The following is a 257,271-nucleotide window of genomic DNA, read 5'->3' as shown; positions in this document are numbered from 1 at the left end:
TTGCCACGAGCAGAGCACATTAATGATTATGAGATTTAACAATGAATGACAGATCAGCAAAGTAGATACCTCTGACACCATAGCCATTGAGTTACCTTGCACATAGTGGACAGCCATTCATGACAGAAACTTACTGAGGGATGATTGCTCAGACATTCCCTGACTCCTGGGCTTCAGAGAGTTCAGTCCTCGAAGATATGCATTAAGCTGGTTAACATGTATTTAGTGTATAAATTGCTTGTGAGTTTGAAGTTACATGTCTTCGTCACGCTCCATTAGGCTAGTTGGAAATTCTACATTGGATGTGCAATGAATTGCTTTCAAAATCAGTGGGAGTTTAAAATTCATTGAAACCAATTCCTCATTTCAAAAATGAGGAAGTTAAAGCTTAGAAAAATCAAGAAGCTTTCCAGATTGGAAAGTGTCCATTATCAGGACTGTGTCCAGATAGATAGATAGATCAGATCAGATAGATAGATAGATAGATAGATAGATAGATAGATAGATAGATAGATAGATAGATAGATAGGTCACAAAGGATAGAAATCACAAAAGATTATGGGATTTTAACATTTTTGTTTGTTTTTTGAGAATGGGTGCAGTTAAACATGAATTAATTAATTGCCTACTATGTATCATGCAATCAATATGCAAAGAGACATGGACTGTTTGTGGCTGTCAGCAAACTCACAATCCATTGGAGAAAGAAAATAAAGAATGGTAAAGAAGTCAAAGATGGCCTGTGGCTACTTCAGATAGGGAGGAATTGATTCTTCAAGGTCTGGTCCTGGAGGCAGATGGGTGCCACAGAGGAAATGGGTTTGAGACACTTGAATTCACTGGTTGGCATAGGAGTAAGAGGCTCAGCATGAGCAATGGCAAATTTGTTAAAGGCCAGTCTTTGTAGAAACATGAAGAGGGGTTGGGCTATCAAGAGATCAACTTACCAGAAAGTGTTCTTTGGCTAACAGTATGCTTTAGAGACACTAAACAATATTTTACAAGTATTAGTGCTCAGGCTCCATTTCTCTTCCCAGTTTTATCTGGTGTGTGAGGGCAGCGGGAAGCCCGAGCACTGTTAAAAGTTCTCCAGGTAACTACAAGTGAATAATGCAAATGTGGGTGGTGAAGAGGTTTACAAGCAATAGTCATCAAGATCAAATCCTGAGTCCAAGTTCAAATCCTGAATATGAAATAACTTTTATATTTCTAAGCAACCAGTACCAATTTAGAAGTCAATTGTGTCTGTTGACTTAAGAACCCAACTTGTTCTAAAACTGATAACTTCAGATACTACCACTGTACTACCTAACTCTCTATAACAAAGTAGACATCACAGTCAGAGCAAGAAAGTCAAACGTCAAAATTCATATTTCCCCCAGTCTAACTCTCACTAAGATGTCCAATGACACCGGTTTTAAAGGGAGCCCAGTATGTGACAATCCTGATTTCATGGCATTTACCAAATCTTCATGTTATAATTCTCAACCCAAAGTTCACTAGCACTATTTCAGTTAGATAATTTCAGTTTACATTTAATAAATATTTATTCTACGCCTACTATGTGCCAGGTGCTGGCCAGGGCTTAGGAGGAAAGAGCTGTGGATAAGACAACTAGAAACACAGCCCATTTGGTAAGTCTTTGTGATTCACTGGGCATTGTATTTGGATGTTTATTTTATTGTGTTTTATAAACATGACTATTTAAGGTTATAAACTTTTTACTAAGTACTGTTTAACTGTATCCCATGAATTTTGACAAATAGAGTTTTTGTTTCTAATTCAAGTTCCATTTTCATTTTTTATATTTCATTTTCATTTTTTATATTTTATATTTCATACATTCCCAATTTTTTTTCAGTTTGGGATGTGCAATAATTTTGCAATATTTGGAGATGTGAGATAATCTTAACTTTAATGAATCATAGCCAGTGAATAGCATGTTCACACTGAAGGAATTCCTTTCAGTACACTCTAACACGTCTTTTGTCTTTTTTTCTTTAATGGTGGTGATCAAATTGTGGACCTTCAGTATGCTGGGCAAGTATTCCTCTACTGAGCTTTCTTCCTATCCTCACCTCAATACTCATAATACCAACTAAATAATACTCTTGGTTAAAACTCTACAGTCACTTCTACCATCCCCTCTTTTTCTTTAAACCACTCTCCATCCCTCCTCCATATTAATCTGTTTAAAATACTGAGAACTTAAGCTGATAGTATGATAAAATTTACTTCTATATGCTGGTAGCTGAGGCCTGTAATACTAGCTATTCAGGAGGTTAAGATCTGATTATTTTGGTTTGAAGCAGCCAGAGCAAGAAAGTCTTTGAGACTCTGATCTCCAATTAACTACCAAAAAAGCCAGAAACAGAGCTATGACTCAAGTGGTGAAAATCTAGCCTGGGGCAAAACAGCTCAGGAACAGTGGCCAGGTCCAGAGTTCAAGTCCCAGTGCTAGCACACAAATATATTGATATCTTTAAATATCACTCCATGTTTGAATATCTCCAATAACTTCCCTGTCTTATAACAGTAAATCTATTGTCATTTTATAGCCGCATTTCCTACGTAACCTTTTTCAAGAACCAATGGTGTGTTACTGAAGTGAGTAGAATATTTTCCTCAGATGATGGAATAGGGAAAAAATTGTGATGTATTTATTGATTATTTGAATAAAGAATAAACATACATTTTCAACAATTCAACAATTGCAGACACACTCTCCTGATCAATTTTAACGATTTCTGATGAGGTCCTCTAGCTTACTCCATTAATGATGTACCTTCTACATCTCTGCCTGAAGTGATTTTTTTTTTTACCTCATAGCTCACCCCTAGAATCCTCCATTATGTTTGCTCCCTTTCACTCTTTGGCAAACACAGGTTTCTGCTTTCTTACATTATTTCTCATGTTGCTATTTTTCTCTCTATTAACCTTAGTATAGAATAGATGTTTGAGGGATCAGAGTTGGTCTGCTTTCCACAAATACAGGCATTAATCATAGCACCTGGAAGTATAGGATGAATGCTAGCACTTGGGGCTTAAATTTAAGATCCAACATTGCCAATGTGCCATCTCTAAAATGAGAGTTATAGCCCTCACTCCAATCAGGTACTAAAGAATAAAGATAAACTACTAGCTCCTTAAAGACTGAAACTATGAGTCTATTAACTTGCCAACAAAGGAGGAAAACGGGGGGAAAAACGTTACTGAGTTGTATACTTGGAAGAGAGAAAGAGGTTAGGGGATGTTAAATACTAGAAATGAAGAGTAGTGATGTTTGTGCTACTTAGTCCTTGAAGACTAGCAGACTAGATAGAAGAGGTGAGTTCAGAAGGATTCATTGAAATCATCCCTACTGTTCCTGGATTAGGAACAGTATGTGCAGGTAAGGCCCATGTGATGGGATGTATTGACATCATTTAAATTTTGTGCCTTCCGTCTGCTTCAGCTGGCTAGAATCTGTTATTATAACACACAACTGTGAATTTTGCTAACTACTAGAAAAATGCTACCTTGAGTGAAAAATGTCTCTCACACATAGTTGTTTTAAAATTGTCTTCTACTTAAGCTGAACTCAGGTCTGCACTTCGGGATTGCTCTAGCCAGGCAAGCTCTTTAAGTCTTAATGCATACCTCCAACATTCTTTGCTCTCATTACCTGCGATAGAGTATGTCTTTGCCTGGGCTAGCCTACACTGTGAACTTCCTATTTGATGTTTCCCTCCAGAGATGGGATGGTGGGAATATACAGCCACATCCAGTTTGTAATGTTAAAATAGGTTTTGCAAAATTTTCTCTTAGGCTAACCTGGAGCCATTTTCCTCCAAATCTCAACTTTTCATATTGTTTAATTTTAAAACAAGTAATTTAAATGCATACATTGTGTACCATGTAGTAAGAATATAATTTATTTTTCTACATCTATTTTGTACCTTATAATCTTGATGAGCTCACTCTATGTAGCCATTATGTTATCTGTATATAAAGACAATTTATTTTCCAACTTGATTTTATTTCCTGTACTTGCCTTACTGCCCTGGTCAGAAATGCCAACGCAATGTGTAAAAAATGTGTTCAAATTAGCATCCGTGCATTGTTCCAATTTCTGGGGAAGCATTCAGTCTTTTACCATTATCAAATGTTACTATAGATTTTTAATACATGCTCTTTATCTAGTTGAAGAATATACTCTCTTATTTCCATTCTGATTAAATGTCTTGTTTGTTTATTGTTTAAACCACGAATGTCAATTGAATTACGCCAAATGTTTTTCCCGTGTTAATTGTTATGATACCATGTTTTCCCTTTAGCTTGTTGCATTAGTTCTTTTCCACTGCTATAATTAAATTGCTGAGGTTGGATGATTTGGCTTATACTTTCGGGAAATTAGAGAAACCTCCAAAAGTGGCTCTGGTAAGTCCCTCCTAGCTCCAAATCATGCTGGAATGACTCTGGAACACGGTGCAGGAGGAGCGATCCCACTGCAGTAATGGAAGCCAGAGAACATGAGGGAACAGTTTCCTCATAAGGAAATGAAGTAAGACCCAGGATAATTACAAAGTACTGAGAGCAGCAACTATGGTACCACAGTGGGCACCAAACTCTTAAAGGTCCCACCACCTCAACACAATCACATAAAGTAGCGTGCCTCCAAGGTGGAAATCCTTGGAGAGTCAGTTTCATCCAAACCCTAACACCTGTAAATACGGTAGGCTGACTGTTGACTATTCGGATAGCTTTCCATTCTTTTTTTTTTTTTTTAATTTTTTTTATTATTAATTGAACATAAAATTTTTTTTACAAGGTGTTGTGCAAAGAGGGTGCAGTTACATAGTAGGGCAGTGTGTACATTTCTTGTGATATCTTACAACCTGTTTTTCCATCCCTTGTCTAGGTCAGGTAGACCCATATGCAATATACAATGTATCAAGCACATATACAGTGTTCACAGACTTGGTCTCTACTGTCTCTCCATCTCCCTTTGTTAACAGTCATATATCAGGGAGATCATGCCCCTTTGTTTTCTGTGTTCTAGGCTTGTCTCACTCAACATTATTTGTTCGAGTTCTGACCATTTCCCTGCGAATAACAATATTTCACCATTCCTAATAGCTATGAATTCTTGAAATTAACCTTTCTTAGATCTCCTTAAAATTACAAGTGTATTTTCTAAGTTTTATTTATTGACATTCAGTTAAAGACCTTGATATCTCTTTTCATGAATTATTATGACCTGCAATTTGTTGAGGTGGTGTGGTTGTTTTGTGCTGTTTAGTTTTATTGTTGGGTTAATATTAGCTTTATAAAAACAAAAGTAGGAAGTATTTCTTTTTATTTTCTGGGAGGTAAAAAACGGTTGCTTCAAATTTGTGTTGATCCTTTCAAAGTTTGGTAGAATTCTCTAGTGAAATAATCTGAGCCTAGAGACTACTTTGCAGAAATGTTAAAGCAGCTATTCAGTTTCTGAATAGTTAGTTGTAAGATATTGAACTTGTCCATTTCAGCCAGGTATTGGGGCACAAGTTTGTCATCCAGCTACATAGGAGGCAGGAATTGGATCAAAGTTATAGTCTGGCAGAAATTTCATGGGATTTCACCTTAATAAACAAGCCAGGTGTAAGGTGCTTATCTGTGCAATATAGGCTTTCTAGATCTTTCTCCCGTGTTTTGTGTTTAATTCAAGTAGCTAGTTCTCTAGTTCATTTTTTTTCCAAATGATTTTGTTTCAATTTTATTTATTTATGCTCTTGGCAATATTATTTGTTTCATCCACTTATTTGTTTTGCCCTTAGTCTTCTGAGTCATCTGGGTAGGAGATCCTTGATGTGAGACATTGCATCTTTTCTAGTGATATATTTAGTGCTATAAACACACCTCTCAGCAAAGCTCCAGCTAGGGCCCACATATTTGTCAAACTTTACATGTTAGTTTTCATTTGACTTAGTATATGTTTTTATTCCTGTGCACTTTCTTTTTAGGCCCATGGATAATTTATGAGTATATGTTTACTCTCTAAATATTTAAAGATTTTAGGTTCTTTTTTATGTGTAGTATAATTTGTGGGGTCTTTTATCTTCTTGATCCAGGCTGGCTTTGACTCATGACCCTCTGAATAGCTGGAATTATAGGTGTGAGCCACCAGGAATCAATTTTTCTTTTTCATTTGTTTTTATATTCATTTGGTTGAAGTTAGACAATATATTTAATATTAGTTCATTTCTCTTTACATTTGCTAAAGTTGAATTGATGTTCTAGTATGTGGTTTATCTTAGTATATATTCATTCTCTAGGCCCTTGAAAAATGTATATTTTACTGTAGTTGGATGGAAGTTTCTATGAATGTGTATTTAACATTGCTAGCTGATAATATTATTGAGCTTCTCTGTATTTTACTAATTTCCCATCCAATTGTTCTATTAGCTCCTGAGAGAGGGTTGCGATGTTTCCAACTACAGTTTTATTTTCTGTCTTCCTCCTTTCAGCTAGGTTACTTTGCCTTTCACATTCTTTGCTCTTCACTTGTTCAATGTCTACACATTTAACACTTCTGTTTGAGCAGACTAACACTTGCATTGTGGGATGTCTCTCTCTGACATTTTTCTACACTCTGAAGTATCTTTTTTTTATTTGCCAGTCCTGGGCCTTGGACTCAGGGCCTGAGCACTGTCCCTGGTTTTGCTCAAGGCTAGCACTCTGCCACTTGAGCCACAGTGCCACTTCTGGCCGTTTTCTGTATATATAGTGCTGAGGAATCAAACCCAGGGCTTCATGTATAGGAGGCAAGCACTCTTGCCACTAGGCCATATTCCCAGCCCCTGAAATATCTTTTATCTAATGTTTCACAGACACTTCTGGATTTTATTAATATTTACATGGCATTTGTCTTTCCCCTTTTCTTTCTAATATTGGATTTGAACTGCAGGGCCTACACTTGCTCAGCTTTGCTTGTTCATGGCTGGTATTCTACCACTTGAACCATGTCTCCAAGCCTATTTTGTGTTCTAGAGATGGAGCCTCATGACTTTTCTGTCTGGGATGGACTTGAACTGTGGTCCTCCAGATATAGCTGTCCAAGTAGCTAAGATTACAGGATTGAGCCTGAGCACCCAGCACATGACATATCTTCTACTACCCTTTTATTTTCAACCTGCCTTGTATTTGAAGTGAGTTTCATATAGAAACTGCAGTGCTGGGATTGCATCTTTAAGTCACCATACCAGTCTCTATCCTATAATTGGCATATTTGTATCATCTACCCTTAATGTGGGTTTTAATACAATGACTTCTGTAAAGGGTGAATAGATAAAAGGTCACCATCACTGGGGGCATGCATTAGAAAAAAGAAAATAAGAGATTGACCATGTATTCTCTTTAAGAATATAAATAATAAAAATTAGAGTAGAAATTAATAAAATTAAAATGAGGAAGTAAATAGACAAAATTAATACCTGAAAGCTGTTTCAGATGCAGAAAAATCAGTAAATATTGAACCAGGAAAACTATGGTAAAAAGTGAGAGAGCAGACTGTCAGTGAGAAATAAAAATGGAGACAACACTTCAAGATCATGGACTTCAAGATGAAAATAAATGAGACCAGGTGTGGTGGCTTGCATCTATCAGCATGCAGGAAGCGGATGCCAGGGTGGTCCCAGTTTGGAAAGAACCCACAAAGCAAGCAAAATCCTTTCCAAACATCAACCTAAGTATAGTGTTTCATACCTGTAATGCCAGCTACTTGGGAAACCTACAGAGGATTGCATTTGAAGTTAGCCCCAGGCAAAACCATGAAACTTTTTCTGGAAAAAAAGAATAAAGACATGAAGGAGCATGGCCTAAGTACTAGCACATTGTCTTAGAAAATGGGAGGCTCAGTGCTACCAAAAGAATACCCAAGAAGAGCAACAGAAAAGCAGAAATGAACTGAATACTGTGTAAAACTATACTTCGTAAAAGTGAATGACCTAGAAGAAAAAGGATCTGCTCCCTTGAAAGACACACAGGAAGAAACAGGTAATTCCAGTAATTCTATATGTATCAGAGAAATTGAATTGGTAATTAATAACCTTCCAAAACATCAACATGTACAGATGGTTCACTAGTGAGCCATCTGCCAAACATTTATATTTAAGAAATTATGCCAGTTCTCTACAATTTCATTCCAAATTGAAGTAGGAGTGTTCATTTACTCTATGAGACCACCATTACTTCAATGCCCAATCATACAAACACATTATAAGAAATGATTAACATCTCATATCTCATGAGCATGAATGCAAAATCTTCAACAAAATATCTTCAAATCAAATAAGACAATGTGTAAAATTGATTTATGATGCAACCAAATGGTACTTAATCTCAGATATAAAACGCTGGCTCAAAATTTTTAAATATCAATTAATGGAGAAGACATTAAAAAAGAGTAACAGAGTGGGTAAATATGATCAAAGTACATTGCACTCATGTGTGAAAATGCCACAATGAAACCTTCACATTGTGCAATCAATATGTGCTAAAACATTGCTTTTACATCTTGAAAATGTGGAAAAAATCAATTAATGGAATCAAACACATCAACAGACTAAGTAAAATAATCACATGATTGCATACATAGATATTGGAAACTATTGAAAAAAGTCAACATCAATGTAACAAACACACTCGCAAACTAAATTAGAACTTACCGAACAGATAACAAATATCTACCAGACTCTCCAGCTAGCATCAGACTTAGTCACAGGAAACTGGACGTCTTTCTAGTAAGATTAAGAACCAGACAAACATATTTTCTGTTGTTATTGAATTTTAACATCACTCTAGAACTGATCTCATGCAACAAGACAAGAAAATAATTGAAAGATATTCATATTTGTATGGAAGAAATAAAGTGGCATTTATTAACAAATGATAATTTTCTGTTAAAAATTCAAAATTTACTAACATTCCTTTTGCATTTACTAAGTTATATGGTGGTTATATGATATAGTGTTAAAAAGATGATTGCTTGGGGCTGGGAATATGGTCTAATGCTAGAGTGCTCACCTCATATACATGAAGCCCTGGGTTCAATTCCTCAGCACCACATGTGTACAAAAAGCCAGAAGTGGTGCTGTGGCTCAAGGGGCAGAGTGCTAGCCTTGAGCAAAAAGAAGCCAGGGACAGTGCTCAGGCCCTGAGTTCAGCCCCAGGACTGACCAAAAAAAAAAAAAAAAAGATGATTGCTTCCAAGCATATTAGTAAAAAACAAGTAAAATTTGAAATTAGAACCATAATACCATTTATTTTAGCACCTTCAAAATGAAATACTTAGACATAAATCTAAAAAATAATAGGAATATCCGAGGGCTGCTGGCTCTTACCTGTGACTAGCTACTCGAGAGAGAGAGAGAGAAAGAGAGAGAGAGAGAGAGAGAGAAAGAGAGAGAGAGAGAGAGATCTGAGGATCACTGTCATTGTATACCAAAATGTACATTATTCAAAGTTTTAAGTTGCATTTAGTAGGAGAAATAGAGAAAGTACTTATCATTTCTCTTTCTAGGAGCCAGTCCCAATGCAATATTTTCTAAGACTCAAAATACATGCAAAACAAATCCATGATGTACAAACTAACAAAAGCTTTTTAAAAAAAGACAGGATCAGTCCTAGTGAATAGCAGCAATCTTTCCTTAACAGCTCTGCTATTCCTTCTGTCTGTATCGAACATTTCAGGTTTGTCTTTCTTTGTGTGACAAAGACAGCAGCAAATATGTGGCTGCTGCAGAATACGCTTCTTTCTCTCACAAAAGGAAACCTGAATCAACAGCTCAGGACTGAGAAACTGTCCCTGGCCCTGCCAGGCGCTTGCTGCCCTGCACATTCCATCGTCTGCTGACCCCAGAAGACCTGGGAGTAGCTGAAGAGCACAGATAGGTCCTCTTTCAGTGACAACTGCCCTTTTCAAGCAACTTTCCAAAAGTTGCCACATGTTTCATGCTTATTTGGTTTGCTCACTCATTACACCTCCAGCCTGGCTTTTTGCGGGTTAATGAAGAGAGAGTCTCTTGGCCTTTTCTGCCCAGGCTGGCTTTGAACCTCAATCCTCTGATCTCAACCTCCTAAATAGCTAGGATTACAGGTGTGAGCCATTGGCAGTCATTTACCTGCTTGATTACAGTTGTATTCTGAGCTGTACTTAGTTCAGCTAAAGTCAGGTTTCTATATCAAACCAAGAATAGGAGAACAGATGTTGGGAGAAGAAAATTAGCAATGGCAGTCATAGATAAAATACTTTATAAATTCCCCAAATCTGGAGGGAATTATTCCAATCCTTTCTAATTTTATGATGTGCTGAATGATGGCAATTGGGAATAATTTTCTCTAGGGGAAAATACAAAGTACAATGCAGTAAGTAAACCATGAGGATTCCAAGGCACGTGCATATTGAGAACTGCTGAAAAACATCAGCAACTTGGGCTAATTTGGGAGCTCTCACTTGTCATTCTGGGAAATGTGTGAATGAATGCTAACTTAGATGGAAGGCGTTTGTGTCCTGCCCGCTGATCTAGGGTGTGTGAATTTATTTTCCCTATCAGTCCCATTGCTCTAAATGGAAAGTAGGCAGCTCCCATCCAGGGCTCTTCCTTCCAGCACCTTCGGATCCCACCGATAATGTGGCTCTAAAGTCTCCAAGGACAGCTTATTAGTCCTGGAGAAACACATCTACTTGAGAAAGGAGAGTGTAGCAATTTTTAATAAGGTCAAATGTTTCTGGCATGACCCAAAACAATACAGTAACAGAAATACTGACCCAAGCCAAGGGCTGAAAGGCAGAATTTTATTAAATCTTCAAGGGAAAATAAAACAATAAACTGAGGAATCTCAGTAGGAAAATTTTTCTTCTGAAGGTCAAAAATACATAAATAAAGAGAAGAAATTGACAGAGACATAGGTAAAGCATACATAGAGAGAAACATCCTACTTCAGTTTACATGATTTACATATTTAATATCAAGATATAATTATGCATATTTTGTATTTATGTAAATTGTAATATGTTTGCACATATTTAATTCACCTGACTTATTGATTTTGAAGTTTCAGAACTTTCTTAAATAAACCTCTGATAAGATAAAAATCCATTCATCTATTTTGACTTGGGAGAAAGATCCAAGAAGAGAGAGAGAGCACTCAGGAAACTTAGTCAATTGGAAAGCTCTGTGTAGGTGGGAGACGTGGGACCTAGTTTTACCATAATCTATCAGCTAAGCAAATGTTACTCATTATTAGACAGATGACTATATTCCCTAAAGTTGCATATCTAGAATGAGTTAGAGCCAGGATAGAATAGATTGAAGCATTTTAGCCACAGGAAAGAATGCTGCAGAGCAGGTGTGAGAATAACCCAGGGAAAAAAAAAAGCACAGAGAAGAAATGACTGCCAGGTGGGTGCTAGAGGACAGCAAGGGGCCCCTGAAAAAATGTTGATAACCTCACCGATTGCTGATATCACACTTCACCATCTATCAGAAAACGATTACCAGTTTCTTAAAATATTATCCCTGTGTAACCACTGTTCATAGTCTACAGGTCTTTTCTACCCTCAAACACTGTGAGTGTCCTCAGTGGTGACATAAAAAGAAATCCTGTGGACAATGGGTATGGTTTGTTATACAGGGCTTCCCTAGCATGGAACAATCACTGGATTTGAACCTCGGCACTATACCTTTTCTTTTCATTAACAATAAAATGAGGAAAGCGCCCTGTGCTTCCAAAAACAAAGGCAGGAAGATCTCTTGTCTCAAAGAAGATTAAAAAACAAAACAATATTTGGTGTAAACCAACTGTACAACTCATGGGATGGGGAGGGAGAGAGGGAAAGGGGAGGTGGGGGAAAATGAGAGAGGAGGTAACAAGTGGAACGAGAAATGTACTCCCTGCCTTACATATGAAACTGCAACCCCTCTGTACTTCACTTTGACAATAAAAGGGGAAAAAGAAGATAAAAATCAAACTGTACATGGGACCGTATCATTTACCCTCAGAAGAAGTTTAAGATCATTCCCGAGCTTTTTCACTCAGGGCTAGCAGTCTATCACTTGAGCCAGTTTCTCTTTCAGCTTTTGGGTAATTAACTGGAGATAAGAGTCTCATGGATTTTCATTCTTGGGCTGGCTTTGAACTACTATCCTTAGGTGTCAGCATCCTGAGCAGCTGGGATTACAGGTATGAGCCACCAGTGTAGCTGTAAGATGGTTCTAATCATTTGCAGAGGACTAGCTGCATGCAGAGTGGTCAGAGAGCTGAGTGCAAGCTCTTCTGGAAATTGGCAATGGTCAATAGTGGAGCTGCTCAGGACTGTATCATTCCTCTCTGTCCTGTCCTGCGGTCAACAGTGAATCATGTGGAGCCATATGCTATTCACATCTCTCCCAGGGGACAGCACAGCTGGTGATCATAGCCATCTGCTGACTCAGCAGCCACTCCTCCTGCTAACAGAACCCTACTTTGTTCAGTTGCCTGGTAAAAAGCTTTAGACCTCAGGGAGGGGAAATGCCTCCTCAGGCTCCAAAGAGACGTCTGATAGGTCAGTCTCTGAATCTCTTCCCAGATATATTTCCAGCCTTCCTGTAGGTTGGGATACATGCGTGAGTCAATAAGATGAGAGGGGAATTTCTAGCAGTGCTTTCTGTATGATAAGAAGCTCTTGGAGCATTGTTCTGTGGTGGCCTTCTCCCTCTCTCAGGTTTAGGACTGACGTGAGGATTTCATGCCTGAAGAGGCAGCAGCTGTGTGCCACCAGGACTAAAGCTCAGAGACTCCATCCCCTTATGGCCTTGCAAAGCAGGTTCTTTCTTTCCAGGTTCTTGAGTTTGTGGAGTTGTTGCACCTTATCAAGAGCTATTGCACACAGATTTTTCAGAATTAGGGGTAATTTTAGGTATCTGCTGTCTGGGTGAATGTCGTTCTAGTAATGTTTCACTTTCAGCCAAAGGCATTTTCACTTATACATTCAGTAAATGTTGCACTGAATCCAATGAACCAAATTCAGCTCCACTCTGTACTTAAATTTGGGTTATCTTGGGTAAATCTGTTTGCCTCTCAGATACCTAGTTTTCCTGCTTGAAATGGGCAGGTAATAATAACTAACTCATATTACACTTAAATATATTTTATGGGCTGTAAAGTGCAAATGCCAACAGAACAGATTAAAAAACTGTGGTCTGTTGAACTTCTTAAATGCACATGGATTTTTTTTTTAGTAACTGAAATCTGAGCCAATTTTATTATTGACAGTGTTCCATCCAGTAAAGTAAGAAATATAAATTGCATGCTACACATGCCTTTCTCCTTTCAAGATTCCATAAAGCCATTAATAATAATAATACCATTCCCACTCCAAGCAGATGGTTTTTCCCTTGATGCATGGGGTAGTTGGGAAAGCCACCATTCTACCGCATACATTCTAGTCCATACATGACTGGAGGGAACTACATGCATGAGGCAAGAACCAACCCATCATCCTGAGAATGTTCTCCCTTTCCATCTCTTACCCACCCATTGCTGTCAGCCAAGTGCCACCAGCGTACAGTTAATGGCACTAGGGCACATTTTACACATTTTCCCCAATGTGCTATTTATCTCTGTTCTCTAGTCTCCAAGAACAATTAGATTAGTCATTCATGACTTGTTAGTAGTTGGTCACTCTATTGACTGCATGTGAGATGTGAAAGTTAGCAAGGAAATCTGAAAAATAATATCCTGTAATCCTAGGGAAACACTTTCTGGTGAACCAAGTGTTGCAGAAAATATGCAAGTAGGATCTGTTGGGACTTATACTCACTCCTTGGAGACATGACAGAGTCAAGCTGCTGGTAATCCTCGATTCTAAAGCCCCCGGTTAACCTTATATGAGAACAGAAGTCCTTTTCCCTCCAAAGCTGCTCTGCTTTCTGTGAGTATCTCAAGAACCTAGGGATCAAGGAAGAATTGTGGAGTTGTGGTCTTTAATATACAATGTGAAATTATTTCTTTTTTTCTTTTGTTTTTTTTCCCCTGTGCTGTCACTGTATTTGATTCCGTGTGTGTGTGTGTGTGTGTGTGTGTGTGTGTGTGTGTGTGTGTGTGTACATACATCCGAATTAGGGAAAGGAAGGGAAACATCAAAATGGTGAGACAAGGGGCTGGGGATATAGCCTAGGGGCAAGAGTGCCTGCCTCGGATACACGAGGCCCTAGGTTCGATTCCCCAGCACCACATATACAGAAAACGGCCAGAAGCGGCGCTGTGGCTCAAGTGGCAGAGTGCTAGCCTTGAGCGGGAAGAAGCCAGGGACAGTGCTCAGGCCCTGAGTCCAAGCCCCAGGACTGGCCAAAAAAAAAAAAAAAAAATGGTGAGACAAAGGATAAATGGTGAACCAATGTGACAGCTATACTCACAAGACAATATGTTGAAAATTAACTGTACAACTCATGGGGGAGGGTTTAGGGAGAGGAAAATTGGGAGAAAATGAGGGAGGGAATAGAAAATATGACAGGAAATGTGCTCACTACTTTATGTATGTATCTCTAACCCCTCTGTACCTCACCTTGACACTAAAATTAAAATTTAAAAAGGTACCAGACAGTACAAGAAATGTACCTATGGCCTAACGTATGTAACTGTAACCCCTCTGTACATCACTTTGACAATAAATAAGTAATTATTAATAAAAAACATGTATTAGAGAGAAAAACTAAACTAAACTAAAAGAATTGTTTGGGGATAGAGAAATATCGCTAGTCCTAACTTTAGTCTCCAAAATCTGGGAAATCTCTTCTCCATTCTACTTAGCAATTCAAGTGTGTCTGACTAGTGAGGAAATTCATGGGGCATATCAGAAGCATGAGGTAAAATTTCAAATTTAAAATAATGTATTCAGGGACAAGGCTTTATGTAATCTTGTTTGAGGAATGATTCTTTCTTTTGTTTGTTTCATTTAGCCTAAAGTTTCCTTCAGATATCTTTTGCATTATCGTATAATGTTAACCCAAGGAAATTAGCTTACTATGCTAATGAGGGATGGAAAAATCTTTATGTTCAGAAACATTCCTAAAAATAGGTCTCAATGTTGAATATCATTCCCCTCTAATAAAGCTGACAGGATATAAATCACCTTTAATGTAGTCTTATCTATGCTTTTAAAATGGCCCGTGCTTTTTATACATTTTAAATTGGCTGATCCTCCTTTGCCTTCTAACTCTTAGCTACACAACAAAGAGTACTGAGCCCAAGTACTGTTTAGATTTTCCTGTCAAATGGGATTTGAAGGAGCCATCACAGTTCCAAAGCAGGGAAATGAGTAGCCAGGTCCGGTCTTCCCTGCCACTTCCCATCCCTTCATCTTCTTATGGTCTGGAGTCAAAATGCACTTTAAAGTTAATCAACTAACCAAGCAGACAGGATCACCGATCTTTCTATTCTTGAGAATGTGACCAGCACCTCCTAAGAATCCATTCTTACTCATAAGGATTAGAAGCCTCTATTTATATATGAAGCACTTCCTAATTAAATGTACATACATATGTCCTGATAGAGAAAGCATTTTCTTTCTCTGCTTAATACTTAAGTATTCATGATTTAAATATAAAAGAGCTTTTTAGCCAAGAATCTTACTCCATCGAAACCTGGAATAACTCTAAGGTGATCTCTTTCTCAAATTAATCATACTAATTATTTTTGCAAAATAACGATAATGATCACTTGAGAAATAATCTTTGATTTGGTGAAGATTCCTATATCTCTTCATGACTATTACTACACCAGTCAGATCCAAATATCCTAAAAGTCTTTCATCAGAATTTATGTGGGAATCATTCTGACACTTAACAGTGGGAGGGGAGAAAGAGTTTATAAACAAAGGGACAACAAAAAGGGATTTAAACTGGTGTGGTATTTTGAGATAGAAATCATCACACAGATTTCAATTCTGGGTTCCTAATCCCACTTATAGTCATGATATATTAGGAGTCAACAGATGGGCCCTTTTTCCCACAGGTTATCCTGCAAAGCATGCTACTGGAAATCACCCCTCTAAGCCCCAGAGGGCTGATCACTCACATGTCATAAGTAAAGCCCAGAAACAGGCACAGTAGATTGATTAGATAAAACGATGAATCCAAAAGAAACTTAAGAATAGTCCATGGCTTAACTAAGCTGGTGTAAAAGTGAAGGAAAGATGATAGAGCATTTTCTTTCTCTACTTAATACTTAAGTATTACTTCAGATAGAAAAGAACTTAATTCATCCAACAATTGTTGAGTCGGTTGACTGCTAAGGATGTTTCTAGCAGGGACATCTCTAAAACAATGTGCTCAGTGCTATAAGTGCACACAATTTCTCTTAATCTTAAGCAAAAACCTTATCACACCAGTACTGTCTATCTTCCAGTATCCATAACAGAATCAGGGTTCAAACTCATGACAGTAGGACACCAAAGCCTACGTGTTTCCATTGAATTTCAATGCAGATACAGAAAATTTAAATGCATTCAGGTTTTGACTTCACCATTCTGTTTGTACTAATTTGCTTTGAAGGCATTTAAATCCTAAAAGTGAAAGACATCAGAAAAAAAATGACACTAATTATATATGAAATTAGCCATTGGGAACAATAATTACTTTGGTGGCATTAGAAGACAGCACTAATATAACATTTGTACCCAGACACATTATAAAATAAAATATAATACAAAGAAATCCTAAATATCATTCCTATATTCTTTTTGTCAAGTATAATTGCTATTTTATTATCTTGAATCTCTTTGAAAATATCACGAGGCTGCAAACAAATAATGTTCAGTATTATTCCATGTCTACATTTCACTGTAAAATGGGAATGTGGCCTAGTGGTAGAGTGCTTGCCTCGCATGCATGAAGCCCTGGGTTCGATTTCTCAGCACCACATACACAGAAAGAGCCGAAAGTGGCACTATGACTCAAGTTTTAGAGTGCTAGCCTTGAGCAAAAAGAAGCCAGGAACAGTGTTTAGGCCCTGAGTTCAAGCCCCACAACTGGTATATATATATATATGGTAAATATATATATATATATATATATGATTTTAAAAGAAGATATTCTCATGAGAAGGCTTAGGAGCAAAAATATCTGATTAGTATTGAGCACCCACTTTATCCAGAACTTATTTGCTGAATACTATGCTGCACTAAAGGGGACAGTACCATTTTCTAAAATTGGCCTTTTCCAAATCTAATAGCAAAAGTTCAAGATGTTCGAATATGGTTTTGTTCCTGAAAGCAGAAAGGCATCCAAAGGTCAGTGGGGTTTGATCAAAATGGAAGCAGGACTCCTCAAATTGATTCTAGTGGGTAAATTTGAAACTACCTGAAAACAATGTTTTAGTTTTTTGTTCCTATGAAAAAATATCTTTAAACTATTAACTTAAAAGGAGGAATGATTTAGGTTTCAGAGGGTTCAGCATATTGTTGTTTGGACATGGTGCTTTAGCAGAACACCAGGGTAGGAAGCAGATGGTAGAGCAAAGTTACTCACTGCTTAACATCAGGAAAGACTGGAGGGGCAAGTTCCCAATGTCTTCTTCCAGGACACGCCCACAAAACATTTGTCCCACTAGGTCCTACCAAATTAGTTACAGGCTGGCAAACATTCCTTTAGCCCATCACTGTGGGGGAACATTAAAATCCAAACCATAACACAAAATAAAATAGAAAACATATTTGGTTAAATATAAGGAACTTCATTCTATGCAGGTAAATGCACACACACTCACACACACACAAACATGAGAAAAAAATGTGTTTCCATTGGGGATGACAATTTTACCAACTCTTTGCTTGAAACTTGGTAAATGAATGAAAGAAAATAAACATCTTTACTTTTATTTTAGTAACCACAAAATGCCACAAAATAGCCTTCATTGATGAAGGCTATTTCTCTATAAAATATAAATTATTAGCCAGAATTAGTTAAAAATTAGAGATGTGGTGACAGAGTACAAAATACCACTCTTTAATATCTTTTGAATAGATATTTGATATAGGGAAAGATCAGTAAATGCTGAATTTGTAGGTAAAAAGGAGACAATGACAAAAATGTTAGCATGCAGGATTTCCATAGTGATAATGAAAAACAAATATTGCAATGAAGAAAACTCATAGGCACCCTCACAAAACAACAAGTCGACTGGTGATGTTAAACCTCCTGACATGACATACTGGGCATCATCCAGTGAGATTACTTACAGGGAAAGAAAGGCTAAACACAGAGCTTTTCTGTGACCCAGCAGCCCTGATGTGGGGCATTTACCCAAAGGATTACAAGCAAGACCACACTAAAGCTAGCAGCACGATTATGTTCATCACAGCACAATTTACCATCGCTAAAATATGGAACCTAGCCAGATGCCCCTCAGTAGATGAATGGATCAAGAAAATGTGGTACATATACACAATGGAATTTTATTCCTCTATCAGAAAGAATGGCATTGCCCCATTCATAAGGAAATGGAAAGACTTGGAAAAATATTTTTAAGTGAAATGAGCCACTCAAAGAAACATAGATGCTATCGTTTCTCTCATTGGTAATAATTAGTACATGTCTAGGATAGTCCTAACAGAGGATCACAGTAGCTCAATAACTATGTACATATAATCACATAAGATGATGCTAAGCAAAATGAACTCCAGGTTATGGAAATAAGTGGTCTATCATTGTTGTTTTTATTTTCATCATACCATGTGAAATGATGCCATTTTCTTTTGCCTTTCCTCCCCATGGTTTTACCCCTGATGTCACTGTAACTGATTTTGGTACCTTGAGTATTATATGTATGTTTATAGGAACAAGGAAAGGGAAGGGGAACATGAAGGTGGAGAGACAAAGGGTAAAATGTGAACCAATGCAACAGCAATACTTACAACAAGACAATATGCTGTAAATCAGCTGTACAATTTGGTGCGAGGGGGGTGGGGATGGAGGGAGTTGGGGAGGGGTAAAGTGAGAGAAAAATGAGGAAGGAAGTAACACGTTTGACAAGAAATATACTCACTGCCTTATGTATAAAACTAACTCCTCTGTGCACCACTCTGACAATAAATAATTAATTAAGAAAAGAATGCATAACACAAAGTATGTTATTTTTAACAATTTTTAAGTAAAAAGTTCAGTGGTCTTAAAGGTGAAGGTTGGATAACCATCATCACCATTTTTTTCTCCGAACTTCCATCCTCCCAAATTGAAATTTAAATTCACTAAATACTACATCCCATAATCCCCTCACACACATATGCTAACTACTATTCTGTTGAGAACTTGATTATTTGAATACAAGGCATAGAGAGAATGTCACCCAGAATCTTTCCTTTGTGATTGGCTTACTTCACTCTGCATAACATCTTCAGACGCTCAAGCTCCACTGTGAGAATTTTCTCCTTTTGAAGGTTTAGTTGCATATTCATTCATCTGTAGATGAGCACTTTGGTTTGTCTTCACATTTAGGGCACTGTAAATAACGGTATTATGATTATAGGTGTATAAATATCTATTCTAGTCACTACTGATTCTTTTGGAGAATATCCAAAAGCAGAGTTGCTAGATGATATGGTAAATTCTCTGGTTAATCCTTTATAGAACTACCATACTATTACTCAGAGTAATAGTGCTGTTGGATGTTCTCACCAGCAAAGCACATGATTCCACATTTGCTGTATTCTCATGGACAATTTTTAATTGTCTTTTTTAACATAATTTTCATTTTCCTGATGACCAGTGTATTTCGCATGTTTATATGTGTTTATTGGCCTTTTGTGTATCTTCTTTGGAGGAATATATATTCTAGTACTTTGTCTGCTTTAATTCAGTCTTAATATTTTTTCTGACATACATTCCTATTTTGAGGGATAAAGAAATTTGAGGGATAAAAGAAATTGTAAACAATCTAGCCACCAGGTAACACAATAAAAAGCTCGAATACTTTTTTCCTTACTAGATTTTTTTTAGTCTTTGAACAATATCTCCCTTAATGTCTTCCCCAAGCCGTAGTTTCTTATAACTACCATTTTCATCTTTACTTTTATGAGTTCGACTTTTTTGATTCTATAATTTATATACTTAATGCAGTATGTGGTGTTTATCTTTCTGTGCCTGGCTTATATAATTTAACATAATATCCAACATATTCTTCCATGTTGTCACAAACATGATTTCCTTTATGAGGATAATTATTTCATTACATACATTTTCTTGAATCATTTATCCATTGATGAACATTTAAATTACCTTGGCTGCTGTGAATAATGCTACAGTATGTATGAAAGTACCAATATTTTTTTGACAAACCAACTTCATGTCTTTTGAATAAATAATTAGTGCAATCATATATAGCTTAACTATACCAATATGTTATGAGAAGTGCTTTGTGTGGTGATTTTTATCATTATGCAATATATATGACATGTATATATATATCTGATATATGAATATATGATATACATAGAGTGTAGTTAACCCCATAAAAAGGTGTGAGTTACCAGTAACATACACAGCATACTGTGTCACAGTAAACTTTTTCCTATATGAAAAAGTAAAGCATTGATAAATACATACATGCAAATATACATATACATATATATATATAATGTCCTAAGTGCATATATAGCTCGCTGATGTAGCTGATTGCTATCATGATAAAGCACATGTATTATACATAATCATATGCACTATATGCAGTTACCACCACAAACACACAAGTGATACCTTGCATATGATAATAGTATGGTATCAACCTGAAAAGTTGATGAGATTTTTCCAAGACCATTAGAGTCATCATATGTGCTACCATCATATACGCAATCTATCATTGACCAAAGCAATACAATGCAGCATATGAATGTCCTGAGATTTCTCAAAGATATGGTATTTATTTTGAAGATTTTTGAGTAACCTCTGCACTGTTTATATGTGGCTGTACCAATCTCAATTCTAACCAAAATGAGCAAGGTTTCTGTATTTCTGCAACATCTTCACCTATACTTGTCACCTTGCATCTTTTCTACAATAGTGGCAATTACAAGTGTGAGGTGTTATCTCTTTGTGTTTTCAATTTGCATTTCTTTTCTAATTAGGGAAATATAAATTGCACCTATCTTTGGCACTTGGAAGGTCTTATTTTAGTAATAGCTGTTCAGGTATTCTGCCCATTTTAGTTGGGTTATTAACTCCTTACCAGATATTTTTATAAAGCATTTTATCTGCTTTCATGGATCTTTACCTTCATTTTCCTCCCTTCTTCCTCTTCTTCTTCTCCCTTGGCTGTGCACAGCAGTTTAGATTGAAGCAGTCTCCGCAATCTAGGTTTATTTTTTATTGCCTGTGCTTTTACATACATATACAAAAGAAAATATCATTTCTTAATCTGATGCTGTGGAATGTTTATATTACAGTTTTAGTCAATAATTTTATAACCTCAGATCTTGCATCTAACCCATTTATTTTAAGTTGACTTTGATAGCACATAAAATAGAAGTTTAATTTCATTCTTTCTGGGATTCATTTTCTGTTTTGATTACCTATATGCTTGTTTTCAATGTCAACAACATGCTGATTTGATTACTATGACTTTGTACTTTATTTTAGTACACATTTAGTACAAATGTGTTGTGACATATTTCAGGGGTTTTTTTTTTTTGCTCAAAAGTCATTTTACTATTTTGGGTCTTTTATCATTCTGTACAAATTTTAGGGATTTTTTCTATCTGTAAAAATTGTCACTGGAATTTTATAGTGGTTGCATTTGATGTATAAATAACAATAGGTAGCATGGTTATTTTAGCAGTATTAGTCCTCTGAACCCAGAAATATGATATTTTTCCCCACTTATCTGTATTTTTTTACTTTGTTCATTAATGTTTTATAATTTTCATGTACAGGACTTTACTTCCCTTATTAAATCTGTTCCTAATTATTTTTATAAGTACATGCAATATAGTATTTTTAGATTATTTGGGGGGAGCTAATTGCTAGTATTTACAAGTGCTACTTAGTTTTTCATATAAATTTTATATCCTAAAACTTTACTAAATTTGTTTTTAGTTTTAGTAGTTATTAGTGGAATCTCTAAGATTTTCTACATGTAAGATCATGCTTAAAATGATCAGGAATAGGGGCTGGGGATATGGCCTAGTGACAAGAGTGCCTGCCTCATATACATGAGGCCCTGGGTTCGATTCCCCAGCACCACATATACAGAAAATGGCCAGAAGTGGTGCTGTGGCTCAAGTGGCAGAGTGCTAGCCTTGAGCAAAAAGAAGCCAGGGACAGTGCTCAGGCCCTGAGTCCAAGCCCCAGGACTGGCCAAAAAAAAAAAAAAAAAAAAAAAAGATCAGGAATTAACAATGACTTTAACTTCTTTTTTCCAATTTAGATGGCTTTGCTTTCTCTGGCCTAAATGTTCTGGCTAAAACTTATACTACTGCATTGAATAGAAATAATAGGAATGTGTATTACATTCTTGATATTGATCTTAAAAGAAAAGCTTTTGATTTTTCATCATTGATTTTCATCATCAGGTATGGATTTATCAAAGATAGACTTGGTTGTATTGGGTTATATTACTTTCATATCTAACCTACTGAGCATTTTTATAAAGAATGGTTGTTAAATTTTGTCTGATGTCTTTTGTGTATTTGTTGAGATGACCATATGCTTTTTGTCTCTCAACCAATTAAAGAGATATATCACATTTATAGATTGCATATGTTGGTATTCCTGGATAAATTAATTTTACTAGTCCAGATGATTTTTTTCTTTACAGTGCAGATGAATTTGGTTTGTTAATAACTTGTTAAATATTTTAGCACCTAATATATTCATCAGAGATATTAGCTTATAATTTTATTATCTTGTATCACTTTCATTTGTCTTTGCTTACGGTATAAATACTGGCTGTGTAAAACAAGTTTGGAAAGATTTTCTACACTTCAGTTTTTGGAAGGGTTTAAGAGGGATTGGCATTAGTTCCTCTCTATTTGACAGAAATCACTACAGCCCTCTGCTTCTAGGCTTTCATTTGATTGGAAACTGTTTATTATTATTTTTTATTCCCCTTACTCATTAGGGATCTGCTCACGTTTTTCATTTATTTATTATTCAGTCTTGTTAGGTTGCAAGTGTCAGAAATGTATCCATTTTTTGTATGTTACACAATTTTTTGTTTTGTAGGATGCTTTTTCCCTGGGAGTATCAGTCATAATATCTCATTTTTTAAAAGACTCATCTGTCTTTTCCTTGTATTTTGTAAACTTTGCTTATGATTTGGAAAATAAATTGTTAATCTTTTCTACTGTTTAGCTCATCTCTTTTTCACTTCTGCTCTGATCTTTATTCTTTCCTTATGCTAAGTTTGGATTTAACCACTCTTGCTTTTCTATTTTCTTGAAGAATGATTGTAGGTTGTTTATCTGCAATCTTTCTTATTTGGTGTAAGTATTACTTGCTATAATTTTAATACATGGTATATATGTCACAAGTTTTATGTGTCTGTATATATACATATACATTTTTCATATATATACTTTTCATATATTATATATCATCAGACTTTCATATATAGTATATATTTATATATAATTTCATACATAATATATATGAAAAGTATGGCAAAGTCTGATAGTTGTTGCATTTACTAGTTGTTATATGAGTGGTAATTTATTATTTTTATTGTTTCTTAAATTTCTTAAATGTATTAGAAATAAAAGTTTTGAGAGTTCACAAATTTCTTAAGACAAGTTTAAGAGGAATGTAAAACCACTCCCATAACTTTAAGCTAGTGGTAGAAATACACACACGGTTGAAATAACTAAATGGCATGTACTGCAATAAGAATACTATCCGTATGTAGTAATTTTCTCTCATACCTATGGCTCTAGTGAACATGGATTACAAGCTAAGATGCTTGTACCTGGAGTTGTCAGATAAAGATGATACATTTTCCCCAAAGATTACAATTAACTTGAAAACAACTTGAGAACAGCATTTTTATCCTGCTTTCATGCCACATAGCACTTATAAATTAAAATACCACAATGAGTATAAATGAAGAGAAACTCATGAACATTCCAAGAAAGAAGTGATATATGGCACAACTTGTCAATACGTTCACACTGGCTTTTACTCATCCTTATTAACACACTGAAATATGTCTTCATAGGACCTCCTATCAAAAAGTGGAATATGTCTATTAATCTAGTCTAGAAGTTGCTTTGGCCAACAGAATGTGGCTGAAATGACCCTATACCAGTTAAGAGATTACACCTCAAGAGGCCTGACATGCTCCTACCCTCTCTCACAACGCTCCCAGCCAACCTCAAAACTGAACTAGTTTAACCTGTTGTCTGTTCAAAGACCATTGGCCAGTTATCTCTCAAATTCAAGCTAATGAGCAGGAACTTACAGAAGCAGAGCCTCTTGGCTGACCATAGGTGATCACAGATATAAAACTGAACCCACTGAGAACATAGTAACTGCCCAGCTAAACCCAGGTGCAATTGCAGAGTACATTGTTGTCAATGACTTAAATGACAAACTCTGTGAGCCATGAAACTTGACATGCTTTGCACAGAGAAAGGGAAATGATACCAGGGATGAAAGAAAGGAAATGGAGAAGAAGAGGATTGGAATGGACAAAAGACTGCCTGAACATCTGCATGACGTTTTTCATAGGTGTTCTGAATCCCATGTTCCAGTTAATCAGAATTGTCTTTTTTTTTTCAAATTTTTATTATCAAACTGATGTACAGAGAGGTTACAGTTTCATACATTAGGCATTGGATACATTAATTGTACTGTTTGTTGGTAGCTTTAAGGAAGCATAAAAGTGCTAAAAGTGCTATACTACATAGATTCTTTGTTTTCTCAAATTTGAGGTTAGAGCTATAATAAAAAAAATTCAAAAATTTTCATTGTAAACCATGAGAATGCCTCATTGGCAATTGGTTCTTATCTATAAAGCTAGGGTCTTCATAGACCGTTCCAGCAAAGTGTAATCACCTAGTCTCATTCAACAAATTTTCCTTTGGTTTAACCCTGTATAACAGAACTATGTTACTTGTCTACACTGTTAAGATAATAGTTCTGTTGGTCCTTTTGGAATTGCTATTAGAGAACAACATAGACTGGGTGATTAATTTTTAGAGAGTAACTTTTTTCTTACAGTTATGAAGACTTGGAAGTCCAGTGTTGAGAGATTCACATAGGGCAGGGGCCTTCTTGTATCATCTCCTGGAGGAAGGCAGAAGGGCAAGAGAGACCCAGAGTCCAAGCTCACAGCATCAAGGCCTTTGATAACTGCCATTCATGATGCTTGAGCCCTCAAGTGGCCGACATACATCACATAGGCTTCATCTACAGTATAGTATTAAATTTCCAACACATGCTTCTGAGGGAAACATTGAAGTCATAGTTGCTCACATTTTTAATTATGTGTTTAGTGGGATGATTTCTTTACAGAGACATTGACCTTGACATTCATCTCTACAGCCATCAGGGTTCTGAACTCCAATCTGTAGCGCCTACTTTCTTCTTCTATTTCTACTATACACCATTTCTGAGCATACATCAATACACCAGGAAATATGTGATGAAATTAGCCAGTGAAAAATACTGACCAAAAAAAACTGGAAAAAATGATTAGGCTCAAAGTCTAAATAAAAGGTTTTTATCGACTCACAGTTGGAATGTCAGTAATCCATCTTAATAATGTCCAAGGACCTTGAAGAATAGCTGTGAACATAGGAGATTAAAGGGAAAAAAAATCAGAAAAGAGAAAATTAGAAAAACAGTAAACCAGAGATAAATTCAAGTGTCTATGTTTACTTCTTATCCTCATCCTCTCAACACTAGAGAAGGTTTGGAAAGTGTGTGGGAAACTTGCAGATCTTGAAGGATTAGGAGATTATGATGATTTGAGAGTATCTTGGATTGGCATAGAGGAAGCGGGGATTAAAGACATTTCACCTGGTTTTGCTTTCAGAATTTTGCCTTCTGTACTTTTCTCTTGGATCTTGATTTTCCCATGCAGTGAGCTGTTCTGGCAGATCAGACCAAAGTAATGAATAAGGACAATCAATGTAAGTGTGCTTGTCAGAATTTCTGGGCTTGTCAAGCACTCAATGCATGAGTCACTTTACTTCTGATGCCACTTCCTTTCCTCCTCACCAAAGAGTAAGAAATACAAAAACCAGTCATTCTTAAATTCTATGCAAGAGAGTAATTCAAGATAGATTGACAAACAAGACAGATTGAACTTAATTCCTGACCCACACAGTCTATATATTTAGAGAGCAAGAGAGAGTAACCTGATAACCCAATTTCAATGAAAACTCAGTGAGATTTTCTATATCCGTCAAGATGATGGCTCAGAATAAAATTTTCAGAAACCATAGGATGATACAAAATGAAGGTCAGTAATCTATTATAGAGTATCCATAGAACTGTAGGAAGAGAAAATTGACTTTTCTAGAATTATTTGGGGCTCCTCTATAACTATTTTATTTGAATGAAACTCTAAAGGAGAAAATTCCCAGAGAATGAGGTAGAAAATGAAAGCATAAAAACTGGAGTCCACGTCCAGAAGATATTGCAGTTTTCAATCGCATCAAGATGTCTAGATATTTTAAATGATTTTAAAATGCTAACATTTTTAAATAAAATATTTAAATATTGCTGTTAGATCCAATTAGGTACTTGTGTGGGCTGAAAGACAAACGCCTTATGACCTAGCATTGGGATGTCTGTAAATGTTGCCTTTGTATAATTGTATTCAACCCAAGTAGCAAAATAAATGACCTCAGGCTGAGTAATGACAAATTTTTACCAAACATAACTTTTGATGGTAGTATTCATTAGAATAGAATAGATTTTGTCCCAACCAGAAGGCTGAGACACTCAGCTTCTCACTCACCATCAGACACAAACATAAGCATACAGACAATTTTTGAGTTTATACCCACTGGGCATATGTCTTGGGACTTGAGGAACATTTGGGGCGATAAGGTAAGGGAACAATATCTGCCATGCTCAGTGTCTCCTGGTCTTCTGCGTTTGAGATTTTGTGTAGAATGGCGGTCAAACCACAGTATAAAACAGCTGCTTCTTTGAGGGTCCTTGTGAGACTCTGAGCACAATGAGTGATACTTAGAGACTGTGATGTGTGGCCAGTAGCACAGAGCCATGGTGATGTGAATTCTCCTCATACTTCTTTCTGATTTCTCCATAGCTTCATTGCTGGGAAGAGCTTTATTAGGCATCTTAAAGATGCCAAATGGAGTTGGGTCATCTTAGGACAAAAACAATAAGGCCAGGTGATCTACATCAAGCCATGGCAAATTAGACCAGAGTTAACACAGGCCAACCTATTCCTGGATTTCAGTGAAGCCACATAGGAACCCCCAGGAAATTGATAGCTGCCCATTATACACCTGGCACCATCACCATCTGAGGCCAGATTGAACACCATATCTTCTGTGCAATCTAGAATGAGATCTAAGCCAATTTAGCCAGGGAGGGTCATCAAAGTCCTTGATGTTGGTAGTCTCCCTGATTAATTATGATTGGAACTACTCATTTCTCTGTAATATTATTAACAGGTATTGTGTGTTTTAACCAAAACCCACAACGATTTCTGCCACATATGCTTATACTTATCAGTGAGGAGGCTTCAAATTAGGCAAATAACAAGTTCTTGAAAAGTTAATGGAGTATGAGTTTCTAGTCTTTCCTCTTTAGCTATTCTTTTGCGCCTTGCATTAATTGTGGGTCCTATGGTAGCTACATAGAATACAGTCGTCCTCCATATACAGTTTGCTAACTGTCATTTTGATAACCTGAAGACAAGCTCATTCTGGAAATAGTAAGTGGAAGGTTCATAAATAAATAGTTCATAAGTAAACAGTTCATCCATTTTAAAGTGTGTTATTCTGAGTGTGGTGATGAAATCTCACACCATCCTGCCCTGACCACCTGATAGGTGATTTCATTCTTTCAAGCAAGGTGTCCTCTGGCCATATTCACTGCCACCCATTAGTCACTTAGCAACCATCCCATCTGAGATGGCGCTATCCAGTACTGTCTGTGCTCAAGATGCTCTTACTTTACTAACAATAGTCTGAGAGTGATGCTGACAATTTGCACGTCAAAGAGAAGCTGAAACATCTTTCCCTTTAAGTGAAAAGATGAAAGTTCTCAACTGAATAAAGAAAGAAGAAAACTACATGCTGAGGTTGCTAAGATCTTTGGGAAGAATAAATGTCCTGTCCATGCAGTCATGAAAAAGGAGAAAGAAATGTGTGCTGGTTTTGCTATCGCATCTCAGATTGTAAAACTTTTAACTATGGTGCACAGTAAGTGCTTAGTTAAGGAAAAAAAAACCATTAAATAAATGTGTGCGCGCGTGTGTGTGATAAAACATTATACATGATTTGATATTATTCAAGATTTCAAACATCCACTGGGCAGGGAGGAGGCATCTTTAAACATAATCCCATGGTTAAGGGTGGAGGATACTATATGCTGATGGCAGAAAACGTAAGATTCAAATTTGATTGCACAAAAAAATATAGCTGAATGGAGGAAGTTTTTGGTTACGTCCAGTTCTGGACCTAGATCCTATACAAAAATGTTAGATTACTGAATTGAGGATTCATCAGGCAAGGGTAATTTTTTGGCACAAATTTTGAACATTATTTACTTCTCCAGTAACATATTTTTGATATTCATTATGTCAGTTCGGTTCCAAATCACCCTGCAGGAGCCATGCGGCAGTAAAGTCAGCTTCTTTCTCTTCTATACTCCTCCTTGCTCCCTCCTGCAGTATCCCTGCTTAGGTTACCAGCACATAGTCTTGGCCACTCCTCCCTGTACTGCCTTCTTCTTTCAGGGAATTTGTTTCCATATTAGGAATTATGCTCCTCCATACCTAGAGTAGTGGCTAATGTAAGAAAAAATTGCTCATCTGAAAAGGAGTTAAAATACTTGCTTCAACCAGATACAACTGGCTCACGCCTGTAGTCCAAGCTATTCGGGAAGCTGAGATCTGAGGATCAGAATCACAGTTTGACAGCAGGCCAGACACTTAGATCTGTGCAACTCTTTGTGCCAGTTAATCACTGAAAAGCTGAAAGTGGAGGTGTGGATGAAGTGGTAGAACTCCTAGCCTTGGGCACAAAAGGAATAGTGCCCAGTCCCTGAGTTCAAGACCCAGCTCCAGATTAAAAAAAAAAAAAAGCCTTGTAGTTATGTGAACTTGAACTTCTGCCTTTATAGTTTATCCAAATAGTCCCTTTGTTCCTAATTCTACTGTTGGAAGAACCTGCTCTTCTCTCCCTTATACACAATGCTTTCATTACACATCACATACTTATAAAAGGTGTGGTTTGCCATGTTCACCTCCATCCACTGGAGACATTCATTTGATTGTTCTGTCAAAAGTAGCTTGTTCTAATTATTGTAACTTGATGAATCTCATAATAATGGATGGGGCTGGGTTCTTTCTCCGTTTCAAATTTTTCACGGGAAGTCTGTGAACATTGAACTTCAGATGATTGAGGGAACTTTCAATGTAGAATGACAACAGAACAAACCATGAATACAGATAAACTTGATTTTATAAAACTTGAACTGCTGTGATGCTATGAAACAACAAACAAAAAGAACCATGGAATGCACCCAATCTATAGCTCTGTCTGGGTTGGGGTCATTGAGGTGACACCCCTCTGCAGGTCCAGCTTCATCAGCCATCCGGCTGTTCAGCCTCCATGGCATGGACACTCAGGAAGAGTGAGGATGCTGAAGTCATGCATCTACTTGGGAAGACAGAGGGGGAGCAGTCTGAAAGAGATGTTGTAACTATTGAATAGAAGTGGGATTCAAATTACCTATGGATCTGACATAGGTGACAGAAAGTAGAAAGTAGAAAATGAGAGTGTCTGGGAACAAGTACAATAGTCTAGAGATACATGTAAATTAGGTTTCATGAAACACAGGAAGCCACTTAACCATTACCTGCTCCCTCCAATCCTTGAGGGAGCTCTGTTATCTGAGGAGACATGTGCAACAGGACCCCAAATATCTGATGTGGGTCAAATATGTGGAAAAGCCTGTTAGTGGCCATACAAGGGAGAAGTCCTGGTTGGCTCAGGACAGGGGAAGCAGCAGATGGTGGGCAAGAACAGTGAGGCAGAGAGGTCTGATTTCTTGTAAGTCCCTCCTCCTTCCTTAACCAAGTTCTTAGTACAGAGTCTGATGAGAGTGGACTGGGTACTTAGACCCCAGGCCAGAAGCACAAGAGTCCCCTGGTAGGTCTCACAGCTATAGACCAAACCAAGAGAAATAATGAAGGACAGAGAAAGTACATTTACTCCAGGGCCGCAAAAGAAGACAGCACTTCAGTACATTTTCAGCCTTCTTCAGGTGTACAGACATTTGCTTCAGGTTAACTGAGGAGAATTGAGGGCAAGGACAGCGAAGGGTGTGCATAGTTAAAACAGCCCCAGTTCACCTGTGTGGCCAGTTGTGAGCCATTAGCTGAGTCTTTGACTCCAGAGGTTTGGTGGGTGGCTATTTTCTTCCAGATGATAAAAAGAAGGTATGACCCAGGGTCCGTTTGTCTTTTGTCTCAGGATGCTGATCAGTAGATCCTGTCTTTTCTGGAAGAGGGTGGCAAAGCAATTACAGCCAGGAATGCAGATGCAAAGTGAGGGGAGAATGAGTGCCCAGTTTTGATCCCATCTTTAGTTAATTTCCAGAGCCAGCAAGTCAGCTTCTTTTTTAACAGACCAGATCAACTTTAATGGAGAGTTGAAGAGGAACACCATGATGATCAGAGGACAGTTGGGAGAGGCGAGGCAGAGGCAGAGTTATGTGCCCAAACAGCTTTTATGCTGTCTCTTATAAGAGGGCTCCAGAACTACGTGATCAAAAAGTGAAGGGACTGGGTCTATGAAAATTCTATGCTTTGTCATTGCTAATGGATGAGGCCAGTTTACATATGGGTTGCAATTAAAAGAACGAAAGGCTTAGCTGGACAATAGCGGCTCACATCTATGATCCCAGTTGATTGGAAAGCTGAGATGTGGTGGATTGAAGTTTGAAGCCAGCCTACTCAGAACAATCTGCAAGATTCTATCTTCAACTAAATAATGAAAAGCAGGACTGGGCTTGTGGCTCAAATGGTAGAGTATTAGTGTAGCAAGTGCTAGGCTCCCCCAAAAGCCTCAAGGGTCAATAGTATCATTAAAAACCACGGTCTTTACTGACACAAAGAAGATACCAGATTTTCAATAAAAAAGAAGTCCTAGAATACTAACAGATAACTTGCTAGTGAACACTTAGGACTTAAAAGTGGATGTGTATAAATAATCTTGAAAGATTTAAAGAGAAATAAGGATTAACATGAGAAAAAAATTACCACCTGAGCCAATATATGAAAAATATTAACCATGATAATGCAAGTGAAATGGAAAAGATCTAGGAGTTTCAGTAAAATTAAAATCAGCACAAGCATCCTCAGAAGACACTTGGCAATAAATATCAGACTCTGAAAAACTCATATTCTTGGATACAGTAATTTCAATTTTGGGGAATAATCCAAGAAAGTCACTAGAGATAGAGATAAATGTTTGCAAAGATGCTCATTGTCTTATCTTTCTAATAAAAACATTGAAAATAAGTTAAACATATAGGAAATAGCTAGGTAAGTAAGATAATATGATAAGCAGCATTACACTTTCAGTAAAACTGTTTTAAAGTGATGTTAGTTGCACAACAGCTAATGTTCAACAGAAGAACAAGAAAGGCATAGTATGATTACCTACAAGCCATAAAATCACTGAGCTGTACCTCAGACATTAGCCAGGCCCCTGAAATCATTTTATGGATGAAGAAATTAAGGTTTAAAAAGGAAATTAAGCATCAGAAAGGACAAATCACTTCTCCCAAAGTCATAGAGTTACTTAGGAGCATGGAGCTGGAATTCTAGTTCCTCAATTCCTTATTTAATGCTTATGCATTTTTTCCCCACAGATTTTCTTACACTGTGCATTGTCAAGGAATTTCAATCACACACCCGATGTCTCCATACCTCCCACTGTTCCTGCTTGTCTGCCTATCTTCCTGTGTTGCCTTGCCCTTATCAAACTTGCATAACTCTAGGTCAATCGGCCTTATCTCCAAATCCTTACCTGACTGCAGGAAGGAAGGTCATCCTAAACTATTTTACACCCTCTCTTCACCAAATAGTCTTGTTCTCCTTATCTGTGCCATCCATTACCGCCAAGAAATATGCATTCCTGAGAGAAATGTCCTGAGGCCTTCTCATATTCGCAAATCTGAAAATACCACTCTTACTTATCATTCTCTACATAAAATGCTATAATGTATAACTTAAATTTTTAAGTGACGCCCCTTAGACAATTAATGATTCTATAAATTTGGGACTAAAGCTTTTTATAAAGCTATTAAAATCTATTCTGGCAGTGGCAATTGCTGAGATCGTTTCCCAGATTGCTTACTCCTATTGCTCTGTGCCGCAAATGATAATTATGAGTTGAACTCATCATTAGATTCCTAGTCTCTGAGAAACACAGCATTTAAAGCCATTTAACTTTCTTCCCAGACTCTGTCATCAACTTTCTTCTCAAGGTCATTTTAAAATTATTTATTTATTTATGCATCTACAAATAGATGGACCAGTGGTGTTAGGAATTAATGTGTTCCTTATGTGTACACTGCTTCTTTATCAGTAGCACCTCTTCCATCATTCTCCCTCATCCCAAGTGCCATTTCCCCTAGGAGGCAGTTCAGATTTCCCACTTCCCTTTCCATGTGCATACGTTGGGCATGATGGCTATGGTTCAACCTCTGTTTCCTTTTCTAGTCATCTACTTCTCCTTCCTATTAAATCTCCTCAATTACAATCATGTTTCATCTTTCTGATATTCATTTTACTGATTCTTCAAGTAATTACAGCATGGAATTTTACCCCTGCGTGTACTTGCTTTCAGTGGCTTGGCCAGGTATATGCCTATGTCCCCATGTGTACTTATTTGGAAGGTTATACTTGGGACTTATGGTCCACCATTGAGAGAAAACATGAGCTCTTTGTCTTTCTGGGCCTGGTTTTCTACAATCAGTACAATTTTTCTAGGCCCATCCATTTTTTCTGCAAATGACATGATTGAATTCTTTCTGAAGTCTTAACATTCCATGGTACATGTCCATGGAACACTTAATCCATTTTTCTGTTTTGAGGCATCTTGACTGTTTTCATAACCTGAATGTTGTAAATAATGCTGTAATGAACATGAAAGCACAGATTCCTTAATTTTGTGCTGTCTGGAAATCATTTGGATAAATGCACAGGAGTGCTATCAAAGAGTGGTTCTATGTTTAGTTTATTTGAGGATCCTCCACACTGTTTTCCAGAGTGGTTGCACACATTTACATTCCCACCAACAGTATATAATGATCCTTTCTTTTGGGCATGTTCACTAGTGTTTGTGTTCATATTCTTAGTGATGGCCATTCTGACGAGAGTGAGATGAAATCTCAATGTGGTTTGGGTTTGTATTTCCTTTATGGCCACAGATATATTTTCCATGTCCCTATTGGTCATTTGAACTTCTCCTAAGAAGTATATACTGCATTTAGCTTGTTTGTCCATTTATTGAGTGCATTGTGATTTCTCTGGGGTTTTAATTTTTAAGCTCCTTGTATATTCTAGTCATTGAGACTGTCAGATGTATTGCTAGCAAAGATCTTTTCCTGTTTTATCAGCTGTCTTCTTAGCTTAGTGATAATGTCCTTCATTTTTGAGAAGATTTTACTTAATGAAATCTTATTTTCCAAATCCTCTTCCTATTAGATGAGTCTGGTGTTTCATCAACATTGAATTGATATTGGTAGAGGATGAGAGAAAGGTGCCCAACTTTAGTCTTCTTCATGTGGAGACTCAGTTCTCCTAGCACCATTCGTTGAAGAAACTATCCTTTCTCCAACATATGTCTTGAGCTCTTTTGTCAAATATCAGTTGTCTGTAAGTCCATTGTTTATTTCTGGGTCTTCTATTCTGTTCCTTTAGTCTTCAGCTCTCTTTTAGGGCCATGATCATGTTTTGGTTATTTTGGCTTTCTAGTATAATTTGAAATCTTGTGCTATTATTAGCTTTGCTTTTTGCTCTAGGTTGTTTGAACTATTCAAGGCCTTCTGTTCTTCCATATGAATTTCAACATTGCGTTATTGTTTATCTCTGTGAGGAATACTATTGGGATTTTAATGTGTCAAAATAAATTTGTAGATTGTCTCTCTCAGTATGAATATTTTCACAGTATTGGTTCTACTAATCCAAGAATGTGAGAGGTAACTTGGCACCTTCTCATGGCTTCATCAGCATCTTTCTTCAAAGTTGTGTGATATTCTTCTAGAGAACTTTCACCTCCTTGGTTAGCTTTATTCCTAGGTATTTTATTTTACTCTTGCAGTATTTTTACTAGAGTTTCTTTCCTAGTTTCCCTCTCACCTTATACACTGTTGATACACATAAAAGCTACTTGTTTTGTGTGTTGACTATATTCTGTGATGTTACTGAAAGTCTTTATCAGCTATCAGAGATTTAGAATGGAAATCTTAGGGTCTTTTAGGTATAAGGTTGCATCATCTTCAAATAGAGGTGGTTTGGCTTTTTCCTTCACTATTTTGATCCCATTGATTTGTTTCTTTTGTCTTATTGCTTTGGCTAGAAATTCCAGTAATACGCTGAATAAGAGTGGAGTGAGAGGGCTGGGGATATGGCCTAGTGGCAAGAGTGCATGCCTCATATATATGAGGCCCTAGGTTCGATTCCCCAGCACCACATATACAGAAAGTGGCCAGAAGTGGCGCTGTGGCTCAAGTGGCAGAGTGCTAGCCTTGAGCAAAAAGAAGCCAGGGACGGTGCTCAGGCCCTGAGTCCAAGCCCCAGGACTGGCCAAAAAAAGAAAAAAAAAAAAAGAGTGGAGTGAGTAGACACCTCTGAACTGTTCCAATTTTTATAAGAAATAATTTCACTTTCCCCATTTAGTATCATGTTGTCTATGTTTTTCATGTAAAACTTTTGTTATGCTAGAGTACATTTGTTTTATTCCTAATTTCTTCAGAGCTCTTAGCATAAAAAAATGTTAAAAATGTTTTCAAAGGCCTTTATGGCATCACTGAGATGATTATATGATTCTTGTGCTTGATCTTATTTATGTGGTATATTATGTTCATTAATTTCATATGAAATCCATTTGATCATGGTATGTAATCTTTCTGATTAGTTACTGAATTTAGTTATCAAGTATTTTGTTGAAGAATTTTGCATCGATGATCATCAAAGAGAGTCTACAATTACTGTATTATGCCTCTGTTTTTATGAACATAATGATAGCTTCATAGATTGGATTTGGTAAGTTCCTTTCTTCTCCTTTCCAGGAAAAGGTTTGAGGAGAATTGGTGTTAGTGCTTCTTTAAAGGTCTTGTAAAATTCTGCAGTAAGTCTATCAAGCCCTAGCCTTTTCATACTTGAGAGTTTTTTTTATTTCTTTTTCAATTCAATTGCCTGTTATTAATCTGCTTAGATGGTCTGTGTCTTCTTTGAGGTTTTGGTAGGTGGAGATTGTCTAGAAATATATATTCATTTGTACCAGATTGTCTAGTGTTTAAATGGGAAGGATTGGAATTATTACTTTACAAGCTTTTAGATTTTGTTTCTCTATATTGGGTTCTCCGTCTAAATTTTGTCTCAAATTTCATTTGAGTATTTTACCTTTGCTTGTTAGTCAGGTCACTATGTGTTTCTCAACTAAGAATGCTAAACACAGAGCTCCCCTACGATCCGGCAGTCCCACTTTGGGGCATCTACCCAAAAGAATACAAAGCAAGGCCACACTAAAGTCACCAGCACAACCACGTTCACGCAGCACAAATTGTCATTGCTGAATCATGGAACCAACCCAGATGCCCCTCAGTAGACGAGTGGATCAGGAAAATGTGGTACGTATACATAGTGGAATTCTATGCCTCCATCTAAAGGAATGACACTGCCCCATTAGTAAGGAAATGGAAGGACTTGGAAAAAATTATACTAAGTGAAGTGAGCTAGATGCAAAGAAACATGGACTCTATGGTTTCCCTCATAATTTAGTACACATCTAGGATAGTCATAGCAGAAGATCACAATAGCTCAATAGCTATGCCCGTATGAACACATAAGATGATGCTAAACGAAATGAACTCCACGTTACAGAAACAAGTGTGACATCTTTGTTGTAATTGTCTTCAACATGCCATGTGAAACCATACCTTTTGTTTTGTTTGTTTGTTTTGTTTTGCTTCTCTTGTAGTCCCTTCTTGTGGTTGTACCCCCGCTATCACTGTATCTCACCTGAGTACCCTGGATATTGTATATATGAGTATTAGAACTAGGGAAGGAAAAGAGAATATCAAAAACAAGAGAATATCAAAAACAAGAGACAAAGGATAAAAAGACAAACCATTCCAAAAGCAATACTTACAAAACCTTTTAGTATAAATCAACTGTACAACTCATGGTGGGGGGGGAAGAGGGAGGAGGTAACAAGTTGAACAAGAAATGTACTCACTGCCTTACATATGAAACTGTAATCCTTCTGTACTTCACCTTGACAATAAAGAAAAAAATTAAAAAGAACCAATGCAGTACCCAAGTTTGCCAAACAAGAAAATTTAGTGTTTCACACACACACACAAAAAGCATGGTTTGTCTCATTAATTTTTCATGGTTTTTTGGCCTATAATTTATTAATTTCCAACCGAGTTTTTTTCATTCTTTCTTCTATTTGGGGTTTAACTTGGTCTTGTTTTTCCAGAAATTTGAGATGTATCATTAGGCTAACAATTTGATATTTGTTTTAGTGTGAGCTGATAGCTATGAGCTTTTCTCTTAAAAATAACTGTCTTTGCTGTGTCCAAGAGGTTCTGGAAAGTTGGGATTTTTATTTCCTTCGAATTCTAGGAACTTCTTGCTTTCCCCTCAAAAGACTGAGGGTACTGTGTGGCAAAAGTACCTGGCTGTGGGCAGTAGGGGAAACAGAGGAAAGTATGAGGAGTATGAAAGACAGGGCCCACAGGAAGAGAATGCACAATTGAAAATACCCACTGGAACCATGCAAAAGGATTGTAAAGGTAGAAGGAATAATGAAAGGAACAGTAGGATATACTAATAGAAAGAAAACAGAGAGAAAAAAGATTCAGTCTTCCTTCTGTTTTTCTGGATTCTTTAAAATGGATGGGATCCAGTCATTTTTTTCCTGTTACTAATACCTGGATTAAGTCAGTGTGCTGTCCAGGTAGCAGGAGAAAGGAAGTTCTAAAACCTCTGGCTGAGATTCTTGACAAGGACCTGGGTGAAATCTACCTTGCTAAATTTAATTAGTAGAAACTCTGTAAAGTTTTTGTTTTTGTTTTTGTTTTGTAACATTGAGGAGCACCTGCTGTTGGCCTTGAATGAAAAAAGTCAGTGCAGCAGGATAAATATCCAACTCTCCAACTATGGCAGAGCAGGGGAGCATGCCCCATCAAGGGAGCTCAAAGGCTGAGTGGTACTCAAGTGGGAGTAGATGGTGCTACCTACCACTACATAGGGGAGGACAACCTCCATTCATCAACACCAAGGAATGGGCCAGCTGCGGACGGGGTCACAGAGGTGGGAAGAGCTCCCCCTGCACTCACCAGCAGTAGTGGTACTCACCAACAAAGGAAGCATGCCCAGAGACACCTCACTCAGCCTCCTGTGCTCAAGTCCAGCACCAGGTCTTCCTTCTGTCTGTAGCCAATTGGCATGCCATCCACTCCAAAAAGAACTTGACTTTTTTTTTTTTTAGTACCCTGGCCTGTATTTGTTGTTGTTGTTGTTGTTGTCTAATACCCTAGGCTGTCCCAAATGTTGGATTGTTCCCCAAACTGGTCTTTTTCCAAGCTCCATCTAGGAAAAGGTTAAGGAAGTTGAACTGATCCAGTGGCAATTCACCCATATGAGTCTCATCAGGAGGCAAATAAGAGAAGAACTAAAAAGAAAAGCCAAAGTCAGAGATAGAGACTCCCCAAAAGCAGCAGAGGACCTTTAGGTCGAGTCCTTCTGCCAGCAGAGAAGTTTCCTGGGCTACATGAACATGTTTAGTTGTTTAGAATTTGCTCGTTTGGATTTCCACGAGTATCTGTCTCTTTGTGCTTATACATTTGGCATCTGCCTTGAGCTTATATTTCCCTCAATCTCTCTATCTGTCGGTACAACAGGAACACGGTTGTCAGGGTTTGCCTTCTTCTCTTTACCAGCTTTCACTATTTTCTGAAGAAATTGTGGGGTTTTGAGGGTTTTTTGTTGTTTTGCTTTGTTTATTCAAGTACAAGCTGTAGTGGATATACAGTGTAGAATAGAAATCATGAAACAGAATTGAGTCAAGATTGGGACATTGGAGAACCCACTATGCTCATTTCTTTGAAGAGCTGATATCTTTGCCCACTCCAAGATACAAAATTCAAGTTCACAAGCTTGCAAAATTATTAACACCTACCTATTCCCAAATAACTGAAATTTTAAATGTTATAGCTTCCAAGAAGGTATTTGTTTTTCTTTCTTTTTTTTTTTTTTTTTGGCCAGTCCTGGGCCTTGGACTCAGGGCCTGAGCACTGTCCCTGGCTTCCTTTTTTGCTCAAGGCTAGCACTCCGCCACTTGAGCCACAGCACCACTTCTGGCCATTTTCTGTATATGTGGTGCTGGGGAATCGAACCCAGGGCCTCATGTATACGAGGCAAGCACTCTTGCCACTAGGCCATATCCCCAGCCCCGTATTTGTTTTTCTTTTCCTGTAAACTTTGATTCCCAGTAAGCCACCTTATTACCTAGAGTCTACTTTTTTATATCATTTAGTGCCCACTTTATCTACCTCCCAATTAGCTTAGATTAGAGACTTTGTGTTCTTAAACCTGTTCCCAGCAGAACACATTTGCTTAGTGTTTATCTGTTTGTCTGATAAGAGCACTAACAACACAACGTTAAGCCCAGGCTGCCAGTGTGATGATCATCAGGACCAGATAGAGGCAGGGCCTGCACTTAAATGCACGTTCTTGGAAGGCACCTCACACAACCAAACCTTTGACTGCCCATGCCATCCCAAAGCAAGTGCTTTGTTCTACTATAGCTGACTGAAATGCAGCATGCGCTATCAGGTGTTCTTAACAATAAAAATAGAATGAGAATGTTGTCATTTAATACAATGAATCAAAGGGAGAATTCTCATTGTAAATATGTGCTTGAATAATCAAAAAAATTCAACTCTTGTACATGAAAGAAAATACAAGTGGACATTCATTTTCTCTTTCCTGGCCACCCCCCTCCCCTTTGCTTTGGAATGACTGGGCATGACTGTGGAACCTATGGCCTACTGTGCTGAAGACAATGAAAGAACTAGCATAGGGTACCATGTACAGAAGCCCTGAACTTGAACTTATGACCTGGAGGTGTGCCCTGGTCACTGTTTTAAGACATACAGGACTTTGTACAAGGCAATTATTTTTACTCAAACTTAATCTTGAATGTGTTTCTAGTATAAATATATGTTGGTTAAGAGAACATATTAAAGACATTTTTCCTCATTATATGAGAAAGCTTAACAGCTGTTAGCCACTCTTTAAGTCTTTTAAATAAATCCCAATTACATTTCAGACAATAAATACTATTGTGTCTTCACACAATTCCCACATGAAATCATTATTATTTCCCAGTGATTTTACTTCCTAAATATCTATTGAATCCACCATTCATCTCTCTTCCTACCAACATCATTCAATCCCATGTAGTTATATGGGTTGTTTAGATAATCCCTTTCCATTCTGGTATCTTCCATGCCCTAATTCCTCTGTTGACTGCAGAGAAACAGAAAATACACATCTATCCAGGTGCTGGTGACTCACCCCTGCAATCCTAGCTACTCAGGAGGCTGAGCTCTGAGGATCCTAATTTTAAGCCAGCCTGTGAATAGAAATCCAAGAGACTTCTAATTCCAGTTAACCATGAGAAAGCTAGAAATGGAAATGTGGCTCAAGTGGCAAGGCATCAGCTAGGAGAGAAAAAACTAAGAATGAGCTCAAGTCCCTGAGTATAAGCCCACAATGCTTCAAATTCTCCCCTGTGCTAATAATCAAATGCATAAGATAAAAATTTGAAACCTCACAAGTCCCAGAACACTCTGGCCTTGAACATCCAGCATCATTTTGGCCACATCCCTTCTACCACCCGCACCTTGCTTCTTTTTAGCCCAGTTATTCCCAAAACCAGCTGTCTGGATGTTGTATCATTTTGAACACAGAACCTAGGCCTGAGGAGAGAGGAATGTGAGGGTGAACATAGGAGGTTTGTTGTACTTTTTTGTGTGTTCTAGGTGATTCTAATGTGCAGAGATAAGAACCACACCTTCAAGGCAGTTTGGGTTTGGTTATCTTGTTTGGAATACTTTATTTTTACTTTCAGTTTTATCTGAGATAGACACTAAGTTGCACATATTTGGGGGAGGGGTTCAAGGATATGTCAATGTATTTTTTACTTTGTGTAAGAAATAATTCAGGAAAATTAGCATTTTTATCGCCTTAAGTTTTATGACTTTTTTGTGACATGAACACCCAATTAATCTACGATGCATACTGGGTTGCATATTCATACTCCTGTGCAACTGAATGATACAGCAAGTTTGCTGTATCTTTTGGAATAGCAACATTATACCCATTTGCCAACCTCTTCCCACCTCCCTGCCTTCCTACCTCTCCTTTTTGCATTCCCTAGTCTCCACTAACCTCTATATTACTTTAATTGTTTGACTTGTTTAGATGCCATATTCTTTTTTACTTGGGACAGAGTTATTCTCTGTATCCATATTATTTATTTTGTGTTTGGGATTTATTTCACTTAGTCATTTGTTTGAAAACTCTCCAGGAGCAAGGATCTGCTCACCCTAAGTGACCACGCAGGAGCTTCTCACAGTGACTTGCTCATGGTGAATGAGGGGTGAGCAACCATAAGCAAGGTGGGAATGCTGCCTGAAACATTTGCTAGGAAATAATCTATATTGTAGTAGAGAGTGTGATGAATACATACCAGAAATACCATAACCCCACCACTAAAACATCATAAGCAACCTTACGTTACATTTTTTTCTCCTAGTATTCTTTTAGGAAGTATACATATTTTAATAGTCTAGGCAGAATATTGTACATGGAATGCTACTGCCATACAATGCTATTTTGTATAATTTTCTGTATTGTAGATGGTAGGATAATCATCCAATGGTAGGTGGTTACTGAAGTATTCATTTAACACAGGGTATTTTTTATTATTGTTCTATTAAGAATATAATATATCTCAAAGAAATAGTGAAGAAATAGAATGTTTAAACTTTTCTACATATTACACATACATCAGGACATCCCATTACCCAGCTAGAGTTGCTTATCCTAAACAAGCAACTCACATCTTAGGAAGGCCGATGGAAAAGTTGACCTAATTCCACATGTGTGCACTAAGAAAGCAATGGCACATGATGGATGATAGGTCATATCCCCTCCCTCCTGTATGCCAGAGCTATGGCTACTCCGAGGCTCTGAACATAGCCGCCAAGGTTCAGAACTCAGACAGAAGTCATTCTAAATGAACCTGGTCCTGCCTCCTCCCCCAATCCACCTTCCTGTCTCCTAGGAGACAGCAGATTCTTCAAAGCAGCACAGTCTCCGGTCTAGCTGCTCCTGAGGAGAGCTTTGCTCATGAAATCTGAAAAGTGCTGGGGTGGTGACTGACTTCATCCTTTCTGTGTGTTCTGCCTTCCCCTTTCACCACCTATTCCCCCTTTGGCCTCATTAGACTGAAGAGGGCCCCCTAGATACAAAGCGATTTCCAAATCAGTGTAATGGAGGCACTCAGGGTCGTTATTTAAGGCCATTAGATATCCTTCATTAAGGTGGAGTGCTCCTTCTGTAATGAACCACGTGGCCCAGAAGGAGGAGGGAGATTTAGCTTTTGTGCAAGGAGGCAGCCTCCCATCCTGATTTCGCTACACAAAACAAAGACTCCTCTCTGTTAAGTCAGCATTGCTTAGCGCTGAGAGTTGGCTTCCCTGAGCTTTGAATCATAATCTGTCTAGGAGCCAGAGAGATGCTGGGCAAATCACTGGATTTCTCCATATCTCAATTGTTTTTATCTGTCAAGTGAAAATTATACTTGCTATACACTATTGTGATGATTTAATGAGACAATTTCCATGAACTTTTAATAAGAACCCTCATTTCAATCAATGAGAAATAATCAGTGTTACTCTTCTGGAGTCTCTAAGGTTCTAGCCCTCTGAAGGCGAAATACTTTAAATTTCTGAAGGGCTCTGCTGTAGTTCCAAACCTGACCTCTATGCCATCCAGTGATTCCAATCGTGGTGGGTATTTTATCCCTCAGGATTCTCCTTTTGTTTTCAGATTTGGAGAGCAGCGATGGCAAAATTCAAAGGCATCCTGTGAAGATCCAGGACCCGCAGCCCTGGCTACAAAGGCCTTCTGGACTTTTGAGCAGAGGGGCCACCTGGTAAACAATGAAGTTTTTGGGGTTTTTTAACCATTTTTATTTTTTATTTTATTATCAAACTGAATTACAGAGGTTACAGTTTCATACATTAGGCATTGGATACGTTTCTTGTACTGTTTGTTACCTCATCCCTCATTCTCCCCTCCCCCTCCCCCCTTTCCTCCCCCCACCCCATGCGTTGTTCAGTTGGTTTACACCAAACAGTTTTGCAAGTATTGCTTTTGTAATTGTTTGTCTTTTTTTACCCTGTGTCTCTCGATTTTGGTACTTTCTCTGTATCTTATCTGAGTATATTGGAAACCGGGTATACTGGTTTTAGAACTAGGATATTGGAAGCGAATAAAAATGAATTTTTAAATGATGTGCAGTGGTTTGTGGTGAACTGTTTTCAGTTGTCTACTTGGTTCTATCCAGACCTTATTAAAGCTAGGAAGTCCAGATGTCATGTGCTGTCAATCTGTTTAATGATCACTCAAGGAGTGGGTGATTTTTTCTTATTAGTGTGCAAGGAACACGTAACCCATTAGCTCTGCGTGTCAGCAAACCAGAAACCCTCAGCAAACAGGGAAACAAAGCTTGTCTCCTTCCCCAGTCACCATGGGGTACCTGCCACAGGTCCCAAAGGAGAGGTTAACGAGGTGATCATCTGAGTGTCATTTGGTGGAGTCGTGAACTAGACTCTGAATGTGTCCACAGCCTCACTCCCGTGGGAGCATGACATGAGACAGAGGGGGGAGAATGGCGACCAGCTGTCACATAGTTTAAAAGGAAGACTACAAGGTAACTCATAGGTAGAGTACTTGCATAACACGTGGGAAGCTCTGGGTTTAATTATCACCACTTCAAGTAAATAGAAGAATCTAGAAACTGAGACATCCAGATGTTTGTTTACTGGCTGAAAAAGGCACTAGAAAGGACTCAAAAGCTAATGTAAAATATCTTGGCCTGGTGCCCAGGGCTCACAACTGTTATCCTAGCTACTCAGGAGGTTGAGATCTGAAGACAAAGGATCAAAGCTAGCCCAGGTAGAAAAGTCCATGAGACTCTTAGATCCAATAATCAGCAAAATGCTGGAGCTAGAGGTGTGGATCAAACGGTAAGAGTACCAGCCTTGAGTGAAAAAGCCAAATGAGAGTATAAGGCTCTGAGTTCAAGATTCATTGCAGTACCATTAATTAATTAATTAATTTAAAAAAAAGTGTTTTTGACCATCCTTGTAACACCATCACTGTTTTTCTGGGGTAAGTGATTAAATTTCTTCCTTACTCTATGTTTTGCCTCAGTGTTTTAAGCTTGTACTACCCAGTTCCTAATTTCTGTGGCATGCCTCATGGTTTAGTTGTATATCACTCCTGCAAGGCGGTATTTGGAGCAGAAAGGTTAATACTGAAAAAGGCTATTTAAGTGAACAAGATAAGTAATGAGGGCATTGTTACTGGGTTCTTTTATTAGACTTTTTAAATATATCGGTGATTAACAGAGGCAAGCATTACCTTTATCAACTGGATATAGGTCTCATACATATGAAAGTCAGGAGGAGAATGTAGCCCTGGATAACTCTTCCAATGAGACTAATGACCCAGCTCCAAACACCTGTGTCCCCAACCTCACTGAGTTGATCTCAAGCCTCTGCCAAGGAAAGGAGAGATGACCCAGTTCCTATTGTCTTTCAAGACTGCATTGCTTTCCCCTTACTTGGAACAGGAACTGCCAAATATGTGATTTTTGAACATTCTTCTCTCCCTTCCTTTCCCCCTCCCTTCCTCCTTTTCTTTCTTTTATCCTTTCCCAAAAAAGTGCATACCCAAAGTCAAAGAAACACAACTCTTCCAGGAGGGTTTTCACTTTCAAGTAAGTCAGCACTGCCCCCTTGTGGCAAAAACTGAGAAGGGCTGCCTTTTCCTAGGGGTAGAAATTGCAATGGTTTGGACTGACTGCTTTAAGCTTCTGATTACAAAGAGAATCCATGAGAGGAGGGGTTGCTTAGAGTTTAGCTTTCTTTTTTTTTTTTTTTTTTTGGCCAGTCCTGGGCCTTGGACTCAGGGCCTGAGCACTGTCCCTGGCTTCTTCCCGCTCAAGGCTAGCACTCTGCCACTTGAGCCACAGCGCCGCTTCTGGCCGTTTTCTGTATATGTGGTGCTGGGGAATCGAACCTAGGGCCTCGTGTATCCGAGGCAGGCACTCTTGCCACTAGGCCATATCCCCAGCCCGAGTTTAGCTTTCTTGATAAACAAATAATATTGTTGACATCACATTTCTATTTTTACTCTTTTCATTATCTGTCCTGGACAGAATGATTTGATCTTTATCTCTCAGTACTCCCTTCGGCCCCATCAGCTCCAAGCTTGTTAGAAGTGAGAGTAGAAAATATTTTAAAGCACTCAGAGGTTCAGAGATTTTACCAAATAAGCACCATTGTAGATTCTCTTTCTGTACTTATTTTTTCCAAAATTGTATGCTGTCAGATGGACTGAGAGCACTCCACTTGGCTTACACAAACTGCACACCAAGTACTTGTCCCTGATCCTCATCCTCTTTTTATTCTTTATTTATAATTTATTTTTATTACCTTTAAGTCGTGGTACAATGAGGTTTCAAGTTAACATGTTAGTTTGTGAGTACAGTGCATTGAGATCGTCATCCCTTTCATAACTCCCCCCATCTCTCCCAACCCCACCCATCATCCATTCAATTATCTTAGTTTCATTTTTGTATATATATACATTGAATATTATGACTGCATTCTCCCAGCCTTCCTCTCTCCACTTGTTTGCCCTCTCTTCTCTTGACTACAACTACCCCCCACACATGTTCCAGCTTCATGATATTCATTTTATTCAACAATAAGCTTCCTCCTTTTAAAAAGGAAGAAGCAGGATAGGATCCAATGGCTCACATTTGTGATACTAGATACTAGGGAGGCTGAGATCTGAGGATTGCTGTTCAAAATGTGCCAGGGCATAAATGTCTATAGAATTCTTATCTCCAGTTAGCTATCCCTCCCCAAAAAAATGTTGGAAGGAGAGGTGTGACTCAAGTGGTAGTCTCAAGCAAAAAACACATCAGGTAGAGGGCCCAGGCCAAATTTAAACCCTGGACTAGCACAGAAAGGAAGGAAGGAAGGAAGGAAGGAAGGAAGGAAGGAAGGAAGGAAGGAAGGAAGGAAGGAAGGAAGGAAGGGAAGGAAGGGAAGGAAGGGAAGGAAGGAACGAAGGAGAAAGGAAAGAAAAAAAGAAAGAAAGAAAGAAAGGAAAGAGAAGAGAGGAGGAGAAAGAAAGAAGAATAAGCAAAACAATCATATTTTAATGCTCAAAAATTTTTGTACCCCAACTTACCTCCACAACTTTTGCATATGATAGTCCAGAGACCTTTATTTCAAGGGCATGCCAAAGAAAGACATTCAATGTAGTAATGAAAAAGCTCTACATCAAAGGCATTTCACATAAAGGCGGTTCTTAGGCAAATGCAATTAAAATCACCATACTGATGAAGAAAGTCAGAAATGCCAATAAAGAGGGTGACATTACCCTTTGATGGGAAAAAAGAACAGAGCTGAGTAAACAAACAAAGCTCTGTCTTAGAATTCATTAACCAATTCTAGGCCACTTCATTTGCCTTTTAAGTGTAGTTTATAGTATTATTATTATTATTTAGATTTTGAGTTGAGAGTTCAATAGATTTGATATGGGGGAGTTATCCTGTATCTGATGTTTTTGTTTCCCACATGGGATCATGGGGAAACATCTGTGCTGTCTCCAAAGACAGAACCAAGTATCGTTCTTTTTATGTCCTGCCAAACCTTGGGAGGAGACAGTGGGCCTTGGGGATGAGCATTTGCCTGAACAAGCCAACACAATAGGACTGATACAGAAAATGTGCCTTTCATCTTCTGTACTGTTCGTGAACTCTATGTGTGCGCGCGTGTGCATGCATGCACATGCATGTGTGTGTGCATTAACCTAAGCTTTTTGTTCCGATTCAAACAAATGTGGTTCATTGTCATTAGCATTTTGCTAAGGCTGCACCCATAGCAATACTGTCACCAGCCATTGGGACAAGGCATGGTCTTTTGCTGGGGCACTTCACTGGTGGGGTAATACTTCTAAGCAGGAACAGTAGAGGTAGTGTGGGCAAAGGACAGCACAGCCCGATGACCAGAGCACTGGACTCAGGGTCTGCACTCGTGGGCCCCACATACAGTGGGCCTGAGCAGCCAGCCAGCTCCCTCCCGCTCTCCTGCTAGTGGGCATTAAGCATTCTGATAAAATCATAGCTTGATGTTCAGCTGTCCTGATTGCTGAAGAGACTGATTGCATTATTCATCCTCATGAAAAGATTTTTAGGACTCTCAAGGATCTGTAGAAATTATTTTTTTTCGAAAAAGCTCCAGAGTTATCAACAGTTTAATTTATCCTTCCATTCTCTCAAAAAAAGAATCTCAGAAGATAAACAGAGGGTGCCTGCACAGAAAACAGGTTGAAATGGGGTGGGAGGAGCTGGGAAGCCCAGTGTGCTTTGGCAGTGTCTTCTTCGTGGTTTTTACTTTCTGGGTGAGGCGCAAATGAGTAAACACATAAATAAGTGAAAAACAACAATAGTGACAGAAAAGAATAAAACACACACACACACACACACACACACACAAACTTGCTGCTTGCTAATTTCTTATGAAATACTTCCACCTACTGGACAAATGAAGAAGATTCAGATCACAAAATTTTTTATTTGTACCATGATTAATGAAGATTGCCCTCTAAACCCTCAAAAATCAGAGTCAGCTGAGTCCTGGTAGCTAAACATGTAAATTCTAGCTACTCAGGAGGCTGAGCTCTGAGGATCATGGTTTGAAGCCAGCCCAGGCAGGAAAACTTGTGAAACTCTTATGTCTAATTAATGATTTTTAAAAAAAGCTGGAAGTGGAGGTGTAGCTTAAGTGGTAGAGTGCTAATCTTGAGCAAAAATGCTCAAGGACAGTGCTCAGAACTTGAGTTCAAGACAAGAACCAACACACACACACACACACACACACACACACACACACACACAATTAGGAATTAAAACTCAAAGCATTAAATGCAGATTCTAGGAGAAATCTCAAACTAATGTCCTTTTTTCAATTTTCTGATAAAATAAAAAGCATAATAACTTGTAAAGAGGCTTATGCTTCATGATGTACCCAAAATTTGACGAAGATGGACCCTTCAAGGTTTGTGTATGGATTTTAGGTACAGTTATTGTTCATAACTACTATTGTTCGTGACCACAGCATAGTCAGTGTCAGGACTAGGGTCTAGCTCAAGTGGAAGAGCACTTGCCTAGCAAGTGCAAGGTCCTGAGTTCAAACCCTAGTGCCACAAAAAAAAAAAGAAAAAGCATAGTCAGTGTCAAAAAGAATGATACAGCCTCTTAAATCAAGCATGGTCACACCAAATCATCTCCATCTTGTAAGCATTCTGGCTCCGGAATTAAAATTTCTGTCACAGCAGGCTGTCCTACTATGGTCTGTTCACCTAGAGAAAATAGGGAATAATACAATGTCTTTTCAAAAGAATGGGTTCCAACAGATCATGGATCCAAATAATTATGCATTAAGCCAAAGTGGTGGGGTGGGTTAGCCATCCCTGCCCTAGGAGGCCAAGAGAGGAGGATTAAGAATTTGAGATCGGCCTAAGTGTCACAGAAAGAGGTCTGAAAAAGCAGGAAAACAACAAGCAGACTAATTAAAGAATTGGATTGATTTCCTTCAAAAGGAAACTTTCTCAAAAAGTAGTTAAATATTAATGACAGATCTCTAAAGGAGAAAGATTGGAGCAGAAATGGAAACCTAATAGGGATAGAAGAAAGTGGCTCTGAGGTAGAGTGCTCCCATGGCATGCAGGAAGACTTAGTAAGTGTCTTGACCACATTCTGGAAAGTGTAACTCTAGCCTTTAAGATATGCCTGGAGTGACCGAGACATAGAAGATGAGAGGTGCCAGGACTGGCCTACGCGGTACACCGTGTGACTTCACATACGGCCATCTTCAGACACGCCCTTGGCCTCAGTTCTACCCTTGATTATCTGGTGAACTGGGTTCCAGTATTTCCTACGTTGTGCTTGAGCAATAATGTGGATGTTTGCTTGGGACAGGTAAATTCATGAAATGACCCATTCTTTAGTATAAATCAACACACAAAAGTGGTAGCTGCACATCTGTGTTTATCAGAGCAAGGTTCACAATTGCCCAGCTGTGGAATCAACCCAGGAACCTAGCAATCAATGAAGGAACAAAGAAAATGTATATATACTCTACGGAATATGATTTGGCTATTAAAAAATCTGCCTCCATTGTTTTCGGGGATATGTATGGAATTAGAAATCATCATGTTATATAAAATAAGCAAAGCTTCAAAGCTATCAGATATTTTCACTCATATGAATGAATAACAACAACAACAACGAAACATATATAAAACAGGAACTGCAGGGAGATATGAAGAAAAGGATAACACTGTTCACAGAGGAAGGGGTGGAGAGAGCTGGAAGGAGGGAGGAATCTAAGGGAATACAACAGGGGTGAACTTGTTTGAAGTACGTGTGTGTATGCTAATAAAAATAGCTTATTTCCTTTTTTTCATTTCTTTATTGTTAAAGTGATGTACAGAGGGGTTACAGTTTCATACGTAAGGCAATGAGTACATTTCTTATCCAACTTGTTACCTCCTCCCTCATTTTTCCCACGCCTCCACCATTCCCACTGCCCCCCCCCCATGAGTTGTTCAGTTGTTTTACACCGTATAGTTTTGTAAGCATTGCTGTTACATTGATTTGTCTTTTTATCCTTTGTCCCTCCATCTTGGTAAAAAAAATATATAGCTTATTTTCTAATGAAGAAAAAGGTTAGGTTATAGAATTAAATGCAATAAATGGATATTGTCTTTTAAAAGACAACATTACAATTTACTGTTTGCAAAAGCACAAATACGCACATAACCACAAACAGGCACAGACTACACATGCACGCCTACTGCATGCACGCACACGCATGCACAGGCGTGATCATAGGCGCACAAACACACACACATACGAGTTCTACTCCTGCCACATACAGAGAAAATTAGCTTATTTTCCTTTAAAAGAATCACCAAAGAAAGTAGAAATTTAAATCTTGAACATATTCATTCTCATTATACCATACAATTATCCAGAATATTTGAGTACCCCGAGGTAAATTACAGACATGTGCACAAAGTGAAGCCACTTTTCTAATTAAATCATTAAAACTGAAAGAAATAAACTTATGTGAACTGAAACAAAACTGAACAGAATTTCAGCAGTACGCTTCAGCTTTCAAAGTGTGTGTTAAAAGAGCAGCCATGAAGGAGTGAAGGAACCTCAAAGATCACCCCCAAAATACCATGGGAACCAGTCCATTCTGGGCCTGCTGGCCCTGAGCTCCTCCTATGAGCAGCCCTTTTGGCCTGCTCTCTGAGTGTCCCCTCCCACCACTCTTCCCCACCCCTCCTCCCAGGATTCCTTCACTAGAATTCTTCTCAGAGGAGGAAACCCTTTGACAACCAAATTGGATCACAAAGCTCTGTGCTCTCATCTTTAAAATCGTTCAAACATATCCTCTTGTTCTTAGGATCAAGCTGTTTGTTGTTTGTTTGCTTACCGTTAAAATCTGAAACTGGAACACACACATCCATGCCCCCACCCACTCCTGAAGATTCCACCTTGCAATACACAAAGAAAACAACTTTGTAAGCTTATCACATAGAAAATGAAGAATTTCTTGGTAATTATGAAGAATAACGTTGCTTCAGAGTTATCTACTCCCTAAATTACAAACACTAAATTGCTACGAAGTGACAAATGACAGCTCTTCCCTAGCCATGATAAAATACCCCAGTGACTGGGGAGAATTATCAACTTTAAGTCTACCAGCAAAAGCAATTACACTTTGAACTCCTCTGGATCCTTCTCAGGTCTATTTTCCGGTAAGCCTGTGCATGTGTGTGTGTGTGTGTGTGTGTGTGTGTGTGTGTGTGTGTGAGAGAGAGAGAGAGAGAGAGAGAGAGAGAGAGAATGATTCCATCCTTTCTCTTACCTCCCTTTCTTTCCTCCTACTGCTACAACCAATGCCATTTGGAAAATGAACAGAATTGACCAGTGACATCTCTCCTTGTATTGAGCTTTTTCATTTTTAAAAGAATCGTTTTAGAGCATCCCAGCAATAATTCCATTAAGTAAGTATTGTTTTTGGCATGAAGTAAGATGGTGAAGCTTAACATGGCTTTTTGGGCATCACAAGCCAACTCCATTCTGCCGGCCTGCTCTCTGGGCGGCTCTGGCCCGCTCTGGCCCAGCGATGGGGATTTGTGGCGATTTTTAAGAGAAGGAAGTAGAGCTGAGATTGTTCTCCTGGGATGCTCCTCGGGACCACACCATCTTCCCCCTACCCCCCTGGGTCCCCCCCACCCACCACATTTCAGGTCATCTTCCTAAGAACTGGGGCAAAGTAGGCTCTACCATGTCACCTGTCATTCACTGTCCCGCAAGGCAGGGCACTGCTTACATCCTCAGAAACATCAGGGACAGAGAGAGAAATCTGAACATTTCTTCAGTGAGATCAAAAGGTTTGGTGAAAGAGCAGAGATAAGGGTGGAAAGGAGAGGGTCTCACGTGCAAGGGATGCTAGATTCAAGTAATTACCCACCACTGATTGCACTCATCAGACCACTAGCTACGATGCCTGGGCTGCACTCCATCATGAGCCAGTCTTACTTTAAAAGACAAAGAGAAACAATATTTTTCTATTTCAAGGTGCTCTTGGAGTATGTGTGCGGTGTTGCCATATGGCACAATGGTTTGAATTTGGGGCCTCATCTTCATGTTTGCTTGTTTGCCTAGCTGCAGCTTGACCACTTGAGCCATACCTCCAGTCTGGCTTTTTTTTTTTTTTTTTGGCCAGTCCTAGGCCATGAACTCAGAGCCTGAGCACTGTCCCTGGCTTCTTTTTTGCTCAAGGCTAGCACTCTGCCACTTGAGCCACAGCGCCACTTCTGGCCATTTTCTGTATATGTGGTGCTGAGGAATCGAACCCAGGGCCTCATGTATACAAGGCAAGCACTCTTGCCACTAGGCCATATCCCCAGCCCCAACCAGTCTGGCTTTTTTGCTAGTTAATTGGAAATAGAGTCTCTTGGACTTTTCTACCTAGGCTAGCTTCAAAAGAGGGTCCTCTAAATCCACCTCTTGATTAGCTAGGAGTACAGGCATGAGCACCTGGTTATCAAAGTATCAGTTTTTTTTTCCACAAAAATATACATGTTTAGACGTTTTGATATATTCATCTATAATGAAATTATTATAATGGTCAAACTAATATATTCTTCATCTCACAGTTAACGTGTGCGATGCTTTCCTGTAGCCAGTTCCTACTGAATCTACCCTTTCAGCACCAAATTCCAAAGACATTGTATTACGTTTTTAGCCATGCATTTCCCTACACATCTATACAGTTTCAAAAAGATAAACCGCCGTCTGTGAATTCTTCCAGGCCTTCGGGAGGACGTGGTAGACAGGCAGGTTCCCCTCCTCTCAGCTGTCTTCTTCCCAGCACGGGCCTAGGCCTGGGCCCTGAGGCGGTTGCTACTTCCGGCTTCCTGGAAGGCCACACAGATTTCTCACATCCTCCACCTCTACTTCCTGCATCTGTTGCTAGGCAACCGTGGCATCAACAGAACAGGCCTGCAGTTCTGTCTCCCGATGCCTGGAAGGAGGCCGCACGTCGGAAATGGGGAACTATTTGGGAAAATATCTTGCACCTCGGAGATTCAAGCAGCATTCATTCTCTCCTCTTTTGTGACCTTCTTCAGCGGACTCGCCATCCTGTTCATTTTCAGACTCGTATGGAAATGCATAAAAAGTCGTCACAGAAAAAAGGAGAAAGAAATCTTGGTCAGTTTCCTTATTTGGGGTGGGGGGGGCGTCCCTCCACATGACCGTGTGAACTAGATTTGCTGGGTGTGTAGGTGTGTAAGCCATCAATTGAGAGGCCACTTGATTTTCCAGCTAACAGGGCCAGCTCGGGTCTGCTGCCTCAGTTAGAGGAGGGGAGAGGACCTCACGGGTCCTGTGTGAACACAACTGACCTCCACTAGCCACAGAGACATTCGTGAAACCTAATCCACATTTGCAGGGGTTGGTGTCACAGAGTAACAGCGAGCAAATGATGACCACCCGAATACAGGGTATCTTACCAGCTCAAGCTTTGCTACAGAGTGTGACATAAATGTATAAAGGGCCACACAATGACCCTTCTGCGGCCAGAGGTCAGAAGCAGGTTTCATTATGCCTCCTGTAGCTAGCTGGTTTCCTTGCTTGCTTCCCGAACTTTGCTTCTTTCTTCAAGGGATTATAGCAATTTCCATCACAGAGCACATTGAATCTGCGTATCATAACATGGACAATTTGCTTGAAACATTTCTTCTGACGTTGCTGTGACATAAAATAAAGCAATGTGTAATAACCTGACATTTTTTGAGGTTTAGAACTTGCATTTTGGTATTTAATTTTCCAATATTGGAGCTCATAGTTTATTGATAAGAGAGTTCACTTGATGGATACCTTAAGAATTTTAAGTAGAGGCATAAAAATTGAATGGGGAGTGGATAAAATTCTGATTTATGAGTATGCCCCAAAATATCTATCCATCTTTTGATGTCGCTTAATATCCAACATAATTTGAAAAAAGAAGTTAAGGCTCATTTGTCTTCTGCTCTAAGAACTATGTGTTTTTATTACATTAATTTTTATGTGATCATAGAAATATAAGAATACGTATGTCAATTTACACTTGTTTTACTTTCCATTCCTTTCGTTTGAGTCTTATGTCCACTTCAGTGGGAACATGCCTTTCCTTTCATATTCCATTAAATTGAGACAATTTCAGGTCTTTATGCCTTTGGAAAGTTTGGCAAAATGAAAAATTGTCACAAATATATGTTTTGTGAAGTCTTTAAAAATTATTTAGAGGGTTACATGTTTTATAATCATGTATTTTAAAGGAGTTATACGTCCATAATGAAGATTTTATTCTTTCTTTGAATCAAACAACTATTTCACTTTAACATCAGATTGAATGATTTTTTAAAATCTACTCTCAGGAATGCACAAGATATTTTTTTGTGTTGAACAGGATTTATTATTATTATGTTTTGCATTATGTTTCCGTATATGTTATTACTATTATGTTTTAGTGCTACTAGGTTTTGAACTTAGGGCTTCCCACTTGCTAGCAGGCACTCTACCATTTGAGGCACAACCCCAGTCTTTTTTGGCTTTAGCTAATTTTCTGATAGTGCCTGGCATTTTGTTTAGAGCTGGCCTTGGCCCATAATCCTTTTACATATTTATCTCACCTGGCTGGAATCACAGATGCATCACACCGTACCCAGCTTGTTTGGTGAGATGAGTTCTCTTACATTTTTGCTTGGTTTAGCCTCATGATCCTCTTGGTTTCTGCATCCTGAGTAACTAACATTCCATGTTTTGAGCTACCTTGCCCTATCCAGCCAAGAGTTGGAGAGTATTTCAGATAGATTCCCCTCCTTATCCCTACCATTTAGAAAACATACATAAAAAATTAACTGATTTTAAATCTGTGGTCCCATTTTTAAAGATGCTTAAAGGTGAAAGTTTGAGGAACTTGACCACTTGGTGAGGCCATCTTTCATAAATGTCTTTCTTCCTGATTGATTTAGAAACTATCAATGGACAGGATGTTAGCTCAGACTCTGCCCATCCTTATTGCTGGATCTTGGAACTGTCATTCACTCTCTCTTTATCTTGTTTCCTTGCTTTAATGTAACCTAAGTTATCAGGTAGATTTCTGAAAATCTCAAGTATCATATATATTGGCATTTTATAAACATGAATAAATTTATAAATGTAGGAGAAAAGTATAATAGGCAAAAGCAAAAGCAATATAAAATTTTATCCACAATTTCCTTCCTCCTTTGTATGTTAAAAATAATTCAAACTGAGAACCTGTGGCTCACATCTTTAATCCTACATAACCCGGAAACTGAGCTATGAGGACCATGGTTCAAAGCCAACCTTGGCATAAACGTCCATGCAACTCCATTTCCAACTAGACTTTGGGCATAGTCCAACAGGTAGAGGGCCAGCTGTGAGCAAGAAAGCCAAACAAAAGAGACAAGGCCCTCTATTTAAGTGGGTGCTAGAAGGGGAAAATCCCCCAAACGTCAGTCATCACTTAACCATCAGATTGTAATTATCTTTTCTTTTGTCTTTGTGCTTTTATTTTTATAAATAAATGTGCAAACTCAGTCCCAAAGCCAAAAAAAAAAGAGCGTGATGCTCCCCAATTGTGGCCATTCCAAGGGTTTGAGTTCTAAGGGCTTGTGAGGAAGGGTACAGATGAAGCTCACAGAGTTCAGAAGACAAAATGCAAATCCAATTAAATATATTATGTGAGATATTGAATAATCACCTTTGGGGGCGTCCCTGGTTTGAGCAATGCAGAATAACTTCTCCCTTGTAACAGGGCAAGAACCTCCATCGACATTGTGCATGCAGATTGTTTCCTTCAGTGAATAGCTCACTCTGTCAATCCTTTTTCTTGCTTACAGAATCTAATCTCATCACGTACTAATCTTTTAAGAAGGCTTTACTTTTATGGAGTATTTCGAGATCGAATAGAAATGTTGCTCTCAGCACAGACCTTTGTGGGACAAGTGTTTGTAAGTACGCTTTACATATTTGTTAAGGGACTTTAGCCATGAGCATGATCACAATCGGAATGTGCAGTTTTATTATTGAGGCCCAAACCTGTCTACCCAGTGGTCTGTCTTCCTTCTCATCCCAACGTCCCCATTACTCTGGTTTTCTCTGGAGGAAACAGAATTACTGGGCTTTGTATTCTATATTTATTGTCAATCTTTCCACTAGAAGGAAAGCTCATACACACTTTATCTTTTTTATATGTGAATGTATGACTGGAGTACAAATACTCAAAAAGTGACTTTTAGTGAATTAATCTGTCCTGGACTTTAGAGCTCTTCTCACTTCTTTAATTCCAGTAGACCTGAGTCTCATTTCTTCATTAAACATGCTATGTTTTTTTTCCTTCCTATACTATTTACTATTGTCACCTCAACAACTGGTACATACTGCCCCTTATTTCAGGTACCGTCTCTCCAGGGAATCTTTCCTTTCCTCCATATTGGACTCCAAACACTTCCTCTGACTTCTGTACTATCTGTTACTAAATTTGTTTCTATCTGTTACTAAAATTGTCAGTATACACTCATGCCTGTCTCCTCCAGAAAGCAGACTGTCATAAGAAAGGTTGTTTGTCCTTGCTTGGAATCGGATGTCAGGCAGATGCTGCCTGGTCCTCCTTTCACTGATACAGTTCGATTTGAAAACAGTGACAACAAAGTTATTTGGGATGTGCTGCCATCAGGTGGTGAAAAGGTGGAAGTAAGTTTACTTGAGCTGAAGATTATGTTCTACTCTTATAAAAAAGGCTAAAACATAGAGCTCCCCTATGACCCAGCAATCCCACTTTGGGGCATCTATCTAAAAGATTACAAGCAAGAACACAATAAAGCCACCAGGACAACTATGTTCATCACAGCACAATTTGTCTTCACTAAAATATGGAACCAACTCAGATGCCCCTCAGTAGATGAGTGGGTCAAGAAAATGTAGTACATATACACAATGAAATTCCATGCCTCTGTCAGAAAGAATGGCAATGCCCCATTCGTAAGGAAATGGAAGGACTTGGAAAAAATCATACTAAGTGAAGTGTGAGCCAGACCCAAAGAAATATGGACTCTGGTTTCCCTTGTTGGGAATAGCTAGTAGATGTCTAAGATAGTCCTAGCAGAAGATCACAATAGCTCAGTAGCGATGCCCATATGAACACATAAGATGATGCTAAGCAAAATGAACTCCAAGTTATGGAAACAAGTGGTTTATCATTCCTGTTGTTATTTTCAACCTACCATGTGAAATTATGCCCTTTTTCTTTTGTCTGCCTTTCCCATGATTCTACCCCTGATATCACTGTAGCTCATTTTAGTAATCTGGATGTTGTATATATGTGTATTGGAACTAGGTAAGGGGAAGGGAATACCAAAATCAAGAGACACAGGATAAAAAGACAAACCAATGCAATAGCAATACTTACAAAACTATATGGTGTAAGCCAACTGTACAACCCACGGTGAGGAGAGGGAATTGGGGAGGGGGAAGCAGGGGAAAATGAGGGAAGAGGAAACAAGTTGGAAAAGAAATGCACTCACTGCCTTATGTATGAAACTGTAACCCCTTTGTATGTCATTTTAACAATAAAGAAATGAAAAAATATTTCTAGAGTTTTACAAAGAGATTTTGATTCAATTCAACATGTCAGTTTATAAGAACAATGCATCTTGATCAATGACATCCCTTCCATCATTATCATCCCCTCCCCCACCCCATAGCTCAACCCCACCTACTTGGTTCCAGTTTCACACATATACATTGAGTTTTTTGACTGTATTCTCCCACCATTCCTCTCTCGAGTCATCTGTCCCCACTCTCCTTTAATCCAGACCACTCAGACAAAATGTTTCATCATCTACATATTCATTTTGTTAAACAGTTTTAAAACATCAACAGTTACACTGTCAGTTACAAATTCAAGGGAGTTATCATGGTGGAATCTGCCCTAGTATGCCCTACTTCGGTCAGTCTGTGTATATGCATATGGCTCTGTATATGTTTTCATATGTTCATATTTTAGATCCAATTTCCAAATATGGCATAAATCATATGCCCTTTGTCTCTCTGAGCCTGACTTACTTCACTTAACACAATTTTCCACGTCCATTCATTTTCCTGAAATTTTTTCCTGTCAATTGTAGGGCATCTGGGATATTTCCATAATTTGGAAAAGATGAATCATGAAGCAGTGAACCTGGGTGTACAAGTGTTTTTTATTGTATCTTGGCTTGGAATCTTTTGGATAAATGCTCAAGAGTAGAATCGCTGGGTCATAGGGTAGTTCTGTTGCGTTTTGTGAAGAATCTCCAAATAGCCAAATAGCCTTTCACAATGGTTGTACTAATTGTCACTCACACCAACAGTGCATTAGGCTTCCTTTTCCCTTACATTCTCATCAATATTTGTTTTTCGTGTTCTTGATGACAGCCATTAACCTGACAGAGATGAAATCTCAATGTTGTTTGGATTTGCATTTTCTTTATGGTTAGGGATGTTGTGCATATTTTTTTATTTTGCTCTTTATTTTGAGTAAAAACCTGACTCTTGGCTGCCATAGACTCACATCCATAATTTTAAGTACTCTGCAGGCTGGAGTACTAAGTTTCAGAGACAGCTTGGATAGAAAAAGTCATTGAGACTGCATCCCAAGTCTCTGTCTCATTTAACCAGCAAAAAATCGGCACTAGCTGAGCAAGCAAACTGAGCAACTGTGTGACACTAAATACTACGGGGGAGGGGGTATAATCGATTGTGAGGAATGTAAGTAAAACCTTTTTCAACTAAGCTGTAGATGAAGTTTCAAGTTCTGGAATGCACCTGCCCTTTCTGTCTTGTGAAGTTTCCATCTCTTTTCCTGAAATCCCTGGGAGTGGGACCTGATGGGATTTTCCTGGTTACATCAAAGATATCTTCCTTAGGATCCCTTCACATGCTCAAATACCTTGGTTTCTATGTGGGGATAATATTGGGGAAAACACATGAAAGTCCTTGGGATGTGCAAAGGGAATTTATAACAACCACTAGAGGATCATTGCCCACAGAGCATAGGTTGGAAAAATTAACATTATCTTCCAGGAAAGATAACTTTAAGGGGCTGGATGCTGGTGGCTCACATCTGTAATTCTTAGCTACTCAGGAGGCTAAGATCTAAGGATTTCGATTCAAATCCAGACTGGGTAGGAAGTCCCATGAGACTCATATCTCCATTATCACTAATAAAGCTGGGAGTAGAACTGTGGCTCAATTGGAAGAGCGCTAGCCTTGAGCAAATGAAGCTCATTTCCTCAAGGCCAGTGCCCAGGCCCTGAGTTCAAGCCCCAGGAACACCACAGAAATAATAATAATAATATTTTAGTGGTGGAAAATATTCTTTCTACCTTTATCAGATGATGAGTAATTGGTTGAAAGCCTCGAATAAAGGTTAGAGTAGGACAAATGCAATGATACTGAAGGGTTTAATTGAGACCATTAGGGATATCAAGCAGGTGTTTACGAAAAAGTTAAAAGAAAAGGAAATGTCTTACAGACTCCCTTTCTTCCTTGAACTTGTAGTCAGTAAAACTGGCTAGAAGGAACTAGCGAGAAGCCTTCATTTGTAGAGTAACTCCTTTACTTCTTTTAATATTGTTTCTCAAACTACAGGCAAAGCAGATGCTCTAGACATCTTGAAAAATACATCAAATGTCTTTCATTTATGGAACTTAAATTCTGGTGATGGTAGACATGATAATATATGCCCAAATGAATAAGATAAAAATCAGCTGGTGATCAATGCTGTATGTGTATTTTGTATTTGTAAATTCGGGTAGTTGCTGAGGGAGTTCACCATTCACTATAGTACTCTGAGAAGAAAATCTGGAAAGGTAAGATTTGAATTGAAACATGAAGAAACAGAAGGATGGCATAAATGAAGAGCAGAGGGAATAGACTTGTGGAAATAAAGAGCTGCAGTTACAGCAAGTACCAAGTTTCGTGTCCCAGAGACCACAGAGAGTTGGGAAGAGTGAGATTTTAGAAGTTACCAGTGAACAGCAGGAGGCCTTGTGCTTTGTAGGAAGTTGCTAAATTATTCAAATGGAATTACTCAAATGGAATCACTTCACTCTAATGCAACGATAATCCATGGGGCAGGGTCTTAAAGCATAAATTAATAGAGTATCATTATATTAATTCTAGGGCACTACTAAAACCTGGAAACAAAGGAATTATTGAACATGGGTTGAAGATCAGCTAGTAGAAACTGATAGCATACTTTTTTTTTTTTTTTTTTTTTTTTGGCCAGTCCTGGGCCTTGGACTCAGGGCCTGAGCACTGTCCCTGGCTTCTTCCTGCTCAAGGCTAGCACTCTGCCACATGAGCCACAGCGCCGCTTCTGGCCGTTTTCCATATATGTGGTGCTGGGGAATCGAACCAAGAGCTTCATGTGTAGGAGGGAAGCGCTCTTGCCACTAGGCCATATTCCCAGCCCGATAGTATACTTTTTAATAACATGTAACTTGGATGCCAGAAAACACTCACTCATTTCTTAGGACTTCCTTAAGAAGGTGCCTGAAGCAGAGCATTGTGAAATATAGGATTTTATTGCTTCCAATCAAGGTACTGGCAGAGCAGGCTCCTTGAGGGGTGTGAGGGGAAACAGTTCATGCCTATCTACTAGCAGCTTTTCCTGTGCTGGAAATCTACAGTGTTCTCTGGTTTACAGATGGTCAAGCATCATCTCTGTCTTTGGTGCTCTTCTGGTGTGTATGTCTGTATCCAGTTTTCTGCCTTACATAATGTTACCAAACATGTGAGCTTACAGCCCACAACCATGACCCTATTTAACTTGAGTATATCTGCAAGAACTCCACTTCTGAACAATGTCACATTCAGAAGTATGGGGACAAGGATATTGATGTATTATTGGGAGGGGGAGCCCCAATTCAACATGTAATATCTTGTAACAATAAATAATAAGCCATACTGAGATATGACATCATATGTATCATCAAACCAAAAGTATAACTTCAACATAGTTAATAAATAAACATTGAAAAAAATTAAAATTGAAAAAAATGTATAAAGTCCCCTTGTACAACTACTTAAATATAACCAGAAATAAATACATCAATAGTGCTAGAGGGTTTGTTTGTTTGTTTGTTGTACGTTATCAGGTTTGAACTCAGGGCCTGGGCACTACCCTTGAGCTTTTCTGCTCACAGTTAGTGCTCCACTGCTTTGAACCACAGCTTTTCTGGTGATTATTTGGTCTTAAGCATCTCCTGACTTTCCTTAACAAGCTGACTTTGAACTGCCATCCTCAGATCTCAGCCTTCTAAATACCTAGATTACAGGCATGAGCCACCAGCACCTGGCCATAATATTAGATATTGGTTCACTTATATTAGAACATACTAAATAGAAGTATGACTATAATTATAAAAACAGAGAAGACAAATCAGCTAAATTAAGATCAGAAAAGTGATTAAAATGATCAGATTTCATACTCTGAAGACAGAATTTAAACTTAGAAATGTCTGTGGATTACTTGGAAACAAATAATTGGCACAAATAATAATCACAATTATAAAATTCACAAAACACAAGCAAGCCATGTTCACTGCACATCATGCGATAAATGATAAAATAAACTCAGAACACAAAGATCTCATGACTAAAAACATTTAAATTTCTTTTTCTCTAAAAGTTTCAGAGTATTTAGAGGACAAAGATAATGAAGAAATTGCTTTTCTCTAGCTCAGTTTTTAAAAGATGAAAACTGCTCTAAGTTAAAATGTAAAACATGTATTTGATAATTATCAACTAGTTGAAATAAATGAAATAAAAATCAAATTCAAAAAGTTAAAGAAGACAGTAAACATAAGCAATACAAACTTAAAAGGTAGTATAAATTGGAACAAATGATTATTCAAAATTAATAATGAAATAGAGAAATTAATGGCTAGCCTAAGTGAAGAAAAAGGACAATGTTATCAAATAGGACATTAAAGTTAAAGCTAAAAAAGGAAGTGAAAACATATATGCAATTAAACTTCAAAACTGGATTTCTCATGATAATACAAATTACACAGAAGAAGATATCAATAAGAAGAAACTTACAAACTACCTGAAAAAGATTACTTTGTCAAGTCAAAGATCTATTACCATTATGGAGTGCTCCCCTCTCCAAAAGGCTCATATGCTGGAGTTTTTGTCGCACGCTGCTACTGGGGCTATTTGAAGTGCTGGCCACTTCAGGAGGATGGGCTTAGGGAACGAAACTAAGTCACTGGTGGAATGGTTTTAAAATATATCTTGTCCTCCCTCCTTGCTTCCTGCCTGCTATGAAGTATCCATCCTCGTACTGCTTATTCTATGCTACCATGAAGTTCTGACCTGCCTCAGGCCCAAAGCAATGAAACCAACCCAGTATGGCCTGTAATGTCGAAACTGAGCACCAAAATAAATCTTTTCCACCTCAAGTTATTTATGATAGAAATTTGATCACAGCCACAAATGGTCTCAATAATACAGAAAACTGGGGCCAGATGGGTAGGGTCATTGCTAGGAATAAGCTTAATCCTGTGGCTTATACACTTTGAAATTTATTTATGCCAGGAATTTGGGGAAATGTGGAGATGTAGGTGGGAGAAAGACTGGAATGCTGGAAACAAGGCGATTGTATTGGGACCTCAGAAGACCAGAATGCCAGTAAGAACACAGACAGCAAAGAATGTTCATAAAGTTTCACATGAGAATAAGGACCCAACTGAGAATTGTACTAGAGTCATGTGTGCTACATTCTGGCAAATAGAAAAAAGGACAAGTATTCTCTACATTTTCATCCCTGTCTTGAGATTTTGTAGGAGGCTGAGTTTAAAATTCTTAGAGTTATGGACGAATTAATCTGGAAAAGGAAATTACAAGCCAGCCCAACAGGCAAGCTATTAGCATGATTATTGCTGTCTGCTTTTACTCAAGTTCATGGGGAGAATTGGGGTGCAGAAAGCAGAGACAAAAGGTTTGAAAGACTTGCAATCTAGCCAGCAAAACTGGCTACAGGTGTGAAGGCATAGTTTCTGAAAAGATTTACACCATTGAAAATCAGCCCATTACTTTTCATCAGGACAATAGGAACGATAGTTTGAGGGTAACTCAGAAATTAATCGTACTATAGCTACCTCAACAGGATACACATTTTTAACTAATTCAAAAGACTTTCTTTTGAGGAGATAATTGAGTGTCTTTCTCACCCATGGCCCCTGAGCAGCCACCGGAGTACCCATGCAGACCCCCAGAAGCCACTGCGGCTGAGTCCTCCCGGTGGAGCTACCACTCCACCTGGCAGCAGACCTGGGCTTTGTCTCTGCATGGTTTTGCATGCATGAGAATACATGGGTTGTAAGGTCATGGACACTTCCACCTAAAATTCCAAGAAAAGCCTAGGAGATCAGGCAGTGTGTGAAAGAGGAAGTCCCCAAGAGCAAAGCATGAATCTATGAGAATGCAACTGGAGATGCAACGGAGACCCTCAAGCAGCAGGAGATGCTAGGAATATGCAACATTTCTCTCTAGAAGAAAGCCACAGGTAGAAAGTAAGAACAAATCTGAGAAGCTGGGAGTCTACAAAGAGCAAGGCCATAGGGCCAGGGATCCCCCCCAGCCCTCTGGGGCTGATATCCTGACACTACATACCCTAGATAATACTTAAAATCATAATGGAGCATTGCAGTTTAAAGTTCTCCCCTTCTAATGGGAGACTAAGATGGTTTCAAAGTCTACCAGTCCTCAAAGAGTGGAGATATATAATACCAGTAAAACAAGTTCAGGACATAGAAAGTAAGAGTGTTCAACTTTCTTTATCAATGAAAGTGTAGGTCCTATAACAAAACTACCAAAATAACAAATTAAGACGTATATATACAGCAATGCCCTGGTATTTTGGCAGACAAATTACCCAGAGTAAGAAGGAAAGAATGAGAAAGACAATAACATTTAAAAATTAAGAAATAAGGAAGAAAGCAGGAAGAAGGAAAAGAGAAATCCAACAGTTGAATGAACCTTAAGAGATGTTTCTAGAATTGACTATTAGGAGGCACTGGTCAAATCTCTGAGATTGATACTCTTATGGAATATTGCAAAGTAAACTCTTATCAACTACCTGGGGTGAAAATTTTCTTCTGAATTGAATTCCAAGTACAGTCCACTTCCAAAACAAATTTTGTATTCCTTTTCATTTATTGATTTCACCATGGCTAGCTGCTTTGTGGCTAGAAAACTTAAAATCGTAATTATGTCGAATTTTTTGTGGTGGCACATACTGCAAGCATAATTTAACTTCCATTTTATGCTTCTATTCCATTTTCCTGGCTTAATTTCCTTCCTGATAATCTGGGATCTCATGTATCGATGTTCTGCTTTACTTCTTGCTACAAATGTGTGATACTTTCTATGAATGTGTAATCCTCCCATAGATGAATAAGTCCTTAGCAACAGCAATGGCAACAGCATTGGTTATTAACCTCAGTGTAGAGGACAACTAAGTCAATAAATGGCTCATTGTGATTCATTCCCAAATGAAAAGGAACATTTCAAAAACAATCCAGGGAAGATGCAGGAAATAAAACCTTTTTTTGTTGTTATTTTGTATTGTTCTTACACAATACAACAAATAGCAGGATAGATGAATCTCTTATTTCATGCTTTGCAGTCATGGTTCATTTCAAAATAAACCAGCTTGTTCACCACCTTGCATGATTATGGTTCTGTACATTTCTTTTTATTATTCAATATTCTAGATTTAATATCAAGAAATATTTGATATACTATGAAACTGCACATTAACTTATAGATCTTTTTACCAGGTAAGCAAAGAATAGACCAGCAGGAAACAATCTATTAAGTTCACTATTTTTTTGTGAATCATTGCTCATCTTTTATGTTCTGATCATATGTGGATAATTACAATGTTTATCTTTCTATGCATGTGGTACAATTTTCAAAAAACACAAAAGTGGATTGGGGATAGGCCTCAGTAGCAGAGCTAGCCTTCTAGATGCAAGGCCTTGAGGTTGATTTTTTTGACACTGAGAAAAGATTTTTTTTTTTAAGTACAAAGTAAGAAAGCCACCTAGTAAAATCTAAATTCCTCCCTTATTCCAATTCCCAAAAGGGCCCCTTCCACGAGATCCCATCAAACCTAAAAATGCTCAGTCCGTAATGTGTTCAGATTTATTTTCTTCCAGTGTCCAGTCCTTTTAGCAAAACTTCTCTTCTCTGAAATTATATCTCTAAGATAGATTTTGAAGTAATAAAGCTGATTACTTCATGCGGCAGCTTTTTATACTAACTAGCTACGTGAATGGCTTGTGGCAGCAGTGGAGGTAGAAATGATTGGATTCCTTAGGGAATCCAGTAGGAATTCAATAATGATCTTCAGTCGGAATCCACCCAGAGGAAGAGGTGGGAAGGGAGTACACAGACCCACCCCCAAAGGGCTTGCTGAAGCACACAGTGGCCCAGCTTTCATAGGTACTATTTTCTAAAACTGATCTGCCGGGAGACTCCTATCCAGTTCTCCTTTCCCAATGCCCCTCACAAACCATTTTATCGGAGAGGTGCCATCGTTGCCTTCACTTGGCATATGGAAATTATAACATGGGGATGCAAAATATAGATGTGAATTAATAATATTTGAGAATGGGTTAACATAGTATACTAATCACAAGAGTTAATATGTGCCAAATATACCTGTGTTCACATATAATAAATATATTGTACCCATGAAAACCTCAGTTTTTCATAAGTACAATCAATATTAGTGGTTTTCATTAAAAGGGCATCTCGGTCTTTAAATATAATAATGACTGAACTCTGTCCCATTCTAGCAATCAGTAATATCCATTGTGTATACAAAATGCATTTCAGTGCTATATTTGATAATTATCAGTTTTGAATATTTGCATGGTTGAACTGATCGTTTTAACAACAATTTTAATGATGATTCAATGCAGAAGAGGTTTTATTTAAATAGTATGTAGAGGAAAATATCAGAAGATTTCCATTCTCTTTTAGTTTCTTCTGCCTGTTCTAGAAATATTCCCCTGTTACTCATTTGTCCACTTGGTTGCTCTGTGGGGAACATGTTTAGCAGTGTGGTAACCAGCATGACGATGAATCCATGTGTTTGCTGACTCTCTAAGTGGAATTCATGGAATCTCATTCTTAAAAGTGTGTGTGCTCAGATAAGAAATAATATACAGCTACCTACATTTCTCATGCAGTTTTCAAAGCTACAAAACATTTTTCAAGAAAAACGAACCAACAGAAAGAATACACCTTTGAAGGTCCCTTCAAAGATTTTACTCCATCTTTGATTCAGAAGAACTTTTTCTCCCTTCCGCTCCTTAATTCATACCCTTCTCCTCTCCTGATGAGCCCTATCCCTGCCATTTGGTCTCATTTAGCTTTTCTAAAGATGCTAATACCTCATAACTCTCATGAAAAAATAGTTTTACTCATCAATTCTATATAAATAAATACTTACGTATATACATGTTCATATATACATATGTAATTCTTTATTTTTTCCCTGAATTTTACTCTCCTTATTTATTTTGTTGAATTTCCTTTTTCCTTTCCATTTCTAATAAGTTGTAGTACTATTTTATAGGCTCTCACAGTTCCGTGTGAGAGTTTTTGAAAATTATTATTATCATCCTTAAGTAATTGTACAGAGGGGTTTCAATGTAACATGTCAGTTTGTGAGTACTATGCCTCTTGATCAGTGTCATCAAATCTCTCCTTTTTCTATCATCCCAATGTCCACTGGAGCTGAAGGAAAACAGGGCTAGATGAGTCCTGAGTTTCTTAGGAGATATCCCAAATAGATGCTTCATCTTTGCAAGAAGATTGCACAGGAAGGATAAGTTTAGCTGCCAAGGAAGAAAGAATTAATGGTCAATAAACAAGCTGTTAGGTTCTTGTGAAGCCCACACCTCTGCAATTCCAACTATGCAGGAGATGTAAACAAGAGGATCACAGGTCAGGAAGAGACCAGGCAAAGTTAGCCAGATCCTTTCTCAAAAACAAGTCAAGCAGGGTGGCTCACACCTGGGGTTGTAGCTTCATGAGAAGTGAGGTGCGTGGACTGCAGTCTGAGCCTGGCAAGAGCAACAGTGTGAGACCCAGAAATTAAAAACAATAAAAGTAAATCCAAATAAATAATATAAGTCGATAACTATATTAATAAATAATAAAATAAATAGACTAAAAAAACAAGAAACAAACTAAAGCAAAAATGGGCTGGGGATATGGCTCAGTGGTATAATTCCTGCCTAGCAGGTGAAACCCTAGTATCACCAGTATGAAGAAAGATGCAGATGCATTCTTCCTAGGGTACGTGGTACCCTAGCAATCTAGGGTACCACGTACCTGGCCATCTTGGGTGTTCTGTGTCTTCTCTTGACCACAGACCTAAGTGGTAGAAATCCTCGGGCAGCTCAGGCAATAGCTTCTCCCGTATCAGCACCTACGCAGATGCCTTCCATTGCTTAATGATCATTTACTTTGAGGTCAGGAAGTTGCTGGTCAGCAAGAGGCACAAGAACTTGGTGGAAATGGCTACCCCAAGAATGGATGTGAGAGCCATCACAGATTGATACCAATGTGGAGTTTTCCAGTGCTTGGTAGGAGGTGATTGTAGGCTTGTGCTCTCTGTCTGTCCACTCCTCGGAAGTAGTGTGCTACTTCTCACTGCATCTTTGTCACAGACCTCATTGTCTAGGCCTTGAGGGATATGATCAGGACTTTGTTTTCTCCTTTCATCCTCCTATTGGTAACTTTACTGACCACAGAGTATGCAAGCACAATGATTTTATCATTGGTAACAGCCTTTCTGGGCTGTATTTCAGACCTTCCTCCCTTTCCATACACTTCTCAGTCAATCCCAACAAAGGCTTTCTGCGATATCCTCATTGTGAGGACTCCCTATACACAGCAATACTGCAGCCCTTCCTCACCTGATTTCATTCAGTAAATGAAAGACAGCATTCCACACACTGAGCATCTGGTCCCACGCCATCCTAGTGAAGTTTCCACCAAAGGAACAGTCCGTTTCCTAGCTTCTTGACCTGTGCTTTATGTATAAGAATTTCTCAGGCTGGGAATGTGGCTTAGTGGTAGAGTGCCTGCCTTACATGCGTGAAGCCCTGGGCTTGATTCCTCAGCACCACATAAACAGAAAAAAAAAAAAAAAAAAAAAAAAAGCTGGAAGTGCCACTGTGGCTCAGGTGGCAGAGTGCTAGCCTTGAGCAAAAAGAAACCAGGGACAGTGTCCAGGCCCTGAGTCCAAGCCCCAGGACTGGCAAAAACAATTTCTCTGTAGAGCACTTTTTCTGGTGAAAGAAAATATTTACTTTGCGTTGAACTCAGGGTCTTCTGCTTGCTAGGAGCACACTCTACTGACTGAGCCACCCCTCCAGTTCTTTTCTGCATTGGTTATCTGTGGATGGGGAGGGGGGTGTTCTGGGGCTTGAACTCAGGGCCTGGGCACTATCCCTGAGCTTTGTTGCACAAGACAACACTCTATCACTTGAGCCACAGCTCCACTTCTGACTTTTTAATCTATTAATTGGAGTTAAGAGTCTCACAAACTTTCCTGCCCAGGATGGTTTAGATCATGCTCCTTAGAACTCATCGTCCTAAGTAGCTAAGGTTACTGGCATGAGCCACAGCTGTCCCTCTGCTTTGGTTATTTTTGAGATAAGGTTTTGCTTTATGGCCAAGTCAATCTGGACTATGATTCTCCTACTTGTGCTTCCCAGTATTGCTGTGATGACAGGGAAGTGCCACCTTTCCCAGCCTTTGGTTGAGATGGAGTCTTGTGAACTTTTTTGCCTAGAATGGCACCAAATCTTGATTCCTGGATCTTTGCTTCCCAAGTAGCTAGGACTACAGAAATGAGCTACCACCCCCCCACCAAGTCCCCGGAGCATGTTAATTTGTCCATATTTCATGAACTTTCACAAGTAATATTCATTTTTTAATGGCTAATACATCTTTCAGGCTGTTTTAATTTATTTTTGTTGCTATTGTATTCTTTTTTATTTTTTATTTTTATTTTTTAGTTAATTAATTTTTATTGTCAAGGTGAAGTACAGAGGGGTTACAGTTACATACATTAGGTAGTGAGTACATTTTTCTCCAACTTGATACCTCCTCCCACATTTCTCTCCTACCTTCTTTCCTCCCTGATTACCGCCCTCCCCCAAGTTGTACACTTAGTTTACAACATATTGTCTTGTAAGTATTGCTGTTGCATTGCTTTGCCTTTTACCCTTTGTCTCACCGTTTTAATGTTCCCCTTCCCTTCACTTCCCTAATTCAGACAGACATAAATAAAGTACTCAGGGGCTAAATCATAAGGAAGGTGAACCGATGAAAAAAAAAATACTTTCATATAGTACATTGAAAACAATAATCTCAAAGATAAACCACTTTCTTCCATATTTTGGAAGTTTGTTAATTTAAAAACTTTTCATTTAAATATTTTTATTTGCCAGTCCTGGGGCTTGAAATGAGGTCCTGGGCACTGCTGCTGAACTTTCTCACTCAAGGCTGGATCTCTAACTCTTGAGACATAGCTCTAGTCTGGATATTTTTGTGCTTTAATTGGAGACTTTTGCCTGGGCTGGCTTTGAACTACAATCCTTACATCCTGAGTCTCCTGAGTAGCTAGGATTGCAGGCATGACTTAAAATTAATTGTTAAATTTTTTAAATTAAATTTTAAAACTAAATTTCATATTAATCCTTGATCTACTTGAGGGAATATTATATACTTTTATTTTCCTAGAGAAGGATTTAAGCTGGACAGCTATTTTTTTCTATTTGATAGAAAGAAATTTATAATCCAAGAATAATACTGCTTTTTGGATTGCTATATTTTAGAACTTTTGAAAAATGTTTTGTTTCTTACTGTATAACCAAAGCAAAAAGGTACACAGAACCGTAATTTTCCCAGTTTTCTTCCCTACCACTTTTTCTCTCATGAATTACATACTCTAGCGTTGGGAGATTTGTCCTGGTTTCTTTTCTTCTTAGATTTCTTATAAGCTTAAGTAAGCAAGGAAAAAGTTACAATTTACAAATGAGTTATGTTGCAATCAAATATTATCAAAACTACAATTCCTTTGCCCCTTTTCATTTCTTAGCCCATTTACTGTTACACTTTTTTTCTTAGCACTTACCTTCTAGGATGCCATACACTGCTTCTTTTAATCATCTTTATTTATTGTGCAGATGTGGGTTCCATGAGGCCAGGGATCCTTGTGTGTGCTACTTGCTGAACAGTTGTTAGGTCATGAGAAGAATTAAAGACATATTTGTTAAACTTGAGTTGAAATTTTCCAATTCAAAAAATTATGTGGGACATGGGTGGCTCACGCCTGTGATCCTAGATACTCAGGAAGCTGAATAGCTGGTTTGAGGATCGCAGTTCAAACCCAGCCTGGGCAGGAAAAGCTGTGAGACTCTTATTTCCAATTAACCATCAGAAACCTGGAAGTGATGCTGTGGCTCAAGTGGTAGAGCCCTAGCCTTGAGCTGAAGTGCCCAGAGACAGCGGCCAGACCCAGAGTTCAAGCCCCATGACCCCCCCCCAAAAAAAAATGCACAAAAGGGCAGTAAACACCTTCTTTACCCAGTCAGTCCCTGTGAGACAGCACCCTGACCTAACAGCAGTCAGTCCCCATGAGATAGCACCATGACCTAATAGCAGTCAAGTGAAACCACTACCACTTCCCATCTCTTCACTCCTCTACTCTGACCTTCGGTGTTGGAGAGGACATAAGCAGCCTAATGTGTGGCAAACTAAAAAAAAGTAAACACTCAAAAAGACTTAGAAGAAACTGACTCCTTTTCCAGTATAAGCAACCTTCCCAAGGAACATCTGAGTTGGAAGGCAGCCAAGTTTCCGTTGCAAGAAAACTGAGTTTGGCTATTGTTACTGCACTGGACTGGACTTATTGACAAGCAGGATGATTTGGAAACCAGAAGTAATGAAACGATGTTTAATTACCTGAAGCTGGCCTAAAATCAGGGAGGCTACCAAGAGCTCATGGAAACACCTGTAGGGCTTTGAATGGGCAATTCTTGGACTGCATTCCATAGGCGTGGCTTCTTTCAAATTGGTTTCATTGCCATGTAACACACATTCATTTTCTTCTCACATGCGCCATTTTCCCTCCTGTCAAAGTTTAGACTATCCTTTAGGGTGGTCATATGAGAATCTGTTTCTTCTATCATAGGCAGCTCAAATTTAAGATCCCTTCTAATAGCTTTCTTGTTGTACCATGTAATGAAGTACTTAGCACAAATTAAGCACTAAGCATTTGATAAGCTCTAGGAATGGCAGGAAGCACAATCTATTTCTTCTGACATATATGAGAGCTTAATTTAGGTAAGAGAAATGAGTATTTATTGATTGAGTGAAATTCCCAATACATTTTTTGTGATTGAATGAATATTGGCCAAAATGAACATGTGTATAATGATTTTCTCATCCTTTCTTCCTCTCCACAGTAATAAATATACTCCATAAGATTTGGTTTATTGATTTTAAAAAGAGAAATCACAGTGATATTGGTTTGTTTGTAATATGCCAATAAAACAGATTTGCACATTTGTGCCTGCTTTGTTTTGTTTTGTTTTTAGGTGATCCTAGTCTTTGTACTAAGCATCGGCTCTCTTATAATCTATTTCATCAATTCTAATGAGTAAGTAAAATTGTCTTTCATTTTTGCCTTTTCTAACAGAAATTTACTACTTTGGACATGTCTGTCCAGGAACAATGTTTAATACATTTTCCCACAACACACACACACACACACACACACACACACACATTCACCCAGAACAGTAAGTGTGTAGTGGACACACTTACTAGTGTAGTGAGCCCTAAGTTCACTTCTATAATAAATTAAGAACTCTCCCTCATTCTGCCATACCCCATGGTTTGGAGTACATAGATACACCTTAGATTCACCAGGGCTCTGAGCATTCAGTTCTTCTTCTTACTTGAGTCCTTATGAAGGCTGGTCACTGCTTTGGGTGTAGAAGTGGAAGTTCTGCAGTAATTTCAGAAGTTTGAAAAAGTGCTGGACCTCACCTCAAGTAAAGGAGCAGATTGTGGTCTGTTCTTTTCTGAAAGTATTCTCTTCTTCTCTAGCAAGCTTAGAAGAGTCAGTTGTACTAAGCCAATCAGAACTCCATAGCAATCTTCTGGAAGTTGTACTGAATTATCAGATGAAGTAAAATATTAGAGTGTGCAGAGTCCCAAAAGTCAAGACATGTTAGAGAACCTAGAAAAAATGTGTCTTCACATTGTAAATTCCTAAATATTTGGTAGAAAATTATTTTGAATTTTATTCAGATAAGTCCATTTGTCTTACAGTAACTCTATATCAAAACTACAGAGAAGCTTAAAAACACCCTGACTGGATAGATAGTCCTGAAAACCAAGAGAACCAGATAATGTACATAGCTAAAAAAATCTCTATTGATAAAAATTGAAATAGAACCAACAACCATATAACAGAAATGGTGGGTAATTTTCCTGTTGTTTCCTGCTCCCTGGGTAGTCCAATTATTTTGTTATGCATGTTGCTACTCCCAAGAGAAAGGTAATTTTCTTCAGAGCTGGACTTGTATGTGAACTGACCATTCCGGTTGAATGCATAGAAAATTGCCTACCCTATCATTTAATTCATCCTTTGCAATATAACTTTTACATTATTATCCTTTGCAAACTGTCTTTATTTCTTTTCCAGCCCAGTTGGAAGCTGTTCTTCATATGACGATATAACAATACCCATTGATTTGATCTTCAATGCTTTCTTTAGTTTCTATTTTGGGTTAAGAGTAAGTACCTATGCAGAGTGGGAGAAAACACACAAATACAACAGGAGCAAAATAAAGACACCCACGTGTGCCTCAATTGTGCAATCTACCCAGGTTTGAAAGTTCTAAGGATCAAAGATCTGTGTCTTTAGTTTTTCAGTAAATGCAATGAGACCAAAATCCTCTCTCCAACTCCAATGAAAACCATCCATCCCTTTATTAAATGCATTCCCACTGTCATAATGGCCTTTTGTGGTGTTTCACCTGCCAAAGAGAAAGCTTTGCTAGTAATCGCAGGCTATTAGAATGAGCATAACACGTCCCCAGAGAAGTCAATTCTTCCATAGTTGAATGGCACATGTGTCACTCAAAGTGCTTGTGCACTTTTGTTTCATTTTTGTTAACATTTATTAAGTGCTTCCTTTATTTTGTAGACACTAAGCACTCCCTGGATCTAGATTTTAATATATTTATATATCCAATGTTTTGAGAGATGTCTTCCTACCTACATATACATACATGTGTGTACACATATAAAAACAAGACTTTCAATGTATGTGAACATGTCTTGTGTACCTATCTTTGTGTGTACCTATGTATACTTATTTCTGTCAGCTTCCTAAAACTCAAACACCTGGGTGGTCAAAATTTCCTTTTATAGTAAGTAAACTCTAGAAATCTCTATTTCTTACTCTAAGTAAGGAACTCACAGGGGCCATGACTCACCAAGCTAGACAGATGCACCACCTTTGTTGAGAAAGGCCATTAGCCATATCTCTACATTCCTCATAGTAGCAGGTTTCACATGCACAATTATATACATTATATGTAATCTATACATATATATGCATGCATAATTTTATATGTATGTATACAAATAAAAAACTCTAGAAGTAGCAGAAAGATCAGTGTTCATTTGTTGAACACCCATTAAAATACAACTTCTTTGTTATATGTGTATATCTATGTTTTGCATAAATGTGTATGCTTTTGCACATGTGTAAAATGAAATCAAAGCTTTGTTAATGAATGAAATGTAACTGAATAATGTGATCTTCATGTTGTATTCATTTAAAAATTCCTTAAGGTAACAGAATTTTAGGTATTTTGTTTCCATTTCATAGTTTTTGGCAGCTGGTGACAAGATCAAATTCTGGTTGGAAATGAACTCGATTGTGGACATTTTTACCATCCCACCAACCTTCATTTCTTATTATTTGAAGAGTAATTGGCTGGGTAAGTGTGTTGTCAGAGTCACTAGCAAGGTTTAAAAGAAAAGTTCAACATTCAGTTACAAGTATTCAGTTTTTAAATGCCTTAATGATATTTAAGAAAATCCCTGGGCCATATGCATACATACACAATTAAACTGACAAAAGTATAGTATGAACAGGGATGGATTCCCATGGCCTAACTCCTTTGAAAAATTAACTGTCAACTTAACAAAAGAAATATGAGGAAACTGAAACATCTGAGCAGGTAGATGAATGGAGAGAGATGTGGTAGGTGAATACAGTCATAATAGCCAATATACATATGAGAAATCAAAGTACAAAACTTGAGGGCATAACTGGGGCTGGAACAGGTAGAGGAAAAATGGTAGAAAGCGTGACACTGATTAGGACATATCATACTCATAAATTGACATGTTGAAGTCTCTTTGTATATGTATTTAATCACAATTTTTAAAATATTTTTTAAATCCTTCCTCCTTCAAAGTGTAGTTTTGTATATATTTGCAGAAGCTATTGGTTAACCTTGGGGTGTAGCAATACACCTGGTATACCATAAAGGCACCATGATTGTTTATAGAATAGCTAAATATACAATCTAGGAGGCAAAGCTTTGGCAGTTCATTCCCCTATGGCACCTGTGTGCTGGGATTTCATATGTACTGTGACATAAAATTTCTCCTCGTCTATTAAAGCTGATTATCAAATCCAGACATGTGAAATGTACTTGGGAATTATTTAATTAACTATGCCATCTTTAAGATAGATGTGTTAACAGTGAATAGCTGTTGTGTAGCTTTGATCAATTGTCATGTAATTTTCTTTTTGGGTTTAATTCTATTTTGTGAAATATATCCTCATTCCATCCCCTAGTGCATCATTAGCAAGCTACAAAAAAGAAAATACCCTGAGAAAATACCGCTGAGAAGCACAGCATAGAGATATATTCATAAGAATTGTATATGCAGGTGTGTAAGTGCTTTAGGGAAATTTTGCTTTCAGTTCTAAGGAAGAGTTAGATAGAGTCAAATGAAGAGTGCTGATTATCTCTGACATGTGCTTCCAACTGCTTTTTATTAATGCTATTGCTACGTGAGATGGGTACTGTGGGAATCCCATAACATAGACAAGAAACTAAGTCTGAGGAGATTGCTTCAGGTGATAACAGCTAGCAAGTGTCAGAGCGCATGACCTTCATCTTACAGAATTATAATAGAAGTGCAATGTGATATAATATAGTAATCTACACTATTATATAACATTGTGTAGGACTATATTTAATATATTACATCACATCATATCTTATATTTCAGGGAGTATAGCAATTCAGGATGCTCCTAGAATGAGCCTCTTCCTTTGGCAGCTTTCCCCTTTCCATTGTTTTGTAGGGTTAAGGTTCCTCAGAGCTCTAAGGCTGCTAGAACTGCCTCAAATCTTGCAGATCCTACAGGCCATCAAGACCAGGTAAGTACCAGCCCTGCCTGATATACTGCCTGCTTGGTAGTTTGGATTAGAAAATGAAAGTGTTAACTGGACCTCAAGAACCACTCTGTCTCACTGATGCCACTCAATTCCCCCACTGTATGACCTCACACTGCTGAAGACAGTGCAGTCACTCTAAAGCAACGCACTGTTTTTGTTTAGCAAAACTACAGTTTATAAATCCATTTAGGTTTTAACTCTTAAGTCTCTCTCACAACCCCCTAGCCCCCCGCCCCCTTCAACAATAATCAGTCAACTCAGGGACATTGTTCCTGCACATTTGTTCTTTTTGTTGGATAAAATAAGACATACTTCTGTAGGTGGAGATGTAACTGTTTCTATGGGCATGAGGGCTTCCCGCTAGTAGCAGTAAACTACTGCTTACAGAAACTGTAGCTCAGTAGTACAACACATGCCTGTCCCACATGAGGTCCTGCGCTCCATTCCTAACACTGAATTTGAGAGAGAGAGAGAGAGAGAGAATACTTCTAGACTTTCAAGCAGTTTTCTGTCACCCCTCAAAAGTCTGTCTGCCTCTACATTCTCATTAGATATAGTAAGTGCTGCCAGATGGATCGCATGGAGAATGTGTGCATTGTAGAGAAGTGAGAGTAAGAAATGACAAGTGGGCCTGCACTAGTGGCTCATGCCTGTAATTCTAGCTACTCAAGAGAGTGTCATATCTGAGGATCGCAGTTCAAAGCCAGCTCAGACAGGAAAGTCCATGAGACTCTTAGTTTCAAGTTATCACCAATTAACTCCAAGTGCACTGTGGCTCAAAGGGGTAGAGCATTCGCTTTGAGCAGAAAAATTTTAATGTCTAGGTGCTGAGTTCAAATCCCACAACGGGGGTGGGGGGGAAAGGAGAGAAAGAGAGAGAGAGAGAGAGAGAGAGAGAGAGAGAGAGAGAGAGAGAGAGAGAGAGAGAGAGAGAGAGAGAGTTCCTGCATGCAAGCCATAGTGATTTCAGCTAAAATCCAGGAATGTCCTTGGTAGACTTGGCCACCTCTGACTCTTTTCCTTCAAAGATGCTGGCGTGGTTTCAATAATCTGACTGACTCTACATTTTTGTGATCTACTCAGAATTTTAGTTCTCATGTCAGGCTTACACCATGAACTTCTGATATTGTGTACTCTTGCTATAGACAAAATCATTTCTTAAATTTATGTTACGCTGATCAAATGCTTTTTTAAAATTTTTATATTTTGTGTGTGCTGTTCCTAGGGCTTGAACTCAGAGCCCAGGTGCTGTCTAAGCTTTTTTGCTCACATCTAGAGCTCTACCATTTGAGCCACAGGTTTCTGACTACTTGGGTGGTTATTTGGAGATAAGACTCTCATGGACTTCCTTGCTCAGGCTGACTTTGAGCCGCAATCCTCAGATCGTAGCCTCCTAAGTAACTAGGATTACAGTTGTGAGCCATAGGTGCTCAACTTCTTTTTTTTTTTTTTGGCCAGTCCTGGGCCTTGGACTCAGGGCCTGAGCACTGTCCCTGGCTTCTTCCCGCTCAAGGCTAGCACTCTGCCACTTGAGCCACAGTGCCGCTTCTGGCCGTTTTCTGTATATGTGGTGCTGGGGAATCGAACCTAGGGCCTCGCGTATCCGAGGCAGGCACTCTTGCCACTAGGCTATATCCCCAGCCCTCAACTTCTTTTTTAATAATTAAGCTATGTAACAACAGTCTACCAGATAGCAAAATCAAAATCTAGTTTTTTGATAAGTTGTGAGACTATGTAAATTTTAGAGCTGTGCTTTCCACACTCTAATGTGTACGAATTAAACAAAGGATTGTGACAATGCAGACGGACAGGAGTCTGTTTCTCATGAACGTGGGTGATGCTGTTATTTTCAGCCTCAGCCACACTAGCAGCAGCAAGCGAGGTTTCAGAGGATGTATTTATGTTGTTTTTGAAGCTGCTTGATGATATCCGACAGCTCTTGGTCTTTCTTCCTCTAGTAATTCAGTGAAGCTTTCCAAGCTGTTAGCGATAATTCTCAGTACCTGGTTCACAGCTGCTGGATTCATTCACCTGGTAAGTATCTCCTCCTACTAGCCACTCTTACAGTGCGAATGTGAGGTCTCCTACCCAGGCTCATGTGTTGAAAGCTTGGTTTGCAGCTGGTGAAGCAATGCACTAATGGATGAGGCCTAGCTGGGAGAGGTGACCTTGGACTGAGGAGGTATGTCCTTGGGAGCTGTGCTTCCTCTGCTTCCTGCCCACCGTGAGTGAATCTTCCTCACATTTCCATGCCACTGTAATGCATGGGCTGAACCCACTGACTCATGACCCAGAGAAATGTCCTCTTCTAAGTTGTTCTCACAGGCATTTGAGAGACATAAAGCTAACTGGCACAGCATTGGTCAGCGAGAGCCTCCTTCCCTTGAGAAATGGAGATGAACATGCAGAGACCTGAGGTTTAACTATTTACTTCCCCCTTCTAGATTGTTTTCCACCCTCATATTTGTCTTAAATATGTGACTCCCACATTGAAGGTGTCTCTTTTTCCCTATTCCAGCTTCCCATATCTGCTCTTTGGAAAGATCTAGTTCAACGTAAAGGTATAAGCAATAGGTAATGTTTGCTGCTAAATCTTCACGGAAGTTGGAGAATTCTTGAATTGAAACAAACGTACTCATTGCCTTACGTTTGAAACTGTAACCCCTCTGTACATTACTTGGACAGTAAATAAATAAATATATTTTTTAAAAATTGAGCTATACCAGTGCTGAGTGAGATGTAGCTCAATAAATAGTAGAGGACTTGCTTGTGTGAAATCCTAGGTTTTATCCACATCCTCTCCCCCCAAAACATGTAGAAGTAGAAGCAGCAGCAAAGGAAGGCAGAAAAGAAGAAGGAAGAAAGGAAGGGAGAGAGGGAGGAAGGAAAATTATATATAGTTATAAATTGTGTACAAGCACAAATACTATGACAAATGATACATGGTATGTATGGTATATCATAATGATTATGTGTTACATAGACCATCTGGAACTATGTTTTTAATTGTGGGAAAGGCTTTTGCCTAGAAAAGGAGATTATTTGGCAGTCTTGTTTGGCTTTGTTGGACACATTACCGCTCACTGAAATGAAGCGCTCACACTGCTTCCTCGATGATGTTCTTGATCGGGTTGCAGAATGAGAGTGTGGAATAATTGCTGGAATCTCCTGGCTCAGGATGCCGTGTGATGGTACACTTAGTGAAGAGCCAGGTGGGGTCACCTCTCGCCTGGGGAGTATTTCAAATGCTGGGTGCAAGCCACTGCCCTTCAGACGCCAAGCTTTATAATAACTATCCACAATGTTCAAAGCATTCACAGTGGCAGGGTCAGCGTGTCAATTTTCATTGAATTGAATTATGAGTGAAATCAATCCTTTTTTTTTTTTTTTTTTGCTTCATCTTTCCAAAACACTTTGTTCCGCTCAGAGACCTAATTATTCTTTCTTTGGACAGGTGGAAAATTCTGGTGACCCCTGGCTCAAAGATAGAAATTCACAGAATATATCGTATTTTGAGTCCATTTACCTGGTTGTGGCAACGACGTCCACAGTTGGCTTTGGAGATGTGGTACCTAAGACCTCCCTCGGACGGGCCTTCATCATGTTCTTCACCTTGGGAAGCCTGGTGAAGAACGATTTCATTCTTTATTGAATATAGCTACATAAACCAAAAAGGCATTGGGTTAGTGGTGAGCAATAAGGCAGCCTAGGTTGGAGAGGGAATGGTGCCTTATTCACTGTAGGTATCACACGATACTAAACATGCATAGATCCTGTATTTTCTGAACTATGTCCCCTAGAACCAAGAATGCAATTACGTGGTTTCCTGGGAGCAAGGATGGTAGACCAAGGGGCTGGTTTTTCTTACTAGCCTCTATATTTATATGAGCAAACTTGTCTTTCTTAATCTTTCCCCTCAACTTAGTCTTTACTCGAAAGAGGAAGATGTTTAAGACATTTGAAATGTGATCTAAAGAAAGTTTTGTTCCCTCCATGCCCGACAAGTAAGATCTCACTGTACCCGTGTTTGATGATCAGTAAACATCTGTGCTTGGTTCAGAATGGTAGCAGGATCAAAGGAAACTTTTCAAGGATCAAATAATTTAAAATCACTTATTCCAATTTTATGAGTATAAAATCACTTGTTCTGATTTTATAATAAGAAAGAAGATACAAATCATAGAAGGAGACAGAATTGGCCGGGAAACCACTTTACTATTTGCCTTTGCGTTGATAAGTTTGAATGTGGAGCAGCATTTTATTAAATTTTAACCAAATCCAAAGACTAAAATGTGAGAAAGACAAATGTTCTCCCCTTTAAAATGTAGTTCTCTGTCATAACCCATGCTAAATAAGAGGAAGTTATATGAAATGTCTTTCTGTCACAATAAAGACACATACGATTTCATTTGTTGATCATTTTAGGTCCTATTTGCAAACTATGTCCCTGAAATGGTGGAACTTTTTGCTAACAAGAAGAAATTCACCAGGTCTTATCAAGTTGTAAAAGGGAAGAAGTAAGTAGTATTTCATGAACAATTTCTAGAGTTTTAAACATGCCATTAGTCACGGATCTCAGTCTCCACCTACTGCCTGCCCTAGTTACAGACCCACAATTCAATATATTGGCAAGACCTTTTATTTACTTGGGAGGCCAGTACAAGAATAAATACTATACAAATAGAATATTTAGTACTCGCTATGAGCTACTATGTAGATGTTCAGAGAGCTATGAACTATGAACTACGTCATTGTAAAAAACAGAGTGAGAAAGACAGCAATGAAATTAAAAGAGAGAAGAGAAAGGGGGATAGGGAGATTAAGTCTCTGAAAAGTGGTATTTAATTGTGAATGACATAGAGTTTATCAAGGGGAACACACATACTATAGTAAGTCCATTGTAAATTACAAGTAACCATGACAAATTCAGCAATAACAATCATATTTCTGAAGCTACGTATAATGGACGCTTTGATGTCAAGCACTTCTGAAAATGAGCTAGAATACTACACAGAATGAATGCTTCCTTGACATGTAGGAGATAAGAATCTTTAGTATTCCTGTTTTTAAAAGCTAGGCCATTCAAATACCGGATTTATTTTCAACCAAGTTTAACCTAATTGTCTGTAAATCCTGGCTATGGACAGTCTTCTCTGTAGGTCTGTGCTCTGGGATTTGCTAAGTAGAGATTTTTGAAAATTCAGTAACAATTATATCTGAAATGAACTGTACAGATTTGCTTTCCTTGTCACTGTTCCTTATACCATGTGGTATAACAACTGACTATATGGCATTTGCATCTTAATAAATATTATGAGTGATCTAGAGATTATTTAAAGTATGGAGAGGAGTCTTGTGCAGATAATGTAAATATGATGCCATTTTATATGAAGGAGCACCTGCAGATGTGGTTACAATTGGGGTTCTTAGAATCCATTCCCTATGGATGACAAGGTACAGCTGTATTTCTGTTCCTTGCATGATCTACCTTCCTGTTCTCACTGCCTAGATTCATTGTGGTCTGTGGAAACATCACTGTGGACAGTGTCACTGCCTTCCTGAGGAATTTTCTCCGTCACAGGGCAGGGGAAATCAACACTGAGATTGTTTTCCTGGGAGAGTAAGTATACATCTATGGTTCGTGGTTCCAGAGTTAACATATATTTGCAAGTATATGTAAGTAGCTTTGATTTTGCTTTATTTTGTCAGTACTAGGGAATGAACTCAGGGTCCTGTGCTTGCTCAGCTTGCTGGCATGAATCATTCACCCAGGCTAGATTTTTTTTCCAATTATTTTGGAGATAGAGAGTAATGAACACTTCTGCCTAGGCTGACTTTGAACTGAGATGCTCTAAATCTCAGCCTCCTGAGGAGATAGGATTATAGGAGTAAAACAATGATATAAAGCTGTAAGATTTATCTTAATTTTTAAAATTATTTTTGTTTTTAAATAGTTGTGCAAGGCATTTATCATCCAACAAATCCCAGTCATAATTAATTTTTGTGGAAGAAAACTACTTGTAATTTTCATTCTTATGTGTATGAAATAATAATAAATGAGAAAATAGAAATCAAATCTTATGTCCAGAGTTAACCTATACAAATATTTTGAAAATATTTGCTAGTTCTCTTTCTATGTATGTACTTACATTATTTAAGTTATATTCTATAAATAATATATACATTACTTAGCACTGATCATCATGCATGATTATAATTTTGTACAAAAATCTAGTATACTATATAATTATTGTTGCAACTGTTCTTAGAATTGGAAAAGGGAAGTTCAAACTACAGAAATGATTGTCCTCAATATGTTTGTGTTCTATGCAATCCACTATCAGAGTCTAAACCAAAGAGTTTGTCAAGCACTGGGAAAAGGCATTTGACCCAAATAGGCTTTTTTAAAGTATAGTGTAGGAATACAAACTGACTTCTTGCTATTTTACTTTACAATTTTCAATTTTCACTGAGACTGAACATTTTCCTCTGTTCTTTTATAATTTTTTTTAATTTTTATATTTTCTCCTGTTAGAAGGGTCATTTGTTGCTTTATTGAGGAATTTTTGTGTGTTTTTTGTTTTATTTTTGGGGTGTGTGGGGGGGTGCTAATCCTGGGATTTTAACCCAAAGCCTGGGCACTCTCCCTGAGTTTTTTCTCTCAAGGCTAGTCCTCTACCACTTGAACCACAGCTCTACTTATAGCTTTTTTGGTGCTTAATTGGAGACAAGAGTATCACAGTCTTTCCTGCCTAGGCTGGCTTTGAACTGTGATCCTCACATTTCAGCCTCCTGAGCAGCTAGGATTGCAGGTATGATCTAACAGTGCCCAGATAATAGGAACTTTTAAAAAAATTTGTGGTACTTGGATTTGAAGTCAGGGCCCCATTCTTTCTAGGATGGTACTCTACTACTTAAGTTATGACCTCAGCTTTATTGAGTTTTAAACACTCAGTATGCTTTGGTGTAATTTGTACCATTTGTGTAAGCATTAATTTTGTTCATGCTTTTATTTATGAAATAAGATTGTACTCCACCCACTGACTGTTTTTAACTTCTTGCCTTTTAGACATTCTTTGACATCTCTAGCCTAGAACTGAGTGAATATTTCCCTACAGTTTTTGTGTTTCCATGACTATAGTTTTTAATATTCAAGCACTCTGGGATTGATTTACTTCATAGGTAAAATGCTAACAGCATTATTTTTCTCAAAGGATTAGTTTTTCCAACATCACTTAACAAATTAGCTAGTTTTACAATGACATTTTGATCTCACACAGGACTGTATCACATTAATCTTCATTTATTTCATAATTGAGTACTTGGTTCTTTTTCATTATAATATTTCTAATCCACTATGAATTTGCAATCTGTACATGCACATGCAGTAGTGTTTTCAGAAACTTTATGGTGATGTTGTTGGACAGGCAACTGTTGTGGTTCTTTTTTATCATTGCACAACTTTTCTTTTCTAAAACCTGTTCATTATTTGAATCCTTAATTATAATACTTAACTAAAAATAGTGGCAAGCTAACCATTATAATCCAAATGAGATGATGAAAACATTACATATGAAGAATGATTTTTTCTGTTGTATTTTTTTGGTCTAATGTGAATTACTCTATGTAGTTGTAAAGGAAAACAATAAAATTGTTAAGTGGTACATAATGTTGGATGTACCCATCTAGAATTTTGTCTGTAAAATCTATAATCAGATGACTCCTAAATTTACATCTTCCTTTAGATGTTTCCTATGGCTCATATTCACAGAACTATTTGTCTCCTAGAAGTTTCTATTCTCCTGATTCCAAGGTCACCCTTAATCAACATTTCCAAATACAAATTTATGTCCTTTCTGCAAACAAATTAAGAGACAGAACACAAATACCATTTCCCAAAGCAAGGTGACAGTGGCTCTTGCCTGCAATTCTAGATATTAAGAAGATTGAAATCTGAGGATTATGTTCGATGCCAGTCTGGGCACAAAAATCCGTGAGACTTATATCTCTAACTCATGACCAAAAAAATCCAGAAGTTAAGCCATTGAGCTGTGGCTCATATAGTAAAGCACTAGACTTGAGGAAAAGGAAAGATAAGAAGCTAAGCACCTAGGTCCTGAGTTCAAGTTCTAGGACCAGCACACATATGTATAAAAAATAATGCCCTCCCCCCCACCCCGAAAACCAGGGTGCTGCCCTTGATGTCTCTGCCTCCCTCAAACCCTGCCTATAGTTTGATTAATACAAGTGATCTGGCCTCACAACTAAATCCTGATTCTGTTTCCATTGCTCCAGCTCCACTAGCATAGTCCTATTCAAAGTTAAATCCTGTCTCTCCTAAAGCTTTGTAAGGATTGCTTAACTGGTTTGTTCCTTCTGCTCTTAATGTCTTCTGCTGCCTTGTTATCATCCTCAGCACCCAAAATGACCTTTCTTATCCATCCTGTTGAAATTGATGTCCTCTAATCTCCTCTCTCATTACTTTGTTGCTTTTGAAATAATTATTGCAATTGAAGTAAATTTCTTCTGACTACAACTGTCAACATTTCCTTTTTGGTACATTCTTACTGTTCCTCCATTTAAAATTGGCCTCTCTCCCCTTTGAATCTGATCTGGTCGGTGACTTGATTTGGCAAGTGCAAGGCAGAAAATGTGACACTGGTAGTCGTCCTGTTTTAAGGGGAATGACTTGCATTTGGAGCCCTAAGCCATCCTGCAAAATCTCAGACTACATTACCTAGCCAGCTCCAAGCTAATGTTCTCACAGAACTGAAGCCACAGTTACATGAGTAAAACATAGTGCTAGACAGTGCAGTTTCCCACTCCCAAATAAATATACCCACATCCACGGCCCAGGTCAATGCTACAGAGAATGAAAGAATCTCCTGGCTGAGAACAGCCAACCCACAAAAATCACAAAAGCTGTCTATCATTGTTATTTCCTGTCAAAACATTCTAGAATGATATGTCTTGCAGGACCAAAGAAAGATAGTATGGGGAGTGGAGTGCTATTATTCCAGAAGCTGAAATGTGACCGTTTTCTTGCAACTGGTGGTAGGCCGAGACTTGAAGGTTTGTGTCGAGACTTGGTAGGGGCTGGAAAGGAGGAAGCTGCTGCTGGATGCAGGACAAAGAGGAAACCATGTTATCAGGGGACAGTTTAGAGGCATTCGACTGCAATACCCTGAAAAAATGGAAAATGTACCCAATAAAATTTGCCCCCAAAGAATACTGTAATTTATTTTACCCATCTATGATATTGTAAGAAAATTATTCTACACATTCTTTGATTTTCAAATCATTATATAAAGACACATAGAAGATCTGGGATAGCCTCTGCAACTGGCCAAAAATGTTAAGGAGGAAAATGATCTCAGAAGGAAAAAAACGTCTCGTGCAAGGTGCCACCCAACGAAACGCTGACATCGGGTCAAAGCCCCAAGAACAGTTGGCTGCAAGACTATCCAGACCTCGCAAAGACTCAGGGCGGTGACCTGCAGATGCTCTCCGTCGGGTAAAAGGGACGCCACGAACTTCCAGTTTTCCCGCAAGTCTGACATTTCTAAGTCAAGAGAAATATATCTCTAAGGGATGATGGGTGTGACTTTGGGGTCATGACATAAATTTGAATAAGATTTATAGAATCTTGCAATTTGCAATGTCTTAAACAAAATTTTCCTGTAACAGTTCTGCCAGCTTGGAGTAGAAGGGGAGAAAGGTCCACAAGAAAAATAAAATAAAATGATTTGGACCCCCCCTCAATGTAGGCTTGGGCAGAAATCAGCAAGAGAAAGCTCCTCAAATACAAGCACAAGCCATTTATCAGGGAAAAGGGACTGAGCTGGTGCACAGGACACAAGGAAGCAGCAAGAATTCAGGAAAATGCATTATTAGCTCCTGAGCACAGAAATGTGCTGTGAGCATTGTTCAAAGTGATTTCAGAATTTCAGAGAGATTTCAGGTTTGTGTAACAATTTTCCTGTCTCTGTCTCATCACAAATACCACGAGACGATGCAATGAGACTGCGCAGTTCACATGTATTCAGGTTAGCGGAAGCTGTGCTTGCAGAGCTCAGTGGAGGTCTAGGCCCGATTTAGAGGACAATGTCAAGGAAATTGAGCAGATGCTGTACTAGGATGGAACTGAGAGTAAGGAAAGAAGTGCGTGGCTACAAAGCCTTTTGTTTTTAAAAACGGCTGTGAGCAGTTCCTCCACAATATTTATATGTATTCTACTCCTCCTGCCAGAAGTAGAGTGTTTTCTCCTTCTGTTGAATCTGGACTGGACTTTGACTCAACTGGATCTTGGACTCATTTCAGCTAATAAGATAAGCACAAGTGACAGTGCACCAGTTATGGCCAACTCTTGAATTTCTGTTGGCTTCTGTTTTCAGTCTCGTGGGCTCTTGAATGGATATATAGAGATTCAGCTATATTTACTTGGAGAAAATCTTTTATTCAGGACCAGAAGTTACAGCAAATCCAGTTTATGCAACAGACATATAAATAGTGTCATCTTGGTTGCTCTAATCAAGTAAAGCTCTTGGCAAAAGGCAGTCCTGTATCTCCAACACATTATATGGTAAGCCCAGTAAAACTAAAGCATGCAAATAATAATAACTTCTAGTTATTTTAAAGTACAAGCATCTTGCAAGAATTGGTGAAAAACTTAAGATAATTGACATAGAAATTATCATATTTCATTCTTGGATTACTAATTTATTAATCCAGCAAAAATATCTAAGATATACTTTAAAGTTGCATAAAGTTATAACATATTTCTAGTAAGCAATAAACCAGTTGCATACAACAACAACTTTGGCTAAGTTAAGCCAGACTTATAAATAAATAGAAATGATAAAACATTTGAAACCCCCAGGAGAGCCAATCCTATTGCTCAGTGATAAATATTCTCAATTCTTTCATTATTTTGTGAGGTTTTATTTTTGGTATTTTTATTATATATAGTATATGAAGGTTACATTGTGATAATTCCATAAATGTGTACAGTGCATTTTGAATTCACCTTTTCTATTATAGTCCCTTAACCACCCACTACCTTCCTAAGACAGTATTTCTCATTATTCTATCTCCATTTGTGTATGAAACATATGTCAATCTTCTTCACCCTCCTTTTCCGCTCTCCTGCCTGCGGATCCTGCCCCAGGTATTCCCTTTTAAACTCAAATCGCAGTACCACTATCATTATTTTGGGTCTATATGGTCCATGAAAACATGAAATATGCATGAAAACATGTGATTTTTGGCTCTTGGAGCTCACCCAACATGATGATCTCCAGTTCTATCCATTTTCCTGCAAATGACATAATTTAATTTTTCTTTATGTATGAATAATAATCCACTACAGTACTTACCACATTTTTTAAATCCATTTCAGTTATTAAGAACCTAGATTGATTCCATAGCTTGGACATGGTACTGCAATAAACACAGGCATGCAGATAGCTATCTTGTGTGTTGGTATATTTCTTTAGATATATGCCAAAAGTGGCACAACATTCATAAGAGCAGTCGTTTTTCATTTTGTAAAGAGCTTTCATCATTTCTGTCAGAAGTGTGTGAAGGGTTCTTTCTCCTTTCCTTCCTTCCTTCCTTCCTTCCTTCCTTCCTTCCTTCCTTCCTTCCTTCCTTCCTTCCTCCCTCCATCCCCCCTCCCTCCTTCCTTCCCTCCCTCCCTCCCTCCCTCCCTCCCTTTCTTTCTTGTCAATGTAATGTACAGATGGGTTACATTTTCATATGTAAAGCAGTGAGTACCTTTCTTATCAAACTAGTAACCTTCGCCCTAATTTTCTCCCACCTTCTCCTCCCCAGTTCCACCCCCACCCCTGTCCCAGCATTCTTGCCAGTATTTCTTCTCTTTTTTGCTTTCTTGGTTGTCATTCTGACTGGAAATGGAATATCAGTATAGTTTGATTTGCAGTCCGTTTATGTCTATTATTGCATTGAGGTTATCTATGCAGTTAAGTCCTGTAATTTACTGAGATTTGATGCAACAACATTTGATGCATATATGTTAATTATCATTTCCTCCTACTGGATTCTTCCCTTTGTTATTATGAAGTGAATTCTTCTGTCTCTTCTGACTAATTTTGGTTTAAGTCATTGCATAGATATTCCTGCTGGCTTTGGGATGCATCTGCTTGTAAATGTTTTTGATTCTCTTATGTCAGTGGTATGCATTTCTTGTTGGCAACACGTGGTCATATGTTGCTATGAGCCCATGGTCAACCTTCTAAGCCACACCTTCAGCCTGTATCAAATCTACACTCCAGATCACTGATTCCCAGGTAGCTGGGATTATACCAATTATAGGAATAGGCCACTATACAAATGGGCCACTACAACCAGCCTGGTTTGTTTCTTATATGGTAAGATACAAACATAAAATCTCAACTATTTTTTCCAAGACCAGTTATTGAATATACCCTTCTTCTGCTCAGTGATCTAACATTACCACTAAGAATACTTATTTTCATATAAATTTACTTATTGTTATATCAATTCTAAATGTTTTATGACTAAGTTTTCATAGTTAGATACATATATGACAAAATGTGCCTTCCCTCTTTTTTGATTTTTTTGCTTTTTTCGCAGTTCATATGCATTTCTTGGCCCTTTACTTTTCATGTAAATTTTACAGAGCTTTTATCCTGTGCTACAAAGGCACTATTCAAATTTGATGGGACTCAAAGTGAAACTTTAAATTCAGAACTGAGTTCTTTACCTTAAACTCTTCCTTAAGTCTTATTGTGGGTATCCATTTATTCAAGTCTCATTTATTTGCCTTTAATGTTGGATCCTTTCCCAGGATATTTGGTACTTCCTTATATTATTGAAAATAATGGGCTGGGGATATAGCCTAGTGGCAAGAGTGCCTGCCTCGGATACATGAGGCCCTAGGTTCGATTCCCCAGCACCACATATACAGAAAACGGCCAGAAGCGGCGCTGTGGCTCAAGTGGCAGAGTGCTAGCCTTGAGCGGGAAGAAGCCAGGGACAGTGCTCAGGCCCTGAGTCCAAGGCCCAGGACTGGCCAAAAAAAAAAAAAAAAAAAGAAAATATTGTCTTCTTATAATGTTTTAGTTGTTTATTTTTATTCAGAAATATATAATTGACTTTGGCATACTAATCAACACAATTTTCTCTCATTTTTCTGTACTAGTGTTATTATTGGTTTCAAAGTAAATATGAATTCCTTATACACATATTTTATTATTGTGCTTACATTGGAAATATATATATATATAATATATATCTTCTTCACCTGTGTTTTGTTTCTTCTTTCTCCTTCAATTTTTACTAGTTTTACATAATATGTTAGTTTATTTTTGAAAGAAAGAACTTTTGAACTTATTAATATTCTTTGAGTATATTCTAAGCTGTACTTTTTCCTTGAAGCACTGTTGTTGCTGCATCCAAAGTGTGTGATTGATATATATAAATAGATATATACTATTATGTATACATATACATAGAGATTATATTAAGATATATACATATAGATACATATTGCTATGTATATATACATAGAGATTATATTACATATGTAAAATTATATAGTTCCTTCAGACCATGAGTTTTAGCAGTCTATTTGTGTATTTTATACATATATATAATTCCTTCAGATAATATTTTTAGCAGTCTACTTTGTGTGTGTGTGTGTGTGTGTGTGTGTGTGTGTGTGTGTATGTGCGCGCACAAACGCCCATGTGCACATTACTTCTGGGTCTTGAACTCAGGATCTGTGTACTGTCTCTGAGTTACTTTTGCTCAAGGATAGCACTCTATCACCTGAGTCATATCCTACTTCTGGATTTTTCTGAGTGATTTGTTGAAGGTGAGAATCTCAAAGACTCCTGCACAGGCTGGCTTTGAACTGAGCTCCTCAGATCTCAGACTCCTGAGTAGACAAGATTATAAGCATAAGACACCAGCACCCAGCTAGCAGTCTTTGTTTAACATTTCTAAATATGGCTGGGTGCTGGTTCCTCATGCCTATTATCCATCTCCTGAGAAAGTTGATATCTGAAGACCATGTTTCAAAGCCAGCCTGGACAGGAAAGTCCCTGAGGCTCCAATTAACCACCAAAAAGCTGAAAGCAGGGGTGTGGCTCAAATGGCCAAGTGAAATCCTTTAGCAAAAGGTGTCATGGACAGTGCCAAAGTCCTGCAATTGAGCCCCAGGTTACAAACACGAGAGAATTTTTTTTCTAGTTATGAAGAAGATATTTCATTTTCCTTTTGGCTTTGGACTTCTATGTGAGTGGTATTGTGATGAGAGATCATAATGTAACAAGTGTTTGGAAACTAATTTGGCTAAAAAGTACTAACACTTTACATCAACCTACAAGTTAGCTAAAAGTAGGATAAAAAGTTAGCATTTCTTTCTTAATTTTGGAGCTACCTACCTTGCTCTGAGCCATCCTCTTCTCCAGTCACCTAGAATTCTGGGAAGAGATCTAATTGATAAACATCTTTATAATAAGGGACCTAAGCTACCGTAAAGCAACAGTGGGGCCAAGGCCAGATTGCTCCCCCAAAGACTACAAATCCCTTTCATAATAAGACTGCGCCTTGGAACAGAAACAATCATGTCACAAAAATTAGAATGTTCCCTCAAGCAGTCAGGACCTCTACTTTCCATCTTGCCGAACCAGAAGTGAAATCATGATCAACCTGACCATCCTCTCATCAGGACCACTCAAGCACACACAACTTTTGCCTTTGCCTTCATTATTCCTCTAAGAGAAAGGCTTATTCATATCAGTACCTGGAATATAAATGGGGTCACTGGACCCATTAATTGTTCTTCTTGTGGCCAACTTAATTAAATCATCTTTTTCTGCCATATTTTAAATGTGTATTGGGATAGGTGGCTGAATCTAGTCTGGAGGGATTTCCTGAGCTGGGGCTTTTGCCCTAAATATCCAGGAAAGTCATATTTATAGTAACCATTTGTTGGCAATGTAACGAGGGGCACTTTATTAAGACAATTACCAACTTGATAAATTGTTAAAGGAACATTTTCTGTTTTCTTGAAGAATGCAAGATAATTTTGTTCTTGAAACATATATATGAGGGAGGGCGTAACAAGTTTGACAAGAAATGTACTCACTACCTTACATATGTAACTGTAATCCCTCTGTACATCACCTTGACAATAAAATTAAATTAAAAAAAGAAAAATATACGTTTTCTAAATGTGTTTAAAATACTTGAGTTTTCCCCTTGTTTGATCCATCATTATATTAGAGAGCTGTCATGAAATCTCTCATTCCAGTGACAGATTTAATTCCTCCCTAAGGCTTGTCTACATTTTTCCTTCATACATTTAGAAGCCATTTTATTTAATTTACAAGGATGAGATTCTGAGTTCAAACCCCAGAATCACTAAAATAAGTTTTTTAAAATGCCATGTCTTTCTGAGAAATTTAATTGTTTTGATTACAAGGTGAGCTTTTTTTATTCTCCATATTTTTCTCTAATTTTTATTTCCTGATTGGTGTGTGTTCAGATCATTATCTGCTTAGATTTAAGCTACATGCCTGTAATGCATGCCTGTAATGAGACCAGAGGTGCTGACTGAGTAGAGATTAACAATGTAATATGGATGTTTTCTGGGAAGATGGGGGTTCTAGGCAACACTCCAAGTCAGTACAACCACCTCTAAGACAAAATCGTCTTCTTCCATCATACTCTTTATCCAGAGCCCCTCCTTCGCTGGAATTGGAAACTATATTTAAATGCTACTTGGCCTATACAACTTTTGTTTCTGGATCCGCCCTGAAGTGGGAGGACCTAAGTCGAGCTGCGGTAAGATCTAGTTCCTTTCCTTTTCATTCTCTTAAGCTGTAACAAAGTGATCGAGTAAAATGCTATTCCAAAATATATTATTTCAAATCCTTTAGTGTGTGTGTGTGTGTGTGTGTGTGCATGTGTGTGTGTGTGTACATGGCTTTAAAAACTGACCATAGAAATTTGTACTAATTAAACTCCAAATCTTCTGTGATAAGCATCATTTATCCCTATCTATGTATAAATTGTTCATTTCACTCAACTCTATGACTGATTATCGTTTTAAGATATATGGAAACATTGTGAATACTGGAAGTGTAGTTGATCTTACCACTCAAATAGGCTTCTAACTTTACCCATGGTGAAGTGATCTTAGATCTGGGCTGAAACTCTGTCCTCCAACCATGCTGTCCTCAGTGCCTTGGTAGCATTTGTAAGACATTGTTCCCAACATAACGACACACTAGTTGCCACATCTTCCCAAATGTGTTCTCATTCCTGTTGACAAGTTTGTGAAGAAATCATAAGAAAATCCCCAATGGGAATCCCTAGAGTATTTCCCATGTAATAACTGGATGGCTGCTGTTTAATCTTGAAGAGTAGGTGGAGTTTGCTGAAGCCTGTCTGATTATAGCCAACCCTCTGTGCAGTGACTCGCACTCTGAAGACACGGCAAATATCATGAGGTAAGAAGCCTTACTGGGCTTTGAATCTTCCAGTGCTGAGTGTTTTCTATCGCTACTAACACAAAGCATAGGACTGAATGGGAGAACGAGGCATCTGTCACAGCAGAGTCCAGGTTTCTGCTTGTGCAGACCACACAGGTGGATGCTAGTGTATAGATACTATGAACATGGCTGTGAAAATTGAAACACCAAGTATATTAACAACCCAATTACCTGCTGTTTGGACAAGACCCTTGAAACTAAGGTCTTCTCCTGCTCAAAAACAAAGATGTCATTTGTGACTTATTCATGTTTTGTTGATGGAGGTGGGGGTGGACAAGGAGTTTCTTCAGTAGTGAAAGATTATTCCTAGTTTAGCAAGATGTCCTCATGAGGATTTACTTATATTTTCAAGATGGCTAAAGTTGATACTACCAGCTTTCACTGTGAAGTATCTGTGAGAAGGAACTCAAGTTATGATAACAAAATTCAAGTAGGGCTGTGGTGATGATAGTCTTATGCCTACCTCAGATGGACCAACTTTCCCCAGAGCAAAATAAGTGTACATCTGAATGTCTTGACATGTAGCAAGTAACTACTGAGAACTGGCAATACACAGAACACAGTAAATAGGGGAAAGACTCTTGTTGCTTAATTCATAAAATGAGGAAGATGAATTAGGCATCCTATAAGCTGCTTCAAGCTATGAATAGGAATTAAAACTAATTTTTGGTGATTATCATTTTTAGCTATGAAGGCTAAGACTTGTGAAAGTGTTTTATTTCCTTCTTTTGAACTGATTCCAGAAAAATAAAGCCTTCTAATATCAAAAGTTGACTTTTCTGTAAATGTGGTTATGGAGAAACCACATTGGTGTTCTTCACATATATGCCATTCTTTACTAGTATATATTCTCAGAACGTTTTTAGAAAGCAATATAGCAATGCTATGGTAAGTTTCCCATGCTTGCCCTCACATCAATTTAATTACATGACACATCCAATATGGAATATCATTAATGAGTATATTTGTGGTTTATGTAGAGTGCTCTCTATCAAGAACTATTACCCCAACACAAGAGTCATCATACAGATTCTTCATTCCCATAACAAGGTATGGTAACATACTACTAGCATGTTCTCTCTCTTTCTCTGCACCTATATCTAAATCTAAGGAGTGAGATGAACCTGGCTATTAATTAATTAGGAAAGATTTGCTACCATAGGTGAAATCTGTAGTATCATAAGGTTACCACTTAATGATGTTAAGATTAGGGTCAGACCTCATGGTTAAACTGTCTGACCTGAGTTGACAGCTCTAGCTCTATTTATTTTAAACACTGGGAATGGCTGAACATGAACCATTTTCAAATGCTGTATTTGTTACCTGGGCCCCCTTTGTATTCTCAAGAATGAAGACTAATGATTTCAGTAGATCAAATGAGAGACATTCATCCAAAAGAACTTGTTTGAGGTCTGTGTATTCTTAGCACTTGACTTGCTTTCTACCATAAACCAGGTTTTCCTGCCCAAAATTCCCAGCTGGAACTGGAGTGCTGGAGACAACATCATCTGCTTTGCTGAATTAAAGCTTGGATTTATTGCACAAGGCTGCTCAGTACCCGGCTTATGCACTTTACTTACATCTTTATTTGTTGAGCAAAACAAAAAGGTAACTAGAAACTGATATTGGTGCTTGACCCTTACCCAAATTAAGCATCCTTCATAGCAGGCTCCGAAATAGGAAGAAAAAATGAGGAAAGCAAGATGTCTCCAAGAAATGGGATTTGGTTTTTACTTGAGCTTGCAGGGGATTTAGATTTAAGTTCTAGGTACTTTACTGGTCTTGAATAAGTTATTTGTCTTATTGGTGCAACGCTTGCATAGAAAATAAAAATTATAACTCTGCTTCCTACCTATACTCCAGAATGTTACAAATGTAAATAGATTCCTAAATTTGGAAGCACTTTGACTTACTGAACATAAAAAAAATAAATAAAAGTTATATAAATAATAGAGAAGTCATATCATCAATATAAATTCATAAGCATAAATATATGAATATACAGTCATATAAATATGTAAATATAAAGTCATAAATATAAATCAAATACAAAATAATATTTAGACTAATAAACATATAATTTTAGTAATCAGAAATGATATGAATTAAGTCTAATTTCCAAGTTGTTTTAGATTGAGTCCATGCAATGGTAACAGCAGTGAGGATGGATTTAGTGCGTAGTGTGTGTTGTGATTTCCCTCGGTGATACTGAAGGTATTATCTCCACCATGGGTTAATGAGCTAGTGAACTAACAAACTCACTTATATAGAAGTATAGAAATGTAGTGACAGCACTGCAAGAATTCTCCAAGTCCACAATCTTACCAGTATGCTCTATCTACCCAGAATCTCCAGATTAGGTTCTTTGATGCTTTTTCCCCCCTTTAAGTGGGGCAGTTCCAAATCATAGTATAAGTACCAGCATACCTTACAAACCACCTCTTTCCTATAACCTACCCCACACTCCAGAGACAGAGCTTGAGAGAATTTAGAAATTTCAGACTTTTACCTGTGCTCCTGGGCTTTGAAGAGACTGTCCTGCTTTGCAAGGCAGTCTGTTTGGTACTGGTTCTTTGGATGCATGTGGGGGAAGGGGGCGGAATCTTACACCCAGGCCAGAGAGGAGTTACCCTGTAACCTCTTGGACTTCATACATCAAAGGACATCAAGATAGATTCCACATTACCCCTCCCATCTTGTCATTACTGACTGGAAAACCGGCTACTACACTGAAGTTAGGAGTGGACAAAGGAAAGGGAGTTTAATTTCAAAGGAGACTTTGATACCATCTGGGAAGAAGCTAAGTCAGGAAGCATCCTTATTCTGAACTCAGTGAAATGGTTGAGTTTTAGTTCTTCCACATTGGTTCTTCACTTCCACAATAAAACAAATCTCCTTTCTGTGATTAAATGCAACCACCTTGCTGCTTAGCAGAATACACAACCTGTATTCTAGCTGCCATATGTCATGGCCATGTACCCAGGAGGTCTGATTATGCATTCCAGGTCACTCCTAAGTGTCCCTGGCAAAAGTATTTCTTAAGTGGCCTGAAGAACAAAATTCTGACTCAGCGACTCTCGGACGACTTTGCGGGAATGAGTTTCCCTGAGGTGTCCAGGTAAGCCAAGTGAAACGGTTCCCTTAGGTTTCCCAGTGCAGCACTCGTGAAGGCCCGCTGTAGTCTGGGCTCTGTCACACACGCTGATGGGTGGGAATGAAGCATTCAGAGCCCCTGAAGCAGGCTGGGATGGAGCTCAGTGGCAAAGCGCTTGCCTAGCAAGTGCAATGTTCTGGTTTCAATGCCCAGTACCAAAAAAGAAAAGACAAAAAAAATACAGTTTTTTAAAAAAACCAACCAGAGCTCCTGAAGCCTAGCAGTGTCTAGTGCACACAGGCCAATCTCACCTCTGTCCCAGCAGTCCCCAGAATAAGAGTTCTCTTCAGCTGGATTTTCTTTACCAGTAAAGATCCGTCCGTATCTTGGACTTCCTCTGTTGAGATGGTTTTCTACTCTGTGTGGAACCCTAAGATTGTTTATGATCACATAACCCAGCCATGCTCACCCACCTCTACTTACAAGTCCTTGTCTTCCTTCCTAGACTCTGCTTTGTGAAGATGAACCTCATGCTGATAGCCATCGAGTACAGATCCACGTTCCGCAGTGGTTACTGGTACCGATAAGGGTTTCCATCACTTTGTTTTCTTTTGAGGAAATTCTTAAAGATTAGGACTTTCTAAAGATTCAGCCACAGCTAAGCTTCAAGCCATTTGTTGGGAGCCAGCCTCTGGGACTCCTGTGCTAGTGTTCTCAGTACTATCTCTGACCACTAGGGTGGGAACACTCCATTTTTGTTCCCTATGGCCCTTAACTCAGTTCACTCCCCAAGAAGGGCGAGATTCCGCTTATGGACATTGCTACATCTCAGGAGTATTGGCCATGAAGATTCTTATTTCCAGTTAACCACCAGAAAACCAGAAGTGAAAATGTGGCTTAGGTTGCAAAGAGCTAGCCTTGAGCAAAATGCTCAGGAACAGAGCATAAGACCTGAGTTCAAGCCCCAGGACCATTACACACACAAAACATGTCTTTAAATATTAGCTAGCTTGGGTTGGTAAAACACAAAACCTTGCAAAATGTGAACTTAACTGTCCTACTAAACAAGAGGAAAAATGACCAGACCCTTAGCATTTCTTGTGAACCCTTAGGTGAAGAAGTCATCCCATAGTAACAACATAAAAAGAAAGAAAGAAAATGATTCAGGACAAACAGAAAGAATATGAATATAAATGGAGAAAATGGGGAGGAACTAATCAATTGTAGTGATATGGGAATATAAGATACTGGAAATTAAGAAAAGACAGTAACTATTAAATGTGTTTTGTGGATTGCTGTCCTTCCTCTTGAGTCCTGCCCTTAGTCCAACATTTCGCTGGTTATTTTGGAGACAAGTCTTATGTTTTCTGCCCCGGCTACTTTTGAACACAATCCTCCAAATCTTGCTTCCTGAATAGCTAGAATTACAGGTGTGAGCTATCCGCACCTAGCTAGCAGACTAAATTTTGATACTACTTTTGGTTTATTAGCCCTGTAGCTCTGGTGAATTGTTCTTCATGTACAGAATGAGGAAGACAAGTTTCTTAATTCCAACCAGATCCCAAAATGTCATTACTAGGAATCTTGCAATTACAGGAAAAGATTCAATTTTTTAAATATTCAATAATCATTTTGAGCTGACTGCTGGTGGCTCATGACTATAATCCTAGCTAATCAAAGGCTGAGTTCTAAGGATTGCAGTTCAAAGCCAGCTGAGGCAGCGAAGTCCTTGAGATGCTTGTCTCTAATTAACCATCCAAAGCTGGCAGTGGAGGTATGTCTCAATTATTAGAGTTCAAGCCTTGAGCAAGAAAGCTCAAGAACAGTACCCACATCCTGGGGTTAAGCCCCAGGACCAGACCAGTATTCACGTGCACGCGCACGCACACACACACACACACACACACACACACACACATAGCTAAGTGTAAAGGAATGCACAACTATTAAGAATTCCAAATGTACATAAAAGGAATGTGGACAGGTGTTTCAGGCCTATAATCCCAGGGACTTGGGAGGTAGAAACCCAGCAGATTCCAATTCAAAGCCAACCTAAACAAAATGTTAGTGATAATCCATATCAACCAACAAGCCAGGCATGTGCAAGCAAATTCATCCTGCCATCCCAAATTCAGGGAGACAGAGGTAAGAAGATCACTCAGTACCCAAGGCCAGCACTAGGCAAAAAAATACATAAAGCAAAAAATGGCTGGGATCATGGTTCTAGTGGTAAAAACACCTGCCCAGCAAGCATAAAGCCCTGAGTTCAAAATCATAGTACTGACAAAGGGAACAGTGGAATCCATCTGGTGACATGCATGTACTCATGTTAAAGATGAGTGGCCTAAGTACAGATACTGCCAGCACAATAAAGCAAATGCTGTGTCCTCATGTCATATTTGCCATTGGCTAAATTAAGCCAATCAGGTTGTCACGCTGGTTGGTCCATCCTAGTTCCTAACTCGATCTGGAGCTGTATTCCCTCCACCACTGTGAATCTACGCAGCAGGCCGCTGGCTCTTCTCAGCACAATCAGCAGTGATCAAACAATGGGTTAAGTAGAGTCAAATCCACATTTCCCACTTTGGTTCGCAGTAAAAGGAAATTGGCTCCTATTCACTTGGCAACTTAAGAGAATCCATTGGTAATGACAAGATGGAAAGCCAAATGGTGCCACAGAAGGCAGAGGAAGAAATCACTGTCTTTTCTTTTTTCATTTCCAGTGGTCTGATACTAAATCCACCTGCACAAATTAAGCTGCTGAAGAACACATTAGGGTTCTTTATTGCCGAATCTCTGAATGAAGTCAAAAGGTAATTTCTTGTTTACTGCTTTATGGGGAAAAAGTACAAAAGCTAATGTTGGTTAATGGGAGGCAAGCGGAGTCTGCCCCTTATCACTTAGTGAGTCACTGTTGATTTGCTTTCATTGTCCAGAGCCTTCTTTTACTGTTCCTCCTGTCATCGTGATGTGTACACCCCTGAGTTGATTACAAAATGTGGCTGCAAAAACAAGAACCGACAGCACCTGCAAGGTAACTGCATTTTATATGTGGTGCTATCAAGCCCAACTTCTAAAGGCCTCGCCGAAGGGAGAGAAAGAGGGCCCATCACATGAAAGACAAGATACATTTGACTTGGCTCGCATGAGGCATGTATTTCACCACTGAGGATCTGATGGTTAAGAGTTGATCTTTCAGAGCAGGAAAGAACCTTTATAGGTATCTGCGTCAACTCCTTTATAGGCCAACACAGGCTCCACAGTGCTGCCCAAGGTCACAATGATTACACCTTTGCCAGCTCTTTCCAGCATGCTGACTTTCAGCCTCCTGCTTTTTCACAGCTGTATACTACCTCTGCCCACTTCAGCCGGAGCATTCAACCAGCATGTGACTGACTGGCTACCCAAGAGGGTGACATCTTCTTGTCATCCATTTCCACTCAGTGGGAGGATGTACCTTTTGCTATTTTCTCTAGCCATTGAACCAAATGCCTTCACAACACATCTTTCCAATAAAATACAAGAAAAGAAAAAATAATATCAAATATTTATGAAAACAGTCATCTTTTTAAATATGTATTTTTATTAACTCTAAGTAGTTGTACACAGAGTTGCCATTTAACAAAGTGTTTTATGAATGCAGTATGTCTTTCCTGATCAGGGTCACCCTTTTCATCATCCTTACCCATCCTTTCCAATCCACCCCTTCCCTCACTTTTCTTAATTTGGTAGGAAACACTTTGACATGTTTACTAAATCCTCCTGCCCTCCTTGCCTTCATTCATCTACCTCCCGCCCTTTGACCCCACCCCACCCCATCAAGCACTCATTTCCTTGTGTTAGCCTTTCTAAAGAATTATCTCATTTCAGTTCTCCCTGAATCCACCCTATTTCAATGAATATATTGTGTACATTTGCATACCACAAATGTATTTACTGATCTATCTAATCCTATTTTAAAAATTAGTTTCTTCCAGGTACATTCATATCCTTTGAGTAAAGCACCAGTGTTTCCAAATTTGAATATTCAATTCAAATATTCAATTTTTTTTCCCCAAACCAGGGCTATTCTCATTCCTTAGACCCCTATTCCCCTTAGTGCCGGAATGAGGCGTAAATTCAGAAGTCACTCAGCATCACAGATTGTCTGTAGTGGAGAGCAAGTTCACACTGATTCCACTGAAAGATAGGAACCCCTTGCCATCAGCTTTCAGTTGTCACTCTCCGTGGCTTCCTTGTAACAGCCAGTGAATGTTTCCTTGTCACTGAAAGCCCGCCTCTCTGCCCTAGCCTTGGGGCCATGGGATCTGTAGAGCCTTCCTTTTCTCCATTTTTCTGAGTTTTTCAGCCTCCCATGTGTGCATGCTGTCCACCGGCTCACACACACACGTACCCTGTCTCAGATTCTGTGGTCAGTCCGTGTTGTTTCTGCATGCTCCTGCAGGTTCAGTGCACCAACAATCCAAAGGCATTCCATCCCTCACGCATCTCACAATTCTTGTATTTCCCTTGCCTGGTCGCTGCTCACCAACCCGAAGCGGGACCTGGGGTGAAAGGGTGGAGGCTCCCTCCCTTCCCAGGGACAGAGGCCCTCTCTTCTCTAAAACAATTCCTTGAGATAAACTTCAAATACCATCAAACACATACCATCTCTGTTCAAAGTGTGGGATTCCGTAGATCTAAGCAAACAAAAGGTGTTGTACAATTTTTACAGCAATCAGTTTTGAGCCTTTTTATCAGATTAAAAAATGTGTTGAGGGCTGGGGATATAGCCTAGTGGCAAGAGTGCCTGCCTCGGATACATGAGGCCCTAGGTTCGATTCCCCAGCACCACATATACAGAAAACGGCCAGAAGCGGTGCTGTGGCTCAAGTGGCAGAGTGCTAGCCTTGAGTGGGAAGAAGCCAGGGACAGTGCTCAGGCCCTGAGTCCAAGGCCCAGGACTGGCCAAAAAAAAAAAAAAAAAAAAATGTGTTGAAAATGAACCGTACAACTTGGCTGTGGGGACATGAAGGAGCAACTGGGAGAGAGCGAGGGAAGGGTGACATTTTTCCATTACTCATCACTCATTACTTGACTCATGTAACTGTCACCCCTCTGAATATAGCACCTTTATAATAACAGTAAATAATAATAATACCAATACCTAATGGGGTGACTACTGACTTTCTGACTCTGCACATGCGCATTCTGTTCATTTCATTTAAAATAGGGCATCTCACAGTAGCCTTTTGCATTGAGATCCTTTTGCTGAGTGATGCTATAGCATGTACCATCACCACATTGCATTATTTGTCTGAATAATATTCCATTGTATGGACATACTTCATATTGTTTACCTATTCATTTGTGAGTGGATATTTGTCTGCTTTTACTTTGGGAGTACTGAGAATTCTGTTGTGAACTCAGGTTCCTGCTTTTCGGGATATACACATCCTGAAGGCAAATACTCTGATTTGCTTTTCTGAGGAACTGCCTCTGCTTTCCAAAGCAACTACAAGGTTTGACATTGATACCATTAGTGCACTTGGTTTTTAATTTCTTCACACTCTCAGTAACATTTTTTCATTTCCTTTTTGTGTATTGTTTTGTTTTTGAGTAATAGTCATCTTAATGGACATAGGATGCTACTTGGTGGTTGAGTGGGAATTTCCTAATAGTTAACCATGCCACATTCCTCCATGAGGACTGCAATAGTCATTTACAGATATTCTTTGAGGAAGTGTCTGGTTAAAGAATATTTTGGTTTGGTTCTTTTCTTTCTTTTTCTGAATGGTATAATGTCTTCTAAATACATGTCCTTTGTCAGATACATAATTGGCCAATATTTTCCATCCTATGTGGTTTTCAAACTTCATATACTTTGAAAGCACACTTTAATAAATTTTAACGATGTATTTTTTTTCCTTTATGAGTTGAAAAACCTTATCTAAGAAGGTTTTAAGCAACCTAATATCACAACGATTTATTCAGAAAATCTTATATTTTTGGCTCTTTCATTTAGGTCTATTATGTGTTTTGAGTAGATTTTTGTGTATAATGTAAAGAAGGGCTGTAACTTTATTCTTTTAATGTGAATATCTTAGTTGTTCCAAAACCATCTGTTTAACAGACTTCTTCCCTCATAGAACTATTTAAGGGGATAGAAAAAAAAAGCTAATTAACTCCAAGTATACAAGTTTGTTTCTGAGGTACAATTCTCTGCCTTTCATTTTTATATCTAGATTTATACCAGCAAAACACCTCCCTGATTACTATCATTTTATGGTAACTTTGCGCATTGGGAAATAGAAGTTCTCTAACTTTTATCTTTTTAAAGAATTATTTGGATTATTTTGGATTTTTGCATTTACAGATGAGTTTTAGGAATGGGGTATCAGTTTCTCTAAGGAAGTCAACTGGGATTTTGGCTGTATTTGTGTTGAATCAGTGGGTCAGTTTTGGAAATGGGGGTATTACTGCATTGCTTTCCAATCTATAATGCCTTTATGTCTATTCAGGTCTTTAATTTTTTTCAACATAGCTTTGTAGATTTTGCATTATGAGTTACTATAAAATTAACTACTTAGTATTTTACTTTTGTCATAAATTAAATTGCTTTCTTAGTTTTATTTTCAGATAAGAAATGCATTTACTTTTGTATCTTTTATTCTGCAACCATGTTAAAATATTTATTGTTATAATCTGTATGGGCGTGTGTTGGGGATGGGGAGTGCTAGTACTGGGGCTTGAATTTAGGACCTGGTCGCCCTTAGCTTTGTCCACTCAAGGCTGGTATTCTACCACTTAAGTCACAGCTTCACTCCTGGTTTTCAGGTGGTTATTTGGAAATGAGAACTTCACAGACTTTTTTGCCCAAACTGGTTTGTAACTCAATTCTCAACCTGTTGTCTAGCTAGGATTACAGGCATGAGAAACAACATCCGACTATTTCTAATACTTCTGAAAATCTCTGACATTTATTTTCTTGTTTAATTGACTTGAGTGTACATCTACTACAGTGATGAATTGGGAAGATAAGAACTTACATGTTTATGTTACTCCTGATCTTAGGGGAAAACATTCAGCCTTGTATGGTTACATAAGATATTAGCTGTGTGTTTTCATATATGCCTTTTATGTGGATGAGAAAGTTCCTCTTTGTTCCCATAATATTTTACAATGTGAATTCCCCTCCCTCATTTTCTTATGAAAAGTTTTGATTTTTGTTCTTTCTCATTTTTTCCTTTTCTTTTATCTCAACAAAGAGATAATCACATGGATTTTGTCTTTATCCTATTCATATAGTGCATTGTATTAATTTATTTCTCAGATGCTCAATCAAACATGTGTTTCTGAAATAAATCCTTCTTTGTCATAGTGAGATCATTGTTATAGGTTTCTTAATGTGATTTGAAAATGTTCTGTTGAAGAATTTTATATCTATATTCAATAGAAATGTTGATGTATAGTCTCCTTTCCTTAAGATACCTTTGTCTGCTTCTGCCGTGAGGTTTGTAAAGTTGGCCCCAGAGAAGGAGCTAGAAAGCAATCCCTTGTCTTATTTTTTGGAAGAGTTTGTGAAAGATTATTGTTCATTCTTCTCTCAGCATCTGGTAGAGTTTTAACTGCAAAGCAATCTGAATCTTCCTTTACTTTTTCAATTATTAATTCAATCCTTTTTTGTTCTAATTTATTCAGATTTTCTAATTCTTCTTGAGACAAGTTTGGTGTTTCCTCTAGTAATTTGTTACTTTATGGTATCAAATCAGCCAATAAAATATTTTCTACATCAATATGTCTGACATACCTATTTTTTTAACACATCAGCAAGTAAGCGCTCGCTTGTCATTTTAGCAATATGGGCACCTTTTCTGTGGCCATACTTCTAAAATACCTGCCAACTTTGTTGATCTTAAACACCTTTGCCTTCATTGATTTTTATCTGTTTTTATTTCCTTTTTTTGTTCTGGGGTCAAACTCAGCTTTGCAAATGCTCTATCACTTTATCAATGACCTGGACTTTTTTTTATTATTATTATTTTAGTTCACGTTTCTCAGATAGGGTCTCATGCTAACTTTATAGGAAGGGCTGGCCTCAAATCATGACCTTCCTATCTCCACATCCTGACAAGCTAGTATCAGACGTCTACACTAGCATTCCTCGCTGGCTGAATTTTCTGTTCTCTAATTTCAACCCTGTCTTAAAACTTTTCTTTCTTTCTAACTTGGGTTACTTTGTGTTCTCTTTTTTCAGTATCTCTGTATATGGAATCTATCAACATAGATTTGTAATTACTTTTATACAGTAATCATTTATATCACAGAGAAAAAAACAATGGCTAAAACGATGTATACTTCTCTACCTTTACTAAGCAATTACACTTTATCCATAGTCTTTGTTTACTCATGTGGATTGGAGTTGCCTTATGTTCTTTTCAACTTCAGGAGCTCACATTAGTGTTTACCCTACAAATTCTTTGAGATTTTGTTTATCTTAGTGTCTTACTTTATCCTGCACTTTCATATAAATACCATAAATTAACTGATTGCACTGCAGGAGCTCCATTCTACCCTCCATTTTTGAAGGAGAGTTTTTTTAGAAAGAATTATTTTTACATAATTATTTTTCATTCAGCACAAAAAGTATTCAGTCCCACTTCCTTCTCGTATTTATTGATTTTGATGAGAAATCCACTTTCAATTTACTAAGGAGCATTGTATGTGATGATAATTTCTCTCTCTCTGCCCTGAATATTCTCTCAACACCTTGATTATGAAATCTCCAGGTTAAGCAGATATTCTATCCTACTTCATAGCTATTTTACTATGTTGTGTAGATTAACTTAATTATGTAGATCAATGTTTTAAATCTAATTTGAGAATTTTCTAGCCCTTATTTCTTTACAAATTTGTTCTCCATTCTTTCCCTCATCTCTTTCTGGAATTTAAATGTATCATAGCACATTTTACCAAGTTCTACGTATCTCTTACGGTATTTTTCTCCTATTTATTTATTTTGCATGCTAAAATCTGAACTTGGAGATTCTCTTGTAAGTTTTTTCATTGCAATTTCTCTACTTTTAATTCTAAAATTTCCATCTTGTACTTTTTTATTATTCTTATCTATTTACTTATTTTGTGAGAGAATGTTCTCAACTTTTTTAATACTTTATATACCACTTCCTTTAAATGTTTCAGTATATTTAGTGGGGCTGTCTTAGAGTGATTGATTAGAAAGTGAAATTCTGAGGTTACTTGGGGAACATTTTGTTTTTTTAATTTTTCTTCATCATATGTTTTGGCATATTTTTGCAAATAATATTGTAAAGTCGATGTACACAGGGGTTATCATTACATGAACCAGATAAAGAGTACATTTCCATCAGAACAGTGTCACTCTTTCTCTTATTCTCTCCAGTTTTCCCCTTCTCAGCTTCCCTCACTCCCAAAGTTGTAACATTTTCAACATAGTGTCTAGTGGGTTTCAGTGCTGAATTGGTTCACCTCTTGTCCCAGCATTTCTGTGCTTCTCCTTGACCTCCCCAAATCAGAAAATCTTATATATAAGACAAAGCAACCAGAAATAAAAAAACAGCCACAAAAGGGAATAAAGCAAAGAAAAAAGAAAAAGAAAAAGAATGACAAACAGTATAGTAGAATCTTGCTTCTATTTCTTGGAGTTCATTTTGACAAATGTCATTTTATATGATCATAAGCACATAGCAATTGAGCCCTTGTGATCCTCTCCTAAGAATACCCTCCCTGGTTCTCACTGTGTTAATATTTAGACTACTGTATAATTAATTAAGTCCAGTTGTAATTATTTATCTTTTACTATCCATTGACTTTATTTGTAGGTTTATAAGCACATTCAAATTATTACAAATGAGGGAAACCATGCAGCCTGTTTTTCTTTGGGCCTGGTTTACTTTGCTTAATATATTTTTTCCCAAGACTTTCTCTTTCCTTATGAATGGAGCAATGTCAACCTTTCTAATGGAAGCATAGAATTTCATTATATATAGATACCACATTATCTTGATCCATTCATCCACTGAGGAACATTTAGGTTGATTCCCTATCTTGGCTATGGTAAGCAATGCTGCAATGAACATGGTTGTGCTGGTGGCTTTAGTGTAACCTGGTTTTTGGTCAGTTGGATAAATGCCCATAAGTGTAATTGCTAGGTCAGAAGGAAGCTCTATGTTTAGTCTTTGCGTAATCTCTATAATGCTTTCCAGAGAGGTTGAACAATTTTACATTCCAACCAACATTGTAATAGCATTCCCTTTTATCCAGATTTCCCACTAGCCTCTTTTATTATTTTCTTGATAATGGCCATTCTAAGTGAGGTGAAATGGAATTTCAGTGTTGTTTTGATTTTCATTTCTCATTATGGCCAGAGATGTTGAATATCTCATCATGTGTATATTAGCCATTCTTATTTCTTGTTTAGAGAATGCTGTCTTTTCATCCACTTATTAATATGATTATTGTTTCTTTCAGCATTTTTTCTTGAGAGGTTTAATTTTTTGAGCTCTCAGTATATTTTACATATAAGGCCCTAGTCTGATACATAGCTGATAAAGATCTTCTCCCATACTGTGGGCTTATTATTTATCTTGCTAGCTATGTCCTTTGGCATGCAGAAACTCTTCACTTTGATGCAATCCCATATAACCAGTCTTTCTCTGATTTGTTGCGATTCTGGATCTTTACATGGGAAATTTTGACCTATCCCAAGGAGCTCCAGTATTTGTGTTATCCCTTCCTGTAATACTCTAAGTGTATTGGATCTTTAGTTCAGGTCTTTGATCCATTTGGAGTTGATTCTGGTGCAGGATAATATATAAGAATCTAATTTCATTTTTTTTGTATGTATATAGCCAGTTTTGCTAGCACCATTTGTTGAAGCTGTCTTTCTTCCATTCTGTGGTTTTGGCTTCCTTATCAAAGATTAGGTGGCTATAGGTCTATGGGTTCATTTCTGGGTCTTCTATTCTATTTCATTGGTTCTCAGGTCTATTCTTGTACTGGCACGAAACATACATACATACATATATATATATATATATATATATATATGACTTTATAATTGATTTTGAAGTTTGGTATTAATATTCCACAAGCAATATTTTTTCTGCTAAGGACTGTTTTGCTTTTCTGGGCCTCCTATTATTCCATGTGAATTTTTGGATTGCTTCTTCTGTTTCATTAAAGAATGTTGTTGTGATATGTTGATAGGTGTTGTATTGAATTTGTAGATAGCTTTTGGCAATTTTGATATTTTCATGAGGTTAATCCTTCCAATCCAGGAGCATTTACAGTTTGTCCACTTCCTTAAATCTGCTTTAATTTCCTTTTTCATGTTTTTAAAGAGTTCACCATAGAGGTCCTTCAATTCTTTGGTTAAGTTAATTCCTAAGTATTTTACTTTTTTAAGGCTATTACAAAAGGAGTTGCTTTCCTGATTTCAGCTCTTGTCATTGTTGGCATACAGAAAAGCTACTGATTTTTGTGTATTAATCTTATACCCTTTTACTTTGCCAAGTTTTGCATCAGCTCAAGTAACTTGGGACAAGATTCTATGGGGTACACAAATACAGGATCATGTCAGGAGTGGAGAAAGCAGAAATTCTTGTCTTGTTCATTATTTTAGAAGGAAATGATTTTAAGTTTTCAGCATTGAGTGTAATGCTGGATGTAGGCTTGTCATATACAACCTTTATTATATTCAGGAATTTCCCATGGATCCCTAGCTTCCCCAGAGCTTTGATCATGAAGGAATGTGAGATATTATCAAATACTTATTCTGCATCTAGTGAAATGATCATTTGGTTCTTTTCCTTGCTTCTGTTAATGTGTTGAATTACGTTAATTGACTTGCATAAAATGAACTAGCTTTGCATCCATGGCATGATCCCATTTTATCATAGTATATAATTTTTGGATTAGTTGTTGCATTCAATTGTCTAAACTTATTGAGAAGTTTTACAAGGATGTTCATCAGAAACATTTCTTGCTCACTACTGAGAGGCAGGGTGGGGCTTCCCTCCCCTGGGTGGGTCTTCTGCCAGAGAGAAGTGGTAAAAGAGTATCAGGTTCCTTTGCCCTCTTCAAAAATGGTGCCACTTCTTCAAGTGATTCCTGCCAGGTGCTCTGGCAGGCTGTTTGCCACTTTCAAAAATGGCTTCTCGAGTAGGGAGAGGGGTTTCCTTCTAAGTGCTGTTCTTTGAGAGGAAGGAGGCATCTTTTGTGGGGTACTCACATTTTCCCTTGGTGTTTTGGACCATATGCAATATGATGAGTTGTCTCGGCATCCCAGGGTGGTCAGCTGTGGCCTCCCATTTCTGGTCTTTAAATTCATGCTGGAGGTATTAGGAAAGCTCCCAAGTTCTGTCTCAGCTGCTGCTGCTAGCATTAAAACTGTTTCCACTGCTGACACTGCCATTTGCTATTTGGCGGGCATTTAATTGTCTTCTTATGCAGATAGTTATGCAGATAGATAATTTTCTTCTTTGGTATGAATCTCTGTATAATTATTGCTAACTTGACATGACTATGTAGATGTAGAAAGCCTAGTGAGTCCCTAAGACTCTGTTTCTTCAGTGAGAGCTTAGTTGGTTCCCTGTTATCTTTCCGCCATCTTCTCTGAACTCTAAACACAGGGAAGATATTTATTAAGAGTAGTTTCCAACTCTGGAAGGATTTTACTTGCTTGTTTCTTACCATATCTCACAGTGTTTTATTGATAACTAGAAACTGCAAATATTACATTAAGTCAAGTACAAAATTGGACTCTCAAACTTCCTTCCCCCCCCCTTTATTTTGCTTTTTTGCTATTAATATTTATAGTTAGTAACTTTTCTGGATAAATTCTGTAAAGTCTGTATTTCTGTCATTTTGCCCAGTGTATATACTACTAATTTAGTGGTCATCTTATAATTGGATGAAGATTTTGTCAAACCAAATAAGAGTTAATCCTAATAATTCTACTTGGGGTTGTCAAGGATTCTCTACTTGCATTCTTTTTTTACCTCCAATTATTCAGCTAGACAGTGGAAAACTCTGCTTTCATCTTCACTTCTCATTTACAAAGAAATCCAAGGCCAGTTACATGTGACAGTTCAGTGCCTTCTAAGACCTTTCTAAGCATGTACACACCTGGTATGTTAATTAAGCACTAGGCATGTACATTATGATTTAGATTCCTAGGAGTATTCTGGAGCATTTCAAAGTTCTTAAGGATACATCATTCTTCAGTTTTCCCCATAATGTTCTGTTGAGACTCCTCTTTTCCTGTTAGCCTCTTTATTCAGGCACTTGCATTGATAAAACTCAATACTTACTTCCTGGAGAGAGAATATTTTCCCTAGATAAGTTCAAGTGTAGCCAACAGAAATGAAGAACAATTCAAATGTGTTTTTCCAGGGAACGAGCAGGCAAGATATATAAGGACTTTTCTTGAGAAATGAGATTTTGAAAGAAGCAGAGTGGTGCTTCATTGTCGGGGTTTTTAGCCCCCCTGCACTCCCCTGACCTGTGGGAGAGACGGGGAAGGCACGCCCGGACCGGACGAGCCAAGAAAGGAGAAGGGTCGACAGACCGCCCGAACCCAGCCCTCCCTCACTGGAGGACAATCAGTCGGCCTGGGAGTCGGTGCAACATCTTGTTTATTGGGGAAGTACATGCCACTAATATAAGGCACAGGAGCCAATCAGGTCTAAGATCAGCAGGAAGGGGAGGGGAGTGCACCTATCTAGGGACTGTAAGGGGAGGGGTGAGCTGTCCATCAAGGGTAGAAGAGCCAGGGCATCACAGCCCACAGAACCACCTCTGGGTTATAACCAAAGACACTTGTAGCAGCTGTGCTTTGTTGTTAGGTGCTGCCATCTTAGCCACATGTGGCCCCAAGACTGAGAAACAGGCGGGGCCAGCTAGTTGACTTCCAGGTGTGCCCCACACTCCATCTTTCTGGTGCCAAGATTATGAACCATTTTATTTTTTTCAAAGCATCCAATGAGCTGGGAAGCTAGAGATGGCCTGTTGTAAAGCAAATACCACAGATCTTGCTGTTTGTTTTTTAATCTACTTTTCTTGACTATATTTTCCATGCTGCTAATGGTTAATTTTCTGAGCTCCAAAAATAAAAGTGATGTGACAAATTTTGTAATTGTTCTCTGCCTTATCAATCAATAAGTTTCTGAAGTTTTTCTCTTATTGTCTTTGCTAGTGTTTGCTTTCAGTGTTGAAAGACAGTTGAGTTGGTATAGAACTAGTGGTTGATGGTGTATTCTCCAATAGTCTTTCCTTTTGTTCTCTCCAGTGAGTTGAAAAGTGGCGCTCAGTTTCACTTCTAAATCACATTTTCTTTTTCTTTTATGGATTTCAGGATTTTTTCTTTTTAGATTTCAACGTGTTTATTTTGATGTTCTATTTCTGGATCTTTTGCTGTTTTCCTACTTTAAGTTCACTGAGACTTCTAGTTATGTAATACAGGAGATTGAATAATGGCCCATGGGTTATCATGGTCTAACTCCTGGGAGCAGTGAATGATGTCTCATATGAAAAGAGGAACCTTATAGATGTGATGACGTTAAGCCTTTTGACATGGGAATGCTATTTTGAAGGTGGATCATAAATGAAGTAATAAGGGCTCTTGTTACAAGAGGAAATATTTAACTACCCAATAAAGAGAAAAGGAGACTGTAGTGAGAATTCAGAGGGGGGAAAGCCATGTCTTTGAAAAGGAGGAAAGGGCCATGAGTCAACAAATGCCAGCAGCCTGTAGAAACTGGCAAAGGCAAGCAGCCTTACCAACACCATCTGCCTGCCACACTTTTTTTAGTTAACTTCCTATGGCTGTCATAACAAAATAGTAAAATCTTGGAGACTTAAAACAACAGAATTATGTTTACTCACAGTTCTGGAAGCCATAAATCTCAAATGAAGGTGGTTGCTTTACATCTGAAGCCGCTAAGAGAATATCTGTTTTCCAGCTTCTGGAGTTTTATGGCATTCTCCCAGCAGCGTAACTACAATCTCTTCCTCAAGCTCCACATGGCCATCTTTCCTGTGTCTACACTACATATGTGTGTGTTTCCTTCTATTTACAAGGACAGTAGTCATTAGAGTTCACCTGAAACCCAGGATGCTTATTTCTAGAGTTGCTACTATATACATACATACATATGTACACACATAACATGTAATCTAAAATATCTACTAATTACGACTATAATAACATATCATATCGTTAACATTCCTAAAATGTCACTGTTATTAGCAGGCTGACATATCAAATACCATTGACTAAATGACCCAAGCAACCTAAATTTACTTTTTCACAGATCTAGGGTTGGGGAGTCAGAGCTCTCTTCTTGGCTTGCAGAAGGTCATGAGTTTATACTGTGTTCTCATGGAGAGGGCAGCGAGAAGAGAATGGGTGCACCAATCTCTTTCTCTTCTTATGTGGACCATCAGGTCAGAGTCTACTTCCCTGTGATATCATTTAGCTTTAATTATTTCTGAAAATATCCTTTCTCCAAACAATTACAGGGCCTTGAGGGTGAGGACTTCCTTGTATGAACCTGGGAGAGGACACAGGTCAGCTGAAAGTAGTCATGTGCTGAGCTTCTGGGTAGACAGGAATTTGTCACATACTGTTCAATCTAGTGAATAATGAACTTTTGCCAACAGATTTTTCGTCAGTCCTTTGTACAGCACCTATCTGCTTATTGATACTGTCTCTTTGAACAGACATTGTCTTCATCTGTTTCTGTGTTTCTTTGATCATGGCTCTCTTTCATTCCTTGAACATAATTGATAATGCTTCTCTGAACACTGTGTTAAGTCTGACACCTGCATTCTTCCACAAGTAGTTTCTTTGCCTATTTTCCTCTGTGTATAGGTCATATTTTCTTATTTCTTTATGTCTCATATTTTTTGTTGTTGTTGAAAACTGGACATTTCAGATTATATATTGTAGCAACTCTGGACACAAGGGGTTGTTGTCGGCATTGCCTGTTTGATTAGTTGTTTAGTGACTTGGCTGTAGTATTTCACTGAAAGCTATTTCCCAAAAGTGTAAAACCTATGATGTTGGTACTCCGAAAGTACCCTCTTGAGTTGGTATACAGGCAGCAACTGAGGTGACAGTGGGTTTAGCAGGGCTCTTTTTAACAATTTCTTCTGAGATTTACTGCTTCTGTGCATATCACAGTCAGCTTTTGGGCTCTCTCCACTAATTAGCTGTTGATTATTTTATCATTTTTGACAGTGTTCTGAGCCATAGACTGTTTCACACTAACATCCATTTAAATTTCAGTCCCTTTGCAGCAGTGGATTTGAGACAGTTGTTAAAGTTTGGGCTGGCTCTGAGAAAATACCAACTGCCTTTCATTTCCTGGTAAACTCTGGTAATCCCTGATCTTTTATTTATGTTGTTGCTCTCATCCAACAGCCAGATTCCACTTAATTGTTTACTAGCCAAATCATTATTCTGTCAGGAACATTCTTGAACTTCTCCACATTCTGTTTCAAGTAAAAATCTGTTCCCTTGGGTGATGCTTCAGGCTCTTTCATCTTTAAAAGCCTATATTAATTGTACAAAATAATGAGTTTCTTTAATGACTTTTTCATACATGTATAACAATATCATAATATCATTAGCCCTCCTGTTAGCTCTGGAAAGGCCCAGGATTTTGTCCAGGGGGAGAGACGAGGCCTCTTAAAGATGTGTCTGCTTCCCTTGAAGTGGCTCTATGAAGAGGCTCTGGCCATGGTGGTGGCCACAGGCCTAGCTTGCTTCTCTCACTGTGGCTGCTTAGCCTCAACAGGTAGCTGAGTGAGGATGACCATGGCTCATTGGTTTTTCTCTTGTGATACCTGGACAGAGCCTTGCTTATGATTCAGGGCTGTATAGTGAAACCTCTGTGGTCTCATCTGCACACAACTGGAAGAAATGAAAAATACTGGAAGAAATGAAAAAAATGCTGATGAAAAATGTTCTTCCCAGGAACATACTGTAATCAAAGAACTGAAGGGAGAGAGCGCCCTTTCAGTGCTCAAGAGAGCACATAGGTCCAGAATGGAATCTCAGTTCCATTTAGCTGTGATTTAAGGAAAGGAAAAGGTTTGTAGCTGATAAGGAGCCACAGACCCATGCTGTTTGTGCTAAGATGTGATATAATATCTTGAATAAAGTTTTATTTATTGGATGTATGTCCATAGTTCAGTTTCTAGAGAGTTTGGTTGGACGTTCGTTCAAAGAGTCTTCACTAGTTATGGATGTTGTACTAAGGACCAGGTCCATGGGGCTCCAATGCCACCATTTCACACAGAGAAATAAAGGTTCAATCAGAAGCCTATTGTCTTAGTTCATTTCCTGTGGCTTTATCAAAATGCCTACTGCTGGATCCTTTATAAAGAAACCGGGCTTTTCCTGATAGCTCATATTTTGGAGTCTGGAAGCCTAGGATCAGGTAGCCCCCTCTATTGGGCCCTCTGGGGAGGGCCTTGTGGAAGCTGATATTCAGTGGCAGAACCCCGTGCAGAAGAAATCATATAGTAAGGCAGGATGCCAGAGATTCAAGGGCTAGGCTGGATCAGTTGAACTACTGATAATGGTTGGAACTGTATATGGTCTTGTGAGAACTCTGGTAATAATTACATCTTCCATGGGTAATGCCCCAGTGACCTAATCACCTCCCAGTAGGTTTGCTGAGGCATATTTTCTCCATGTTAGTATCCAATTAAATTAGGGCCCTTTGTAGTGTGTGTGTGTGTGTGTGTGTGTGTGTGTGTGTGTGTGTGTTTGTGCATGCTCAGCCTTGAACTCAGGGCCTGAGCACTGTCCCTGAGCTTTTGTGCTCAGTTACTGCTCTACCACTGAGCCACAGCTCCTCTTCTGGCATTTTGTAGTTAATTGGAGTAAGACTTTCAGTCTTCTTGCCTGAGCTGGCTTCAAACTGTGAAACTTAGATCTCAGCCTATTGCCTAGCTAATATTACAGGTATGAGCCACCAGAAGTGGCCTTTACAGATTGCTCAAATTTGAATTTTCTTGACATGTTCACATGGGAAGCCAAGATTCCAGCATGTGGAATCTGTAGGGGATACACTTGGCCACATTAAAGAAACATAGCAACTATCTTGATTTTCTCTAAATTTGTCAGTTTTCTCGTATTAATGTCTAGAAGTATTTCAGATGTGACAAGAATCTTTTCCAATGTCATTTCCAGAAATTTTCAGAGTTTTTCAATCAAAGGCCTGAGTATAAAACTATGGTTTCGTAAATGGGTTTTAAGACTTTCTTTTGGAGTTAAAAATTAAACCAGTCTTTGACTTTGAATAAAATGTATGATCAGCTAAGTGTTGGCTGCTTGTGCCTATAATCCTAGCTACTCAACAGACTAAAATCTGAGAGTCCAGGTTTAAAGCCAGCTAGAGTAGTCAAATCCACGAAATCATATCTCCAGTTAACCAGCCAAAAAAAGCCAGAAGTGGAACTGTGGCTCAAGTGGTAAAGAACCAGCCTTGAACATAAAAGCCAGGTGAGTGTGCCAGATCCGGAGTTCAAGCCCCAGTACTAGCACATACACATGTACGCAAATGCACACACACACACACACACACACACACACAAACACACACAATGTGCCCTTACCTTAAGGCAATAGATGAGGCTGGATAGATAGGAAAGCCATTGAAGGAGAGGTAAAAAAAACAAAACAATATACTTTAAAAATGTAGCTATTTACTTCTCTGATGAGGAAATGAGAATGGCCAAGAGACATATGAAAAAGTGCTCTACATCACTGGACATAAAAGAAATGCAAATCAAAACAATATTGAGATTCCATCTCACAACTAACAATGACAAATGTTGGAGGGGATGTGGGCCCCACTTTTGGGCATCTACCCAAAAGACCACAAACAAGAACACACTAAGCACAACAATGTTCATTGCAGCACAATTTGTCATAGCTAAAATATGAAACCAACCCAGATGCCCCTCAGTAGATGAATGGATCAGGAAAATGTGGTACATATACACAATCGAATTGTATGCCTCTATCACAAAGAATGACATGGCCCCATTTGTAAGGAAATGGAAGGACTTGAAAAAAATTATACTAAGTGAAGTGAGCCAGATCCAAAGAAACATGCACTCTATGGTCTCCCTCATAGGGAATAATTAGCACAGGTTTAGGCTAGTTACAGCAGAGGATCACAACAGCCCAATAGCTATGCCCTTATGAACACAAAAGATGATGCTAAGTGAAATGAACCCCATGTTATGGAAACGACTGTTATATCGCTGTTGTAATTACTTTCAACATGCGATGTGAAACCATAGCTTCTATTATTGTTGATCCTCTTGTATGCCCTTCCTGTGGTTGTACCTTCACTATCTCTGTATCTTATCTGAGTACATTGGAAACCGTGTATACAGGTATTAGAACTAGGAAACTGTAAGGGAATACCAAAATCAAGAGACACAGGGTAAAAAAGACAAACGATTACAAAAGCAATACTTGCAAAACTGTTTAGTGTAAATCTACTGAACAACTCATGGGGGGAAAGGGAAAGGGGGAAGAGGGAGGGGGAAATGAAGGAGGAGGTAACAAACAGTACAAGAAATGTATCCAATGCCTAAAGTATGAAACTGTAACCGCTCTGTATATCAGTTTGACAATTTAAAAAAAATGTAGCTACTTCACTACCCATACTTCACCACACAAACTGTGACATAGTTTCCTATTAATATTCCCTATTAGAACTGTGGAAGTCAAACTTTTAAAAATACATCATTAGGGCTAGGAATATGGCCTACTGATAGAGTGCTTGCCTAGTATACATGAAGCCCTGGGTTCAATTCCGTGGCGCTGTGTCTCAAGTGGTAGAGTGCTAGCCTTGAGCAGAAAGAAACCAGGGACAGTGCTCAGGCCTTGAGTTTAAGCCCCAGGATTGGCAAAAAATTAATTAATTAATTAAACATCATTATACATACAGGTATACAATGCCATCAATCATTTTATAAAACAATGCCTTATGAAAATAAACATTCATTCCTTTTACATCTGAGTGTGATTTTACTACAAATATTTTAAATAAAAATGTTCTAGTATAGAGATGAAAAATGTGGGTGGGGGATGGGGGAGAACAAGAACAAGAGTTTTGCCTTGATGACATGATTTTATACGATTGAAGGAATAAATTATTACAGATTTCAATTTCCAAGTTCCAACGTAGCTATCATTCTCTTTAGAATATTTCGCCTCTCAAACAATAGAATAGTTTCTCCCTTTCCCATACTGATCCTCAGTTTCCACCCAAATCAAGCCTATCCCAGTCAGACAGGAGATCCTTTTATCCGATTCCAAGGCTGAGTCGGCTGTCGTTGTTATGATTGGTCAGACGGTGGCGGCAGAGCCCCGTGAAATGCTCACAGGTCCCAGGGTTCCTTAGGAGACTGATGTGCAAACCGGAATCTGGAGAGCCAATTCTAACCAAAAGGTGCTCCGAAGACACATCCTCTTAAAAGAGGCTGCTTTGCCTTGTAGGCTTAAAAGCTTTGAGAATATCTAGAAATCCTCTGAGAGAACTGGCTTTCAAAAAGGATTTAAGAAGTCCACATCACAAAATAGAAAACTTACTGATTTGAAGTTAACACACATTTTAGATAAAAACAGATGAAGAGCATCCCCAGTCTACTCCCTTCAGGTAATTATCTCTTTATCGAGCTCATTAGAGGTTCTTGTTTCTGCCAATTTCTCCTTCCTTAATACACTTGGTGAGAATTCACAAGTCATGAATTGTAACCACCATGATTCCCCTACTCTGCTGTGATTTAAGAAAGACATTGTCAGGACCTGTAATCCTAGGTACTCAGGAGGTTGAGATCTGAGATTCGTGGTTCAAAGCCAACCTGTGGAAGAAAGTTTGTGAGACTTTTCTCTCCAATTAACCATCAAAAAGGCCAAACTGGGACTCTGACTCAATTAGCAGAACGTTAGCCTTGAGCAAGTAAAACTTGGGGACAGAGCCCAGGCCCTGAGTACATCATGCCCCAGGACTGCTAACTCCCCCAGAAAAGAAAGAGAGAGAGAGAGGGGGAGGGAGGGAGGGAGGGAGGGAGGGAGGGAGGGAGGGAGGGAGGGAGGGAGGGAGAGAGAGAGAGAGAGGAAACTTGTTATTTTATGAGGTCTCAGGGCAATGAGGATTCCCCAAAAGGGTGATCTTCCATCCCTTTTCAGTTTTGGTCCCTCTTTGACTTCAGCTAGTTTTGTGAAGTAAAACCACACCAACACCTTTCCATTTATATTCACAACCTGACATTGTTAGCGACTGGGGGCTTAGAACAGATTCTGAACTGCTCCGTTCTTGGCTGTGACACTTCAATCTGGTAACTTCTTAGGGTGCTTCATAATGCCTTAGAGGCCTAAATGAAAATACTTTATTAGCATGCAAAGAATACACAAATAGCTATTCATGAAAATGACATTTCATATTTCACCTGGTCTGTGACAAATTTTCCACATATGTGAGCTATTATTTTACCTACAGTAACATATATTCCAAAGGAATCTTATCATTTCTTTTCCCATGAATAAAATACAAATAAAATAGGAATATGAAGAAAAGTTGTAGAAGTTATAGTGACTGTCACCCGTTCTCTGGGAGGGTTTAGGGCATGAAGCAAGGAGTAGGGCTGGTCGCTAGCATGTGGAGATCAAGTGCCTTTCTGCCCTTCTGCTTGAGGGACTTGGGACTTTAAGCTCCACTGTGTAATTTTTGGCCTGCTACCTCACCATCATTATCTAATGTCTAAGAATTTAGAATCATTTTCCCCAGGAGTAAAGGAGGTCTCATAGAATACTCTGCCTTTAATGGAGGAGAGAGGAGCTTCCAATTTGAAAATGAACTCTGGGAAAGATGCTCTCTAATGAATCCTTTCTCCCAGAGAACTGTTTTAGAGTTGTTTCTTAAAGCACTATGCTGTTCCTGAAGTTCTGTTGTGCTACAGTCATACCTAAAGGAAAGCAGGATTATAAAAATGAAACTAGGGGCTAAGAATGTGGCCTAGTGGTAGAGTGCTTGCCTAGCATGCACTAAAAAAGCTGGAAGTGGCACTGTGGCTCAAGTGGAAGAGTGCTAGCCTTGAGCAAAAAGGAAGCAGGGACAGTGCTCAGGCCCTGAGTCCAAGCTCCATGACTGGTAAGAAAAAGAAATAAAAGAAAAGGAAAAAAAAGAAATGTACTCATTACCACACTTATGTAACCATAATACCTCTGTGCATTACTTTACAATAACAATAAAAAAGTCTTAAAAAATGAAACTAGAAAAAGTATGCAAAAGAAAATGGGAAACAAAATGATTTAAGTAGATTAGGTTTATCACATTTTGTAATTTTGTTGTTTGTTTGTTGTTGTTTTTGTTTCAGCTTTTGGCCATGGGCCATAAATAAAACTTCAGACTCCTTTAAGGAAAGGGGTCTTTCCTTAAGGAAATGACCCATAGGAAAGAGAACTCTCAATACAGAAAACTGAAATCTAACTACCTTAATGAACTGAGCAGCTCACTTTTTGAACCTGAATGGCAATGGGGTCCTGCTAGAGCCTCTCTTGTCTGATGGCCTTAGATAGGAAAGGGCAGCTGTTTTGCAAAGCAGTGTCTCCACTTATTGAAGGTATTCTAAGAAGATGAAACAATGTGGCAGCCAGTCCACAAATCTGAAGGCCTGTTTTTGTGACAGTTTCAAGCACCCTTCCTATGCTTGAGGTGCCTTATGCTTTTCTTGTCTCCTGCTCTCAGCAGCAGAGTCACTCTGCCACTGTCCTTATCCCAGTAACCACACAGCTTGATTGGGTTATCTTGGTTCTCTCGGTTCTCTCGTTTTGTATGCCAACTCATGCTATTTTTTTCAGAGCTACAATTTTCATGATGTTTTGATTACATATACATTACATACAGAATGATTATATATCTCTATATGTTATGTGTATGTGTCATGATTGATCTGTGTTAGAGTAAAATCAGAGACCTTCAGTTGTGTATCTTGAAGGGGGACTTTGTATTTCTACATATTCTCTATTTTTCATTTAATTTTTTGAAGCAGCATTAAAATTGAGGGCACAGGTAGCAGAATGTTGCAACTTCTGGGCTATTTTGCAACTTGGTAGAGAAAAGCCTTTATATTTCTTTCTGGAAGGTCATTAGAATGATGGAGTTCAGGATTGAAAAGGGTCCTTTGCACCCATTCATCCCTAACCCTCAGACTCTCAGCACCAAGCCAGAAACATCCTCAATCTTTGCACTCTGCTCTTTCCAGCTCCTCATTCATAGTTGGATCTCCACCATATGAAAGCCCTCAAAATTGCACAAATTATTCCTGTGTTTTCAGGGGAGGCTATGTTAATAATGACAAAATAGAAGGCTCCAAGCTTTGGTCAAGATTTGCATAGATTTCCATAAGCACTGGCCTTGTCCACTTCTCCTCTCCTCCCCAGACCCACCTCTTTGTAAAATAGCTGGTAAATGTTTACTGGAGAATTCAGCTTTAAAGAAAGCAGAGACTCCTGAAAATACTGCTGTGTTGGCATAAGCCAAGTCTGGGCATGTTGACTGCTACGTTCCTGAACTCCATTTCTGTCACAAGTACTAAAGCGGCTTGACTCTAAAGACTGATGTACGGTATCCTCACTCATCCCTGGCCATCCCCCGCAGGGAAAAAGATAATTGTGAAATAAGGAAGCTGCATCCAACCCGAAAGTGCACGAAGCCACCATGGGTCCATAGGGTTTCAGAAGATTCCGGGGAAGGAGTTCACTCATTCCAGACATGGATCTTAGCACACCTGTGCGACAACACCACTGACTCGAGCTGACACAACACTTAGGCCAAGGATGCCCTCCTTCTTGCAGAAGTGGCTTTTGGTTCCTTTGAAGTTTTTATGGATTAGAATGGTTCAGCAAAGAATTACATCAAAAGCAAAGAATTCCAAGGTGTTTGTTTTTATGGATCTTTCTGTCTGTTGTTGTTCCAAATGAGAGGATATAAGAGTTTCAAGGTTTGTCTCCCATAAACTCCGCCTCCAACTAGCCGAAGTACAGAAGTGATTCTTAAGTTGAAGCTCAAGGGGAAAATGCAATCCTCTTTCTCCGCTTGGGTGGCCCAGGGACAAGGAGTTGCTGTGATGAGGGCATTTTGTTTTTGTCCATCTCCTTGGTAACTGCTCAATCTCTACCCTTCTAATCATCTAGCCATCAGGTTTGGGCAAGTTGGTAAGGCAGGTTCTTAGAGAGTGAATAAGAAGCATTTAACTTCCAAAGCATTGCTTAGAATGTGATTTCTTTGAATCTTAATACCATGCCCTAATTCTTAGTGACTGACAAGAGCTTCGTACCCAGACTGTTGCAAAAGGATCCCCAGGTGGAATTGTGTTTCGGGCAGAGAATAGTGGGATTGAGTGCCAACACAGTGCATGTATGATGGTTTTCTGTCTTTTGTGTGTGTATATATATATAATATGTACATATGTATAAATACATATATGTGTATATATACATGTATGTATTTATCCTCAACATCACCCTTTGAAGTCCTAGTATGATCCCTGGTTTACAGAAGAGAAAATGATTTGCTTTTGTGTTATTTCAAAATATGGAACTTCCCAATGGCTTTGAGATATTATTCCTACATAGATCATCATTCTGTAAGTCATAATTAATAATAAAAAAGTTTTAAAGGACAGATAAAGTTCAAGGACAGTGAATTGCAACCTGACCAGGGTGTGCAGGAAGAAGGCAGGACCTGTGTAGAAATACCTAAGCTTTCTCTAGACTCTGCTGATAGAAAGATGGCTTCCAGGAACTTTCTTCTCGGATGAGATAGGAAGACTGACAGGTTAGCAAGATACAGAAATAACTCAAAGGCATTTGATTTCACATGTTTTATGGATTTGAAGTCTCACTGCTTTAATTCTGTGGAAGGAAATCAAACAGTTTCCTACCATTCCATCTCTTAGAAATAGTTTGTGGGTAAGGCTCCTCAAGCTCTCTGTTGTCAAGCCTAGGAATATCTCAGCCAAAGGAAATGGCCCCAAAATCCTTTGTGGAGGAATATCATGTCAACCTACTAAGGTTGTTATGCTCTTGCAGGGCCAGGGCTAGTGGTGATGAAGAGGAACATGAAGGACTATTCCACTGTACAACTCTTGGATTCTTCTACAAGAGAGGGAAGCAGATTTACCTTGAGCTCTACCACCAGGTAAGAACCACAGAGGTCCCTGGGGCCCTATGGTTTTCTGTGAATCACTCAGAAATTTTTAAATGGAAGACAGAATTGACCTTATTAGCTCCTTTACAGACCAATGGAATAGCCCTTCACCAAAACAAATTTGTGTGTATTTCACATTAAGGTAAGCAAATATGCCTTTTTTGAACCATTGCTCAGATTATCTTTCCCAGAGTAACCAACAGTTACATACCAGTCTTTTTTAAGACCAGTCTTCAGGCAATCTAGAGATGAAGCTTGTGGTGATATATTAGCTATTTCAAATTAGTTTTCTATTATCCATTTCCAAAAAGTTGATGTTGAAATTACAGAAATGTTTACATATGCAAAATCTGGTCCATAAGTTTGTCCTCCACTATAACCCTTAAGTATAGTAAAACTCCTACTAATTATAAAGTAAAGTTCGAGATAGAGAGTGATCTGCTTAGCTGATCTTAAATAAAGGGTCAGTCAAAAACCTTATCATTCCAGACTTAAATAAATATAATCGTAATATGTAATCCACAGTATATAGTTTGGTAGGGATAATATAGAAAGAAGATATAGGAAGATCATTAATGATTAGGAATTGTTATTGTCAAATACTATCACTAGAACATAATTATTATGCTCTGACATTTCAGAATGTACGGAATACTGTGCTGATTTTTTTTTTTTTTTTTTTGGCCAGTCCTGGGCCTTGGACTCAGGGCCTGAGCACTGTCCCTGGCTTCTTCCCGCTCAAGGCTAGCACTCCGCCACTTGAGCCACAGCGCCGCTTCTGGCCGTTTTCTGTATATGTGGTGCTGGGGAATCGAACCTAGGGCCTCGTGCATCCGATGCAGGCACTCTTGCCACTAGGCTATATCCCCAGCCCTGTGCTGATTTTTAAAATGATTAAATGAAATTAAATATTTAAAACACTTTGTTTATATAGCCATTATATATTACAGTATAAAAGTTTCTCAGCTGGGAACTGTGCCCGTGGCTGATAATTATAATCCTAGCTACTCAGTAGGCTGAGATCTGAGGATCGAGGTTCAAAGCCATCCCGAGCAGAAAAGTTACCTAGAGACTCTCCAATTAACCACTCAAAACCTAGAAGTGGCAGTATGACTCCAAGTGGTAGAGCAGTAGCCTTGAGCAAAAGAGCTCAGGGACAGTGCCCAGGCCCTCAGTTTAAGCCCCATGACTGACAAAGAAAAAGTTTCTCAAACAAATTAAGATGTGATCCAGTGATCTCACTTCTGAATATTTATTCAAAACGACTAAAATCAGGATCTATGAACTTCCATATTCATTGCAGAATTATTTACAATGGCCAAGACATGAAATTACCCTAAGTTCCTGTGAAAAGATGAAAGGAGAAAAATTGTGATGCATATTTATGTACATAAAGTAAAATGTTACTTGTACTTTAAAAAGATGGCACTTATATCATTTGTAAGAAAATGGACAAACCTAGGGGACACTATGCTAATGAAACAATCCAGATACCAGAAGACAAAGATCACATGATCTCTCTTACATATGAATTAAAAATAGAATTGCCTAGAAATGCATAGTAGAATAAGCATCGCTACAGGTTGAATGGTAGTCAAAAGATGCTAAAAATGAAATATACAAAAATCACTTTGAATCTTGGCTGCAACAAGTGCTCATTAAATGTTCTTTGATTAGTAATAATTTACTTAGCCCAGAAAGTATAGGAAAACAGACTATATCTTCCAAGGTCTAGATCTTAAAATGAATCATTTATTTAATCTCATTTCCGATATAATTTATTTCTTTTAAAACATGAAGAATCAGACTTCTATTTAACCGGAAGACCTTGGATTTGTGCCTGGTTAACAGAAGTGTAGTACACCTTTCCCTGACTAAACGTTTGAGACACCCGTGTGCTGCCATTTTGTGGGTGTACCTTGTAAGAGGAATGCATCTCATGAGAATGGCAATTCCCACCCTTTCTTGCCCTCCATTTCAGGATTTAAAAATTAGTCTTTATTTTATTATCTTTAAGTAGCTGTACAGGGGAGTTGCCATTCAATAAACCCGTTTATGAACATAATGAATCACGGCCTATGTCACTCCTCTCATCATTCCCCCCTATCCTTCCCAACCCCAGGACTTTTTGAAACAAGATGAGATAATCAGTGGGAAAAAAATGTAGGGAATTTCCAGGTTTCAGGCTTTGCTTCAACATTTCCTACAACTCCACAACTGCAGACCGGCATTGGGATGGTCTTATTTTTGTCCTTCATGTCGATTGGTAAATGTGTATTTACTTAGTACCTTATACTATGTCTGATGCTTTTGTTGATATAGAATTCATGTTTCAAATTCTATGTTATCTAATTGGATAAACAAGATAAACTCACATCAAATAAGTCACAGAACAAATAAACCAGCCTCTCTCCATGTGCTGCCTACGTTGATGATCAGTCTGGCAGGTCTGAGGAGGAAGAGGTCAATGTTGCACAGATTTTCTCCAAGGGCTTCTTGTGGGAGGTAGGAGTGTAACGGCAAGAGAAATTGAAAGTATCAACTCTTGTGAAGAGTATGATGTGGCCAAGACATGAAAGAATATATCTTCTCTTGTCCCAACCACCCCAACCACAGCAGCATGACAACTCAAATTTCTCCAGAACGTGGATATTGCAATATGCGTGCGCATGCGTGCCTGTTACATCGACGTTCATGCTAAGTTGTTGCAAAATCCTGATTCAAATTGGAAAGCTATTTTGCAGGGGGGAGTTGATTTATTTGTGACGGTCCTGGAGCTTGAACTCAGGGACTGGGCACTGTTTCTGATCTTTTTTAGCTCAAAGCCAGTGCTCTACTACTTGAACCACAGCTCCACATCTGGCTTTTTTGGTGGTTAATTATGAGTCTCACTGACTTTCTTGCCAGGGATGGCTTCAATTTATAATCCTCAGGTCTCTCCCTCTAAGTAGCTGGGATTGCAGGTGTGAGCCACCCATACCTGCCCTGGAAAGCTGTTCTGATGACATAAACCAACATATATGAGAAAGCACAAAGTGCCCTAGTCATGTCTGGGCTTGCATGGACTCCTTCCCACATCTCTATAATCATAGAATGTGTAGTCATGGACAATCGATAATCAAGAAGTCCTTGTTTGTCATTTTAGCCACCCTGTTTCACTGGCTTCTCTTCCTTATTCTTGAATGCAGCTGCCCAAATAAAGTATTTTAACTTGCTGGCAATTCCTCCATTACCTCTAATCCCCCTGTTGTCTGTGATAGAGAAGGAAATAGTCCAGGCAGTCCCGTCCATCTGCAAACGGGGACCATTAGCCCTATGTGTACTGGAGGATCCTGAATATGCTTTGAAAGTGCCATGAGCGATACAGAGGCCAGATCATCATTGAAGCTGATACTTCTTAATTCAAAGCCATATGTATACATAGGAAAGTGGGGCTTTAATAAACAAATCAGGTGCATATTAGTGCATCTCTTCGATGGCAGTATGAGAGCTTTTCCTTATGCATGGCTTTGCATTCCCTGGTTTTAATTAACTATAGTCAACCATTCTTCTAAAATATTAAATAGAAAATTCAAAGATAAACAAGTAATGTTCATTAAATTAAATAATTATTTTATGTTTAAGTGGCTTTTATTATATAATACTGTGGTAATTGTGCTATTTTATTGTTGTTTCTAATATCTTGCTGGGTCTAACTTATGAATTAAACTATATCCTAGGTATGTGGCTACAAAGAAAGCATTAGAATACACAAGGTTTGATACTAACTGTGGGATCAGCTCTCCCCACAAGTCCCTCCATGGGTAGAGAAGAGAATGCTGTGTGTACTTCAATGGATGCTGTGCTGATGAATTTCTGTGGTGTCTCATCAGTGGTGTTGGCTAGCTCAGTTGGTTCAACACAGTGGTAAAGAATCAATGACAGGGGGCTGGGGATATAGCCTAGTGGCAAGAGTGCCTGCCTCGGATACACGAGGCCCTACGTTCAATTCCCCAGCACCACATATACAGAAAACGGCCAGAAGCGGCGCTGTGGCTCAAGTGGCAGAGTGCTAGCCTTGAGCGGGAAGAAGCCAGGGACAGTGCTCAGGCCCTGAGTCCAAGGCCCAAGACTGGCCAAAAAAAAAAAAGAATCAATGACAGATCTTGTGACTATTGTGTACTATTGAATAGGGTCTTTGTGTGGTATGGTTTGGTTTGTTCCATTGATCTTCAGGCCAAAGGTAATTCCACCCACCACCAATATGGTAAATTTCTGTCTTTGGTAACAACAGTGAGTGGTAGGTAGACTGGCTGGCTTACTAGAGACAAGTAGGCATTGTTGGAATAAAGGTAGTAGGTATGGCACATGCTATTTGGAATCCCCTTGTGTTGTGTTAAGGTAATACATTCACATGCAAAATCCAGCATATTATTTATAGTTTTGCTGACAATGGGCTCGGTGCTATTAGCGATGTAATCTGCAGGCCACCAGTGGGTTTTCCAGTGAGCTCAGGAACTACAGTCTGCTATTCTTAGTACTTAGAGCACTCCAGGCGCCCTGACTTACACACGTTATGGTCCAGTATTTCATGGCATCCCTGGTGTCTTTCGTTTCTCACAGAGTAAGCAACATTATAAATAGCACTTAGGCTCCCAGACAAGTGCACAGAAGACTAGTTAATAGATTGTAGTTAAATATATATTTGTTGATGAATGAATAAATAAACAATCATTAACTCTATTCAGCTGAGGTCTGGGTCTTTAAATCAAAGGATCATAGTATAAGAGAGAGAAGATTAGCATTTTCTCTTATTTTTTTCAGGGAGATAAACTGAGATCTTTGCAAAAGTTGATGATAAGTAAAAGTGATTTTCATGTACTCCCCACTATCCTTGCTTAATTTTCAATTTCTTACTTTGGGTTACTTTAGAAGAATTCTGCCTATTTTACCTATTCATTTGATGTCTTCTGCCTCTTGTCTATAAAAATTTACTTATTCAGTAAGTCTTGTTTTAATTAGATAAAGAACAGATTTAGGGCCAAGTATGGTAGCTTAAACCTTTAATCTCTGCAACATAGAAGATAGAGATGTGAAGATCATATTTCAAGGACAATCAGAGCAAAAGTTTGGTCAACCTATCTCAGCAAGTAAACCAAGCCTGGTGTCATGCCCCTGTCATTTCAGCTATTTGGAGGCATAGGTCAGGGGATTACTATCTCAGACCAACCTAGGCAAAACTTGAGATGTTATCTAAAAATTTTAACTACAGCAAGAAGGGCTGGAGCTGTGGTGTAAGTGGCAGAGTCCCCGCCTTGCAAACACTGTGTTCTGAGTTCAAACCTCCAAACAGTATGTGTGTGGGGTAGTGGGAGAACAGATTATTTAGGTCCAATGAATTCGTACTAAGCTGTTACTGTGCCTGTTATGTTAACTCTTTTCTTTCTTTTTAAATTTCTTTTTTTGCCAGTTGTGGGTCATGGATCTTGAACTCAGGGCCTAAGCACTGTCCCTGGCTTCTTTTTGCTCAAGGCTAGCACTCTGCCACTTGAGCCACAGCGCCACTTCTGACTTTTTCCATATTTGTGGTGCTGAGGAATCGAACCCAGGGCTTCACATATGTGAGGCAAGCACTCTACCACTAGGCCATATTCCCAGCCCTTTTCTTTCTTTTTATATTCATCTTTTCAAACAACTTTCCCTCTAGGCAAGCACATATAAATAAGACAAATAGAAAATTATTTGAATGTCATGTCACACACAAAGAAACCAAGAGCTTTCTTGTAATCTGTTGTTGATTCTGTTGGGTACATACACGTTCTGTGCATTAATACTGTGGGGCCCAGCATTTAATTGTCCAGAATTAACCCTTTAAGAGTTGAAGGTTACCAGGTCATTGCTTTCCTACATAGGATTCCTGTACTTCTAAAGTTGTCTAGCTTTGAAGTAATGCTGTTATTTCACTCCACCAGATGTATGGATGTATCCAGCAGGGATGTATGTTTGTTACAACATCCCATAAGTATACTCATCAAGTCTTAATACCAAGTTCAAAGCAATGAGGAAAATAAGTGACCATATGATAGTTATAGGGATAGGATAGGGGAGGGCAAGCAATGGACATACACATATTGAGATAATACTTTTTTTTTTATCACAACTTCAGTTCTAAAGGCAAATGAGGTAAAATGAGGTACAGTGACAGGAGATATGTGAACAAGAATTTATAAATATGAGAGCTGGGAATATGGCCTAGTGGGAGAGTGCTTGCCTCGCATACACGAAGCCCTGGATTCGATTCGTCAGCACCACATATATAGAAAAGGCCAGAAGGGGCACTGTGGCTCAAGTGGCAGAGTGCTAGCCTTGAGCAAAAGAAGCCAGGGACAGTGCTCAGGCCCTGAGTCCAAGCCCCAGGACTGGCCAAAAAAAAAAAAAAAAAAAAAAGAAAAGAAAAAAGAAAAGAAAAGAAAAGAAAAAGAATTTACAAATATGAGGAGGTGTTTACCTTCAGAACTTATCTCATTCTTATACCATAGCTATAAAAATCAAATTTTTAAAGAAAATCTTCCAAATTCCTAGCAAAATACCATATATACAGTAATGATTCCCCAAGTATGTATGGGACATTTTTTCCGATCAACAAACCAACAATATTGTCTTGCTCTGGTTGAAAAGCAGCACAAAATAGCTTGAGACTTCATCCTAGTATCCCAGGTATACTTTGCAGCATTCCATTGCTCCTGTCTCCTCCACCCTGGCCAAACTAGCAGGCTGGAAGAACAGAGGGACAAAGGCCTTTCTTAAACCTCTTAGCCACTCTGTGCACAGGACTTAAGAAAACAGGAGTGAATTCTCCTAGGAATTGTGGGTATGGACATTTTCATGGCTTTGGCCTGGTGGTATGATGAGGCAGTCTCTCAGAATATGGGAATCAGGATGGCAGTACATGGATGATTGTGAACAGAGTATACATACTAATTGGATTAAGTAATTAGGAGTCACGTGTTTTTCCTCTTCATCTTGTTTGTCATCTGCTGGTTGATGGCATGGGGCCATGTCTGTTTAGAGTCAGATAGGAAAAAAACAACCGGATGAAGCATGGTACAAATTATGGGAAGCTTGGTTACTGACTCTAAGTAAAACTATTCTTTTGAGGGCTAAGGGCATAACTTGAATAGTTTCTAGGGAAAAAAGGCAAAGCAGGCAAATGCTGCAAAGCCATTCTGTGTTGTTTGCCTGTTACCTCAACAGTATCTTTCTGAGGGTCTGAACTTCCCCAGCTGTTCACATCCCATGTCAACATCTATCTGAGGGCTGGAATATGGCCTAGTGGCAAGAGCGCTTGCCTCGTATACATGAAGCCCTGGGTTCGATTCCTCAGCACCACATATATAGAAAGCAGCCAGAAGTGGCGCTGTGGCTCAAGTGGTAGAGTGCTAGCCTTGAGCAAAAGGAAGCCAGGGACAGTGCTCAGGCCCTGAGCCCAACCTCCAGGACTGGCAAAAAAGAAAAAAAAAAAGAATTCTTTCTGAATCTTCAGCTGAAAAATCAGAAATATAAAATGTTAACCCTTTCAGCCCTTTCGCAGGTGGCTTTTCTTTCACTATCAATCAAAAACTTGAGCTAAGGATCAAAGGAACTTCAGGTAGACCCTAGAAGGGAAGAGCCAACCTTAATCTGTAGTCAGGAAGGGATTGTCATGAATCTCTAAAATAACACCTTGAAGTCTGCTGTGTGGTAGGGCGCCTCTACTTGGGTTCCAGAAAGAAGGATAAATGAGGAGATCATAGACTCTATGACTGTGATAGGGGTTCCAGTAGCAGAACCGTGAACAGTGAGATCTTAGCTATGTAACCATGAGAGACTCTTGGTTCAAACCCCTCATCTATAAAACAAATAATGCATACCTTCTAGGGCTAATGAGTTGTTCAGAAAAGACCCTGGCACACAGTAAATAGGCAATAAATGTTAACAATTATCTCTACCTGAAAGAGAAACTGTCCTAGAAAAGAATTGAATCCATGGTCTTAAGGAGTCATCTTAAAGAAGCTTTCTGCTGAATTCGTTTCAGCATTATATATATTTTTTTGTTTTTTTTTGAGAATTAAATTTTTTTTTCTATTTATTGTCAAAGTGATGTACAGAGAGGTTACAGTTTCATACGTTAGGCCTTGGTACATTTCTTGTACTGTTTGTTACCTCCTCCCTCATTCCCCCCTTCCCCCTCCCCCTGTCCCTCTCCCCCCATGAGTTGTTCAATTGGTTTACAGCAAATGGTTTTGCAGGTATTCAGCATTATATATTTATGCTAACACCTATAGCATGGGTAGCGGAGAAGACAACTTAGAGACAGATGTCACTTCAAATTTAAAGTGGCGTGTGTATGCCATAGTGGATTTCACCCATAGTAATAAGATGGGTAGATCCAGTTACAGCCTTCCAAAAGATATTTGCCTCCTGGTGGTGGGGAGTGGTTTCCTGTTCTTTAATCTTTCACTGATATTTAAGAATTCTCAACCGCCTTACTCTCATGCTTACTGTCCAATATATTATCAGCTTTCACACAATCATTTATAATTTACTAACTAAGGTAATAAGGACAAATAATTTTTGAGTCTAGGACGTCCCCCTAAATAATTGAGGGAAATCTTTCTTGCCAAGAGAGGGTTAAGTAAACACTGGTTAACAAACACTTCTCCCATTTCACCTTCTCTTTTTCAAGCCTGTTTTGCTGCTGGTTGCTGAGCAAATACAAGGCAAGTGAAACTTGAAGGTATCTGGGTAGCCTTATGAGGTAACAGCTGTCTCCAGCACACACACACTATCAGGACAATAAAATATTGTTCACTGCTTCTACACCCCACCAATTAGGTCAGCTGTAAATATTGGAATTGCTTGGTAAACATGCTGAAGATTGTGCTGACTTGCTAATATAAGTGAAAATGTAATTAGATTTATAACACTTTTTTCCCCAGCCATAATTTATAACAACAACAGAATAAAAAAAATCTCTTACAACCTGCTGAAATATCATTACTAAAATGCACATGAAAAGTCAATTATGCCAGAGGGAGGTATTTAAGAAAACTGAGTTTTCATACCCTGGGATTATGCCGCGGGGATTACATATTTCTTGTTTATTTTTTTTCGCGGAGATCTTTGCTACTGCCAAATGAAAAGGAACAGATATTTTACTTATTTCACTCTGAAATATGGCCGCAGATAGTGCTGAGAAGTAAACTAAATAACCTGGCTCCCTGGAAACCCACTTTGTCCTCCAAGCTCCAGGAAAAGCTGAGCTGTCATCATTCCTTCTTATTTACAAGCCTGTCTCTCTTTTAAGCAATAGTCATGTTCCTTAAACCACATAGAAATCAAATATATATATCTGTATATTTCCTAAACACATTTCTGTTTTGTACTCTATAGGAGTCTGTTATCCTGTAAAATTCTGGCAGCTCCAGGGCGTTACATTCAGCTGCCGGATAAAACCCCAGGCTCCTTCTACTTGAAGGATCTCGGAGCAGAACTCCACCTTCAGATAAGGGCAGAAGAAACTAGGCTAGAGGCACCTGTGCTTCTCAAAGCCCTCCCCCCACCCTTGGGTCTTGGGGCTGCACTCCTCAAAGGCAGGGTTGTGTGTATGGTGAAGCTCAGCTTTCTTCCAGAGGTGGCCATTCACATCCCAGATCCCCCCTTCACCCAGCCAGGGAGCGGGGCCTCTGCTTTGCTCCAAAGGAAGGCAGATATTATCGTATTTCATCTGTGTTTCAAATAGCAGTGGGGGAAAAACTAGTTAGAAAGAAACGATGAGCTGGGTGCCAGTGGCTCACACTTGTAATCCTGGGTATTTAGGAGGCTGAGATCTGAGGACGGCAGTTCAAATCCATCAAAGCCTAGTGCACAAATGGGAGGAACTCTTATTTTCAATTAACCACCAAAAAGCTAGAAGTAGAGTTGTGACTCAAGTGATAGAACATCAGCCTAGAGCGCAAAAGCTAAGGGATACCACCCCAGGCCCCAAGTTTAAGCCTAAATACCAGCATATAATAAATAAATTAAATAATAAATCAATAAGCAATGTATGAGGAAAGTATTTTCTGTTTCAAAACTCTATTAATGTTCCGTTTAGAAAATAAAATGTAATACATTTTTAAAAGAATGACTAGTGAGTATATTACATAGAAATTCCACTTAGGGAATATTCTTGGTGTTTTGCTTTATACCTACCAGCACATACATATAGATCCACTTACATATGGAAGTTCTGTAAGAGCCAGAAATGAGAAGTGCTAAAGTTAACAGACTTTGATTCAAAGCAGTGTCTTAATCCAGTGAAACAGTCTTCTAATCACAAGCCACACAAATGGTCTTCCAGCACAGTAACATCCAGTTTTTTATTTATTTATTAAATACCATCATTATGCTTAACATAAATATATGGATCATGCCTAGTATAGTAGTATATTTTAATATATTTAATTATAACTCATCACATTTGTATTTTATTACAAGAACACAGTGGAGTTTCTAATCAATGTAGTAGTAGAGTCCTTGCCTGGCATGGGCAAAGCTGTAGATACTAGCACCAAAACAACAACAACAACAACAGAAAAATCTGATTCATGAAAAAAAGGTCTTCAAAAAACATTTTCTTACAGATTATCCAGACTTGCTTTATAATCAAGCAAATTTGGTGCTTGGTTTTCACATTGCTGAGGTGTAAATCGGAATATCTTGTGATATTCCCACAAGCCCCTGGTTTACACATCCCTTCTCACCTAGGTATTCAACTGCCAGCGCCCTGGGAAATTTGTTTTCTGTTCTCATACTTGAATTCTGTGTTAATCCTTTGGCACATGTTTTATGGACCACAACTGGAAGTCAGTTTTAAGAGACTGAGAGATGGCTCCGAGGTAAAGGAGTTGGGAAGAGAGAGAGGCAGAGGCAAAGAGCGAGACAGAATGGCCAGAGACCTACCTCCTCCAGCTAGGCTGTTTCTCCAAAATGTTTCTCAAAACTACCAACAACAGTAGGGACCCATCCTTCAATATGTGAGCCTTTGGGAGATACTTCATGTTCAAACCATAACACTACCCAAAATAATGGATTTCCATTCCCATCCCTTCAGCTACCAGTACATGGTCTAAATAAATAGATAAGGAAATATTGAACCTTGGTGATTTTGACCCCTCTTCAGGAAGATTTTATCTGATTTCTTTACAGCTAATCTGTAAAGGTTTTGTCAAATATATTTTTAAAGAAAATAAAAACCACCTTGAAGGAGTTTTCTATTTACCTGTTTTGTTTTGTTTTATAACCTACTTAGGAAGACTCTAACCCTTTAGGGGTGGAATGAGAAAGTGGACTACATTAAAAATGTGTTCACAATAAGTTATATAAAGAGATCCCTCTGTCAATCCTCATGGGCTAGCCATGGTTTTAGCCCATGGGCTAGAAATTCTAATGTGTTTCTTTCTTATAACCTTATTTCCAAAGGTCTTCCCCAGTCTCCCTCAACATTCCCAATCCTCTCTTTCTTGAAGGCCTGGTGGGCAAGTGAAGAACACATTCTTGGGGAAGACCTCTTTCTCCACCAGATGGCCTCCACTTCCTCTCCAGGTCTGTGGAGCTGCCTCCCATTCTCTGCTTCCTTTCCTTTTGTCCTCTTCTCCCTTCCCTTACTCTGCTATTGTAGCCACAGAGTCTGGTCACAGAATTTTGCAAGGCAAGAAAGAAGAAACAGAGGTGTTGAGAAAGAATGGAACAGTAATTCCCAGGGAGAGAAGGTGTACATGTAAATGGGCATACAAAAACTTCAGAGAACAGAAGCCTTCTTCAAACTCTATCAGCAGACCTAACCACCTCTCACCCACTTTAGCTGTCTTATTCTCACATTGGCAATCGAAGCACCCAGGCTAGATTTAGATCAATGTAGTAGTGAGGTAGGAGGAAAGTAAGGAAAGAAGAGAAGAAATAAACAATTAGGAAGAGTAACCAAAAGGCAGACCAATTTCTCCATCCCAAACTAGGAGACAAGATTATAAAATTAATGGCCATATGGAGTGCTCAAAGCTGTATTCCTAGCAACTTAGGAACAGAGATTCAGTGATGGAAGTTTAAGGCGAGCCCAGACATCAAATTCTCTAGAGTCCATTTCAATCAATGGCTGGATATACTGTGACATGTCTATAATCCCCTGCAACATAGGAAAGCACAAGTAGGAAGGCCTGGGCAGGAAACAGCCAATGCAAAAAGGCTGGAGGTAAGGCTCAAGTGAAAGATTGCATGCCTAGTAAGTGTGAGGCCCAGAGTTCAACCCACTATCACATAAATAATAAAGAAATAAGTAAAAAAAATCACTTTCCTCAATTATCTGACACCCATCAAATCTGTATCGGCCAACTCTACTCAGAGATACACTCCAAGATAGGTGAAACAAAGGGCAAAACAATTAAAATATAGTGAACCATTATTAGCTGGGCTGGAGTCTGATTAAGGTGAAATCAGCTGAGGAAGCTACAAGAGATTCCCCAAATTTGATCAATCTGAACATTTCCCCTGTCTGATCTCTAAGAATCTCTTCAATGTCTTATCCCTTCTTATCCATTCCTATATTTATTTCAAGTGATGTAACAGCAGTGAGAGTTCAGAAACATCAAATCCTTTCAGAGGTTTTTCAGTGCCATTAGGAATGAGATCAAAATCCTTGACCTCACACTTTGGACATATAATGTGGGTCTATCACAAATTGCCAAATTACATTAGATTCTCTCACTTCTCCACTTAAACTTTATCCTTTTTTTCCTGCCTATCAACTATGTTTGCACTTAGAATATTTCCCCCTTCACTAGCCTCACCTAGTGAATTCTTCATAAGGAACGCAAAGAATCCACCACTCAACTCTAAAGCCTCTGCATTATTAACTCGCGAAAGGGCTTGTATTTTAGTAACACTTGAAAAATATCCAGCTTCTCATTATAATGAACAAACTTCTATATGTCTCTTGATCTTTTTTCTTTTTCCCTCTTTTTTCCCTTTTTGCTGTTCCTGGGGCTTGAATTCAGGGCCTAGATGCTATCCCTGAGCTTTTTGGCACAAGCTTAGCACTCCACCCCTTGAGCCACAGCTCCATTTCTGATTTTTGGTGGTTAATTGGAAACAAGAGTCTCACAGATTTTTCCAGCTTAGACTGTCTTCAAATCCTAATCCTCAGACCTCAGCCTCCTGAAGAGCAAGGATTACAGGCATCAGTCACAGGTGCTTAGCTTCTCATTTCCTTTCATAAAGTCGATTTAGTGATTAAAATGTCAGTTAGTTGCAACTAAGAGAATTTTTTCTCAAGTAAATACAATAGTTTCTAATGGTTATAAATTAGAAAAACTGCAAGGAGAACTTGGTTCAGATGAGACTGAAACCACTAATTAGAAGCTCCCCTTGTCACGCGCACATATGTACACACCTGCCACTGGTTCACTTGGGTGTTAGCGTTGGTCTCACCTGTGCATGCACAAAGGTGTTCTTTACCTCTGTGCTGGAGGACATGGCTATAAAGTCATAGCCCACTCTCAGAAGCTCAGCTCTTCATCCCGGTTCTTTATTACAGAAACAGGGTGTTTGATTGGCCCAGAGGTGAGTCAGAATTTGCTGATTTGCCCATTCATCTCCAGGAAGTAGAGTTACTGAGAACACACCTGACTACAAAGTAGGGGATGAGGGCAGTTCTCACAATAGTAAAGTTGTGCAGGTATAGGCATGGCAGATACCACAAAGATTTCCTCCAAATAACACAAAAGCCATAATCAAATGAAACAAGTACTGTCAAATATTAAAATGTCTGTTAGAATGCCAGTGGCTCATGCCTGTAATCCTAGCTACTCAGGAGACTGAGATCTTAGGATCACATTTGATGCTAGCCTGGACTATTAATTAAAAATAAAACGCCAGAAGTGGAGCTGTGGCTCAAAGTGGTAGAGCACTAGCCATGAGCACAAAATCTTAGGGACAGCACCCAGGCTTTGAGTTCAAGCCCCAAGAATGGCATTAAAAGGCCTCAGGATCCTTTCCACGGTATACACAGTAGAATACTGACCACCCTTAGCTCATAATACAGCTGACCCTACCTCAAAGAGCATGTATTCAATATGCAAGAAAAATGAGCCATCAATTACTAATGCTGGAATAAACTGACTAAATGCATGCATGGTATAGTTCCACCTAATATCTAGTGAGTTCCTTTGATGTGCATTGTACGGCCTGCATTCATTCATTAGAAAGTTGCATGCTGTGCTCGAGACCAGAAAATTAGTGAAATGAACAAGGAAGGCTTCCTGAAGGAGGATGATCTTGAATTTGATGTGAAAGGCCAAATATGTCAGCAGTTGTTACACGGTAATCATCAACAATGAACAAAGCCATCAACAGGAAGTGAAGCAAACCTGACTGAAGGAAGGGAGGATCAGTTTTGTCATGGATGACATTTTCTTGGGGACTGCTATGTCCTTAGGAGTTTGCTCCAGTCTCCTGGACGGTCCGGCTGGAGTGGGCACTGTAAAAGCTGATTTATGGCTGGGGTATCTGTTACATTTTAATAAGGCTGGGAAACTTAGATGTTATTCATTGTCTCTGCCAATCAAGTACCTGTGTAAAAGCAAGACAAACATAACAATAAATGCTAAGCACTTCAGTGTTCAGCGGCTCTGGCAGGATACACTGCAGGGTTTATGAATGTGTGAGAGTGAATATACAGAGCTTTGGGAAAAGGTCATTGGTATTTTTGGAGCAATAAATCAAGTACGGAAAGATTTGCATTTTGGCTGTATCACATGCAGGACTGGGTTAGAGAGAGAGAGAATACTTTGAAGTAATATTTCTCTGCTGACTTGTTTTATTAGCTTCCTTTAAACATGTTACATTATTGCTTATAGAATTTCATTTACTCGGATTGGCAGCTTGATAAATACGTCTATTGGCGGTGATTTGGATTGCTCTGGGCATTAATATTATTAAAACCTGTCACTAGGAAATGTCTGAAAGATGACTTACTGTAAAGATTGCAGCATGAAATAAATCATCCAGTGGTATTTGTTACCATTTATGGCCTCTTGGAGCTGAGTCAATCCCTTTTTATGTTGCATTATTTTTCAAGTTTTTATAGCTTTACATTATATATTGCTGTCAAGAATGAACAGATGGGGTGTTGAACATGAGCTTTCTGAATAATTCCCCCACCCTCTCCAGTAATTGGTATGAAGGACAAGTGCAAAACTGTGTGTTCTCAAGCAAAAATAGGAGAGAGAGCAGGGTGGAGACACTGTTGTGGGGGAAAGGGATCCCTCTTTTGTCAGAGTCCTCAGGCCAATTTCACCAGCTGGTCGGAATTCCTGACTGGCAGTCACCCTGTTTGGGTTTCAAGCAAGAGATGAGGCGGCTGTATTTGGATCTAGTGAGCCAACAAATGCAGTTTTGAATGAGTTTTTCTCAGAACACACTTGCTTCCCTGCCACAGTTCCTCCAGCGTGTTCCTTTCCAGAAAGCTGAGAAATTTGAAAGACTAGAGTTGTCCACAAGTAAGAGCAAGGAGAGAGATACACAGGATTCAGTGTCCTTTGAGTGAGTGACCAATATGTCCACATCGTTGTGGGCTGAGAGACTCAAAGGATGGGAGGCAAGAGGATGTCATACCTCAAGACTTGCAATCCCTATGCAAGGCATAATGGGGGCTCCGTGGAGCCTCTCAGCACCTCGCAGAAAGGCAGGAGCAGAGCAGTGCAAGGTCTCACGCACAATGAAGGGCGGTGTGCGCAGGGAGGCTTACGCTACACTGATGTCTAATTGTTTCAGCAGGGTTCTGAAGCTTTTCAACCAGAGTAGGAGAGAGATCTAAGCCACTAAATCACCAGCAACTTTGTAAGAGGAAAGGGAAAGCACATGGGAGTTACACTCATTTAGCTGCACCCTTCCCACTACTGTCTTCATGCTAAGTATGCTATAAATTACCAGAGCATTGTAGAAGAACAGATGACAGACAAGTGTGAGTGTTAGCAATCTACATTCACTGTTTACCATCTTAGGAATAGGAGTCACTTCATTTTTCATCGTTATAAAGTGTACATAAGAATATATATTTCTTGTGTGCCTCATGGCTTTGTTGTGAAAAGCCAAATCACATGACACAACCCCCCCTACACACACACACACACACACACACACACACACACTTAAAAGTTAGCAGATCTTACATTTGTTTAAGATGATTATTTGAAATCCAGGCACTGGTGGCTCACCACTATAATCCTAATTATCCAGGAAGCTGAGATCTGAGGATCTGCCAGCTCAAGCAGGAAAGAGGGTCAGACTCTTATCTCTAATAAATTACCAGAGAAAGAAGAAGCTCAAGGGCAGCACCCAGACCCTGAGTTCCAGCCCCAGGACTGGCTATACACATGCACATAGATAGGCATTCGAATCACTGTGTTCCAGATTTTTTGCCTTCTCTCCTATGCAACTCTGTGTATCTGTGAATTTATCCTGTCCAGGAACTATCACCTCACCCTCACCTCTCCAAATGTTGGCTCCTCTCCCACATCTCTGAAAATGAATTCTATGAGAGATGTGTGTAGACACCATCTGAGCTTCAGTAGCTCTCTCCCACAATCCTCCTTTCCCAGCTACTCTCCTCCTGACTCTTTTATCCCAATTGTGAAGATACTGTTTAGACAACGGATGTAAATGTGAGTATCTGCAAGCCATATCTGAGCTGAGCGCCTCAGGACTGCTTTACCCTAGGCAGACTCCGCAGTTTGCCACCTTCGCTCTGCAAGCTTCCTGTCCCATGGCACAGTTTTTGGTCCTGAGCATGGGGAGTATACAGAAGATGAATTTCAGGTAGCTGATCACTTGGGAGGGTCATTGATTATTTATGTGTGCAGACCTGGAATTTCTGTATTTCAATGAGAAATACCACACCAGCTCTTTTCTCCCATTGCCCATCCATAGAAAATTCTGGAATTCTGTAAAATACACATTTCTCTTTCCTCCTTTCTTCCTCTCGCTCCCTCCCTCTTGTTTTCTCATACATTTTTATTTGTTATTGCTTCCCCCAGATTGTAATTGGTCAAGCTAAACAGACTACCCTCCTCCTTTCTGGGCAATGAGTGCAGCTCTGTCTCTGTCTGGGTGCCCTCTCACCCAGACTAGGCTAACAAAGCATCTCATCTGATTGCGGCTTATCACAGTTGAGGAAGATATGCTTAAAACCTGGCTCTCTACTTTAACCAGTGACCATACACCTCCTCTAGACCAAATCTACTTTCTGAAAAGTTAGAGAGGAGGTGAGACATTATCATCTAAACCACTTTTGAGCTTAATGTTATTGCTTCCTTCCATTCTATCTCGAAAGTTCCAAGACAACATCAATGCTAATGATTGCTCCTTGTGATACTTTGCCCTTCTACTGCTTATTTAATGCCATGCTCTGCCCAGTTCCAAGATAATACCTCAATTGGAACTTATAAATCCTCCTCCTCAATTTAGCTCTTATTAAAAGTTACTATGAGCTCACTGAAACAATTAAACCATTCTTTTATCTTAAAGGTGTGGTGTGGTGTGTGTGTGTGTGTGTGTGTGTGTGTGTGTGTGTGTGTGTGGTGTTCAATGAAGAAGAAATGAAAGTTTGACCCAGAATGACCTGACATCATAAACCCTCATAGCAATGTCTAATTACTGCTACCTGCCTCTTTATTATTAATCCCACAATTCTAGCACATAAAATAACTTAATCATTTTTGGAATTTGCATGACTAATGGAATGAGTTCTGATAGAATAAGGATAAGTTTCATAATTAGGTTTTGCTGGGAACTTGTACAAACCAGTCTATTTATAATTTGGTCAGCTCCTGGTTTTAATGAGAATGCTGAGCAGGGCTGGAAGCCTCTGGCACTGTTCACTTCGTATTTTAATTACCCACAGTAATTCTGACAATTACGCACATGTCATAAATCACATCATAATGACCCATGGATAAAGTGTATTTAATTACTGAAAGGGGAGTTCTCCAGTTAAACAGGTAGGTGGGGGAGTGTCGAGATATGAGCGACATTTGAAAACAGAGCCGCCTGCTCTTGTGTCAGAGTAGAGCCCGTCTCTGAAACCCCTATCAACAAATAAGGAACACCACTGTCAAACTTGCGGCTCTAGTTTCAACATGTAAAGAGCTTTGTAAAAGTCTAAAGTGATCGCTCCTGTCCTTAAGACAAAAGGAACCTGAACAAACTGAAAATTAAATACCTTTCTTGGTCCATCACAGAGTAGAGGTTGTAGGAGGTAAATTGACTTTACTGTCACCTGAAATCTGGCGTCACAGCTGAGACCTACTTACAGACAGGGAGACAAGAGAGCTATAAATTGGGGATCAGGAGCCACTCATCCGGTAATGTGGGTGAATTACTGGAGGTTGGGTGTGGGCTAGGTGAAGGATGAGATGGGAAACTTCTAGGCTGCCCTATTAGAAGCTTCTTGACCCCATACTTCAGGAGGTCTCTAGGAACCACACCAAATTCTCAACGGGGTGGGAAGGGAGCTGAGAAAAAAAAATCTTTGAATCTGTAGCCTGCATTGGAGAAGGACAACCATTGTGAATTAAATGCAGAGGATTTTGCACTTACAACAACCTGCTCTCTAGGGGAACAGATTTCCCAGAGTCTTTCCTGAACTGATCATCTAAGCTCTAGCTTCCTCTGGCCTTCTAGTTTCACCTAAGATCTTGAGGGAGGGCACCTGGGAAGCAGGGTGAAGATAGACTTTGAAGATCAGCAGCTTTAAGATGCAGGGTCACTGAAAACCTGACACTTAATCATGAAAATACAGGATCTGCTCCTTGTCTGCATATTGCTATCACCACAGTAGGGTTCTATTATAGCAAAGATGAGTAATGGTTGTCAGAGCTTTGAGACATAAAGCATTCAAGAAGAAACCCTTATGGAGACAGGATAGCAATGGAAAGAAAAAAACAGTGGAGCCTTTGGCAGTTACAGCTCCTGACAGAAAGGCCTCACACTGGAGACCCATTTACTTCAGCAATGTTGTAGAGAGAAGGAAGAACTGGAACTGCCGTCATTTGCTACCAGCACTGCTCATGAAGCAGGACATCTTTTTAAAATTTTAATTTAAAAATATTATTATAAAGGGGATGTACAGAGGGGTAATAGTTATGTAAGTACAGTCAGTACGTACAGTATATATGTAAGTACCGTACATAATGCCACTCCTTCCCTCGCTCTCTCCCAGTTTTGTATAATTCATTTTCAACTTAGGGTCTAGTGAGTGCCACAGCTGCATTTGTTCAGCCTTTGTCCCTCCATTTTTGTTCCCCTCTTCACCTCCCAAAGACAAATAAACAAGACAAAAATGAAAACAAAAATGGCAACAAAGTAAAAAACAAAACCTCATTTCCTGTAGTTCATAAATACTATTTTATATGACCAGATGCACCTAGGCATTGTGCCTTTGTGTTCCTCTCCTGAGTGTCCTACCTTGGTCTCTTAGTATCTGAATTTCTGGTGTCCAAGGAACAGGGCACTTTTATTTCAGGGTAGGTTTTGTTAAGTTAAAATTTTCAGGGTAGGCTGGGAATATGGCTTAGTGGTAGAGTGCTTGCCTAGCATGCATGAAGCTCTGGGTTTGATTCCTCAGTACCATATACACAGAAAAAGCTGGATGTGGCACTGTGGCCCAAGTGGTAGAGTGCTAGCCTTGAGCAAAAAGAAGCTCAGGGACAGTGCCAGGCCCTCGCTCCTAGCCCCGGGACTGGAGAAAGAAAGAAAGAGAGAAAGAAATAGAGAAAGGGAGAGAGAAAGAGAGAAAGAAAGAGAGAAAGAGAGACAAAGAAAGAAAGAGAAAGAGAGAAAGAGGGAGAAAGAAAGAGGGAGAGACAGGGGAGAGTGAGAGGGAGGAAGGGAGGGAGGGAGGAAAGAGAGAGGGAGGGAAAGAAAGAAAGAAAGAAAGAAAGAAGAAAGAAGAAAGAAGGAAGGAAGGAAGGAAGGAAGGAAGGAAGGAAGGAAGGAAGGAAGGAAGGAAGGAAGGGAAGAAAGAAGAAAATCAGGGCAACTCTTGAAACATTTTTAAAGAGAAGTTATAACAATATGTAAGAAAAAAGATACAAGAGAGTCGTTTAAAATGCTCAATTAAAAGCAAAGAAGGCCAGAGAGAAAGGATATGAGACAAACAACAAGTAGAGTGAATGAAATGCCATTCCCAAACATGGGAAACGCTGTATCAACAATAATCACTTAGAGTGTAAATTCTGTAAGTGCAAGAAATAAAAGATATCATCAGAGGAGACAGAGAGACAGGACTGCATTATGCACTGTCTACAGAAAATCATATTTAATATGAAGGTTTGGAGAGATTAAAAATCTAATTATGGAAAAATGATAAGCCATGAGAACACTAATTGAAAATGAAGTTTGAGTAGCTATATTAATTGTAGGCCAAGACATTTTGAATGAGGAGAGTTGTCATAGATCAAGAAGGAATTGCATAATGATAAATAGGTCAATTCTCTAAAATGACAACAATCTTAGACATGTATGTCTTTAAAACATGCCTATAATCCTAACTACTCAAGAGGCTGAGATCTAAAAGTCACTGTTTAAGGCCAGCCTTATCAGACAAATACAAGATACTTTTATCTTCAAATAATCTGAAAAATAAATAAATAATGCTGGAGGGAGAGGTCAGGCTCAAATAGTAAATCACCAGCTATGAGTGAAAAAGTTAGAGGACAATGAGTTCAAGCCCCAGTACCCCCCCCAATAAAAATTAATAATAATAATAATAATAATAATAAAGCTTGGAACAAAACAAATAAAACTAAGAATAAATAAACATGAGCATTATTTATGTTGGAAAATTCCTAACCTTTTTGTTGGTACTTGACCAAGCAAGCAGAAAATAAAGACCCAGCTGAGCTGAAGAGCATTAACAATCATTATGATCTAACACGGTAGGATACTCTATCTAATAGTAATACCACAATAGAGAAGTCTTCCCATGCATAAAATGGGGCACATTCTAGGCCTTAAAATACACATGAATAAATTGAAATGACTCTAAATCTGATCAAATAGGTTCTCAGAAAGGTTCCTAGTTTGCTGATAGGGGTTTCAGAGAATAGTTCCTTTCTGACACAGATCAGGTGGCTCTGTTCTCAGAGTTCCATTTGCAGGTGGCGCTGTTTTCAAATATTGCTCACATCTTGACCCTTCCCTTGTTGTTTAACTGGTGAACATCCCTTTTAGGAATTAAATATACTTGCTTTATAGATCATTTTGATGAGATTTATGACATTCCTAAGTGAAAGAGCATCTGTACACTTAGTAATTACAAAATATTTGCAGCCTCATTGAGTCAGTGTTGCTGGAATGAGTTACTTTGGGTAGCTTTGCCCAAAACATACTTCTATAAACAGATAAACATTAATATTATTTTCATAAATTTAGGTGGAAATAATTCTAGAAATATAATAGATATGCTTCTAACTATGGGTGAATGTGTTGGTTATAATGTAACTTCTAGATTATTCAGTTATTATTATGAATGTCAATAATTATATGCTCTTACAGTATATATATAGTATACCATATATAGTTGAACTTCAGAGAGAAACTTGACTTTACAAGAAAATAAAAAGAACCATGCTGTTTCCCCTCTTCCTGTAGCTACTAGTTTTTTGTCAGATATCTCATATGATGCCAGTATTTACCATCTAAAGTATACAACTCCATGACTTTTCATAGACTTACAAATCGTACAACAATCATGACTAACCTCAGGACAAGTTCATTACACATGAAGAAAACTTCATTGCTAAAAGCATCACTTCTGTCCTACCCTTCCTCACATCTCTAATCTCTAGGCATCCAGCAATCTACTTTCTGGTTCAGGGCTTGCTTATTCTGATATTATAAAATGGAAATAACATACAGTATGTGATCTACTTATTATCTAAGTTGTAACCTATTAATTTTGTATTCCTTTTTATAATGAATATCCCATTGTGTTAACACTATACTTTCTCACTGGTCATTATTTGAGAGACATTTGGGGGGGTTAGTTCTTTGACTCTAAAATGCTACAATCAATATTTGTGCACAGGTGTGGCTTGCACAGGATTTCAGTTCACCTGGATATGTATCCCTAGTAGATGAATGGTAAGATCATATACTAATGTCATGAACAATATTTGGGGCAAATGCTAAACTATTTTCTAGGATGAGTCTACTATTTATACAGACAAAAATGAGACTTTTGATTTATCTTTTGCTCTCTCTGTGTGTGTGTGTGTGTGTGTGTGTGTGTGTGTGTGTGTTGTATGTGAATCTTGGGGCTTGAACTCAGGGCCTGGGTGATGTCCAAGAACTTTTGTGCTCAAGGCTAGCTTTCTACTACTTGAGGCACAACTCCACCTCTGACTTTTTGGTGTTGAATAGGAGATAAGAGTCTCACAGACTTTCCTGCTCAGGCTGGCTTTGATCCACAATTCTCAGATCTCAGTCTTCTGAGTAGCTAGGCTTATAGGCATGAGTCGTTGGTGAGAATTTATCTAAATCTTCTGGAGTACATTTTATCACTGGTTATTTTGATGATGGTCATTCAAGTGTATATGAACTGGTATCTCACTGTGGTTTTTGATTTGGATTTCCCTCAAAGCTAAAAATATGATCATCTTTCGTGTACTTACTGGTGTCTTCATTGGAAATACGTTTATTTTCTCTACTCAAAGTTTGTCATATACAAATAAAATTACTTTTTCCTGTCTGAAACCTGTGAGTGTACATGTGTATGTGTGTGTGCATGTGCACTCTTGTATACCTTGTCTAGAACCTCGTGAACAGAAGCAGTGGGAATTGAAATATTTACCTTGTGTCTCATATCATTAGGAAGATTTCTGTATTTCCCTGGAAACTTAAACATGATGTGAACTGTAAGGTTGTCACAGATGTCCTTATCACTATCAGGAAGTTGTTTTCTATTCCTGACTTGACAAGTGTTTCTACCATGAAAGTTTCTTGGATGTTTTTCAAGTGCATTTTTGTATGTATTGAATGATCATGTGGTATTTCTTCCTTATTCTATTCAATGTATTTTATGTAGATGAGTTTTGTATGTTGACTCAACCTTGCATTTGTGGGATGAATTCCACTTTATTGTGTTTAATCACTTTTTTTTTCTATATTTCTGGATTCAGTTTCGTAATACATTCTTGAGAATTTTTGCCTTGGTATTGATACAATATGCTGAACCTTAGTTATCCTGTGAAACATAGTCCTCTAGACTGAGTTTGAAAGTGTTCCTTTGCTTCCTTAAAGGATTTCCTGAAGGATTAATGATGATTTGCTTTATATTTTTCAAAATTCTATTTCACATCTAAGTCTATGGGGTTTTTTTGCCAAAGTTTCTTTGATGCTTGATTCAGTGACTATCATTTAGGTTCATTCAGATTCTTTTCCTTGGGCTGGGAATATGGCCTAGTGGCAAGAGTGCTTGCCTTGTATACATGAGGCCCTGGGTTCGATTCCTCAGCACCACATATACAGAAAATGGCCAGAAGTGGCGCTGTGGCTCAAGTGGCAGAGTGCTAGCCTTGAGCAAAAAAGAAGCCAGGAAATGAGAATGGCCAAAAGACATATGAAAAAGTGCTCTACATCACTGGCCATAAAAGAAATGCAAATCAAAACAACATTGAGATTCCATCTTACCCCGGTAAGAATGTCATATATCGAGAAAACTAACAACAACAATTGTTGGAGGGGATGTGGCTAAAAGGGAACCCTACTTCATTGTTGGTGGGAATGTAAACTGGTTCAGCCACTCTGGCAAGCAGTATGGAGATTCCTCAGAAGGCTAAATATAGAACTCCCCTATGACCCAGCAGCCCCACTTTTGGGTATCTATCCAAAAGACCACAAACAAATTCACAGTAATGCCACCAGCACAACAATGTTCATCGCAGCGCAATTTGTCATAGCTAGAATCTGGAACCAACCCAGATTCCCCTCAGTAGACGAATGGATCAGGAAAATGTGGTACATGTACACAATGGAATTTTATGTCTCTATCAGAAAGAATGACATTGCCCCATTTGTAAGGAAATGGAAGGACTTGGAAAAAATTATACTAAGTGAAGTGAGCCAGACCCAAAGAAACATGCACTCTATGGTCTCCCTTATAGGGAGTAATTAGTACAGGTTTAGGCAAGTTACAGCAGAGGATCACAAGAGCCCATTAGCTATACCCTTATGAACACATAAGATGATGCTAAGTGAAATGAACTCCATGTTATGGAAACGATTGTTATATTACAGTTGTAATTACTTTCAACGTACCATGTGTATCTGTAGCATCTATTTTAGATGATGTTCTTGTATCACCTTCCTGTGGTTGTACCTACCTCTGTAACATTATCTGAGTATATTGGAAACCATGTATACTGGTATTAGAACTAGGAAATTGAAAGGGAATACCAAAATTGAGAGACTCAGGGTAAAAAAAGAAAAACAACTACAAAAGCAATACTTGCAAAACTGTTTGGTCTAAGTGAATGGAACACCTCATGGGGTGAAAGGGAAAGGGAGTGGGGGGAGGGGGGTATGAGGGACGAGGTAACAAACAGTACAAGTAATGTATCCAATGCCTAATGTATGAAACTGTAACCTCTCTGTACATCAGTTTGATAATAAAAATTTGAGAAAAAAAAAAAAGAAGAAGCCAGGGACAGTGCTCAGGCCCTGAGTTCATGGCCCAGGACTGGCCAAAAAAATTAAAAAAAAAGATTCTCTTTTTATTTTTAATTGTTTTTTTTTAAATTTTATACAGGAAACCACTTTATCTTGTCTCTTAATGCAGACTTACTATTTTATCATAATTTTGTTTCAAATTTTTATTTTATTTTATTTTTTTCTATTTATTGTCAAAGTGATATACAGAGAGGTTACAGTTTCATATGTTAGGCCTTGGGTACATTTCTTGTACTGTTTGTTTTTAAAACAATTCCTTGAATTTAATTGAAGGCTACTGTCTAGTAGGCTACTGTTAGACTGCAGGCAGGGCAAATATAAGACTCTGAATTCAAACCTCAGTACTAACAAAAATAACAATTAAAGAATTAAGTAGATTATTCCAGTTTAGTTTGGGGACTATCATAATTATTTAAGAACTTACACAAATGTAAAAGCTAATTGCTTTTCTAAGTGTGTTTATGTATATTTCTTTTTTTTCTATTTCTTTTTTGTCAAAGTGACATACAGAGGGGTTACAGTCTCATAGGTAAGGCAATGAGTTTTTAATTGCTTTTTAATTTTAATTTTTGTCAGTCATGGGGCTTTAACTCAGGGTCTGAGCACTGTTCCTAAGCTCTTTTGCTTAAAGCTAGAGTTCTATCAATTTGAGCCATAGCGCCACATCCAGTTTTCTGGATACTAATTGGAGACAAGTGTCTCATGGACTTTCCTGTTGAAGCTGGCTTTGAACTGCCATCCTCAGATCTCAGTAGCTAAAATTACAGGTGTGAGCCACCAGCACCCAGCTTCTCTTTCTTTTTAAATCAATTTCAATTGCTGGTTCTCACTGGCGATTGGTCCCTTTCATCTTTATTATTTTTTTGTTGGTAATCATTTGTAGTTGACTTTGATTATAGTGATCCAAATGTATATCAACTAGTGTCTCATTGTAGTTCTGATTTAGATTTTCCTCAGAGCTAAATATGACTGATCTTCTTTAGAAGAGTCGTGTGCCTTACTTAATTAAGGCACCTTTTATGGCCTAGCTTTATGAATGTTACCTGTATACCTGAGAAGAATGTACAGTGTCTGCAGTTTTGAGAGGGAAATATTCTAAAGCTGTCTGTCAATGTAGCCATTGTATTGCTGAAGTCTTCTACTTCCTTACTGATATTTTACCTAGTTATCCTACTCTTGTTGTACTTGTAGCTTTGAAGTCTCCAACTATGATTGTTAATTTGACTAATTTATTCAATTTGTTTGATTTTGCTTTGTGTGCTTTGGGTCATATTGGTTTGGAGTACATACATTTCCAATGGCATGTCTTCTCAGAAGGCTGACTTTTGCACATATAGTTTTTATCCATAGTAACTTTAAAAAAATCTGTGTCTAACACATGGGTAGTGGAGGCTGATGTGCTCATTTTGTCCAGGCTTTGAGGCACAGCAAGAGCATTTCAAGACAAAACCTTGCTTAACAACATGCATAAAAGGCACCATAGCACAACCACTCAGATTAGACATCAGAAGACATTTTATTGCCACACCATGTGTGTGCGTGTGTTTGTGTGTGCATGTTTGTGTGTGTGTGTGTGTTGGTCTGTGTGTGTGTGTGTGTGAGGATGTTTTTGGGACTACGGAGTAGCTCATAAAATATTCATTTACTTTTACCCTCTTCATCCACTGCAACCAGTAAACAACCCTGGAAAGGAAATACATGACTTCCAAAATTCCTCTGTTGAGCTTTCAGATGAGAAATGGAGCATCTGGATGATTCTTGATGTGACAGGCCTCAGTTCCAGCTTCAAGAAATTCAGATATGAAGCTAGGCATGGTGTCATACGTGTGATTCCGGACATGGAAGGCTGAGGCAGGAGAACTGTGGGGCTACCTAGTGAGACTGTCTCAAAAAAACAGAACCAATCGAAATCCAACTGAATTAAAACAAAGAGAAGGAAAAAGAGAGGGAGGAAGGGAAGGAGGGAGAAAGGGAGGAAGGGAGGAAGGGAGGAGCGGAGGGAAGGAAGGGAGGAAGGAAGGGAGGAAGGGAGGGAGGGAGGGAGGGAAATAGGAAGGAAGGAAGGAAGGAAGGAAGGAAGGAAGGAAGGAAGGAAGGAAGGAAGGAAGGAAGGAAGGAAGGAAGGCCATCTATAGAATCGCAAATAGGGAAAGCCAAAAACTTAATGATGAACTTCTGAAATTTCACTTCAAATTAAAAGTGAACAAAGCAGGATAAATATGGTACGTTGTACCATCCCCCACGTTGCTCTCATTCAGCTTTAATTTAAAGACCTAAAACATAAGGGATGAGGAAGGAAGAGACCCCCTCCTCCCTGCAACTTTGTTAAGGCCATCTCATCCCGCGGCTCCTCTTTTATCTCCCATTCCCAAACCTTGACTCTAGCTTTTGTCCCAAATACCAGTCCAATTTTAATCACATCTATCTCCTTGTTGGAAAATGCTAACCACCACCTTTCCCTCCCCCACCAGGGGACCCCCCCCCACACTCATTCCAACTTTTCGTCTTTAATCAAGGCATGGGAGTAGCGCACAACGCAGGGGGGCTTCAGGTCACAAGGGATGCCCAACGGCCTTCACCCCATTATCTCCACTGCTCCTTGACAGGTCACGGTGCTAAATAAAACGCTGTAACACGCAGGATGCTTGTGCTTTACAGCCCCCCTCCAGTGATAGCTTCCAGATGTGAGGAAATCTTCAAAGTCTGTGGTCCCCAACACATCATTAGGTCCTCCCAATGCTTCCAAATTTCCCTAATCACCAGCAAAGCATGTTTTCTCCAATTCAACCTTCAATCACAGAGATTATGGAGCAATTTATGTGAGGTGGATAACAACAGGACGTCACAAATTACTTTTTATCTCTAGGAAAACTTGTTCATCATATTGGTGCATGCTGGACTTCACTGTAATTTCTCCTAGAGAGGTTGTGGCTTTCCATGGGATTAATCCAAGCCCCCATAACAAAGACACACACACTACACGTACACACACACACACACACACACACGCATGCATGCATGCACACACAGGAGCAAACATTTGACAGTCACCATGATTTCCACTCTTAAATTCTCTTGAGAAATACTATTGCTAGTAATTTTTCAGGGCAACCTTCATACCATCCTGCCCCAGGCAAGCCTTAGGTGATGTGGATCTCTAATCTGGACTCAATCCCAGAAAAATTGAGAAGTATTTTAATTCAGTGAAAACTGAGGTAGTTTTAAGATATGCCATGTTCCTAGCCTCCAGATCGCCCACTCACACACATAAACAAAACAGGAAGGTTTTTCCCTGTAGTTTGAATTGATCACAGTGATACATCAGGGAAGTAAAAGGGTCAGAGCAATAATGTCATTGTTCAGTTCCCCTTCAGTGAACAAAGAAAACTCTTTGTCCTAAAAACTATTCCATGTAGAAATGTGGGGAATGTTTTAAACCCAGTTCAACCTGTGTGTTTACTCTGTCATTTGATATTTAGAAAGTGTTAGAGAACAAGGTAAAGTGCACCTAAAAATACAACCTCACGCTGACAAGAGTGTCTGAGGAAATGGATCTCAAGAGACGTGAGACGTGCCCCAAGTCCCAGGCTCTTCCGCCCAGGGCGCAGGCCCCGGCCTTTGTGAAAGGTTCCTGCTGTGCTGGCTCATGTCTTATTTGTCCTCACGTTGTAGCAAATCCCAAATGGAATATCCATAAACTATAAAGGGATTGAATTTAAATAGGAGTCCATTTGTGGAGAGTGAGGAAAAGGGAAATTGTCTTTTTATCTTTCTTCTTGATCTCTGTCTGGTAACAATTTAAGTTCTGAGATACTTCTGTGCATATTTTCTCACACACACACACACACACACACACACACACACACACACACACCCTGCAGAAAAGCTATCGGGCTTTCCTCATCAGAAGTAACACACAAACTTGACAGAGATGCTCCAACACAAGCACCAAGGCTGGGCTTGAGAGGAGGACCATCTGCTTGCCCTCACCTGGGCTGGCACTGCTCTACAGCCTCCGTTAGTTCTTCTAAGCAAGAGGGTAGAAAAGGTCTTCATGGAGATTTTAAGTCATCAACACTCATACCCGAGGCTATAGGGCTCTTGGAGACTATCTGAACAGCAACATTTACAGACAAACAGAGCACTCTAGCCACAGCTGACTGGCTGTACCCTCCCGGCACTGCGTGTCCTCCAATGTACACTGAAATACTGTTGTGTTGATAACAATGGCCCACAGAATTATCCTACATTTCTTTCTTACTTCCTGTATTTTCTTTTTTTGGTGGGGGCATGGCACACTGGGGATTGAATTCACTGGCTAGGCAGGTACTCTACCACTTGAACCATGCCTTCTTCACTCCTGTTTTGTGGCTTCTTTTCTTTTCTTTTTTTGGTGTTGGTCCTGGAGATTAAACTCAGGGCCTGGGCACTGTCCCTGAGCTTCTAGCACTGTACCACTAGAGCCACAACTCTGCTTCTAGCCTTTTGGTAGTTACTTGCAGTTCAGAGTCTCCTTCCAGAGATGACTTCATACCACGTTCCCCAGCTCTCTGCTTTCCGAGTAGCTAGGATTACAGGCGTGAGCTGCTAGTGCCTGGATAGTATTGGTTATTTTAGAGGTAGAGTGTCCCTTTATACCCCAGCTGGACTGGGTTCCCGTCCTCCACTTGTACTCCCCTGTGTCTCTGGGGATCATGCTTGCGTGAGCCTCTACCTAACCACCAGTGTTTCCCCCATAGCTGAGAGGCCACCGTTCCTAGCCATTGGTGTGTTGGAGTCTCACAAACTTTTTAGGTCTAGGCTAGCTTTGAATTCCAATCTCACAATCCCCGACTCCCAACTAATCAGAATTCTAAACTTGAGCCACTATGTGCAGCTCACTTCATTTCTTAAATACTGCCTACAGACTGATTTTTAAATCATACTAACATCCTTTATTGTTCTAAAACCTGTAATTTCCCAGGGACTCCACAAAGACATTGCATATGCAACCAATCACAAGATAACCAGGAGCAGAGAGGACAGAGGAAATTGGGAGAGAGGGGTACAGAAAGCAGGATAAAGGGGCAAATACTGATTATACACCCTCCCCTTATTCCCAATTTTAAGTGACTCTTTCCTACAATATAAATGGTGGTAGTTCTAACTGACAATAAATATTTCCTAGTTGAGTATGGATCGAACAGCCTTGTTGCTGTTTTCAGCACCAACAAAGCCTCCACGCAACTTAAGACTTCCTTGCACTTTTGGTGGGAACTTAAGCAATGAATTTTCCATCAATGGAGCCACAAATTTCAGTAAAACTCCTGGACACACACTCTGCTCCTCCTTCCAAACCCTGAGCCAGGGAACTTGTAATCACGATGCTAAGGCTTTATAAAACATTTTCAAAAAGTAACTCAAGATGTGTACAAAACATATTGTTCTGCCTTCAGGCCAGAGATCTCTCTTTTAAGTGTTTTCAAGTTGCCCATGGAATTTTAGGGAGATTTCAAGTGAAGTGGGATAAGCCAGGACGTTCGAACACCAGTGAGAATAAGGCCTGTGAAAGAGAGAAATGAACTGTGAGGACATTTGAAAGTTTCTGCCAGGTTCTGTGAACAGCAAAACATTTCATCCATCTTCAGCTCATCTTCAAGAATAATCTTAAATTGTGGTTACAAACTGGAGAAAATGATGATGGCAGATTTACACTCTTGGAGTCCAAGCTGCCTGATATGGCCATGAAATATGACCTATTTTCCTAATAGAGGTTTACCTACCTGGCTTCAGCTCGATTGCTAACACTGGAAACAAAAGGCAGTATGTATGGTCCATACCTTGCAATTTCCTTTATGTAAGAGAATTCATACAGGCTAAGTTGTCACAAATGTAAAAAATTAAAATGTACCGAAAAGGTTCCCAGAAATTAGAGAAAAAAGACTCTACCTTTCTTAGCTGGGTCACATTCAATCATCTGCTCACAAGATACTGGCTTCATACACATCAAAGCAGGAAGAAGAAGGAGGAGGAGGGAGAGGGAGGAGGGGGGAGGGGGAGGAGGGGAGGAGGAGGAGGAGGAGGAGGAGGAGGAGGAGGAGGAGGAGGAGGAGGAGGAGGAGAAGGAGGAGGAGGAGGAGGCCGCACTGCACGTGCACACACACTCAGCTGCAAGATCTGTCATCACCCAGCGCACCTGAGTTTCAAGTTCCCAAGATGGAAGAAATGACCTAACAGGATATTCCAAGGCCCAGGGCCTCCCCAGGGCTCCCAGGCAGAGGGAGCACACCCTGGCTCGGCCATTAAGAAATACACCTGTGCCCGGAAATCCAACCAGAACTTCATCTCAAGCATCTTCTGCTGAGAGCCATTCCAGATAACTCCCAGCCTGTTCTCTGTTAAGCCTAACCACCACCAACCCCTCAGACCCCTCACCTAAGCAACTTCTACCTGAAATCAAGTTGTGACTTTTTTCTCTCTGGCTCTCCTTTACCTCTGGCTCACTCTTCCTTTTAACAGTACTGAGGTTTGAGTTCAGTGCCTCATACTTGCTAGGCAGGTATTCGACCATTGAGCCACTACCTCTTTTGGGCTAGCTGGTTTTGAGATAAGATCTCACTTCCTGCCCAGTGCATGCCTGGGTTTTGGTCTGCCTATATTACTCTGCTCCATCATTGGCTGGAGTGACAGGCTTTCCATTGAGGTGGAGTCTCTTCAACTTGCCTGCCCAGTGACCTGGAACTACAATCTTCCCAATCTCCTGTGTAGCTACTATTCAACCAGCTGTTGGTTGAGAAGGGCCTTAAATGGATGTCCAGGCTAGCCTTGAACTGCAATCCACCCATTCTTAGCCTCTTGGTCTAAGTGGCTCATCTCAATGAGCCACCGAGGCCTTGCTTTGGGTTTTCTTTTCTGATCGGTATGGTACCCCATGGCCTTCTTTTCCTCCAGTTGCCTCAACCTTCATATTCTACTCCTTGTTCCCAAGATCAAAGACAGCTTGTGTTGAGCATTTTTCTAGATGATTTATTGGTCTTTGGGGGAAGGTACATTTCTACAAGGATCAAGTCATTTGCAAAGCATATGGAATAAAGTAGCTTTCATTGAGGATGGTGATCTAAATTGCATTAGGTTTTGCTTTGGCAAGAACACCAGATGGATGCCTTTAAGATGAAGTGGGTCTCCTCCAGCCTTTTCTTTTATGCAGGTCTCCAACAGGTGTTTCCTCTAAGGCAGATCTGTTTTCCATAATATCAGAATGAAGAAAGATGTTGTCTGTGACAGCTTGTACACATAGATCATACTTTCATTATGATAGAAAAGTGTACGGTGATTGATATGCTATTATTCCAAGTCAAGTAAAACTGTGCTTGGGAGAAGATCATTTTCCATTTGCCAAAAGTACATTTAATCACTGGACAAGGACTCTTCATTCATCATGGGAATGAGGAGGGTGGAGAGAAAAGTGTTTTGTTGCCAGATAAGTTTGTGAGACACTGGATTAGATATTTTTTTTGTATGTGTGCTTGTATCAGAGCTTGAACTCTGGGTATTGAGCTCTCCTTAGCTTTTACCCTCATAGTTGGTGCTCTGCTGCTTGAGCCAGACCTCTACTTGTGGCTTTTTGCTGGTCTATTGGAGACAAGGGTCTCTTAGATTTGTCTTCCCTGGCTCATCAGATCTCAGCATCTTAACTCTCTAGGATTACAGGCATGAGACACTGGAATTTCTTTATGGCATAACTTTTTGGTAAAGTACTATATGAATCTCCATGAGGAACGATTTCTCGCAATTTTATTTTACTTTATGCAATTCATCAGGACTTCCCCAGGTAAAGACATATCATAGAGCAAGTTTTGAGGGAAGGTATTTGCAATAGGATAGGGTAGAGGTAAGCTGTGGTAACATGCTTAGCATGTGGTAACAGTAGCTTAGCATAATGGAGCTTGGCATTATTTTTCATTTGGGTCACATATATAACACAGTCAACAGGGCAAGGGAAGTTCTGGCTCACATCCTGTTCTAGGCTGATCCTTCTCTATAGCAAGTTTGAAGAGACTCCAGAAGATCACGTGACCCTTCACTGTGTCTACCATCACTTCTCACATCTCACTGGAGAGAATTCATCATGTGTCACCACCTATACTAGCAACCTCATCCTCAGCATCATGTTCAGATGTTGGCTTCACGATTTGTTATCCCTTTCCTTTCACCCATCCAAAGGAGCGAGGGGCTAAAGTTTCTAGCAGATATGAAGATGTTCACCAAATACTTCATGGTCCCTAGCCCTCTTCCAGTTAGCAGGAGCCTGTGACTGGATCTAGCAAAGAAGTTATGATGCATGCCACTTGGAGCCTAAGCATTGAAAAGCCCAGACTTTTCTTCCGTTCCTTTCTGTTACCCTGAACTGAGCAGGAGGCGTGTTATAGGCATGTGGCCATAAGATAGGAGCCCTCTGCAAGTGAAGATTCTGGGGCACTGGGAAGAGCACGGGTGTATGTTCACCTGAGTAAAATAGATAATGGGATGAGAAATAACCTGTACAGTTTTAGGCCCTTAGGATCGCCAAGTTCTTTTTGTACTCTAACCTTAGATTGTCCTCTCTTACCTAAGGCTCTTCTAATCTGAAATTTTCTGTGATTCTGAGTTTCCTCTTTTCTGTATCAAGAACATAGACATGCCTTAGAATTTGAGTCTATTTCCCAAAAGATAAACTAACCCTTTCAATAACTGAACTGCACATATTACAAAGCAGGATTGTGCCTAATATAGGGTATGACTGATATGTGGAGGGCTTTGCCAAGTATTTCATTCTTTAGAAGCCTTGTGAAGTTTCAGTAAGGCCTGCAAGGCAGAAACTAATACAGAAAGAATGGAAAGAAGGGAGGAAGAAAATAAACTAAGGAAAGGGATGGACCAGTGTCTCTGTGAACCTTTCACTTTATTTCAATTTTTTGAGACAGTATCTCACTGTGCTACCCAGGGTGACCTGGAAGTGGAATCGTCTGGCCTCTGCCTCCTGAGTAGCTGGAATTACTGCTGTGTATCACCATGCCTAGCTCTGTCAGAGGCTTTGAAATTCTAGGTGGAGGTGCCCCAAATACTGCTCATGACTTCAACCAGGAGATAGAAGCAAAACTAAAGGAGGAAATAAGCTTCTGAAAAGCAGATGTATGATCTAAGGTGAAAAAGAGTGTAATGTGGTTTTCTGCTGGATTTCTACCTTCAGCTGTGACTGAGGACTGGGCATTCAGCTCCTGATGTCTTTGGAACGTGAGCCTTTCATCTGAGGTCTCAGGCTTCACTTTGGGCAATCTTACCTTCTTCTCCACTTGAAGCTTGGGGCTCTAATGAGTTTTTCATCTTGGCTTTGTTACCCTGGCACCCCAAGTATTCTAACTGGCTGTTCTCCCTCTTTAGGAGCTTCCAATACAGTACAAATATGGAAGACACGGACCAACTTGACAGCACCGGCATGTACCACTGGTGCAAATCCACCCCTCTGGACCAGGTGATTCTGGTAGGTGATGACACAGTCAAGCCCAAATAACAGAGCATGGCTCAGCAGAAAGCATGTCCTTCTGCTGTCAGCTATTTTCGTAAACTGTGAAATTGGAAGAAAAAAACCCCACATACTCACCAGCCATATGGTGGCATGTGGTGGAACCCGTGGCGCATTCGACAGACTGTGTGGGCCATTTGCTGAGACGGGAGGCAATCAGAGCTGTTCAGCTACTCCTTCCTTCTCAATTCGCCAGCTCCATTGTTTAAAACAGTGCTCTCTGGAGATGGTGAGGGGTTGCTAGTAAATCTAACTAATCCAAACATAGCGGAGAAACATAATTTGTAAGAAATATGTGGTGATCTTTATATATATATTATATTATATATTATATATTATACGTATAATATATATCATATTATATATCATATTATTATATCATATTATATAATATGTTATATATTATACGTATAATATATCATATTATATAATATATATAATATTATATTATATATTGTATGTATAATATATATGTTGTATATATTATATATATATCACAACTAAATATATCCATAATTTGGAGGTCCTGAAATGTGGAATTTCAATAGTATGTTTTTTCTTAAAGCTCAATATACTGAACATTTAACACATTTGCCAAGCGTAATTTGGAAGAAATATGTGGTGATCTATATGTATATATATATTATATTATATTATATATATATTATATCACAACTAAATATATCCATAATTTGGGGTTCTGAAATGTAGAATTTCAATAGTATGTTTTTTCTTAAAGCTCAATATACTGAACACTTAACACATTTGCCAAATGTGTACTTCTTAACTGCTCTCACAGAAGCTTGTCTAATCTGGGTGAACCCTTCTGAATATGATAGTTCTGTTCCCACAAGGACACGCATTAACTCCACTTACTGAATTGCCTGAAGCCTGCATCTTAACCCAGGTCCAACACCTGTAGAGCACCATCTATTCTCATTTCCCCGAGTTTAAAACTCAAGTGTCATTTCAGTGGCTTTGATTATAGAGAGTGGCTGGAAATGTAATTAACAAGAGAGATTATGTTGTGTCAACTGTATATAGTTTTCTCACCTATGATTAATTGATAATTATAAATATTTTCTTCCTTAAAGCAATTTGATTCACTTTTTAATTACAAACACACACACACACACACACACACACACACACACACACACACACACACAGCATCCTAAGGCCCCAGAATAGGTTCCAAGTTTTGTAAAAGCATGATCAATCATTTGATCAGAAGCATAAAATTGTCAGCTGTCATATCAACTGGAAGACTCTTAGGGCGGTTAAAATTCACCATTTTATCAGTTTTGCCTTATTCTACACTACAGAAAAGAAACATATGTTAGACAGGAAGCCAAACATGTTTTTGGTGGGAGGCAAATCTTTAGAAGGAAAGGTTGAGAAGGTGGATGCAGGCTGAGCCACCCAAGAAATAATAGATGCTTTATTAGTCAGTATTTGTTAAGCATCCAGACAAGGTACCATGATAGATCTTACTTGATATGGAACAGAATTCTGAGTAACAACCTAGTTCTTTGTTAAATTTGGAAAGACTTAAGTTGTAAAATTGCTGTAGGTTTTGAAACTTGTGTCTGTTGGGGGAAAATGACCAGATTGCAGAACTCAGAGAACCTTTGAACATGGGAGAAAGTCTCTCCCAGTCAAGTGGTAGTATTCAAATTAGGTTACTCTGAATAAATAACACATGATCCTCTTTCTCCAGAAGCCACTATCTTTCTTAATTGGGCAACAGTTTTTGTCACAATTTGTTGGAGAAATTGCCTCTCTAGCTGTGCCTATAAACGCATACTGCCATGTGTCTTCTTTCTAATTGTTTAGTTCTCCTGAGCAAAGCAATTGTTGGACTTTGGGCATGTTACATTAAATACCCTTACAGCCATCATTATTCAAGTTAAAACTAATCGGATTAACTAGAGACAATTATTTAACAGGGCTGGTTAAGATTCATATCACTCTCCAGACAAGTAGCTTTATTTCAATACTCTAACAAGGAGATCCCCTTACAAAGAAGACATTTCCCAGTTTGCTAATTCATTTAATCAACTCTAATTGTGGAGATGCCAAATGTTACTTATTTATCCTGTTAGATTTCATCAAGCTCTACTTTTTAGAAGTTTGTCATTTAACCCATAAAAAGGTTGACTTAAAGAAGAATGACACATTTATTTGAAATACCTCTATGTGACACTATATGTGTCATTTAAGTATATTTGAGTTATTCTATACTAACCCCTAAGTGTCCTTTCAATAACAGCCAGGTTTGATTAAATTATTGAACAATCATTAAAAAGTTGAATGCTACAGTTTCAAGATGATATTTCATTTTAACAACGAAATGCAACATTTATCTTCTTTTAACGTTGTTTAACATAAAGGCAATGAGGGCCATAAATATAATAATATATTTATTCCTACAACTAAGGATAGAGCCAGAATATAATGCCAAGTCTTCTGGGTCCACACACGATGCTCTCGCTCTGTCTGTTACCCCCAGTGCCACAGAGGAATGGCCAGTTTCCTGAAACAACCCAGATATAGGCTTAAAATAGACTTTTTACAGGAATATGTTTTTCAGTTACTTTTCCCACTGTATGAAAACAGACAGACCATAATCTCTCTCTCTTAATCTCTCTCTCTCTCTTTCTCTCTCTGACATATTATTTTGTTTCCTACATTGAAGTATAGAGATAATGTTAGGAGCTGGCAATATTGATAATGAAATGTTTGGGATCAAATGGAATTTTTATAACCTTCCTATTTGGGGGTCACATTTCATCATGTATTTCTTCCACTTAGGAAAAACTTTATTCAATCAGTTCAGTATATTAGGTTGAACCATAGGAACTTAATATTCAACCATTCTTTTTAAATTTTATTTTATTGTCAAGGTGGTATACAGAGGGGTTACAGTTACATATGTAAGGCAGTGAGTATACTTCTTGTCAAACTTGTTATCACCTCCCTCATATTTCTCCCACATTCCCTCCCCTCAATATCCCTCTACGTAGTTCAGTTAATTCATGATAGGCATAAAGGCAGTTTCATGTGGTTTAAGCATCTATAAGCAATCCTGCTGAATATTGCAACATGTTAAGCAAGTAACATGTAATCTTCAGGGCTCTCTGGAGCATGTAAGTTTAACAATAGAATTGGCAATGACTCATTTTTTTATTGAGTCACACTATATGTCAAATTTAAAGGTTGAAACAATGAAAACCAAGAAATATTGTTCCCATTTTATCTAAGACTTTCATACCATAAGTAATGATGTTGATCTGCGTTTTAATTGATTCACTCAGTAAAACACTAAGAGAAAAATGATCAGAAAATAAAATTATAATTGTACCACTTGTAAGTTCCACTTAAAATTGTTTTTATTGTAAAGGTGATGTACAGAGGAATTACAGTTACATAAGTTAAATATTGAGTACATTTCTTTTTGAACAGTGTCACCTCTTTTTTTTTAGTTGAAAAGATTTTTGTTTTTTATTTATTAATTAAATTTTGTTGACAAGGTGTTGTACAAAAGGGGTACAGTTACATAATAGTGTTTTGCCACTTGAGTCCCAGCTCTACTTCTGGCTGTTTGGTTATTTAATTGGAGATAAGTGTCTCATGGACTTTCCTGGTCAGACTGGCTTTGAAACTTGCCCTTCAGAGCTCAGCTTCCTGAGTAGCTAGGATTACAGGCATGAGCAACCTTACCTTTTATCAGGAAACTACTCGCACAATAAACTAACTCTTCTGTCACCCTTGTAGTATTAATCTATCCATAGGATGACTTAATCACCTCTCTAAGGTCTCACCTCTCTAATGTATCCAGAAAAATAATGATAAAGAGGCAGAATCATTGAGGCATTCCTGTTTTATTGATTAAAAAAAAAAAACACCCATTCTGGGATGTGCTCCAGTAGCTCACATTTGTAATCCTAACCACTCAGGATGCTGAGATTTGACAACTATTTGAAGCTAGGCAGGACAGGAAATATCAAGAGAATCTTATCCCTAATGAGCAAAATTCTTGAAGTGGAGCTGTGGCTCAACTGGTACAGTGCTAACCTTGAAAGGAAAAGGACAATGCCTGAGCCCTGAATTCAAGCTCCAGTATGAGCACACCACACACACACACACACACACACACACACACACACACACACACACACACACACTCAAATAATTTGGTATGCTTATTCTTAGAAACGTTCCTTAAAATATGAGTTTCGGAACCACATTGTAGCCTGTGTGTTTGGAGATGCGCACTCAACCCTGATGGGTCTGCGGAACTTTGTGATACCCCTGAGAGCTAGCAACTACACCCAGCAGGAACTGAAGGACATCGTGTTCATCGGGTCTCTGGATTACCTACAGAGAGAATGGCGATTTATCCGGAACTTTCCCCAAATATACATTCTGCCTGTAAGTGTCACACCAAATAGTGGATATTATAATGTTAATTCTACTAACAGTACTAAAATTAATAATATTCATAATGGTAATGAATAATAATATGAATACTTGCAGTTACATAGTGCATACTGGGTGCCACAAACTGTAATCATTCTACCTATATTTATTCATCTAATCTTCAAAATAACCATAGGGGGGCTGGGGATATGGCCTAGTGGCAAGAGTGCCTGCCTCGGATACACGAGGCCCTAGGTTCGATTCCCCAGCACCACATATACAGAAAACGGCCAGAAGCGGCGCTGTGGCTCAAGTGGCAGAGTGCTAGCCTTGAGCGGGAAGAAGCCAGGGACAGTGCTCAGGCCCTGAGTCCAAGGCCCAGGACTGGCCAAAAAAAATAAATAAATAACCATAGGGTATAGATTGCAAAGAAATTGAACCTGAAGAATGGAAACAGTAAAGTTTTCCCAAAATTACACAGCAGGTTGGTGGTGAAAGACACAGATATTGTGGCTCCCGAGTTTATCCTCAGAATGCTATGTTTTATGGTCATCATACAAATGAGATTTTTCAATGCATTCCTGAATCTCATTCTGGTGTACTGAGTAACCTTACTAATACCAGCCTTTGCTCCACCTATACCATCTCTTCTGGAGACATCTTGTATATATACATGTATGTACGTGTGTGTGTGTGTGTGTGTGTGTGTATGTGTGTACAGAGAGAGAGAGGGAGAGAGAGACAGACAGAGAGAGAGACAGAGAGAGAGGGAGGGATCAAGTCTATTCCTTTGTGAAATGATGGACCATATGTGATTTGAATAGCCCTTTCAAAACTCCTGTTGAAATTAATTGCCATTGTAACACTGTAGAGAAGTGAGACCTTAGAGAGATGATTAAGTCATCCTATGGATAGATTAATACTACAAGGGTGACAGAAGAGTTAGTTTATTGTGCGAGTAGTTACCTGATAAAAGGTAAGGTTGCTCATGCCTGTAATCCTAGCTACTTAGGAAGCTGAGATCTGAAGAGCAAGTTTCAAAGCCAGTCTAACCAGGAAAGTCCATGAGACACTTATCTCCAACTAAATAACCAAACAGCCAGAAGTAGAGCTGGGACTCAAGTGGCAGAACACTAGCGTTGGGCACAAAAAGCTCACAGACAGCACCCAGGCCCTTAGTTCAAACCCCCAAACCAGCACACATATATAAAACATGGGGTTCAGCCCTACCCCTTCTCAGTTGTGTGTGTACTCTCTTTCTCTGTGACACTTCTGTGACACACCAAGAAGGTTTTGTCAGATGCAACCCTTGGTCAGATTCTGGATTTAGACACTAGAACAATGAGAAGTATTTTTTTCCATATAAGTTACTCAGACTGGTCATCTGTTATATCAGCAGGAAAAAATCCCCACACAAATGGATTAACACTGGACCTATTACCCATACATGGTATTGTTTTTGCAATTATATTTGCATTTGCCTTCAAAGTTCTATAACCTAATTTATGTGACTACTTCCCTGGATGAAAATATTGCTTGCATTTTGAAATGCGCCACAGCATTTGGATCTTTATGAAATAATGCTGTAATATGTAAGGGATATTTTCCAACTTCAAAACAGATTCTCTCAAGAATCAAACTGAAGGATCTCTTTATGAATACCACCTTAAAGTTCCCTGTTATTCATTCCCCTTATTCATACAAAGGGGAAAAAAGAAAATGACCAAAACCCTCAAAATTCAAATAGTTGGAAATTACCAATCCAACGACTCAAAGTTTTCTATATGAGAACAGATGCACTCGTGTTTCTCCACCAAATGATTGCAGCAAGTGTGAAGTTGCTAGTTATCTGAAGAACACAAGTGGTCTGGGCTACTAGCAAGATTCTGGGAATAAAAAAATTAACTTTGACTCCAGGATGTCTCCTTTCTCTGATTCTTCACTGCCAGTGACTCCGGATTACCCTTGCTCTACTTCTGGATTTATATCCCACTTTTTCCACTTACCTACTATGCAATCTTGAGCAAGTTACCTTTATTGTTTACATGTTACTCCTTCTCAATTCCTCTTACCCTACTCTTCTGCTTGAGTCATCAAAATGGATTTATGCTCCTCACTACCCTAACCTTACTTGTCTCATCCAAACTGGCTTTCTAGCATAGGTCTGAGAAACCTATTCACAATAAGGTACTAGTTATTGACAAGAAACAAATATGTCCATTGATAGATAGATAATAGATAAGAAAGAAACCCAGGCAGTAATTCAGGTATGGTTGCACTCAGGAGTCAGAAGCAAGTGGCTTGTCAAGTTGTAGACCCACCTAGAACACATCGCACACTCAATGACAGCTTGAGATACTTAGTGAACTATTTCAAAAAATCAAAACTCATCATAACTAGGGAAGGAGAACAACAAAATGGAGAGGCAAAAGGTGAAAGGCAAACCAATGCAACAGCAATACTTACAAGACAATATGCTATAAACCAACTGTACAACTCGGGAGTGGGTGGGGAGGGAACTGGGGAGGGGGGAATGGAGGCAAAAAATGAAGGAGGTACAATATTTGATAAGAAATATACTCACTGCCTTATGTATGAAAGTGTAACCCCTCTGTACATCACTCTGACAATAAATAAGCTACAAAAACAAAACTAAATGATGGAATGAAGAAATGAATAAATAATAGGTCCATGTCAGTGGAAACTGTGGAACCTACATCTTGAAAACCATATTACCTACAAAGGGCACTGCCATCTGACAAGCCCTTCACGATCTGGTGTTCTCTCCTTAGGGATCTGCACTCTACACTGGAGACCTGCATATAGTCAACATAGAGGACTGCTCCATGTGTGCTATCTTAGCTCCCTCACCCAAGCCATGCAGCAGTCCGACTCTGGTGGACACAGAGGCTATCATGGCCACACTCAACATTGGATCACTGCGAGTCATCTCCACTACTCAGGAGTCAACAACAGGTAGGAACAGCTGCCCTGGTGGGAAGAGGCGAGGGAGGGCAGAATAGGAAATGCTAGAATACTTTATGAAGAGGATGAGAGGTTGAGCCATCGATCATCTGAGACCCCTTCTCACCATGACAATAGTATAAGGGGAGTAGCTTACAGTGATTTTCTTGGAAATTCTTCATCAAATGAAGTCATGTATGTGCTAAGTCACTTATATGTTTCTAAATAGAATACTGTAATATTCTGCTTACTAACAATATTATTTTCCTTGCTTATGGAAAAAAATCACAGAATTCTGTGTTACTCTTTTTATCATAATCAACTAAGTACAAATATCAATCACTTCTCATTGGTGTTGTATTCAAGTTGCAATTTTTATTTCATGGTTGAAACAAAGAACACTTTTTCCCCCCTAAAGTGCTTTCAATACATAGATTATCTGAACGATTCCTTCAAGTTTCTGTAGACTGAAAATGTCAAACTCTAGCTTCAAATTACAAAGAGAGAGCAAGAAAGAAGCAGGGATCTATTCAATAGAGAAGTTTTGCCTTTCTGTCCTTTGGATTTCTCTCACCACTAGAGATAAATACTGTCACTTTAATAGTGATGCTGAACGGAAGCAAATGAGCCAGTAAGCTCCACTCTTGAAGAGCTTCCACGTGCTTTACCACACACAAAATGCACCTGGGATTAGCCTCCTCTCTAAAATTGTGTTTTTCCTTACCACCAAATGGGGAAACAGATTTTTAATTCAAGAAAAGGAAAGCAATCTAGGATTGGGATTCTCGTTTCCCTGGGGAAGGACTGGTCTAATTTGTCAAGGTCGAGCACTGGGGCTTAGGTCACCTGGCTGCTCAGCGCTTACTCAACCTGTCTCCTAGTGGAGATGTCAGAGACCAAATGCACTGGCAAGTTCTGTAACTGTGCTTGCAGATAAAAATGTTAAACTGGGGAAACAGAACAACTCTCTCTGGCTTCGAAGTAGGTGGCTAGGAAAATGCAAAGTTCATAGGACAGAAGAAGTGAGTCACAGCATCTTTGGTAGGTGACTTGAGCCAGCCTCACTGTCCACTCCCATTCAGCAAGCAAACCCAACCCGGCACCCAGGATTTCTGTGGTTTATAAACCAGAACTCGTACAAGCACTTCAGAGGGCTATGAATGGCTTAACAGAAGTGTGGGCTGTGCCTAGGTTGAGGAAATCTGAACACCCTTAAAAGCAAGGGCTGATGCATTCTACCACAGATATACTTAGCCAGACGATGATAATCACTAGGATTCACACATGACTGTGTGCATGGGTGTGCACATGAACACAACTCTGTAATTGTACAGAAAAGAATACTTGAAAGCCAATGTCATCCAAATAGAAATTAAAATATGCTATATTAAGCCATCTAGTTAATGATCTAAATGAGTACTGTCATATTACTATTTTTAAATGTCATGTCTTTTATAGAATAGATATAGAAACATAATTCTAGTTATCACTTCCTTTATCTAGAGATTATTTGTTCCTTTATGTATTGATTTTTGTAAAATGTGTCAAGTCCTCTGTTCCAACCTAGAAGGTATCTTTGAAGGAGTAACTGACTGGTTGTGTCATGTGAGATTAATGGGGGTGGGAAAGGGGAGAAAAGGATGGTAAGCGGAAAAGATGAGAAGGAGTGTCCAAGTATTTGAATCATTATAAAGCACAAGCAGGCACTTCAAACAAAGGTGAAAATCAGAGTGAGGGAAGAATGTGCTATGCAGCCTCATGCCATTCCACCTATAGATAGGAGCTATTCCGATCCGAATGACAGAATCACAGGTCCAGCCTGGCCCTGGCAACACACCTAGCAAAAGTCATCAGTGGTGTTTTATCAGACGCCAAGCTATCAGTGGAATTGTATGTTGACTACATCTTTAGAAACACCTGAATAAATTACTCAGAAGTTTCACTGATTGTGCAGGCATTGAAGGAGCCAATCTGGGCTTCCTGTATAGAACACCCCAGTTCCCAGTGCAGTGCTTCCAAGTTCACATCAACACTCCTCTTGCACCACAGCAAAGAGGTACTCTTGCCTCCAAGGACAGAAAAAGCACATAGATGGGTCAGTTTTCACCAGAGGCTTGCAATCAGCATCTAATTGGTAGAGATCAGCCATACTGCTAAAACTCTTCCAGCCCCATGTGTTAAAGGCCCTTAGCACTCTCATTGAGAAAACTTCCCATTCTATTTGGTGAGCCTTCTCACCAAATAGAATAGGATTAGAGGGGGTTTCCACCTGTTCAAACCATGAGCAACTCATATCTGATGTCAAGCTAGGACCCCTGATTCTATTCCCTAGGAAAACGCATTATGGAGAGTTGAAAAGCGGGGGGAGGGATACAGTCAAGTGAGGCCACTCCAGGGAGCCCTGAGAGCCCCAAGCATGCTGGCCATCGCCATAGGAAACCTTTAGATTTCCCAGTAATGCTCTAATTACAGCCCTGTCACATCACAGGAGAACAGGTTGGCAAACCTAGGTACCGAACTAAATAATCTGGGCATAATCTAAACACACAACGGTAATTAAGTCTGACAACTTAATATGCTACTGAAATTTAAATGTACATTAATAATCTACAATTAAGCAATCTTTTGTAATAGCACCCTGCCAGCCTTGGAGATTTCAGGTATAATACTGTGTGCTGTTAGGTAGCAAAAATATTGACATTAGTAAAATATACCCGGATCTATGATTGGATGTTTATTCAAATTACCTATTGCTCTATATGGAAAGACAGAGCTAAGGCAGGAATTCAGTTGTCATCTTTTGTCGACATCAGAAACAAATGTTTATACCAATGTATAAAAGTCAGGTGCTCCAGCTAGGTGCCTGTGACTCACACCTCTAATCCTAGCTACTAATAAGTCTGGGATCTGAGGATCATGGTTCAAAGCCAGCCCCGGCATGTAAGTCTATGAGACTCTTTATGTTCAATAAACTACTTAGAAAAAGCTGGAAGTGGCTCAAGTGGTAGAGTGCTAACCTTGAGCACAAAGGGGCTCAGGGAGAGCCTCTAATTCCTGAGTTCAAGTAATAGGACTGCAAAAAGAAAAGCCAGTGTTCTAAGCCCTTTCACAACAGGAAACTAGTATCAGAAAGCAGGAATTAAAGGAGGATTTCCCTAGAGAGAGATTTCTTTTTCACTTTAAATTGATCTCAATATTTTATGGAAAATGCCAATCATATCTTAAATACTTTAACAGAGAGACAAAATGGTCCCCTAAAAAGGGACATGAGCTCTGAAGTGGGTGCTACTCAGAGTATAAAAGCCATCCCTCAATGACAAGCTGTATGGTCTTGGCCAAGCTATCTATCACTCATCTTCAGAGAGATCTAACTGTACTTAGTTCACAGAGTCAATTTGACAGTCATGTAATTCTTATCCCTCCTGACAGTGTCTACTGCTTCCAGCTTCCAGACAAATATTTGTAAATATTTATGAGATAGTTTCAGTTTCCTACTTTAAATTCTATATAATAAATTCTATATAATGGGTCAAGTTCCGTGGCAATCATAGGAAAACCATACAGGAACTTGCAGGCCAGTAGAGAATTTTGATTTTCTCCTAATCCATCCTATTTATGCTGGCTCTGTCCTGCCCTAGGTCTAGAACTCCACTCAATCTGCCTAAATGGCCCTTTGTCATCCCTGAGAAGCCCATTTTCATCTCAGAAAAGCCTCTTTTGGAGACTTATTTTGTCATCACTCTACATCAGTGACTAGTTCCTGAAAATTTTTACTATATTTGTCACTGTCTGATAATATTTTCTATTTGTAGCTTGTGATATATCACTTGGACAGAGTCTGTCCACAGACCTAGAATAGAGTAGATATATTTGTTTCAAATTTTAAAGAAGGAAAGGAAGGGAGCGAGGACAGGAGGGAGGGAGGGAGGAAGGGCAGGAGGGAGAAAGGAAGTAGAAAAGGAAGGGAAGGAGAGGAAAGAGGGATGGAGGAGGGGAAAGAAGGACATGACAAGTCCTTGTAAATCATGAGAAGTCAAATCTCAGTTCTCCCCGGTCTCCATGCATTATGGAAATCTCATAAATTTTTGGTAGGAAAAATAGTTTAAGCTAGTCACTGATGTAAACCTTCTTAAATTGCCATGTAAACTGAGTTAGTCCTGTGGGTTTCCAGTCCCTCACCTAAGCCTACAGGGTTTCAGAAAATTATTAAAATTTCTGTGGGTTCTAATTATAAACCAATGGGTTAAATGTTTCTGGTGGACTTTCTGTTTCATCCCTTCTTCTCAGGATTTAGAGGCTGTCAGAAATGCATTCAGACCATCCATGCGCTAACCAGAAGGGGCTGTTCTGCTGAATATTTCTTGGAGGGATAGAGAAGGAATAAATATTGCAGTACAGAGCATTTCCTTGGGGGGGGGAGAGCAAAAAAAAAAGAACATCTTTTGGATTTCCTCTTTTCTTTGCCCCCATTTCAGGAACTCAATTTCCCCTTGCCCTTCTGAGTCTGCTCTAGGTGGCTTTAACTGTATTTATTCCCCATTCCACAATTCTCTCCATCAGTCATCTTACTTAGGAGACAAGGAACCTCTTAGTGTTTCATCCCCTTCCAATGCAGTGAGGATCTTAACTCCAAGTAGACTGTAAACTTCCATAACTTTTCCTTGTTAGGCATATCCTCAGAAAAAAAATTCAAGAGTTACCAACATGGGAATGTAAACTGATTCAGCCACTCTGGCAAGCAGTATGGAGATTCCTCAGAAGGCTAAATATAGAACTCCCCTATGACCCAGCAGCCCCACTTTTGGGTATCTATCCAAAAGACCACAAACAAAATCACAGTAATGCCACCAGCACAACAATGTTCATCGCAGCACAATTTGCCATAGCGAGAATCTGGAACCAACCCAGATGCCCCACAGTAGACGAATGGATCAGGAAAATGTGGTACATATACACAATGGAATTTTATGCCTCTATCAGAAAGAATGACATTTGTAAGGAAATGGAAGGACTTGGAAAAAGTTATACTAAGTGAAGTGAGCCAGACCCAAAGAGACATGGACTCCCTTATTGGGAATAATTAGTACAGGTTTAGGCAAGTCATAGCAGAGCATCACAAGGCCCAATAGCTATACCCTTATGAACACATAAGATGATGCTAAGGGATATGAACTCCATGTTATGGAAACAATTGTTATATCACAGTTGTAACTACTTTCAACGTCCTATGTGTATCTGTAGCTTCTATTATTGATGATGTTCTTGTATCACATTCCTGTGGTTGTACCTACACTATCTCTGTAATCTTATCTGAGTATTTTGGAAACCGTGTTTACTGGTATTGGAAGTAGGAAATTCAAAGGGAATACCAAATTTGAGAGACACAGGGTAAAAAAAGAGAAACAACTACAAAAGCAATACTTGCAAAACTGTTTGGTGTAAGTGAACTGAACACCTCCGGGGGGGGGGAGGGAAAGGGGGGGAGGGAGGGGGGTATGAGGGACAAGGTAACAAACAGTACAAGAAATGTATCCAATGCCTAACGTATGAAACTGTAACCTCTCTGTACATCAGTTTGATAAAAAAAAAAATTGGAAAAAAAAGAGTTACCAACAGTTTTAAGCCACTGTTTCTAATAAGATTATTATTAATTATTATTATTATTCTGTGTGTACGTGTGTTCACGTGAGAACGTGCACGCTAGTCCTGGGGCTGAATTCAGGTCTGGGCACTGCCCTTGAGCATTATGCTCAAGGCTAACATTCTACCAGTGGAACCACAGCTCTACTTCTGGTTTCTTGATAGTTAATTGGAGATAAGAGTTTCATGGACTTTCCCTACCAGGCTGGCTTTGAACTGTGATCCTCAGATCTCAGTCTCCTGAGTAACTAGGATTACAGACATGAGCTACAAGCACCCAGTGAGGTCATTATAATTTAAAAAACAAACAAACCTGTACCCTAGTTTTCCACTTAGCTCTTTCCATTATCTCTTATTTGACTTAGAGGCCTAAACTCTAGTACCATGCTTGTTTTGTTTTTTAAAGTCTTCATAATTCATCAGATGGCAAAATTGTGTTTCAGGTCAGTGTTGTTACACTAGCCCTTTTCTAGAGACCAGGCTCATGGAGGGAATTGAGATACAGGAGGGAAACTGTCTAAAAACTGAGCCCTAATTGGCATCCCATCCCAGTCTACAGAACCCCAAGCCATTACAAGTAGAGACGAGAAAGACGGAGAATGTAGCCAAGCAGATGCCATTGTCCAGAGAGGATTTGGGAAGAGGCAGAGTATACAGGAGCCAGTTGTCCTGTATCTCCAAAAGTATTCAGAGTAGCAGAACCAATTTATTGAAAATTTCCTGGAAGTTCTATAAATAAAGCCATGTGGTTATAGGTCCTGGAGTGGCTGAGCACTTGTACTCTATGGACAAGAATTATTCATTCTTGTTTTGATGTTAGTTAGCAACCACTGGAATTCACTTGAAGTGCTACTTTCTACACACACACACACACAAACATACACACACATACACACACATCCTGCAATATAGTTTATCTCAAACAGAGGCACTGAAGAGATGCAAATACAGTCTATACATGGGTTCTGCATTTGAGACATTCAGCTCAATTACGTAAAGAAGATAGGGGGAAATTAATCTTTCCTAAAAATATTCAGACTTTTTGTCATTATTCCCTAAATAGTGCCACAATAACTATTTAACCAGAATTTACATCTTATTAAGGGTTTGTTACGTATAGATAATTTAGAGATTACTTTCAGTGTATGTGAGAATGTGCATAGGTATCTATAAATTTTGGTATCCATGAAGGCTCCTAGAATAAATTCCTTGCAGATAGCAAAGGACATCTGTACTACCTTTTCTTGATCTCTAAATATAGAAAGTCATTTGCAATTTGGACCTGAGAGTAACTTAGTTCAGATAAAACACCAAGCCAACATAGTGTTTTTGTACACCATGACCAAGTGCTACAAGCCATTTAACTTTTATTTTATCCCCTTTTTCCCCCTGTTGTTATCTGTCTGCGTCTACAGAAGGGATTTCATCTGAACTTAATGAATTTAGTGAGAGAAGGTTCCGACGAGTTCCCATCCTCACTGAACTGAGTAAGTCGTTATTTGTAAGAAAAATTCAAGGAAGAGGTATTGATGATGTATACTTTAAGTCAAAGTGTACTTCTTATAATCCATAGTCTAAGAACTAAGAAATCAGAATGGAGTCCAGAGATCTTTAAGCACTTGGCCAGATGTCATGCTAGGCTCCTACCTTACTGGTAGCACCATCCAGCAGAGACTGTTCTATGTTGGTATCAGAGTGAAGTAACAATATCTGCCTTGGCCACTCTATTGTTACTAGAAGAGGTAAAAAGACCAGCTTCTGGCTCAGTCGTAATGGGAGGGGCACAGGCTTGGAAACTTCCAGGAAGGCTCTGCTTACAGCGATCTATCTTCCCATCACCAGATTTGAGGCCAGGCTTTTCCTTCCTGATGTCCAGGCACATGAGATATGTAGCAAGCAAACCTGGAGTAGTGTTCACTCTTGGGATCCTAAATTTTATATCCTAATTTTCTATTCTAATTTTATATCCCGGGTGTCTCCCTTGAATCTCCAATCACCTATCTCTGAAAGATGTACTTCTAAACTAGAAACATCCCTTGAAGAAAGAAGAGAATACCCCAACCAATATTGTTGCCAATGTGGTATGGGAAAGAAGCTCAAATGAAGCTTTCTCAACACAGTGAACAGGAAGTAGGGTGGATGAACACAGGGAAGGGAGCCTGGGTGCTGGTGGGTGGGAGGTGTTGATGGGCATTGGAAGACATTCTGGGATTCACTACTGAGAAGGCTGAGAAGTAGAGGGGAAGATTTGGAAAAGGAGAATGATGCCTAAAAGACCACATCAAACCAGCTGAAAGACCATATCTAAAGGTGTTTCTGGATGTGTGATTTCACCTGAATCTATAAGACAGCAAATTGCTTTGTGAGCATTCGCCATTTGGAAGGCCTAAGCCTGGCTGGACTTAGATCAAACTCCATGATTGAAGAAGAAGGATTTGGAAAGGATCTGAGTATTCCCATCTCCAGCCCCCACCATGACAGCTGCCAGGGACAGTGTAAAAGATGAGGGAAATCCATCTCCCTGGGGGGAAGACTTCACATCCTCTGTTGACATCTCAGATCCATGGTTTCCAGCAGACATCTGCCAACCTATTTGTTACCACCACGAAGCTGCTGGCTGTAGTTTTTATTCATATTATATTCTCTCCTCCTCTTTTGGACCATCTGTAACTTCCTAGGTGTAAATAAAGTAAGAATGGAAGTTGAAAGAAAAGCAGGTTAAAATGGTTGGAAGGAGATGAAGTAGCTCTGCACCCATCCAGAGGTGTGTCTGTCACTCACCCACCAGAGACTTACAGGTTTTGTTTTGCTGAAGACTCTCTGGCACCAGGCAGCTTTTGTCAAATTAACTAATGAGTCACTTGCCAGCTGACTCAATTCCCTGTTCTTTGTCTGGCTGGGCAGGGTCATACTGACATGGGAGCTGAAGGTCTGGCTGCCAATACTTTGGTACAGAATGTACAGGAACTTGTAAGAAAATGGCCAAGAAAGCTCAGCCCTCTGGTTTAGATGGCATGGCAAGACTGGCAAAAGGCCCATGGGACTGAGGACTGTGAGGAGAGCTGTGGGTTGGCCTGAGTCAGGCCCTGATCATCTATTATAAAAATATTGCTGTTCTTGGAAGAAAATGACTCACTAATACCGCCAATATGTCACTTCCCTCTAACTTACTGTGGAATAATTTATGGGATTAAGGAATAATACAGTCTTAGAAAACAATGTGTTCTGAGTTATGTCCTTTGGATTGGATTTGATCTGTATTAGTAAATGTAAAGTTGAGAACCACAAAGGATCCAAGACTTTGTCCCATTTGCAAAGTAACAAATTAATCTGCCACAGGCCCATGGATGCTGGGAGAAGACACAAGACTCCTGGGTAAGAGATGAGACATGAGAGAGAAAGAGAAAGAGCCAGAGACAACAGACAAGGAGTTTGTTTCTTCCAGCAATAACAGTAACAAGGGCATCACCATGTCTGTGCTGGTTGTTCATGGCCTATTTCTACAAAGAGACATGAAGAAGTCCATGTGACATTTGTACCCATAGTGGAAGAGGGATCTAAGTTTAGGAAAACAGGATATTTTTATGATAGGCAGTAAGCATGGTTAGCATGCATTCATTTGTCCTGCTGTAGTGGAAGACAGTACCTTTGTCTTCCAGTGCTGCTCTCTTTTGAGTCCATAATCCTGCAGCAAAGTCAGTAAGTACCTCTGCTCTCACTCCCAACCAAAGATAATTGTGCCCAAAGCAGTCTTCCTAAAGCAGCCTAACTTGTAGACAGGGCCAATCTGGACATTCCAGTGGATATTTTGGCTACTGCTGTACTAGGGTGGATAAGGATTCTTCCTGCTTTTGTGCTGTAAAGAATGCTCCATGAACAGGCTGAAGAAGGCACATCGGAGTGCCTGCGGAATATATAGACTCCTAGGACACTCCCTGGATCTAGCAAAAACAGAACTTGGATTACAAGAAGATGCCTGGAAGATTCACGTCCTCAGTAAAGGCCTATAAAAGGCACGTCTCTGCCTCACTCTGAGCTCAGCTAACATCCCTTGGAACCTAAGAAAGTGCCAGGTTGTCTATAGAACAGTATTATGAGACAGGACTATAACAAGGGTTATGGATGCTTATTGTCCCTTTACTTCCAGAAGTATTCTGCTTCAAAAGATAAATGATATAAAGCTGATAACCACCATATTTCTCTGTAGAATGACTCCTTGAAAGTAATGGTACCCACAAGGGAACTGAAGAGCAGGTATTTCTTTAGGACAGTGAACAAGCATCCTGAACTAGGGAGAGATCCACAGACCTCAGAGCATGCCCTGTCCTTTGATCAATGGAGACCTGTGGCTGCCAAACATGGCAGCTCCTAGCTGCATATCCTTTTCACTTCTGTCTTGCAGAAAATCCCTCCAACATTCACTTCATTGAGCAGCTTGGTGGACTGGAAGGGACCCTCACAGGAACCAGCCTGCATCTCAGCACCTCCTTTGCCACGGGTGCTGTCTTTTCTGGAAGTTTCTTGGACTCCCTCCTGGCTACAGTAAGTGCATCCAATAATTCTCTGCCCTCTGTGTAGAGGTGAGTGGGTGGGTGGAGTCTAAGTAGATAACAGCTCCCAACACCAACCTTTCTTTGATTTTCCAAAACCAAAACCTAGTCACATAGTTATTTCAGGTTTGCTCATAATTACTAGCTGAAAGAAGCGTGGCACTCATGTGGGAACACTACAAACTTCAGTGCCATGGAAATGAAACCCCTGATGTCGGGGAGTAATGAGAGCTGGACTTGCAGTTTCTTGTTCCTTTGAGCAACCCAGTCCCCTTGGTGTCAGAGCTCAGGAGGTTCCGCTCCTCTTCTCTCTAGAATCTCACCCCAACAGTTCATACTATACAGATATCAGCCATAAAGACATCTATACTTCAAGGGAAATGCTTGGCCTTTGAGAGTGTTGTTTTGTGTAGAGCTAAGCCAAATCTGCTTCCATGTTGCCCCTCTTGTAGGAAGTGTTTTAATTACAAAGTAGTTGATCAACACTCCTTTAGCATAAATTAGATCACTTGCATCCATATTCTAGGATTCCCCTGAGTAGAATACAGTCATGTTTAAATACTTATTGTGCAGCTACTATACACAGAGCCCTGACCAGTAAAGCGGCAGCAATTAAGTCTCCATCCACTTGAGCTTGTACTTGTGAAGATGTAACATAGCCAATAAGCTAATAGGAAGGGATGCTGGTAACAAGGGCAAAGGGGAAGAGACAATGAGGAGTTTCAATATGGCCCCAGAAGACAGCTCTGAGAAGGAGCATGGGAGGCAAAGTCCTGGTGGAGAGGAGGGTGTACAGCATTCAGATCCCTCCAGGCAGAGGTAGCAAAGTGGGAGCTTTTTCGAGGTGTATGAGGATGGGAACTCAATTAAGGTCCACTGAGTGAGTGGGAAGACTGTGAACAATTATAAGAAATCTTGCAAATGTATCCATGCAATCCACCATCTTGGATTCCTTCTACAGAGTTTTCAAGGGAAGGCTTACATGAAATCTGAATGTCAAGATATTTCAATGTACAAGGCTGTGCACAGTTGGATACACTTGCTGCCTTCAGGCATTTGCCATAAAAGTAGTATACTTGGACTATGTGGATACCTGAAAGGCACAGTTTATACATGCAAAGGACTATCGTTGGGACCAATGGATCTCTCTCATGACATCTATGCCATTTAGGACTAAGGCCTGGTATGTCTCTGGTGGCCACCAGTTTTAGTCACAGTTGGATCTCATAAACACCACAGAGCTCCGAAACACACACTGCTCCTTCTGTGATAGTGTAACATTATACATTAAAGGGCTAAGCAACATTCAGCCTTAACCAAGCCAGGTAACTTTCTGAGAAGGTGGTTCTGTCAGGCAGAATGAATGTTGAGTCACTGTCTGTCATTGATGTGCCAATTAACTTGCTTGGAATTAACCACTGGAGTGGCTGGCAGAAGGTGACTTTCAATGAACTTGACCCGTCTGTGGGAGACATTTTAGATGAGTTTAAGCTCCCAATTCTCTTCAAAGACTTGTAGGTGGCAGACAGCTTCATGCCTTAAATTAAACTGGAGACTTAATTAAACTCCCCTACTTCACTGGGCCACAGAGGCAGGCGTCAAGCCACAGATTCTATTTAGAGTTGGTCAGAAGAGCAGATTCTTGGCGCATTTAAAACCACTATACTAAAATATCAGGGACTAGGTAATATATAACTACAGAAGTTTGTTTGGTTCTTGGTTCTGGAGGCTGGGAAGTTGAAGGATGTTGTATCTGCATATACAAACTAAGATTCCACTTCTGGGCACTGCAGCATAGAGCTTGTGTTTCCAAAACAGGTTTCTGGTGGTGACGATGCTGTTACAGTGAGACCAGTGCAGGCAGGGTAGATAGAGAAAGGTCCGAAGAATAAAAATAAAAACAAGTAAATATATAGCACAAGTATGCATAGGAAACACAAAGTTGACAGTTGAGAGTCTTGAGCCAAGTGTTGGTACCTGAGCCCAATGATGCTTCCTTTCCCTCACCATGTGAGTGTGACTTTGACCTTGGGCTGTCTGAGGGCCACTTCTCTTCCAAGATCCCTCCAAATATTCTGTCAATGGGTTCCACTCACTGGCCTGGTGCTAGTAAACAAACCATAGTTACATAAATTGTCAGATGTCTTCTGAAGCCGATGGTGAAGTCGATGGGAAAGAGAATAAGCCACATTAGTGTGACCTCAGAAAGGTGGGTAGTTCATGAAGCAACAGAATACATTGCATCACATGTTATCCCTTAAGAACTCCTGGTATGGGTCCGCAATAGAGCCTCAGAGTAAAAGGACTAAGATTTTGAATCGCTATACATCTATTTGTTGTAGCTATGGAATCTTAAATAATGTGTGGTGTAGCAGAATGAAAAACTGTAGTACTACTGAAATGATGAGCTGAACTAGATCACTGAGGATAATCTGAGTACTGTTGTTCTCGTCACTTTCCCTCATCCCCTGATGCTACTCATTCACCTTGCCCTTGTAAGGGCACAGTGACTTCCTAGCATGTCACAGGCTTAGAAACGAAGAGGCCAGACAGGAATTGACACTGAGCCTTCAATTCCATTGACTTCTCCCCTCAACGTACCATATGATCTTATCTAGACACATGTAAATGGCATCACAAAGGAAGAAAACATTTGTCACCTTCTACCAGAAAGTCGTGGACGTAGCTTCATAATGTTCTTGAACATTCTATTTTGTTCCCCATACATGTGGGAGCATCTCCTGGCTAAGGATTTGGAGGAAGGCAAGGACCTCTTTCTCCCCACTGAGGTCAGCTGGCAGTTACAGACTCCTGGCTCTCTTCCCTCTGATACACCATTGGCAGATGTCACTGATGACCTTAGTTCTCCTCCCCTAGTTCACAGTTCCAAGTCTTCCCCAAACAGACCTCTAGACAACTTACCCTACCCCACCAATCCCTGCCACAGAAAGAACTGTAATATCTTTCAAACGCTCAGCTCATACCAAGGACTTTTCTAATCCTCTTGCCTACATTACCTTATTAAATTCTCCTGTAAATCCAGGTAGGAGAATGCTATTATTAGATGTATTTGTAGATGAAAACATTGAGACCTAAGTGGGTAAATTGCAAATAATAAGTTTATTTTGATAACTGTTGTTTCCAGAATCATGCCTCACTACCACAACCAACTTTCTCTCCAGGAACCTGCATCTCCAATGCAGTGATTCTCCTGTTTTGCTTAAAGGAATCCATTTCTCAAATTGCTTAGAGATCAGAGCAGCTCTACATTTATCTGTGTCACATGTAAGGCAGCTGTATAAGATCTCATTGGAAGAACGGTTCCTAGTATTAAGATTAGAACTACCCAAAACAGTTTTCCAAATTCAATCAAAAAGTCCATGTGGGGTAAGAGTCAGTCATTGTGCCCCATTTTGCATGTTTGTCTTTTAGCATTCATCCCTCCCCAAAGATGATTGTTCAGTCTGATTCTTGCAACCTACTACCCATCATAATGTACCAAGATATCAGATCCCCATTGTTGGAAACAGGTGTTAATGCTCATTTGGCTGATGCCTGCACTAACAGGATGGCAAAACTAATGTTTCTGCCTTGGGATAGACCTCTCAAGGGAAAAATGGCTCAGACTTCAAGAGGGTCTGAAACAGCATGAGAATAATAAGTCTTGACTTCAATCTGGTTGAACAGTTATTTCCCATGTAATATTTAAGCACCCCCTTCCTTCCCATGGGTACTCAATACTTCTCAGTGCCTCTTCATCTCTCCCTTAAAGTCCCCTCCTAATAAACTCCAAGGAAGAATGTGCAGGTATAGGAGAGGTGCTGAAGCCCCAAATACTGTGCTGTCAATTCATCCTCACTTAGAAATACAGAGGCCTTGCCTGAGACTTTCACATTATTTTTCTAAGTTCTATCCCCTAATAAAAGCATGAATTTTCCCCCAATGAAATGTAATTGGTTTTTCTTCCAAATCTCCAATCTCAGTTAACATTAGATTGACTTCAATATGCCCTAGAAAGCTACTCAAGCTCCTACCACTGTGTCTGGGAAAATATGCCTCTAAAATACAATTCTAATGATTGTGAATTCTTTATTATTTCAACACTACAAAGGTTAACATATGGCCAAGCATTCTGTACAATCTCTTTGGGTTTACAACAAAACAGTTTCAGAAAGAGATATCAGCTTAGCATTTCCTTTCCTTGGGAGAAAACTGAGGCCTGCAGAAATTACATGATGTTCCTGAGGTAGTGCACTGGTCGGTTACTGTTCTCCAGCCACATGAATTCATTTACATACAATCTTCCTGTGACCTGGAATTATCTCCCAAAGGATATTTGATTTGGGGGCTTTTTGAGATTCTTGAGATTAAAAGGAAAAACAAAACCAGTAGCTAGGATGTTAATATTTTTAAGTAGTATTTAAAATTTTGAGAGAAACCTTATGGTTCTTTGAAGCTGAAAGTTTGAACACTTAGGGTTGTAACGTTTTCTCACACTGAAAGTCCACATTCTATTCGATTGGAAACATGAATTTAGTTTAGGAGGCTGGAAACATTTCAAGCATATTTGAATTTGCAGACTTTCTTGAGCAGGAACAAAAGAAAGTAAGAAAGGAAAATGGTTAGCAAAGAGGAAGACAGTATGTAAAAGGAGGAAAAGAAAAAGAACAAGAAAAGTGCATTAAAAAAGAAGTCCAGAAGGGTCAATATGCAAGAAAAATCCAGCAGAAGAATGATATGAACTTACAGAAGATGGGTGACTTACAAATCCAATTATTTCCCCTAATATAGAATCACAATCCTTTTGATGTCAAAACTTAAGAAATGGTATATTTGAAAGCTAAGCTTCTCAGTTAAATATGTAAAGCAGGTTTTCTTACAGACATGTTCAGGAGGATAACCTAAAATGTACACCTTTCCTTTAATCAGTGGGGAATTATTCTATCAGCATTATATTAGCTTACTCTATATTACGGCCACATATCCCTAAATGGATTGTGGCTCTGCCTGGATTTGCAGCCTCCATCCCATCCCAGATGTCAGGGTATCAATCCCACAAGCTAGATTTTGTTGTGAGGCGGGACAAAGGAAAAATGTCAGGAGGAAACAGTCATTTTTAATCTGGAAAATATCATAAAATTATATTTATTTTTCTCTTAATACACATGAAGTACATAATTTCTTAGGTCAGCTGGTCCCAGTCACCCTTACATTTTACTAGAAATATTTGTTTATTAGTTAAAAGTCATGTGCTGTTGATTAGTAAAGAAAACACCTGCCTTGTTGAATGTACTCAAGAGCACATAACTATAAAGTAGACAGACTCTGTCCTCTGAAAATCATTAACTTTTTTGTAGGTGAGGAGGAGGGATCAATATCAGGGCTTGAACTCAAGGCCTCAAGCTTGACTTTTTTTTCCCTCATAGCTGGTGCTCTAACCCTTAAGCTACACCTCAGATTTGGTCTTTTTACTGATTATTTGAAGAGAAGAATCTCAAATATTTTTCTGCCCTGGCTAGATTCAAACCATAATTCTTAGATCTCAGTTTCCTAGTAGCTAAAATTATAGGCCTGAGCTGACAGCAGCTGGTGGAACATGTACTTTTAAATGATTGCTCCATTTGTCCTAAGGCCCACCCATGAAAGAACCACCTGGGATGCCCTAGGCCATAAATTCTGATCCAGGAGGTCTGGGATTCTGGATGTCTATACTCATTAAAGTATCTCCAGACAACCCAGACACATAAGAACCAATAACAAAGGGGAAAAATAGAATATAGAGATGGATGGAACAGAAGTGATGGAATCCTATAAACGATGTTAGACGGTGGATGTTAATAGGCTAACTTTAAAGATCATAAGACATGCTGAGAACAAAAATACATTAGTTGCCCAAAGGCATTCATGTTGGATGTGAGAATCCGGTATTCAAACTCAGACTTACAACATACACAGAACTACAAAAATCAGAAGAATGAAGCTTGGGGAAAGCCAGTGACCATGAGATCATCAAGAGAGGAAGAGCTCATTTGATGAGGAGGTCCAGGTTGAGGAGAGATAATGCAGATTTTTGAGAATAAAGGCATGAAAGAGTACAGATGTGGTTCCAGCAGCTCCCGATTTAGAGCTGTGCATTTCAGAGAAGAGGCCATGAAGATAAGTCCAAAACAGGAAGCCGGACCATACTGTGAAGGCTTTTCAGGATGTCGGAAGGATCTAGGCTTGGTGTTTTAGCCTGGTTCAACATTAGCTTGAGGATGTAGACGATGATCTGATTTGTGATTCTGGAGAATCTGTAATTATTGTGAACAAAAGATTGTAAAGGAGAGGAAAAAAAAAGAAAGAAAACTTGACAAGATCCCTTGAATAATCCGGCCTTTGATTGCATGAAGCATTGCATGGAACTAGAAAGATTACTTGATTTCAGGAGCTCAAGATCAACCTGGGTAACATAGCTAGAAGCCACCGCCATTGCCGCCGCCTCCTCCTCCTCCTCCTCCTCCTCCTCCCCCTCCTCCTCCTCTTCCTCCTCCTCCTCCTCCTCTTCCTCCTCCTCCTCCTCCTCCTCTTTTATTACCACTACTACCGTCGTCATCATCATAATCATGGCTTCAGAAGACAAGTCCCACAAAAGTGGGTCACATATTAAGGCACCAGTCTTAAGCAAAATGCCCAGTGAGATCACAAGGCCTAAGATCAAGCCTCAGTACACAAAAAAAAAAAGGTGTTTAACAGAAGACAAGTCTCTGAATTTTAGAGAAAAGAATGGTAAAAAAAATTCTAAAACAATAACAAAGTAATACCTATTAGTGTATGAACAGTATATATATATATATATATATATTCGATATACTTGAAAAAACCCACTAGATATTATGTTACAATGATTTTCTATGTGCCTTAGTGCTGAGTCTGTGCTGTAGAAATTCTCAGAAAGGGAGCTTTCCAAAATGATTATTCAGACGCAACTTTGTCTCAAAACCAACTGGCCTGTATCATCCTCTGCTTTTGTTTGGATTTTAGGATTCTAAAACCCTGCCCATGTGTTTATTTAGCACATACAATTGCTAATGTACATAATGAGCTAGAGAAAATTCAAATATCATTAAGACATAAGTTACTACCTGTCCTCAAATAAGTCACAATCCAAAGGAATGTTAACTACATCCACATCGAAAACACTCAAGACTATAGGACAGTAAGATCAGTATCCCCCAAGGAACTTCCAGAGTGAACGTTACTAAATATTCATGGTTCTTTGGATATTTGTAGTTTGACATTACACCTCTGGTCACTTGTGGAAGAGAGGAGTCCTTGGTGTAATTATCAATGTCTAGTATCTTTTCCCTCTCAGTGTAAGTGCTGCATGAACAGAAACCTACTTTACTTAGCCAGCAGATCTACCCAAATCACCAACTAGCAGTTTGTTTGATGATGATATTTGGAGGTGTTGATCTGCCCCAGCAGGTTCATTTCAGTGATGCCAACTCCGTCAGACATCTGCACCATTCATGGGTCGGCTCCTGTAACCTTGTATGTGGCTTGTCCTTGTTCTTATCCCTCAGGCCTTCTACAACTATCATGTCCTGGAATTACTTCACATGTTGGTGACAGGAGGGATAAGCTTCCAGCTGGAACAACATTTGGACAAGGAGAAGTTTTCTGGGATACCTGAGAATACTACTTTCTTGTCTGGGAGGATGCGGTGTAAGATGGGTCTTCTATCTTTAGACCAAACCATATTATCAGACATTCAAGTGAGTCGACTCATACTATATTACATTTTCTCACTTCCTTAACTCTCCAAATTTCACAGATGTTGGGATTCATAGATGATCTACAGTACAGAAATAGTTAATAATTGGTTAAAAACATACACTCTTGGGGCTGGGGATATGGCCTAGTGGCAAGAGTGCCTGCCTCGGATACACGAGGCCCTAGGTTCGATTCCCCAGCACCACATATAGAGAAAACGGCCAGAAGCGGCGCTGTGGCTCAAGTGGCAGAGTGCTAGCCTTGAGCGGGAAGAAGCCAGGGACAGTGCTCAGGCCCTGAGTCCAAGGCCCAGGACTGGCAAAAAAAAAAAAAAAAAAACATACACTCTTGGGGCTGGGGATATAGCCTAGTGGCAAGAGTGCCTGCCTTGGATACACGAGGCCCTAGGTTCGATTCCCCAGCACCATATATACAGAAAACGGCCAGAAGCGGCGCTGTGGCTCAAGTGGCAGAGTGCTAGCCTTGAGCGAGAAGAAGCCAGGGACAGTGCTCAGGCCCTGAGTCCAAGGCCCAGGACTGGCCAAAAAAAAAAAAAACAAAAAACAAACATACACTCTTATTTCCAAAGAATATTTTACAATTCATAATACATTTTTCACATGTTAAGCTTAGTTTTCAGTGGTCCAAATGTAAATAAAGCAGTCTTCCCTCTCCATCTTCCAGATAAACAATTCAATTATGATGCCTATAAAATCAGGCTTCCGATGCTACTATAGTGCAAACGTGTCTCCAGACTTCATGTATTGGAAATTCATCTTCTAATACAACGATGTTGATGAGATCGTTAAGGATTTTTAAGCCATCTAGGCATGAAAGTCATTATTGCAGAGGTGGCTCAGTTACCACGGAAGGCGGTTTCTCATGAAAGGACAAGTTCAGCCCCCATTCCTTCTTCCTTGCACACACGTACTCCTGCTTTTCCACCTCCTTCATTCAGCAAGAAGGCCCTTGCTCATGCGGGCCTCTTCACCATGGATTTCCCAGACATCCCAGGTCTTTTCCAGAATTGTAAGAAATAAGTCATGATTTTTTTTAAATAAATTACACAGTCTCAGAACTCAGTGACCTAGACTCAGTTTGTGAAATGCTAAAGAGGTCTGCTCAGCCCAGTATGTCTCCATCTGTGTTACCAAAAAAGCCACTCCCTGTGTACTATGCATTTGAATACTAGGTGCAAACATCAGGAAGGATCCACACTATAGTGTGGTCTTTGTCCTTTTTTGGCCCTGGGCTTCTGATTGTCTCCTGTGATTGACAATCCAGGGAAGCTAAGCCCAGGACACTGCTGCTGACCATCTGTTGTTATGAGAGGCCACAGCAGCTTGGCCTTACTCCTTTCCTTTCTCCACATATGTTTTTGTCCTCTCTTGCCTGCTCTCCTAAGGAACTGGCACACTTAGCACACCATTCACTTTTGATTTTTCTGAGCCTATCTGACCTTTCCACCTGCCGTGGCCTTGCTGACCACAGCCTGAGTATATGGCCAGGAAGAGAGCTGGAGACTGTGTCGGTGTCAGAGTTCGATAAGAAGATGACTCCTTGGAAGTCATGTAGATTCCCAACCCATTCAATGCCTCCAAAACTGAACTTTGTATCCTGTTGCCCGTCGCTAGTTATTGATGATTTTACTAAACAGAAATTATAGTAAGACAACACAAAAATCGGCAACACCACACCCAACAGAGCTCCTGAAAGAATCGGAATGATAAAAAGCAATGCTAGGGTAAAGAGTTCCATAACCACACTTAGGTAGCTACTTTGACACTGACACATAAATATGCTAGAATATGCCCTCAGGACTTTTAGACATCTGCAAAGAATGGAAATAACACTCAGGTAAGTGGGTCTTTTGCTTTAATAAAGTGCCTAACAGAGCTTTCTCTTCTTTCCCCAGCCAAGAAGAACCTTTGGACAGCTGTTTTGTGGCTCATTAGACCAATTTGGAATCCTATGTATTGGCTTATACCGCATGATAGATGATGAAGAGAACAACCCAGAACACAGAAGGGGAGTATGCTGGCCTGGAAAGTGCTAGCCTCGAATCCAAATATAAGAACCAAAGCTACTTTAGTCAGTGTGGAAGAGAAACCTACAGCTCAGAGCTGACAACTGCATGAAAGATGCTGGGGATATAGATATTGATATAAGAAAAAGACAGAATGGGTCTTAGTAGCAGTGGATCCTAATATTACAACTAGGGTCCCATTAACAGTAGAATTGAAACCATGGCTTTAAATAAGAGTTCTTTTTTCTCTCTTATTCATGTCCATGCAACTTTCTAAAGCTGAATGAATTACTTGTATTCTGCTGATATCACTGAGAACAGATTTACTGGGTGCTCCTTTGTAGCTACGCTTATAAATCATGGATCCCATTTGCCTAGATTTCAACTTTATTAAAAAGACATCATTTGACCATCTGTAGGGGGAACAAGATATGTATGTGGAGGGTGTAAGAGGACACAATTTAGAGACAACACAATTGTGTAAGTCCAAAGCAAGATTCTTACAGTGGTAATAGCAGCCAGCATAGGAGAAATTAAAAATGGTAGTGTGGAAATATATTGATGGAATCCATTTCAGGAAAAAAGACATGGATACCAAATTACTTGAGGTAGAGTAGTCTCAAAAAAAGAAAGCCCAATCTCTACTAATAAAAGGAAACAGTAACACGCTAAGACATATAATTCTGAGTGAGGTGTATTTAGTGGCTATTTTAGTTAGCACTAAGATTGCTCAGCACATAACACTCTGGAGAAAGGATATGGAACCAGCAATATAGAGAGCTGAGAAGATGGAAAAGTTTTGATTAACTGTGGTGAGACATCAAAAGGAGGTTCCCAGAGAGTTTGTGAAACAACACTAGGCTGTAACACAACAGGACAAGGACTGAGATCCTGGTGAAGAGGAGTCATATTTAGAGAGAGTAAAAAAGACTGAAGGAAAGTTGTAGTTGGCCAATGATTCATGGAAGCTGAAAATATTTGAGGTAGGATGGGGAAGTTTTGGAGATGAAGATCACTGGGGAAACAGGAAGTCAGAGAAATGGATTGAGATGTTGAAGAGGCAAAGCACATAGACACTTGAGGCATAAAAGATGTTGGTGATGCTGGAGTTTGAAAGAAAGCATAGAGCAAGTGGCAAAGACCTACACAAATGAGCTCTGTAGAGAACAACGGTGAGTCTATATGACTTTACAGAGTTCACCTCACAGACAGCAGGGGAAGAGAGATTGTTCTGAAAGCAGCTCTGGCAAGCATAAATGTTTTTGTTATAAAATGGTATGCTCATTCTCTCTGTGTGTCTCTCTGTGTCTCTGTCTCTCTGTCTTTCTCTCTCTCTTTCTTTCTTCCTCTCCCTCTCAGACAAGTCTTACTGCATTAAAGGAAATATGTGGTTATGGTAAATATAGTTTAAAACAGAATAGGAATTATAAAGGACTCAGTGGAAAGATCATAACGGGTCGATTATCCAGTGAAGGAAGGTCAGCCACACTTTGCAATCTGTTTGGGAGAGGAGGGGACAGTGGAGCTTCAGCAATGAAGGGCAGGATGGGTGTCACATGCAGTTATCCTGCTCTAAATATGATTATTGTTACTAGTTGACTCACACATTGAAGATTACTATATAACCTGAAATCCATCAGCGGCATCTCACTTCCTTACTGAGTCTTCCCATGGAGGCCCAGGCTCTCGTTGTCTTCCATATTATGTGACATTGACTGTTTCCTTACCAAATTCAAGTAGAACTTAAAAAAATATTTGTTCATTCATTGGCCAGACTATATTCAGTGTGGAATTTGGTAGCATAAGCATTAGATTAAGGTGGACCTAAATCATTAGTGTAATTCACATGAAAAGCAGATAAACCTGAAGTCAGAAAGGCCATTAAAAATCAACCCGTTTATATAGGCATAGGATTCATGCCTATAATCCCAGATTCTTAGGAAATGAAAATAAGAGAGACTGTGGTTCGAAGCCAGTCCAGACAAAATCCTAGCTAGACCTCATTGACCCACAATCTGAATATGGTGGCATGTTTCTGTGATTACAGTTATGTTGGAGCCTATGGCGAGGAGGATCACAATTTGAGGCTGGCCCTGGGCAGAAACATAAAACCTTATCAGAAAAATAATGGAAGCAAAAGGGGACTTGAAGCACGGCTCATGTTGCAGAGCACTTACCTATTAAGTACAAGGCCCTAAGTTCAAATCCCAGTACCACCAAATAAGTAAAAGGAAATTAAACAAGTCAAAACCAAACGTCTTTTTCTTCTATTAATATGAAGATGACAGAAAGGCCCAGAGAGGCAAAATAGCATGTCCTGTCTAAGGTCAGACATGGTTGACTTTGGAGCCAGGAATGGAAGGACATCTAATTTCCGCTCTATGACCTCTATTGTGGTGTGCTAGAGATTGTTATTAGTCAGAAACAGTGGTAGGAAGCCAAACAAAAGCATTTCCTTTTTGGCTTAGGACACTGATGTCTTCTGCTCAGTCATAGCCTGTATTTGCGCTGTCCAAGCTGCATGTGCTCAGAATGCATGTCTGGCTTTCCTTGCAGGTTTGTGATTACCCGGCCATCGATCCAGTTTAAGCTGATGCCCTCAGACTTAGTGTTCTGTGCCATTCCCTTCAGCACTGATTGTGACAAAAAAGATGGTGATGTTTCTAAAATACCTCCTTCATATGAAATTATCAATGTAGCACCACTGACACCGGAAACGCCGCTAGATTTAGATCGCTCTGCAACTACTGACCTGATGGAAGAGAAACCACTCCACATGTTCTGTCCACAAGTCTACCCTTTGGAGCCGAGTTCGAGCCAGGTTTCTGAATCTCCTCAAGCAGAGCCAGGCGAAAAACAGCTAGGTGAAAATGTGAAAGGAAATGGGAAACAAAACATCCCGAAAGAAGGTGCTGTATTGACTCCAACCTAAAACTAAACCCACTCGTACTCTCCATGAGTTCCTAACCTGCGGCCGATGAGACGTCTCCTGGGATGGTGAACCTGCACAAGGAAAATAAAAATGGGAGCATGCCATTTTTGTGCCCACTGCTTGGTTGTTCATCAGGAAGCCTATTCTGTTTTGGTAGAGACAAAGGCTATCTTATCCCACAGGATCTTATGTAATAAATAAATATATTGTAAACACTGTAAGGAAACTTTACTCTTCTGTTTTCCTTGAATAGAATATGAACTAGCTAGGGCTTGAGCTACATTTAAAATTTCTCTGCATGGAAGACATGCTGATCGGAACTGACAGCCGATTTATTCGTTACTATGCCTACGTATATATGACACATAGTAGGTATTTATTACAGGCCACATACAAGGGTTCATGCTTGCTATGTCAGCTACTCAGGAGGTGGAGATGGGGAGGATTGTAGTTAAAGGGCAGCCTGAGCAAAAGTTACTAAGACCCTATCTCTATCAACAGCTGATTGTGTTGGTACACATCTGTCATCCCAGCTACACCCGAGGCTGTAGGAAGGAGGATCTCATTCTGAGGCTGAGCCTGAGGGAGAGGTGGGGGTGAACACTTACCTGAAAAATAACTAAAGCAAAAAAAAGCTGGAGTATGACTAAGTGATATACAACACCTACCTAGCAAGCACCCCAGTACTGCTAAAAAAAAAAAAAATGGTGATTATGGTAAGAGATGGAATATCTAGGTGAAGTCAAGTAGATTGAAATAGGTGATCTTCCTTATCTCTTAATTTAAGAATAGGGACATCATTGTATGAGTTGCTTAAAATATTTCTTTATATTCTATATTACAAAATAAACCAAACCACTACTCTATAGACTTCATCTTTAATTAAGTCATTTCCATCTACATATTACTCTGCTAACATAATAAGCAAAAGTTCAACATATCTGGGAAATACTCCCAGTTGGTGGTCCTATAACGATGAGCTTGGTAAGCAAAGATTTTTATACTATACATGCAACCTAAGTAGATAGGAGGGGAAAAGCAAACAAGGTTTCTCATAAATAGTTGAAATGTTATTCCTTTTGTTATTAGCATTTGTCGTGATATGGTGCTATTGCCTTTATTGTTTAAAAGACAAAGCTATGTCCCATACAAGCACATCCAGTTACATTTGAATTTTAGATAAACAACAAATAATTCCTTGGAATCCATGTCCCCAAGTTACTTTTTCAATAATTTAGTTATCTTTAAGCAGTTCTACAAAGGAGTTGTTATTCAACAAAACCACTTCTGAACAGTGTGTCTTGATCAATGTCACCCCTTTGAACATTCTCAGTCACTCCTCCCAACCCACTCTTTCTTTCACTTTCCTTAAATTTTTAGGATATAGATTAAATTTTTTGTCATTTAACAAAGCAGTTTATGTATACAGTGTATATTGATCTGTCATCCTTTCCACATTTTCACCCCCCTTTGGCCAAGCCCTGCCCTTATTTTTCTTAATTTTATGGTATATACAACAAATTTTTGTTTGTTTGTTTGTTTGTTTTTGGTGGTATTGGGGTTTGAACTTGGAACCTTGCACTTGCTAGGCAGGCTCTCTACCACTGAGCCATATCCCCAGCCCTACAACAAATTCTTGACTGCATTCTTCCCCTTTCCCTTATTCATTCATCTACTCCTTTCCCCTTGGCCCAACCTACACCACACCGTCTTGCAAGTACCCATCTCCTGGCACTTGCTTTGACTTAGTCTTTCTAAAGAATTGTACCATTTTGAGCTCTCAGTAGATTCTATTATATACTTCAGTTAATTCATTTGTTAACTGTTTGCCCAAGCTATTGTATTTATCTAGTAAGTTATTAAATTAACATTGAAACTTAGTTTGTTTGACTATAGTACTTGCAGATTGTATACTTCATCGAAACTTAGTTTATTTGACCATCGTATGTGCAGATTTTATACTTCTAAACATACGAATAAAGGAATTTTATTAGTAACTAAAATTTACAAACGTGGGAAGTAAATTTTTTCAAAAATTAAGCTTTGATGGTAATGGAGCTAACTCCATGGCAAAAAGATTAATCCTGAGGGAAATTGCTAGACACTAAGGATTTTCTTCCTTCCTTCTTTCCTTTCTTTCTTCCTTCCTTCCTTCCTTCCTTCCTTCCTTCCTTCCTTCCTTTCTTTCTTTCTTTCTTTCTTTCTTTCTTTCTTTCTTTCTTTCTTTCTCTCTTTCTCTTTCCTTCCTTCCTTCCTCTCTTTCCTTCTTCAGTTCCCTAAGTAATCTTCATCCTGCTCAATTTTCTCAGACTGTCTTTTCATATACATTGGCAAGATAAAACATACTGCAGTTCCAAATGTAGAAGTAGAGTTACACAAACATCAAAGACTCAACTTTCTGATCCTGACTTTCAAATTGTGATTTTAAAAAAAATACGTGACAGACTCAACCTTAGCTATGTCACTGCAAATACTAAAGACTGAGGAGTTGCTTGTGAGCATAGCCATGCTAAAGAGAGGAAGATTGGTTCACAGCCAAGGAGGTCATGACACCTATGTCTACTACAAAGGTACTTTTAAATTCCCTTTTCCAGTTCTATACCCTGGCTATTTTAAATGCAAAATATTCCTTAGAAAGGAATTATTTATTATCTCAAGACCCACACACCATGGCCACACATATATTATCATACTCTTTAGTACCCCAGCTTCAGTAAAAACACTCAAATGATTTCACTTCCAACAGAGTAGCATAATTTGAATGAAAAATGTTGTATTTTCCAATATTTTATAGGAATGAGTACTAGGAATATAGTTAAGGAATAGCCAATTTGTGATCAATTGCCAGTCTGAATAAATAAAATCATCAGAGTATCCCCAACTTCATTCTCTAAGTGATTCAGAAATTACAAAATTCAAACATTGTAACACAACTCCTAATACCAGATTCTTTGGCAATATGGTCAGTGTATCACTCATAACTGTTTACTACATAAAAATAGTAGAACTAATATAAACATAAAGCCATGTGAGGAACTTTGCAGTCAATATATAGGAACATTTGTAAACTTCAGCAGTTTTAAAATGAGATAAAAAGCCATAGACCCCTTCCTTAGGAAATTTTTATGTGTACATACCACAAATAAATCATCTTCATGGGAAGTAAGTTGTGAATCACCTTACAATATATCCATTCAATCATTGACACAAATTTCCTAGAGCTGCAAGAGGAGCAGTCATAAAAAAAAAAAAAAAAAAGCCAGGGGAGCCTTTATTTCACATTGAAGAATTTTAACCTGGACAAGTTCAAGTTCTTAAGTGTCTCTTAGCTTGTTTCACTATAAAAGCAGAACATTGAACCTGGATGGTCCCAGTATTCCATCGTCACTTGTTCAGTTTATGTATTTCCTGTCCAAAACTGAGTAGGCACAGTACTAGATGCTGATGATTGAGCTGTGGTCAAGACAAAGTTACTTTCTCCACGGAATATGCACATGAGATGGAAGAAGCAGAAATTAAGAAAGCAACCTGCTATAATTAAAGCATTGTGAATAAATCTGAGATGGGGTTGGGAAGATAAACAGGGCCTGATTAAGAAAAAAAATTCTCTATACTGTAGGAAACCATTTACATTTGAGTCTAGCTGCACCAGAGGGCCCTTTAACAATTCTAAATAATGGGGTGAGGGATATGATTTGTATTTCCAAAGATCATTCTGGCACTTATGGTTTCAGCAGTACAACTAATTTAATTCAAATGGATTTTCTCCTGCTAGAAACACTCAAAATGCTAGGTAGACTGTAATAAAAGAAGCTTAAAGTATACAACAGTTCTTAAAAGAAATGTAAGCTCCACAGCAGAAGCAAAAGGGAATAGTAAGCCAGAGCAGTGTCTTCTATGTAGGACTCTTAGCCAGTAGCTGGGGTTATAATATCATGGGAACTATAAGATATAGATGAGAACCAAGACCTAAATAAACAATTGACTTAGAAGGACAAATCCATTGTGAAAGAGGCCTCCTTCACTGTCCCAAAAAGAGAGCAAGAAAATTTACATTGGCATAGAAATCTGGGTACAAAAAAACATTTATCACGAGAAAGTGGTTTCCCCAAGTTCATATCATGTGCATATATAGTTACATCATATGTGGCTGAAATTCAAAGCAGAGGAAGTAAGTAAAGGAGAACAAATCTAATTATAGGCCAGTGAACTGTTGAGGTAACAAAGGAATGATCCTTTTCAGGGAAGATTTCTACAACTCACCCAAAGCTGATTGCTAAGCTCACTGGATTCATCAGGAAAACAGAAAAGTAAATTTGAAACTCAAGAAAAAAGGAAAAATAGACAATGAAGTACACAGTGAAATATATACATATATATGCATATACATACATATGTCATGGGGGAATTATCCTCATATATGAGAGGTAGGAGACAAACAAGGCTTGGTATGACTCTACACTGTGGATATTAGAGCAATCCGTAAAAGATCACAGTATGTTCAATATGACAAAAATGGTTAAAATATGATTAGAAGTCATAAGAAAAGCAGAAACTGAAAAAATGAACAGAAAAAGCTGAATCAAAGCTTTCAAAAAGAGTTACAAATCCAATGTATAAGTTAAGTTATAAATATGGATAACATCTTAAGAGTGTATATACAATTTAGCATATGGAGATAAATATAAAATATGCAAGACATATGAGAAGCCATGTCAGAAAGAAGGAAAATGTAAATATGCAAATACTTAATTTCCATACAATGAGAATAAGGAAACTGAAAACCCGTATTATTTTTTAGAATTGATAGAAGACAAGATTCATAAGATTTAAGAAGTCCAGTGAGTCATGAGAGGGAAAGTTAAATCTGCACAGTTCCTCATATTCATATCTAAGAAAAAGCAGGTTTCCTACAAGAGATTATGAGACAAATCCTAACAATTATTATTGAGGGAAACATGACAGAAGATGCAAAAGTGCATATGCTATACTATCTAAACTAGCCAATCAAGGGAATAGTTTAACAGAGTATATAATATAGATCTCTCTGAAAGAACTAATAAAAGACATATTTCAGTGGAAGCAGGATGAATGCCAAAATATTGATCAATATATAACAGTGATTTGAAATAATTATTATAAATTATATATATATGCCTATATACATACATATTATATTTTTTTTCAGGGACTCATCTCCAGTCACCAGAGAGTGTTGGGGTCCAGCCTTTGGACTTGACGGGGGATGGGCATTGGGAGCGCTCCCTGAGACGCCGCCCTCCCCCAGCCTTGGGGAATGTGGAAGCAGGCCACAATTCTCTGGGTCCGGAACCAGAAGAACCGGCTTTGCGAACAGCCCCCCAAACTTTCTCACCAGCCCATGCGCTCCCAGTCTCCCCCTGGCCTGGAGCTTTCTGAGTGACATTAGCTCATGAGGGGGTCCTATGGCAAGCTCGTAGCCTATCATCAGCGTCCTGGCCGATCGCCTTCTCTCCTCCCCTCCTACCATATTAGTCCTTGCCCCCGCCTTAATAAATCAGATTGCTCCCGAAGTATCTCCGAGGTCCGAGTATGCCTGGCTTTCTTCACGGGTAAGGAGGGAGGTAAAGCGATCTTGTACGACCGCGTGCACCTGTGGTCTCTCCTGGGCCCCCCACTCCACCCTGGCCTAGCCTGCGGGTGAGGTGACCAGGGGAGAGGGTGAGAAAGGGAGCTGTGAGAAGCAGAGCTGAGCCTTGATCCCCGCGCCAGGGGAGGCGACCAGAGCCCGACATCAAAACCACAGGCACGATCTCACTTTTACTGGGTAGCCACTTTCAAAAAGGAAATATCAAACACAGATACACAATACCAATACAAAACAGAAAATAGAGACTTAGAGTGATCAAGTGTTCAACGACCTGCTTACTAAGTGTGATTGAGGCCCTGAATTCAAACCCCAGTAACACCAAGCAAAATGAAATAATACAAAAAAAAAAATAAGAACAACCAACTGTTGGTAATAATGTAGAGAACTGGAGCTCATGTACACCGTTTGAAGGAATGTAAAATAGAAACCAGTAAAATGGGAACCAGTATAAAATTTCTTCAAAAAATTGAAAATATAATTACCATATAATCTAGTAACCTCATTTATGAGTATTTGTCTTTCAACAGTGAAAATGGGATCTGCATCCTAAAACATTCTATAAATGATTCATACACACTAAAACTTGGGAAGCAGGATTTGCAAAATATGTGTGTGTGTGTAATATGCGTGCTATGTGTGGCATCTGTGTCATATATAACTCATGCATATGTATATTTACATACGATGTGTATATGTATAAATGCACACACAAGCTACGTAAAAGAAGTTTCTGGAAAGTTAACAAGGTCTGGATGATTGGTTTTAATGAAAACTACTGTGCACAACCATTTGCTATTGGGCATGGTAACTTCTGCTTAAGACCTTCGGGTCCATTCCCAACACCTCTAATTGAGTGGAAAACCCACTGCTGCTCACTATGGGGCTATCAAGGAGGCTGGAGTTCCGCGAGGTGGGTGCTTGCTTTCCCAGAGGAGAAATCAGCTCTAGCTCAGCACTGAAGAGCGGCTTCTTGCAGGCCAAAATCATGAAAGAGCTCAGCTGGGGAGGGATCTCTTCCTGCGACTTCTCCCCTTGCATGGACAGGAAGGGAGACACTGGGGAGTGAGAAGGATGGGGGACAGGGAAAGGAGCAGGGACAGGAGGAAGGAAAGCCCCTGAAGCTAATTCGGTTTGAAAGACTACACGAGGAGTCCAGCCACAGAAGGAGGAGGAGGAAGGACCTGGAGCCGCTGATGCTAAGTTCAGTCTAAACTCACGGCCAGTCCCCTGGGGCATCTCAAGGTAAACCGGGCAGTCTCTGCCATTTACAATCATTATCGGGCAGGCTGCTTCTGTAATTTTACTGAGAAGCCAATTAACAGATCCCTGAAGCTAGGAGAAAAATGTCTCAGCTCTCACTTGTTTTATAAAAGGAAAAATAAGGTAGCTTTGGGGCTGCTGTCTTCTGACCGCTGCCTCTTGTAATGGAAGGAGAAAGAATGACTTCAGCCAAAACAGCGACTCCTCAGGTCAAAGCCAGTCTTTTCTCCGCCTTAATTTACTCTTTTCTCTCACAATTCAGCCTCAGATAACCCAGCAAGGCTTGTCTTCTCTCCTCTCAGAGACATGGACATGCCGGCCACTATGTGTACTTTACTTTGTCTTTAAGACAGGAACTATACAACAGCTCATTTTGCAAGGGAGCAGAAAAAGACCAGTTCATGCATTAAGAAGGTGAGAACGAAGGTCTCCATTTATTTTTCCACTAGTCTATTTCCCAGCTAACATCCTTTCTCTTGTCATCCTACCACAGCAAAATGTTTTAACTGTCCTTTCACTACTTTATTTCCACACCTCTGATACGATATTTAAACCACACCCATACATTATAAACTCTCCTTGTTCTGCTAAAATATACCTCGCAAAGTAATCCGTTACACTCACACTTAGCATGGTAAGAGGTTTCATACTAGCTGATACTAACCATGGCACTCCATAACTTAGACAATTAAGGAGAATTGGAGAGTCTGTAACTTCATTAAAGGGACAGAACTCCTTGTCTTCATTTATACAAATATGCGGGCCCCATCCTACCAGATAGCTTTTAAGAGAGAAACCAGAAGTTATGATTTCAATATAATAGAAAAATTCAATATGTAAGAAAAATGAGAACTAAATAAAATATTTTATATTGAAGTAATCACAGAGCCACAAAGCCAAGTTGGAATTTGGAAGACTGAGATCCAAGAGCAAAGAAAAGGTTTGCAGAGAGCTTAATCAGTAAGGGGCAGTGGATACATGGTGAAGATGAATTACAAGGTTTAGCGCTTTCAGGCAGTTACAGATATAGGAATAAGATGGGAAATAAAATCAGAGTTGAAGGCTTATCTAGAAAGCAAGGTATTGAGACAGGTTTTGGAGAAAGGAGAACAGGAAGCGAATGCACAGGACTTCTTGTATATTTTTTCTTCTTCAGTAAATGGTAGAAAAGATCAGTAAAAATAGTAACTCTATGTGGTGAAAGATAGTCTCTTGGACAAACATTAGAGATTAATAAAAAGTGGGTATATCAAATGCCCAGGGCGGTGTATAGCTCAGCCTCTTCCTCCCATATGTGGTTCACAGTGGGGTTGGCTCAATTCTCTGAGCTTTGGTAGATCACTCCATCACTCCATAGTGGCTTACTGTCAGGCAGGGGTCTGAAGCTGGCCAGCAGAGTGGTGGATTTCCTCAGCTATCCCCATCTAGAACAGAGCTTCACAGTCCATTTACTTCTCCCATTCTCCAAAGGGACATGCCTAGATTGGAACTTTGCACAAACTATGGGGCCTCTTAAGGCAGCTGAGAATCTGCCTAGTCTACAGCCCACAAAGCTCACAGGGGCCAGCATGGCATCTGATATGCAGAAAAGATTGAATGTAGCCCTCAATCTGACCCCTGACCAGCTCTGCCTGAACAGTCAGAACTTCAATGGGCTCCAGTTCCAGCTCTCTGTGCCCACTTGGGAGATTCCAATAGCAACAGATCCAGAAATAAGTTTTTAATTTTTTTTTGTTTTGCCATTTTAACCACATTTTTATCCAACTTTATCTACTTTTCCTTTTACCCACTTTTACCCACTTTTTCTGCTTAATGCATTTTTAATATTGTTTATCATTTATTTTATTTACAAATCTACTTTGAACTTTTGTTTCTCTTTTATGTCTATCAAATTTTATTTAGGCATATTTCTGTTTTGTAATCAGATTTCTTGTCTCTTGCTCTTTTCCTCACACTTTTCTCCTATTTTCATCTTTTCCTTTTCTTTAATTTTGTTTCTTTAATTTATCTCTTTCCTGTTCCCCTCTTTTATTGTATATATTTATCACTTTTATGTTAATTCAATTTTCACTTTAGAATTGATTCTATTTTCTTGCCATTTTCTTTTCTATTATTGTTGATAGTATAATCATTAACCTTTTTTTTCTCATTTCTTTATTGTTAAAGTGACGTACAGAGGGGCTACAGTTTCATACGTAAAGGCAGTGGGTACATTTCTTATCTAACTTGTTACCTCCTCCCTCATTTCCCCCCTTCCCCCTCCCCATTTAATCCCCCCCATGGGTTATACAGTCTGTTTACACCATATGGTTTTGTAAGTATTCTTATTGCATTTGGTTTGCCTTTTTATCCTTTGTCTCTCTGTTTTGGTATTCCCTTTCCCTTCCCTGGTTCCAATACACGTATATGCAATATTGAGGGCACTAAAATCAGTTACAGTGATATCAGGGGTAAAACCACAGGAAAGAAAGACAAAAGAAAAAGGGCATAATTTCACATGGTATGTTGAAAATAACAGTGATAAACCACTTGTTTCCATAACTTGGAGTTCATTTTGCTTAGCTTCATCTTATGTGCTCATATGGGTCTAGCTATTGAGCTATTGTAATCTTCTGCTATGACTATCCTAGACATGTACTGATTATTCTCAATGAGGGAAACCATAGAGTCCATGTTTCTTTGGGTCTGGCTCACTTCACTTCATATGATTTTTTCCAAGTTCTTCTGTTTCCTCACGAATGGGGCAATGACATTGCCCCAATCATTGAGCTTTATTAGTTTTAATTGTGTTTCTAGGCCTGGCTTGCTTTTGACATTGTTCCTGTGCTGATAATTTATCTTCTCTGAGCAATGCTGGCAATTAAGCTTTCAAGATAGGATGCTCACCAAGACCTCCGAAGAAAGAGGAAAGAAGAGTATCAGGGATTGAAGACAGGTTGATGAATTATTACATTTAGGTAGCAGTAAAGAGAGGAAAGCCATTATAACTACAATATCCAACAAATACAACTAAAAAAATCATACATATGAATCTGTGGTGGGAAGAGGAAACTGAGATACAGAGTAAAAAGCATAGTTAACTTATCCAATGATTTGTACTGGAAATTTTCCTGTATCTGGGAAAAGACATTGATATCCAAACACATGAGACATTTAGAACCTCAAATAGATATAAATGGAGAAGTATCACATCATATTATAATTAAAATGATGCTAAAAACAAAGTGCTGGTGAGAGAGAGAGAGAGAGAGAGAGAGAGAGAGGGGGGTGGGGGAGAGAGAATATGCCAGGAGTAAAATTCAATACAAATGAAAATAAAAAAATTTAAGATTTATTAATTTAATTTTTGTTTGGTGTATAATATTTGTATTTATGTTACATATTTATGCTACATACTTATGTTACAATGTGATGTACAATGTAATGTATTGATAACAGTCAATTCAGAGTAATTAGCATATTTAGCACTGGAAATTTTTATTGTTGTTTTATAAAAAGTACATTTAAAAAAAATCCTCTATTCCAGCTGCTTGCAGTAGTTCATACCTATAATCCCAGAATTTTGGAGGCTGAAGCAAGAGACTTATTAGTTCAAGAACAGCGTAGATTACAAAGTGAGAGCTTGTCTTAACCTTTTCACCATCATCCCCTCCAAAAATCCTCTCTTTCTAAATTCTGCTTTGATATTTCTGCATGCAGAACATATAATGCTATACCTTTTCTTTCCTGAATTTCTGCCCCATAGTCACTCATTAAAATGCCAGTTTCCTTCAAAATGGCCCATTTGTCCTACTTTTCTGTTTTCTACATAGCACTGAATAACATCCAGAGTTTATCAAAACATAAAGAATAAGAAAGAACACCAAAAGCTTTAAAGAGAAGAACCATGTTACTTACAAAGTCAAACCTATCAGAATAACACCAAACTTCTACAATAAGACAGCATCGCAAAGCACTCATCAACCATAATGACAAAAGGAAAAGTTCTAACTTACTCTGCCTAGCCACCATATGAGATATTTTCATGAGTAACTGCAAGATTTCCTCTTCAGAGATAGTGGTAGTTGCTAAGATTTTATGTCATACATAATTAATACTATAAGACAGTTCTTTCTCTCTCCAGGGCTGTGTGTGTGTGTGTGTGTGTGTGTGTGTGTGTGTCTGTCTGTCTGTCTGTCTGTCTATGTCTATGTCCGTGTCCGTGTCCGTGTCCGTGTCCGTGTGTCAGTGCATTGGTGTGCATGCTAACACATGCACTTACCCCCTATTGCTAGGAACTTTTCTTTTATGTTCCTTACCACAGGACTCAAAGTAATCTATCACATCTACACGCAACCAACCAAGGCATTCCCAGTACCTACACGTCCCGATTTGCGAGCCTTTTCACTGCAGCTTGCATGGAGCTGGTAATGGAAGAGAAAAACAGTGTCTTGTCCACCAGGAAAAGGCCCAGGGCTTGTGTTACTCTTAATCTGACTGGCCACAAACTTAGCAGGATATACTCCCTTGTTTGAACAGCGAGGTCCAATGACTGGAATAGCTTAACCGTTCTGAGTGGTCAGTTGATCTTTCTCATGGATTTTGATTGTGTTTAGTGATTGAACTTGATATAAATTAAGAGCCTCTGAGCAAGGATATTGGTTAAGTCAGAGTCAGGGATTGGTATATGGGTTCCACCAGCACAGACTGCAGAGAATAATGACTTAAAGATCTGCTCCTGAGGATTACTGTAGGAAAGGGAACAGGATGCACAGGTATTTGAGAACTGATAATACATGCTACGCAATCAGCTAGTAATTTGGTTTAGAAAGCTCTTTTAATAAATACCCACAAAGTAACCCAGAGAAATGGGCTTGTCCTTTTGTATCTATCAATCAATCTATCTATTTACCTACCTACCTATTGAGATTTTATATCTATATAGATTATCTAATCTCTATATTATGAATATTATCATACAAATACAATATTTTATACATAGATTTATACATAGACAATCTCTAGATGGAGAGATAGATGATAGATAGGTGATAGAAAGAGATAATCTTTGAAATCACATATATATATATATATAGGCAGAAGTCATACCGAAAACATGTAGATTGCTAGAACTAGTACTCTGCACTAAATAATGCCTGTGCTTAGGGAACAGAATATTGATCAGCAACCCTTCCCACATTGTCCAGCTGTATTTTGCATCAGGATAGTAGGCTAAGCCACTTGGTACAATGGGAGCCCTTACTTAGTGACTAACAATCTGCATGGAAATACAGTCATCCTCGCATCCTCGGGGGTGACTTTCAGGACCCACCACAGAACCAACATCCAAGTAAATTGACAAAATGGTGACACATGCTCTCGTTTGCCATATCTATAGTTTTTTTTTATCATCTAGTACATTATAAGTTCTGTGTAAATCATATTGCAGTATGTAGAGAAAAATGTGTTTTCATTCTGGTTGGTTGAACCTATGGATGTTGAATTGAAGGATATGGAAGACTGATTGCATTTTTATTTTAATAATATATGTAATTTATTTTTAATTACATAAAACATGCAGTATAAATAAAATGCTTGGCCAGTATTGCCATACAAGTGCATGTTAGATCTGTATCAACTCTGGTTCGAAGGAGTCTAAGGCGCTTGTTCTTCACTTAGAGCAAAACTCACCATTCTATTAGGAGCAAGGTCAGTACACTGCTGGGACTATTCTTGGCGCTCGTACTACTTTCCAGGTGAGAAACTAGGTGAGTGATATTGCCGAGAGTATTCTCAGAGTCTTTATAACACATTTTCCAGTCAAAATTATTATTGGTAGATGATTTCTTCCTTAACTCATTCTTTTTTAAACATAATTTATTATTATTAAGGTATTGTTTTGAGGGGTTACCATTTCATAACACAGGTACAGAGTACATCTCTCTTTTGGACAGTGGCAATCCTTCCCCTTCCTTCACTTTTACCAGGTTCTCCCCCCCCCCCCCCAATCTCTGCCCACAAGTTACAGAGTTCATTTCCCACATAGTGCATCATTCTTCTTTAAAAAGTCATTCCATTGGTCTGTTTGGTCAGATGACTCCACTAAACACATGTTGTGGTCATTAATGGCCTATATATTGTTGTTGATATTCTGTTCTCATTTCAATTGGCCTCTCAGCAATATTTTCACATATTACAAGAAAAAAAACCAGACCGTTACTTTTTTATAATAGCTCACTGTCTTTGCTTTCTGTTTCTCATGGGTCACAACTTGCCCCAAATTTTGTACAGACCTGGTTGTTTATTCTTTAGATCTTGTCATGTTTCAAAGCTCAAATCTAGGCTCTCTTCCCCATATTATTTATTTATTTATTTATTTATTTATTTATTTATTTATTTATTTTTGTCAGTTATGGGCCTTGAACTCAAAGCTTGGAAGCTGTTCCTGAGCTTCTTTTTGCTCAAGGCTAGTGCTCTACCACTTAAGCTACAGCACCACTTCTGGTTTTTGAGTGGTTAACTGGAGATAAGAGTCTAACAGGCTGCCCAGGCAGGCTTTGAACAATTATCCTCAATCTCAGCCTTCTGAATAGCTAGGATAACAGGTATGAGCTCCCAGTGCCTGGTTCCATATTGGTCATCTTATTCAAGCTCATACTGTCAAATTCCTGCTAGATATAGATGACCCCAAACTCCTATTTGTAGACTTGTCTACTGACATCACGATGTTTGGTAGCATCTGGAATTCAATATAACTGAGAAAAAACAATGAGATCTACCTTTCCCATGGCTCTAACTCTCTTCCTTCATTATTCTACATCTTATTTAATTCTGCCCCTATTTGTCTACACAAAGAACCAACCCATTACCATCCTTTTCCCAAGGTCCATAACCATTTGGTCATTTTTGCCTCTAACGTTTTTGTTTTGGCCTGCTATTCTCCCTCTGACAATTGCCATCTCTCTTTCACTCCAGCTCATTACTACACAACTAGACCATTTTCCTTTCCTCTTAAGAAGATCCTATTTTAAGTTTCAAATACGTTTAAGTGAGATTTTTTTAAGAGACCCATTTGTCCCATTTGCTACTATAATATTGACAGACTACTTCACAAATACTACATTTTTAAATATATACCAGTCGAATAAATTAAGAATGAAAGACCTTTTATACCACAATGACACTTTCTAATATTTTACAAAACCTCATGTAACTAATAACACGTCTATAAGTTCTTTGTCAGAGCACATATCTTGAGGTTTTGTCCTATACAGAATGCAAGATAGCAGCTCATCATTTTGTCAGAGATATACTATGCTTGAGCATCTTTATGAGCAGGATTCTGATACAGAGTTTCAGTAGTCCTAGGAATGAATACTCCAAAAACCCTAAATACTCCAAAAACTCTAAAATAAATTGTCCTTTTGTAAATAGTCTTCAGAAACTATGCCTCTTCTTAATCTATGCATTTAGAGTAGAACTATTAAAAAGTTATGCAGGTAAAATAGTACTTTCGTAAGTCATCCCAACATTCTCCAAGGCCTGTGCTCCCTGCATTGTTAATTTGTTCTCTTGCCTTTGAAAAACCCTTACTGAGTAAACAAATCCAACCCCACTTGAGAAATACAGTCTTTCTGCAGTGGGCAAACACAAGTCCCAGTCCTGTGAGCAATGCAAAAAGAAGAAAGAAGCTGGTTTAATAGCCGAGAGGCCCAGGTTCCACTTTGGCTCTGTTGGTTTGTCTCATGAACCTGGATAAAAGACCTAACCTTTTTATGTCTTACTTTCCCATCCTAGAAAAGATGGCTAATAGCATCTCCTCTAGCAGATGTTCGTGAGAAGTTGGCCCATTCCTTTTAGCATGGCACATAGAGTTGTCAAGTGCAGGGACCAGGCCAGGGGCCTGTTGGTTCTTAAAAACTGATCTGTGTCCTTCCTCCAAGGACTCTTACTTGTCCATCAACAACTACCGATCACTCCCGATTGTGCCCAAGTGGCAAGATCATGGCTGCTGGCAGGTTCCTAGACCACTTGGGAAGCTGGGAAAAGGGGAGGTCCTAGGGCAGGGAAGTATCACTCATTAAACTGTAGTCACATTGGAAATGATCTATACACATTTCAGAATACGTTAATAAATGAAGATTTCGTTCTCATCAATTACTTACTAAAAGATGGGGTCGTGGTTTCCGCTGCTCTTCTGTACTTGACTGACAGAAAGCCCTTGGACTTGCTAGTTTGTACAGAAGAAGGAATGCTGCCAGGCACAAGCGAGTAAGTGGAAAGCCCAAGGGGAAAGAGGAGGCGCTGCGAGGCGGGTGGGCAGAGATTTGATTTTGAAGAGAAAATCCTTACTGGGTCAAGGCAGCTTTTGCATAATTCTATTATCACCAGGAAGAGAAGAAATAATCATATTAGGTGAGTGCATTCCTGCTTGACGTGGCTTGTCTTACCTTGCTTTTTGAAGTCATCCCGATTTAAACACTTGGTGTGAGTGAGTTGTTGGGAAGGTGTCTGTCAGCAAGGCAGGTGCTGCCAGAGCAAAGCAGAGATGTTTTTGATGTTGACAATGACATACATTCTTGTGTAGGAAGGACTAATCCAGTTGGACACAGTTGAGAAAAAGCTATAGATGCATGGCTTTACACACAGAGTCAAGGCCATCTGAGAGGCTGCCCCCAGGCGAGCAGAGCAGGGGACTTCGGCATGACGGAACATCGGCCATGAGCCAAGGCAGCTTTGCCGTGTCTCCCTGTGCTCCAGAAGGGAAAGCAGACATTAGCCTGTAGGGCAGCAGAGAGTCCATCCCACCTCATCTGTTGTTAACAGAGCTCAGGATCTCATTCATCTTCACTCTCCTGCAGCGACTTGCTGAAGTCCCAGTCTGCGTCAGAGTTTGGGTTCATGTGGGAATCTACTTCGAGGTAGGGCTTCTCAGATTCTCCTACAAAGGCTCCAGCTTCCCTGAGACTGGGTATCTGGATCATAGAAGCCAGGTGAAAAAGGAGCAAGAACAGTTTAAAGGGAAGAAATATGTCAATCATTCGTAAAGACATAAGCATTCTTAATTGCTGACTTGTGCTCACTTGTAGCAAAGATCTTCTTTCCTCTTTCCTTTTACCTTAGCATCTGAATGATGTCAGGCTTCATGGGTGACATTAACTTTTCTTAAAGATAGAAAATATACTACTCAAATATACTAGTATATTTGAGCTTTGTTGCTCAAAGCTCAGGGACAGTGCCCAGACATGAGTTCAAGACCTAGGACTGGCACAGGAGAAAGAAAAATGAGAAACTTTGTGGCTGAAGCAGTCGACCATTTGCTTAGCAGGCCAAAGGCCCTGAGTTCAAACATCAGTACCATCAAAACACACAATAAAATAAAAAGTAACCATTGGTTGAAGAGAAAGGGGATGAAAAAGTTCCCCACTCCTGTTAGCCTTTGTGACTCCAATGGACTTTTTGCAGCTCTCTAACTGTATTGATAATTTAGAATGGGTGCAAGAATAATTCAAGAGATTTTCTTAGCGATCCACACAGTAAGTGTTCCACAGATGACAAAACCCTAAAAGGACCCACCATCAGTAGTGTTGACAAAGTGGGTAGAGCAGCAATGAAAACCCACAGATATTCCAAGCACCTCAGGTTTTCCAAGATGATGAAGGCTTAGAGTGTCGGAGGGTGGAATAAAAGATCGGGTCAAAGAATCAGGCCAGAGCAGAGAATGGACAACTTGGCATTTCAGACTATGAGTTCTGGCTTTATAACATAACTTTATTTTCTAGTTGCTTAAGGATATTTTTATTGAAAATGTCCTTACAGCAGCTATTGGAAAAGTACAGAGCACATGCAGCCATGGTAAATTTTCATACTTGAGGCAGACATCACTAATTGAGCACAGCACTGCATTCCCTGAACCTAGAGGCAATTTGAACTTTTTTTTTTCCTTGAAGACCTCTGGACAGACATCAACTACTGATCACAGTTTTCATGAGTTAAAACCGGTTTGCCATTCTTGGCTCATGAGGAAGGCTAATACATTACAGAGAAGGGTAGAATCTCTCTTGTTGAGAACCTGGGATGGCTGAGGAGGTGAAGGTGGAAAGGTACTAGAACTGGCTGCATCCAGCTCATGAGAGGCACTTGTGTGCATTTCTTCCAAACATCCATGAGCAGCAGGGATTCTGAACAGATGTCTGCTTCCAAACCAAGCAGTCATTTTGCCATTTCTAAAGTAGCTTGAAATTAACTCTTGTGAAAGTATCTATACAATAGTAATTAATAAACTCAACAAGTAAGAATGGGATGTATATTGTTTTGTTTCGATTTGATTTCGGGAGAGCTGGCAGTTAAACATTTCCCAGCACAACACTGGGTAAGAGGAAGAAGCAGGAAGAGGAAGTGTAAAATTCAAAGTTCATAACTGCCCTGTTAATAATCTTTCTATCAATATAACAAATACCTGGGCAAATCAACTTCTGATGAGAAAAGGCTTATTTTGGCTCACAAATTCAGCGGGTCTATCTAGCCCAAAACCCATTGACCTCATTGCTTTGAGCCTATGATTTCACATCATGGCGGGACTAGAAGTACTCCCCTCAGGGGGTGTGAGTGAAAGACAGAGAAAAGACCACAGTACCACAATCCCCTTCCAGGTCATGTCTTCAATGACCTAAAACCTCCCGCTAGGCTATGCCTCTCAAAGTTTTCACCACTTCTAATAGCACCACGCTGGAGGCCAAGTCTTTAACACATGGGTCCTTGGGAAAAAAATTTAGGTTCAAACAGTAGCAGGCAGTGGCCAGCCACAGAAATTTTCTGAATGCTCTTATTTCAAATCAAAACTGTATTTTAGGAAAGCAACCTTGGCTGCAGTGTACCAGGTAGGCTAGAAGAGAGGGTTGTAAGATCAGATCTAATATCAGAAGCAAGTAAATCAGATGATAATCTAATTGCCCCTGTCCAAACAAAAGATGATGAGGCCTACGCTAAGGCAGGACTGATAGGAATGGAAAAGAGGGGAAAGATATAATTGCATGCTAGAGAAATACAGTTGACAGGACTTATTGATTGTGTGGGTGTCACAGTGAGAAAAAGAAAATGTAGATAACAACATCCAAGTTTCAAATGATATTGTCATCCACCATGACAGGGTAGATCAGGTTATGGTGGAAATTTGCTGTGTGTAGAGCGGGTTGAGATGTCTGAGCAGCAGGGAGATGGGGCTGAGGCTCGAAGGAGTAGAGTTGACTGAAATGCATTTTGAAAGTCAGCCGATGATGAGAAACTGACACGAGGTGATTAGAAGGATCAGTGTGCCGACAAAGCGTAGAGAGATGAAGTCAAAGGAAGAATTATGTGTGGAAAACACAACATTTAAGCGGCATGCAAAAAAATACAGATTGGAAAGAATAGAAGAAGCATTAGTTGGCAAAATAGAGGAGAATTGGAGGCTAAAGGAGGGTAGAGAATTGGATGGTCAGTAATGTAAAATACTGGGTCAAGGTCAAGAAAGATGGAATTAAATGTGTAAATAGCATTGGGTTCAGTAATGAAAAATGGCAGGGCCTTTTGTCAGAGCAGTTCCCCTAGAGTGCAGGGAGAGAAAGGACCAAACCAGTGCTTGAAGAACAAAACATGGAAGGTAGACAGAAGGGAAAACAAGTGCAGAAGCAAGAATTCCTGGGTAGCACAGTAAGAAAAGGAATGGAGGTCTAGATTCAGAGAGCACCTTATTTTAGGGAAGATAAACATGATCATAATTTTATGATAGAATGAAGGAACCAAGTCCAGAAGACTTCAGGAATTACAGGTGCAATAAAGTTTAGGGAAACCAAGAGCACTGGTTAAGGGCACAAGTAGAGAGAATGGCCTTAAGCCAGAGAAAGAACCATTCTTCCTGTAAGACTAGAAGGAGAGGGTGAGAATAGATATAAATATGAGGAGCTTTGCAATGGTTGGAGATGGAAGGAGCATAAGCCTGGTATTGAGTTCTCTTGATGTTTCAAAGAGTTTAACAAGAGTGGCAGAAATTTGAATTAAGCAGTATGGGGACTGGTGACAGCATCACAACTGGCTTTAAACCTATATTACATTTCAATGCTGTGACACACATTTTGGGGGGTATATTTTGTATTTCCCTTTAGAAGTTGTACCATTACAGTCATGTGAGCACAGCTAACACAGCTCATTTAGTTAGGAGAATAGGGCCACTGAGCAATGAATGTTTGTTGAGTGCATGAAGGACAGAGGAAATGAAGTAATTCAATCTCTCCAACCCAACTGTTAACTCCGTGGCAGGGGATTTTGTTTCTTAGTTGTGACCCCGCATGTTCAGTACATAAGGAGCTGCACAATTAGAATACATTAAGTAAACCGAGCAACTTCAATATTAAAATACTGATGTAAAAACAAATTAGTGAACTCTAAGGGAGAAGCATGAGGTGAGGTGAGGTGAAGTAGGATGGAGCTGAGTGATGGATGGGAGAGGATGGAGGGGGATGGGCTGGAGTGGGATGGGATGTAATGAGATGGGTAGGACAGGATGGGATGGAACAATGGGTGGATGGGCTGGGATAGTAGTGTAGTAGATGGGTTGGAATGGGATAGGATGGAATCATGGATGGGATGGAAAGACAGGATCGGAGAGGCTAGAATGATGGATAAGATGGGCTGGAATAAGAGAAGAGTGGAACTTAATACTAGCCAAACCTATGAAAGAAAATGCAACTGTCTTCCTCCTCTCAACAGTTGGGCTAATTCATTAACTGACTGACGGGCTAAAGCTGGGCAAAGTATCCTCTGGACATCCTGGTATGCGTGCTTTTCATTTCTTAGTGGAATGGATGGGTTATGCAGATGGATTACCAGTATCTCTCACTCAATTTTTTCTCAGCTTTTTGGATCTTAATCTCTAAGATGTGGAGATAAAGGCCCAGGGAAAGTAGCCAATTAGTGTCGGTAGTTTCCTCGCATAGTGATTTGCCTCATCCTCAAACTGCTCTCCCCATTGTCAGCCCTGTGCAGCAAGGAGAAGAAAGAACCCTTCAGGCTGACAGTGAGAGGCAGTTCCTTTCGGCCTTGCTCTGCAGTGTCCCATAGCAAATGATAGTGGCAGGAAAATGTCTTAATCCAGCATGTTGTTTAGCATAATTGATGTTCAGATGCAGCCTTGGTAGAAACAAGCCCAGTTAATTGGTCTCTCAACCTACATTAGCTCTTGCATTGCAGCCAATTAGGCAGGGGCCAGAGGGCCCTCAGCTCTGCCATTACAGCCCTCAGTGCTAGGGAGGGAAGGAGTGTGGAAAGGTAGAGGAGCTGTGGAAAGACCATGATGGCTAGCGGCACAGCTGGAGCATGCAGAAGCACCTGTCCAGTGAGCCCTGTGAGAACTTGGACAGCTAATCTTACAGGTGAAAACCGGGAAGACGGCATACAGGAGACAGAGGTCTGGACTCTCCCCACAGGGTTCAGGGCTGGCCTACAAAGAGGATGGGTTGGAAAGGCTGAGTGGTAACACTAGTCCTACAGCCATGTTCTCAATGAATTAAGACCCCTCCCATTTCTGAACCTCTGTTCTCTGAGCCTTGATGGTACTGGAAATGCTCTGGAAGTACAGAAGGAGACATTGGACCTTGCTGTAGTGAGGCACTGAGTTAGAAATGTCATCCCAGGCCCACGACTGACCTGCTGAATCAGAATCTCCTGTTTAACAAGATCCCCAGGTGTTTCGCATGCTCATTAAATCTGAGACACAGTGCTCCAGGCCAGGGGTTCACTAGACATTCTTCAATGGAAAGCAGCCGCATCCATTCCTTTACCTCTTGACCAAGGCTGCTTTCTATTACAACAATAGAACCGAGTAGTGTTGCAAGAAGTATCTAATGGCTCACAAGCCTAAAATATTCATTTTCTGTCTTGCTGGACCACACTGATAATGATATGAAAGATCTCTGTAACAATTCACCTGCCGGATACTTCTGTCCTCGAGGGACATAAACCTTAGATGATTCCCCCCTCTGATGGAACTGAAACCAGGGCCTTGCACAAGACAAGCTGGCGTACTACCATTTGGGCCATGCCCCCAGCCCTTGTTCTGGTGTCTCAATATTGGTATGGGCGATATGTATTCAATTGGCAATAGCTGCCAGATGCTCAATTTCTCCATTCTAGGGGGTTAGTAGTGGACATAGATTTCAGTAAGCCCAGGCAAATATTGTAAGCTCCTACTATAATTGCATTATGGTGTGATAAGAATTCCTTTATCCCTGTTTCACACAGAGGGTAAAGAAAAAGTGCTAAGCAGGTACTGATAATAAAGCTATCACCCATTCTCTCTGTGTCTCTCTCTGTCTGGCTCTGGCTCTCTCTCTCTCTCTCTCTCTCTCTCTCTCTCTCTCTCTCTCTCTCTCTCTCTCTCTCTCTCTCTCTCTCTGCTTAGTTGTATTGGGGCTTGCATTTTAACTCCAGGCTGATGCTGTACCACTTGAGCCACACCTCTACTCCCAGCATTTAATTGGTTAACTGGAACTAAGAGTCTCATGTATTTGACTGTCTACACTGGCTTTGAACCAGTGATCTTCAGCTTTCCGTCTCCTGTGGAGCTAGGATTTCAGTCCTAAGCACTAATACTCAGCACAATCATTAATCTACTGTGCATCCTTGCATATATAGTCATTGTGAAAAGGGCAAGGAATTCACTTTTTCCAAACACAACAAAAGTCTTGACTTTATTGCCAGATTTTGGGGATAATTTTATACTTAACAAATAACTCAAAGGAACCACTTTCTTTGCTCTTGTTTTCACCAGCATAACTTCTTAGTGAGATATGGGCTCTCTTTAAAAACATATCTGGCGTGTGTGTGTGTGTGTGTGTGTGTGTGTGTGTGTGTGTGTGTGTGTCAAAATACCCATCCCTCAGTCCATCCCATAAAGAGAATTCAACTCCGCAGTGACTAATGGAGAGAGAAAGACACTTGTGAAACCAGTATGTCTGAAACTGCTGAAATATTTTAATAGAAAATCCTGGATGGAAGCTCCTAGATATCACTTACAAAAATATTAAAGAGTTTCTTCATTGTGTCTTTAATCCTCTTGCAGTGACTCTAAGCTCTTGATGTCCAAGTCTCTCTCTGTCTCTGTATTTCTCTCTGTGTCTCTCACACTCGGACACGCGTGCGCGCACACACACACACACACACACACACCCCAACACCAGCCCCACCAATAACAACAGCAGTAGCTGGCCTACAGCCTTGTGACTCCAGACACCCGCATCAATCACAATGCAGCTCTGCTAGCAGTCATGTAAATGCTTAAAGACCTCAACAGCCTTCTGGCACTAAAAGGGGGGGAGAAACCATCTAATTAATCACAGGTGAAACAGCTTGGACTATCTCCAAAAGCCCCTGAATTTACTGCCAAGCTTTGATGCTAATTTTCTTTCTAAGTAACCCCCTAAAGAAATTTACGATTAGGTAATTAAAGTAATGAATAAAGAGATACTTAGGGTGTGGGAAATTAGGAGATGGGAAAAGTCTATATTTTCATCCTGTAATAAACACATCTAGGTATGCCTCCTTTTGCACATCCCAACTTAAAGGTCCCCAGGTGACTTTCTACTGAAGAATATTTTAAAAGTCAATATTTTAAAGACCAAAATGGAGTTTATAAGTGAAGCTCAGAGCAGGTCATTTTGCTAGGGCCTGAGAGACAAGGAGAGGAATATGACTGCTGCCATGTAATTACTCTTGAATTCTTTTTTCTTTTTTAAGCTACAGCTTGTGTGCTATAGGGAACTGGAGGTTGGTTCTTCCTGTGAACTGATTGGATAGTACTACTGGATTTGATTTGGAGTTCTCATCCTCTTCCTATTCTCCTTGTCACTGTGGGGATAAATTCTAGATTTCTGATTTTCATTGGCTGGAAAGAAATCAATCCAATCATCTATCCTATGGGATTTTATTTATCATTTCAGCACCAATCTCTTCCTCCATTGTTGACACTTAATGCTGGAACACCCACAGATCCATGTACAGCTTTACTTAATTGGTAACTTTTGCTTACAAAATTACAGATATTCATGTTTAAATAATAAATCAAAAGTTTCTTCTAATCCCCTAAACACCTATGGCTTCAGCCCTTAGTAAAATACCTCACTAGCAACTATTTTTTGTCTTCATAAAAAAGACTATATAATAAGCATAATGCTTTTTAAAATAATTTAGCATTTGAAGTTTTGAGTAAAAAGTTATTTGCTCTGATTTACATCAGCTCTTTGAAATAGTTCACAAGCTTTTTGCAAGCAAAAATCGGCACAGGTCCTCTTTGTGTCTCTTTGTCATGTTTACCAGAGTGTGAGTGCTTACTATTTACTGCAAATTGATTCTATTCTGGCTTACAGAAATAAGTTATGGAAGGGCTGAGTATAGCTCAGTGGTAGAGTGTTTGCCTAGCATGTTCAGGCCCCTATATTCGAACCCCAACACTGCAAAGAAAATAAATTATGAAAGATTACACTAAATAAGCACAGGTCTAAAAGATATACATTCTGGAAATTTAGTTTGAGGGTTTTCACCCATTATGTACTTATTTCTCTGCATGAAAGCAGGAGAGTGAAAATAATAAATTGAGAATCTGACTTGGAAGTAAAATGGGAGATTTTATAATGTTCAGCTTTATTTCTGGTCTGAGGGCACTGAGGCTGAGAGGTAAAATGAGGTGGTAAAGATACACAGTCACCTAATGCGTAATTATACTGATAGGCTCCAAAACCAACTCTATTTGCTGCTGTAAAGTATTCCTGCTACTTACCAGTTAGAGATCTTGAGAAACTACTTGCTTCTGGATTTCTTTTTCTGACCTATAGAAATAATGTTCTTCCCCTTTTGAATTAGCATACATTTATAACACAAGGGGGGTTCATATGATAATGCCATAAATATTTATAGTGTACTCTGGACATAATCGCTCATTATATTCCCATGTCCCCTTCATACTTTTCTTTCTTCTTTTTCAAATTGTTTAATGGATTTCAGTGAGCTGTCTTTAGAGAGATCAGATAGACGGATGATAGATAGACAGATGATAGAGAGAGAGAGCGATAGAGAGCTTGCTGGGTGGGTGGTAGATGATAGATAATTCCAATTCTCTTCACTCCTCAGTATCCTTCCCTTCTCCTCTTCCCACTCTCACAAATCTCCCTGACAGTCTGCCTTTAAAAACCATGTCCAGCCAGACACAAGCGCCTCACGCCTGTAATCCTAGCTACTAAGGATGCTGAGATCTGAGACAGTGCAAAGCTAGTTGGGGTAAGAAAGTTCCTGAAATTTTTATCTTCAATTACTTAAAAAAAAAGAAAAAAAGTTTTAAGTGGAGCTGTGGCTCAAGTGGTAGAACACTAACTTGAGCAAAGAAGCTCTGGGATGGTGTCCAGGACCTCAGTTCAAGCCCCAGGACTGGCACAAAGCACACACACCAAATATTATTTTTATCATTATTATTTTATATCTAGATTCCAAAATGAGCAAACACACACACACACACACACACACACACACACACACACACACCATGGAGTATTATTCAGTCATTAAGAAACATAAAAATATGTTAACCTATAGATTTTCATATTGAGTAAAATGTCACAGGTTTCTACAAAGACAATATTCCTCAAGTAAAGATGAGAATGAGATGCTCAACATTACACTTGGAATATGACACAGACTTACAAGGACTTAGCTTTTATTCATTTTACTTATTTCAATTGTTGGATTTCATTGTCGTTTTTTGTGGAAAGGATTTTGCTCAGGACTCGCAGTTTCTGACTCCTTCCCATGACAGGTAGGGCTAGAGTCAGAGGTGCTGCACAGAGCTGCCTAGGTGGGGATGCCAGCGTGTGGAGGACCTAGACCTGCGCTGACCACGGGGAGGAAGAGAAAGCTTGAAGGCCTCTATGTGCTTCCCTTCTTTCTAGGCAACACAGAATAGTATGAGTTTGGAATCCTATTCCATATTAAGGATGAAAGGTCCTGCCCCCAAAGAAAGCAATTTCAGGACATGAGTGGGCCCTGATAGAAAGGTGAAGAAGGGAGAAACTCCATTGAGCACAGGAATGTCTTCCTGGCACATCCCAGCCTGTCCTAGGTGAAGACCAGCATACTCAGCCTCATCTTTCTTCCCAAGCTCCCAAGTTCCAAAAATCTGGCTCCCTTCTGCACATTTATCCAAAAGGCCAGGGAAGTTGAAGAATACTGTCAAACAGGAATTAAAAATGACAAAACAGTTGATTAGATCTGAGGTGACAAGAATGAGAAATAAAAGCCATTAGCGTCAATTTGCAACGTGCCCTGAGCCAGCCGAGTTTCAAGGTGTTCCTCCAAAGATTATTAATGGCGTGACAGTGTTTTCTGCACAGGAATCTGATATGTGAAATAACACCAGGGTACACACACTGCATTCTAGATGGCAAGAGGGGCCTGCCCTCATTTATTTAGCTTCACAGATGTGAAGTGACACCCTAATTCACCTGTTAGGGCGACACCATTGTGAGCACCCAGAAAATAGTTTTCCTTATTAATAAGGGTCAGCACACACTGCGGCTAAACCTGACCTGTCACCTAATTTTTGTACCACCAACAAAGAATATTTTTGAAATGGGTTGAAAATACTTTGACTATTTTTTAATCTGGGTTCATGCTTGTAATCTTACCTACTTGGGAAACTAGGGGTGGAGGCATCTCGATGTTAAGCCATCCTGGACAGAAAAATCCATGAGACTCCATCTCAATCGAAGAAGCTGACCATGCTAGTGCAGATCAGGCCCCCAGCTCCAATAGGAACCCTAAAATAGGCTGAAAGCGGTCCAGGCACAGACTTTATAAAAATTCAAAAGGATAGTACAGCTTAGCAACTTTCCCCCAACAACAACAACAAAACTACATTGTAACACATGGAAATGTTCCAAAATTCAACTACCGGTGTCCATAAAGTTTTAGTGGAATGGATCTGAGTATGCTCACACTCATTTGTTTACTTGACAGTGGCTGCTTGTGCCCTCCAATGTCAAAGTCCAGTGGGAGAGATAGACTATTTGTGATCTTGACCTTCAAACAACCTCTACTCTGGAGGATCCCTCAAAGACAAAGGAAGTGTCTGCCACTGGACACATCATCAAGAGGAGTTTCCATGGAAAACTAGGCCTCAGTTTGGAAAACAGTTTACAAACCAATTAACCCTGAAAGCAGCAAGCACCAAGTTTTACAAGAGGTCATTGGAGTCAAGGTCCACCAAGTTCCAAATGGCAATGGAAACCACTTTACCTTCATCAGTAAGATATAAATGAGTCCAGAGATGACATAAACCCTATTTCTTTTTGTTTGTCAGTCGTGGGGCTTGAACTCTGGGCCTGAGCACTGTTCCTGAGCTCTTTAGCTCAAGGCTAGGGCTCTACCACTTGAGCCACAGCACCACTCCCAGTTTTCTGTTGAATAGTTGGAAATAAGAGTCTCACAGACTTTCCTACCCAGGGTGGCTTTGACCTGTGATCCTCAGACCTCAGCCTCCTGAGTAGCTAGGATTATAGGCATGAGCCACCAGCGCCCAGCATAAATCCTAATTTTATATCAAGTATTCCCAGCTAATTCCTAGCCTAGACTTTTCTTCAAACTAAATAAGTGGGTTTTTACTCCTTCAAAAATATGGTGTGGCCTCTCCTGCACTACAAATGGTGCTTGTTACCCTGTAGTCTCCAGTTGCTTACAAAGTTATTTCCCAATCAGTTTTTAAGAATTATTATTCTTTCTTTTCAATCAGATTATAAACTGTTTGGACGGCAGAGTGGATAAGGGTTAACTTGCAGTCTATTCTTATTAGCTTTTCCATAGGACCAAACCTCTCATCTATACAATGTTGAGATTTAGTTCCATGAAACCTGGAAAAGAACTTAATTTTGATGGTGGTCTATAAAAGTGGAGGGCAAGTGTGCTCTTAACTTAAATGACTTTGAAGGATCTCTTCTGTTTTCCTGAAATTTTCCTCTTTTCAAAAGCGCATTCCTATTTGGGGTTTTGATTTCAGCCTCAGAAGTTCACAATAGCCCAATGTCTGTGCCTTTTGAACACACAAAATGACAGTAAGTGAAATTAACTCTATGTTATGGAAACAAGTGTTATATCATTGTTGTAATTATTTTCAACATGCCATGCGAAACAGTACCTTTTTTTTTTCTCTTGTATTCCTTTCCTGTAGTTTAACCCCCACTATCACTGTATCTGATCTTAGTACCCTGGATACTGTATATATGTGCATTAGAACTAGGGAAGGGAAAGGGAATATCAAAATTGTGAGACGAAGGATAAAAAGACAAATGATTGCAAAAGCAACACTTACAAAACCATTTGGTGTAAACCAACTGTACAACTCATGAGGGGGAGAGGGGAAGAGGGAGGGGGAAGGGGGGAGGGGAATGAGGGAGGAGGTAACAGGTTGAACAAGAAATGTATTCACTGCCTTACATATGAAACTGTAACCCCTCTGTAATTCACTTTGACAATAAAGGGGGAGAAAAGTACATTCCTGAGTCTTACTCAGGAATGGTGTCATCCAACTTGCTGAGACCTATGGGCCATTCAAGTCTTGTGAAAATTAGGTTGTAGAGAATCTGACAGGAATAGCTCCCCAAAGCAGAATCAGATGCAACTCTCATCTCACGATACTGTCACAAGCACTTCAAAGCGTCCGAAGAGAAGGGGGCGACCCTGTGAGGAAGGGAATCCACTTTAAGCAGTGCCACCCCTCCGGGGGCCTCTCTTGGAGGTGGGGGGGGGGAGGCGGGGGGGGGGAGGGCAGTAAAAGGAACATTTCCAAGAGGTAAAGTGTCCAGGTGTAAAATTTGTATGAACAGGTGCTCTGTAAAGCTTGGCAACGTGCTACCTGGTCTGTGTTCTTTGAGAAACATAGAGGACTGTTCATGTCAGCAGTTACGTTCAGTGCTTCAGGGCAAGTTTATTGATAAGTGAGACTGCCATCAGCCCTCCTACCTGGTCATGAAGCTAATAGGCAGCCGCAAACACATTGTTCTGTCTACTGCCTTCCAAATAGCTGGCATGACTCTTCCAAGAGGTACAGGACCACAGCTAGCCCAGAAAGTTGCAACAATTAAGAGGGAAACAATTGCTCTACCTAAATGTGAATGTGTATTTCCATATACAGACAGCAGATGGTCCTCGAGCATGCAGCCATGAATGTATATAGGTTACATAGGGTGACTGTATCCTTTCTGGGTGAGGAGAGAGAAAAATAAAACCCTAATTGGCAGTGTACTCTTGTTATAATTAAAAGCCTATTTAACTAGAACAAAGTTTATTGCTGTAGAAACTCCAAAGAGGAAAAGGTGGCTCTGAGTGTTAGGCAGAAATGTCAGCAGGTTTGGACTCGCCTTTCTCCTTCCTCTGTTCTGACAGTCACAGGAAGCCTGAAACCCTTTTGACACTCACCGCAATGATGACAGATCCTCCCTGAAGACTCCGACAGCAGCAAACAAACCCATTGTTCTTCTTGTCAACCCACTATTGAAAGGTGATCCACAGCTGAGCTGCAATTGGCCTCATTTGTGAGTGTTAGCAAGTGCGAGGCTGGAAGCTCATTACCCTGAGAAAGGAAAAGCGGCTAGCTGAGAACAAGTTCTTGAAATCAGGGACCTGTCATCAGGCTGGGTGGGGGGGAGGGGGGAGGAGGCACACACCACCTCCAGCTGGTGACAGGGCCCCTCACTACTCCCTGACCTCCTGTCCCACCCCATCTTGAAGAGGCCATCTCCAGAAAGCGGGATCACAGATGGGGTTTGGATCAGGAACATGGATCCCAGTTGCCTAGGCTAGTTTTCTTTCCATTCACTCCATACTGCCCCCTGGTGGAATGAAGGGATCCAGTGGCAGGGCCTTTTGGTGTCCCCTGACCATGTGACCTTTTCCTCTTGTCAGCCTTACCCCAGTGAGTCAGGGCATTACCCATGTTGACATGACACAAACAATTGTGTTTTTACAATGTGTCATAGCTGAATAAAAGTGATATATCTTTGTGGTCTACCTTGGTTAAATTGTGGACTCCCAGACAACACAGGACCTTTACGAGCAGATATGGAGAAACAGGCACCTGCCTTGGCTTTTATCAGAACTTTTCCAAAAGGCATAGGCTTCTCCCCCCATCTCCCCATCCCGCAAAAAAACCTGGTTCCACCTTATACTCAATGTCAACTGTTGAATCTTTCCACAACTCAACTTCTCACCTACACGATGAATGAAAGAAACAGAGAAGAATGTGCTGAGCAGTGCCCTTTATCCAAAATACTGATGCTGAAGGGGCTGGGAATGTGGCCTAGAAGTAGAGTGCTCGCCTCATATACATGAAGCCCCGGGTTCGATTCCTCAGCACCACATATATAAATAAAGCCGGAAGTGGCACTGTGGCTAAAGTGGTAGAGTGCTAGCCTTGAGCAAAAAGAAGCCAGGGCCTGAGTTCAAGCCCAAGAACTGGCAAAAAAAACAAAACAAAATACTGATATTTATAATCCTAAGCATGGCTGGATTTGAGAATAGGATCTTTACAGAGGTTCTTAAGACCAAGAATCTTCACCTTAAAGGTCATGAGAGTGGGCCAGAGTTCCACATGACTGGTGTCCTTATAAAAGGAAAAAACTAATAGTCAGGCAAGCACAGATCAAAGACCACGTGAGGAGAGCTCTTCCAGCCCTAACATTGAATCGTGGTTTGTAACTGAAGATTAGGACCTCCATAGCCTACCTTCAGTTCTGAAATCCCAAGGCCTGAAAGCCTGCAACTTTAGGAATTCAAAGAAAAATATGTCTCAGGAGACAAGCCCTGCATAGCCTGTGCATGAGAAAGAGTTAAAATCTAGGAAAGAAGGAAGACACTCTCACTTCAATTCAAAGCCTCTGAACGTAACTTCCAGCTCCATGTTTTAGGGAGAAGAAAAAAAAGATGCATAGACTTTAAAAAAAATCTTTGCAGATAATGGAAAGACCCCTTCAGCACACTTTCTCTACCTTAGTAGCTCTGGTTAAAGTCCTAGATAAATTAGTGAAAACTGATGTGCTATGATGTTCAGAGAAATTGTTCCTTTCTACCCAGAGCTAAAGAATGAAAGCATTGGCATCTCTTTTACTTCAAGGAAAGCAGGCAAGGAGTGAGGTGACTTGGGTTCCAGTTGTAAAGAAAAGAAAAGAAAAATGCTTACCTCTTTCAAAATCAAAGAACTTGAGCAGAACTACAAGCTCAGACTTAGCTAGAGAATTCTAGGTAGGGTCAGTATCCCTACTTGGTCCACCCTGGTTACTTCACCTACTCATGATCTAAAACAGCATCACTACCAGTTCTGGATATTTTCAAGTTCTAAGTTCCTCTTTGTATACACTCCTTCCATCTCCTGCTCTCTCATTTCCTCATTATGCAAATTCAGCAGGCTGAAAAGATCTCTATGGCCCCTTCCAACTAAAAACCTCTATGAGTTTATGATTCTCTGACTCCCAGTGCTGTGGTAGCTCTAATTTCAGACTTGTCTTCAGTTCTTTGCTTCACCGAGCAGGAGAATAGCTTATGTTGCAAAATGCATCCCAGAGAGTCTTGCCCTAGAGACCAGGAACAGCTAATGCGGAGCACAGCAGCCTGACCGGCTGGAGGGGAGTAGTGGGGACTGGGGCGGCGGGGGGCGGGGGGGGGGAGCCTTGTTTACTGAATGTGCAAAGCTTGGCTTGGCAATATGGTGATGCTGGTAATTACAAGGGGTGCAGGAGGAGTGTAAAGTGATGGCAGAGGTCTGAGTTAAGGGAGCTCTTCCTGGGAGTTGGAGGCCTGGCAGCGTGCCAAGGATAAACTTTGAAGAGAATAATTCAGCGTCCTTACCTACTTAATCCACACTATCAATACCTTGAGCACATTGCTTTCCCCTACCTCCTCAGGCCCAGAACTTAAATGTTCTAAACGGCTGATGATCTATCACCTGCTCCGTGCCTTCAGTCCCATGCTTTTTGTTCTCTTTCCAGCATAGAAAGGAGGCTTTCCTTGACATAACACAGGAAGGCCAGTGACTCGTCCTTCCTCTTTCCTAATCAGAAGAAAAAAAATCTCAGGATATGAAATTCATAGTTGGAGAAACTCTCCTGAGTGAGATTTGACTTCAGTAAGCTAAAATGGGTCAATGTCACCAGGAATGAGCACATAGCCATCTAAGGAGACAAAGGTGTAGCTGCAACATGCACTGGGCCTTTAGCCAGAAGAACAGGGTGAGAGCTGACTGTGTGCTTAGCACTTGGTGAGTCTCCTCACAAGGCGCTTTGAGGGGCTCTCCCCAGCTTTAAAGCAGTATGGAAGTGGTGGTGGTTAGAATGACACTTTTAGTGTCAATAAGGCAATAAAAATAGCCATAAGAATTACTTTTCAACAGGAAGCAAGCCATGTATTTTTCTGGCTACTTCAGCTTTATCTGTGTTCTGGTGGCTGTTCCCCTCGAAGGCCTTCTCCATGTAGCTGGCTGGGTCCACAGGGAAGATGTTCAGATCCACAGAGAAAATGGCATTTTCAAAGTTTCAAAAGCAAATTCTGTTGTCACTTTTAGAATCAGCCCCAGGAGGAGGAATCATCTACTCTGAGTCAGCAAGATCCACTTACCGCAAGCATGCGCACACGTGTGTGTATGTGTGTGTGTGTGTGTGTGTGTGTGTGTGTGTGTGTGTGTACCTGTACTGGGGCTTGAACTCAGGGCCTGAATGTGGATCTTTATTTTTCACTCAAGGCTAGCAGTCTAACACTTGAGCTACACTTCCATGGATTTTTGTTGATCCATTGGAGATAACAGTCTCACACATTTTCCTGCCTAGGCTGGCTTTGAACCTGATCCTCTGATCTCAAACTCCCAAGAAGCTAAGATTACAGGTATTTTCCACTGACACCTGGCCTTATCTATTTTTTAAGTATCTGAATTCTAAGCATCAAAAAGTGGCTAGACTTCTATGAACTGAAGGAAATTAATAGCAAGTATACTTGCTACAAATATTTATATAGAGGTATAAAGGATATTTATAATGATGTGGATGGATCTAAGTCCAGTCATGGAGATATGTGAGTTTCTGCAGGGCTTCTATATTTCTTGCATTTTATGTTCTTTTTTATTTATTTATTTTTCCAATGGAAAGAAGCTTTAATGAGGGAAGGACAAAGTATTTTTGCTTTCCGTTAAAAGCAATTAAGAAGATCCAAGAAGAACACAGATGCATACACATACACACACATCGCCACAAACACACATTCAAAGCAGGCATCAAATAGCAGAAGCTTGCTTGCCAGGCCTCGTCTCCGAGCCTGCCCCCTGCCGGCAGGCGCACCTGAGACCCCTGTCCTCTGTCACTGATTGATGGCGTTCCTTTATCCCACATTTTCCTAGTGCTTTTGTTTATTCTTTAACTTAAGGAAAGAGTGAAAAGCAGAAAGAAGGCAAAGTTCACAACAATGGCCAGGCCTGCTTCAGGCTGAAAGCCTTGCTTGCACACTTGTCCGATTCTTCCTGAAAGCCGGGCCTGTGCTTCTGTGCCTCGTAGCAGACACATGAGCGAGTTATCGCTGCCAACATCATAAAGTTTTCAGCAGCTCTTTTGAGCCACTGTAACCTCTGCCCCTATAGCTCTCTCTCCTCTCTGTCTCTGTCCCTGTCACAAACACACACACACGCACATACACACATGCACGCACGCACACAGTGAATTCCCTTTGTTCTTTTTTTTTTCTTTTTCATATAATGTCAGCTCATAAAGCTTTCATCAAGTCAGCCAGGTGGAAAAATCCCTTTGCTGAGAGATGCATCTATCTGGACTGGCTGGTGGAGGAGAATCACTGGACAAGATTGGGGTGTGGTCCTCAAGGTGTGAAGAGAAGAAAGTACCGCTGTGGCTCCCAGGGGCTTGGGGAGTTTTCTGCACAGGGAGGGGGAGCCCGCTTCTCAGGGGCGTGGCCCCTGATGAAAGATCTCCCTTCTTGAACAGGCCCAGGCTGCAGACACCCACGCAGGCTGACAAATCTGTCATTACAGCAATGAGTGATGGAATTCATCACAGACAGAGTTTAAAAAACAACAGCAACAGGCACTGGATCTAAAACCCAGTGGTGCTAAGGAAGGCCAGGCAAAGCCAGGTAATCTTATAATATTCTATGCCAGCCTCTCTGAGCAGGTGTGTTTCTCTTTTTCCTCCTCCCATGACCCATCCACCCCCTGCCTCCTTCCAGGCTGCAGCTCACTGTGATCTGCTGGGCCCTCTACAGCAGCCTGGGCTTTACAGTCTTCTCAGCATCCTCTCTTCACAGTAGATGCACACTTGATAAAATCACTGGCTAAAACTACCTCACAAATTAACTTTGAGAGAAAGACTGAGACAGAGACAGAAAACTAATACTATGAATCAGAGAACAAATAGATCAAAATATAAATAGGAAAACAGCAAGGACACAGTTTGCACTAACACATTTCCTACTTTTGTCCTTTCTTCCCCTTGCTCAAATCTTAGAGCTGTGCAGGAAGGCAAATGTTGCCTTGGAGAATGAAAGGCCAGAGGGATTGGGACTACTAGCAATCACAGAGCAAAGTGATTTGTAATGTCCTTTATTCCTGAAGGACTAGCATAAAAACATTGATTGATGATTTGGGGGAAAGGTTGAGTGTGGCCCAGATTGCCTCCTTTTTCCACACCAGAGACTGATTCGACTGGGATCCCCTAAATTCGTCAGATCTTTATGAGAGCTCCAGTGGAAGTGCACCTGTAAAACACCTGGCTGGCGACTTTACCCTTCCAGAAACCGGATGGAAAAGAATCCAACTCTGAATGCTGACTTTTCTCTTTGATGCATACTTGATAAAAGCACTGAATAACGCTACGTCACAAATCAACTTTGAAAGAAAGACAGACAGAGACAGAAAATAAATACTGTGAATCAGAGAACTAATAGATCAAAGTGTAGATATGAAAATAACATGGGCATAGCTTGCATGAACATGTTTCTTAATTTTGTGCTTTCTTCCCTTTACTCAATTCTAGTGCCACAAAAACATTCACCAAAATCAGTGTACAATGTAGTCATGCTATGTTACTATTCTTCTTTTGATTTCAGCAGTTCAAATATTATGTGGGGTTATGTGTGTGTGTGTGCATGTATATATACATATGTATATATAACATGTGGTTATATCACTGTATTAGTGCTTGGAATAAAAGCATCCTGCTCTTGCCTCGCTGTTGTGCTCAAGGAGGGGACACTACCTCTTGAGTCACACCGCCATTTTGGCTTTTGGGGCTGGTTAATTGAGGATAAGATTCTGCTAGATTTGTCTGTCCAGGGGCTGCCTTTGAACTACAGTCCTCAGATCTCCGCTTCCTGAGTATCTAGGGTTCCAGGTGTGTGGCTGTAGTTATTTTATTTGCTTTGCTTTGCTATATGTTTTACTTGGAGGTATGACACCAAGTCCTGTAAATTTGTAAGCATTATCAAATTTGGCAATTATTTTACCTGTTATTTTCTGCAACATTTTCCTCTTCCCTCTTCTATGTTTCCCTTTTACTACTTCAATCCTGTTAGATCTTTCACTGTTGGTTTACACAGAGCACTCAAGTTCTGTTTCACTTGTTATTTTACTCCGCTCTTCAGATTAGATATTTCCCACTGCTCTGTCTTCAAATTCATGGACATCTACCATATTCAATTGGTAGTTAAGCCTCACCAGTGACATTTTTTTAAATAACCTGTTTATTTTGGAATGAACTACTTCACAGATGAGTTGTAGAGATTGTGGAGACTTCCCTTCTGAACTATCCTCTCACATAATTTTTTTCTATGTTAGTGTCATTTATTACCATTCCACATGGATAAAGACTAAGAAAATGGGCTGAGGAGGTGACACAGAAGTAGTGGTAGCATGCAAGAAGCTCTGACTTCCATCTCCAACACAGCAAAAGCAAGAAGCCGAGTACAGTGACATTAGTACATTATTTACCCAACTTCCAGCCAATGGAATATTACTTGCTATTTATTTATTTACTTGCTTATTTATTTATTTATTTGGGTTGTTTGCTTTAGTTGTCTTTGCATTAAATTTTCTTTTCTTTTTTTACCCTCTTCTCTCTTCTTTATTGTCAAAGTGAAGTACAGAGGGGTTACAGTTTCATACGTAAGGCAATTACTTGCTATTTAATCATTATCTGTTCAGCTCTCTGATTCATTTCCTCCTCCTCCCAGTACCATACTTTTGATTTGAATGTCAGAACTTTTCGCTCTCCTCTTTCCACTCCAGATCTTGTCTATGGATCCATGTGAGAGCATATTGTTTTCTTGATTTTCTCTAGTCTCTTTCTGGGTTTTACTTAGTTTTTCATAACCTTGGCAGTCTTAGGAAGCCCTAGGCAGGGACCCTGTACTGTGACTCATCTGGATTTGTCCCATACCTTTCTGGGGTGTAGCATGGCTTGAGGGGTCGGGGAAGCAGCACATTGGAGACGAAGAGATAGGACATTAAAATGACACCACTGGGTACCAGCTCCATCCCTTGGCTCATGCCAAGTTTTCCAGTGTCAAATTACTATTTTTTTCTTGTCTCCTATATTCTGTGAAAGCGAATCCTTGACTCTAACCCCATCCTTGAGAGTGTAGGGAGGACTGGGCTCCACCTCTCAAGAGTGGAATTATCTACATATATTATTTGGGGTTTCTCCTCTAAGGGTGATTTGCTTCTTTTCCTCCTGTATATTTTTTGATCCAGTTATTCATTTTTATCAGTATGGGCTCAGGGGTATTTATTTTAACTTTTAGGTTATAAATCAGTACTGGTTTATTTTACTGCCTAAATTGTTTCTTCTTTGGCCATTAGGATCACGTGCAGGGGACTCCTCCATCTTGTCTATGTCTTCATCCTTTCACCTTGTGTGCGCAGTTCCTTACTACCTGGTGCTACCACATATTCCAGTTTATATCATCTAGTTTCAGATTCTAGTTTATACCCTGCTTAGTTGTAGTGTCAGCCACTTCTCAAAGAGACCTGAATCGATCTATCTAACTACATATATTTTTTTCTTTTCTCCTTTTCTCCTTTTCTCCCTTCCCTTTCCTTCCCTTTCCTTCCCTTCCCTTCCCTCCCCTTTCCTTCCCGTCCCTCCCTTCCTTCCTTCTTTCCTTCATTCCCTCCCTCCTTTCCTCTTCTCTTCCTTCTTTCTCTCCTCTCCCCACCCCCCTGAGACTAAAATAAAGTCCATAAAATACTGAATATTCAGAATTTACTTCCACTTGACATTACTAAAATATATCCATTGAGAGAAGATGCTCAGTTTGGTCGTGGTTCCTTGTCATTTAGTTAACAACCAACAAAATCTGTTGAGGACTTACTCTATCCCAAGCATTTTTAAACAGACATATAGGACATAAATATGAATGACACAGTTGTTACTTTCAAAGAGCTATAGTATAATTACATGTGACTTCCCTACTCTTAGGCTCAATTTTCTCATCTATAAAGCAGATAGAACTCTCCTTACCCTTTTTTGAGGGGCTAAATAGTCTCTTAGGTATCAATGCAGCCTGGGCTGCACTATAATGTGAAAAGTATCCTATGAGAAAATTATTTTTACCTTTTATACCCTGCTTCATTTAGCAGTCAATAAGCTAAATCTAAACTATGTGGATAAATTAGGTAATTTTCTGCCAAATGCTCTGCATTCCTGAGAGACCACTAACAAAGTAGTATGAAATACCCTCCTCTTTTTAAGAGACTAAATCCTTGAGGACTGGGGGAGTAGAAGTACAAGAGAGGCATTGTTTGCCAGCTTCAGTAAAGACTGCATTATTTAGAGTTGCTCTTTTGTAATAACAGAGACTCAAGAAGAGAGTAGTTCAGATAAGGTAGAAGTACATTTGTCTTCCAGGTAAGAGAACTCAAAAGGAGTTATATTCAAAACTTATGCATCGTGGACCAGAATCCTTCCTCCTAGCTGTACCAATCCCAGAGTGTGGCATTGGCCATAGATGAAGCCATTCCACACATTTGCAAGTAACAGAATGGGAAGAAAAATTAGAAAAGCATGCAAGTGCTTGCATGAGTCAAGAATAGAATTGAGAATACACTGGATGCCATTGGTTAAAACTAAAACACACACCACATTTGGCCACAAAATCAAGGCCAGGAAATTTAGTCTTCCGTCAGTGGACAGTGCATGTAGCTACTATCCAAATTTCCTTTGAGAGAGAAAACTGGAACCAATATATTTAAGGCAATTACCTGGGAGCATTAGAAGATAAGAATAAATTTTCAATATTAATTCCTACAGACCAACTTCCTTTCCTGAGAGCTACCACCTAATACTACTGCCTAGAAGTGTGATTCTTGTTGTTTTTGTTTTTTGTTTTTTGTTTTTGCCAGTCCTGGGGCTTGAACTCAGAGCCTAAGCACTGTCCCTGGCTTCTTTTTGCTCAAGGTTAGCACTCTACCACTTGAGCCACAGTGCCACTTTTGGCTTTTTCTATATATGTAGTGCTGAGGAATCAAACCCAGGGCTTCATGTACACAAGGCCAGCACTTTACCACTAGGCCATATTCCCAGCCCTAGGAAGTGTGATTCTTATTCATTGGTTTTCAAGCTTTAACACACATGAAAATCATGTGGGAGAGGTTTGTGAGAGCAGAATGTGGAGCCAGAGCTCTACAGTATCTTACAGTTCAGTAGGTCTGAGATGGGACCAGATGATTTGCATTGCGCAAGGCTCCCAGGCAATGCTTCTGGTATGACAATCACACCTGAGAATTCCTGCTCCTGACAAACGGAACAGAATGCAAAAGGAACTCCAGAGATTAAACACATGATGAAGTTGGCCCAGAGATAGAGCTAATAGAAATAACAGTATCAAGTCACGAGGTTGCAATCAATACCTCTAACCCACCTACCAAACCTCTGGTGTGCTCTTCTAGTGTTCCAGAAAATTCTGTCATATAACGTAACCCAGATGCTATTGCTCAGGAGATCCGACGTGTGCCTGGGACCTGACCTGCACAATATGCCTTTTTGGAATCAACAAAGGCCACGTTTTATGGTTCCAAGTTGCTGAAATGTGATTTTTGTCTTTCTTCTGACATACTTTCTATAGCCCTATGGGAACTGCTGGCCTATGACCTTCCCAAGGTATTTGGCTCAGGTATCCCCTGGGTGGGTCAAAATGCTGACGATGAAGGAGCCATAATCCATATCTCCTCTCCCATAGTCTCCTGAAATCAGTCACCTGGGAGCTCAGCTTTCCTGTCCCCTCCCCAGATGCGATGAGAACTTCCATTCGTAGGGTTGCCAGCAATCAGTCGAATCTGCTAGCCATTGCTCTGCTCTAGAGGACAGTTTTCTCTGGTGGATATGGCATCTCACTTCAACAATAGGAAATGCTTCTCTATTTGCTTCTCATGTTTTCTCCTCCCAGAACCCTAAATGCGCTCATGCCTATAAATGCAGGACATTGACTGACCCTAACTTGGTTCGTGTTGCCTGTGTCAGCTAGTCATTTAGGCACCCTTACACCTTAAGCTTCCATACGTACATGAAACATCAAGCATAAAGGCCGAGACTGAACCGAGGGCTCCCTGCGCACACACACGTTGTCAACGGGGCCCTGAGCTCCCCCGCTGCCCACGATGCTCAAAGCTCCAGATCTTATCTCTATCTGTGAGAACCTCTAGCCACAGATGATGGTCACATGGTCTCTCTCTCTCTCTCCTTTTCTTCCCCTTCCCTCATCTAAAAAGTGATAGTGCTTAATACATCAGGCATATTTCTTTTGAAAGAGTGCCCAGCTCTAATGCAGTGCCTTGGCAGGCACAGTCAAAGATAAAAAGGGCAGAATATAAATTCCTAAAGATTTTCTGTCCAAGAGGAATAGCAAGTGCCTGCACTCTCCCAAAAGGGACCCCAAAGGCAGCAGCAATTGTGAGGATTAATCTGCCTTAACAGGTCCTAGTGCTCAGTGCGGAGTTGGCTCACACTCTGGTTCTGCGTGTGTTGTGGGGAGAATTTAGGACTAGAGTCTCTCCAGCTTCAATCCCTCTCTGACTAATTATGCCCATGAATTGTCACTTCCTTCCCAATGGCTCCACATCAAAGACCCTGTGGAAACAATTTACTAAAAGATCTTTAAGGGAGGTTTAAAAAATATTAATGCTCTGGAAAACTTACATCTTCTCTGCTCTTCTTTTTTTGGCATTAGAAAGCGAAAGCTCATCCAGAACGCACAAATAAATGAGTTCAACTTACCCACATCTTAGGTGCCAAGCAGTCTGTGGAAGAGGAAACTGATCTGTTTTTAGAGACTTCGTTGGGTTTAGGAAGATAGTTCCCTGAGCCTTGTTCATCTGTCCTAATCAGCTGTACTTTTTTCCAGTCTCATTCAACTTCTCTTGCCCCAAGGATAAAATGAATGTGAACAATAAAAAGGGGGAGGACCATGAAGGGATAGAGGAATTAAGGGACTCCCCAGTGAATAGGTAATTTGACTCTGTGTACACTGCTGGCCAAGATACTTAAATAGTTGGCCTAGAGATGACCTTTAAAATTAAGATTTAGAGAAAAATTTAAAAGCAAATAAACTTTGGAGCAATAAAGATGACTTTGTAGACTTTAAACTAACCCAGGTGGTCAGAGGGGGAAGGAGTTGGCAGGGGTCATTATTAGGAAGGTTGCTGAAAAGACAGTTTTGCTTTCCCCTGTTTAATAGCCAGTTGTTATAAACTATCAAAAATTTATGGCAATCTCCTACATGCCAAAAACTATACTGGGCAATAAAAATGTAGTTGGAGGCAGACAGAGTATAGAAGATGTAGAAAAATATTTTAGTTTTGAATGCTCCAGGTGCCAAATGATTCACACAATACTAATGAACAATGAGTTTGAAGAAAGACTTCGCATAGCAGGTGACCCTGTTGTAGAGATTTTTACCATATGCAAAATTCAGATAGGTGGAAGAGAAGTGGTGACTCTAAGTAGAGAAAGGCTTGAAATTAGGTAAGAGGAGACAGAGGGCACTTCAAATTTATTGTAGCAATAGATGCCTAGCAAAGTAATAAAGTGAATCCCATGGGAAGATTGGGGGTAGGATAGAAGAATTACAAAATCCCCCTCCTGTAGGATGAGCCAAAGAAACACTGAGAAGCAAAATAGAGATAACATGCTTTATTATTGTTCAACATCAAAAATGACCATTATTTCATAGCACAATCCCTAAGAAATTACAATCCCTGTAAATTACGATTTGGCCCCAGGTGAAACAAGTCATCCAAGGTTAAAAGCCTACTTCTGCTATCCAAGAGGTCTATGCAGTACTACATAAAGGTAAAGCAATGCCCTAGGATAATCTAAAAAGACTCTAGTTTGAATTACTAAAACAAAGACTGGTTATCTAGACTGGCCATATGCAGAAGAGCAGCACCCTTCTTTCACTTTATTTCCTCAATAAAGTCAACTGTTTCAACCCAAGAGTTGAGACAGAAGTTGCAAACCTATCCCATAATTTCAATTTTCTTCTGTTTTGATGTTTCAGTGATAGAAAAGGCTGATTATAATACAAATAAGTTGTAAGTAAGGGAACCTGCTCTGAGTGTACTTTTAGTTCCTCTAGTGTAGGAAAACAACATTTTTCCCGCTGAGCTCATTAAGAGCCCATGACTTTAGCTCCTCATTCTCTGGTCACTGAGCGACTGAGTGAGTCATCTCTATCCTCCATGCAGACTTCCAGATAAAATGTGAAGGAAAGAGTAAAATAGAAGACAAGTACATAGAAAATGGAACAAAAAGACTGAAAAGGTGCACTTATTTCCATTGAGCAAACAGTAAGCCTAGAAAGAACTTCTGTCATTGAAAAATGGTGAATAAGAAAAGAAAACACAGAAAGAAAGCACACTCACAGAAATAGGCAAAAATCATGCAGGGTAAAAACATGCACACATACAAAGTGAAATTAATATAAATTGAAAAATTTAGGTGGAATTTCTCCTTTGGAATAATATTTAAACAGAAAACACAAGAAAAAAATTGGATTGCATCACAATTCAAGAAGATTAAAGTAAATGAAATTACTACTATAATTACTATTACTGATTTTGGTGGTACTGAAGATTGACATCAGCCTCACACTTGCTAGGCAGTCACTATAAACATGAACTGTATGAAAGTTGAGAGGAGATAATTCGTAGATGGAGTTTTTTTTAAATGGAGAGACAGGTACTAGAGACAATAAAATAACTTGAAATAATGTGAGTGAATGTAAATAACAGAATCTAGGAAGATCAGAATTTTCAGACTTAGAGACATGGAAGTTAGAGACTCTAGAGAAAGTTTACAAACCATTGAAACAGAACTATGTATGGAAAACAGTTAGAAAAACATGTAAATAGTGATGAATGGGCATTAAAAAGAAAACAGAGAATATATTACAAAAAAAAAACAGTTCTAAGAGACATAACAAAAGAAAATGCCCCTGTAATTTGTGAAGGTGTTAGTCTACAGACTGATATAATTTATCAAGTTCTCCAATAATCTTCAAGAGATATAGTGAATCTTGCGAATTTTTTTGAAGAGCTACTGTCAGGCAGATGAAAGTGAGCTATGAAGGGAAATAATCAGGTTGGCTTTGAAACAAATATTCCAGAAGGGAATGTCATTAACTCTTCAAAGTTTTGAAGGGATGGGAAATATAAAAGTCTTTATATCTAACCATGTTTTCATTCATGTGTACCAAAAATAGAAATATAAACTCAATGTTGGAGCACAGCATTCCCTGAAAACTGACTGGAGAATAAAGTCTAACCATGGAAGAAATTCATTAAAATAAACAGGTTGTGAATACAGAATGAGAAAAGGTAATGCAGAACACTTACTCTATATAGACCTAAGTAATTTTTCTAATTATGTTGAGGAAAATTCTCATGAGTACATAATCTTTCAAAGCCAAGTTATGCAATACAGAAAATGGAAAATGAATCATAACTTAATGCCATAGCTGTAACAGTCAGATGCTACTGGCTCACATCTATAGTCCTAACTACTCAGGAAGCTGAGGGCCACAGGATCAAGCAGCCCAGGCAGAACAATATCCACAAGACTCCATCTCCAAAGTAACCAGCAGAAAGCTATGCTGGAGGGCTAGGAATATGGCCTAGTGGTAGAGTGCTTGCCTTGCATACATGAAGCCCTGGGTTCGATTCCTCAGCACCACATACATAGAAAAAGTCAGAAATGGCTCTGTGGCTCAAGTAGTAGAGTGCTAGCCTTGAGCAAAAAGAAGCCAGGGACAGTGCTCAGACCCTGAGTTCAAGGCCCAGGACTGGCAAAAAAAAAAAAACCCAAAACAGACAAAAAAGCTATGCTGGAGCATGGTTCAAGTGTCACGCAAGCAAGCCAACCACAACATCCAACCAAGCCCTGAGTTCAAGTTCCTGTAGTGACAAAAAGAAAAGAACAACAAACCTCAAGTGTAAAGCCTCAATAAGTTACTTTCTTCATCAGTTATATTAAAAAAAATCAATATTATTGCTTTGCTTAGTTTTGTTCAAGTAATAAATTTTGGCATAGTTATTGAACATATCAAATATTCACAATGAGAAGAAGCAGCACACACTCTTCAAGAACCTGTCCTGACAAGAAATGTGAAATATAGCAAAAGATACACATGCAAGTGTGAGTCAGGTGACAGCAGGAAAAGTCGAAAAAAACTAAAAACTAGAGGGAAACTATGAAATCAAACATGACAGTGTAATAACGAAAACATATTTAAAACATAAACAGAAGTCATTAGTTTGCCTATTATAAAAAATTCTGTTTGAGATTAAGAAGAAAAAGGTAAATATCAAAGGAATATATAGTAAGTAGGTGAAAGGTATGGACTCTCAGCTATTGAGGAGGTTGAGATCTGAGGACCGTGGTTCTAAACCAGCCGGGACATGACGGTCCTGGAGACTCTGATCTGGAACAAACTTCCAAAAAAGTTGGAAACAGAGCTGTGGCTCAAGCGATAAGGTGTTGAGTGAACAGATAGGGGCCAGACCCTGAGTTGAAGCCTTTACATGTGCACGTGTACACAAAACGTTAAATTACAATGTGGACAACAAGAAAAAATGTTAAATGCTCAGAACACTTTACTGAAACATATGGGGAATATAAAACTTCAAGTAAATACAAAAAATCTATTACTATTCTAAATACAATGGTTATATATGTGCTCAGAATTATATAATCAAAGGGAATATCAAAATCGATAGACAAAGGATAAAAAGACAAACGACTCCGAAAACAATACTTACAAAAAACTATCCATTTGGTGTAAACCAACTGAATTCATTGGGGGGGGGGGGGGTTAGGGAAAGGAGGAAAGGGGAGGGGGGGAAATGAGGGAGGAGGTAACAAGTTGGAGAAGAAATGTGTCCACTGCCTTACATATGAAACTATAACCCCTCTGTACATCACTTTGACAATAAGTAAATAATTATTTATAAAAAAGAAACACAAAAGATTATATAATCAATCACTAAAGTTGTAATGTTACGCTTTATCACGTCAAATTCTCTATATTAAATTTCCATAACTGATAAACAAAACATATCTTGGCTTACCTTTTTCCTTTTGCTATACAGTGTCTTTCTTTTCCTGTATCCAGGCTGGCCTTGAACCTCTGAGCTCAGCCCTGGCCTCAGCCCCCAGAAAGCAGAGGTTACAAGGCATGTATGCCATACTTCACTATTACATGCCCGCTTTTTATGTGCAAAAGGCCTATTTTTAAAAATCTGTTTATATAAAAAGTGAAAAAACTTAAGCAAAGTGCAAAAACTATTTTAACACCTTTTTAAGACCACAAGGAAAAACAACGGGCAATAGATAATAGAAATATAAATCAAAATAAATCAAAATAACTATCCTAAATGACTAAAAACATCACATCAAAGAGAATTCTAAAATCATTATTAAAATATGCTTAGTAACAACAAATGAGCCCTTCAAAATCAAACTTAGAATACAAGCACAATTACACTCAGAGAAATAGTCAGAGTCTTAAAATAACATTATTGCTAAACAAAAACTTATTTTGTTTTTCGGTGTGGAGGTTTGAACTAAGGGCCTCATGCTTGCCAGGCTTGTGTTCCACTACTTGAAACACACCTCCAACCCTGATTTTTATTGTTATTTTGGAGATGGGGTATAGCAGACTATTCTACCTAGACTGACCTTAAACCCACATCCACTGAATCTCAGCTCCTTAAACAGCTAGCATTACAAATGTAGGCCACCAGCACCTGGCTATCCATGTATAAATTTAGATGTAGAAATAGGTATACATTTGCCCAAATTAATTAGGATTTCAAAAAAATTCAAAGAGTAAAATAGATTAATCTACTACCAATAAACTTTAAAATGCAAATCTACAAATATTGGAAGTGATAAAGGAAGGATATTCAAAAAATGAGAAAAATTAAATAACTCTCGATGTTATACATATATTGAAACATTACATGGTACCCCATAAATGTATATTTTCAAGTTTTTATGCATACATCATAAAGTCCATTTATTATATGACTTTGAAGTACAAATATAAGTATTGCTGGGCACCAGTGGATCACGTCTGTAATCCTAGCTATTTAGGAGGCTGAGATCTGAGGATTACAGTTAGAAGCCAGCCCCGGCAGAAAAGTCTCTGTGAGGAGCTTATCTCCAATTAACCAATCAAAAACTGGAAGAGGAGCTGTGGCTCAAAGTGGTAGAGCACTAGCCTTGAGCCAAAGAGCTCTACGACAGTGCCCAAGCCCTGGGTTCAAGCCTCACTCCATACATACATACATACATACATACATACATACATACATACATACATTATTTGAGCTTTTAGTTAAGAACATTTAAACTGATTGATAGCCAAGAAGACTACAAAAAAAAAAAAAAAACCCCACTGGCTATTGGGGGTTTGTTCTTGTAACAGTAGATACTCAGGAGGCTGAGATCCAAAAGATAATGGTTCAAAGCCAGCCCAAACAGAAAAGTTCACTAGGCTACATCTCCAAAAATGCCGGGCTAGAAGCATGGCTCAAGTGGTAGAGTGTCAACCTAGCAAGCATGAGGCCTTTAGTTCAACTCTAGCACCCCAAAATAGTTCAAAAGAAACAAAATTAAGCCTCGTTTCTGCCTACTCCATAAAAAAGGCCAGATTTCAGATGGTTCTAAACTTGATTTTTGAATGAAATACCTAATTCCGGAAAAATGAGGTTATTTCTTGATGGTTTCCCAAGGCTATAGCCCTGGGAATAGCCTAGACTCCTAGCCAGGCAAATTAGGTATAAATTTTAAATCCTGTATTTTTCTAGGCACACTGAGGAGCCAGGAGAAGGTGGACAGTTAAATAAAACATCAGTTCACACCTATTAAAAGCAGTAGAGGCTGTTAGGGTGCCAAATTGGCTTGAAGAAATTGTGTGGCAGGTATGTACTTAATGAAGATCATTTTCTCCACTTTCCTGTTTTAATTTGATTTCTCTGGCAGACTTGGGCTTCTTGACGTGGAGGAAATCTGCTTGCCACAAACCATCTCAACCGTGAACCAGACAGAACTGGATTCCTTCACCATGTGCACCATTGGGCTTTTAGCTGGAGAGAGAAAGGAGGGGCCACTAGCCCGGGTGCGGGCAGGCCTTGTGAAGTTGGTGGCAAGGCTTTGCACAAAATTATAAGCTAAATTATAAGCAATATCCTCTTCGCAGATGCCTAGCAACCAAACAGACTGTCTCTGGGAACCTTTCCCTTGCTGAGTTCATCTCTCTGGGTCTGGGAGCCTGGCTGAGCCTCGACCCTGCTTAGCTTTGGTGCCGGCTGGGCCCCCTCCTTAGTTCGTGTCTAGGCCTTCCATACTCAACCACATTTTTCTTATAGATTACATGAAATGTTCATGGCTATTTTGCTGTTTCCCGAATAGGTTCAAACTTATATCAGCCTGTGGAATGTCCCACAAGGCCTTAATTGAGACAGACAAATGTTTGCTGAGCCCGTCTGTATTTGTTTCCTACTAAGGCTGTGACAAATTATCCAAAATTGTTTAGATTTGAGTCTTAGACTCTAGGAGGTTAAGTCCAAAATGTGTCATCCGGGCTAAAATTCACATGTGGAAAGAGCTAGGTTTCTTCTGGGGCTTCTAGAGGAGAATGCATTTCTTGCCTTTCCCAGCCTCTAGCACTCAGCTGCCTGTGTTCCTTGGCTCATGGAACTTTGGTGTATCACTAATGCAAATCTCTAAGGCCGCTGATTCCATTGTCAGACCTTCTCACCTTACACTCATCTCCTTGCTTCCCTCTTCAAAGGATGCCTCTGAGCCCAGGACCCATCGAAACAGTGGATGTAAAATAATTTCTTCTCTTTCAGATCCTGAACTTGATCACATCTACAAAACTCCTTTTGCTACTGAAGGTCCTGTGTGTTCAGCAACAGGGTTTAGGTTCTGGCCATCACTGAGACACTTTTTTATTGAAACCCATAATTATTCATGAGATTTCATTAATAAGTACATTTATATACGCAAAGCTTCTTGATCATAATCACCCCTCCACCACCTACTCTCTTCCCCTTTCCAAATCACTCTCATCAAATTTCTGTTCCATTTTCACACATGTATATAAGGGATTTTGTCTAGATTTTCTCTCCATCTTCTCCTTTGTCTGCCCATCACTAAGGCCTATAACCCAACACAAGAAATTTTAACTTCCAAACATTCTTTATTTTATTAAAGTGCATATTAATTGTTCAAAGAGTTTGATCATGGTATCTCACTCATGCATATACCATGCTTTAGTTGGGTTGATCACACACACACACACACAAGATCTTTTATGTGCTTCCTTGTATATTTGTATTTTAGTTCTAACATTCACGTACCTATGAGGGAAAATATATGCTCTTTGTCCTTCTAGCCTAACTTATTTCACTTCATATGATGGTTTCCAGGTCTGCCCATTGTCCTACAAAGAACATGATTTCCTTCTTCTTTATGGATGAATAATATCTTCATTTTCCTGATATGTTCTTGTTGTAAGACTTCTAGGCTGTTTCCATAGCTTGGCTTTTGTGAACTGTGCTGCAATGAAGTTGGGAATGCCCATTATATCCTCACTTACCAGATTCAAAATGCCTAAATGGTATTCCTGAATCATAGGTAATTCTATTTTTAGAGGGAGGGGTACTTTTTTATTTGGCTTATCCTGGGGCTTGAACTCAGGGTGTGGGTGCTATCTATACCTGAGCCTGTTTGTATTCAAGGCTAGCATTCTACCACTTGAGCCACAGCATCACTTCAGCTTTTTTAGTAATTTATTGGAGATGAGAGTCTCACTTTCTTGCCCTGGATGGCTTTGAACCTTGATCTTCAGATCTCAGCCTCCTGAGTAGCTAGGATTACAGACATGAACCTCTGGTGCCTGGCTTATTTTTAATTTTTTGAAGCACCTCCATGCTGGTTTCTGTATTGGCTGTTCTAGATTATAGTCACATCAAAAGTGAATTAGGGGGGCTGGGAATATGGCCTAGTGGCAAGAGTGCTCGCCTTGTATACAGGAGGTCCTAGGTTCAATTCCCCAGCACCACATATACAGAAAATGGCCAGAAGTGGCGCTGTGGCTCAAGTGGCAGAGTGCTAGCCTTGAGCAAAAACAAGCCAGGGACAGTGCTCAGGCCCTGAGTCCAAAAGCCCAGGACTGGCCAAAAAAAAAAAAAAAAAAGTGAATTAGGGTTCCTTTTTCCACCTGTCTTACCAACATTTGTGGTTGTTTATGCTCTGGATGGCTACCATCCCAATTGGAGTAGAGTGGAATCTCAATGTCCTTCTGATTTGCATTTCCTTTATGGTCAGTGATACTAAATTTTTTCATATATTTTTAATCTGTTCATAGTTTTTGAGAAGTGCCTGTTCAGTTCATTTGTCCATTTATTAATTTGGTTATTGATTCTTTGAAGGTTACTCTCTTAAACTTTGTTATTAGACACTTGTCATCTATATAGCTTGCAAAGATCTCAAATTTTCTAGGTTGTCTTTTTAGCTTAGCCTAAAGCTAATTCTTCAGTATGAAGAAGCTTTTCAGCTTTGTGCAATCCCATTTGTCACTCTCTCTTATTTGCTAAGTAATGGGAGTTCTAATCAGGAAGTTCTTGGCTATGACAACAAACTCTAGGGTTTTCTTGACTATTTTCAAGTGTAGTTTCACCACTTCAAGTCTTATATTAGGGCTTTGATCCACTTTTAATTGATATTACTACAAGAAGAGAGACAGATGCAGTATTTGTTGAAGAGGCTGTCTTTTTTCTAACATATATTTTTCATTCCTGTGCTAAAAATCAGATTACCCTGTGGGTTCATTTCTAGGTTTTGTAGTCTTGGTCTTAAGTTCTGTTTTGTTCCATCACCATGCTGGTCTGGTTACTATGGCTCAGTAGCGCATGTTGACATCTGGAATTGTGACCTTTCAGCATTGCTTTGTTTTCCTAGGTTGGGGGGGTGGGGCACTTATTCTCCTGTCACAATGCCCTCTATGGATATCTGTGGTGTCTGCCTCCAGAGACACACATACAGGCCTATTGACTACAGTAAACATGGGTTTCCAACCAGCCAGGAGCTGCCAATTATTAGGTGTGATTTAAATCCAGTGACAAAGCAAGATATTGGGGTGTGTTCTGATGAGCACATGAAAGCTCTATGGAAGGAGTGGGACAGGAGTTGAACTAGATCTTGAAGGATGAGGGAGAAGTTTATTTCTCGAGGTTCCAAAGGGAGTCTTGAGGGACAGTTGTTGGTTAAAGATAAGGAACATTAGCATAAACAAAGGCCTGGTAGCTCACACTTACAATCCTAGCTACTCAGGAAGGCCAAATCTGAGGATCACGGTTCAAAGCCAAGCTGGGTAGAAATATCCACAAAACTCGTATCTTCAATTAATCAGCAAAAGTGGCTAAAGTGGTAGAGTGCTAGACTTCAGCAAAAAACAAAAAACTCAGGAACAGAATCCAGGCCCTGAGTTCAAGCTCCAGTACCAGCAAAAAAGAAAAAGAACACCAGCATGGTATACCACATCTCCAGATAGGCCAAACAAACATATCTAAGGAGAAAGAAAATCGAAGAAATTATCATGCGATTGCCCTGATTTCAAAAAACGAGAACTCAAAAATCTTTTCACTGGGGCAATGTGTGTGATAAATGTAAAGCATATTTGGAAGCTTCCTAGATTTATGGTTGGAAAGGAGTTTGAAAATATTTAAAGTCATTCTTTTTTTTTTAACCATACTGGTTATTTTTATTTCCTTGATTAGTTCAAAGTCTTCTGAACCCTGCAATTCCTTGAACAAAGACTTATGGAACTAAACATACAAGGATAAAATGACATGGTTGTGAAAAATGTGAGCAGACAAAGAAAAATGTTCACTTGGGCCCCATCCTGCTGGCTCTCAATGATGGCTTAGCATGCTATGGGTAGGTATGGGTATGGGTATGAGTAGGTATATGCCCCTAAGTTAGGCACTATGAGCAGAAGAGGGAGGTGTCAATCCCGGCATCCTTCCTCATGGAGCTCCTAGGCTGCTTCAAGATACAAATAATCATGCAAACAAATATATTGAGTAACCGTATGCAAACCTCACATTTTGCTAAGCTGTCATGAATAAACCTTAGGAAAAGAACAAGTGTCCTTACCTCATAAAATCCCAAACAACATACCTGTGGGCTTGTTTCACAGCTTAAAGAACCTAATGATGAAAGTGAGGAAATAATTTGTTTAAACTCAGTGAACGATTGGCATGTTTCTTAGACTCTTCTTTGTTATTCTGTGGGTAAGAGTTGTCAGGTCTAAGTCAGACTTGTTGATGCTCTCTGGGCATTCTTGTGTATGTAAGCGTTGTCTCCTTTGGTGATGAGAGTACATCATGAGAGTGCTTGTAGACGTTGAATATGTTTAGGTTTTAGAGAGCTGTCAAGACCACATGTCCAGGGAGAAATGAGCAAGCTGAAAGGGAAGGATAGCCAGTGAAGGTAGAGAATGGCAGTGATCAGTAGAAGACCAAGTCTCTGGCGGAGAAGGCAGGTTCCATTTCCATTATGAATCTGGACCCAATTGGACAGAACACAAGGCAAGAGACAGAAAGGCTGCCACTCGATAGGGTCACGTTCTCCTGGGATGACACGAGAACTTTCCCTGCAGGCATTCCCCAGACTCTACTCTGGTGGCAGAGACTCTCCAAGGCATCATCATGTCTGACACCAAATAACTCCAGAGAAGGGCTTTCTTAATACTCAGCAGCTGGACAGGTCTAGAAAGTGACTCCAGCTGGGAGAGCTGGGATGGAAGTCTACATTTAGAATCAGGAGGGTCCTTTTGTTCCTTGTGAATAGTGCTCTGTTTTTCGAGTCAAAGTGGAGTTACTAAGAACTGTAAGGAATCATTCAGCAAAGGAAGAGATGAAAGCCAAGTATTCCTGCTCGGGTAAGTGTATGTGAACAAAGCAAAGTGAGAGAAGCGTTCAGTTGGGCCAGTGGGTGCCATTGCTGAACTGCCTGAAACACTATGTCCCTTCCACATGTGAAGGCCATATTTCTCTATATTGAAGGCACGGATGTCCACCCTATCAAGCTCTTAGTTTATACTCTAGAGTTCTCTGTGATGATGGAAATGTTCTATATCTGTGCTGTCAAGTATGGCAGCCACAGGAGGCTGTTGACTACTTGAAGTATGACTGGTGTGATGGAGGAAATGAAATTTTAATTGTATTTTATTTTAATTAATTTAAATGTAAATTCAAATTGCTACATATGGCTAGTGGCCAGTGCATTTCACAGTACAATTCTAGATAATCAAGCTGTATAAGACCAGCAGCCCTGATTTATTCAGCCTTGAATTCCCTCTGCTATTGTACTCAATAAATGTTTCCTGCTTGATTGAATGAGAGAAGGAATGATTTAATTGAAATGAATCTACTACATTAAAATAAATGCAAAGAGAGTAATTCTTTGCTGGAATTCTGTCTCTACCTCTGGCTCATTATACAAGTTTACCAGCTGTAGTTTCAAGTGATATAATAATAATAACAATCACTAAGAGGTATGAAGCATCCAGCACTAATTTATTGTTTATGAGAGTTAGTTTGATCTTTACAAACAGTCTATTTTTTTAGCTAGGAAAACTGAATCTAAGGAAGAGTTAAAGTCAGTAATTTAAAATTGAAGTTCATGGCCTAGGTGCTTGGTGAAATGATCAACTTGGTCTCTGGCTTGGCAAAAAGAAAATCTGAATTATACACAAACCAAGGTTTGGGATCTGCATTCACACACACACACACACACACACACACACACACACACTTACTTACATTGAACGATTCCTAATATCTTTTAGATTTAGTCTATTGTCTCTGGCTGTGGACCAAGAAAAATTGATGTTAATTTAAATGTCTCTAAATCAACCTAAGAGATTCAATTTGGCAGAGATTTCTAGAGCTCACCAACAAGTATATTTAAGTGTATTTTTTCCATCGTGTGCTGGGTACTAAGCTAACATTGCCATCAGTTTAGATGGAGACATGAATTGAGTTCTAGCCAAGATAATGCGCATAGAAGTTTTGGACACTACTTCCAGGATTAGCCTCTGAATGTCTCCATGTGGTTCTCCAGGCTCTCGCACTGTGCCCACCAAATGCCAGCTAGAGAGTATAAAGTGAGGGATTCCAAAGCCTGAAGGAATAGTAGAGGCACAATATAGAAGCAGTGTTGGCCCTGAATAAGAACATAGAGTACAATGTACCACCTTGTGCCTTTGCCTGGCTTTGGGCTCTGGTGAAAATTGGAAATAGTCCTCTGTTGTGTTATGCCAAGTGACGTTTGTTAGTTATTCCAGCAGTTAGCCTACTCTGACTAATACATTTTCCTAGTGAGTGAGATGCACAAAAGAAAACAAGTCTGAGCTGTGCTGCTCTCTGTCCATGTCCCCTGCCAGGGTAAAGGAGGACGATAGTACCAACCACTAGCTCCTAGAGTTGGAAGTGGGCAAGAAGACTAAAGTTCACAGTTTGTTGTGGTTGTTTGAGCCATCAGAATATAAGGACAGTGAGTATTCAATCAACTTAGCTACCTGACCTTCAGTTTGCGTAGTGATTTGTAACTTACAAAAGTGCTTTCTGGAAAAAAATATTATTTCAGTTACTTAAGTTAAATAAGGACAAATGTCCCCATTCTGCTATGTAGAAGCTGAAGATTAAAGCTACTAAGATTTGCTTGAGCTCTCGCCTACAAATCAAGAGCCAGGGACATGATTCTTACTTATGTCAGTAGATTCTGAGTCCAGTGCCTTCCTGAAGAGAAGGTAAGGAGTTAGTGTGCATTCTGAGCCAGGGCTGATGTCAGTCTGCATGAAAAAATAAAAAATATTTTAAAAAATTCCAGCTCTTGTCTCCTTGCAAGAAGAAAACCATAAATTAAACATGGTATTTTATGTTTTCCAAAGTATTATCACAACTATCAGCTCATCTGATCTCCAAAATAACTCTATGAGGCTGGCCAGGCTGACATTAATATCCTGTTTTAAACAAGGAGCCTAGGTCCAGAAAGAGTATGTAATTTCCCCTAGGTATATAATTTTTTAGTGAGAGAATTAAGTTTACAACCCTGGTCTCCTGACTCCCAAACTACAGTTTCTAGATGGTGCTTCCTTGCTATTCCTGATCTTGCTGGGATGACAGATTCCCCCCAGCCAAGATTGTGTTTTCTGTGATTCAATAGTGTTATATGAACTAGATATGTCCCTCTTTTTTATCCTCATATCTAAAGCATTTTAACTCTTGGGAAATCAATAATTTTACAATGATGGAAACCTTTCTAAGTGACTGGTTGCTTCTTTTCTTAATCATTCTTGATATCCATCATTGGGGAGCAAGGAACCTTCCTGTTTAGTGTTGCAGCATTTGATGTGGATGATTGTATTGCTGAGGGTGAATGATTAGATGAGGAAAGATGGGAAGCACAGCCAATCATCATGGTATGGATAAAAGGGCACAAGCTCTGATTTTCTACACTAAAATCCATTAGCTCTTTGACCAGTAGAGAAAAAGAAAAAATAATGAAGAGGGTAAGAGTGGCTACCACTGCCAGGCACAAGGGTGTTCCATTGCCCCTGAGATCAAAGAGGGCTGAAGACAGTATCTGGAGTCGTTTCAATGACTTATCTTGAGACAAAATGGACATATGACATTAGGAGTGATGTCACGAGGTGCGGAAAGGCTAGATGAACAAAGATAGCCAAGTGGTTTTGTTGTTTGTTTTTTAATGATACTGCATCTATACCTACAACTCTCATGATTTAAAACAATCTAAATTTATTCTCTCCAATCTGAATGTATGCCCAGAATCTGAGAATATTACCTTCTATAATAAAAAGATGCTCAAACTAATGGTCTTCAGAGCAGAATGTAGTCTGGGTTATTTTGATGGGCCTCAAGTGCAGTCACGCGCATAGGAGATAGGCAGAGAAAGCTTTGACAGACACTCAGCGGAGAAGGTGGTGTACAGATAGAGCAGGAGACATGGCAAGTTAACCAGTACGAAGAGCCACAGAAAGTTAGAAGAGATGTCAAGATTCTCTCAAGCCTCTAAAGGGAACAACACCATTTTGACCTTTTGACTTCTCATTTCTGACCTCCAGATCTGAGTGACTAAATTTGACTTTTCTTTTAAAGTCACCAGGGTTGTAAGAATTTGTATAACATCTCTGAGAAATTAGCATAGATCAGTTATATCAGCATTTTGAGTCAGAAATAAAAAACCAGAGAGAAGCAAACTGGAAGAATATAACCTTGCCTGTCTCCAGACTGTGGAGGTAGCAAGACCATTCAATAAGAACACCATACAGATATCAGACTTACAATGGTTGGTTGAGATGATAATTCCAAATTGAGTACTATTGTGAATTTGCCATGGAAAAACAAAATAATACCAAGTTACTCTGGAACTCAAAATAGTTAACAGACTACTGAGTAGCCACCAGTGCTTCATAACCTATACAATTATGTCTTCTACAGCCCTCAATACATAACACACACACACACACACACACACACACACACACACACACCCCTTCTGCAGCCAGAGGAAAACTCCAGAAATCTGACCCAGTCCCATTAGTGATAAAGCAATCTGAAATGTAGTCCAAATTATAAAGGCAGGGCTTGCATGATAAAGACTTTAGCACAATAAGGTCAAAGTTACATTCGTAAGAAGACAAGTGTAACTTTTTGCTGGAGAAATAAATTTAGGAGCAATAAGCTCCTCCTTGCAGAATGTAATGTAAATAATTTTTTTTAGAAATTTGAGGCAAAGGCGAACTGCCACCTAGATGAAGTCCCTCTCTGTGGTCACCCCCACTCCTCAAGCCAGCATTTGAAGGTCATGGAGGTTCACACTTCCCCTCTTTGAGCAGGAAAGGTAAACAGAAGGTGAAAGACATTGGTTTCACAAGAAGCCCTGGGAACCAAGTATTCAACCCAAGAGCATATGGGTGATATTTCACATTCAAACCATAGCATCATAACCATAAACTGTAAAGCATGGCCCTCGAAGGCTCCTGGCCATCTCATAATTCAAAATGTATTGAGTCCCTCTCCAGAGTCCTTAAAGTTTTAATAGTTCCAACATTGTTCTAAAGCCTAAGTTTACAGTGTCCTCCGAGATTTAAGATGAGCTCTTAGCCGTGATCCCTCATAAAATCAAAGCCAAATTACATACTTCCAAGATAAAATGGCACAGAACGAACGACGGGTCCAACACAAGGCCCACCGGGGAAAGCTCTGATTCCTATTGGTCCATGTCACAGGGCCCCTGTCCTGGATTGGAGCTACTCACTGCCTGCAGCTTTCGTCAGCAGATAGTCCACATCCCTTGTGGTCTCTATTGCAGTCTAAGTATTGCTCCTGGCTTAGTACATTATCCTCTCAGAAACCTGGAGACACACATTGCCTCATTAGCCCGCTAAGGCTTCCCTTTGAAATCCGGGTGGAAGCCTTGGTGACTTCACAGTTCTTGCAACATGGAGTTTGCAGAATTGCTCAAGTGGTAGAGCACCTGCCTAGAAAGTACTATGAGGCCCTGAGTTCAAGCACAGCATAAACTGGACACACCAATTTCTGCTACCAGCAGTGCAGGACCCTTTGGGACCATGACCTCCTTGTTGGCCTCTGAGAGCATGGTGGCTGGCCATAGTGAAATGAATTCTGGGGAAGCAACTCCCATGGCTCTCTTTTGTGCTGCTTTGGAATAAGTTTACTGTTTCATACACTGGAAACCACTCTGAGTGAAATCTAGTCATTTTCTAATATCTATTTCCAGATGATTCCTGGCAACTTTCGTTGTTGTTGTGATGCAAATCCCAGAGCTTGAACTCAATGCCTGGGTGCTGTCCTGTGAGATTTTTGCTCAAGGCTAGCATTTGTCACTTGAGCCACAGCTCTACTTCCAGCCTTGGCAGTTAATTGGAGAGAAGAGTCTTGTGGGTCAGAGCAGGCTTTAAATCAGGATCCTCAGATCTCTGCCTCCCTAGTAGCTAGGATTACAAGCATGACACACCAGCACCAGGCCTCTTTGTAGCGTTTGTAAATGGTGCTAATCTCAGAAATTAGACTTTCCTTAACCTTAATTTTACAGTGGCTCTTCTGACAAAAGACATTCAAAAATTCTTTCTTCTCTGGCAAGTTTGTTTTGTAATTCTTCTCTGTTCTTTGCTCTCATTTATAGCATTAAATTTAACTAAATGCAGACAGTAATACCTATACAATAGCTTAAATACTGGCCAGCCTTGAAACTTCCTACACCAGATTCATCTATTACTTTTAAACCTAGCCTCCCACACAGTCACAAAACATGGACAAAATTGTAGACAAGCTCTTTTCCAGACCTCGAGTTCAATTTCTTTCTCAGTAGAGTTCTCATTCCTACCTGAAAATTCACTAGCACTTTTTTTTTTCTGTTTTCCTAGCATCATTCATGTCTTCTGGCTGACACCAGAGTTGTTTGCCCAGATCTGCTTAGAGGATTTTTTTTGGGCCAATCTTGGGGCTTGACCTCAGGGCCTGAGCACCGTCCCAAGCTCCATTTTGCTTAAGGCTAGCACTCTACCACTTGAGGCACAGCGCCATTTCTGGCTTCTTCTATATATGTGGTTCTGAAGAATAAAACCCAGGGCTTCATGTATACGAGGCAAGCACTCTACCACGAGGCCATATTCCCAGCCCCTGCTCAGAGGATTTTAAGGCTTCTCTTGCTTCCAGCTTCCCTGAATTCCTCCTACAAGCCAGTTTACAAAGGGGTAAGAACCACATCATCAGGTCGAGTCATAGCAAAGACTTGACTTCTCTCTTACTCATTTTCTGTGTTGGTTAGCATTCTGTAGCTGTGACTAAAACGCTTGAGAAAACAGCATAAAGGAAGAAGTTGCTTATTTGGGCACATGGTTTCAATACACAGCCAATGGCCTCCATGTGTCTGGGCCGAACAGCAGAGCTTTTGGAGGAGGATCTTGCTTTTATGGCAGCTAGGAAAAGGAGAGCAAAAGGAGCAGGGATGGGCCATTTCTTTGGTGATTTACTACTTCCATTAGCCCCCATTTCCTGATGTTTCAGTCACTTCTCAATACAGCACCATAACTGGGGACCAAGGGTTCAACACATGAACGTGTAGGGACACTTCAGAATCTAACTACCACAAGCCGTTTGCACAGGTTATAAAATATCACAGTAGTCATTAAACCCTACCATATTTTGGCGGTGGTAAGGTAACAAGCATTATAATCAAAGAAATCAAATCACCGTTCTGATACTTAGCTTTGTCTCTTCAGCAGAATATTTAGTCTGAGTCCCGTTTTCCTCTTTGAGATGAATCAGTGAGGGCTATAGTTTCAGAATCAAATGAAAGAACAATACAGAGGTTTCCAATCAATACTAAATTCTTTTAAAATCAAGATTGTATTTAATATTCCACAGAATCCAGCTGATCTGAGATGCAACAAATCCATTTCTTTCAAGCTTCTTGCTCCTGCTACAAATCTAAACTTATCCATTCACCTCCTAAACTAGATATCATGGGATGTATTTTTCTTACTGCCAAGAAATTACCAATTTAGAACTAGATTGTCTACTCTTCTCTTTAATGTATTCATGAAAACTTTATGTTTTCCAAAAGCCAGATAATTATTTATAGCCATTTGCCCTTTTAGCCAGGGCTTGGCATGGGGCAGTCAAATCCTCCTGTTAAAGATTGTCAGTAGGGGGTGGGAATATGGCCTCATGGCAAGAGTGCTTGCCTCGTATACATCCCCAGCACCATATACACAGAAAAGGCCAGAAGTGGCACTGTGGCTCAAGTGGCAGAGTGCTAGCCTTGAGCAAAAAGAAGCCAGGGACAGTGCTCAGGCCCTGAGTCCAAGCCCCAGGACTGGCAAAAAACAAAAGATTGTCAGCAAAGCAGAGTGGAAAACAGAAAACTTAGAACCCTAAATTACCCTGTGATCACTCTCGCTGCCCTTCCCTGCAAGCTTTCTTGCTGCCATGAGTGTAAGATGTGCTAACAGGCCACAGAGGACCTCCAGCTCCAGCCCTATGCACAAAGAAGAGAAAAACACAAGATCACTAGTCTTTGCCAACTGTCCCTTTCCATTTCATTAGGTCAGTGAAAGGCAAAACCAGTAAAAAAAAAAAAAAATTCTTTTCATTTTAATATTGTCAATTGTAATAAACTCAACTAAGCTGCCCTAGTGGACTATTTACTGTTTGTTCAGAGAAATTAAGTTGTAGTCTTCCAATCCTGCCTTAACTAGATGCTTGCTTTTGGAATAAGACTACAGTCTCTCCAGACACTAATGAGTTCTGCTGGCTGCTAAAGACTTGGAGCGGATGCTGAATGTGTGGAGCTATTTGATTCATTTAACACTAGAGATCGCCTAATACAGCATGTAAGCAAAAGTACAAACACCACCATCTGAGGCAGTGGAAACTTAATGGCATCTGACAAGACAATCAGAGTGAGTTTGTTGATATCTTTCATACTTAAACAGAGACCCAATTATATTCGCATAAACACGCAGTCCAGGCCTCAGTGTTTCTCCAGCTGATGGTGGCTCATGCCTGTAATCGTAGCTGCTCAGAAGGCTGAGATCTGAGGATTGTGGTTCTAAGCCATACAGGGCTAGAAAGTCCATGAGACTCTTAACTCCAATTAGCCACTAAAAAGCCAAAAGTGGAGTTGTGCCTCAAGTGATAAAGTGCTAAGCTGGAACACGAAAGCTCAGGGACAGTGCTTAAGCCTCAACTTTAACGCCAGGATCAGCACCAAAAACAAAAACAAAAAAAAAAAAAAAAAGAAAAGAAGAAGCAGCCATTATTATGTAAAGGTTGAATATTTGGTGATTCTGGGCTCCTCAGTGTTAGGTGAAGGCAGCCAATCCCAAAGCAGGGATTCTTTGACTCCTTCCCAACATCTGTACGTCTCCTCCCAGAAGCTGCTGAGCTGATGACCTTCTTGGACTGCCAGCCAATGGCTGCTATCCTGCCACTTCCGGATCAGAATGACGCAGAAACAGAATAACTGTTCTCAACACTTGTCTGAGAGAATGGACAAGCTACCTATCTATAAGTATGTACATATTTATGGTCAACAGTTGAGAGAGGAATAAAGGGAAAAGATTCCTTCCAATTGTGGATGGTTTTATCTCTCCCTTATCACAGGCACTAGGAAACTGTAAATGTGGAAGAGAAAATATCTCTTTGGTTGCTTCAACTGTCCTTAAAAAGTAAGACTGAGTCAGTATGTCTCCAAACCCTTTAACTTATGAAATACTCAGGCAAAAATATAACCTGTCTTGGCTCAGGGTCTCTCCTCTATCATATCCACACAATTTTAGACCTCCCTATGTACTTGGGCCATTTTCTCTGTCCAGTTAGCTCAATTCACTCATTAAACTCAGCTCCTGATTCTTGGACCTGAGCTCTATTCTTTGGCTTGGGCTGAACATGCAAGATTTTTCCTTCATCAGGCTAATGAAGTAAGAGTCTTATGTCATCATTAGTGCCGGTGCTAATCCAAGCAGAACTAATATTGGTGTTGTTCCAAGTGGAATTAACCAAGCCCAACCCCCAACAAGCCAGATGTTAGACAGGCATTCCTTACTGATGTTAATGAATAACTCCCTTGGGTTCTACAAACAGCTGAGTCCACCAAATGAACTTTAGGGACCCAGAAGCAAACTGCCTGCCTAATTGAGATTTGTCCTAAAAGGCAACTCAGGGCTTAAAACTTCTGAGCTAAATGCAAGAAAGGCCCCAGGAACTGGCATCCCACCTACATTTCTATTAAAAGAATAAGGCAGATGTCTGCAGTATTTCCCACCTAGGCCAGAAAAATAATCCTCATAGTAGAAGAAGCTTACAATATTACAAGTAAAGCAAAATCAGAGGGACAAGAAGGAAAAAATGGAGACCTTTAAGGGTATTTTCAGGTTTGAAGAAAACAATGAAGTCAAAGACTATCAGAAGACAATTTGCAAATGTTTAATTATTGTTGCCTACGCCACAGTAAATTTCCATTCACTTCACCCACTCCGTGCCAGGCTAGAATGTCTTCAGGATCTCTTCCCCATCTCCATTTCAGTTAGAGGCATATGAATGCTTTTTAATTAGTGTCTTTTACTGTGTATACCAAAACGACACCCCCCCACACACACACACACCGTGTAGCTGTTTCTCCATCCAGATGTTCACATCTTGTCTAGGATAACTCAGATTTATCTTCCCCACCCCTTTTGCCCCTAGATACCTCCTAGGTCTTGAGTCTCGTCATGAAGCTAGAGATGAAGCAGAGCTTGGATTCCTGCACTGGAAATAGTGAGGTTTTATCAGGCATTCTCCTCAGTACATAGGAGCCTCCTCCACCCCCAATAACTGCACAAGGGAACAGAACACATTGACCTGACCCAGCCCTTCCTCTCACTCAGGTCTCTGCTCCTACCTCTCCATGAGCACAAGAATGTATGCCAAAGCAAAACTGAATTTGTCTCCATTTTCTTTTCTTCTTGGAAATTGCAACTGCCAAAAAAAATCCCTCTATATTTTGTGTTATCTATTTTATTTTATTCCTTCTTTCTTTTCCCAAAACACAGTTCCCTCTTCTATTTATCCTTGTTAAGAGTGACAAAATCTTTCAGCATACTTAAGCCAAAACACACAGATGAAGAGAAAGTATATGGAAGTAAGTCCATTTATACTAGGCTTCTCTGAAAGAATGTATGTTGTTGAGGAGGGTGACTACATCAAGCTACTTTCCCTGTGTCCATGACAAGTCCTTTTATGCAAATGTGGTTGCCAAGTGCCAGAGTATGACAAGAATTAGAGAGCTGTTTATTGAACACCCAAACCCATGCCCAAAGCACTATGCTAGGTCACCCACTTATGAAAAATCTGAACTATAAAGATCCTCTAAAGAGAATCTGATCATCTCCATGTTATTGATAAAGAAACTAGAGATCATACATGTCGATGAAACTATCTTGAAGTTATAACATTGGAGGAACATCTGCTCCTACTGGCATGGCTAAAATAGCTAGCCCCCAACCAGCCTGTCCCCAACACAAGACTTTGGAGGCCAAGCAGAGTCACAAAGGAGCATACCCTCCAGTCATTTGCTTTGTGTCTGCCTCAGATCAACCCTGCTCCTTAGGACCTAAAGAATAACATGAGCATGTATTTTCTGACAGAGAAAACACCCTATTTCAAATACCTCCATTGTGTCTGGGGTGCTTATACTTCCATCCAGGGCATTCTCATTTTTTTTCCTCTTAGTTTCAAATTGAGACACACTTCATGATATGACAACCTTTGTAGGTAAATAAATGATCAAGGTTTTCTTTCAAAGGAATGGTTTCCTGGGTAGACACAGGGAACTAAAGGCAGGGTTGAAAACCCTAGAAGGGAGTTGTGATTCTTTTAAGGTCATGGATTCTTTAAGTCTGAGATGCTTTTAGAGCATCTACATGTGCCAAGATTTTTGTCATATAATTTACATATGTCATCACATTTAATCTTCACAGCTTAACAGAGTAATTATAATTGTCCTTAGTTTGTTGATAAGAACACTGAGACTTGAAAGACTAAAAAGAGACAAAGCTAACATTAGAATCCACTGCTGCCTGACAACAAAGCCAATACATGGACCAGCCCAGAAAGTTGCAAATTCTTGCCACAAAAACATAACAACTCCTCACAAGAGATTCCTTCCACTTTCACACTTACTCCACTTAGAGTGTTAGGTGATATTGGTTTCTTGACTGGCCAACTAACTGTTGGTCTAGTGCCCATTTACCCAGACACAAGATTTATTTGGGTAAGGAATCTATGACCCAACCCTGAATATACAAGGCTATTGTTATGATAGTTATTAGGTTACACCATTTTGTAGAAAGTTCTCCCTTTCACACTGAATCTAACCCCAACTTGAAATAATCTATCTTATAGGATAGGTTGCCTTGAGCTGCTCCTCCAGAGCCAAGGTGTAAAACTGAAAACACTTAGGCCTATTCTGACAAAGCAAAATGAATGACTAAAAGCCAAACACCAGCTTGACACAGTGGTTCATACCTGTAATTCTACCTACTTAGGGGGTGGAAATGGAAAGATTAAGGTTGTAAGCAATCCAGGAAAGTTTATAAGTTATTTAATTAACCAGCAAAAAGTTGGGAGTTAAGCTGTAGCTCAAGAAACGCACCTTGGCCCTGAGTTCAAGCCCTAGTACTGGTGTGAGTATACACACACACACACACACACACACACACACACACTTCCTTCCAAAAGAGAAGGAAGAGTCCGGGGAGGAAGATTCCAAGGAGCCAAAGAGAAGCAACAGCGGGCGGAGGTTGCCATTGTCCCGCTTGAGCTGGTTTGGGCCCCTCCATCCTCAGTGAGGGGCGGGCTGGATAGTCTTGCAGGGGGCATGGTCAGCACTGCAGCTGTCCAGGGGGTGGGACCCTCAGAGAGAAGGTATGAAGACGCAAGCGTGGCAAGGACAGGAAAGGAGAAAAACGAAAAAGTGGAGGGTTTTTTGTGTGCCTTAATTTAAAGCAAATGTTGCATTCTGGCTTTGTTGAGCCCCAAAGCAGATGTCTGTGGAAGTGTAAGGTCATTCGAGAGCACAGCGTTATAAATGAAGGTTATAAATATGCATTGCTGTAATCTCTTCGTTGTATCCTTTATCCTTCTCCCTCCTGCATCCTACTCTAGGTCACTGGGAGGACGTAGTGTGAGCAATGCATGCTTGCTGTGCAATTGCTTACCCCCTCTACATCTCTGTTTCTCTTTCTGCTCTGCTCAACACCTATTGGACATAGTCAGGTATCAAACATCCACAGGCCCACCACGTGGTTTACTCAGTGGGGTTAGGTAAACGATACACGCTTGAAATCCAAGGCTTGGTACGCCAACAGCCTTCCCAGTTATATTTAGGAAATTCCAATTTCAGACAACACTCCACTTATGAAAACAATCATTTCAACTTTCTTCATATATATTCATGGAAGCACATTCCTAAACACCCAAATGTATTTTTCCACTTGCATCTTTTCTCAACAAAAGCCCAGACATTCATCTCAATAAAATGATTAACACATGCTGAATTTAATTTCAGAGCTTCAGAGATTCCGTATCGGTATCCGGAGTCATGACACAGTCACCACCACCTGCACCTACAAATAGCTTCCCACAACGCCAGGGCCCCCATTCCTCTGCCCGCCCACCGCTGTCCCGTGAAGCATTGTACCCAAATGCCCTGGCTTCCCTCTCTTGTCTTCGCAAACTGTCAGCTCGGCAGCCTTCTCTGATCTCTGCCCTCCTTTTCCTCCAAATTAAATTTCAACTTTTTGTAAACCTCTGTGAAAATGACAAGCCAGTGCCAGAGCTGTCTTTTAATACACAAAAGCATAAATAATGCCATCCATCAGAACTGTCACTCAGAAAGATAGATTGCTAGTTGTCCAGACCCCCGAATGACACCAAAGCCAAAGTTAGAAAGTGTCTCTCCTCTTTAGTCTCTCTCCCTCGCTCACATGCTTGCTCCCTCTCTGTGTCTCTCTCTCTTTTTATTTGCTGGACTGCTTGATTCTGATTAATGGTCCTGTCAGGGTGGGATTCCACTCGCTCGGATAATGAGTCAAGAATGTATTCCCTGTCACAGGCACAGCAGATGTCAGGGGCAGAAGGGCTCAGGGATGCCAGAAACAATATACAGTTTCTTCCTAGTCCCCTGACAGGCCAATATGCTGCACAAGGTCTAATTTATGTAGACAAAATGCAGGCGGGGCTGCAGCAACTAGAAAACTGCCCCAGAATGCCCCAGCTCAGAGCAGCTCACAACGGGGCAGCTGGCCAGGGCAGCCAGCAGCACAGGCGGGTAATGAACATCACCAGCACACTCAATAGTATTGCCTCCCAAGGCCTGGACACACCGAGAGGCCCTGGACCCTTTGACTTCATTAAGCTGCACTTTATATCATTATGGGAAGAAATCAAACAGGGCAGAGGGCTTATGTTTCCTTTAATGGCTTGATTAGGTTATTCACTGCTGGGCTTCCCCAGTGTTGCACTGGAGCTGCTGATCAGCTGAGAGGCGTCAGGTGCTCCAGCCGGATGCCATCTTTGCTTTCACAGGACTCGTTTGATCTCGGAAGTTTGTGCACTGACACAGACTTTCAGGACTCCCCGTCACTTCAGTAGCGCCCCAGAACACAGGGCCGTTCCTTAGCAGAAACCCCAACCAGCACTGGAGACACTTGAGACCCATCAAGCTTTCCACACAGATTCTGTGCTGATGCTGGGATTTCTTTCTTGAGAAAAATCTCTCGAGCTGTTTCGTGAGTTATGACATTAAAGCAATATGTATTTCCCTTAGAAATTAAAATATGACCACATTCCTTTAACAAACAACTCCCGCAGTTTAATGTTAAGGACATACTGGAACCTGATAAATCAAAAGCAGGCACTGGAGACTGCCAAATCACCTAGACTGGGAGGAAAAACTCCTGTGTGTTTACCAGTTTTAATCATGTCACAAGAATCTTCTACTCAAAAACAATGCCTTTAAGAGATACTACGGCCTCTGTGCTCCACATACCAAGGCTCTTTGCTCAGCTTCTGGTCGGTCTTCCTGTGCACACAGTGGGCTTTTCTAATAGAGTTTCTGTGTTCAGGTCTGAAGTTGTGGGTGCAGCCTGTTAAAAACACATCAAGCACCATGATTGGCCATCAAACCCTAGTGGGAACATTATAAACTCAGCTGGATTTTTTTTTTCTTTCTAATAGTGTTTTTCCTATTGCACTAGCTTGCTTTTCTCTTTTGCAATTTTTTTGTAATTTGAAAAGGATGCTGCCATTGTGGAAATCAGCGTGGTATTAAGAGAAAGAAGTGGATTCTAGGTGGGGAGAAAGTCTCTGGCTGGTGTGAATTTCTTGTCTGAGTTTTGTTCCCTTGGACTAGGAAATGTGGCTCATGCTGGCTAGTTCATGGCATTTGAGATCATGAATACACAGGACAGAGCAGGCCTTGTATAAGCACTTTCTAAACTTCAGCTGGAAAACAAAGGATAGCAATTTGTGTTGTATATATTCTGTCCACTGCCTAATGTTGCATCATTCAAAGCTACTGCAGCACCGCTATGACTACATTTTTTAAGAAATTAAGCCTGACACTGTTGACTCACTCTTGTAATCCTCCTTCTTCAGGAGGCTCTGATTTGAGGAGCAAGGTTCAAAGCAAGCTCCAGCAGAAAAATCTGAGTGATTCTGTCTCCACGTAACCAGCAAAACTTGCTAAATGGAAGCATAGCTGGAGTGGCAGAGCACCAGCTGTGAACTAAACAGCCTAGCAGGAATGCCGGGCTCTGAGTTTAAGCCTCCACAAAAGTGCCAGGCCTTGAGTTTAAACATGAAATAAGAGAAAAAAGAAAGAGGGGAGGGAGGAAGGGAGGAAGGGAGGGAGGGAGGGAGGGAGGGAAGGAAGGAGGAAAGGAAAAAAGAGAGGAATGAAGGAAGGGAAGGAGGGAGAGAGGGAGGGAGGGAGGGAGGGGGAAAGGGAGAGGGTAAAGGAGGGGAGAAGAGAGGCAAGGAGAGAAGAGAGAGGGAGAATCAATGCAAGGAGAGGCAAGGCAAGACAAGGCAAAGACAGGACAAGAAAGGAAAGGAAAAAGGAAAGGAAAGGAAAAGAAAGGAAAGGAAAGGAAAGAAAAGGGAAATACCTTAGAATGTGCTCACACAGATAGGAAACTGATCACAATCATATTTGGCACAGAAACCCAAGAATCACAAGGCTAGGAAGGTTAGGAAGAACAGCAAGACCATGCCTCCCAGTCGTGTTAAAACACACTAAGCTTTGAACACATTGGTACCAGTCATGTCTCCACTTAGACCCTTCAAAGCTCATCCCAGCTCCAAGTCCAATCCTCAACTACTCTGTTATTCCTGACTCTGAGGGCTACGTGGGTGACCCCAGATTACAATCTCATACATTTCACCACTGAGTAGACACTTGGGATCCTTAGGTAGAATTGTGGAAAGAAATCACAAATTAACTCTTGAAGTCAGATGTCTCCTCTAAGGTATAAAAATATCCTTTTTAATGAGGAAAAAGTATATGTCAGTCTATTTAAATTTATTTAATTTCTAAAGGATGCATGGGAGATTACATGGTACTTAACTACAGAAGGTTAACATTTTTACCATGACTATATGTTGCTTTCAAATTAAAATAATATTAAAATCAAATAAAAGGAAATGTGAGAGACAAATTAAGCAAGCAAATTTGCTGAATTCCCCTATTTAAACACTTACGGTGCTGGGGTATAAAGTTTGCCTAGCCAGGGCACACCGTGGGTTTGATCCCTAATACTTCAAAATAAACAAAAAACAAACAAATAAACACAAAATATAACAAAACACTGCCCTCCTTCTAATGCTCTAGGATTGACAACAGAACAAAGCAAGTATCCCAGTAGAAGCAAGCACCCACTTTATGAAAATTTAGTGTGCAAACCCCAAAGCCTTAGGCAGTGCTTCAATAAGAAGAAACTGCAGCAAAGACCCTGACTCTGAGCTAGCACTAAAGGAAGGTCAGACAGCAGGAGACAGATCTGACAGTGGACAATGGTGGTCGTGTGAGAAAGTGCTGCACACCAAGAAGAGGTCACTAAATAGGCATGTGTGGGATGCATTACAATTGTATGAGTATCCCATATTACAAATGGTTCTTTCACCCTCCAGCTCGTGTAGTACGTTGGTGCATTTGTATGCATCGCTAAAGAGCAGGATCCTAGCAGGGAAATTAACATTTGCAAGATATAGGGGCTGTATTATAGCATAGTGAACAATCGGGTAGGTAAGGTTGACAGCCAGTGGCCACCTCCACCAAAAATAAACCACAATGAGCAACCTACGGGCAATTTGTGGAAAATAACTTACTGCGTAAAGTGAACTACAATTGCACCATCTTGACCTTCAAGGATTCCTATTTTGGTTTGTCTAAGTGGAGGTCATTTATCACAGGAAACAAAACCCCAGAAGAGAGGCACTAAGGTCACCAGAAAGATGCCAGGGTGAGCACACTGGAACAAAAACTGAGAACACTGGAATGGAAAATTAATTTGAAGTCCCAGTTAGCTGAACTATTTCCAAAGACCTGCCAGTTCCAGCACGTGGGCAATAAAGGTGTGGAGACTGGCCTTGCTCTATGTTCCATCCTTGTCTAGAGCATGTCGAAGGCTCTGGGTATGTCAGAGCCAGATAGCGGCTGGAAATGGTGGCCTCACTGACTGAGAAGGGTGCCACACATCAGGGATGAAGGATATTTCTGTCATTAACCCATTTTTCTCTAGACAGTATCTGAAATGTCTCTACAAAAAAAATCCCATTGAGGGAGAGACCTGGAGTCAATGGGCACACAGACATACACAATAGTCTTTTACACACACACACACACACACACACACACACACACACACCAGCACTTACCCACAATTTGGCATTCTGCAAAACTCTGACCCAAAGCCAATTGCAGTCTGAAAATATTACTTGGAAAGTTCCAGAAGTAAACACTTTAAAAATTGTTCTTTATAGCCATGTTGTACCTTTTGCTTCCCCTCCTCTAGGATATAAATCATCTCTTTGGCCTAAGCATGCACACTGCCTACTTCCTTCCCTGTAAGTCACTCTTCATCTGGCCTGGTTGGGTACCACTGCAACTATCATGGTATCATAGTTCTCCTTTTATGTAAGAAATGGTCCCAAAGCATAAGAGCAGTGATGTTCACAATTCAAATATGCCAAGCGGAGGCCATACACTGCTTCCTTCAAGTACAAAATGGTGAAAGTAGGATAAGATATTTGGAGAGAGAGAAAGGTACCACAGTCACATAATCTTGCTATACTGTATTGTCATGAGTATTCACTTGGGTGTTGTCCATTTCCTCTGATTTATAAATTAAACTTCCTTAGAGGTGTGAATGTATAGTAAAAAGCATTGCGCATGGGGCGCTGGGCCATTTGATGTTGTCTGGTGTTCACTGGTGCACCTTGGAACGCATCCTAGGTGAACCGAGGGTGATAGTGTTTGGTTTGCCTCATCTCAGTTATCCCCCGGATTCCCACCTTCCCGGGCGCTTCCATTTTCTCCTCTGGCTTTGGAAGTCCCCTATTCTGCCTTCCAGGGCAGCTAGACTCATGATCCTCACCAGCTAGTTAGATATCCGTCATCTGCCATCATTTCCCACACCCCAAAACCAGCGTCACCTGATTATGGGACACTGCTGCCCCCGCTTCCCTACACCTCCACAAGGTCAGGGTTGGCTTCAGTCTAGGAAAAGAAACAGGCCTCCCGCAGACATGCTGCAGCCAGCTAATTGATGTGGGAAGAAGATCCAGCCTCCTGCTCCTTGGACAAAGCAAGAAGAACAGGATGAAGTGTTCCACATGAGTCACAGCTGCCCTGAGCGGGCCTCTCTGCAACATCAGGGCCTTCCGCTCCTTGGACAAAGCTTTATGTTCCTAGTCATTAAGGTTTCCTGCCAAAACACAACATGTTTCTCTTTAGAGGCTCTTGTTCCCACTTAGAAGTTTCTTAATCAGAAACAGTGACTAACTGCTAAACTCAAATGAAAGGAAATAAAATTAACTATCCCAATTGCTTTTTGCTGGTGTGAGCTTCAGTTGCATTTTATGATTTTCTTTACAAGCCCTGGGTGTATGGAGGACCTCTCTGGTCCCCACACCCCATGAGCTGTGGAAGGGAAGCAGTACAAAGCCCAACACAATGGTTCAGTTACAGTTTCCTGAAATCATACGGGAACATGGATGAATGGAAATGTGGAGCCTGGCCTGCAGAGCCGGCCTGCTGGGACTCTTACCTGCTCAGTACCGGGGCACTTTCAGAACCAAAGAAACAAAGGCACTAGACAAGAAAAGTGTTGTGGCAGCCTGTACCTCTTTGTATGAAAGGCTACTTGAGCCATCTTCCTTTCTAATCAGCCATGAAAACACTTGGAATGTGGCTATTCAGGATAGTCTTCAGAAAAGTCCAGAAAAGAAAAAGATTCAGAAATGAGGGAGAAAACTGTAGAAAGAAGGAAGCAACAATGAGAGACCAAAACCTTTCATGTTAAAGCTGGGGAGCATTTAGCTCATCAGACACATTATACAAGTGCACAATAGGCCTCACAGAGACCTGGGCCCCTAAAAGGAGAAGAACAAGTGTTCCATGCGATCTTGACCTTGCTGGATGTAAGAAAGCAAGAAAGAACAGAGACGGCCAAGACCAAAACCTACCACAGTTCCCGGCACAAGGTAGGCAATAAATACTTGATGAAATGGTGTGAGATAATAGTTCTCACTGGGAATAAAATTACCCAGCATTTGCACGCCTCCTCTGGCAATTCCCCACAAAGTCTGCATTTACTTTTATGATCTTTTGAAATAATTTCAGACTTACAGAAGTTATAAAAAATAGTATAAAGTAAAAAAAATAGTATAAAGTATCTCCATATGCCCTTATAGTCATCTTTTTCTTTTTCTTTTTCTTTCCTTTCCTTCTTTTCCTTCTCCTCATTTCCTTTCCCTCCTCACTCCCCTCCTCTTTCCCTCCCCTTCCCTCTCCTCTCCCCTCCCTTAGTCTGTCTTCTTTATTCCTCCTTTTCCCTCTCCTCTCTTTCCTCTTTTCCCTTCCTTCCTTTCCCTTTCCTAATTTTTTCCCTTTCCCTTTCCCTTTTCTCTCTGGCTGCATCTGTTTCCCTCTTTCTCCGTCCTCCTCCTCCTCTTCTTCCTCCTCTCCTCCCCCTCATCCTTCTCCTCCCCCTCTTCTTCATCTTCCTTTTTCTCTTGAATGGGATCCAGGGCTTTGCACACACTAAGCAAGTGCTGTACAATTGAGCAGCATTCCACACCAGGTCCATTAATTTTTAATATGGGCCACCTTTCTGTTACCTATGTACCTATGTATACACAACCCGTGCACTTCTGAGTGTGTTCTATCACATTTGTTTCCACTTAATACTTGAATATATAGTTTCTAAATATAAAGGCATTCTCTCATAGTTACCAAATCCAGGCAATATTTCTCTCTAACCCACAGTTCATTTTCGGTTTTTGTCAAGTGTAATGATGTTCTTCATGGTGTGTTTCACACACACGACCCAAGTCAGGATCATGTTTTGCACTTGATTGTTATCTCCCGGCTGTCTCCTTCAATCTGCACAGCCCCTTGATCTCTCTTTGTCTTTTGTGAAATTGCCACAATAGGTGTGTGTCAGGCAGTTCTTTTATAAAATAACCACATTGTCGGCACCAGTGGCTCATGTCTGAAATCCTAGCTACGCAGGAGGCTGAGATCTGAGGGTTGACAACAGTTCAAAGGCAGCCACAACAGGAAAGTCCAAGAGAGTCTTATTTCCAGTTAATCACCAAAATGATAGGTATGGCACTGGGGGTCAAGTGGTAGAGGACCAGCCTTGGACAGAAAAAGCTAAGGGACAGAACCTAGGCCCTGAGTTCAAGCCCCAGGACCAGCCCAAGAAAATAAAAATAGTAGTCTCATTTGGGATCTGCTTAGCATTTCCACAGAATTCGTTTCTCTTAGCCGCAACAGGACTTGGGATGTGCTGTGCTCTTTCTCTCCTCAGGTGCCATGTCAGGAGGCTCAGTGTCTGTTCAACACGGATGTGGCCACCTTTGGCCTGTGGCTTCTCTGTTTTATGGTTCCTATTTTCTCCTTTGTGATTGGTAAGTGCTTTTCAGAAGTAACTGAAACTATGAGTAGCCTCGTTTCCATCAATCTTTACATTCATTTAGTAACTAGTAACATGTTACCTCCACTCATTGAGAAATAAGTTATTGTTGCCCTTATTTGTTTTGGTGCAATGTGATCCTAGATTCGACCAAAGGAATTCCTTCAATCTTTTCTTTTCCTGCTGGCATGCACCGTTCCTTTTCATTGCTCTCTCCCTATTGCAGACCCTTCTCTGTCTTCCCTTCTCCCTGGAATCACCCTTTGTCCAAGGACCCCTGGTTCCCTTAAGTGAGGAATCACATTGAGAATCTAAGATAAGGTCTAGGTAGCTTCTTTTGCTATGAAGACGCCATTGCTTTAAGGGCCTCTTGGCAAACAGAAATGGCAAATACACTTTTTCTAAAGTACTCCCTACATTAATGCACAAGTGCTTCCCAAAAAGTCTCCCCAGAGATCTTTCTGGCCTTTTATTGTCTCATATTTGAAGCTTCCTACAGCGCAGTGAAAATCCTAGCTCACTCCACCCCCCCAAAAATAAGCAGTGCTCTTATTCATCTACTCAACCAATCTTCAATACACAAAAATGAAGTAGTTTGTAAATGATTCCTTTTTATTACACCCAAAATCCTTATAACAAAGTAAAGCTCACGATATGTTTACAGTTTTTTTTCTTCAGAATCGGGTACATATAACCACCCCACTGTAGAAAAGTTACTTCCTTTTAGTTTTATTCTTCCGTTTGGCAAGGTTATGTATTTCCATGGAAATAAAGTAGTGTTTATTTCTGTTTACTATGAAGTCTTTCCCCAATCATCTTTGGCTTTTATTTTTTTAAGTTTGTAGAAAAAACAATATGATTCCATCTGGGAATAGTAGCATATACCTGTAATTCCTGTGCTCAGAAGGCGAAGGCAGGAGGAGTTCAAGTTTGAGGCAGTCCTGGACTACAAGGATGCCTCTACTCCAGCTACTCAAGAAGCAGATCAGAAAGATTAGGCTTAGAGCTCAGCCCAGGCAAAATATTAAGAAGCTCCTTCTCTCAACCATCTATCTTCTTAAAGAAATATATCTTATTGTTATTGTAGTGGTGATATACAGAGGGGTTACAGTCATGTGAGTCAGGTAATCAATATCATTCTTTTTGAACCATGACTCCCCTTCCTTTATTCTCTCCAAGTTTTCCCCTCCCATCTCCACCCACAAGCATGTAGATCATTTTCCACATATTGCCTACTGAGTATCACTGTTTTATTCACCCTTTGTTCTACCTTTCCTATGGCCTCCCTTTGCCCTCCAAAGACAAATAAACTAACAAATAAGATATAAGGAAAAGACAACACAAATAGCATCAACAGCTACAAAAACAAATCTCATTTTCTTTTCTTGGAGTTCATTTCATAGAGTATTATTTTGTATGATCATATGCACATAGTTATTTAGCCTGTGTGATCCGTTCCTATACATATCCGCCTTTGGTATCACTGTGTGAATGACTAGAGGCCTATATAATTTATCATGTCCCACTGTATTTTTTTAAACCATCCAATTGTGTTTACTTCAGACAGCAATCTTTATGTGGTGTTACATAATTATAACTGCAGCTACACAAAACACACAGGTGAGAAGATCATGGTAAGAGGCCTACCCTGGTTGTTGGGGTCTCTGGCCTCCTGTGCTCTTCTGACCTGCAGGAGAGATGGGGAAGGAATGCCCCAACTGGGCGAGCCAAGAAAGGAAAGGGTCGATGGACCACCCGCACCCAGCTCTCCCTCACTGGAGGACAAACAGACACATCGGGAAGCTAAGTCAGTGAAAAGTCTCTTTTATTGAGGTAGACCCTACTATTAAATAAGGCACAGGAGCCAATCAGGTCAAAGATCGGCAGGAAGAGGAGGACTGTACGTGCACCTATCTAGGGACTGTGAGGGGAGGCCTGAGCTGTCCATCAAGGGTGGAACAGCTGAGGAACCAATCCTAAGAGGTGACCTAATTTTACATCACAGCCCACAAGACCGCCTCTGTGCTCACCATCAGGAGCTATCTTTGCCACACGTGACCCCCGGGGCTGGGAAACAGGCGGGGCCAGCTAATTGCCACTTTCTGATGTAACATGCCCCGGCATGTCTCACACCTGGTCAAAACTATGAGGCTATCATCGGAAAAATAAAAATTAAAAGGCTGGCACTGATCAAGATGCATTGTATCATAAACTGTTTTGTTGAATGGCAACTCCTTTGTATAACTATTAAAGACAATTTTGTAAAAAACTTTTTAAAAGAAGAACTTCAAATCTTAGAGGATTGGTGATCACTACACTTCTCCTGTGACATCTTAAGTCTTTATCACAGTCAATTTCTACAAATATCAATAAAAATGTGCCTTTTAAAAATACTATTGCAGGCTACATCTTGAGATCCCAACCTCGAGTGCAGTCCT

General features: G+C 39.6%; 1 protein-coding gene across 1 annotated transcript; it reads left to right on the top strand.

Annotated features, from left to right (window-relative positions):
* The first annotated feature begins 52,411 nt into the window (after window positions 1-52,411).
* Kcnu1 (potassium calcium-activated channel subfamily U member 1) lies at window positions 52,412-184,545 on the top strand. The gene is made up of 30 exons (XM_048330530.1): window positions 52,412-52,603; window positions 55,300-55,410; window positions 71,137-71,198; window positions 72,252-72,342; window positions 73,446-73,557; window positions 74,942-75,017; window positions 76,994-77,069; window positions 78,490-78,660; window positions 79,461-79,552; window positions 80,545-80,655; window positions 90,764-90,869; window positions 91,455-91,537; window positions 92,560-92,629; window positions 93,035-93,187; window positions 94,585-94,697; window positions 95,179-95,250; window positions 97,397-97,486; window positions 97,610-97,707; window positions 119,818-119,926; window positions 129,347-129,671; window positions 135,426-135,529; window positions 154,115-154,214; window positions 158,472-158,690; window positions 161,471-161,654; window positions 163,597-163,698; window positions 168,698-168,769; window positions 171,685-171,824; window positions 179,398-179,589; window positions 181,503-181,636; window positions 184,170-184,545. The coding sequence occupies exons 1-30, from the start codon at window positions 52,412-52,414 to the stop codon at window positions 184,543-184,545; spliced, it is 3,936 nt and encodes a 1,311-aa protein (XP_048186487.1).
* Window positions 184,546-257,271: the final 72,726 nt, after the last annotated feature.

Source organism: Perognathus longimembris, chromosome 21 (genome assembly GCF_023159225.1).
Source record: "Perognathus longimembris pacificus isolate PPM17 chromosome 21, ASM2315922v1, whole genome shotgun sequence".
Taxonomy (NCBI): Eukaryota; Metazoa; Chordata; class Mammalia; order Rodentia; family Heteromyidae; genus Perognathus; species Perognathus longimembris.
The sequence above is the reverse complement of the archived record's forward strand: the minus strand, read 5'-3'. Positions and strand labels throughout refer to the sequence as shown.

Coding starts and splice junctions, on each gene's coding strand:
- Kcnu1 (XM_048330530.1), top strand. CDS start 52,412: ATGCCTGGAAGGAGGCCGCACGTCGGAAATGGGGAACTATTTGGGAAA. Junction 91,538..92,559: donor GACACGGCAAATATCATGAG/GTAAGAAGCCTT, acceptor TGGTTTATGTAG/AGTGCTCTCTATCAAGAACT. Junction 171,825..179,397: donor TGGACTCCCTCCTGGCTACA/GTAAGTGCATCC, acceptor CTTATCCCTCAG/GCCTTCTACAACTATCATGT.